The sequence below is a fragment of the Euleptes europaea genome, chromosome 8 (assembly GCF_029931775.1).
Source record: "Euleptes europaea isolate rEulEur1 chromosome 8, rEulEur1.hap1, whole genome shotgun sequence".
Classification (NCBI taxonomy): Eukaryota; Metazoa; Chordata; class Lepidosauria; order Squamata; family Sphaerodactylidae; genus Euleptes; species Euleptes europaea.
This window is the reverse complement of record NC_079319.1, coordinates 97815-379177: the sequence shown is the minus strand read 5'-3', so window position 1 is coordinate 379177 and position 281363 is coordinate 97815. Positions and strand designations below refer to the sequence as shown.

General features: G+C 52.4%; 5 protein-coding genes across 5 annotated transcripts; 4 read left to right on the top strand and 1 right to left on the bottom strand.

The window, feature by feature from the left end:
* The first annotated feature begins 8952 nt into the window (after positions 1-8952).
* NRBP2 (nuclear receptor binding protein 2) lies at positions 8953-31031 on the top strand. Its single transcript, XM_056854835.1, has 18 exons — positions 8953-9021; positions 15919-16041; positions 16208-16309; positions 16724-16813; positions 18985-19025; positions 19124-19218; positions 23809-23832; positions 24201-24284; positions 24401-24456; positions 24679-24774; positions 25513-25645; positions 25758-25860; positions 26047-26097; positions 26312-26447; positions 27328-27381; positions 28794-28857; positions 30610-30665; positions 30963-31031. The coding sequence occupies exons 2-18, from the start codon at positions 15934-15936 to the stop codon at positions 31029-31031; spliced, it is 1362 nt and encodes a 453-aa protein (XP_056710813.1). The 5' UTR covers positions 8953-9021; positions 15919-15933.
* A 12173-nt stretch (positions 31032-43204) lies between these two features.
* PUF60 (poly(U) binding splicing factor 60) lies at positions 43205-60378 on the top strand. The gene is made up of 11 exons (XM_056854834.1): positions 43205-43240; positions 47270-47365; positions 49252-49341; positions 50114-50164; positions 52174-52335; positions 52434-52526; positions 53087-53300; positions 53381-53571; positions 53925-54060; positions 59507-59742; positions 60025-60378. The coding sequence occupies exons 1-11, from the start codon at positions 43205-43207 to the stop codon at positions 60322-60324; spliced, it is 1605 nt and encodes a 534-aa protein (XP_056710812.1). The 3' UTR covers positions 60325-60378.
* A 4411-nt stretch (positions 60379-64789) lies between these two features.
* Positions 64790-155273, top strand: SCRIB (scribble planar cell polarity protein). Its single transcript, XM_056854570.1, has 44 exons — positions 64790-64956; positions 97736-97853; positions 99723-99801; positions 100430-100519; positions 100645-100701; positions 100999-101062; positions 101226-101300; positions 103525-103669; positions 107493-107611; positions 107866-108065; positions 110253-110419; positions 110531-110661; positions 111067-111192; positions 122823-123068; positions 128678-128956; positions 130033-130095; positions 132639-132728; positions 132871-132948; positions 133637-133954; positions 134151-134231; positions 135189-135434; positions 135972-136082; positions 136361-136537; positions 137317-137433; positions 138230-138418; positions 138498-138617; positions 138779-138835; positions 141890-141946; positions 142049-142135; positions 143885-144205; positions 145233-145301; positions 145437-145487; positions 145848-145889; positions 146029-146148; positions 146396-146497; positions 146599-146646; positions 146791-146953; positions 147603-147777; positions 148336-148425; positions 148506-148697; positions 152976-153104; positions 153623-153762; positions 153885-153922; positions 155172-155273. Exons 1-44 carry the CDS (start codon positions 64795-64797, stop codon positions 155271-155273), a joined length of 5631 nt encoding a protein of 1876 aa, XP_056710548.1. The 5' UTR covers positions 64790-64794.
* Positions 155274-163811: 8538 nt separating this feature from the next.
* IQANK1 (IQ motif and ankyrin repeat containing 1) lies at positions 163812-229357 on the bottom strand. Its single transcript, XM_056854567.1, has 16 exons — positions 229285-229357; positions 228323-228403; positions 226192-226326; positions 221151-221284; positions 218334-218498; positions 205522-205713; positions 201827-201952; positions 200127-200262; positions 198461-198473; positions 198363-198417; positions 189557-189649; positions 187024-187132; positions 186165-186258; positions 165557-165691; positions 165260-165338; positions 163812-163991 (listed from the first exon to the last, which is right to left on the bottom strand). Exons 1-16 carry the CDS (start codon positions 229355-229357, stop codon positions 163812-163814), a joined length of 1800 nt encoding a protein of 599 aa, XP_056710545.1.
* Positions 229358-245109: 15752 nt separating this feature from the next.
* FAM83H (family with sequence similarity 83 member H) lies at positions 245110-275555 on the top strand. The gene is made up of 5 exons (XM_056854016.1): positions 245110-245167; positions 259611-260080; positions 271156-271320; positions 272170-272294; positions 272880-275555. The coding sequence occupies exons 2-5, from the start codon at positions 259625-259627 to the stop codon at positions 275503-275505; spliced, it is 3372 nt and encodes a 1123-aa protein (XP_056709994.1). The 5' UTR covers positions 245110-245167; positions 259611-259624; the 3' UTR covers positions 275506-275555.
* The last annotated feature ends 5808 nt before the right edge of the window (positions 275556-281363 follow it).

Sequence of the window (281363 nt, the reverse complement as noted above, 5' to 3'; positions counted from 1 at the left end):
CGGGAACCCCCCTTTTTTACGGTGGAAGCAGGAGATATGGGGGTCGACGAGGGGGAAGCGCTTACGTGCAGTGGTGCGCTGACTGCAGGCGGCTTGGCGGCCGGTCGGGTTGGAGGAGTTGGTGCGTCGGCTACTGCGTGCTTCCGTTGTGGGGGTAGTGTTTGGGATCGGGTTTGTACAGCCAGCACGGGTAGGGCTTCTCTTTGCGCGGGCATAAATAAAGAGTCTGTTGGCCGATCGAGTTTCACCGGGTACTGAGGTAGTCGGGAGAGAGCATCTGCGAGAACGTTTTGTTTTCCAGGGACATGCTTCAGGACAAAACGAAACTGAGCAAAGAAATCCGCCCAACGCTGTTGTTTCGCGGATAATTTATGGGTTATAATTATGGGATAATTTAAGGCTTCTTTCTCCCAAATGGGCCAGTTCAATTGGGAGTGCGCAAACTTCTTTGAGAAGTAAGTGCAGGGGTGAAGGAGACCATCTGGTCCTCTTTGGAGAAGGGCCCCTCCCATAGCCACGTCGGAGGCATCGACTTGCACAATGAACATTTGATTCGGGTCTGGGTGCCGTAGCACGGGCTCCGAAGTGAAAAGGCGTTTGAGGGCTACAAAAGCGGCCTGGCATTGATCAGTCCACAGTATCTTAGCGGAGGGTAACGTAGCAGAGCTTCCTTTACCCTTTGTTTTCAGAAGGTCGGTGATGGGCAGCGCCACTTGGGCGAAGTTAGGGATGAACCCGCGATAGAAATTAGCAAAACCTAGAAACTGCTGTACTTGCTTGCGGTTGGAGGGGGGGGTCCAATCGAGGACGGATTGGACCTTGGCTGGGTCCATGCTAAGGCCATGGTGGGAGATTATATATCCCAAGAAAGTTATTTTGCTCTGATGAAATTCGCATTTAGCCAACTTTGCAAAGAGTTGGTGACTGCACAGACGCTGCAGAACTTCTCGGACCAGAGCGACATGCTCATCCATGGTTTTTGAATAAATAAGAATGTCATCTAAATAAACTACCACCCCGCAGTACAGTAAGTCGTGGAGGATTTCGTTGATGAGTTTCCCCGGGGCTCCCTTTAACCCGAAAGGCATCACAAGGAATTCAAACATTCCAAAACAGCTAGAGAAGGCAGTGAGGGGTTCGTCTCCCTCGCGGATACGGACGCGGTAGTAGGCTTCTACTAAGTCCAACTTGGAGAATATACGTCCCTCCTGCAACTGTCCCAAAATATCTGAAATCAGCGGTATAGGGTAGGCGTTGGCTTGGGTAACTGCATTGAGCTTTCGGAAGTCGATGCATAGGCGCAGGTCACCCTCTTTTTTTCGGACGAAAAACGCGGGGGCTGAGTTGGGAGCATTCGATGGGCGAATGAACCCTCGGGCAAGGTTTTTGTCCAAAAAGTCCCGTAGTACAGTGCGCTCAGAAGCGCTCATAGGGTAAATCTTACTCTTGGTTAATGTGCAGTCCTTCACCACCTCAATTGCACAGTCAGTGGCACGGTGGGGGGGTAAGGCATCACATTCTTTAATGTTAAAGACATCCGCAAAGTCCTGGTATACATCAGGTAGGGACGGCGGTGATGGGACATCGGAGGTTAATGCTGGAGCGGGTGGAGACAGCACCGCAACTTGCTGTCGGTGCTGATCGCATTTGGGGTTGGCAAAGGAGATAGTGTTCGTCTCCCAGTCTATACTGGGACTATGACCTTTAATCCAGTTAATTCCCAGGACCACTTCAAATCGGATAGGGGCTATGGTAAAGTCTATTTGCTCCTAGTGGGAGCCAATACCCATCGCCACCCCTGTAGTGCGATGATCAACTGGGCCCCCCTTGAAATGGCTTCCATCCATTTGGGCAAATTGGACGGGGGCTGGTAAAGCCTCGGACTTGACTTTGAGTGCTGCAAATGTGGCCTCATTGATTAGAGTGCGACCGCAACCGGAGTCAATGAGTGCCTTAACGGGTAGTTGGGGACCACCTTTATAGTGTTGTAAAACTGCGTCCACATAAACGGTGGTTTCCACTTCCTTCACCTTGGTGGGAGCTTTCGGTTTAGCAGGAGATTCTGCAGGGGTCTGTGGAGACGCTCCACTCACCACAGACCGGAGCCGTTTTTTGACAAATCAAGGGGGGTTTCCAGGTTCAAAGCTGGAGGATTCCATGGGTTCTCTTCGTCAGAAGAAGGAGAGTTGTCCCCCAATGGGGCATTTGTAATCCGGGACCCGGCGGGGTCACTCGATGTAGGAAGGTTAGATGAGTCCTCAACGTGAAGTGCAGAGGGTGTGGGTCTTCCCGGCGCTGCGCTGCGGGTGGCCGCGGTGCCTCTGCGTTGAGGTCGTCCTCGAGCTCGGGCTGCCATGCTGGGGCGAAAGAGTTCAGGGCGATGTGGGCAGACTGCCGCAAAGTGGCCCAGTTCCCCACAAGCGAGGCAAGCTCCTCTTTGAAACCGGGTTTCGCGATCCTGGGGTGGACGCGCGGGCTTCTGTGGATTGGGAAGCGGTGCCTTGGGCTGGGGTTTTTGGACGCTTTTCTCCTTGTTTCTTTGGCGGACGAGGGAAATAAAGCGCCGGCGGCTTTCCACCTCCTCGGCTAATAGAATCCAATCCTCGAGGGTGTCGGGATCACCCCGCATATACGACCAGTTCAGAATGTCAGGGTGTAAGGCTTCCCTGAAATGGTGAATTAGGGTGGCTTCGGGCCAGTCCACAATTCTACTTGCTAGTCTCTGGAATTCATCGGCAAACTCTCGAACTGGAGTAGAGCCCTGTCTTAGTTGTAGAAGCTCCGCTTTGGCTCGTTCCCCCATAAAGGGATCCTCAAACCTCCTCCGTAAGGCAGTCATGAAATTGTTGAGGGAATGGATAGAGCGGGACCGGGTGTCGAACTGGAGGACCATCCAGTCGGCTGCTTTACCTGTCAGAAGGGAAGCCACATAGCGAACCCGGCTGTCTTCTTTAGGGAAGAATTGTCCTTGTTCCCGCATATAGCTGTCTACCTGATGCAAGAAACAGGGCAGGGTTTCAAGAGATCCATCGTAAGTAGTTTTCAATTTGAGTTGTTTCCAAGGACCGGGCATGGGTTGGCCCGGTTGCACGGGTGCCCCGGGTGCAGGTAAAACGGGACCTCCGGGGACCAGGGGTTGAACAGGCACATTGGCGGGTGGCTGGGTTGGCACTCCCTGCTGAACCGGTACTGCGGCCCCCTGTGGAACGGGTTGTGCCGGGGTTGTCAGGGCCCGCTGTAACTGCCTGTTGTCCTGAAGCAAGCGTTCCATTAGCTCCTGGAGTTGATCTACATGGCCAGATAGCTCTCGATTCTGAGCTCGTAACAGGTGAACGTCCTCTCCCGGGCCACCTGTACGGTGAGGTTTGCTTGTTCGAAAACTTGTGGCCCATTGAGAATTGTCCCCATACAAGTCCTCTTCCTCAGACTCCCCGGAGTTTTGGCGTTGTTCTGCGAGGCGGCGTGCGCGTTGGGCCGTGCGCGACGGGGCAAATACCGGGGAAAACGACAGACCCAACGGAGGACCGCTCCGTCCGGAGTCTTTGGGGCGGCCGCCTGTCCGCGCCCGATCTGCAGCTAACTGCTGCTCTTTGTCCCTTGCGGCTTGAGCTTCGGCCTCCGCCTTAGCCGCATCAGCAGCTTCCCTATCCGCGAGAGCCTGTGCGCTTTCAAGTCTCAGAGCGGTAGCTGCGGTAATGTGTGGTAAGAGTTCTATCTCCAGGAGCGTGAGGAGGGGGTCGGGCTCCCCACCTAACAATGGTTGCACTCGGACCGCGACCGCGGGTGCATCGGCTCCGAACGTCGGGGTCAAACGTTGAGCCAAGGTGGCTACCGTGGTATCCTTTGTACAATCCGCAAGGAGGAGGGCTGTCTGGATAGCGATCCTCTTGGCTTCAGCTTGACAGTCAGCTGCATTGGGTACCAAAGAAAAACTTGCTGGTGCGGCTCCCGCCATGGCACCTTCCCCCGAGGTGACGGGACGCCTTAGAGCCGTGGATGAGAGAGTCTCACGGGCAATAAGCTTATCCAACAAACCGGTTAGTATTTGTAAGTCCTCAGTTGCCAGCCGGGCATCATCCAGCAACTGATCAAAATCCTGGAGGTCTAAACAAGCATTAGTATCCTCCGACGTTAACATCCAGAGAACCCTCACTAGAGATCGCCACTGCGTCTGGATCAGTCCACTCAAGCGGCAAACCTCTGAATTAGTCCTAAAGAGTTCAGCTACTATGTCCCGTAGGAGGGTAGGATCCTCTGAAGAGGACTCCAGGGTTCCAGGAAGCAGTAGTCATGGTTCACTCGGAGAGCGCCCTCCTAGCTCCCATCCGAGTGGCAGGCGAACCCTCCAGGGCTCCAGCCTGACTAAAGAATCGATGAAGAAGAGATAGCTGTCATAATGTCAGCTCTTGACCCATCGAACCAGAAATCACCGCAGAGACAATCAGATTCCAAGCAGATGGCTTTACTGGTCAAATAGGCAATACAGTGCATGAAAGGCAAGATGACAGCTATGGCTTGTCTTGCCCGTTATTTGGAAATATAAGGCAGAGAAACGGCGGGAGATTACAAAGCATAAACAGAGCATTATTTCCCAGGAGTGGCGTTCCCAGGCTTTGGTATGTGTAGCCGTCCTTGAGTCTGGACGGTTCAGCAGAGAAACGAAACATCTAAACCGAGATAACAGCCTGACACCTGTAAGTTTTGCCATTTCCACCAGTTCCAACATCTTTTGTATGCAGTCTTTTTTGTCTGGAATGTCCATCAATTTCCATTTAGCTGCATAAATCAATCTTGCAGCAGTGGTGGCACAGATTAAAAATGATCTCTGAGTTAAGATAGAATCTGGTATCATACTAAGTAACATCATCTCAAGTGTTTTAGGTATATTGTTCTGTAGGATCAATCTTATTTCATTGTAGATCATGTCCCAAAAGTTTTTTGCTTTGTCACAGGTCCACCACATATGGTGAAATGAACCTATTTCTATATTGCACTTCCAACACTTTGGGGACACTGATTTGTAAATCGTTGCCATCTTTTAAGGTGTTAAATACCACCTATACATCATTTTGTAGGTATTTTCTCTTAATGATTGAGCAAGAATAAGCTTCATATCTCGAGACCAAAGTCTTTCCCATTTATCCAATAATATATCATGGCCCAGCGTTTATGCCCAGGTAATCATAGTAGGTTTAATCCGTTCTTGCTCACAGTAAATTTCCAATAATAATTTATATATCTTGGATACAAGGTGGTCATTTGTATCCAATAAAAGTTTGTGAAAAGTTGATTTATTTTTGGAAAATCCTGTTTTCAAGTCCTGAATGAAAACAGAGTTAATCTGGTGATATTGAAACCAGGTCAGGAGGTCCTTTACTTCCTCATAGTCTTTCAGTGAGCATTTATTACCTTCCCACTTTAAAAGGTCCTGGTACGTGATAAACTGTGCGGGCCTGAGTGGTCGTAATATCAACATTTCTTGTGATGATATCCACATCGGTGTCTTTGGTTCAAGAAGATGTTTGTATTTCTGCCATGTTCTAAATAAAGAGGATTTAATTCTATGTTGATGAAATGATGTATGCATTTCTATTTTATCATACCACAGATAACCATGCCATCCACTTCTATTATCGAAACCCTCTAAGTCAAGTAATTGTGCATTGGAAAGTTCAATCCAGTCGTGATGGCTGCCAAATTGAGGGGCTTTAAGAGGGGACGTGTTCATGGAGGAGAGGGGTATCCATGGCTACTAGTCCAAATGAATACTAGTCATGGTGCACACCTATCCTCTCCAGTATCAGAGGAGCAGGCCTATTATATTGGGTGCTGTGGAACACAGGCAGGGCAATGGTGCTGCAGTCAAAGTCTTGTTTGTGGTCTTGCCGGAGGGCCTTTCTTATGTTCTTAACACAGTGCCTGATCTTGTACAGACTCTGGATGAAAGGACTGAGGGAAAGGGCCAACCACCCCCTGCACTGGAGTGCTGTTGCTGCCCTCCAGTGGAACAATGCATATTGCACAAAGTCAGGGGAGCTCCAGGTTTCCTTGTAGTTAGGCTTTCCTGCTGCAGGGGGCTTGGAGGAGGTGCTCTGCTGAATCCACACACACACACACAAACCCCCCAGCTTGGAATGCCCCAGTAAGGCCTGCTGACTTCTGCGAAGCTAATGCGGAAGTTCACGCTGCTTGTTTGGAGGCCCTTTCCCTCCCTGATGCCCCTCTAATTTTTGCTGATGTGTGAAGGACATGAACATCGGCAGGTCAGCAACAATGAGAATGCAGAGTGCCAGCTGCGAGCCCGGCCTCCGAAGGGCAAGGCTGCTTCCTCTTTACTCCCAGGTCGGGGGGGACGGAGGTGCCAGTACCATCTCCCAGAGAGACCTACCGAGGGCGAAAGCTGGCTCTTTGCGTACGTTCCCACACTCCTGTTGCCCAGGCAAGCATGGCAGTTCCTGGTTTTGCCATTTAAGAGCGCAACTGTGTGCCCGGCCCTGCAAACCAGATACCAGGAGCCTGAGATGAAGCTTCCTCCAAATACTGCGCTATTTGCCTCATCTGCCTTCATTGGGGCAAAATGCTAGATTCAAAAGAAAACTCACGTATGCACCAGGAAAGAGCACCTTCTGGCGGCCCCGAGCCAGAAGACAGGACCTCTGGAGGAGCCCGGCCAGACCAGGCCAAAGTGAGGGTGTCTCGTTCAGAACCCTGTTCCCAAACTGGCTAGCCAGATACTTCTGTTAAGCGCACAAGCAGCGTATGGGGGCAACTGAGCCCCTCGACTCCTGCCCCCTAGATTAGGAGGAAAACTTTAACTGCTCCGAAAGCAGTGGATGAAACCACTTCCAGGAAGTTATCAAATGAATTCTGGCCGTCTTTCTCAGAGGAGGAGCCTGGTTTCACAGCACGTGAACTCTTCTTGTGTCCGAGATGGGCCCCTTGCATGATATCTGGAGAGACATTTAATCAAACAGACAGGCCAGATCTGTTGGGAGGGGCACTCTTTGAAAGTGGGACCAGATCACTCAATATGGCGAATCTGAGGGAGCCACCCGGGCTGGGGCTTTCTCGGCTGTGGCCCCAGCCTGCTGGGTGGAACTCTCTGTCGAATGAGATCCGTGCCCTGCGGGACTGAGCCCAGATCCACAGGGCATGTCAGACAGAGATGTTCCACCAGGCACATGGTTGAGGACAGCGACAGTTTGCAGTCTGGCTGGCCTCCTCGCCTCCTCTTTTCTTCCCTTCCCTCCTATTTCGTCCTGCCCTTTTCCTTTTCTGTTCCAAGTACCCGTGACCCCCCCCCCCACACACACACCACCAAGCGGCATGGCTTCTCAGATGCCAGCAGTGCTGTGGGGGAGACCCAGAGACCAGCCCCCTCCTGTCTAGTCCACAGTCCGCTAGTTTACCCATCAGACATCATGGGGAACCCTGTCAAAAGCCTTACTGAAATCCAGGTAAACCACACCAACCGTCACTCGATCAAAGAAGGAAATGAGGTTGGTCTGGCAGGACCTGTTGGGGACAAATCCATGCTGACTTCCCAGGATCACCAAGTTGTCCTTCAGATGCCTGCAGATTGGTCTCCTTAATATCCGCTCCAGTATCTACCCTGGGACAGAGGCCAGATGGACTGGCCTGTAGTTCTCTGGGTCATCCCTCCTGCCTTTTTTTGAACATTGGGATAACATTTGCCCTCCTCCAGACTTGTGGCACATCTCCTGTCCTCCAAGAGGTCTGGCAGAGGATGGACAAGGGCTCTGCAAGCTGTCTAGAAAGTTCTTTGAGAGCTCTCGGGGGCACACCATCTGTCCCAGGGGGATTTGTACTCATCCAGTGCAGCCAGGTGCTTCTCAGCGACCTCCCTGTTCATGTCAACCAGCAGCCCGGACACCACCGTGCCTTTTGCCCACCACCATCTCCAGATGAGCCCGTTCTCTTCTTCCGATGCCCCCGAGGCCAGGGTGGCTGGGCAGGCAGCTGGGGGCTCCCGGCCCAGGACCCCGCCCCGCTGCAAGGAGGGCCCTCTTCCCCACACCCCGCTCGCTCGCTGGGCTAGGCAGTGGAGGAGGCCGGCAGGCAGGCAGGCGGGCGGGGGTCCCCTTCCGGCTGGGGTGGCTGCATGTCCGTGGCAGGCCTCCCAGCCCCCTTGGTGGAAGGGCGCTCCTGTGGTGGTGGGGGGTGTCTCCGGGGGCCCCCTTGGGGCAGCCGGCTGGACTCGCCTGGGGCTGCTCAACAGCTGCCTTTGGGCGCCCAGCGAGGTGCCGCTGGGCCAGATCCAGGGCCAGCCGGCCGGCCGGCGGGCGGGCGGGCTGCCTTCAGGGCTGGGCAGGAGGGGCCTGAGGCCTGCGGGGGGGGGAGGCCAGGCCAGGCCGGCTGCGGGGCCCTTCCGTGCTGGGGGGCTGGCTCCCGCGACCCCCTTCCCCGCTGCGCTGAAGGCAGGCGGCAGGCAGCGCGCGGCGGCCCTGCCTGTGCGGTGGGGCCGGAGCCCCCCGGCGGCTGGGGGGCCTGCTCCGTGGGGCAGCAGCAGGGCGGCTCCTGCGCAGCCGCCCAGCTCGCCAGGCTAGGGGAGGGGAGGGGTCCGGCGCCCCAGGCGTCCGGGGCAGGCTGGGGATGGCGGCGCCGGAGGCGACAGCAGCAGCAGCGGCAGCAGCGGCGGCAGCGGCGGCGCGCCAGGGCTGGGGGTCCCGAGGCCGGAGAGCCGCCCCCGCCCCCGCCCCCCGGGGCTCCTGCTCGCCGCTTCTGCCGGGGGGGGGAGGCGGAGGGGGGGAGGCGCCAGAGGCGGAGCCTCGGCCGGACGGCCCCCCCTCCTCGGGCGGGAGCGCCCCACAGGCAGGCAGGCCGGCGGAGCGGCGGAGCATGTCGGTGTCGGCGGCGGCGGCGGCGGCGGGGGGCGAGGGGTCGGGGGGGTCGGGGCCGGGACGGGCGGCGTCGGCGGCGGCGGCGCAGGAGGAGAGCGAGGACGAGGGCGAGGTGCTGGAGGAGAGCCCCTGCGGGCGCTGGCAGAAGCGCAACGAGCAGGTAGGCAGGTAGAGCAGGCAGCCGCCCGCCCGCAGCAGCCCTGCCCTGCCCTGCGGGGCCAGGCGGACGGCGGGGGCGGGGGGCCCCCGCGCGCAAGGCCCTGCTGCCGCCAGCCGTCCGGCCTGCGCAGGAGCGGCCCGGCCCGGGGGGGGGGGAGCGGGCGGGCCCAGGGGGGTCGGGGCCGCCGCCGCCGCCCTTCCCAGCGGGGCTGGCCGGGGAGGGCGGCGGGCGGCTCCGGCTTGGCCCCGGCGCTGCGGCCGAGCGCGGCGGGACCGGGGAGCCCCCCCCCTCCAGCGGAGCCGCCGATGACGTCCGCCCCGCCCCGCCCCAGGACGCCTCCGGGCTGGCTGCCCTTCCCGGCCTCGGGGGGGGGGGTGGTGGCCGAGGGGCCAGCGGCGGCTGTCCGCTGTGGCCCCGCCGCGCTCCCGCGTGCCCACTGCCGCGGCGGACGGAGCGCGATGCCCTGCGGGGGCGGAGGAGTCCAACGCCCCCAGAGCCCGGCGGTGGTGGCGGGAAGGGCGGAGAAGTCCCGGCCCGCTTCTGGCGGCCCCCGGGGGGTTCCCAGGCCAGAGGGACGTGGGGAGGGGGCTGGCCAGGCCCGCCCGCCCCCCCCCCTCTTCAAGGCCGGTGGCATTCGTGGCTGGTGTGCCATCCCAGGAGCAGCCAGGGGCCCCCCGGCGCGCCTTCCGACATCTGACCAGCCCAGGTGAGGGCAGCAAGGCAGGAGACCCCGCACACGGAGCCCCTGCAGCCCGCGCCCGGCTCTCTCGCGCACAGCTCCTTCTGGGCGGCGCCTGCCTCCCCCCCCCCCCCGCATAGAGCTGCCCTCTGCACGATTCCTGTTTTTCACCGTTGGCGGAATGAGACAAGAGTGGGGGGCCCCAACAAAACGGCGGGACCCCCATGAATCAGCAGCACAAACACCCCCCCCCCCCCCCGCAACCTGCTGCCATTGAAACGGCGCCTGTAATGTGATACCGCTGGTGGCATTGGAAGCAGTTGGGGGAGGGGGAGACCCCCATTCAGTAAAAGTGCCCGGCAAAGCCAAAGCAGCTATGTCGACCTACTCATCAGTAAGTCTCATGCTATTCAGTGGGACTTGCTCCCAGGAAAATGCCCTTAGAGTGGCAGCCTCTGCCGCTCACATGGACTGGGTGCCTGGTAAACAAACCGAGGGAGGGTGGGGTGCCACATTAATGTGGGGTGCCACATTAGAAAAGACCCTGCCCACATACATGACGCTGGCTCAGGCTGATGGCGTGGGAGCCGGCATCCCTCAAAGCAGAGCTGGGGCCCCAGCGGTTTACGGTCCAGGATCAGCACTTTGAACTGGGCCCGGAATCGAGCGCGGGCGAGATGTGGCACCGGTCAGCCGCACCGATCCAATGCTGCAACAACTAGAGCCAGTTGCGTTCTGGCGGTCAGAGTGCTAGACTCAGATCCGGGAGACCCAGATTCAGATCCACACTCTGGCATGGAAGCTTGCTGGGTGGCCTGGGGCTAGTCACCCGCTCTTAGCCCAACCTGCCTCACAGGGTTGTTGTGAGGATAAAATGGAGGAGAGGAGAGCAAAGTAAGTTGATTTGGGTCCCCTATGGGGAGAAAGGTGGGGTATAAATTGAATAAATAATCACAACAACTGAGCTGCCTTCAGAAGTGCCCCCACCCCAGGAGAGCATGCAACAGGGTCCTCTAGCCCAGGGGGTGAGCAGCCTGTGGAGCAGTAGAAGACCTTGTGTTAGGTGGGGGCCATTCCCCCCCCCGTGGATTTCTGGCACGCCAAGTGGGGAAGAGAGCAGGCTCCCTGCCCCCTTGGCCCCGTGCCCAGGAAAGGAGGCGATCCCTCTCTCTCTGCGCTTCCCTCCCTGGATTGGCCACCGCTTGGGCATGGAGGAGGCTTGGAGAGGAACGGTTCGGCCAGCCCTGCCCGCTCAGCTCAGGGGGAGGCTGGGCAGGGGCTGCCAACCTATGTCTGCCCCACAGGGAAGGGGGCAAGGCTCCAGCGCCTCGTCTGGAGGGGGCCATGGCAGCTTTTTCCTGGAAGTGCCAGCCCCTGATCTGGACGTGTGGGGCAGCTGAGGCTACTGGGTGTGGCATGGAAGGCGGGTGGGGGGGGTGCTGCTTCCGTGCCCCACTCCTCAGCGTCAAGATATCTCAGCCGCAGGTCTGAAAAGTGGGGCCAGCAACGGTGTGCTGGGACGCAGGGGGTCCTGGCCCGGGATCCCCAGCCCCTGCCTCAGGTGCTCAGCTCCCCATGAGAGGCGGAGCTGGGCGGCGGCCAGATGGCTGGACGGACGGGGGGGGCTTCCTCCGCCCCACACCCTCCCCTGCAGCAGCAGCAGCAGCAGTAGGGACCCAGCTGACTTTAGCCATGGCACGGCTTGGGGGTTGCCCGGGGTCCCCGAGGCACTGTGCTGGGTGACTGTGTGTGTGGGGGAAAGGCTGCTTTTACAGAGCAAAGTCTGGGGGGTGTAGAAGAGGAATCTGAGGTGATTTCTGCTCTCTCCCCCCCCCCCCCCCCCGCCGCAGTGATTCGCACCAGCAGCACCTTCCTCTCCCAGCACACCAGAGAAGGGCCTTGGGGGTCTCTCCGTGGTGGAAGGGCCGGCTGTCAGGCCTGGGGCAGGAGGAGTTTGTGGGTTCTCACAGCCAAGGGCAGCGGGACTCAGGACCGGGAAGAGCGATTCCTCCAGGAGCCCCGCGGCCTCTGGAAAGAGGGCCAGCTTGTCCCCTGGGGGATCTCCCCCTCAGTCCCCTCAGGTGAGGTGGGGTCCCTGCCCCATCCCTGCCAGCCCCTGACCCCGAGGGACCCCTCCTGGGGACAGCTTCTCCCCAAGCTAGTGTCCCCCCCCCACCCTTCCCTGTGGCTCTCCCCGCCCCCCAGCCCCCTCTGAGGCCATGGCTGACTCCTCCCCCCCAGCTCACTCCCCTCGGCCAGAGGTTTCACGGCCTCTCATTGGCTGATGCTGCTGAGTATTTTGCATACTCCCCCTGTAGGCACAGATTGATTGGCTGGGGTACCTGGAGGGCGGAACTAGAGGCTGTCTGTCCTGGGGTGGAGAGGAGGGAGGGGGCTTCTGGGGCTAGAGAGGGGTTTGTGGGGAAGGGGGGGCGGAGGTGCTCCTCGAAGAGCAAGAGGCGGGTGGGCGGGGGTGCCCACACACGCCCGCCCTGTGAGAGGACCCTTGGAGCACCCTGCCTGAGGGGCACCCGGGTGCCGCCTGGGCCTGGTAGCCTTTTCCTGCCACCTGTGCCACCTACCCCAAGGCCCAACTGCTGGGCAGGCAGAGCACCAAAAGTTCTTGACTGCCTCACTCTTCAGACGCCTCATTAGTCTGGAGCTGCCGGAATATAGCAGCTTGACTGTTCTTCAGATACAAATAGTTCCACTTTTAGCCTTCTAACTTTGCTTTGAGAGTTTGAATTAGTTTTCTGGAGAGGTTTCCTAGTCCACCCGGCCCTATTTTGAATAATTCATTGATTTCAGGGCCAGAGTCACGTGTGACAGGTAAAGATTTTTTTGTTTCTGTCGCCTTCTCGGTCACAAGTGCCAAGTAAAAATCTAGTCAGGTTTTCCACTGCTGGCTTCTGGCCAAAGGAGGCCTCTGGACGTTGGTTGAGCGGGTCTCGTGTGCTGGGCTTCCCAGTCTGCATAGCGTTCGAGTTCATGCCTAATAAAAAGAGTTATGCTTTATTTTAAACAAAATCGTTAACTTGCAGGAGATTTTCTGTTCTGCTGGCAAAAAAAATCTGATGTCTGATATTATTTCATTGCACTGCAAGAGGTAAGGTCTCTCTCGGAGGGTCTTCTTAGCAGACCTAACCGAAGTAAGAGCATAAGGAGGACCCCAGAAGAGCCCTGCCGGATCAAACCAGCGAGGGTCCATCTGGTCCCGCATCCCGTCTCGCACAGTGGCCGGCCAGTTCCTCAGGAGGTCCTGCAACAGGACACAGAGGCCGAGGCCTTCCTCCTGGCACTGGGATTTGGAGGTTGACTGCCTCGGAACATGGAGGTGCTTTTTAGTCCCTATGGCTAGTAGCCACCGATACACCTCTCCTCCACGGATCTCTCTAATCCCCTTTTAAAGTTGTCTGCTGCGCCTGTGGCCGTCAGTATGTGCACAGAGTATGTGGCGCTGTATTCATCCTGTTGAGGCTTTTAACTGTCCAAGAGGTGACCTCAGAGTGGAGCGCTCTAGATGGGGTGCAAATGAAGCACAGTTTTCCAGACCCCCCTCCTGAATTGGTGGCACAGACGAGAGCCAGAGGGGCTCTCTCTCTCAGACTTTGGGGAGTCTCAGAAGCTGACGCCAGCGCTTAGCCTGGCCCCCTCTCTAGACTCCTCTGCCACCCCCATGTGTTTCTGCCCCACACCCTCCCCAGCATCTCAAGCAAGGGAGCCGTTTGGTTTATTCCAGAGCCCTTTCCGTGAAGCAAAATTGCCCCTCCAAGTGATTTTCTGTGGCAGGCAAGATTTGCCCCAGCCTCCTTTCCACTGGCCGAATAAATTGGCATGTATTAAGCCTTGCTAGAGGCCGATCTTAACCTACCGAGAGGTGAACGAGCCTGCGGAACCACCTGCCACCAGGCAGGACTCCACGGAAGAGCTTTGCTTGCCCAGGGGACCCTCTCAAAAAAGGGCTGGCCCGCCGCGCCAGAGGCTTCTGCGTGGCAGCCCCGCCCTTTGCTTTGCCAGAGCTGGGTGGGGAGGGGCAGGCTGGGCCATGAAGCTGGCAAAGCCCCTTCACCCAGCCTCTGCCCTGTGGCAAGGGCCGCCGGGACGGAGCGAGGGGGCTGGTGGTGCACGGGGCAAGGCCTGAGCAGTGGAAGCAGAGGGCGCGCCGTGTGGCGGGAGAGGCTGCTGGGCATGCAGAAGGGCTGCTGATCTTGCTCGGGTGTGGAGCTGGCGCCTGGCTTATCAGAGCCGCCAGCTCTGGGGCTTCTGGGGAGAGAGGGGAGGGGCTTCGTGTGTCCAGCTCCCAACGTTTCCGTTCTGCCAAGCGTTTTCTCTTTGTGTTGGGAGAGAGGCAGCCTCGGGTGGCCTCTTCTGAGCCCCGGGGTGTGTGTGTGTGTGTGGGGGGGGGCTGAGGGGAGGGAGGCCTGCTTCGATGCTTCACCCTGTGTCATGGGACCCCCTCCTTGGGCTGAGGCCTGCTGGGAGTCATGCAAAGAAGGCCGCAGGGCCCCGACTCAACTGGGAGGCGCAGCTTTCCTCCAGCAGGCTCCAACGGTTTGTTCCTGTGGGGCGGCCGCGTGGGGTCTGTTGCAGCAAAAACAGAACAGAAGCTGCATGGGAAGCGGCTGTTGCCCCTCTCCTCCTGTGCCTCTGTGCACCCGGCAGCTCGGTCCTGGGATCGAGGGGCATCCCGGCTGGGGCGGGGCCGCTGGCCTCCTGGGCCTCTAGGCCAGATGTGCAGGTGGCTGAGCCGTTGTCACGGCTACCGCTTCCTACAAAAGCAGCCGTGGTGCCTGGCCAGGCCGGCGCTGGCCTTTCATTGGATGACCAGCCAGGGTCTCTTCCGTCTTATTGGCTGCAGAACGAGGGATGCCAGTGGAGCCCTTTCCTCGCATGGCTCAGGCCCCTTCCTCGTTGGCGCCAGGGCTGGTGCTGCCAATGGGTGCCCCCCCCCTGGCTTTCTCCGGAGGCGGAGGAGGGCGGATCCGCTTTAAAGGGCCCTTTGCCTGGGTGGAGACCACGACCTGTTGGCATATTAGTAGGGGGCTACACAGTGAACTGGCCCTGCTTATATACCCCCTTGGCCGCCCGCAGCCACTCCCCCCCCCCATCCGTGATAGGGGGAGAACAACCCCCGGGTCGCCAGTGGCGCGCACCGGCTTAGGGCCAATGGCGCGTGCAGGTGTAGGAGCCTTCGTCGGGGACTCAAGCTCCTAGGTGTTCCCCTGCTTACCGGCCTAACTATATACATACATAACAGCCTCCCTGGGGAAGAAGAATTAGGCGAGAAAGACGGAGGGTAAAGATGGAGATTCTGGGGCCGTGGACAGTCACAGACTCTGCTGCCAGTATCAGGACATTCCCAAGGTTGTGTGTTCCGGTCACGTCATTTGATAGGGGTTGCTGGCTAATAAGATGAGAGTTAGTTTCTGTACAGTTTTCAGTAAACATTTGTACGTCCTGTAACACCGGAAACCACCTCTGCCTCGTTGGTGTGTCTGAACCGCAGAAGCTGCCCTCGCCTCCTTTGGGGCCTGTGGTCAGATTCCCTGACTCGGCTTCTCACTCAGTGTCCGTTGCTCGCGAGCCGGTGTCCGTGTCCTTGCCTCTCCTCGGAGAAGGAGGGGCCGTGGCTCAGTGGCAGAGCTTCCACTGGGGACACAGAAGAGTCCGTGTCCAGTCCCCGGCAGCATCTCCCGTTAAAAGGCTCAGGAGGCAGGCGAGGGGAAGGACCTCTTCACGAGACCCGGCAGAGCCTGGCCTAGACACGGCTTCTGAACACGGGGCTTCTGCTTGGCCAGGAGGGCCTACTGCCACTGATCAGCCCCCTTTAAAAGCCAGATATGGCCATGCCGTGGTCTGTGACCGTGGTCGCAGTTTCAGTGGTCTCGAGCTCCTTCCCGCTCCCGCCAGAACAAGCCGGTGTGGAATAAATTATAAGAATGAAGTGTCGCTTGCAGAATGTGAAAAGGCCGCACAACCCAGCTTTTCCCAGCATGGAATTGGGTCCCTTGAGGGTTTGATATACCCACTCCCTGGCTGATGGGACAGACCTAGAACATTATTGGTGTGTGTTTGTTGTGTGTGTGTGTGTGTGTGTGTGTGTGTGTGGAGACACTGGCCCCAGACACCGCTGTCGCTTTGGGGCCGGTGACCCAGGGCACGCCTCCTGTTGACCTGCCCCCCCCCCCACATGTTGACTGAGCGTGTCTCCCACTCAGGTAAACCAGGGCAACATGCCAGGCCTGCAGAACACTTTCCTGGCCATGGACACGGAGGAGGGGGTGGAGGTGGTTTGGAACGAGCTGCACTTTCCGGACCTGAAGGCCTTCCGGGCTCACGAGGTGAGGACACCCCACCCTTCAGGAGAAACACACCTGCGCCCCAAGGCCCAGCACAGGTGGCGGGCTGGGAGGCTCCGGGCTGCCACAGAAGGGGGCTCTTCCTCCTGACCTGTGCCTCCCTTCCCCCGACACCTCACCCTCCCTCCCGTTTCCAACCTTTCTGCAGGAAAAGACCAAGACCATGTTTGAGCAGCTTGTGGTCGTCGACCACCCCAATATTGTGAAGGTTCACAAGTACTGGCTGGCCATGAAGGACTCCACGGCCCAGGTGAGAGGGGGTGGGTGGGCCCTGGGCCCCACCCCTTGACTCATGTGGGGGAAGTTCCTGCTCTGAAACAGCAGCAGGACGGAGAAAGACCCCCTTGATCCCCCACCCCACCTGTGACCTTGGAGAGCTGCTGCCGGTCAAGGCAGAAAACCCTGGCCCAGGGGGGCCGGCTTCACTACTGCCACACTTGAACAGCCCCCACTGTGTCGGACAGAGCAGGGTCCAGGCCGGAGTCCAGACAATGGCTGCCACACGGAGAGAGTGTGGCAGGTGGCAGGGAGGACCCCAGCTGCCAAAGAAGAGCCAGCCTGAAGAAAGGAGTCCGGCGAATTAAACTTATTTCCACCGTGGATTTGGGGTTTGCACGTGGTAGATTCCTGGCACTGATGGCCCCCTTTTCTCCTCATGCCAAAGGTGATCTTCATCACGGAGTACGTCTCCTCGGGTAGCCTCAAGCAGTTCCTGAAAAAGACCAAGAAGAACCACAAAGCCATGAACGCCCGGGTAGGAACAGCCCCCTTCCTGCCTCTTGGGGCCAGTCAGCACTGGGGCAGGCCTGAGGGACGGGGAGCCGCTGAGTGGGGGGAGCTGGAGGAAGAGGGGTAGTGGGGGCGAGGAGGCATCTGTCCTGGGAAAGCACCCCCACGTGACCGGGACACCTGGAGAGGAGGCGGGTTTAGCTTTCAGGTGTCTGGAGGAAATGCTGGGGGGAGAAAGCACATGAACACATGAAGCTGCCTTATACCGAATCGGACCCACGGTCCATCAAAGTCAGTATTGTCTACTCAGACCGGCAGCGGCTTTCCAGGGTCTCAGGCAGGCCTACTTGCCTAGTCCAGGGGTTGGCAAACTCATTAGTCAACAGAGCCAAATATCAACAGTACAACGATTGAGATTTCTTTTGAGAGCCAAAACGCCTTTTAACAACCATTCATGCACAGGAGGTTTTGCCTTGGATTTTCCGCTCTCTAGATGCACATTTTCCCCATCTGCATTCTCAAAACTCTGCAGGGGGGCTTATTGTTGAGTTTTGAGAATCTGGATGGGTAAAAAAAATGTGCATCTGAGTGGCAAATCCAAGGCAAAACCTCCCATTCATAAATGGCCAATAACCCCCACGCAGAGTTTTGAGAATCTGGATGGGGCAAAACCTCCCATTCATAAATGGTCTTTTGCCTCACTTACCTGCCCGGTCCCTTTAACCGGAGATGCCGGGGGGGGGGGTTGAAACTGGGACCTTCTGCGCGCCAAGCAGAGGCTCTGCCGCTGAGCCACGGCCCCTCCCCATGGCCCTCCAGGGTCTCAGGAGGAGGTCTTTCCCATCACCTTCTTGCCCGGTCCCTTTAACTGGAACAGCCAGGAGTTGAAGCTGGCCCCTCCCGCCGCCTGGCCAAACACGCCCAGCTGGAGCACTACCCAGGCCGGGTTGCCGCACAAACTCCGCTGAAACTTGGACCTGGGCTGGGCGCGCGGCAGGGACACTGCTGCCCCCCCCTTGCCCCCCCTGCCCCCCGGGGCTCTCGGCGCTGCTCCAGTGCCGCCCAGCCCCGACTTCCTGCGCCGCTTGGCTACATTTAGACAGGGGGGGCGCCGCCGAGGGGCCTGACTGGCGCCCCCTCCAGCCCGGCCAGTGGCCGTGTGCCCTGGCGCGTCCCTGCCGGCGCTGCCCTCCTGCGCTCGGCCCGGCGGTTCCGGGGCTCACCGTCCTTGCCGTAGTAGTTCTCGCCCCCCCGCCATGCCCGCCGCCGCGGCTCGGCCTCCTCCGCCAGCCAAACCAGCGGGAAAAATCCCGCCCGCTGATTGGCTGCCGCCGCCCACCTTGCTGCTGCCAGCTCTCGAGCGCCGCATGCAAAACCCGGCCACTCTGTGAGGGGAGGGAAAGGGGGGGAGGAGGAGAAGGAGGACGGTGCTTTCCAGAGCTGCACTCAAGGGGCCAAAGAGCCGCATGCGGCTCGGGAGCCACGGTTTGCCGACCACTGGCCTAGTTCCTTTAGCTGGAGATGCCGAGTGGGGGGGGGGAATTGAACCTGGGGCCTTCTGCAGGCCAAGCAGAGGCTCTACCACTGAGCCACAGCCCCTCTCAAAGATTCAATAGTAATAATAGCTCTGTGCCATCTAACTATTCTGCCCTATATAGCTATAACTTCCCCCACCCATAGGTCTCTCCTACCTAGCTGCAGATCTCCTATTAGCCACACACACACCACCTCTGGCTATAAACCTCGCATTCGGTCCCTCCTACAATTACGGCCTTCCCATAATACCCTTTCTCATACGCGTGCACCCAGTAGAGCCTCCCCACGCAGCCCACCCACCTACTTAGCGATAATCCACCAGGGAAAGGCGCCAAACAGGAAGGGTTACGGGGACGGAGGAGGGTGCTAACCTTCCCATTCTTTGAAAAGCAGAATCCCCCCCCCCCGAAGGGAAGAGGAGCAGGGCAGATGGGGACTTTTTCCTGCTGGTAAATACCAGAGGTTCCCCCCCCCTCCTGCAGGCCAAGGGCCAGGCCGAAGCTTCACACACGTACCCCTCTCCCCCTGAGCTCAGCAGCACATCTGGGCACCAGGTCAAGAGGCGTGCCCGCCTCCCTGGGGCCCCGTGCTTCTGGGGCTGGTTTAGCTGGGCAGGATGTCCCGAGCTGAGGCCCTCTCTTTTTGCTTTCCACCCCCCAGGCCTGGAAGCGCTGGTGCACGCAGATCCTCTCGGCCCTCAGGTAGGTCCTTGGCCGGTTTCTCTCCCTCGCCTGACCCTCCCGGAGGGCTCTGGCACCAAACGGCTCTGTGGACCCTCTCCTCCTCCCCCCCCCTGCAGCTACCTGCATGCCTGTGAGCCTCCCATCATCCACGGCAACCTCACCAGCGACACCATCTTCATCCAGCACAACGGGCTCATCAAAATCGGGTCAGGTACGCACAAGCTGCGGAACGCCCCTGCTGGATCAGACAGGGGCTGGTGGATCACGGGGCAGTGTGGGAGTGGCGCGGTTTTCTTGTGGGCGCCATCTGGAGCGATGAACAAAGCCCCATCTGCACCCCAAGCAATGGGCATTTGTGGAGTAGTGGAGGAAGGGGGAGTCCTGGCGATCATGACCACCAAGAAGCAACTGAGCAGTCAGAGAGACCCCACCCCCCGCCCCCATCGGCTGCTGCCTTTGAAATCTGCATCCCATAGTCACCGATGCTGTAACTAAAAAGGCAAATGCAGTCTTGGGCTGCATCAACAGAAGTAGTGTCCAGATCACACGAAGTGATGGTATCGCTTTACTCTGCTCTGGTTAGACCTCAACTAGAGTACTGTGTTCAGTTTTAGGCACCACAATTTAAGAATCATAGAGTTGGAAGGGACCACCAGGGTCATCTAGTCCAACCCCCCTGCACAATGCAGGAAATTCACAACTACCTCCCCCCGCCACATCCCTAGTGACCAGAAGATGGCTAAGATGCCCTCCCTCTCATGATCTGCCTAAGGTCACAGAATCAGCAGTGCTGACAGATGGCCATCTAACCTCCTCTTAAAAACCCCCAGGGAAGGAGAGCTTACCACCTCCTGAGGAAAGATGTAGACAAGCTGGAACTTGTCCAGAGGAGGGCAACCAAGATGGTGAGGGGTTTGGAGACCAAGTCCTATAAGAAAAGGTTGAAGGAGCTGGGTATGTTTAGCCTGAAGAGGAAAAGACTGAGAGGGGATATGAGAACCATCTTCAAGTACTTGAAGAGCTGTCATATAGAAGAGGGTGCCGAGTTGTTTTCTGTTGCCCAAGAAGGTCGGACCAGAACCAACGGGTTGAAATTAAATCAAAAGAGTTTCCGTCTAGACATTAGGAAGAATTTTCTAACAGTTAGAGCGGTTCCTCAGTGGAACAGGCTTCCTCGGGAGGTGGTAAGCTCTCCTTCCCTGGAAGCTTTTAAGAAGAGGTTAGATGGCCATCTGTCAGCAATGCTGATTCTGTGACCTTAGGCAGATGTTGAGAGGGAGGGCATCTTGGCCACCTTCTGGTCACTAGGGGTGTGGAGTGGGGAGGTAGTTGTGAATTTCCTGCATTGTGGAGGGGGTTGGACTTGATGGCCCTGGTGATCCCTTCCAACTCTATGATTCTGTGACAGGAACGGGGGGGGGCAAAGTCGGGGGGGGCGAGGAGCAGGAGGGGTGTGAACACACGAAAGCACAGCAGAGGGTAAGGACTTAAAAGAGAAGCAGGCGGGACACGTTGCCGAACACAGCTGGCTTACAAGAGCAAGGACTGTTTTTGTTACCAGAACAAATAATCCCTGCAGAACAAATAATCCCTGCAGAGGGGACATGCCGGCAAGAATTCACGGAGGGTGGACCTCTTGAGGCCCTGAATGAAAGGAAAAGGCTGTTGACGCAGACCCCGGCGGCTGTTCCGAAATGGCGGCAGTGGAGGCAGAGATTGAAGGGCTGGCTCCACAAAACAGTTTGAGAAGCTACGTGGAAAGGGGATTGGGCCCCTGCCCTTGCCTCAGTGGTTAAGGAGGTTGTTGTGCAGAGCAGGATCATCCCCACCCCCTCCATCTGCAGGTTTCCCAGGGAGTAAGAGAAAAGGCCCCTTGTTCCAGGCCGTAGATTTGGACACTGCTGGTTTCACAGCAGGCAGGCCCTGCTTTGAAAGACGACCCCTTCTCTGGCACAGAGCGCATTTCTTTGTGCAGCGTGGCTGAGTTTGCACATTTCCACAGCCTTGCTTGCAATGTGGTTCCCTCTGCTCGAGAGGCTCAGGATTGTTTCTGGCTGGGAAGGAGAGAGACACCCAGAAGCGCCCACGAGTGCCAGCAAATGTTGGGGATCTGCCTGCCCTGCCAGAGGCACCTGCCGATGAGCTTCTGCAAGGAGAAAGCAGCATGGGGGGGGTCTGTTTTATGGGTAGAGACCCTCCCTGCCTCCTGGAAGGGAACGGGGTGCACATGGAGAGAGCTGCTATCCAGGGGAGGAGGGGCCATGTCTCAGTGGCCCAGCCTCTGCTTGGCTTGGCGTGCAGAAGGCCCCAGGTTCCATCCCCAGCAGCATCTCCCGCTACAAGGACCAGGTAGGAGGCGGAGCAGAAGGCTTCTTACCTGAGACTATGGAGAGCGGCTGCCAGTCTGATTAGACAGGACCGACCTTGAGGGAGCCTAAAGGGTCCGATTCAGTCATAAGGCAACGTCATATGTGAACCCCCAAAAGGAGGTGATCGGAAGGCCTGAGTCCAGAATGCGTACTGAGGACGCGAGGAAGCGTCCAAAGTCCGGAGGAAATGCTTGCAACCCCTGATCACTATCTGGGGGCAGGGAGTGTTCCGGGGAAGGGGGGTTTCAGTGTGGGAAAGCCAAGCAGCAGAGCAGGGAGAGCACCCCCAGATACGCTGAAGGGACCCAGAGTGGCCCGTGGACTCTGGAGGTCCCACCCAAGTAAAAGATCTACTAACCAGGAGATTGTTAAACAACTTGGGCTGAGTATGTCTATGGGGAAAAGATGAGGGCTGGGTGAGGGTCCTCCTTCCTGGGAGATGGTTGTGGCCCTTAAGTGGGCTGGGTCAGGGCTCGGAGCTGCTGGTGTCAGCCCTGATCCTTGGGAGGGGTGGGCTTTCAGGCTTCGTTTGCAGCTGCAGGGCGGGGGCCCAGGGCTGCCAGGAGGCGGAAAGAGCTGCTGCTGCTGCCGCCAAGCAGCCTGCCCAGGGGAGGCTGCTTCTCTCCTCCGGTCCTTCTTGCTGCTGGTATCCATTGGAAGGAAATTGGTGCTCTCACACACGAGCGACAGTCTCAAAAACCTGGCCGTTCCACGTGCTTGCTGTGGGCAGGTGTGGGCATCACCACTCAGAGGGACTGTGTTGTAGGGCTGGAATATCTGGCGTGCCCAGAGAATTGTCACCTGGGGGCGCTGGGCCAGTTTTGGGTCCTCAGCAGGGTTGGAGAGGAGGAATCTTCTCCTTGGAATCGTCCTGCCGGTTTGCCTGGCATGGCAGCATCCCCGTGGGTCACTCGGACCGACACGATGCGTTCCTCCTGCCAAGCTGTGCTGGGGCGGTGCCTGACGAGGCCGTCTGTCTTGGCACAGGGCCCCCGCCAAGCAAATGAAGACCTGTTGGGAGCAAGAGGGTGTTTTCTTTCCTTTTGTTCCTCTCTGTTACTTAAAGTGCTGGTTGTATCAGTGACGGCCGACTATATTTTTATGCTTCTTTCTTGCTATTCTGTGTCTTCTTTACTACTTTATGGTGTGTGGTTTTAAGCTGGAATGGTGTTTTCTAAAATTGCTGGTGCTGATCGCTGCCTTGGGAACCAGTTTTCTGGTGTGTGTGTGTGGGGGGGTATTAATGCTTAAAATCAATAATAATCAACTTCTGTGAGGAATGCTGAGCTTCCTTCCGGAAGAGCAAAAGAGGAATTGGAAAGACGCTGCCAGTAATCTGGTGTCTACCCACGAGGAGACTCCGTTGATGGGGCATCTCTCATGGCAAAAGCGGGTGTGTGTGTGTGTGTGTGTGTGTGTGCCCATCTGCAGAAAGTGGCTGTACTGGAATAGGAGAAGGGAGGGGGCGGGGAGCTCCTGTCTCCCCCTTGCCCGGCCTCCAGATGTGTCCGAGGTCTCTGGCGCCTGAGTCCTCTGCAGCTGAATGCCCGGTCTGCTGATGGGATGGGATCCGGCAGAGACAGCCTGCTTGCCTGGCTTGTGCCCCCGAGACCTGGCTGGAATAAATCCAACTTTGTCTCACAGAGGAAAGGAGGGTGTGTGTGTGTGTGTGTGTGTGTGTGTCCAGGGCCAGTGGGCATATGCTGACTCCCTTGCTGCAGGCCCTGGCCTACCTGCCAGTGTGGACTTTACACGAGCCAGCCAGCCATGCTGATCTAGGCCAGGGTCACCTCTAAGGTCTCTGCAGCTTCCCCCCCCCCCCCACTTGGGCATTTGTCGCCCCAGGAGGTGTTTTGAGGCTCCTCACCAAAGGGCCCTTCCAAAAGCCCCGTTCCTTCAGAGGGCTTTGCAGGCGGCTTTGTCCTGACTTGCACTTTGTTAATTTTATTGCTTCTGGTTTGGTGAAGATCTGGTTGTTCAGACTGCAATTTGGGGTTTTCCTGGTTTTTACACTGTAATTATTTAGCTGTTGCAAGAGCTGAGGGAGGCTGCTGCTTTGAGCTTCTGGGATTTTAATTTTGATTGGAGGCGGTCGTCTTAGATTACTGTTTAAACTCCTATTTACTATTTAGCTTTTTATGTATTGATGGTTTGAGACTTCTGTACCCCACCCTGGGCGTCCTTTTTCAGGGCAGGGCAGGGCATGAAGTAGTGGATGCCTCCCTGGAAATGTCCTTGTGGGAGCGGAGCTGGGGCCTCTGAGCCGGCCTCCCTTCTGCCTCTGCTGCAGAGTCTGGGGGGGCGGGGGGGGGCTGCTTCCAGGTCTGCGCGGAACAGCCTGCTCTCCACTAACTGCCCCCTCCCATCTCCCATCTCCCATCTCTCTCTCTCACATGTTCTGCATCTCATGCTTTGGACTGACACGTCTCCAGTTTGGCACAGAATCTTTGCACAGGGTGAGTCATTTTGTTTCCTGCCTCCTGGCCCCCTCCCCTTTGCCCCCCCCAGCTGTACCCCAGACCCCTCTTTCCCTGCTTGGTGTGAGGAGGCCCTCCTTCCTCTCAGGTTTGGAGCTTTCCAGCTGAAGGGAGTCCAGTGTTCAGGGCGTAACAATGACCAATGCAGGTGAACTTCAGTTTGGCCCAGGAGATGACGCCTTTGGGGGGGAGAGACCCCCCTTCACCCTGCGCCAGCTAGCCTCCACCACCCCCCTTCCCAGGCCACTGCAGGGCTAGGCTGTTACCATGCAGCTCCTTACTTGTGGGGGGCGTTGTGCCCCAGCCCCCCCCTCGATGCTGTCTGTTCTCCACCTCCCTTCCTGTAGCCATCCCGGCGGATCTCCGCAGCCCCACCCGCGTGGACCGAGAGGAGCAGCAGAATCTGCACTTCTTCCCCCCGGAGTACGGCCGTGAGTGTCTGCCCGCTTCTGTCGGTTGGGGTGGGGGGGCTCTCAGGAGGGGGGGCTCCCAGAAGCAGGGGGCTGGCTGGCTGGCTGGCTGACTTTGACGCTGCTTGGCTTTGCAGGTGCGGCTGACGGGACCGCCGTGGACATCTTCTCCTTCGGGATGTGTGCTCTGGAGGTAGGCAAGCAGCCTGTGTGGCCGTTGGGGGGTGAAGATGGGGGGCTTGTTTCAAGCCCTGGCATCATCCTCCCCAAAGGAAGGAAGCTCCCCTGGGTGGCGCCCAGCCCCGGGAGTTTTGGCCCTGGGCTTCTCTGCTGCAGGATCGGCCCCAGGGGTCCCTCCCCCCCTGCTTTGCCCCAGTGGCTTCTTGGCCCTGCCCAGCCACACTTCTCCCCACAGATGGCCGTGCTGGAGATCCAGTCCAACGGGGATGCCTGTGTGTCGGAGGAGGCCATCGAGCGGGCGAGACACTCCCTGGATGACCCCAACATGCGGGTGAGGGGAAGGAAGGGTCTCCTGCGTCCTGTTGCCCAGGGCCATCTGAAGGGAGGGGGTGGAGACAGGGAAGGGGCTCTGGCTCCCTGGCTGTGGCTCCTCTCTCGCCTGCCTTCGCTATGCTGGGAGTGCTGGCCCTGGGTAGTGACTGGGACACACACACCCCGCGGCCCAATCACAGTTACCTGAATGTGGCGTTGCCTGCACAGGTGCAGACAGTTGTCCGCAAACCCCTGACCTTTGGCCACTGCGGCACCTGCTTAGACTGACGGGCCCCTCTTGACTCATGCGCCACGAGGAACAGGATCAGCTGGCAGGGAGGCATTGTGGTGGGATCCGTCGCACCTTCCTCACAGCCTGCCCTGATTCACGTACGGATGCCAGGGTCCTCTGCTAGCCAGTCACACCCTCTGGAAAGTACCTGCTTTCCTTTTCATTTGTTGTCCGTCTGGGCGGCACCAGAATGGGGCTGGGGAGAGGGTGTTGCTCCTGCACCCGTGAGGCTCCATTGGTCCCTCGGTCCTGCCCAGCCTGGCCCGCCCCCCCCCCCTCTGACTGCCGGCAGCTCTCCAGGGTGGGTGGAAGGGGGCTTCTTTCTGGCTCTGGTTTCGATGGGCGGGAAGTGCCAGGAATGGAGTTAGGCTCTCTGCCCCTTCTGGCTGGCCTGCCTCCAGTTCTTAGGATGGGCAGAGAGTGTTGCCTCCCCCAAAAAACGCTCCCCCCCCCACCTGCCCACAGGAGTTCATCCTGAGCTGTCTCCTCCTGAACCCGGAGAAGCGGCCCAGCGCTCACAACCTGCTCTTCCACCGCGTCCTCTTTGAGGTCCACTCCTTGAAACTGCTGGCTGCCCACTGCTTCATCAACAACCAGTGTGAGTCGGGCGCAGAGGAGGGGGCGGGGGGTGGGTGGGGCGGCGGCCGGGAGTGCCCGGCATGGCCACCAGGGCCTTCCTGCTTAGAGCCCCTCTCCTGCCTTTGCTGCAGACCTGATGCCTGAGAACGTGGTGGAGGAGAAGACCAAGAGTCTGGACCTCAACATGGTGATGGCGGAGATGAAGCGCCAGGGCCGGCCTCCCGTGCACTGGAGGTGAGGGGGGGCACCACCAGGCCGGAGGGAGAGGGGCCTGCAGCAGCTGGGTCTGGGGACAGCTGAGCTCCTGCCCCAAAGGGGGTGCCGCTGCAGCCGCCCCCAGTCTCGGACGCTGCCCCTGGCTGTGCCAAACTGGCCCGCTGCCCTTCGACCTCCCAGGCTCAGCGTCTCTGTTTCTTCCAGGTACTCAGAAGTTTCTTTTCTGGAGCTAGACAAGTTCTTAGAAGATGTGAGGTGAGCTTGGCAAAGTCTGGGGGTACCCCTCCCCAGATCAGGGATCAAGCCCCCTCCACCCCCGCTGTGGGGCCAGAGGCTCTTGCTACCCTGGGCTGGGCGTGATGAGGAGGCTGGCCAGATCAGGCCCCTGGCCCCTGTCCTGCCGGCTGGTGAAGGGGGGGGGGTCTGGAGGGCAACCGAGGCTGAGTCCCCTGGCCCCTGTCTTTGCCAGGAACGGCATCTATCCCCTGATGAACTTTGCCTCCACCCGGCCCCACACCCTCCCACGGTCAGCCTCCCAAGCCGCTGAGGATCCGCAGAAAGCCACAACCCCCACCCCAGAGCCCTTCGATGTGGAGACAAGAAAGGTAGGAGTTGCAGGGGTCAGCGCTTGGAGCAGGAGTGGGGGTCCCTTCCCAGCACAATTGCAAGCTCCCTCCCGCATTCTGACCCTTGGAAGCTCCGTTTTGCTCTGGCAGCTGCTGGGGGGGGGGGGGTCCAATGTCTCACAGAGTGTCGGTGGGTTTGGAGACCCCCTCTGCCCCCTCCCTAGGCAGGAGGGAAATACCTCTGCTCAGCCCCCCCCCCAACTCTTTCTCTCCAGCCATCACCCTCCTCTTCATCTCCTTGCCTCCACTGCGAAGTCTGGCTGCCTCTGCCCTAGCCAGGCAGGGGTTTGCTGGGAACAGAGACGGCCTCCTTGGCAAATCTTAATTCTCAGGGGCAGCTGCATCCCCCCCCCCACACCGCCATCTCACCCAGTGGTCTTGTGCAGGTGTGAAAACATTTCAACAGGATGGTGGAGGAGAGGGGAGATGGAGGGCTTTAAGAGGGGAGTGGACATATTCATGGAGGAGAGGGGTATTTGTGGCTATTAGTTAGAATGGATACTAGTCATGCTGCATACTTATTCTCTCTAGTATCAGGGCAGCATGCCTATTATTTGAGGTGCGGTGGAACACAGGCAGGATGGTGCTGCTGCCGTCGTCTTGTTTGTGGCTTCCTGGAGGCACCTGGTTGGCCACTGTGTGAACAGACTGCTGGACTTGATGGGCCTGGGTCTGATCCAGCAGGGCCTTTCTTATGTTCTTATGAGAGGCCCTGTTGAGCGGGAGGGAGTGGCAGAAATACCAGACCCCACTGAAAAGGCTAAGAACGTTGAGCCACGCGTACAGCGGGCGCTGGGCATGCCATTCAGCAAGAGCTCCGCTGTGCCCCTGCCCTGAAGGGTGTCTCTGCCACCTGCAGGTGGTGCAGATGCAGTGCGGCATGGAGTGGAGCGAGGAGAAGGGCCAGTGGCACGTAAGTCTTGGGGCTCTTCCTGAGCCAGGGGAGCGGGGGGACAAGTCCCCAGGAGAGGCCTCCGCTTTGGCACCTGGCCACCCACCCGGCTTTTCTGGAGGGGGAAGGATTGTGGACTCGGAAGGGGTCTGGGTCTTGCTAGTTCTCCCCATTCCCACCCACTTCCCTTCTGTCGCGGCACATCTTGTGCCACTAAGGACCACTTTCCTAAAAGTATACCTATCAGGAACATACTTATTGGGGGGGAAATACCTGTGAAGATTTTAATTATGTTAAAAGAGAAAGTCTCTTTTTGAATGTTATGATAACATTATCCATATATCTAATTCTCAACATGGCCAAATTGATGGATACTTAAATCTGGAGACTGAAATCTAAAACAAACAAACAAAAAAGGTTAACCCTCCCCCCAAATAAGTGGTGCCTGTAGCTTTAAGGAACAAATGCCCTCTACACCCATTGCTAGGCAACCACACAGTGTTGCTAAGGATTGGGGGGGGGCGGGGGCAAGGCCTTTCCCAGGCCTGTTTCGGCCTTTCAGGCAGGACCTCCGGGGGTGGGTGGGGGGTGGGCAGCACCATCCTTGGGCGACCTGACTTACTACCGCAAGACTTGCATGACTCACCCGGGACGGGCTGCTCACCACCGTTCACCAGGAGCCACCACACAAAAGCCAGTGTGGAGTAGCGGTTAAGAGTTTCAGATTAGAGCCTGGGGGGTTCAAGTCCCCACGCTGCCATCGAGGCTCACGGGGCGACCCCCACCCCCCACCCCGGCCCAGCTAAACACTCCCGAGGGGATAAAACGGAGGAGAGGCGGATGCTGGGGAGGCCAGGGTGGGGAGCCCGTTGTGGTGGGGGAATGGCGGGGCGGGGGGGCACAAGTGAAACAGTAAACGTAGCTGAAGATGGGGGGCAGATAAGAGAGAGAGGACGGCTGGTGAGTGGGGAGGAGGGACGGAAGCAGGGAAGGGTGAGGAATGGGGGGTGGCCAGGAGGAGGGAAATAGTGCGGGGAGGGGGGAGCGAGGTGCCCTCCCCCCCCCACAAGTCCTTGTAACTGGGCCCAGCCTGGGGGCCGATACCAGTCGACAGGGGCCAGGCTGTTCCTGAGTAGAGGCTGCCGGGGGTGGTGGTGGTGGGGAGGTGAAGACAAGGGGGGGGGGACAGGTAAAGAGAGGTTGGCTGGTGGGAAGGGAAAGAGGGGGAGAGGGGGAAATGGGTCGCCCCCCAATTCCGTGCTAGCTCCCTGCTTGTAGGGCTTCATGTTATGCCAGTGATGCTTTTAGAAAGCAGCCTCTGAAAGTCCTGGCCTGCTGGTATTTTGCTGTACGAACACTTGTGAGAGAAATAGCACTGGGCACCTGTGCTTTTATTCCCTCCCCCTCCCCACCCCCGGTGCGCCCCCTTCCAGCTCACTCTCCTTCTGGTTCTGGAGGATAAGCTCCATCGACAGCTCAGCTACGACCTGCTGCCAAGTAAGTTGGACCCTTTCTCCCGTGGCCAGCCCCCCCCCCCCGTCCCAACCGCCCAGGAGCAGCTGGGAATTGGCAGGCCCCCCCCAGCCCCCCCCGGTGGGCGATGCCACGGCCTCTGCCCTTTGCTGGTTGCCCTTCTGCAGAGCAGCTGTTTGGTGGGCGTAGGGCGGCGCCCCCCCCCCCCCAGTGCCGCCTTTCTGGGAATCCTGAGCATTCAGCCCACCCCTGGCTACATGTCTGAATCCTCAGGGGGCATCAATTCTCCTCGGAAGCCTTCCAGAAGAGAAGGGAGGCCAGCCGTTGCTGAAAGGGTGGTCATGAGGCCGCCACTCCCAGGGGAGGGGGGGGGTTCCCCCCAAGGCCCTTCGACAGGTCCCAGCTAAGCAAAGTGTGCAGCAGCAGCAGCCGCTGAGGTCCAGCCAGGCATTTCTGCAGGTATTTCACCTGGCTGGGGCCGGAGGCAAAGGGCTCTTTGCCTGGGACTGGGGAATCGTTCGTCTGGTGAACTTTGGCCTGCTGGGGTTTGTTTGTTTTAGTTTCCATGTTCGGTTTTGGAATGTTTCCTTTTTAAAGCTGCTTTGGGCCCCTCTGGGGAGAAAAGCAGCCGAAAAATGCTTGAGCAGAACGTGGGTTCCTGTGCCCAGGCCCCCAGGCCCAGAACACCGGACGGCCGGCAGGCTTGGGTGGGGTGGGGTGTGGCCCAGCCATCAGGGCTTCCAAGGCCAGGACTGGCACTTCAGTGCTTCCAAACAGACGGGCAGCCCCCTCCCTTCACGGGCCACCTGTGTGGCAGCCAGCCAGCCCCTACCTCCTGGGCAAGCAGACCTTCCCTAAGCATAGCCGTATGACCTTCATAGGCAGCCGTGTGTAGAGGGGATGACAGCGGCCTCACCCGCCCTGGGGGGCGCTGGCCTCAGAACAGCCACAGCTGGTGCATCAACCAGGGCTGTGAAAAGCACTCCCGGCCCCCTGTGGCCGGACGGGTCTGGAGCCACTCCCATGCTGCGCTCCTGCTCTTTTTTGGGGTGGAGGCGAGGTACAAGCCCACCCAGAAAAGATTCTGCGCCTATTGGTGCATGAGGTATACTACCAGCCCCCCCCCCACTGCGAGATTGAGTTTCTGTTTGTTCATCCCCTTCCGGTCCTTCGTGGTCTCCAAACGTCCCTCGAGCACTCCCCACTGCCTCCCTAGAATTAGATGTAAAGGCAAGAGAAGAGGGCAGTGCCCTCTGGAGATCTCTGAATGGTCTCTCCCAGCAGTTCCTTGTAGATGTTAACCAGCTTGTGTGTGTGTGCGCGCGCGGAGGGGGGCGGTCATCTTGTGACACCCCCATAATCCAGAAGCCCTGGGGAAGAGCAAAATGTTCCCCGCACACCTTCCGAGACCAGCCTACTGGGAAGGATGGGCGTGCCAAAGTGCCCCCAGGGTGGTCCAAGTGGTGACCAGGGTTGGTGGCATCAAAAGCCTCTGGGGGTCTCTGGGCAACCAAAAGGGGTTCGCTCCCTCCCTTTGCCCGTCAGGCCAGTGCCGCTCAGCTGTTGGGGCAACAACCCAGGTGGCCTCTGTGCTCTGTCCAGGATGGATGCCGGGCTGAAGAGTGTCTCACTAGTCCTTTTCATCCGGAGACATGCGAGCTCACCTGTAGAAGGGAGTAGGGGACCTGCCGGCCGGCCGGCCGGCCAGCCAGCCCAGACCCCTGCACCCCTTCCCATTTTATCCCCCCTCCACCACTCATTCCTCATTTTCTGCAGCTGACCATCCCGGGGCCCTGGCTGCTGAGTTGGTGCATTATGGATTCATCCGCCTGGTGAGTGCTTGGTCTGCCTCCAAGCGCCGGGAGGCTGGTCAGGATAACTGGAGCCTCCACACACACACATCTTGGGGCCAGGTCAGAGTGTCAGCAGCTGGGGGTGTGGGAGAGGGCCACTGCGGGCGGCCGGAGGGACAGTACAGCGCAGGCCCCTGTAAGGGGACTGTCCGCGTGGGGTGTGGGATTGGGGCCAGTGGGCTCCTGCCTGGGGTAAGCTGCAGCTGCTTCCATGATAGGCAGTGGTGGTGGTGGGAGAGCCCTGCCTTCCTGACTGTCTCCCTTGCTCTCCTCTAGGATGACTGTGAGAAGCTGGCCACATTCCTGGAAAACGCCTTCCATCGGCACCAGCCGGCTCCCTCCTGAATCGCCCCCAGCGCCACCAGCGAGACCCAGGGCAGACAGTAGGAGCGGGGAGGTGGGAGCTTTGGCCTGTTGCCCACTCTCTCTGCTGGGCCAGGGACTCAGGAGGCCCCACCCTCACCAGGAAGGGGGCCTGCTGCCCTCGGGGCGGAAGGCCAGAGATAGGGCCTGGGCCAAGAACCGAGGCAGCTTCTGAAGACACTGAGTTCCTGAAGACCCTTCCTCAAGGGAAAAGAGCTGTTGCCAGGCATGGGCAGGGGCTGGTGGGTGCCAGGCCCAGAGGGCAAAGCGCTGGCCTCCTCAGCTGGCGGCTTCTTGGGTGGGACCGGCCCCAGCTGTTTTCCTTCCCCCCCCCCCGCCCGAGTTCTGGCTGGAGCTTCGGAGGCAGCCGAGTGGCCGGGACTGCAGCTTTGCTGCTGCGCTGCCCTTCTGGGCTCTGCCGCTGCCTGCCAGGGGGCTGCCGTGCCCCACCAGCCTTGCTGCCTGGGCGGCCTGGCTTCTGCTTGCCTGTGGCTCACTGCTGCTGCTGCTTGTGTTGTGCTGAGCTGCACGCCGTTGAGGCAATGGGGACTGTGCCAAATCCCCCCCGCATGCTGCCTCTTCCGGTCCTTGCCCTGCTTTGCCGGCTTCTCTGGTGGCAACTGGTCCAGTTAGCTCATTCAAGTGTAATGAGGCCCAGCGGGGGGTGGAGGGATGGGGAACCTGTAAACCACCCCTCTGGCAACTGGCTTCCTTCGAAGTTTTCCCCAGAGTTAAGGAGGAGCGCCAGAAAAGCAGGCCAAGGGAGTGGCGGTGAGAATTCTTCGTTGTGCTCACCTGAGGCCTTCCCCACTCCCCATGCTGGCCTCTTTCCCCTCTAGAACAGTCACCAACAGGTGGATCTGTAGAATAGTACCACAGCAGCCCCCGGGGTGAAACGGGATGCCTCATCTGTGCAGGTGTGCCACTGGTCTCTTGGTTGCAGCAAGCAAGGCATTTTCTGCCCTGCATGGAGCCCACGTCCTTTTCCTCCTGTGGCTGGCTTGGCCTCGGTGCTGAGCCCTCCCCTGTGCTTGCTGGCCTGCTGCCATCTTGCTTGCTCGCCAGCAGGGCAGGGCAGGCCTGGTCAGGTGCTGCTGGTGCCCTCTCCATTGAGAGGCAGAAGGACTCTGGGCCACGGTGGGATGGTGCTTCTGGCTTCACGGGAAGAGCCCTTCTTGGGGCTTGCTCACTTGGCAGGCTGGCAGGATGCACCGCTTGTTAGCCAAAGCCAAGTTTCCTCTGACACCTGCCATGCCCTTTCCCTCCTGGGCTCCTCTGAGCATGAGCGGTCTTCCCATGGAAGCTGCCCCTTCATAGGGTCAGGTGCTGCTCTCGCTGCTGCACTTTGCCATGAACTGCCGGGGGGGGAGGTGGGGGCCCAGGTTCAGGGGGCTGGATGAGGTTTGAGAACCGCTGCTAGTTGGATCTGGCAGTGCTGAGTTGGGTGCGCCACTCGTCTTGTGATGGAATATTTTAGTTGCGCCCCGTCTAGAGAGCTACTTTTGGAGAGTTCAGCTTTTGGAGAGTTAAAAGCCCCACGGGGCTGAATTCAGCACCCCGTACTCCAGCTAGGTCTGCAAAAAAGACTCTTTGAGAGAGACACATCTCTCACAGCACAATGAAATATATTATTGGTCAGATGCCGGATCTTTTGCCAGCAGAACAAACTTCTTAGAGTTAATGTTTTATTTAAAATAAAGAATACCTGTTTTTATTAGGCAAGAACTTAAGAAAAAACAGGTGCAAATTTATCCTATGAATCTGGAATAAATGCATGGAATCAAAACCAGATCTCCTAACATTTCTTTCGCTTTGCTAAATACATTGTGATTACAGCTATTTAAGATGAAGGCAAATTAGTTTTTAAGCCGATAGGTGGAATGCTGTGCAAAATGGGAAGGCCGGAACGCCAGGGGGGGCGCTCATCTGACAAAGGTCTCCTTTGGCTAGAAACCTGGACCAGCACGTGGCACATTTTATAGAGAAGGTGACAGGAACAGAAATCTGTCTAACACAAGATTGTCCTCTAAATAAAACCACTGGTCCCTAAATGGATTATGCTAATGAGTAACACTAGGACATCTTCATAACTCCCATTAAAACTCTCAAAGCAAAGTTATAAGGCTAAAAATAGAACCGTTCATAATTAAAGAACGATAAATTTGCTGCTTCTACAACTATGCCAACAAGCTCTTTTGGCAACTCTGCCTGACCAGTCAGTGCTTGAGCCCTTGCCTCCCAGCCCCACATGCTTTGAGCAGCAAAGCCTTACCCCACCACAGCGCTAGGTGAGAGACAAGGAAAGAAGGTGACTGGGATGATTTGAACCTGGAGAACAAACCTGGATCCGAAAACGCAGATTTGCCTTGCTCTTTAAACATAAGTTCGGAAGAGGAACAGAAGGATGCATTTAATCCTCTTTGCTCAGCTGGTGTGAAGTGGTGTGATCTTATGCTGTTCAACTGCTTTTGTGTGTGCATGCATGTACCCTTTCTATACCATACTCTTGAAGATAAACAGTTCTCTTTCTGAAAACGGTGTCATTTGGTCACTCCACCCATTAAAAGCTTCTCGCTTGGGCTCATGCTAACCGAGGGATGAGAGAGAAGTAGGGAGGTAACGTGGGGGGCAAGATCTCTAACCAGCAAGGAGGTGTCTCCACCGTGGCTGAAGCAAGAAAGAGATTCAAACCTTTTAAATGGAGTCCAATCTCAGGCCACCAGATTGCAGTTCTACCTGCAAATTGTTCTACTCCTGTTCTACCTGCAATTGTTCTTGTGGCGGCAGCAATGAGAAACAAAAGAGGATTGACTGGGATAAGGGCTGGAGAGATGAACGCCTCATTGGCGTCTAGTGACTTGAGACCCATGCCGGCGGTACAAATGCCTGACTCCCAGTGGTGACAGCAAGCCCTGAGGGCCAGCTTCCCTGGCTTGTGCTTGTTGCCCAAGAAAGAGATGCTGGAAGAATTCGTGGTCTAGGGGACTGGCCTGTGTTCCCTCAGGTAGGTTGATGTTGTCCTTATACCAAGATTGGGCCACACAGCTCTCACACACAAAGTCCACCCAATCCCAGAGCCATCAGGCTCACAAAGGATACTCAGGAGCTCAAGTGGAACTAAAAGAACTGGCTCATCATTTCAACTATAGGACCTCCGGGTATTTCTGTGGTAGCCTGCTGAAGTGAAGAGTGTTAGGCAGGTATAGGAATAGCCAGGGTAATGCTTGGGGCAGTCAGTCTGCATAAGAAGAGCCGGCTGAATCAGACCAGTGGTCCATCCAGTCCTGCATCCCATCTCACAGAGTGACTGGCTGATCAGTTACTATGGAGGTCCAACAGCAGGGCAGAGTGGCCGAGGCCTTCCACAGATGTTGCCTACGAGCGTTGGTCTTCAAAGTTATTCTTCCTCTGAGTAAAGAGGCTCCCTTTACTCACACTGATGGACCCTCCCCTCCATGAATCTGTCTATAAACCCCTTTTAAAGCCACCTATGTGTGTGTCCACCTCCACATCCTCCGGCAGCAAATTCCACATTTTAGTCCCTCATTGAGTAAAAAGATTTCTTTTTGTCCGTCCTGACTCAACGGCCCATCAGCTTCATTGGATGCCCTTGAGTTCTAGTATTTTGCGAAAGGGAGAAAAAGTTCTCTCTGTCCACTATCCTGTGCATAATTTTATAACCCTCTATCATATCCCCCTTAGTCATCTCTTTAGTCGTGGTGGAGGGAAGGGGGCAGAGAAATGTATACATTTGTCTTCCTTCTGATCCTTACCCCAGCCCAAGGATCTCTGGGTGTCCCATCAGTGAACCACTGGCTCTGAAATGTATTTTGTTGATTGCCAGATCAGTTTCTAGGAAAGCATATATAACCTAGGACAGGGCCCCCCCAAACTTTCTGAGCCTGCGGGCACCTTTGGAATCCTGGCACAGGGCGGTGGGTGCGGCAGGAGGTGGGGCCAGCCACAGGGTGGCTCTGCTGCAACTGAAACACAGCCATACGGTGAAGGTGATTGGGCTGTGGGAGCAGCTGCTGCTGCCAAAGCAACATTTTCAAAAACCTGCACAGCCAATCAACTCTCCAATGGCCAATTGGAAGCCTTGCTGGGCAAAAGCCCCCATTGCCACCGCCCATTTTTTTAAAAAAGACAATGTTGTGGATCTGTGACCTGGGATGTATTCCTGAACGAACCTGGCTTGGTTTGAAGAAAGGGGGGGGGGGCGTGGTACTACCTCCACTAGATTTCATGATGTCACAACAGGTGAGACCTGGTGGCTGCCATATTCTATTGTGATTCCATCTCCCATATCAGGTGTCCGGTTTCAAACATAACGTATCAGGTGGTGGGCTCAGGAGGCAGGATAAGGATTCTGCACCCCTTGCTGCCCAACCGCTTCCTTGCTTGTGACGACGGCACTGCTCTCTGCACTCGTGTTAAGAGATTTGGAGTCCTGTCGTTCTGGGGGGAGGGGGGGGGGCTCCAGCATCCATGTCAAGTTAGAGCATCATCACAGAGAGCGACAGACCCCACCAGAAGCTATACATTTGGGGGAGCAGGAGTCACCCGGCCCTTTCAGTGTGTAGATGCGCGTGGGATGAAAGGTCAAAGGCGAGGAGGGACAGTGGCACGTGAGGCAACAGCACCAAAAGGGAAGCAGCCATTTCCCCAAGTAGGACAGGAAGAGGCCAGAGCATCATCATCAGAGAGCGATGGGCCCCATCAGAAACTATACTTTTTTTTGGGGGGGGTGGTCTTGGCCAGTCAGTTGTTCATGGCCATGTGTCTTTGCTAACTATTGCTAACTGGAGTGCTAACTATCTGTCTTCGATCCAGACTCCATCTTGGACATGTGTCACAGGCAAAGGAGACAAATACAGGATGGAGGCTGTGGACCGCTTCTGTTAGTAACTCCACGAGGAAATTGCCTGTCCTTCTAATAATGTTTGTTAGGGCAAGTGTAGCTCAACGTGAGACTGAATGCAATTTTCTACTTTGTTCCCCAGGTTTGTTGAGATCTGCTCCATGGAGAAATTTTGTTTGTGCACATGCTTTTTCTTTTCATAAATCTTCATAATTTGAGCTAGAAATTTGGTTTGTTTCCTACAAACCTTATATCTCTTGAACCATGTTCTACTAAGACAGGAGAAAGGAGAGGGGAGGCTGAATTTCCCCCGCCTCTATCTCGCAAATGTTCTCCTTCCCACTGCAGCTAGTCCAGCAACAAGGAAATGGACACAGCTCAGAGGTGGAACCTGTAAGACACCCTGGACACACAGAAAGAGAAGCTGGGGGGGGGGGGTTCCGATTCCTCAAGCCAGAGACTCTGATAACTGACTACATGGTGGCAGCAACAAAAGAGGGGTTAGTCCGAGGGCAAAGAGGGGAGGGGTGTCGCCAGGTGGAGACTTGAGGCACAAAGCTTCTGAACTCTGGGCATGAAAAGAAATGGAGTCCAGTGAGATCATTTCTGCACAGATACACATAGCTCATAGAATCATAGAGTTGGAAGGGATCACCAGGGCCATCAAGTCCAACCCCCTGCACAATGCAGGAAATTCACAACTACCTCCCCCCACACCCCTGGTGACCAGAAGATGGCCAAGATGCCCTCCCTCTCTTCGGCACTCAGTTCTTATTTGGTACAAGAACTTCAGCACTCAGTTTTTATTTGGTATAGGGAGAGTGCAAGAGAGTAAAGGGGAGGGTTACAACACCAAAGAATAATGTAATAATTAATTAATTGATAAAATAACAGTTATGAAGGTAGAAAGCCAGCAGGGGTCGGGGGGCTATCCAGTGTACTGCATGGAGTGGCACATGTATAATTATCTGCCTGCTGGACAGAAGTCGTGGGTGTGTGCTCGGTGCAGGGAGCTCCTGGCTCTCAGGAAGCAAGTTCACTTCCTCGAGGCCAAGGTAGCTCAACTGGAGGAGCTGAGGCAGGCAGAGAGAGAGGTGACTACGGACTCCGGAGATAAAATAGTCACATCCCAGTCCCAAGGTGATGGCAACCTGCCAGTCATGGATGATGGAGCCTTTGGGGAAGGAGGCCATCTCACTGAGGAAGGGGGATGTGGTACCTTAGAAGAGACCTCTTCTTTGGTGGATGAACAGATAACCTCTCATACCGAGGATATGCCTCAGAGGGGAGGGGGGCTTATTGTAGTGGGGGATTCAATCCTTAGGAATGTAGATAGCTGGGTTTCTAGCAGGTGCATGGACCGCATGGTGACTTGCCTGCCTGGTGCAAAGGTTGCGGCCATTACCCGTCATATAGGTAGTCTGGTAGGTAGTGCTGGGGAGGAGACAGTGGTTGTGGTGCATGTTGGCACCAACGACGTGGGGAAATGTAGTCCGGAGGTCTTGGAATCCAAATTTAGGTTGCTAGGCAGGAGACTAAAAGCCAGGTCCTCCAAGGTAGCTTTCTCAGAAATGCTACCTGTTCCACGTGTAGGATCAGCTAGGCAGGCACAGTTGGTGAGTCTCAATCCGTGGATGAGACGGTGGTGCAGGGAAGAGGGCTTTAGATTTGTAAGGAACTGGGCAACATTTTGGGACAAGCCGGGCCTATACGAAAGGGATGGGCTCCACTTGAACCAGGATGGAACCAGACTTCTGGCGCGTAATATAAAAAAGGTGGCAGAGCAGCTTTTAAACTGAACCTGGGGGGGGGGGGAGAAGCCGACAGGAGCTGAGAAGCATCCGGTTCGGGCAAACTCAGTGCACACGGACAAAGGGAAAATTGCTTCAGACTGCCCACATGGGAATTACTTGGACATGAAAGGGAATGGAGAAAAAATGATGGGTAGCCACTTAAAGATGCCCAAAGGCACATGCCAGGCAAGTCGAAAGAGAGAAACAGTGTGGAGGTGTTTCTATGCTAATGCTAGAAGCCTCCAAGCAAAAATGGAGGAATTAGAGTGCATGGTTTTAGGAGAAAACGTAGATATAGTGAGCATTATAGAAACCTGGTGGAGGGGAGAGAACCAGTGGGATACAGTCATCCCTGGTTACAAACTGTATAGAAATGACAGGGAAGGCCGTATTGGAGGGGTGTTGCTATGTATATCAAGGAAGGAATAGTGTCTAATAAGCTAGAGACCATAAAAAGGGCAGACTCGTCCACAGAATCCTTATGGGTGACGATTCCGGGACCCAAAGGAGATTTAGTATTGGGGCCGTTCTACCGGCCCCCTGACCAAATGGCTCAGGGTGATCTTGAGATGGAGAATGAAATTAGGGAAGCATGTAAAGGTAACGAAGTAGTAATAATGGGAGACTTCAACTTCCCTCATATTGATTTGATAAATGTATGCTCCAGTCAAGCCAAAGAGATAAAATTTTTAGACGTCCTAAATGACTGTGCCCTCGAACAGTTGGTCATAGACCCAACCAGAGGGGAGGCGATCCTGGATTTAATACTCTGGGGTGCTGCCAGTGATTTAGTACGGGATGTGGATGTAGTTGAGCCAGTTGGCAATAGTGATCACAATGGCATCAATTTAATTTATATGCAAGTGGGAAAGTGACTGGGAAATCTCACACAATTACCTTTGACTTTAAAAGAGGGAACTTCTCTAAAATGAGGAAACTGGTAAAGAGGAAGTTGAAAGGAACAGTTAGGAGGGTTAAATCTCTTGAAAAGGCTTGGGGGTTACTCAAGTCCACATTAATAGAGGCTCAGCTAGCTTGTATACCGCAGGTCAGGAAAGGTAGTAATAAGTCCAAGAGGTCACCACCATGGCTAACAGGTAAGGTGAAGGAAGCAATTAGAGAAAAAAAGTCTTCCTTCAGAGACTGGAAGGTTTGCCCAAACGAGGCGAACAGAAGCAAACACAAACTTGCACAAAGGAAATGCAAGCAGATAATTAGAGATGCAAAAAAAGATTTTGAGGGGCATATTGCTAATCACATCAAAACAAACAATAAGAAATTCTTTTAAGTATATTAGGAGTAGGAAACCAGCTAGGGAAGTGGTTGGACCACTGGATGACAATGGGAGTAAAGGATCTCTAAGGGAGGATAAAACGATTGCTGAAAAACTAAATGAATTCTTCTCATCTGTTTTCACTGTTGAAGATACAGGGCAGCTTCCTTCTCCTGAACAGAGATTTTGGAGAGGGGAAAATGAGGAACTGAGGCAAATAGTGGTAACAAGGCAGGAAGTCCTAGAACGTCTAGACCAGGGGTCCTCAAACTACGGCCGGCGGGCCGCATCCGGCCCCCGGAGGGCTTTTGACCAGCCCGGGGACCAAGAAAGCCAGTCCACCTTGCCCCCCTCCCCAGAGCTTTTCTGGGCTTCCTGGCCGCGTGAGCCCAGCCGGAAGCCTCCCTCCCGCCCCAGTCGCCCCCTTCCCTGCTCCCTCTCCAGCCCAAAACCCCCTTTCCTGGGCGCACGAGGCGTCTTGCCGCCTCGCGGACCGCCCGGTCGCCCCCTTCGCCCTCTCCCTCCCACCCTCCCCGGCCTAAAACCCCTTTCCTGGGCGCACGAGGCGTCTTGCCACCTTGCACGATGCCCAGTCGCACCCTTCGCCCTCTCCCTCCCAGGCCCAAAACCCCTTTCCTGGGCCCGGTAGCCCCCTTCTCTTCCCCAGCACGCCCCACCGGGAGACTTCTCCCATTGCCTAGCTTTGTGGCCTGGCCTCCTCGAGCTCCATGCAGCTGTGCCTGGTCCTTCGGGCCCTCCACGATGCAGCCCAACGTGGCCCTGGCGTTCCTGTTTCGGCCGCAGTCGGGCAGCGTTCTCACGGCTCGGGACTCTCTCTCCTCCCGGGGGGTATCCTTGTGGCCTGGAGGTAATTGTAGGGGCCCCTTGGGGGGGGGCTGGGCATATCTCCAGGAAGAAGAAGAAAAAGACATGTGGCCATTTATGCACGGGAGGTTTTGCCTTGGATTTGCCGCTCTCCAGATGCACATTTTCCCCATCTGAATTCTCAGAACTCAAATGTAAGCTCCCCCCACCCCCGGGCAGAGTGTGGAGAATTTGGATGGGGAAAATGTGCATCTGGAGAGTGGCAAATCTAAGGCAAAACCTCCCGTGCATAAATGGCCTTGGTTTTTACATGCCGACTTTCTCTACCACTAAAGGGAGACTCAAATTGCCTTACAATTCCCTTCCCATACCCCCCCCCCACAACAGACGCCCTGTGAGGCAGGTGGGGCTGAGAGAGCTCTAACAGAGCTGTAACTTGCCCAAGGTCAGCCAGCTGGCTTCGTGTATAGGGGTGGGGAAACCAACCAGGTTCACCAGATTAGCCTCCGCTTCTCACGTGGAGTGGGGAATCAAACCAGGTTCCCTAGATCAGAGTCCACCCCTCCAAACCGCCACTCTTAACCACTACATTTGTAAGGTGCAGGCACTTGCCGCGGACTCTAGCCTCTTTATTCCCCATTAGGTCGCCTCTGTGCGTGTGTGCGTGCGGAGAGCGCAAGGGAGGCCGGGGCAGGGGCGAGGCCGCGTCTGCTGAGCCCCAGCCGCAGAGCGAAGGTCCGGGCTCGGGAGGAGGATGCTTTTCAGGAGGGCCCCCTCGCGCCGCCTCCTCCTCCCCCGCACACGCGGGGAATTTGTTCATATTTTTTTCAAACTATAGTCCGGCCCCCAACAGTGTTTCAGGGACAGTGAACTGGCCCTGTTTAAAAAGTTTGAGGACCCCTGGTCTAGACAAACTGCAAACTAACAAGTCACAGGGACCAGACGGTATTCATCCTAGAGTTCTTCAAGAACTCAGATGGGAAATTGCTGAACTTCTAACAAAGATGTGTAATACGTCCCTTCGATCAGCCTCTGTACCAGAGGACTGGAGAATGGCCAATGTAACACCCATTTATAAAAAAGGTTCCAGGGGGGACCCAGGAAATTACAGGCTAGTTAGCTTAACGTCTGTTCCAGGTAAATTAGTGGAAAGCATTATTAAAGATAGAATTGTCAAGCATATAGAAGGGCAAGGTCTGCTGGGTAAAACCCAACATGGCTTCTGTAAGGGTAGGTCCTGTCTCACTAACCTATTAGAGTTTTTTGAAAGTGTCAATAAGCATGTGGACAGGAATGAGCCTGTGGTTATTGTGTATTTGGATTTCCAAAAAGCTTTTGACAAAGTCCCCCACCAAAGACTGCTAAGCAAACTTCATAGTCACGGGATAAGAGGACAAGTCCTCTTATGGATTGAGAGCTGGCTGAAAAATAGGAAGCAGAGAGTAGGAATCAATGGTCAGTTCTCCCAATGGAGGGATGTGAGCAGTGGGGTGCCTCAGGGATCTGTGTTGGGACCGGTGCTTTTCAACCTGTCATCAATGACCTGGAGCAGGGGTTAAACAGTGAAGTAGCCAAGTTTGCAGATGACACCAAATATTTAGGGTGGTTAAAACAAAATCGGTATCCAGAAGGATCTCTGCATACTGGAAGAATGGGCATTAAAATGGCAAATGAGATTCAATGTGAGTAAGCGTAAAGTGATTCATACTGGGACAAAAAATCCCAACTTCACATATACACTGATGGGATCTGTGCTGGCAGCAACAGACCAAGAAAGGGATCTTGGGATGGTAGTGGATAGCTCAATGAAGATGTCAACCCAGTTTGCGGCTGCTGTAAAAAAGGCAAATTCCACGCTGGCCATAATTAGACGAGGAATAGAGAATAAAACTGCTGATATCATACTTCCCTTGTACAAATCTATGGTGAGACCACACTTGGAATACTGTGTACAGTTCTGGTCACCACACCTAAAAAAGGATATTTCAGAGCTTGAGAAGGTGCAGAAAAGAGCAACCAAAATGATTAGGGGACTAGAGCAACTGTCCTATGGGGAGCGGTTAAGACGCTTAGGGCTGTTTAGCTTGGAAACAAGGCGGCTGAGAGGAGTCATGATTGAGGTCTATAAAATTATGCATGGTTTGGAAAGAGGGGACAGGGAGACGTTTCTCTCCCTCTCCCATAATACTAGAACACGGGGTCATCTGCTGAAGCTGGAGGGTGAGAGATTCAAAAGTGATAAAAGGAAAGATTTATTTACACAATGCATTGTTAAATTGTGGAACTCCCTGCCCCAGGATGTGGTGATGGCTGTCAGCTTGGAGGGCTTTAAGAGGGGAGTGGACATATTCATGGAGGGGTATTCATGGCTATTAGTTAGAATGGATACTAGTCGTGCTGCATACCTATTCCCTCTAGTATCAGAGGAGCATGCCTATTATTTTGGGTGCGGTGGAACACAGGCAGGATGGTGCTGCTGCACTCGTCTTGTTGGTGGCTTCCTAGAGGCACCTGGTTGGCCGCTGTGTGATCAGACTGCTGGACTTGATGGGCCTGGGCCTGATCCAGCAGGGCCTCTCTTATGTTCTTATCGTCTGCTTAAGGCCCAGAATCATCATTGCTGACAGATGGCCATGTAGCCTCCTCTTAAAGACCTCTTCCCGGGGGTGGGGGGACGGAGGGGGGGGGTCGTCTCTCTCAGGACCGCAGCTCTTCACACACGACAGACGCCGCCCAACCACGTCCGCTCCGAGGCTTCTGCCGGCCGCGACTCCCGGGGAGGTGGTGGTTCTTTGCACGTGTGCATCCCCCCGCCTCCTTCCCCTGACTCCAAGGAGCTTAGGGCAGCGGGCGGGCGAGGGGAGGGTCGGGTCTCCCGGGCTGGGCGCTCTTCTCCCCACCAGCTCAGGCCGACGGCCGGGCGGGCTGTGGCAGGCCTCGTGCCTGGGCCGCGGCCCGAGTCCGGAAGGCCCCCGCGGGGGCAGGGGCGGCCGCAGGCGGCTGCGGGGGGCAGGGCCCTCCGCCGGTGGCGCTCGCGCTGCCCGTCCCGAGCGAGCGAGGCTGGGCCACGGGGCCGCTCCCGGGATTGGAGGCGGACGAGGGGCGCAGGCGGGCCGGCCGGCGGCACCCGCCTCGCCGCACCCCTCCGCCGGGCAGACCGGAGCGCCAGGCGACGCCCCGGCTCACCCGGCCCGCTCTGAGGGGCGGGCGGCGCGGAGCCAGCTGGTCAGGGCCGCGTTGCCCACGGCAACGTCACTCTCGCGAGACTGCGTTTGAGCGCGCCTCTCGCGATAGCGACACCCGCTTCGAGGCGCCCTCCGCGCGGGACTTCTGTCCCGTTCTCTCGGCTGAGCGGCAGCTCTCGCGAGACTGAGCCGCTCGAGGCAGAAGGGAGATTGAGAAGATGGCGGCGGCGACCGCGACGGCGACCCTCTCGCTGGTGAGTGGCGCGGCTTGGCCGGCCGGCGGGGCGGGAGAGGACGGGTGACAGGAAGAGCGAGGCGGGTCGGTGCCGCGAAGAGAGCTCTGCGTGGCTGTGGAGCGACGCGGCCCGAGCGGGGAGGGGGAGGGGCGAGGTGGCGGAACTGTTCTTCCCAGAATGCCCCTCGCCGCCGTTGCCGCTTGGCGCCGGGGTGGGTGGGTGGGTGGTGGAGGACCGCGGTGGCTGATGGGGCCGGTAGTCTTTTCTCCCACGGTGGCCAGGAGGCGGTTTGCCGTCCGCCCTGCCCGGTCGTGGGCCTGCGCCCCCTCCGCTGCCCTGCTGGCGGGGGCCTCCCCCCCCCGCGGCCCTTCAAGCTCCACGGGGGAGGGGGAGCGCGCTCTCCTGCCCGCGGAGCGTAAGGGGCGGCCCGGGGCGAAGGGGGGGCACGACTTCCCCTCCCCTCGGGAGACGAGAGCGGGGCGGCAGCTCTGATGGGAGTGTGGGCAGGGCGTGAGAGGACTGGCAGGGGGCCGCAGCGGCACCCCGGGAGTGTTCTGACCTTCCGCCCTCCCATTAGTAATAATAATACAATTTATTTATAACCCTCCCGCGGCGAAGATGGACTCAGGGCGGCTAATATCATAAAACACAGTATAATATGTCAGATAAACATAGTACAGTAACAATTTTAAAATATCTACTCAGCTCACAGTCTCCTCATAAATCACCTCAGGGAGAGAGTTTTAACAGGCGGCCATATGTGTGTGTGTGTGTGTATATATATATGCCCACTATCTATGTCCCCACTCTCTATGCCCACTATCGTCTCCCCAATGGCCATCCTCTGTCCTTGGCCTTGGAGGAATGAGGTCAGCCATTGCAATACTGTCCCCTGCAATCCTGTGCTGGTGAGGACAACAACTCATGGTCGACTGTGTCGAATGCTGCTGAGAGTTCGAGCAGCAGCAGCAGCCCTGACCTGCCCCGATCCAACTGTCTACGGAGGTCTTCTGTGAGGGCAACCAGTGCGGACTCCGTCCTGTGGCCAGGCCAGAAGCCGGACTGAAATGGATCCAGGTCTGATGTGTCCTCCAGGAATTCCGGAAGCTGCTCCGCTGCTCAACTGCCTTACCCAGGAGAGATATGTTCAGCACTGGGCGATAATTGGCAGGATCAAGAGAATCCAATAACAAGTTCCAGATCCTTTGAGGATCTGGCATAGTTTAGTTACACATTTTTAATTAGTTTATAATTTGCCTTTTACAGAACATTAAATTTTGAATTCCTTATTGTAATAACCAGTAACTTCCCACAAGCAGAAAAAAAATGTTTCTGGAAAGACAGTGAAATGGAAAAATGTAGTGGCGACCCTCCCTGCCCCTAAGCCAGGCAAGGGGCTCCCCTGGTGTGACATAACAGAAGAACGGTGTGTGTGTGTGGAGCAGTTGGGTGGTGGAGCAGTCTCATCATGCTTTCCACTGCTGGTGGCTCTAATGATCTTGCTTGCTGCAGCTGGGCAGCGCCCCTCTAAGCTCCAGGGCACATGGATTCTTGCCCTCCCTGCCTGCAAATGGAGATTTTACCTACTCTGAACTGTTCCTGACGAACAGCAGCAGAACATGTTTCTAGTTAAAAACGTATGGCAAAGACAGTAAATGTATTACCAGCAATATTGGATTTTGACAGCAAGCATTCAGACTGCTGTAATACACAAATGGGCTGTCTTGTCTGGATCTACTGGAGAGGGACTGGATGCCTGTGTGGTGTAGCGGGGTCAGAGTATCAGATGAGGATCTGGGAGAGGCAGGTTGGAAGGCTCACTCTGCCATGGAAGTGTGCAGCTAGCCACACACTCTTAGCCTGCCCACCTCACAGGATTGTTGGGAGGATAAAATAGAGGAGAACAATGTTAAGCTGCATTGGGTCCCCATTGGGAAGTATAAATGGGACGGGGAAGAGCTTTCTGAGGGCCTTGTGGGGGATGGGAACTATTTGTATCTCCTCACCCCTCCTCTCCCTGTTTTTTGCCTGTTTGTCTTCGGCATGAACTGACAATGTAATTTCAGGTGTGGGAGGACCTTGCAGTGCAGATGTGCCCTCGGAAGCTGCTGGGCTCTGCACAAGCTGGCAGTCCATGCTCTGTGTGGCAGGGAAGTGTGTGGAGCTCTGCTGGGTCTGTGGCTGCGAGCGTCCCTTTTGTTCCTGGATCCTGTGGGGGTGGAGGCCGGGAGCTCTTCTGGCAAAGCCTCTCTCGGCTGAAATGAGACATTGCACAGTCGAGTGGGGCCATGTCCCTTTGGGAATCTGGAAAAGAGGATTTCATATGTTACTTTGCCAGAAGGCAGCATTTTCTCTGGGCCAAGGAAAGCCTCAGCATCCGGCTGTCTGGGCACTGGGAAAAATTGCTAGTGGCATCCAGGGGTGTGGAATATTGTTACTGCACACTGGTGGTTTCATAAAATAAAATCACTCTTTTCTTGCCATCTCTGGACTTAAGGGTGTGTATATAATAGACCTACCAGTTTGGCCTATGAAAGGGACTGCCATGGCATTTTTATTTAATTTGTTTATTTTGTTTATAGCCTGCCTTTGTGGCTGAGATTCAAGGTGGATTACAGGGTATTAATGTCATTATTTTCATTTGTATATCTCTCCTTAGACTCAAGGTGAATTACTAAAATCATGAAAACTATTCAATTAGGCAAATTACAAAGTATGATAAAAATTTGAATATATGAGCAAAGATTCCTGGTAAAACAGAATAATACCGTGGGACTGGGGTTGGGTGGATTACAGGCATGCGAAAGACTAATCAATCAGCAAGCAGAGTACAAAATAAAACCATTCAGTCAGCAAAGATTCTGAATAAAACAAAATAATACACTGGGGCTGGGATTGAAGAACTGGGAAAACGGCACAAGCCAAGCGGGCGCTTTGCCGTATGTGAGCTTTGTGAGCACCTCTGTGGCCTTCTGTTGTGGCAGAAGCTTTCCAGGGGGGTGGGGATTGATTATGAGTCCAGGCCAAGAAAGGTTGTGTCCGAACGAATCCGCAGGTCTTTCTGGTTGTGCAAGTCTGCTTTTCTTGTGTCTGCTGCAACAGAGGAGCTCTTTTGCCCTGGAATAATCAAGGTGATGGGTTTTGGAGACCCTGGGGGGTATCTGGAGGGTTTGCCTGTTCCATGTGGGTGGTGGCAAGCCCTATGGAGGCTTTTGGGGGTGAGTCCCTGGTCAGTGTTAACTCTCCATTGTGCAAATACAGACCAGGAACTTAGAACGATAGCGTTGGAAGGGGCCATCCAGTGCAAATCCCTGCTCCATGCAGGATCAGCCTAGAGCACCCATGACCAGTATTCGTCTAGCTGCTGCTTGAAGACTGCCAGAGCGGGGGAGCTCACCACCTCCCTAGGCAGCTGATTCCACAGACTTGCCCCCAAAGTCTCCACGGCACCATGTGGCTGGTTGACTCAGGCAAGGCTGGACTTTGGGCTTTCTACTAGAGAAAGAAAGAGGATGCGTCAGATCTAAATGTGTTGTTTTAAGTGAGGGAATTCTACCATGCTACCTCGGCTCGAGGGGCCTCCCCCCCCCGTGTTGCCCTCCTGCCTCTGCACATGCCTGCAGCGGCATCTCTGCCATCAAACCAGCTGGGAGGGCCTTGAGGGAGGGGTGGGGCCTGTTCCACATCTTCCGTAGAGGAGTGGAGCCCTCTGGCATGTCAGTCACAGTTTGCTCCTGCTGGTGCACAAGAGAGGCTGTGTACACTGGGTACTCTTCCCAAGCCCTCCAGGGTTTCTGGAGAGTTGGTAGAAGTCTTGAAGGGTTCGGGCATGGGGCTTCCCCCAGCTCAACTCTTGGGAGTTCAGCTCAGGTGAGACAAGGAGGCCATTTGCTGATTGCCCGGTAGGCATTCTGGAATGATGGTGGTGCTGTAGTTGGAGGGAGGGAGCCAGAGGTTTTGTGTGTGTGTGTGTGTGTGTATAGCTCACTGTGAGCACCTCTCAGTCTGGGTGTGTGTTTTGTAACGGGCATCCTTTTTCCATTGCAGGGGACGGAGCCCGTCAAGGTGGAAAATGGGCAGAGCACAGCAGCCAAGCTGGGGCTGCCTCCTCTCACCCCGGAGCAGCAGGAGGCCCTTCAGAAGGTGAGCCCTGTGACTGAGCCCCTTTCCCGCCCACCGTAGAACCAGGCAGTGGTGGGCTTGTGACAGCTGGTGGCCGAAGGAGCTGGGGCCAGTGCTTGGCCGGCGGAAGCTGAGAGGCCCTGGGCCTCTCCTGCACACGCGCTGGTCCCTGATGGGCTCATTTCTCCCCGTCATTTCTCCCCGTCAGAAGTCCAGGTCCCGTCCTGGGAAGGAGTTCGTGGGTGTGGCTTTTGTCAGCTAAGGCTTTCTGTCGATCCCGGATAAAACAAGATGGTTCCTCACATAAACAAAATGGAGTTTTAGTTCGTTCCGTCCTTCCCCGTTTGCACTCTGTCCCCCGGCCGGCATCTGCACCACAATGGAGACCCGCCCGAGTAATCGCTAGTAAGAACCAATGAACTCTGACCGTGAAAGCCTTCGACAATACTTAAGAAAACGCATACAAGAATTTATATTCTTGCTGAGGTCTGACAGCTTTGGACAATGCCGTTATACCCTTTTAACGGGCCAGGCTGCGCATCAGGCCGAGAGATGTGCTCAGGGCACCTCGCCAGTTTCTTGGCCAAGCAGTGACTTGAGCGCTCGTTTCCCTATCCAGGTGTAGCACTCTGGCCCCTCTGCTGGGTTGTTTCCCCCGAGCGAGGCTGCTTCTGGTGTGGCTGCTTTGGATCCCAGACTTGCCAGAATGGCTCGCTGGAGGCCTCGGCTTGGCTCCTCCTTGGGCCTAGCCCCGTTTCTGATCATGTGTCTCCCCTTGGAATGGAGTTGAGCGCTCAAAGCAGCAGAATCATAGAATCATAGTTGGAAGGGACCACCAGGGTCATCTAGTCCAACCCCCTGCACAACGCAGGAACCTCACAACTACCTCCCCCCCACACCCCAGTGACCCCCTACTCCATGGCCAGAAGGTGGCCAAGATGCTCTCCCTCCCATGAATTGCCCAAGGTAATAGAATCAGCATTTCTGACAGATAGCCTCTGCTTAAAAACTTCCAGGGAAGGAGCACTTACCACCTCTCGAGGAAGTCTGTTCCACTGAGGAACCGCTCTGACTGTTAGAAAATTCTTCCTCATGTCTAGATGGAAACTCTTTTGATTGAATTTCAACCCGTTGGTTCTGGTCCGACCTGGGGCAACAGAGAACAACTTGGCACCATCCTCTATGACAGCCCCTCAAGTACTTGAAGATGGTTATCATATCCCCTCTCCAGGCTAAACATACCCAGCAACCTTTCCTCATAGGACTTGGTCTCCAGACCCCTCACCATCTTTGTTGCCCTCCTCTGGACACGTGCCAGCTTGTCTACATCTTAAACTGCGGTTCCCAAAACTGAACACAATAGGTGAGGTCTAACCAGAGCAAAGCGATACCAACACTTCGTGTGATCTGGACACTAGACTTCTGTTGATGCAGCCCAAGATTGCATTTGCCTTTTTAGCTACTGCATCACACTGCTGACTTATGTTCAGTGTTCGGTCTACGAAGACCCCAAGATCCTTTTCGCATACACTACTGCTCAGACAAGTCTCCCCCATCCTATAATTATGCATTTGATTTTTCCTATCTAAACATCAAGGTAGGAAAAAGAAGGCTCGCCAGCCCAGTCCTTTTTACTTTAGGGGGGGCTGGTCTCAGCCCTTCTGTTCCGTCCCTAGAGCATTTGAGCTTTAGAGGAGGCCGGAGGGCACAGACCCCTGACCCTTCTTCACAACGGTGCCTTGAGTCGAGTAGGTCCTTGGCCTTTGGTGCTCTGAGTGCTTTTAGCTCATGTTGTGCTTTGTTGGGGGAGTGCCAGACTCTGCCTTTCCCTGCTGCGGTGATCATCCTATGCTCTTTAACTTTGAGTTTTCTTTCCCTCCCCTTCCCCCTCCCCCCCCCAATGCCAGGCCAAGAAGTATGCGATGGAGCAGAGCATCAAGAGCGTCTTGGTAAAGCAGACCATCGCCCACCAACAGCAGCAGCTCACCAACCTGCAGGTGAGGCACCCCCCGGGGCAGTCCCTGCCTTTCACTCTCCCTTTCCCGTGCGCCCCCCCCCCCAAGGTGGAGCCCTTTATGCCCTTAGCTCTACTGCACAGCCCTGAGATCTGCCTGGAGCCAGAGGTACTTTTGCTTCCGTTTCCCCTGTGAAATTGAAGTGTGCTGCATTTGGCCTGCCCTGTGAGGTCCTAGGCCCCCACCCTTGCTTGCACGCACCCTGGGGGTGGGGTGGGGGTAGCTTAGCTGCCTGAGGAGACCCAAGCCCCATGCTGGGAGTTTGGCTATGGGCCTGCCCAAAATAGGCCGCCTGGGATGGCTTGGTGCAGTGTCCTTGCCCTAGCGGGGCATCCTCTGTAGCAGGCAGTGGCTGAGCTGGTAGGCCAGGAGGCCCTTAGAAGCTGACCAAGCCCCCCCCCTTCTACCTGCAGGTTGCCTCTGACTCAGGAGTAGGGAGCTTTGTGGTGGAGAGAGGGAGGGGGAGGGTTATGCCAGGTGCTTTGGGTAGTTCTGGTCACTGGGAGCTTTGTGGGCCTCGGGGGGGGGGGAGCATCCCTGCAGTCATCAGCTTTTGAGGGTTGAAGAGTGGTCACGGCAGCTACTGAGAACCACCCCCACCCCACCCCTGCTCCCTGGGGCTGGCAGGGGGCTGTGCAGCGAGGAGGAGGCAGGCAGGCAGGAGGCAGGAGAGGCCTCTTCCGCTTGAGTTTTGACGAGAAGCCGTCGTGTGCTCAGCTCCCACAGACTGAACTCTGTCTTTACTGTCTTTCAGATGGCAGCAGTGACAATGGGCTTTGGAGATCCTCTCTCACCTTTACAATCGGTCAATAGACACATTCACTTCTTCTGGGGCACTTGGTCTTAGTCAGGGCCTAGCGTGGGGAGGACTTAGCGGTGGCCTACCTCCCCCTCACACACACACCTGCTCTGGACTCACCCAGCCAACCAAGGCCCCCAGTGTAAGCTCCCCAGAGGAAGACCTGGGGCTGGGGGCAGCCGGGGCCCTTGGAGGCACTGGGCAGAGAGAGACAGAGAGAGAGACAGAGAGTGTTAGACCCAAGCAGCAGCTGGGAGAGCCGCCTTTCTAGGGACGCTGAGGTCCTGGCCTCAAAGTCACTGCCAAGGTAACTCACCAGAGGGCCAGCTCGGGACGACACCAGAGGCCTGGCAGCAAGGGAGTGGGACGTGGCAGGCACTCTCCAGGGCAAGTTTGGAGCCTAGGGAAACCTGGCATGTTCCCTGAGGGTGGGGGGCACCGTGGTTGCATGGCTGTTGCTCAGTGCGTGTGCCCACCCTGCCCCTTGAGGGTAGGCAGAACCGAGAGTGCAAGTGAAGCTGGCGGCAGGAAACAGCCACAAACACCCCCCTCCCACTGAGGAAGCGGCCTACCGGAACTCCAGCAGGCGGGATCTGGGGTCCCGCGGGTGCCTTGTGCAGCACCCTCTTCCCAGCCACACTGGTGTTGGGAACAGCCCCCGCTGCTGCGGTGTGGTGGTGTGTGAGAATGTGTGTGTGTGGGGGGAGAAGCCGGGAGCAGAACGGCCTCTGGCGCCCGGAGAGCAGCGAGCGTGTGCCTGCCCTGACTTTGCCGGCTCTCCGTAGGCTAGTCAGCAGGTTGCAGGCGTGGGCAGGCTTGCCACCTGAGTGATTGGCCGGTGGTCTTGCTGGGTGCAGGGCCACCCACCTCGTGGTGGCAGCATCCAGTGGGGCCTCCAGAGCACCCCGCTGCTGTCCTGCTGGCTCTGGAAGCCGCCTTCAGCTACTCTCGGCCTGGCCTTCCCCGCACCCCTCCTTAAGTCTTTGCTCTGCTGGCTCCTGAATGCTAGTGCTGGGAAGTAAAGAGAGGACATCAAGTCCACCCCCTTCCAGATTCGCCCCACAGCTTCCAGGTTTTGTGTACAGCAGAGAGCAGGAGCAATGGAGGTGCCCCAGTCCCCAGCAAGCCAGTGCCCCCAAGCCGCTCTCCTTGCGCAGGGAAGGGAGGCTTAGCTGGTGGCAGCATTCTCCCCCTTGGACGTTGAGGGAAGAAGAGGGCGAGAGGGGGCAGGCATGCAGGTGCCGTCTGAACCACCAGGCCTGAAGCCTTCATCCCCAAGGAGGAGTGTAAGCAAGGAGCCCTGGGTGCAGGGGGGTGTTGGTGTCCTGGTGGCTTCCTAGGGGCCCCATCCTGCCGTGGAAGAGGGCCCTCTTGGGCTCCTTGGGCACGGCCCCAGCCCCTCTGTACAATATAGGGCAGAAGGCTGCAGGGGCCACGCACGTCTCTCCTGGGCAGTTCCCCAGCTAGGTGAGCAGGGCAGGAGAGCCTGTTCTTCTTTCCCCTTCAGGGCACTTCTTGCGGTTGGCCGCCCAGCCCAGCACCACGTGATGCCCGAGTGAGGCGGCAGCTAGGTGACCGGGGGCTCCTGCCAGGGAAGGGGTGGGGCACACTAGCATCTCTGTGCCGCTGAGCACCGCAGTTGTTGCGGAAAGAGGAGGGGGTCTGGTGCACACTGACCTGTGTTTTTTTTCTGAAGGTGCCGGTGGAGAGTGGCTGAGAGGGGGGAGAGGCAGTGCCGGTGCCCTGGGACGGGGGCGGTGGGGGGGAGGGAAGGAGGGGTTTGAGTGAGGACAGGTGCCCCGGACCGGATCTCATGCTGCCCCGTGGGGGGGGAGGGGGTTTTGGGGCCCCCGGGGCCTGTTCTGGGAAGCAAGCCGCTGTGAACGGTGGGCTGGGACTTGCTGACCTTTCCCTGTGCTGCTCCCGGGGGAGGGAGGGGGGGTCTGGCAAGAGCTCTGTCGGCCTGCAGCTGTCCCCCAGCTGACCGGCCAGCCCTTCTTTCCCTTCCCATGCAGATGGCGGCTCAGCGGCAGCGGGCCCTGGCCATCATGTGCCGGGTGTATGTGGGCTCCATTTACTATGAGCTGGGGGAGGACACCATCCGGCAGGCTTTTGCCCCCTTCGGCCCCATCAAGAGCATCGACATGTCCTGGGACTCAGTGACCATGAAGCACAAGGTTGGTGCTGGCGAGGGGAGGGGTTGTTGCCGGAGTAGTGGGCGCTGGTGGGGCTGGCACTGGCTGCTGCATCTCCCGTTTCTCTCCTTCTCTCCCAGGGCTTCGCTTTTGTGGAGTACGAGGTGCCGGAAGCCGCTCAGCTGGCCCTAGAGCAGATGAACTCTGTCATGCTGGGGGGGAGAAACATCAAGGTGTGTTTGTCCCCGGTGCCGGGGCGCTTCCTCACTGGGGCTCTCTTGTGCCAGTCCGGTCCATGGGCAGGCCTAGTTTATTCTGCCGCTTCCAACATTTTATGTCTGTTCGCAGGGCTGCCGAGCAGGGAAGCCCTGTGCCCCCCCCCCTTATTCAGCTAGTCCTTCTTACTGGGTATTACCCAGACCCCGCAGCAGAACTTGCTTTCAAGGGGAGGGAGGGTGGCCCTGCAGGCCACAGCATTCCTTCCCTGCTGCTGCAAGTGGGGAGGGGGGGGCATCCTGTTCTTCCATGGAATGGCCGAGCACTTCTAGCAGCCTGCAGGTAGCATGTTGGATATGAGGTGTCTTTTTCCCAGCAAAGAAGAGGAGAGTTGGTTTGGTAAGCCTGGTGAACATCGATCGCAGCACCTGGTTCCTTTGCAGATAAGAAGCTGAGGCAAGGGTCCCAGCGTGGCAGTGCCAGTACCACCCGGTGCCCAGCTGCTGCCTCAAAAGTGTCCTGGCCCTGCGTGGTGGCCAAGCCGCAGGGTCCCTAACCAAGAGCCTTCTGCTTGCAGGTGGGGAGGCCCAGCAACATTGGCCAGGCACAGCCCATCATAGACCAGCTGGCGGAGGAGGCGCGGGCCTTCAACCGCATCTACGTGGCCTCTGTCCACCAAGACCTCTCGGACGACGACATCAAGAGCGTCTTTGAGGCTTTCGGGAAGATCAAGTCGTGCACACTGGCCCGGGACCCCACGACAGGGAAGCATAAAGGCTACGGCTTCATCGGTGAGTCTCAGAGCCGGCAAGGAGCGCTCCGGCTTAGGGGCTGCCGCTGTTCTTTCTCTCACTGGCTTTTCTGGCTGCAGAATATGAGAAGGCCCAGTCTTCGCAAGATGCCGTCTCCTCCATGAACCTCTTTGACTTGGGGGGCCAATACCTCCGCGTTGGCAAAGCTGTGACTCCTCCCATGCCACTCCTGACGCCAGCCACGCCGGGAGGCCTGCCTCCTGCTGCAGCTGTGGCAGCAGCTGCCGCCACAGCAAAAATCACAGCGCAGGTAAGGAGCTGGAAAGCAGAGCCGGCTCTGTGAGTTGCTTCATCCCAAAGCAAAGAAAGTAGAATTGGATCCCCTACGGTGACCGTCGTGGCGGGGAATCCTTCCCCCCAAGTCCAGCATCTTTTCCACATGTTTAACAGAGGGGTTTGATGCTGGGGAGCACTTTTCTCCTGAGGAGTCTTCTGCATAGTTCCAGCAGGCACATGAATCTCTGCAGTTGTCTTCTCCTGAGGTCAAGCTCTTGAGCAGAGAGGGGGCTTTCCCTGCCTCTACTGCCTGAGCCATGCTGGGGTGTGTGTGTCTGCCTCTGAGCTATGGGCAGGGCTGATGTGGTGCTCACTTTTCTGTTGTAGGAAGCTGTGGCAGGTGCAGCTGTCTTGGGAACGTTAACCACCCCGGGGCTGGTGACCCCAGCGCTGACCCTGGCCCAGCCTCTGGGGGCGTTGCCACAGGCTGTCATGGCAGCTCAAGCCCCAGGGGTCATCACCGGTGAGTCTGGGCAGTTGCCCAAGCTGGACGGGACCGAGGGAGGAGGGGACCCTGGGAAGGGATTCAAGCCTCTGGGCACAGATGGTAGGTAGGGATTCCACAGGTTAATTGGGCTCTATGCAGAAGGGGTTTCTTTGTCTGCCCAGAATTAATCGTTTGCCCCATCACTGGACAGCTTTGAGATCCAGCATTATCAGAGATGTATAACGTGTATTTTCCTCTTTATTCCTTGAGGTTTTTTTTTTTAAAGGTAAAATAAATGTGTCACAAAACATTTGATAAAACCAAAAATTTTGCCCACTAAAGCTGTCACAGTAAATTGAGCCCCCCGCGTGAAGAAGCTGCCCCTCTGCTGAGTCAGGCCCCTGCTCTGTCCCTCTCAGGATCGCCTCCTCTGACCGACAGCCGCTCTGCAGGGTCTCTCGCGTCTTGTACTACTGGCTCTTTGAACCTGGATGTGCCAGGGGTTCAAACCTGTCACCTTCTGCGTATGAAACAGATGCTCTGCCACTGACCCATGGCCCCTCCCCCATTGGGTAGTAGAGGAAGGGCTAGTGTGTAACCCACTTTTGCGACGTTATCCTCCCACCCGGACTCTAGTATATCTTTACACTTTGGACACACATTCCTATGATTTGTTTCCTCTCTTCTTTAGCTGAATGAGGGAATAGATGGAGTTTGCCAGTTTTTTGCGTAGCAGGCTCACAGACGCCACTGCGTAGCATGCAACCTCCTTGTAGGTTCTAGTAGGTAGGGTTCTAGTGCAGTTAGACTACCGGGGGGGGGGCGCGTCTCGTTATTGGTTTAATGTGTTGTTTCGCTAGCTTAATCTTTTACCATGAGTCCACCTGTGATGGAAATGTTAGCTGCCCTATTTATGCCATTTTCCACTAGAGTGGGATCAGGATGTTTTCTTTTGGACTAACCCTTCATTAACTATGTACAATGCTCTTTCTGTGAAATATATTAAAGACGCTTGCTTTTGTATTTCCAAAGATGTTCAGAAATGTCAACAGTTACTGATATATCTGGATTAATATCACAATGTCGTTCTGCTAATGCGATAACTCACATTACAAAACGTCTTTCTAGATCCAAAGCCTCTCTTCCTCCAAGGGCCTTTCTGTGGCCCCAAAGGAGGGGCCTTGGGAAACCCCACCCTCACCTGAAGCATCAGCAACGATTGATCTGTCAGGGCTGATTCTGTCCCTGGATTCTTTTCAGAGTCTTATCAAGCTGCTGACGGGGAAGGCCTCTGCCTGCGAGACTTGAGATTTTTTCCCTTGCTCCATGGCAGTGCTGAAGGCCTGCTCCGTTTGAACCCCCACTTCCTGCTCCTCCTTTATCCTTTCTGAACTCTCAGCATGATGATGTAGTCTGAGGTTCAAAACGTTGGATCCCTCTTGTAAAACAGTCTTTTATGGAGTATTTTTCTCCCAGCCCCCAAAAACCATGATCTAAGTGATGGGCACATTTTAAATGGTGCAACTTTCCCAGTAACACTAGAATGGAAAGTCTCTTTCTTTCCGTGCTGTTTGTAATTTTGCCAACTTCCCTCTCATCCCACTCCCCATCTTTGTGCTCCTCATTTTTCTAAGCTGGGGAGTCCCCTCCTTTTCAGCCCTCTCTTTCCCGGCAGAGGTTTCAGCCCATGCGTCTTTACAGCTGCCCTTTCCTGTACTTCCTTTGCCTTTTCCTCTGCTGTTGTACACTGTGGTGCAGGCAGGCCCACTCTCAGAAGCCAAGCCAGGGTCAGCCCTGGTTAGTATTTGGAGGGGAGACCACCAGAAAAGAGGCAGGCAATGGCAGGGGTCACCGTACGTTGGCTCCAACTTGATGGCACTTTTCACCACCAGCAGCAGACGATGCTGAGGCTTCATCCGATTCCCCCCTGCCCGTCCCCGGAGGCTTCTTTCATGGTGACGCACATCCAGTTGAGGTCTCTGGGCCGCAGCAGTGAGTGTCTTCAGCGTGTGTGCCATGGTCAACAAAGGAACTTGACAGTGTGGTTTGGACTTCACTGTTGGGAACCTACAAAAGTGACCCCCTCCCAACCACAACTCCAGAACAAATCGAATTGCCCCGATTCAGGACACTGGGAGACCTTCACCACTTGCTTCCGATTTTCTGTGGTGAAAATTGGCTATTCCTTATCCTGGTTTTGTTTATTGATTTATTATGGAAGAAAAAACATGCTCTGCCCGTCCTGCTCCATCAAGGTCCAACAAGCCCCCTAATAAATTTAAAAAACATCCCAGAAGCACGTTCCAGTTGAAAGCTTAGTTAAGATATGTCTGTAAATCACGAGGGCAGCAATTAAAACATAACTCAGGAAGGAGGGGGGTCATAGAGGGGATTCGAGACACAAATAAAAAAGAAGCACTATCATAATAATTTTTAAAAGGTCTTCACTTGCTGGTAGAAGATAGGGATCGAAGGGGACAGATAAATATCCCTGGGGAGGGAATTTGCTTGGCAGTCCTTGCTGAGGGACTTGGAAAGCTTTTGAGAGTCAAAATATGTAACGTCTGTGGGCTTTATGTACACCCAGGGCATCCTAAGAGGCTGGTGAGGCGGGGCTTCCATTGGCAAAAGCTGTGCTGATTCTTTTCCAGTGAGACTTGTTCTGTGTGTCTAGGCCTGGCTGATGCTGCCCGTGCAGCCATGCAGGTTTGCACAAGTGTGTGGTACAAAAGGCTGCCTCTTACTTTTTGAACATACGAGGCTGCTTTTCAGACCACTGGTCCATCTAGCTCAGTTTTGTTGGCTCAGACCGGCAGCTGCTCTTGCTGGCTGCAGGTTTGGGCCTTCTGCTTCACCTTCCACCTGATCCTTTCATCTAGGGATGGCAAAACAGGAGCTCTGTAACTGAGCTGGACTGCTACTCATTTCCCTGAGCTTTCAGCCGCTGCCTTTCCCAGGAACGTTGGTGCCTGGCAATTTCTGTGGGCTGGGAGGAGCTTCTTGTCCATTTTGTGGGCTGGCCATTCCCAGATGAGGTGGTTCATGTGCTCTTCTGGAAGTGGCTGTTAATCAGTGCAGTTGTGAGACCTTTGAGGCTTCTGGGTCTCAGGGACAGATTTTGTAGGTTAATCAAAATGGAACCTTGGAAGTGAGGAGAAGGCTGAAGCATGGGAGGATTAACTGACATCAGATAATTGCTTTGATATAACATGTGAAGAAGATCCAATTAAACTTTGAAAGGTCCTGTTGAATTATTAGATATTATAATGAGGGAGGGAAAGCCAAGTCAGGACTTTCATGTTGTATATTCCCTGTGAAGTTTATTTGTGGAACAGTGATTTTTAGATCTGTGAAAGTATTGCATTGTTTGTTCTTACAATTGTCTACTAGCTCCTCATTTTTTGAGTCAGAAAGTATATTTGGGATAAAGTCAGTCGATGTTTAAAGCATTTTTTTTTTAATTTTTTTTTTTGATTAGATTTGTTTGCCACCCATTCCTGACTAGGGCAGGCTGTGAGCGGCTCACAACAAAAATACAATACAATAAAAATGCCACATGTAAATTAATTTTTAGCTATAATTAATATCAGTTTAAAAACAGGCACCGTCATAACTATGAGCAGTAAAAACAGTGTCAGGCAGCCATCCTGACTGAGATCTCAGCCAAACAAAAGCAACCCCTGATCAAAAAAAGCATGATATGGAGAAAGTGGACAGAGGGTTTGTGTCCCATTTGTATGCTGCATTTCAACCAGGCGGGTTCTCCCAGCTGTGCATGACAATAGAATCAGGTGAAAATGGCATCTTTTTTGCTCTGATAAAGAGGAAACCCTTGGAAATGTGCCTCATTGTGCTGTCGTTGAGTAGAGAGATGAGGAGTTGGCTCTCGGAGCCTCCTGCTGTGGGGATGCCTTTTTGCTGCTGAGGGGCACCCATCATGGGCATCGTGTGGGGAGAGATGGGTCCATAGAGAACACTCTTATCCCCCCACCCCCAGTCAAATGCTCAGGGTGTGGCACTCAGGGTTCCTCCGAAGAGCCCTGCTGGATCAGGCCAGTAGTCCATCTAGTCCAGCACCTTGTTTCACGCAGTGGAATCAGTTGCCTGGGAGGGCCAGCCAAGAGGGCTGAGAGGCTGAGGCCTTCCCCTGATGTTGCCTCCTGCCCTGGCACGGAGATCCAGGTGGGCTCCTTTACGCTCCATGACTAGTAGCCGCTGAGAGACCTCTGTTCCGTGATTCTGTTTCCCCTCCCCCCCTTAAAGCCATCTATGCTCATAGCCATCGCTCCATCCACTGACAGTGAATTCCACAGTTAAATTTAATTCTTTCTTCCTTGTTGCACCTTTGCAAAAAAAACCTATGAAGCAGGAGAGGGAGAGGGAGAGAGAGAGAGAGAGAGAGAGAGAGAGAGAGCGCAACTAAGCCAAGGCTGGCAGGTGAGCTTCATGGCAAAATGGGGATTTGAACCCAGACCTTGAGTCTGACACTCCTTGATGGTCACAGTTCTTCCAGGTCTGGGGCTTGTGCTGCCGACGGCTCTTGGGTGGTGCTGTGGCGGCAACGATGGAGGAAGCCCTTTTTTTGGCCCTTTTATGCTGGCTCCTCACTGTTTGTGATGGGCGCTGTAAGGCAATAGTGCCCTCCCCCAACACAGGCTAATGCTGTGGAGCTGGCTGCGTTTCTGTCTTGCAGCAGGGGGCAGGGCTTCCCCACCCATAGCTCCTGGCTCTGCTCTCCCTCGAAAGCTGCAGTAGCCCAGTGTTAGGGGCAAGGTGTGTGTGTGGGGGAGGCAGTGTTCTTCAGGATCCTCTCCCCAGTCCGCTCCTGCTGGGGGCACTGGGAGTCAGTCTCCCCCCTCCCCTCCAGGGCCCTCAGATTAGGCTCACCCGTTGAAATCAGTAAAGACAACAGGCAGTATGCCGGTTTGCACATGAGACGCTTGTGGAGGTCACAGCCACAGGATGGGGCTGCGTGCGCTGGTTTAGAGGACACTCTGAGAAGGCGATTCGCCCGGTTCCCGGAGGAGCCTCGCAACCGCTGTGATAGCGGGGAGAGAGGGACATGGGGGAGTTCCGTGCCTTCGAATGCTGGCCTGCTGGCCTCGGTGGGTGTTTGTGGTTGGTGCCAGCAGGATTGTCTGGGGGGGGGGCTGTGCCAGGGTTCTGGTCGTGATGGGCCTGCTGTCCACTGTTTCTTTCTGGCCCCACTCAGCCCAAGGGGCCCCAGTGGAGCAAAAAGGCCCCGGTCACCATGGACGACTCTGTTCTTCCGAAGGAACTGGTCTGGCTGTTGCCTTTCGCCCTCTTGTGCGCAGCTCAGGAGGCAGAGACTTTGCCGCCGTCTGCATGACTCCTCTTCCTTCAGAACAAGGGCTGTGTCTCCTGGGCTTGCAGGGGCTGTGCGTGATGTGTCTCTGTGTGTGTTGTGTAGTTAGTTGCCTAGTGCTGCTTTAGCCCATGCCGGCCTCTGTCCTCCTTGCAGGCGTGACCCCGGCTCGCCCACCCATTCCTGTCGCCATTCCCCAGGTGGGAGTGGTGAACCCCATCTTGGCCAGCCCACCCACACTGGGCCTGCTAGAAGCAAAGAAGGAGAAAGAAGAGGAAGAGGTTTTCCAGGAGTCTGAGAGGCCAGAGATGCTCAGCGAACAGGAGCACATGAGTATCTCGGGCAGCAGTGCCCGCCACATGGTGATGCAGAAACTTCTTCGGAAGCAAGAGGTGAGTGGGGCTCTCCGGAAGCCGCCTTTGAGGCCGCTCTGGTTGGCACTTTTGCTTAGAGGTGGACCAGCCCAACTCCAAGGTTGATGCCTCTTGTTTGGGGTGGGGAGGGGAGTGCACAGAGCATGAGAGATGCTGGGGGCAGATAGTGAGAGGCTGGCCGTTCCAGCCACCAAAGGGAGCAAGTGGCACTCGGCCAAGTGCGAACAGCGGCTGCTTGTCCCGTTCTGTGGCCTCGTGCAGAGGTGTGAGACCTTTCTCCCCCCCTTCTGTTCCACACAGTCGACAGTGATGGTCTTGCGCAACATGGTGGACCCCAAGGACATTGACGATGACCTGGAAGGGGAGGTGACTGAAGAGTGTGGCAAGTTTGGGGCGGTCAACAGGGTCATCATCTACCAGGAGAAGCAGGGGGAGGAGGAAGACGCAGAAATCATCGTCAAGATCTTCGTGGAGTTCTCCATGGCCTCGGAGACCCACAAAGCCATCCAAGCCCTGAACGGTCGCTGGTTTGCGGGCAGGAAGGTGGTGGCCGAGGTGTACGACCAGGAGAGGTTTGACAACAGTGACCTCTCAGCATGAACTCTCTCCCCCCAAGGACTTTCCCCCCTCCCCAGCCCCATGTTTTCAGGGAGGCTGCTGGGCCCACATCGTATTCTGTGATGTATGTGTAGTTTTGGATAAAAATGCCAGGAAGACACGTCACTGTCTACATCTCTGGGTCTGTGTGTGGGCACAGGCTGTGCAAAAGCCGGACTAGAGGACCAAAGGGAGAATAAAAGTATGTGTTGCAAATATGAAATACACAGTATGTAGGGTAAATACCTGGTTCAGAAAAATATCAAAACATACAGAGTGCTCCAGAGTGTACTCTACACTAAAACATGATAAAGCTCATTTTGAATCTTCAGGAAGCAGTACGTCAAAATGTGCAATGCCTGCTCAGATTTCCCCCTCGGTCCTTTGCCCGGCTCTTGTTCCATTGACAGCCATCTTTGCCCTGGCTGGGGTGGGCCGTGTTGGCTCAGTCTTGTGAGATCTCGGAAGCTAAACAGCGTCAACCTTGGTTAGTCCTTGGGTGGGAGACCCCCAAGGAAGTCCAGGGTTGTTATCCAGAGGCAGGTGATGACAAAACCACCTCTGAATGCCTCTTGCCTTGAAACCCTTATGGCGGGTGTGGGTGGGTGATCCCCAGCATGGTGCCCGCCAGGTGTTCTTAGAAGATGGGTGGGGCCAGGTGGGGCTTTTGCCCAGCAGGGCTTCTGGTTGACTGTGCAATTTAAAAAAAAATGTTGCTTTGGTAGCAGCTACCACAACAACATAAGGATCTTCTCTGTGTGAGTGAAGGTAATCGCTAGCAGCCATTTTGTGGCTGGCTCTGCCTCCTGCGGCAGCTGTGCCCACCTCCCTATGTCAGAATTCTGCAGATGCCCTCAGACTCAAAAGGTTGGGGACCCCTGCCCTGTGACGTGAGGGCCCCTTTTGTGCTGCTGCTCTGAGTGGGTCTGTAAAGCCTGGCTGGACTCGGCTATGGCGGCCTGTTCTACCTGGTGCTGGTGAGTGTTTCCAGCAGCAGCAGAAGAGTTGGTTTTTATATGCCGACATTCTCTACCACTTAAGGGAGAATCAAACCGGCTTACAATTACCTTACCTTCCCCTCCTCACAACAGACGCCCTGTGAGGTAGGTGGGGTTGAGAGAGCTGTGACTAGCCCAAGGTCACCCAGCTGGCTTCATGTGTAGGAGTGGGGAAACAAATCCAGTTCACCAGATTAGCCTCCGCCGCTCATGTGGAGGAGTGGGGAATCAAACCTAGTTCTCCAGATCAGACTCCACTGCTCCAAACCACCACTCTTAACCACTACACCACACTGTGGGTAACTGAATGGCAACTGCCCCCAAACTAGGCAGGATTGGAGAATGTTTTGGGAGCTTGCTGTATCCTTCTGGGATGTGATAGTGGCATTCCAATCCCAGGGTGACGGCTCCTCGCTGGTCATAGATGAAGAGGGCCTCGGGGAAGGAGGGCATCACTCCGAGGAAAGGGGACGTGATCCCATAGAAGGGACCCCTTCCTTGGTGGGTGAACAGATATCCTCTCACGCCAAGGATATGCCTCTGAGGGGAGAGGGGCTTGTCATAGTGGGAGACTGAATCATTAGATGGGCAGACAGCTGGGTTTGTGACAGGCGTGTGGCCTGCATGATGAATTGCCTGCCTGGTGTGAAGGTGGCAGACACCACCTGTTTAGATAGCTTGGCAGAGAGTCCTGGGGAGGAGTCAGTGGTTGTGGTGTATGTGCGGAAGTGTAGTCATGAGGTCCTGGAAGCCACAGTTAGGCTGCTAGGCAGGAGACTAAAAGCCAGACCTCCAAGGTAGCTTTCTCCGAGATGCCACCAGTTCAACGCACAGGGCCAGGTAGACAGGCACAGCTGGGAAGTCTCCATGTGTGGATGAGATGATGGTGTAGAGAGGAGGGCTTTAGAATTATTAGGCACCAGGGGACATTTTGGGATGGGCTCCTCTTGAACCAGAATAGAACCAGATTGCTGGTGCGTAACATAAAAGGTGGCAGAGCAGCTTTAAAACTGAACCCCGGGGTAATGTCAAGACTCGGGAAGCATCCCGCTTGGGCAAAGGGATGAAGGGGAAATGTGTTTCATTGCCCTAACTGGGATCGGGTGGATAAGGAAAGCAGGCCAAAGAGGCGGAGTCGAAAAGGCACACACCACAGATGTGTAGAAAAAAGACAGCGTGGAGGTGTTTCTACACAAATGCCAGCAGTCTCCAGCCCAGAATGGGACGTTGGAGGGTTTGATTTTAAGAAAAAACATAGATACAGTGAACGTAACAGAAACCTAGAGGAAGGGGCAGCACCAGTAGGATATGGTCATCCCTGGTGACAAACGCTATAGGAAGGGCGTTTTGGAGGAGTTTCTATGTACATCAATGAGGGCACTGTGTTCAACAAACTAGAAAAGGACAAACTAAAAGGACAGACTCCACCACAGAATTGCTGTGGGTGACAATATCGGGCCCCAAAAGTCATTTAGTGTTGTAGATGTGCTATCAGCCCCTTGACCAAAAAAACTCAGGGTGAACTTGAGGTAAAAAATGAAATCAGGGATGTCTCCAAAGGAGTGGGAGCTGTAATCATGAGTGAATTTAACTACCCTCATATTGACTAAATGCTTATTCCAGTCCAGCCGAAGAGGTAAGATTTCCAGATACCCTAAATGTCTGCGCCCTAAGAACATAAGACAAGCCATGCTGGATCAGACCAAGGCCCATCAAGTCCAGCAGTCTGTTTACACAGTGACCAACCAGGGGCCTCTAGGAAGCCCACAAGCAAAACGACTGCAGCAGCATTATCCTGCCTGTGTTCCACAGCACCTAATATAATGGGCATGCTCCTCTGATCCTGGAGAGAGTAGGTATGCATCATGACTAGTATCCATTTTCCTAGGAGCCATGAATAGCCCTCTCCATGAACATGTCCACTCCGCTCTTAAAGCCTTTCAAGTGGGCAGCCATCACCACATCCTGGGGCAGGGAGTTCCATAATTTAACTATGCGTTGTGTGAAGAAATACTTCCTTTTACCTGTTTTGAATCTCTCACCCTCCAGCTTCAGCAGATGACCCCCCCCCCCCATGTTCTAGTATTATGGGAGAGGGAGAAAAGCTTCTCCCTGTCCACTCTCTCCAAACCATGCATAATTTTATAGACCTCAATCATTTCTCCCCTTAACCGCCTTCTTTCCAAGCTAAGCAGCCCTAAGCGTTTTAACCGCTCCTCATAGGGCAGTTGTTTTAGTCCCCTGATCATTTTGGTGCTGTTTTCTGCACCTTCTCAAGCTCTGCAATATCCTTTTTTAGGTGTGGTGACCAGAACTGCACACAGTATTCCAAGTGTGGTCTCACCATAGATTTGTACAAAGGCAGTATGATATCAGCAGTTTTATTCTCTATTCCTCGTCTAATGGCCAGCATGGAATTTGCCTTTTTCACAGCAGCCGCACACTGGGTTGACATCTTCATCAAGCGATCCACTACCACCCCAAGATCCCTTTCTTGGTCTGTCGCAGTCAGCACAGATCCCATCAATGCATCTGTGAAGTTGGGTTTTTTTGCCCCAATATGCATCACTGTACACTTGCTTGTGCTGAATCTCATTTACCATTTTAATGCCCTTTCTTCCACTTTGTAGAGATCCTTTGGGAGCTCTTCACAGTCCAATTTTGTTTTAACCACCCCAAATAATTTGGTGTCATCTGCAAACTTGGACACCTCGCTGTTCGCCCCCAACTCCAGGTCATTGATGAATAGGTTGAAAAGCACCAGTCCCAACACAGATCCCCGAGGGACCCCACTGCTCACATCTCTCCATTGTGTGAGAAATATTTTTTCACACAACGCATAGTTAAATTGTGGAACTCCCTGCCCCAGGATGTGGTGATGGCTGCCGGCTTGGAGGGCTTTAAGAGGGGAGTGGACATATTCATGGAGGAGGGGTATTCATGGTTATTAGAATGGATACTGGTCAAGCCTGGATCCCGGAGGCGGCGTCGTCGTCGTCGGGTCGGGGGTGGGGCGTCTCCCCGCCCCTGGCCCAGCCTGCCCGCCCCCAGCGGCCCCGCCCCCCAGCGCGCGCGACGGGAGGAGGAGGAGCAGGAGGCGGAGGCGGCGCCGCAGGCAGGGCGGGTGGGCGGGCGGGCGTTCGGGCTGGCGCCTCCCCCCTCTCGCCCCCTCTGCCTGCCTGCCTGACGCGGGGCCTGCTGGGAGTTGTAGTCGGAGGGGCGTGCGCTGGGGCGGGGCGTCTCTCCGCCGCCTCCCAGCATGCCGCGCGCGGAGGCGGCGGCGGAGGAGGCGGCGCGAGGTGCCGGCGGGGCCCGGCCTGCGTCTGAGGGGGGGACGGAGGCCGGCCGAGACGCCGCCGCAGGAGGCCCTGAGGGAGGGGGAGAGAGAGAGAGAGAGAGAGAGAGAGGCGGGGGGGGGAGAAGGAAGCCCCCCGCGCCGCCCCCCGGGGTGTGTGTGTGTGTGAGGGGGGGGGCGATGCTGCGCTGCATGCCCCCGCTGTGGCGCTGCAACCGGCAGGTGGAGGCGCTGGACCGGCGGCACTGCTCGCTGCAGGCCGTGCCCGACGACGTCTACCGCTACAGCCGCTCCCTCGAGGAGCTCCTGCTCGACGCCAACCAGCTCCGCGAGCTGCCCAAGGTCGGTCGGGAGGGAGGGGGGGAGGGGGGAGAGCGAGCGAGCCACCGGCCCACCCGCCCGGCCTACCCCGCAGGGCGGTTGTCGGGAGGGAGGGGGGCCACCTTCTCACACCTTGCTCCAAGGGCCCCCCCCCGCCTCGAGGGAGGGAGGGAGGGAGGTGGGCCAGCCAGCCAGCCAGCCAGCCAGCCATCCAAATGGCGCTCTCTTCCTCTTGCGGCAGGGGCGCCTGGGGCCTCCCTCCCGGAGACGGGGCTCTCAGAAAGGGAGGGTTGGACCTCCTCTGGACACCCGGGAGAAAACCCCGCTCTTTATCTTGTGCCTTGGAGTCAGGGGAGGGCTCAGCCTTTACCACCTTGTCGGGGGGGGCCGGGGGGTAAAGGGGGGGCACGAAGGTAACGAGGGGCTCTTAAACGCTGCAGCCAGAACCAGCCCTGTCCTGGCTGAACGTCACCTATGGTAAATGCAGAGGAATTAAGTGTTGTTTCCTTGCTCAGCGCGATTCTTGAACATACTATGTATACGCTTTTATTTTTGTTTGTTAAGCTATCTTCTGTTTTGAATGCTTGAAGCTGGCTCTCTGGAAACACATCATGCCTGCTGGGTCTTGCTGTCTGAAGAGCACTAAAGGGGAGGGGGAAACATGTAGGTTCCCCGTTCCTTTGGAAGTGCGGTAGATTGCCCCTGGGCCAGCTTCGAAGAGTAAAGCAGGAGATGCAGCAGCCAGGCAAAGTCTCTCAGGAGTAACCCTCAGATTTGCCAGGGGCAGCAGTTCCTGCAGGGTTTGAGTTTGATACCTGCCAGCAGTCAGGAAAGGGAGTGCTGTTGGCAAGCGGAGAGGGGGGGGGTTGTCCATCTTCCTGGGGACCTGAGGGAGCGGGGCTTGCAAAGTCCATTCCTTCACACCCTCCGCTGGTGATGAGCTCAGCACCACCTGGACTTAGAGACCAACAAGATTTTCAGGGTAGGAGCTTACTGAGAGTCGGATCTCCTCCCTTGGTCAGATTGGTGATGAGGGTCCTTTCTCTCTCCTCCTCTCTCCCTGTGTCAAAGCCAACTTTTGATTATTATTTTGATACCATCTGTGTGGCTCCTCCTGCTTCACCACAGGGTCAGGGTCCTTGAGGAGTGACTTGTCTGTGCAGGATCAGCACTGGCAGAGGTGGCCTCTGTCAGACAGCTGAAATTTTGGGGCCAAGGGAGCAGCCAGGGCTCAGGAGATTGGAGCTGCCAATGAAGCAGGGCCTGCAAGCCACCCGAAAGGTCAGAGGGGGCAGGAGGCGAGCGGAGGCAAGGGTGTTGCTGGGGTGGAGCAGAGAAAGGGGCAAATGAGGCTGCTTTAGCCACCTGACAGGGAGCCTGCACGTGGAGACGGTGAGTGGCTACCAAAGCAAAAATCTAGCCCACTGTCGAGCTCCGCGGAGCTGTGGTCTGGGCGCTTGGCCTTTCTCAAGCCTCGGGGGTAGGGTTTGGGCTGGAGGAAAAGAGGGCAGAGGGGACTGTGACCCATGTCTTTGTCTCTCCCGCAATTATTTTGCATAGATAGGGAGATGAGTGACAGCTGTGGCAAAATCAGGGTGAGGGGGTGGATAGCAGGTAGCAGAGCACCACCCAGCCAGGGATGGATTCAAGGAACCCGTCCTGCAAGCGCCGAAGAATGTTATCCGGAGGCACAAGTTCCTCCTTGGAGTGCTGCCTGGGTCAGGGAGCGAGTGGGCAGAAGGCCAGGGAACTGGCTGCCTCTCAGCACCCCTGAGCTGATATCCTTGTTGGCTGCCTCCCCATTGGAGCAGTGGAGAGACCTCTCTGTGTAAGTAGGCCAGTGAGGGGAGCTGCGATCGATGAACGAGGTTAGGCCTGGAAGGTTTTGTTGTCAGACTCAGGTTTTAGGACCTGGTTGCGGGTTTAAAGGAGGCCTCACCACAGCTCTGTACAAGGGCGTTACAGTTCTGGCTGTTTTATTTTCAATTCCTTTTCTAATAGTTACCGGCATGGAGCAATCCTTTTTCACCACTGCCACATGCTCAGTTGAGACTTCCATTCAGCTGTCCACTACAACCCCAATACCTCTTTCCCTCTAAGCCTACACTGCGTTTCATTCATCATGTTGTTATTGTCCACTTACCCAGTTTAGAGAGATCCCGCTGGAGTTCTTCACTTTGATTTTCACCATCCTGGATAATTCAGTGTCATCTGCAGACTTGGCCCCTGCCTGCTCGCCCCCAGTTCCAGATCATTTATGAACAGATGAAGTAGCACCGGCCCCAATGCAGATCCTTGTGACGCCGTGTGGCTTACTTTCCTCCATTGTCCATTTGGCAAAAGCCTTTTGGACGTCTGCTGGTTCCCCTTTATTATTATTCTTTGTTCAGTTCAGGTGAAAGTTGCCTCTTTTGTAGAGTTTCAGCTTGTCCCAGAAGGATCCCTGGTACCTAATGAATCTGTTTCTCCTGGCACCACTTTCTCATCCCCTCATTGAGACCCCTATCACTGCCAGCCTAACGGGCCTGGCATGTCGGTCTACCTGTGAGGTCCCGGTAGTACCTAGGTCAGGAGGTACCAGGTCTAGTAGCCCAAATGTTACTGATGCCGACATGTACCATGACTGCTGAGCCCCTCCTCATTAGCTGTCAGCCTCTCTAGAGAGAACGCACAATGCCTGCAACCTTTGCACCAGGCGGGCAAGGCACCAGGTGGTCAGAATGCTCATCACAGGCCCTGCTCTCTGCAGTCCTGAGGATCGGGTCTCCCACTACCAAAAGTCCCCTTCCCCCCAGAGGGTCTCCTCAGTATGAGAGGATTCACGGCCCCTTTTGGAGGAAGAATTTTCTAACAGAGCGGTTCCTCAGTGGAACAGGCTTCCTCGGGAGGTGGTAAGTGCTCCTTCCCTGGAGGTTTTTAAGCAGAGGCTGGATGGCCATCTGTCAGCAATGTTGATTCTTTAGGCAGTTCACGAGAAGGAGGGCACCTTGGCCATCTTCTGGGCATGGAGTAGGGGTCACTGGGTGTGTGTGAAGGGGGGAGGTAGTTGTGAATTTCCTGCATTGTGCAGGGGGTTGGACTAGATGACCCTGATGGTCCCTTCCAACTCTATGATGATTCTATGAAGGGTTTCTTTCTGCCCTCCAGCATCAAGACCCTGCCTCAGTCAGCCAGCCAGCGGTGGATGAGGGCCCTCCTGCTCCCGTGGAACGGGAGCCTTAAACTGGCCACTCGGCAAGAGCCTGCCTTGTTCTGTGATGGGAGCGGGGCTTTAGCCCTGAGGCCAGGGCCAAACCCCAGGCTTCCCAAAATTCCTTTGCAAGGGAGACAGAAAGAAGCCTCTTGTGCAACTGTTCTGCAGCTGCCATGCTGCACCCCACCCCACTGCAATCTGGGCAGGGCAGGTCGCACACTGCGTGTGTGTGTGAGTGTGTTATGGGATGGCTGCCAGAGCGTACTGGAAGCGCGTTCCTTGGGGCTGGAGAATGTGGGGAGAAATAGCAGGAAATCCGGCTGGCCGGATTTTTGGAAGGCGGTGGCTGCGGCCAAGGAGCAGCAGTGGCTGGTGTTTTTCTGGCACGGCTGCCAGCCCCTCTGGAGTGAGGGGGGAGCGTGGGTCGTGCTGCTGCACTTCCGGCTCCAGAGGGGCAGCCGTTCTTCTTGTGGCTGCAAGAACGAGCAGCCCACCTCAAAGACCGTTTTCTTCCCGTGTGGGCGGGGGAGGAGCTCTGCCTCCCAACCTTTTGTTCTGGAATATAACGTTGTGGGGCTTGATGGTGTCCCAAGATCCTTCTTTGTTTCTGTGCTGGTAACTTCTGGTGCGGCCGTGCCGAGGTCCAGTCTGTTTCCTCTCTGGCCTCCTCTCCATTCCCTGGCTGTGGTTTGCAGGGGCTGCAGGTGCCCGTGGTGGTCTCCCCTGGCTTCTGCTCCCCATGTGGGGCCACGACCCTCACCCTGGACATGACACGGGGCTTGCTTTGAGCGCTTTTGGGGCATCTGGGTGGGGGATCAGCGCTTCCACTTCTTCCCTCTTCACTACCTCCCAAGGCAAAACCTTTTGGAAAGCCTGAGTGGTTTAATTTGGAGTTGGCTTCCTGCTCAGGTGGACTCCTAGCTGAGGGATCTTTCTAGCACCGGGGTACTGCTTCTGGTTCTCCTTCCCCGGGTGTTTAGATGCTAGGCTAAAAAGACCCAAACCCTTAAATGGGGGGGGGGAACCAACCCTCATCAACTTTTGCCATGGTGAGGGTCCAGCTGAGTTAAGGCAGGAGAAGGGGGCCAGATCCTGTAAGAGGCGTGCCTCCCACACTCCCAGCTGGTTGCTGGTGTGAGCTGCGAACTCGCCTCCACCCCACGTCTCCCGCTTGTTGACACCCCCCCCCCTCCGGCACCCCTTGTGGAATCACACCGCTCCAGAGCGAGTTCTGGCGGGCAGGCTGGTCAGAGCAGCCGAGGCCGGCCTCCTGGGCAGGGGCTGAGTCACCGGGGTGCCCCCCCCCCACACACACCTGTGGGGCTTTGAGCTCTTGCTGGCCCTCTGTGTGCCTGTGTGTGTGTGCGGGCATGCCTGGTATGCCAGCCCTGGCATGTGAGGAGCAGAGTGAGGCCCTTGGTTGGGAGCCCTCGGCCTGCCCACTGGCACCTGTGGAGGGGAGGGGAGGGCCGGCCCACCAGGTAGCGGCCGGGGAGAGACGTGGGCATGTCCCAAAGCTCTGCCGTCCAGGAGCGGGATTTTGTTTTTTATTTCTAAATTGTGTGATTGTGTTTTTCCAGTTATTCAAGGCGGGTTGCAAAAATGCAGCAACAATTGCTGCACACCAAATAGAAACACTCACCGTAATCCTTTGTTGAGGGTGAGGCTCTGTGCTTCTGCTTTGTGGCAGGGGGCAGGACTTTGCCCCTCCCTGCCTCTGCCAGGGCCTCTTGGTGGGGACGGGGAGAACAAAGCCCTGGCTTCTGCTCTGGGACTGCAGGGGGGCGGGCTGCAGCCCCTGAGCAGGGAGGGGCTGAGCTGATTCCTGGGGTATGAAGTGAGGCCCTGTGACCCTATAATGTTCCCATTCCCCTGCAGTCGGAGGTGGGCTGTTCTAGTCACAGACGCCCCCATTTCTTCCTTCCCGCTCCCCGTGCTGGCCCTGAGAGCTGCCATCTTGGCGAGGGGGTGCGGCATGACCTTAGTGTGTCTGCTGGGAGTTCAGCTAATCCGGGTGGGCCATTCGGGGCCTCTGCTGGGCGCTTTGTTGGTGGTGGGCAGACCCCCCTCCTCCTCCGACCCCATTATCTCTAAGCCTTTTCTTGCCTTTTCTTTCCCACCCTTGTGAATCGCTGGGGAGGGGAGGGTGGAGAGGCCGGGAGAGGGAGAGCTGGGGCGTGGGCCAGCCGCAAGCCTGTAGTGCCCGGGCCCTGGGAGGGGGTGGGGGGTGAATGGCTGTAAGGCGCCTGGGGAAGCCCCTTTGCCAGAGCCCAGCCTGGGAATTCTCTGGGAGCCACCTGAAGATCCGACTGAGGGGCGGGAAGGGCTGATGCGTGTGCATTCCCCTCAGTTGGAGGCTGCCAGAGCAGGCTTCCAGGTGGCCTGTGTGTGCAGAAGTGAGGGGGCCTACCTTGTCTGGGTTGTTGTCAGTGGCAGTATGCAGCTAAGGGGTGTGTTTCTGCCCTCGAGCTGACTGGCTTGGCCTCCAGCTGCAAGCGGCACCAGCTGGACTCATTTGGTGACCCCAGGCTGGACGTCTTGCGGGGTGATGGTGGATGGGGGAGTGTCAGAAGCTCTTGCGTGCTCTTTTCGGTTCTGGGAAGGGGGGAATGATGGGCACTCCCTCCTTGCTTGTGCTGCCCTGGCGCCCAACTGGCCACAGAACGTCTCCGGATCCGCTGGGGCCAGTTGGGCTGGGAAGCAAGAGGAGGCCCCTGCAGCCTAATGCCAGGAGGGGGATAGAAAAAGGCTAGTCCTCCTTTGGGTCCTCTTGCCTCAAAATCCACCCCACCGGGGCCCTTTTTGCAGCTGGGACTGAGAGGTAGAATTTCTGGAAATTTTGAAACCATGAGGGAGGGGGCGTGTTTTATTGTTTTATTTTGTGTGGGGAGATAGATAGATAGATAGATTATTTACGGCCCTTAGCCAGATAAAACCAGAAACATGAACTAAAATATTCTTACAGGGAATTAAAATATAGTCAATACTTACTTTCATTTCAAACCTGAAGTTTTTATTGAATAAACTGCATCATTTATAGCTTAGCATATTTATATATCTAGTTCCAAAGTTTTTCTCCTGCCTGCGGATACCTAGGAAAAATAAAAGCTGAATGTAGAAAACAGTTTTCTAGCAAATTAAAAGAGTTATTTGTACAGAAACTTCCACATAGTTGCAGTAGGTAAGTCTACTTGGATATTAAGTTAAACTTTACAATACTGAAAAGTCTGAACTCTTTAATAATGTATTATCATTATTATAGCATAGTGTCGCCCAAACTTGTTACATTTAAACAAAATTGGTTCTCGTAGGTTATCCAGGCTGTGTAACCGTGGTCTTGGTATTTTCTTTCCTGACGTTTCCAGACTATATATTACTCTTCCTACACACTTGACACTGAGAGACACTGTCCTTCAGTGTTACTCCTCTGAAGATGCCGGCCACAGCTGCTGGCGAAACGTCAGGAAAGAAAATACCAAGACCACGGTTACACAGCCCGGATAACCTACGAGAACTAATGAACTCTGTCCGTGAAAGCCTTCGACAATATTTTGAACGCCTCTACGGGGAGGAAATATTTCAACAGACCCGGAGATTGGAAACACTTCGGAACAAGAAAGCACATCTACTTTGTTCTTTAACTTTTTTACTGCGATGCAGAGACACAGGAACCATTCCATCTTTTCTCATAACTAAAAGAATCTTTAAAACTTCACGAGCTAACCGCATTTATGACCATCTAGAATGGGCTCTCTTACGAGAGTGAATTCACACTACCTGCAGAGAACTTGCTGCCACAGACAAGGAGTTGTTTTCCTTACGTATCAATACTAGCCACAAAATGAGAAGCCATGATGGGACAAGATTGATAATCTCACCTACAGAAAAATGGAACAGGGTTTAACCAGCCATACTTCCAGACAGAAGCAAAACTTTAACAAATTACAGGAAAGAAGACAGACCAGTCCAAAACTTGACAACAAACGGATTATCTTCAATCTGACAGACCGACAACTCTCACCTGAAGAAACTTCCATCTTAGCCAAGGGAGGAAACTTTGCAGTCACTCCCACCCAAATTCCGGTGGAAGACATCATTGCAAATGTAGAAGCTGCCGTTCGTAATCTACCTGAAGAAGATGCTGAGGAAATAAGAGGAGAGACAGCAAGAATTCTACGAAAAGCAAAAACCCCTGCTAGCAATATAACACGCAAGGAGAGAAACGCCATCAAGACCCTCAATGCAGATCCAGAAATCATTATTTTACCAGCTGACAAAGGCAATGCCACAGTGATCATGAAAACAGAAGAATACAAAAAGAAAATTGAGGAACGTCTGGACCCTGCCACATACAAAAAACTAAAACGAGATCCAACTTGCAAAAATACCAGGAAAACTAGCATACTGATCAAGAATTCCACTCTTCATCCGGACACACACAGAAAACTATGCAAGACAGAAGCACAACCACCACGATTATACGGACTACCTAAAATTCATAAGGATTCCGTCCCACTCCGACCCATCGTGAGCGCCATTGGTTCCCCAACATATGAAATAGCTAGATATTTGACCACCCTCCTACAGGACCACATTGGAAAAACCACTTCTTACATCAAAGACTCAACTCACTTCATCAACAAAATCAGTCCGTTGAGACTCAATCCACAGGATATATTAGTCAGTTTTGATGCTGTATCCCTCTTTACCAAGGTTGACACTTTACAACACTTGACACTGAGAGACACTGTCCTTCAGTGTTACTCCTCTGAAGATGCCGGCCACAGCTGCTGGCGAAATGTCAGGAAAGAAAATACCAAGACTACGGTTACACAGCCCGGATAACCTACGAGAACCAATGAACTCTGACCGTGAAAGCCTTCGACAATATTTTAAACAAAATCTTCGCACAACACATAGTTAAATTGTGGAACTCCCTGTCCCAGGATGTGGTGATGGCTGCCAACGTGGAAAGCTTTGAGAGGGGACGTGTTCATGGAGGAGAGGGCTATCCATGGCTACTAGTACAAATGGATACTAGTCATGATGCATACCCATTCTCTCCAGCATCAGAGGAGCATGCCTATTAGGTGCTGTGGAGCATAGGCAGGATGGTGCTGCTGCAGTCGCCTTGTTTGGGGGCTTCCTAGAGGCACCTGGTTGGCCACTGTGTGAACAGACTGCTGGACCTGATGGGCCTTGGTCTGATCCATCAGGGCTTTTCTTATGTTCTTAAAAAAGGATTCTTGACAATGCTGGATAGGTCTACAGTATTTATATGGTGGAAAGTGCCATCAAGTCGTAGCTGACAAGGCAAGAGACATTCGGGGTGATTTGCCACTGCCTGAAGCATAGCATGAGTATTAACGTGGCACGTTAAGTGGTACAAAAATTACACAGCAGGAACCAACTTACAGCCAGGTATACACAGCAGTATAGACCGGAAGTCCTAATAATTTATCCAAGTATATTTGTGAACCATTTTGTACAGTGCAACTCTATTACCTGCGCAGAAAAGCCCTCTCGAATAGTTCAGTTTCGCATAGTATGCGGAAAGCCAGGAGAGCGGGAGCTTTTCTGACCTCCTCAGCTGGGTTGTTCCTCCAGGTGGGAGCCACAACGGAGAAGGCACGCGTATGGGCAGTTGTTGATTTTGCCTGTTGGCACCTGCAGAAGCCTCTGCTGGCATGAGCAGAGTTGCCATGGCGGAGCAGAGCAGGAGAGGAGGTCCCGCTGATGAGAGAGTCCCAGGCCATGAAGGGCTTTAAATGTGGCAGCCAGTACCTTAAACTGAGCCCAGTGACAAATGGGTAGCATCTGCAGGATGGAGCAAAATTATGGGAAAGGGGTAAAGAGTTTCAGATTAGGTATTGTGACAGCAGTGGTTAGAAAATGTCATTAAAACACAAGACTTGAAGGCTAGAAAAGGAGTTTGGCTCCTAAATTTTTGGGCTGGCTCCTGGAGTTGAAGACAGTTTGTCAAAGCCAGTAGACAAGACAGAGTTAAAGCCTAGAAGTCCTGTGTGTGTGTTTTTTTTTAAATAAATATTTTATTGTTTTTTAACACAACATACACAACATAAACTACATACATTCCCATTCACATATCGCTTGTGCTATTTCCAGGATTAGTATTTATAATTGTTACCATCACCAATCACCTTACTTGTTGTACATTAAGGTTTAATATTTCTAAAATCCTATTAATCGATATAGTGACTATATTTTCTGTTATAGACTATGATTTCTTAACATAATATTTAATCTCTTTACAATTCCAGCTTTCACAGTCTTACTTTCCAAAATAATTATATCTAATCACTGCTACTGCATACTGATGTCTAACTTTGAAACTTCAGATTTGCATATTCAAAGTAACAGTTGCAGTTCTTTTGAAATTCGTTTATCGTTCTTCCTCTCAACATGGTGGTCAATTTCGCCATCACTGCATATTCTGACATTTTCTGTTACCATTTTGTGCGTGTGTGTTAAGTTCTGTCAAGCCGCTTCCAACTCACAGCGACCCGGTGAATTAGTGACCTCCAAAACTTTCTGTCCTTAAGAGCCTTGCTCTGGTCTTGCAAACTGAGGGCTGGGTCTTCCCTGGTGGAGTCAGTCCTTTTCATGTTGGGCTTCCTCTTTTCCTGCTGCCTTCAGCTTTTCCTAGCATTACTGCTTTTCCAGTGACTCTTGTCTTCTCATGATGCGACCAGAGTGCGACAGCCTCAGTTTAGTCATTTTAGCTTCTAGGGAGAGTTCAGGCTCAATTTGATCTAGAACCCACTTAATTGTCTTTTTGGCACTCGACAGTATCCGTGCAACTCTCCTCCAACACTACATTTCAAATGACTCAACTTTCAAGAAGACCTAGTAGGTATGAAAGAAGAACAACAAACCATATCTGACATATAGTTCAAGATAACACAACAGCATGGAATCCTTTGAGTCAGGGAGTTGTTGGTGGGTTTTGAATACCTTGCAGGCCTAGCAATCCCCCCTCCCCCATCGAGCATGTGCGTCTCCTGTTCTGCCTGTCTGTCCTCAAGCTCATAGCTAGCACGGTGTAGTGGTTAAGAGCAGAGGACTCTAATCTGGAGAACCAGGTTTGATTCCTTGCTCCTCCACATGAGTGGCAGACTCTGATCTGGTGAACCGGGTTGGTTTCCCCACTCCTCAACATGAAGCCTGCTGGGTGACCTTGGGCCAGTCACAGTTCTCTCAGAACTCTCTCAGCCTCACCTACCTCACAAGGTGTCTGTTATGGGGAAGGGAAGGTGATTGTAAGCTGCTTTGAGTCTCCTTAAAGGTAGAGAAAAGCGAGGCATAAAAAACCAACTCTTCTCACCCACTACTCTGACCGTGGACTCCTTCTGTCATGGAACCTTTTTCTCTACTGCCTTCTGTGAACCTTTGCCCCAGTTCTCCTGTGGGGCCTGCCTTAACCCTTCTGGTCTTTTTCTGTGGTAGAGATATAGGGGAGTACCAGACCACATGTTTGGCCTCCGAAAATATCTTGGGGTAGCCGATGTGGGGAAGGTCCTTCTCTGCCCTGGGAAGCCACTGCCAGCTAGCATCAACCATGGCAGGCTGTGAAGCCACGCAGCTGATGTGGCAAATGACATCTCTGCATGCTCTCCCAGCGTTGGCATGTGTGTTTTGGCACCTTGTCTCATAGAGGAGGCTTGCTTGGGAGTATGAAGATAGATTCAGAGGGCAGCCATGTTGGTCTGAAGTGGAAGAGCTGGATTCAAGTCCAGGAGCATCTTAGAGACCAACCAGAGTTTCAGGGTAAAAGCTTTCAAGAGTCAAAGCTCCCTTTGGTAGCATAAGAGAATGGCTCTGTTCAGACAGGTGGGAATTGCAGTCCTAAACACACTTATTAGAGACTAAATCCCACTGAAATATAGTAAACTAAATAAAGCCATTTTATAGTATAGTGTCCAGATCACGCAAAATGATGGTATCGCTTTACTCTGCTCTGGTTAGACCTCACCTAGAGTACTGTGTTCAGTTTTGGGAACCACAGTTTAAGAAAAATGTAGACAAGCTGGAACGTGTCCAGAGGAGGGCAACAAAGATGGTGAGGGGTCTGGAGACCAAGTCCTAGGAGGAAAGGTTGAAGGATTTGGGTATGCTTAGCCTAGAGAGGAGATGACTGAGAGGGGATATGATAGCCATCTTCAAGTACTTGAAGGGCTGTCACATAGAGGATGGTGCCGAATTGTTTTCTGTTGCCCCGGAAGGGCGGACCAGAACCAACGGGTTGAAATTAAATCAAAAGTTTCCTACTAGACATTAGGAAGAATTTTCTAACGTTTAGAGTGGTTCCTTAGTGGAACAGGCTTCCTCGGGAGGTGGTAAGCTCTCCTTCCCTGGAGGTTTTCAAGCAGAGGCTAGATGGCCATCTGTCAGCAGTGTTGATTCTATGGCCTTAGGCAGATGATGAGAGGGGGGGCATCTTGGCCATCTTCTGGGCGTGGAGTAGGGGGTCACTAGGGGTATGTGTGGGGGAGGTAGTTGTGGATTTCCTGCATTGTGCAGGGGGTTGGACTAGATGACCCTGGTGGTCCCTTCCAACTCTATGATTTTGACAGAAATAGTCTCCCAGTCACAGCAGAAGTATTACACATTTAGACAGTTAAAAGCTTTATAACATTTGAAATATTGATCTTTTCAATTGTGTATTATCCTAACCACTATAGCATATTAATTGTGGACAAAATTAGTTAAACAAACATGTTCTTGAAAATCTGCTGTGTTTCTACAGAGCACAAAGGAATTATCACTTTATTTATTTATTTATAGACTCATACCCCGTTCTCTATCCCAGCCAAGGCCAGGCTCAGAGCAGCTAACGTCCATTAAAATATCATATACAGTAATCAATAATACATAATATACAAAAATAATTTACAGTTTAAAACCATCAGTCTCTAGTACTAAAATCCAGTTGGGACCCCATTCATCGGCACACAGGTGCGCGGCCAACCCAGGGGAGAACCCTGGTTCAGGGTCCCCAATCAAATCAACTCAGATGAAATAAGGGAGGGGGAAAGGGAGGCCAGCTGCGTTGGGAACTGTTGCTGCCCTCAGCCATAGGCCTGGTGGAACATCTCAGTCTTACCGGCCCTGCGGAAGTGCAACAGGTCCCGCACGGCCCTGCTCTCTCTGGATTGAGAGTTCCACTGGGCCAGGGCTGAAAAGGGTTAGGGTTATTTAATGTTAAGATTATACCAGCAAAAATGTGTTTTCGTGTAGAAAACCGTGATGTAAGGTCCACCCTGCTTGAGACTAACATGCATGCTTGTTGGGCTCCCTCTCCCGAGACGAGACTTCCTTTTAGTGATGACTTTTTAGAAAGAGTTCACACATATTTTTAATCCAGAAATCAGTCCCCTGTTATATTATGGTTAGCGAACTGGTTCCATGTGGGGGCTAGATGAACTGACACAGGTAATAGGGGCTGTGCTGGAACAAAACGGCTCAGAGAGATGCTTTGGTTGAGAGAGAGGGGGAGGACAGTTGGCTCAACATCTGGGCCCTGCCCCCCCCCTGCCGACTTGGTTTCAGCCCTGTTTTCGGAGTCTGCCACCCAAACCCTCTTGTGTTGTTCATTGGATGCCCCGTCCTGTTGATTGTATTTGACATGCAGTGTGTTGTCTGCCTTGAGTCTCAGAAAGGCAGACTATAAATGATGTAAATATGGTGCAGTCAGGTGGATTTGCAGCTAGTCGGAGAGTCAAGCTTATTGATGGGACTTTTGCTCAGTCTGGAGGGAGGCTTTGGCGGGGGCAAGGCTCTGCCTCGGGCCTGCAGCCTGCTCTGTAGCATTTATCAGTGACTCAGGCAAAGGGGCACAGAGAATCCTTCCCAAATCTGCAGACAATTCAAAACTGGGAGAGTCAGCTAACATCTTGGAATTCAAAATAACCTTGATAGGATACAAATCTGGGCTGGAACCAACAGAATGGGCTGGAATTCAACAGAAACAAATGCCAAGTACTGCATTTAGACAAAAAGGATTCAGTGCACTGGCTTGGCAGTGCTACGTGTGAAAAGCATCTCAGGATTGCATCCTGTTTGTGACCATCATCATTGGGGCATGTGTGCAGTGGCTGCGAAGGAGGCAGATGCTGTTCCTGGCATCCAGGTCATGAGACGGCCAGCGAAGGGCCCTTGGCTCAGTGCGACAGCAGCTGTTCAGATGCCAGTTAAAGGACTGGGCTGTAAGCGGCATGGAAGATGTTCCTCTGTCTGAGACCGGGAGAGCGGCTGCCAGTCAGGCTGTCCCTTCGAAAGCCGCTTTCGGCGTGTTGTGTCGCTCCCCTCCGCTGTGTGCCAGTCGGACCTCATCTGGAGCTCTGGGGCCCGTTCTCAGTGCGATACATTATGAAGGATGTGGAATAGCTGGGATGGGTTCAGAGAAGGACGGCAAAGAGGTTTTTAAACAAGCCATCTGCAGATGGAGGGAAGCTCTGCCCATGCTCTCCAGCTTCCTGAAGGGCTGTCATGGGGAAGGGGCCGAGACGCAGTTCTCCGCTGCTGCTGCCGCCGCTGCTGTTTGCTAAAAAATGGTGTTCCTGGTTGCTGTAACTTCTGCGTATGTGTGTGTGTGTGTAGGGAATCTCCCCATCTTCCCTCTCGACCCTGTGCTGCAACCTTCCCTGCCCTTCCTCCCCAAGGCAGTGCCTCCGTAGTTCGAGAGCCCCTTTTCAGATGCCGGACAGGACTCGTGGCCTCCAGATGTGCACCAGGCTTTGGCTTTCTATATGAGCAGAGCTGCTCCTTTCCGTGAAGACCCGGCCTGAGTGAGCAGGTTGCTCCGTCTGTCCCGCACCCTGTGCTCCCAGGTGGCACAGCTCCCCTTGCCAGAGCGCCCGAGGGGTATGCTGTGGTCTGCTGGAGGTCTGTGGGCTTGTGCTGAGCGGCTGCTGAGGGGGCTGCCCTTCCCTCCCCTGCGCCAGGCTGTAGGAGCCTGGAGTGAAGCCGCCGTTTGCCAAGAGGCCGCCCTCCATGCGCGGTTGGCACAAGCAGCCCTTCCTCTTGCTTCCAGGCCTGCCGGCTTGCAGGTCTCATCCCATTAGTGGGATGAGCAGAGAGAGAGAGACTCCTGAACACACCCCTGAAGCTGCCTCGTTCTGAATCAGCCCGTTGCTCCGTCTTCCGTGTGTGTGTGCGTGTGCGCACACTGTGCTTAGGCAGAGGTGGGGATTGGCTCCTGCCACCCTGACCTTCCCAGTTCAGAGTTCACCCTGCGAGGAGGCCTGGTGCCCTGTATTCTTGCCAGACCCCCTTCCAGGGGGGCATTTGTTGACGTCCTGTTTAGGGTCCGCAGCCCAGCTTCTGCCAATACCTGTTGCCTGAGGCTGAGCGGCGTCCCTGTGTGGCTTGAGCGCCCTCTCGTGGTGCCTGTTGTGTCAGCACCGGAGGGCAGGGGTGCCGACGGGCAGGCATCACCAGAGCCTGCTTGGGGGTGGGCGGGCGGCCTGCTTCTCAGGGTCTCTTTTCGGCCTGCCACTGGCTGGAGGGTTGCCTCTGGGGAACCAGAGGGCCCTGAGTTGGACCGGCATGTTGGCGGGAGGCTGATTTGGACCTGCCCCATACCGACCCCCCCTTTTCTTGGTCTGAAACAGCCCTGAGGTGGCACTGATATGAGCACCTGCAGATGTATTCTAAGGCAGCAAACGGTGACTCCCCAGGGATATTCCCAGTGGGGAGAGGGCCCCTCCTGCTGTTCTGAGAGCTGTGCGGGGGGGGGGGGGGTTGAGGAAGGCTATGTCTGTGGCCTGGCTGTGGTGGGCAGCCTGCAGCTTGCCTTGAGGGGCAGAGGCCTCGTCCACAGCCCTGGATTTCCAGCCTCCCTCGCTGACTGTGAAGGCCCGGGTTGGGTCCCAGGGTTCTTGAGTGCCAGCCCCCTCTGGGCATTTGATCTCAAGGAGCATCCTTTTCCCGCGTGGATTGCATGGCATTTGTTTGCTTAAAATATTTGCGGGTCCGCCTCTCTCCCAAGCGCTTCAGGTCACAAGGAAGGTCACCTTAAAGTGAAATGCAACGGCATGAGTGTAGTCACTGAGAGAGAAAGCTCACACACTCCCATCCTTGCATACGTGCATTAAAAAGGACATTTACACACCCGCCTAGAAACGCCTCACATCCCGCTGACCAGGGTCCCTGCTTTGCCAGCTTCTGCTCCAACTTCTCTCTGGAATAATTCTGCATTGCAGCTTCGCCAGAAAGGGCTGTGCCTTGCTTGCCTTCTCTGGGGGGCTGTGCCCCCAGGGGCAGGGAGCAGCCAACAAGGAATCTGGGCCCTGGCTGTCGCAACACACACTGTAGGCAGCGGAGGCAGCCCTACAGGGGAATGAACATAAGAACATCAGAAAGGCCCTGCTGGATCAGACCCAGGCCCATCATGTCCAGCAGTCTGTTCACACAGTGGCCAACCAGGTGCCTCTAGGAAGCCACAAGCAAAACGACTGCAGCAGCACCATCCTGCCTGTGTTCCACAGCACCTAATAGACATGCTCCTCTGATCCTGAAGATAATAGGTATGCATCATGACTAGTATCCATTATAAATAACAGCCATGAATACCCCTCTCCTCCATGAATATGTCCACTCCCCTCTTAAAGCTCTCCAAGCTGGCAGCCATCACCACATCCTGGGGCAGGGAGTTCCACAATTTAACTATGCGTTGTGTGAAAAAAATACTTCCTTTTATCTGTTTTGAATCTCTCACCCTCCAGCTTTAGCAGATGACCCCGTGTTCTAGTATTAAGGGAGAGGGAGAAAAACCTCTCCCTGTCCACTCTCTCCAAACCATGCATAATTTTATAGACCTCTATCATGTCTCCCCTCAGCCGCCTTCTTTCCAAGCTAAACAGCCCTAAGCGTCTTAATCGCTCCCCATAGGACAGTTGCTCTAGTCCCCTAATCATTTTGGTTTCTCTTTTCTGCACCTTCTCAAGCTCTGTAATAGTTTTTTTTAGGTGTGGTGACCAGAGTTGCCAACCTCCTGGTGGGGAGATCTTCCAGAATTACAACTGATTTCCAGATGCTATAGATCAGCTCCCCTGGAGAGTGTACTCTATGGTATTATACCCCACTGGGCTCCTTCCCAGGAATATGCAAGCAATATGCAAGAATTCCTCAACCTGGAATTAGCAACCCTAGGGATCAGAGTATGGAAAGAAAAAGGCAAGCTCAGAGCAGGAGAGAAACAGGCAGGGATGGTATAGAAGAGTGTTTTGATATGAAGAAGCGTTGAAAATCCACTCTTGCAAAGATATGTAGAGGCAAATGGAATTAAAACTTGAAAGGCAAGCATGGTGACATTTTTATGCTTTGGGCTGGTTTTACCTGATTACATTAGGGCAGGGGTGGGGAACCTTTTTCCTGGAAGAGGCTAGGGTTGCCAGGTCTCCAGCCACCACCTGGAGGTTTGCAAACCTAGCAGAGGCTATGCAGGGGAGGGAGAGAAGTAAAGGAAGGAAGGAAAGGAAGAAAAGAAAAGAAGGAAAGAAATGAAGGGAAAAAAGGAAAGAAGGAAAGGAAGGAAGGAAAGAAGGGAAGGAAGGTAAGAAAGGGAAGGAAGGGAGGGAGAGAGAGAGAGGAAGGAAGGAAGGAAAGGAAGGAGAAAGGAGAAAAAAAGAAAGGAAAGGAAGGAGAAAGGGAGAAAGAAGAAAGGAAGAAAGAAAGAAAAAGGGAAGGAAAGGAAGTAAGAAGGGAAGGAAGGATCTCGAGCACACACACACACGTACACGGGGAGGGCTGGGGGGGACCCTCGGGCGGCCTCAAGGGGGACCGCCCTCTTCTCCTCCAAGACCTGAACGGGCCGAGCCAGGGGAGCTTCCTCGGCCTCCCACACATCCCGCCACGTCATCCGACGGCGAGGCGAGGAACCGGAGAGAGAGAGGCGAGGAACCGGCCGACCAACAGCCGGAAGGAGCCGGGCTGCAGAGACGCGGCAGCACGCCGCTGCACACCAGCTGTAGCCCCGCCGCCCAGGGCAGTCCCCCCTGCCTGCCTCTCAGCTGGGCGGTGGGGCTACAGCTGGTGTGTGGCAGCGTGCCGCCGCGTCTCTGCAGCCCGGTTCCTTCCAGCTGTCGGCCGGCCGGTTCCTCGCCTCTCTCTCTCCGGTTCCTCTCCTCGCCTCTCTGTCAGTCGGCCGGTTCCTTTCCTCTCTCCTTCCGGCTGTCGGTCGGCCGGTTCCTCGCCGGGATGTGGGCTGTCCCAGGACAGTGGCGGCGACCCCCCAGAAAACACCCACAGGTTGAGAACCACTGATCTAGACGTTCTAGGACTTCCTGCCTTGTTACTACTATTGCCTCAGTTCCTCATTTTCCCCTCTCCAAAATCTCTGTTCAGGAGAAGGAATCTGCCCTGTATCTTCAACAGTGAAGACAGATGAGAAGAATTCATTTAGTTTTTCAGCAATCTCTTTATCCTCCCTTAGAGTTCCTTTACTCCCATTGTCATCCAATGGTCCAACCACTTCCCTAGCTGGTTTCCTACTCCTAATATACTTAAACAATTTCTTATTGTTTGTTTTGATGTGTTTAGCAATATGCCCCTCAAAATCTTTTTTTGCATCTCTGATTATCTGCTTGCATTTCCTTTGTGCAAGTTTGTGTTTGCTTCTGTTCGCCTCGTTTGGGCAAACCTTCCAGTCTCTGAAGGAAGACTTTTTTTCTCTAATTGCTTCCTTCGCCTTACCCGTTAGCCATGGTGGTGACCTCTTGGACTTATTACTACCTTTCCTGACCTGCGGTATACAAGCTAGCTGAGGCTCTAGTAATGTGGACTTGAGTAACCCCCAAGCCTTTTCAAGAGATTTAACCCTCCTAACTGTCCCTTTCAACTTCCTCTTTACCAGTTTTCTCATTTGAGAGACGTTCCATCTTTTAAAGTCAAAGGTAATTGTGTGAGATTTCCCAGTCACTTTCCCACTTGCATATAAATTAAATTTAATGCCATTGTGATCACTATTGCCAACTGGCTCAACTACATTTACATCCCGCACTAAATCACTGGCAGCACCACAGAGTATTAAATCCAGGATTGCCTTCCCTCTGGTTGGATCCATGACCAACTGTTCGAGGGCACAGTCATTTAGGATGTCTAAAAATTTTATCTCTTTGGCTTGACTGGAGCATACATTTATCCAATCAATATGAGGGAAGTTGAAGGCTCCCATTATTACTACTTCATTACCTTTACATGCTTCCCTAATTTCATTCTCCATCTCAAGATCACCCTGAGCCATTTGGTCAGGAGGCCGATAGAACATCCCCAGTACTAAATGGCCTCCTTTAGTCCGGGCGTATGCCCCTTTCTTCTCTCCCAAAGATGTCTGCAGATGGGCAAGTCAGAAAGATGGGAAAGCTCTTATTTCTTGGGCTGGGGGGGTGGGCATATTCAGGTTGCACACCCTCACCCATTTCCCAGCTTGTTTGCAGGCTGTCTGACTAAGCAGACCTGTGGCGCTGAGGGCAGGGGGGCACAGCTTCCCTCCCTCCCAGGGGAGTGGCCCTTCCAAAATCTGAATACCCCAAAGGGGTCATGGCAGTGCCTTCCAGGTTAGGGCTTGGAAGGATGTGGACTCCCCGGAGGTAGACGCTGCTCAGAGCCTGGCTCAGCCCATGTGGGGTCATGGTCTTGGGACAGAGGTGTTGAGGAAGTCTTTGCCCCAGTTCCTTTGGGTGGGTGACCTTCTGTTAATGGCTGCAACAGCCCTGCGAGGGAGGCACTGCACGGCCCAGTGCTGCAGATGGGAGGGAGGCTCTGAGGGATCGACCTGCCTGTGGATGGGGGTGGGTGGTGTAAGCCCTTGGCCCAATCTGAACCATAAACCACATCAGAGAGAGTCAGGTCCAAAGAAGTTGGTTTTTACTGGTCATATGGGTTAACAGAGCACAAAGAAAAGGTGACAGCAATGGAGCTTGCTGGCTTGCACTTGGTAATATAAAAGCATGAAAGAAGCAAGAGATTACAAAACACAAACAGCGCTGTGGTTCCCACAGCTTCAAAAGAGTTTAGGTATGCATAACAGTCCTTGAGAGCTGGTCAGTGGGAAAACGAAACCAACCGAGACACAGGCCTGACATTCTGCCCCCCTTAAGCCCCCCCCATCTTTCAAGGGGGACGGCTTGTCAGGGTAGGCGGTGTGAAAGGCGTTCACTAAGTGTGGCGTATGCATCCCGTGCACGCACCCACTCGTCGTAGGCAGGGGGGAAGTGCTTCCAGCGAATTAGGTATTGCAGGGACCCATGCTGTATACGTGAATCCAGGATCTTTGACACTTCAAAATGTTCCTCCCCCCCACCATCACGGGTTTCTCGGGGGGCGGTTCCGGGTGCTAGTCCGAGGATGCAACATGAGGCTTGAGGAGACTGACATGAAAGACTGGGTGGATGTCAGCCCTTGGCCCACAGAACCAGAAATCACCACAAAGTCATATAGAGTCCAAACAGATGGTTTTTACTGATCAAATAGGCATACAGTGCAAACGAATAAAATGACAGCTCTGAGAGGCTCACTAGCTGGGAGATATTATAAGGCAGGCAAGGCGGGAGATTACACGCATGAATACAGTTTCCCAGGAGCTCAATTCCCAGGCCTAGGTATGCGACCTTGGGGGACAGACAATACAGCACAGAGACAGAGGCAATAACGAAACCGAGATAGCAGCCTGACATTCTGCTCCCCTCAAGGCCCCCTCCCAGTCCGCAAGGGGGCTGGTCTGTTCGGGTAAGCAATGTGAAAGGCATCAACGAGGTCGGGGGCGGAGACATCCCGTGCGCGCACCCATTCGTCATAGGCAGGGGGGAAATGTTTCCAACGAACTAGATATTGCAGATTACCATGGTGAATACGGGAGTCAAGGATCTTGGAGACTTCGAAGTGTTCTTCCCCCCCCACCATGATGGGTTGCGCAGGCGGTGGGTCCGGATGCCACCGTGGAGAAGCAACATGGGGTTTGAGGAGGCTTATGTGGAAAACAGGATGCACACGCCTCAAGGATTTGGGGAGAGCCAGTTCCACTGTGACAGGGTTTATGACTCGAGTAATGGGGAAAGGGCCAATGAATTTGGCGCTGAGTTTATGGCACGGTTGGGTGGAACGGAGATTTTTGGTGGAAAGGTAAACCAAAGCACCCACTTGCAGATCACCCCCGGGGGAGCGATGTTTGTCAGCTTGCGCTTTGTATTTACGTTTGGCCCGGTCGAGGTTGCTAACGAGCCAGGGCCAAGTGGTACGGAGGGCGTGTGCCCAGGAGGCAATGTCGGGGTTCCCCTCCCCCTCTACATCATCAGTAGGAGCGATGGGACTGAAATCTTGTCCATACACAGCAAAAAACGGGCTAAAACCTGTGGATTGATGCATGGCATTATTGTAGGCATATTCTGCTAAAGGTAACAGTTCCACCCAGTTATCCTGGTGGTAGTTAACATAACAACGCAAATAACATTCAAGTACAGCATTGACACGTTCAGTTTGACCATCAGTTTGAGGATGGTATGCACTAGACAATCCCTGTTCCACCCCCACCAACTTGAGGAAAGCTTTCCAAAACTTAGAAACGAAACCACTTCCGCGGTCACAAATTATTTTACGCGGAAACGAATGTAAACGAAAGATATGCGTCACGAAGAGGCGGGCTAGTTTCTGAGCAGAGGGGATCCCTGCGCATGGAATCAAATGTATTTGCTTAGAAAACAAATCAGTAACAACCCACAACACAGTTTTACCCCCACTGAGAGGGAGATCAGTCATGAAGTCCATAGCAATTACTTCCCAAGGTCTGCTGGGTGTTTCAAGAGGTTGTAGCAGTCCCGGGGGTTTGCCCTGCGATCGTTTCGCAGCGGCACAAACGGGACAGCTGCGGATGAAGGAGTCAATGTCGGAACGCATTCCCCCCCACCAGAACTGTCTGCGCAATAAGTGAAGGGTCTTCAGAAACCCAAAGTGCCCAGCTGTTTTGGCTCCATGAGCTAAATGTAAAACGTCTTTCCGGAGAGTTTTGGGTACATACAATTTTGAGTCTTTGTACCAGGACCCCCCTTGTTCCAAAACACCAGGAGGTAGGGTATGAGCGGAACGTTCTAAAAGGCACTGGTCCCGAAGGACAGTTAAAAATGACTCGGAGATGGGGATTTTGGAAGGGGCCCCCCCGTCGGTCATGGAGGTCTGAGAAACAGTTTTAGGGCTAGTGCTTACGTGCGGCGGCGCGCAGACTGCAGGCGGCTGAGCGGTCGGAGGGGTAGGAGGGGCGGGAACTCCGGTCTGTTGCGGTGGCAGCTGGGCAGCCGGTTGGGCTGGCGGAGCTCGCGAGTTAGAGAAGGTGTGCTGATGCTGGGATCGGGTTTGCACAGCCAGCATAGGTAGGGCCCCACGTTGCATAGGGGTGAACAGAGAGTTGGTGGGTCTTTCGAGTTTTACTGGATATTGTGGTAAACGGGAGAGGGCATCCGCGAGAACGTTCTGCTTCCCAGGGACGTGCTTCAGGGTGAAACGGAACTGAGCAAAGAACTCCGCCCACCGTTGTTGTTTCGCCGATAGCTTATGGGACCCCGTGAGGGCAGCTAGATTTTTGTGATCGGTCCAAACTTCAAAGGGTACTTTAGACCCTTCCAAGAATTGCCGCCATAAAGTCAGTGCGTGATGAACAGCAGAGGCCTCTTTCTCCCAGATGGGCCAGTTTAATTGAGCGTGCGCAAATTTTTTTGAAAAGTAAGCGCAAGGGTGAAGAAGACCGTCCGGTCCTTGCTGGAGGAGAGCCCCTCCCATGGCTACATCGGAAGCATCGACTTGCACAATGAACATTCGATTTGGGTCTGGGTGCCGTAGCACCGGCTCCGAAGTGAAGAGGCGTTTGAGGGCCAGAAAGGCAGCTTGGCATTGCTCAGTCCATAGGATTTTTGCGGAGGGCAAGGCAGCCGAGCTTACTTTTCCCTTAGTTTTCAGCAGGTCTGTAATGGGTAGAGCCACTTGGGCGAAGTTAGGGATGAATCCCCGATAGAAGTTTGCAAATCCCAGAAATTGCTGAACTTGCTTACGGTTGGTGGGGGGAGTCCAATCGAGAACGGCTTGGACTTTGGCGGGGTCCATGCGCAGACCTTGGTGGGAGATGATGTATCCCAAAAACGTGAGTTTGCTTTGGTGAAATTCACACTTAGCTAGTTTAGCGAACAGTTGATGGTTACGCAGGCGTTGTAGAACTTCTCTGACCAGAGTCACATGCTCGTCCATAGTTTTCGAATAAATGAGAATGTCATCTAAGTAGACCACCACCCCACGATATAGAAGGTCATGTAGGATTTCATTGATGAGTTGCATGAAGACCCCCGGGGCCCCTTTTAATCCGAATGGCATTACAAGGAATTCATACATTCCGAAACAGCTAGAGAAGGCAGTGAGGTGTTCATCTCCTTCGCGGATACGGACTCGGTAGTAGGCTTCCACCAGGTCTAATTTAGAGAACACACGGCCTTCCTGTAATTGTCCCAAAATATCCGATATTAATGGGATAGGATAGGCGTTGGTCTGGGTAACCGCATTGAGCTTTCTGAAGTCAATGCATAGGCGAAGGTCGCCTTCTTTTTTCCGGACGAAAAACGCGGGGGCCGAGTTTGGGGCATTCGAAGGGCGAATGAACCCTCTGGCGAGGTTTTTGTCCAAAAAGTCCCGGAGGACAGTGCGCTCGGAAGCGCTCATAGGGTAAATCTTACTTTTGGTTAATGTGCAGTCCTTCACTACTTCAATCGCACAGTCTGAGGCCCGGTGGGGGGGTAGGGCATCACATTCCCTCAGGTCGAAGACATCTTCAAAGTCCCGGTATACAGCGGGTAGAGCTGGTGGTACTGGGGCAGTAGAGGTTAATGCTGGAACGGGCGGAAATGGCAGAGCAAAGTTTTGCCGATGCTGGTCGCAGGTGGGACTAGTGAAAGAGATAGTGTTTGTTTCCCAATCAATACTGGGACTATGTCCTTTAATCCAGTTAATTCCCAAGACCACTTCAAATCGGATAGGGGCTATAGTGAAGTCTATTTGTTCCCAGTGGGAACCAATTCCCATTGCTACCCCTATGGTGCGGTGATCAACTGGACCCCCCTGGAATTGGCTCCCGTCCATTTGAGCAAATTGGACGGGGGCGGGTAAAGCCTCTGAGTCGGCTCTGAGTGCAGCAAACGTGGCTTCACTTATGAGGGTGCGACAGCAACCGGAGTCAATTAGTGCTTTGACGGGGATTTGCGGACCTCCGTTAAGTTGTTGTAAAACTGCATCCACGTAGACGGTGGAGTCCACTTCTTTGATTTTGGTAGGAGCATTCGGTTTGATAGGAAGATCCTGAGAGGTCTGTGGAGATGCTCCATTCACCACAGACCGGAGCCGTTTTTTGACAAGTCGAGGGGAGATTCCAGGTTTAAGGCTGGAGAAATCCAAGGGTTTTCCTCATCCGAAGAGGGAAAGCTGTCCCCCAATGGGGCACTTGTAATCCGAGACCCGGCGGGGTCGTTGGAAGCAGGCAGGGAGGCTGGGTCCCCGGCATGGAGTGCAGAGGGTGTGGGCCTTCCCGGAGCTGAGCTGCGGGTGGCCGCGGTGCCTCTGCGTGGTGGACGACCTCGGGCGCGGGTTGTCGTGCTGGGACGAAATAATTCTTGGCGGCGTGGGCAAACGGCTGCAAAGTGGCCCATTTCTCCGCATGTAAGACAGGCACCCCTCTGAAATCGGGCTTCACGTTCCTGGAGCGGACGTGGGGGATTTCGTGGGACGAGCAGTGGTGCCTTGGGTTGAGGCTTTTGGGTGCCCTTCTCCTTGTGTTTTTGACGGACGAGAGAAATAAAGCGGCGGCGGCTTTCCACTTCCTCGGCTAATAGGATCCAGCCTTCGAGGGTATCGGGATCGCCCCGCATGTAAGACCAGTTCAGAATGTCCGGATGCAAGGCTTCCCTGAAATGATGGATTAGGGTGGTCTCGGGCCAACCTACAATTTTACTTGCCAGTCGCTGAAATTCATCGGCAAATTCCCGAACTGTAGCAGAGCCTTGTTTTAATTGTAAGAGTTCCGTTTTGGCTCTTTCCCCCAGGAAGGGGTCCTCAAACCTCCTTCTCAGGGCAGTCATGAAGTTGTTGAGGGAACGAATCGCACGAGAGCGGGTGTCAAACTGGAGGACCATCCAGTCAGCCGCTTTGCCTGTCAGGAGGGAAGCTACGTACCGCACCCGGCTATCTTCCGTGGGGAAAAGTTGACCTTGTTCTCGCATATAACTGTCCACTTGATGCAAGAAACAAGGCAAAGTCTCAAGAGATCCGTCATACGTAGTCCTCAATTTGAGTTGCTTCCAAGGGCCGGGCGCGGGTTGACCCGGTTGCATGGGTGGTCCGGGCGGAGGAGCAACAGGAGCTCCAGGAGGCAAGGGTGGAGCGGGCACATTAGCAGGTGGTTGCACGGGTGGTCCGGGCGGAGGAGCAACAGGAGCTCCAGGAGGTAAGGGTGGAGCAGGCACATTAACGGGTGGTTGTACGGGTACCCCCTGACCCGGTATCGGAACGGGCTGTCTCTGAGCTATCAGGGTGTGTTGTAATTGCCTGTTCTCTTGAAGCATAAGTTCCATTACTTCCTGGAGTTGATCAACACGGTCGGAGAGCTCCCGATTCTGGGCTCGTAAAAGATGAACCTCCTCACTTGGGCCACCAGTAAGATGAGGCTTACTGGTTCGGAAGCTTGTGGCCCATTGAGAGCTATCCCCATATAAATCCTCGTCTTCAGACTCATCTGAGTCTCGACGTCGGTCAGCCAAACGGCGTGCGCGTTGGGTCGCACGCGACGGGACAAACGCCGGGGAAAAAGTTAGACCTGATAGTCCCAGTACATAGTCCTTGGGGCGTGTGTCCACGTTCGCCTGATTCCTAATCCTAGCTGCAGCCGCCCTGGCTGCTTCCGCCGCCTCTCTCTCTCTTGCGACCCTAGCCGCTTCGGCGGCTTGCTGATCCGCAAGAACTTTGGCGTTCTCAAGTCTTAGGGCAGCCTCTGCCGTAATTCGCGGCAAAAGTTCTGTCTCGAGGAGCAAGAGTATGGGGTCAGGTTCCCCGCCCAGCAGAGGTTGTACTCGAACCGCCAGTGCGGATGCCTCGGCTCCAAACGTCGGGGTCAAAACTTGAGCCAAGGTGGCTACCGGGGTGTCCTTTGTACATTCCACAAGGAGAAGAGCGGTGCTAATAGCGACTCGCTTGGCCTCAGCCTGGCAGCTGGCCGCATCCGGGATCAGGGAAAAACCCTCCGGCGGGGCTCCCGCCATGGTAGAAAGAGTTTGTCGAGAAATAAGATTATCCAAAAGTCCAGTTAATATTTGTAAATCCTCAGTCGCCAATCGGGCATCGTCCAGCAATTGATCCAAGTCCTGAAGATCTAAACGAGCATCAGTATCCTCCGATGTTAACATCCAGAGACGTCCTGTAAGAGATTGCCACTGCGCCTGTACCAGTCCCCTCAAGCGGCAAACCTCTCGGGTCGTCCGGAAAAGTTCAGCGATTAAGTCTTGTAACAGAGTAGGATCCTCTGAGAAGGGCTCCAGGGTAGTAGATCACCTGGAGAGCTGCACAGCTCCCATCCAAGTGGCAGGCGAACCCCCCTGGGCTCCAGCCTGGCTAGGAGAACGGTGAAGATGAGGAGAGAGCTGTCATAATGTCAGCCCTTGGCCCACAGAACCAGAAATCACCACAAAGTCATATAGAGTCCAAACAGATGGTTTTTACTGATCAAATAGGCATACAGTGCAAACGAATAAAATGACAGCTCTGAGAGGCTCACTAGCTGGGAGATATTATAAGGCAGGCAAGGCGGGAGATTACACGCATGAATACAGTTTCCCAGGAGCTCAATTCCCAGGCCTAGGTATGCGACCTTGGGGGACAGACAATACAGCACAGAGACAGAGGCAATAACGAAACCGAGATAGCAGCCTGACAGTGGATACGTCTTAAGGTTTTAGGGAGAGTCAGTTCCACAGTGACAGGGTTAATGATCCGGGCAATGGGATATGGCCCTATGTACTTGGCACTGAGTTTGTGGCAAGGGCGAGTGGATCGCAGGTTTTTGGTGGAAAGATACACCAAGTCACCAATTTGAAAGTCCTTGCTGGGAGAGCGATGCTTATCTGCTTGAGCTTTATATTTGCGCTTGGCTCTGTCTAGGTTTCTCACCAGCCAGGGCCGTGTGGTGCGGAGAGCATGTGCCCAAGAGGCTACGTCAGGATCCCCCTCGGTTATCTCTACAGGGGCAATAGGACCGAAGTCCTGACCATATACAGCATAGAAAGGGCTGAATCCTGTGGATTGATGTATAGCATTATTGTAAGCATATTCTGCAAAAGGCAACAGTTCAACCCAATCATCTTGGTGGTAATTGACATAACAACGTAAATAACATTCTAGTACAGCATTGACACGTTCGGTTTGCCCATCCGTCTGGGGATGATAAGCACTAGATAGACCTTGCTCCACCCCCACCAAATTGAGAAAAGCTTTCCAAAATTTAGCCACGTAACTACTTCTGCAGTCGCAGATAATCTTGCGCGGGAAGGAATGTAGACGGAAAACATGTGATACAAAGAGGCGGGCCAACTTGGGGGCGGAGGGAATACCCGCACATGGAACCAAATGTTCCTGTTTGGAAAATAAGTCAGTAACAACCCACAGTACAGTTTTGCCCCCACTAAGTGGGAGATCCATCATGAAATCCATGGCAATCACCTCCCAGGGTCTGCTGGGAATTTCCAGCGGTTGTAGCAGTCCCGGGGGCTTGCCTTGAGACCGTTTGACCGTGGCACAAATAGGACAGCTGCGAATGAAAGAGTCCACATCAGAACGCTCCCCCCCCACACACCAAAACTGTCTGCGCAACAAGTGAAGGGTTTTCAGGAAGCCAAAGTGCCCCGCAGTTTTAGCTCCATGGGCTAACTGTAGGACTTCTCTTCAAAGTATTTTAGGCACGTATAATTTCGAGTCTTTGTACCAACCACCTTGTTCAAGCAAACCTTGGGGTAGGGTCTGGGCAGTGCGTTCGGCTAAGCATTGAGCACGAAGGGAGTCCAGGAAGGAGTTGGAGAGAATCACTCCCCCTCCCCCCGCAGAAGAGGGTGGATCAAGAGCTGTTGGCGATTGAGGGGGGGGGAGACTGGTTGCTGCGGGACGCCGGGTACAGGCGGCGCAAGGGGGGCCGGCGAGGGAGCCGGCTGGTTAGTGTTGGATACTCTGTCGGCCGCTGTGTGGTTTCCAGGCTGGGGCCGAGTTTGGGACCGCGTCTGCACGGCTAGTACGGGCAGAGCTCCTCTGTGCGCCGGGGTGAATAAAGAGTCTGTCGGTCGATCAATTTTTACTGGGTATTGAGGCAACCTGGATAGGGCATCAGCAAGCACGTTTTGTTTCCCGGGCACATGTTTAAGAACAAAACGGAATTGAGCAAAGAAGTCCGCCCAATGCTGTTGTTTTGCGGACAGTTTATGGGTCCCCATGAGGGCAGCTAGATTTTTGTGATTGGTCCAGACTTCAAAGGGGACCCTAGACCCCTCCAGAAATTGCCTCCACAGAGTAAGGGCATGATGGACGGCTGATGCCTCCTTCTCCCAAATGGGCCAGTTCAGTTGGGCATGCGCAAACTTTTTCGAGAAGGAAGCACAGGGGTGAAGGAGACCGTCCGGTCCTCTCTGGAGAAGAGCCCCCCCCATGGCTACATCGGACGCATCGACCTGTACAATAAACATTTGGTTTGGGTCCGGATGCCGTAGTACAGGTTCAGAAGTGAAAAGCCGCTTGAGGGTTACAAAGGCAGATTGACATTGATCAGTCCAAAGTATTTTGGCAGTGGGCAACGTAGCAGAAACCCCTTTACCCTTTGTTTTTAGGAGGTCAGTGATTGGCAACGCCACTTGAGCAAAGTTGGGAATGAAACCACGGTAGAAATTAGCGAAGCCCAGGAACTGTTGCACTTGTTTGCGGGTGGAGGGAGGAGTCCAGTCAAGTACCGATTGGACTTTAGCAGGGTCCATGCTAAGGCCTCAATGAGAGATTATGTACCCCAAGAAAGTCATTTTCTCCTGGTGGAATTCGCATTTAGACAGCTTTGCATAGAGCTAGTGTTTACGCAGACGTTGCAAAACTTCTTTGACTAGAGCAACATGCTCTTCCATGGTTTTCGAATAAATGAGAATGTCATCCAGATAAACTACCACGCCGCGGTAAAGTAAATCATGGAGGATTTCATTAATGAGTTGCATGAAGACCCCCGGGGCCCCTTTTAACCCGAAGGGCATCACAAGAAATTCATACATTCCAAAACAGCTAGAGAAGGCGGTGAGGGGTTCATCCCCCTCACGGATACGGACCCGATAATAAGCTTCCACCAAGTCCAATTTGGAGAAAATGCGACCCTCTTGTAATTGTCCCAAAATGTCTGAAATCAACGGTATGGGGTAGGCGTTGGCTTGGGTAACTGCGTTAAGCTTTCGGAAGTCAATGCATAAACGTAGGTCACCCTCCTTTTTCCAGACAAAGAACGCAGGGGCTGAGATGGGGGCGTTCGATTGCCGAATGAACCCTCGAGCAAGATTTTTATCCAAAAAGTCACGTAACACAGCGCGTTCAGAAACGCTCATAGGGTAAATCTTTCTCTTAGTCAGTGTGCAGTCTTTTACCACCTCAATTGCACAGTCTGTGGTACGGTGGGGGGGCAAAGCATCGCATTCCTTAATATCAAAAACATCCGCAAAGTCTCGGTATACTTCGGGCAAAGGTGTCGGCAATGAGGCATCGGAGGTTAAAGCTGGAGCGGGTGGAGGCACCACTGCGACTTCGAGTCGGTGCTGTTTGCACTTGGGATTGGCAAAGGTAATAGTGTCAGCTTCCCAGTCTATATAGGGACTATGACCTTTGAGCCAATTAATCCCTAGAACAACTTCGAACCGGATGGGGGCTATGGTAAAGTCTATTTGCTCCCAATGGGACCCGATACCCATCGCCACTCCCCGAGTGCGATGATTGACTGCCCCCCCCTTGAAATGGCTTCCATCCATCTGGGCGAATTGGACGGGAGCTGGTAGAGCCTCGGACCTGACTTTCAGGGCTGCAAACGTGGCCTCATTGATTAAAGTGCGGCTGCAGCCGGAGTCTATAAGTGCCTTAACATGTAATTGGGGACCCCCTTTATAGTGTTGTAACACTACGTCCACATAAACAGTGTTTTCAACTTCACTCACCATGACAGGAGCTTTGGGTTTAGCAGGAGGTTCTGCAGGGGTCTGTGGAGATGCTCCACTCACCACAGACCGTATCCGTTTTTTGACAGGTCAAGAGGGGTTTCCAGGTTCAGAGCTGGAGAATTCCAGTGATCATCCTCGTCAGAAGAAGTAGGGTTGTTCCCCCATTGGGGCACTTGTAATCCGGGACAGTACGGGGTCGCTTGGTGCAGGAAGGTTAGCCGATTCCTCAACGTGAAGTGCAGAGGGTGTGGGTCGTCCCGGCGCTGCGCTGCGGGTGGCCGCGGTGCCTCTGCGTTGAGGTCGTCCTCGAGCTCGAGGCGGTATGCTGGGGCGAGTGGTCTCTGGGCTCTGAGGACAAGCCGCTGCAAAGTGGCCCAATTCCCCGCAAACGAGGCAAGCCCCCCTCTGGAATCGTGTTTCGCGATCCAGAGGTGGCCGCGTAGGTTTTCGCAGGCTGGAAAGCGACGCTTTCAATGGGGGTTTTTGGGTGCTTTTTTCTCTGTTCCATTGTCGGACCAGGGAAATGAAACGTCGGCGGCTCTCGACCTCCTCAGCTAGCAAAATCCAATCCTCCAGGGTCTCGGGATCACCCCGCATATACGACCAGTTCAGAATGTCAGGGTGTAAGGCTTCCCTGAAATAATGAATAAGGGTGGCCTCTGGCCAGTCCACAATTTTACTGGCAAGTCTCTGGAACTCATCTGCAAATTCCCGGACTGGAGAGGAGCCCTGCCTGAGTTGTAACAGTTCTGCTTTGGCCCGTTCCCCCATAAAGGGGTCCTCAAACCATCTCCGCAAGGCAAACATAAAATTATTGTCGAAGGCTTTCACGGTCAGAGTTCATTGGTTCTTGTAGGTTATCCGGGCTGTGTAACCGTGGTCTTGGAATTTTCTTTCCTGACGTTTCGCCAGCAACTGTGGCAGGCATCTTCAGAGTAGAGACACTGAAGGACAGTGTCTCTACTCTGAAGATGCCTGCCACAGTTGCTGGCGAAACGTCAGGAAAGAAAATTCCAAGACCACGGTTACACAGCCCGGATAACCTACAAGAACCAAACATAAAATTGTTGAGGGAGCGGACAGATCGGGACCTAGTGTCAAATTGGAGGACCATCCAGTCGGCTGCTTTCCCTGTCAATAAGGAGGCTATGAAATGAACTCGGCTATCCTCCGTGGGAAAGTATCGCCCTTATCTCTCATGTAACTGTCCACTTGATGCAGAAAACAGGGCAGAGTCTCGAGCGAACCATCATAGGTCGTTTTCAGCCGAAGCTGCTTCCATTGGCCGGGCATGGGCTGTCCCGGTTGCATGGGTGCCCCGGGAATTGGTAAAACCGGGGCTCCAGGGGCTGGTGGCTGGGCAGGTGGCTGAGCTGGTGGCTGAGCTGGTGCCCCTGGGTCAGGGAGAACGGGTTGCGCTGGGATCAGTTGGGCTGGAGCCGTCAGTGCCTGCTGCAAGCGCTCATTTTCTCGGAACAAGCGTTCCATTTGGTCCTGGAGGCGGTCTACACGATCATTTAACTCCCGGTTTTGGGTTCGTAAGAGGTGCACTTCGTCCTCAGGACCACCCGTACGACGTGCTCGACTGGTCCGCAGACCGGTGGCCCAATGGGAGCCGTCCCCATACAAGTCCTCCTCGTCAGAGTTGTCAGAGCCCTGAAGACGTTCTGCGAGGCGACGCGCGCGTTGGGTAGTGCTGGTCGGAGCAAAGACCGGAGAAAACATTGGGCCCAAACAGGGGCCGGTCCACACGGTGTCTTTGGGGCGAACATCCGCTCACGCCCGTTCGGCAGCCAACTGCTGTTCTCATTCCCATTCGGCCTGAGCTTTGGCCGCCGCTTCTGTTGCCTTTTGGTCCGCGAGAGCCTGGGCGGCTTCGAGCTTCAAGGCGGCAGTCGTGGTAACTATCAGCAGGAGCTCCTGCTCCAAAAGGGCGAGGAGCAGTCCAGATTCCCCGCCCAGCAGCGGTTGGACCTGGACCGCTAGCGCGGGTGCCCCAGCCCCGAACGTTGGGGTCAACAACTGTGTTAGATCGGTTACCGTGGTATCGGTAGGTAGTCCCACAAACAGTAACGCCGTTTGGACAGCAGTCCGTTGTGCCTCTGCTTGACATTCAGCCGCATTTGGCACCAGTGAAACACCTTCCTGCGCCGATCCCGCCATGGCTCGGGATACGGCAGGGCGGATTGGGGACGCTGCCAAAGGTCACTGTTGAGCTTCCTGCAAAGTTAACCTCGCCAACAAGCGAGTTAAGGTGACCAGGTCATCTTGGGCAGCGTGTACTTTATCCAGAAGCCCGTCCAGGATCAAAAGGTCGTGGTAGGCTTCCTGATCCGAGTCCTCAGAGGTCCAAGGTTGTGCCACGGCTAGTGATTGCCACTGGCCTCGAATAAGTTCCACTAGGCGGTTGATTTCCGCATCAGTCCGTATTGCTTCCAATAACACATCCCGTAGGAGGGTAGGGTCGTCAGGGCAAGTCGACGACCCCAGCGGCAGAGCCCAGCGATCCAAGTCCTCCAGGATCCCGCTAGGCAGGTCGTAGAATTTATGAAGGGGCTGCTGTCACAATGTAAGCCCTTGGCCCAATCTGGACCATAAACCACATCAGAGACAGTCAGGTCCAAAGAAGTTGGTTTTTACTGGTCATATGGGTTAACAGAGCACAAAGAAAAGGTGACAGCAATGGAGCTTGCTGGCTTGCACTTGGTAATATAAAAGCATGAAAGAAGCAAGAGATTACAAAACACAAACAGCGCTGTGGTTCCCACAGCTTCAAAAGAGTTTAGGTATGCATAACAGTCCTTGAGAGCTAGTCAGTGGGAAAACGAAACCAACCAAGACACAGGCCTGACAGGTGGGTGTCGTGGCAGAGGCGAAACCGGCCAGGGGCTTCTGGACCCAGAGTCCTCTCTTCCAGTTTTCTGCCTCTGTGCTGTGTGACAACCAGCGGTGTGGCGGGGTTGAGAGCGGCAGTCTCTAACCTGGTGAACAGGGTTCGTTGATTCCCCGCTTCTTGGGCCAGTCACAGTTCCCTCCGAACTCTTTCAGCCCCACCTCCCTCACAAGGGACCTATTGTGGGGAGCGATTGTAAGCTGTTGAGAGGTAGAGAAAAAGTGGGGGATAAAAGCCAATTCTTCCTCTTCCACTTCTTCACCTACTCTTTCCTCTCTCCCCCCCCCCCGGCCTCCCCCACAATGGGTGTTCCGAGCAGGCCAGGGATCTGCCCAGCGTGTTCCCTTCTCCAGCCGCTCAGTCCGGACGTCCGCAGGTGGTGGGGTGTTGGTGTTGGCTGGGCCTGGGGGGGCCTCCGCCTCTCTCTAATGACTCTCCTCCCCCCTCCCCCGGCAGCCTTTCTTCCGACTTCTCAACCTGCGCAAGCTGGGCCTGAGCGACAATGAGATCCAGCGCCTCCCTCCCGAGGTGGCCAACTTCATGCAGCTGGTGGAACTGGACATCTCCCGCAACGGTGGGTTGGTGGGGAGCAGCGGGAGGGGGCTCCATGGCACCCATTTGGGCGGGCTGGGATCCAGAGGAGGAGGGGGCTTCCTGGGGTCCATGCCCTCCAGGGCAACTCTCTGGGGCACTGGACTAGATGGCGCCCTTATGGCAGCCTCTGGGGATGTGCAGAGTGTTTCAGCACCACAGACTCCTGTGCTTCCAGACAGGCTGTTCCTCTTGTACCTGGCCAAGCCCCCCACCAGCCACTGCCCCCCTTCAGTATATCGGTAGGAAACTGCCTGAAAATGGCTTTGCCTGTTAGAGGCTGCCGCAGATGCCCCTCTCTCTCCAGTACATTTTATAGACAGAGTCTTCTGGCCCCAGTGCTGAGGAGAACCCTGCTGAGAGAGGAGCCTGATGCAGGTAGGCAGAGGGTGGAGGCAGAGTTGGGCATTCAGAGGGTGAAAAAGTGGTCGTTACAAAAGGCAGATCAGAAACGTACAGGGCAAGAGAGAAGGCGGCAGCACCCTGGGAGAGTCATGTTGGAGCAGAGGTTCCAGGGGGGCTCCCTTGGTCCCGGCCACGCTCCCCCCGCCCCTCCGTGCCAGCGCTCCCTTGGGGCTCCTTCCTCTGCCTGCTTGCTGGGAGGAAGCCCTTCATAAGAACATAAGAAAGGCTTGATCAGACCAAACCCTGCTGGATCAGACCAAGGCCCATCAAGTCCAGCAGTCTGTTCACATAGTGGCCAACCAGGTGCCTCTAGGAAGCCACTAACAAGACGAGTGCAGCAGCACCATCCTGCCTGTGTTCCACCGCACCCAAAATAATAGGCATGCTCCTCTGATCCTGAAGATAATAGGTATGCATCATGACTAGTATCCATTATAAATAACAGCCATGAATACCCCTCTCCTCCATGAATATGTCCACTCCCTTCTTAAAGCCCTCCAAGCTGGCAGCCATCACCACATCCTGGGGCAGGGAGTTCCACAATTTAACTATGCGTTGTGTGAAAAAAATACTTCCTTTTATCTGTTTTGAATCTCTCACCCTCCAGCTTTAGCAGATGACCCCGTGTTCTAGTATTAAGGGAGAGGGAGAAAAACTTCTCCCTGTCCACTCTCTCCAAACCATGCATAATTTTATAGACCTCTATCATGTCTCCCCTCAGCCGCCTTCTTTCCAAGCTAAACAGCCCTAAGCGTCTTAATCGCTCCCCATAGGACAGTTGCTCTAGTCCCCTAATCATTTTGGTTGCTCTTTTCTGCACCTTCTCAAGCTCTGTAATAGTTTTTTTTAGGTGTGGTGACCAGAACTGTACACAGTATTCCAAGTGTGGTCTCACCATAGATTTGTACAAGGGCAGTATGATATCAGCAATTTGATTCTCTATTCCTCGACTAATTATGGCCAGCATGGAATTTGCCTTTTTTACAGCAGCCGCACACTGGGTTGACAGCTTCATTGAGCTATCCACTACCACCCCAAGATCCCTTTCTTGGTCTGTCGCTGCCAGCACAGATCCCATCAGTGTATATGTGAAGTTGGGATTTTTTGTCCCAATATGCATCACTTTACACTTACTCACATTGAATCTCATTTGCCATTTTAATGCCCATTCTTCCAGTATGCAGAGATATTCTGGAGCTCTTCACAGTCCGATTTTGTTTTAACCACCCTAAATAATTTGGTGTCATCTGCAAACTTGGCTACTTCACTGTTTAACCCCAACTCCAGGTCATTGATGAACAGGTTGAAAAGCACCGGTCCCAACACAGATCCCTTTGCTGCCCCTCAGCGAGGGGCGCTGGCCTGTCCCGCCTCCACGGTAGGGGTGGGAAAGGAGGTGGTTGCTGATCTCCCCTCACACCTGTCTCTTCCTGCCCATCTTTTGCAGACATTCCAGAAATTCCAGAAAGCATCAAGTTCTGCAAATCCCTGGAAATTGCGGACTTCAGTGGGAACCCCTTGTCCAGGTATGGTGTGGGGACTGGGGGGGGGGGACACGGGGGGGGGGGAAGCAGGGCTTCAGCAGCTGTTCTTTGGCGTGCCTTTCTGGGGTCCCCGTCTGCCAGCCGAGATATGCCTGCAGGGAATCCCGTCTGCCCTCCAGATAAGCTGTTTGGGCTTCCTAGCTTGAAGTAGGCCGTCTGCCGGCAGGCCTCGGACTGTGCTTTGCAAAGAGCTGCCCTGGTGCCCCTCGGCCCAGGTATTTGCCCCCCTAGATGCCATCCAGCACTGGCCATTCTCCTAGCGCAGCCCTTGCTGAAGGAGCCGGGGGGGTGCAGAGAGGGCATCCAGGGGCCCCTGGTCTGAGGGCCCATCTCGTGACCCTGCTGGACCTCCGCTGGAGGGCCTCCTGGCTGGCTTGAATGGTCAGTGTGGCCATAGCTTCGGGAGGGAGAGGGCTGGTTGCTTCTGGGAGGCTGTGGCCTGCTCAGGGTTTGGTTGCAGCTGGCACGGCTCTCCCACTCTTGGTGATGTTGGGGGTGAGTGATGTTGGGGGTGCTGTGGGGGGTGGGGAGAGCACACCTCTGGCAGCTGTGGCTCATGGCCCGTCCCCCTCCTCCTCCCCCTCCTCCTCCCCCTCCTCCTTGCTTGCAGGCTCCCGGAGGGCTTCACTCAGCTGCGCAGCCTGGGGCACCTGGCCCTGAACGACGTCTCCCTGCAGTCCCTGCCCAGCGACATTGGCAAGTGAGTCCCTCAGGGACTGGCTGGGGCGGGGAGAGGGGTTGAGTACATCCCCCCTCATTTCCTTACCCCCCCCCTCCCCGGGACGGACAAACGGTGGCATGCCCTGGGACTTCCTTCTCTTGCAGCCTGGCCAACCTGGTGACCTTGGAGCTTCGTGAGAACCTGCTCAAGTCCCTGCCTGCGTGAGTGCCTGCCGTTTTGCCTCTCTGGTTCTAGCCCTCTTCGTTGATCCGTGCTGCTGCCCCACGTGAGCCACGAAGGGAAAGGGCAGCTTTGGCACACGGCGTGGCAGTTGTGGGAGCGTGGCTGGGCACCCTGGTGGTTGGGAAGCACCTCCCGGGAGGGCGTGCGCGAGGGGAACGTGAGGAGTGGGTCCAGCCTCCGAGGTGCCGTCTGCCCGCTGGACCACGAGCTCCGCCTCTGCGGGGGCTCTGTCTCAAAGCACTGACCACGCTCCCCCCTTCTCTGTTGGCTTGCAGCTCCCTCTCATTCCTCGTCAAGTTAGAGCAGCTGGACCTGGGTGGCAATGACCTGGAGGTGCTGGTAAGAGAGGGGTGCTGGTAAGAGAGGTTGGTGGGTGTCTTGGCAGAAGAAGGACTCCTCTCAGAGGGGGGGCTGGTGTAGCCTTTGTGCAAGGGGTGTGTGTGGGAGAGGTGCCCCAGAGCTGCCTTCGCAGGGAGGGTCACGTGCTGCTTTTCTTCCACAGCCAGACACGCTGGGGGCGCTGCCAAACCTGCGGGAGCTGTGGCTGGACCGGAACCAGCTCTCCTCTCTCCCCCCGGTGAGTACTTCTGCCCAGCAGGGGCCCCGGTGGCGGCAGCAGCAAAGGCGATAGAGTGGAGTGCCCACTTGTCCGTTGGGCCTCTGGGACCACCCTCTGGAAGCTTCTGCTTGCAGTTTTGCCCCTTCACAGTAGAATACGGAGCAGCCTTGGCGGAGGGCAGAGCACAGGCAGGGAAGTCGAGTGCTCCTTTAGCCTCCAGCCTCTTTCTGAAGGAGAGTCAAGGCCCATGCATATGCAGGGAAGAAGACGACCACGGAAGAGACTGTTTCCAGAGTCAGGTCTTGGTTTCCAAAATAGAGCTGTGGAAAGGGCAGGGTGGCCTTTAGGGAGGTCTTGCCCGTTGGCCCCCTTTTTGAGGCTCCAGGACCCACTTTTGGGTGCCGAGCCACAGGTAGGGAAACACACATCAAGAGGATAACTGGCTGATAAGAAGCAGCGAGCATGCATTTGCCGCTAATAGGTTTTATCAGACTTATTTCATTTCCTTTTTTGATCAGGTGACAGGATTGGTAGATGGGGGGATGCCATGGATACTGTATATTTGGATTTTAGTAAGGCATTCTATAAGGTCCCCCATGATGTTTTGATCGGCAAGTTGGAGGGTGGTGGGTTAGATTTTAGGATGGTTAGTAGGATAAGGAATTGGTTGGATAATCACACCCAAAGAGTGGTCGTGGCTCCCTGTCTGATGGGAGGGTGGTATCCAGTGGGGTACCAGAGGACTCCGTTTTGGGCCCCAGTGCTTTTTTAATCTGAATTTAGGAGGGGAGGGTCTACTCATTAAATTTGCAGATGACACCAAATTGGGTGGGGGAGCAAACACTCTGGAAGGTAGAGATAAAATACCATCAGAATTGGATACGCTGGAAAAATGGACAGATGTGAACAAGATGTGATTTCATAGAAATAAAAGTAAGATTTTGCATCTGGTTAGTAACAGAGTTGTGCACGTGTACCAGATGGGGGATTCTCTTCTGTGTCCTCGCATGTATGAAGGAGATCTTGGGGTTTTGGTGGACTGCAAATTGGGCGTAGGTAGCCAGTGAGATGCAGCCACAGAGAAGGCAAATTCCATCTTCGTCTGCATCAACAGAGGTCTCACAGGGTCCAGGACACAAGATGGGCCAGTACCGACACTGCATGCTGCCCTGGTGAGACCCCACTTGGAGCCCCCCTGCGTCAGTTCTGGAGGCCTTTTTATCGGAAGGACATAGAAATTTTAGGGGTTTGGAGACTAAGCCTTATGAAGAAAGGCTGTGGGAGTTAGGAGTGTTCAGCCTGGAGAAGAGGAGATTGGGGAACGGGGGACGGGACAAAATTGCTCCTTTAAAGTACTTGAAGGGTGGTCATTTAGAGGAGGGCAGGGAGCTGTTTCGGTTGGTGGTGGAGAATAGAACTTGTAATGCGGGATTTAAATCATGGGTGTGGCGATATCAGTGGCACCTTTTTTTAACAAGAAGAGCAGCTCAGTGGCTGGCCAGGGATGCTGCGGGTTCTTCCTCCTTGGAGGTGGATGGTTATTTGTCAGGGATGTTTCAGCTCGTCCTGCATGGTGCTGGGGGTTGGACTGGATGGTGGTCTTTAGGTCCCCCCCCCATTTTTTAGTTCTATGATTTAACAGAAAAGCCAATGCCAGTGTATTATTCCAAGAACTCGCTCCCCAGCTTACAAAGGTACAGTTGCTTGCATTCCCACAGCTGTGGGTGTTTGGTCCCATTCTAACCTCCCGCCCTTCTCTCCCCTCGTTGCTGAGGGCTGAGTGGTCCAGGGCCAGATGCTGCTCAGCTCCTGCTGGCCTCTCCCCAGGAGCACCTTTCAGAGCTCCTCTGGCACTCTGTGGGTATCAGCAGTGGTCTGGTATCATATTGGCTCAGACTCACTTCTTACTGCTCTTGACATTATTTTAAGATCTCCTAGTAGTACATATTGAAAGGGATGGGTGCTGTGGCATGGGCGTCTGTTGTTTCTGTCCCAGGCTGCCTCAAATGTAGGTTGAGAGGTGGGGTACCATTTTTTTTGAAATGAATAAAGGGGTTCAGTTTGGCACACCAAGCATCAGTCTCAGCCTGTCTTGCTTGAACCGTTTTGGAAAGAGGGTGCAGTGGGGGACGCAGGAGGAACATGGAAGGTAGCCCAAAGGGAGGCGCCCCTCTGAGCGTGAAGCGGCCGTAGCAGGTGGGCCGGCTCTTCTGGACCAGGACCTAACCCCTCTTCCGCGCAGGAGCTGGGCAACTTGCGCCGCCTGGTTTGCCTGGATGTCTCCGAGAACAAGCTGGAGCAGCTGCCTGGGGAGATCAGTGGGTTGGGAGCCCTGACGGACCTGCTTCTCTCACAGAACTTGCTGGAGAATATTCCTGACGGGATTGGTGAGTGTGGATTGCTGGGACTGGCGGCAGGCAGGCAGCGTGGGGGGCCCTGGGGGCTGGCAGGATAGTGTGCTGTTCTTGGGGGATCTGCATGTGTTGTTGGCGGGCTGAATAAACACTGGAGTACGTTTTTCTTTTTAAAAACATAAATGTCTCCTTTTCCAAACAGGCTGGTTTAAAATGTTGTGTGTGTTAACATAGCATTTCTAATCCATCAAAATGTGCTGGTGCACGCCCGTCAGGAGCCCCTGGGTGGTGACCCTTGATGCCTCCTTAATCGATGGAGGCTCAGGTCACAGTCGTGGCCAATGCTGCCCTTTTGGCCATCTCTGCCAGACCAGGCAGTTGGTGCCCCTGCCCTGACCTAGAGCCACCGGTGACCCACGCGATGGCAACCTCCAGGCTACATTACTGTTACTCGCTCTACGTAGGGCTGCCCTTGAGACTGATCCGGAAACTCCCACTGAGGGCCCCCATTTAGCCAGTCCTCCGTCAGCTGCACTGGCTCCAGGTGGCGCACCAGATCAGGGTCAAGGTGCTGTTTTTAACCTTTAAAGCCTTACGCAGTCTGGGACACCATTGTATCTGCGGGACCCTTCTCCTGGTATGCCCCCCCCCCCCCGAGCTTTACGCTTGACTATCCACAATCTACTGGTGGTCCTCGGCCCAAAGAGTGGCCGGCTATCCTCAACTAAGGCCAGGGCATTTTCTGTCCTGTCCTGGCGGAGCTCCCTTTCTAGCGAGACCAGAGCCCTGCAGGACCGTAAGGATTTCTGCAGGGCCTGTAAAACGGAGATATTCCACCAGGCCTATAGTTGAAGGCAGCTACAGTTTATCATCAGAGGCCTCCCTATTCCCTCCATGGTGTTACCAGCTTACATTTGGGGGCCCTGACTGCCCCTCCAGGCCCACTAGGGCCCTGGGCTCTTATGATGAACGTCACTTATGTTAACTATTTAATTGATTAGAAATTGTTGATTGGTTTTAAAATTTTAAAGTTTATTGTATATGTTTTTATTATATTCTGTGCTTTCTGACAATGTTAGCCGCCCTGACCCTGGCCTTGGTTGGGGATACAGGGCGGGATACAAATTAATAAAGAAAGGAGTTTCTGCTGAGAACTCTTTTCAACTGCACCATTGGGGACCAATTCTGGTCGGAACCATCACGGCACAAAAAAAAAAAAAATCACAAATATCACAAAATCACACAAGGTTGAAAGAGACCACAAGGGCCATCAAGTCCAACCCTCTGCCATGCAGGATCCCACAATCAGAGCGCTCCCGACAGATGGCCATCCAACCACAGAGGGAGGGGGATCCTGCCTTCCCCCCATGGTGTTTTTATGTCACGAAACGGTGCTGGGGGCACGAGGGCAGTTAAAGAAATAACTTGAAGGCGTGCCACAGGCAAGCTGGAGAAACACTGTGGTAGGCGGGCCGGATCCCCTCCTCTTCCCCCTGCTGGGAACTCTCTCCCCTTGGCCCACCTGGGGCTGCTCGTCCCGTCTAGTTTGGCCCTTCGTCCACAACCAGCACAGGAAACTTAGAGGCCTTCAGGGGCAGAAGGCCAAATCCTCCTCAGGAGGACCAGGGTGGTCCAGTAACAAGCCCAGGTAGGAGGAAGGGGGGTGGGAATGCCCCTGCCTGACTACACCAGTCATCACCACTTAATTTTGTTCAGAGTCCCTCCCCAGGGGTGCACTGCTTTTCTGTTTCCCACAAGGAGAGGCCACCATATAGGGTTGCCAGGTCCCCTCTTGCCACCGGCGGGAGATTTGGGGGGGCTGATTTGCGAGTGCACAGCGCACACAATCAATAATGTCCCTTCCAGGGTGAACCCAGAAGAGACAGGGATGCTCTAGCTTGTCCCTAAAAACACTATGGAAACCACAGAGGTTTTGGAGGAATATTCTAAAGCGTCCCCTGTCACTTCTGGGTTTACCTCGGAAGGGACATTATTGTGCCACCCTTTAGCTGGCCTGTTTCCCCTGCTGGCCAGCTGAAGGGCGGCGGGCAGGCCTGTTAATTGATGGGCAATTGCCCGCCATTAACAGGCACCTGGCAACCCCACCATCATACCCCCTACTACTGGAGAAAGGAAAATGTGTTCACTGACCATACATTTCTGATTCTTGATGGCATATGGGTGGGGCACTCCCCCCACCCCCGCCCCAGTGTGAGATGTTTATTTTAATGTCAAGCAGTCATAAGGGGATGAAAAACTTGAGGCGACTTTTGTTGGGATTGCCCATGCCTGAGGTCATAGAATCATAGAGTTGGGACCACCAGGGTCATCTAGTTCAGGGGTCTGCAAACTGTGGCTCCCGAGCCGCATGCGGCTCTTTGGCCCGTTGAGTGCGGCTCTCCGAACTTAGTTCGGAGCCCCTGCTCTCGCGCCCGCTTGCGGAGCCGGCGCGCCTGAGAGAGAGAGAGAGAGAGAGAGAGAGAGAGAGAGAGAGAGAGAGAGAGAGAGAGAGAGAGAGAGAGAGAGAGAGAGCAGGCGAGCGGGTGCGCTGTCTCTTCCCCCCCCCACCATGGAGAATGGCCAGGTCCCCCTTTCCCTTGCCCTCAATGGTTGGGAGGCTAAAGCCTCCCCTCTAGCCGCGCGATTGCTGGGCTGGTGGCTCAGCGGTTCCTCCCCCCCCACCTATCAACTTTTGGGCGGGGCGGGCTTCCTTTGGTAGACCTGGCCTCCGGCTGAGTCCCATTGGGAGGCCATGTCTACCCACTGGCTTTCTTGGCGGTAGACCTGGACTCCGAGGAGGGGAAAAAGTCCCCCTTCAGAGGCCAGGTCTACCAATTGGCTTCTATGGGCCTCCGGAGGCCAGGTCTACTGCCAAGAAAGCCAATGGGTAGACCTGGCCTCCCAATGGGACTCAGCCGGAGGCCAGGTCTACCAATAGGCTTTTATGGCGGTAGACCAGGCCTCCAGACGAGGACTCTGGACGGGGAGGGGGAAATGGCAAGGACTTACAATTTAATTTTTATCAATAAATAAGATCACTGTTAAGTATGATATCAAGTTTTATTCAGTGTACCTATAGTTTAATTGAGACTTAAAACTTTAATTAAAGTTTATTAAGTTAATAAACAGCGTACCTACCTATATAGTTTAAGTTTAAAAAATTTGGCTCTCAAAAGAAATCTCAATCGTTGTACTGTTGATATTTGGTTCTTTTGACTAATGAGTTTGCCGACCCCTGATCTAGTCCAACCCCCCCCTGCACAATGCAAGAAATTCACAACTACTTCCCCCACACACCCTCAGTGACCCCTACTCCATACCCAGAAGATGGCCAAGATGCCCTTCTTCTCATGAACTGCCTAAGGTCATAGAATCAGCATTGCTGACAGACGGCCATCTAGCCTCTGCTTTAAAACCTCCAGGGAAGGAGAGCTCACCATCTCCTGAGGAAGCCTGATCCACCGAGGAACTGTCCTGTTAGAAAATTCTTCCTAATGTCTAGACGGAAACTCTTTTGATTTAATTTCAACCCGTTGGTTCTGGTTTGCAGCCTCCAGCGATTCAAGCTGGCAGGTCTCTTTTCTTCCTTCTTAACACCATCTGAGATTAATATTTTAAAGGTTTTAAGAATGTGTATTGTTTCATGTTAATAGAGTTTTCAGTGAGGGGCTTTACAAGAGACGTATTGGGGTCATCAGGAAAGCCCTTTCCATACGGTTGTCAAAAAAACTACATGGGAGGCCCTATTCCCAAGAGAAGAGATGGCCCCACCCCTTACCATTGAAAATGGATAGTCCCAGTGAGGGAACAAATGTTCTTCTCCGCTCACGCTGAGGCTGTCTTTCCTTACGCCCAGGCCAGCTGAAGCAGCTCTCCATCCTGAAAGTGGATCAGAACCGGCTGGCGGAGCTGACGGAGGCAATTGGGGAGTGTGAGAATTTGTCGGAGCTCATCCTGACAGAGAACATGCTAGCGGTACGTGTGCTTGTAGCAGGAGTTCTATTCCTCTCCTCCAGCTCTCCACTTGCTGGGGGTTGGCCTGGGCAGAGCGCTTGCTCTCAGGCTGCAGTCCGCTCAGGGAGCGCGAGGGGTGTGTGGAGGTGCTAGCCATGCTTGCCTTGTCCCCATGGTCCTCAGCCTGATTCCTCTCTTGCGGGGCCGGGCAGCATGTTCCAGTTGAGGGTTTGGCCAGCCCCTCTGACCACTGTCTTCTTCTGGCTCTGGATCAGGCCCTGCCCAAGGCCTTGGGGAAGCTTGCCAAGCTGACAAACCTCAACGTGGACCGGAACAGACTGCTGGCGCTCCCTTCAGAGATAGGAGGCTGCAGCAGCCTGAACGTGTTGTCTCTCCGTGACAACCGCCTGGAGTTCCTGCCTGCGGAGCTCGCAAGCACCACGGAGTTGCACGTGCTGGACGTGGCAGGCAACAAGTAAGTGGGGGGAGGGAAGGGAGGGCTGTGTGGTTTGCCTGGATGTCTGGGGGCGTGCGAATCGTTCGCTTGGTTACTGTATTTATAGTCTGTCTTTCTCAGGGAGACCTAGGGCAGATTACACACTGTACATCGATGCAGTCAGGTGCGTCATCTAATAAGCAGTGGAATAGGCCTAGGATTACAGAAATCTGAAACAAAGAATAGAGTTTTAGACATGCTTATGTTAAATAAGGCAGAAGAATTATATAAATAGAAAGCAGTGGAGTGAGAGCCTGCAGCAGATAATACAGACTATGCACAGTGGTATAAGCCCACAGTCCCGTTCTCTTCATGAAAGTGCCTTTCTGAACCATTCTGTTACAGTATATGCCTATTACCTTTATAAAAATGTCCTGAACAGTTCTGTCTTACGTAACTTGCCAAATGACAGAAGTGTGGGTACATTCTTGACCTATTCAGGCAACCCGTTCCACCAGTTGGGGGCCACAACGGAGAAGATACCTCTGTCGGTGGTTGTTGATCTTGCCCATGTGCAGGGTGGCACCTCCAGAAGGCCCTGCTCATCTGAGCAGAGCCGTCATGGCAGAGCACAGGAGGAGAGGTGGTCTGGCAGACATGAGGATTCCAGGTCTTCAACCCCTTGAGCATCCTCGTCACTCTCCTTTGCCTCTGCTCTAAAGTTTCTGTGTCTTTCCTGTAAAAAGGCCACCAGAACTGGATGCAGGGGGGCTCCAAGTGGGATATCGCCAGGGTAGCATGCAGTGTCGGTACTGGCCCATCTTGTGTCCTGGACCCTGTGACGCCTCTGTTGATGCAGCTTAAGATGGATTTTGCCTTCTCTGTGACTGCATCTCACTGACTACTGCTTTTTGCCCCAGTGCTTTTAAATAAGTAATCTGGCACCCCACTGGATACCACCCTCCAATCAGCCAAGGAGCCACTAACTACCACTCTTTGGGTGCGATTATCCAACCAATTTCTTATCCATCTAACTATCCTAAAAACTAATCCACAGCCCTCCAATTTGCTGATTAAAACAATATGGGGAACATTATAAAATGCCTTACTAAATCCAAATATACAATAACTCCCTGCCCCAGGATGTGGTGATGGCTGCCAACTTGAAAGGCTTTAAGAGGGGAGTGGACATATTCATGGAGGAGAGGGCTATCCATGGCTACTAGTCAAAATGAATACTAGTCATGATGCATACCTGTTCTCTCCAGCATCAGAAGAGCATGCCAAATATAATAGGTGCAAAATGGCTGCTGCAGGAAGCAGCCACACACACACACACACACACACACACAGAGAGAAGAAGTCCACGTGTGGGGGAGTCGAGCAGCAGTTTAAAAAATACACTGCAAAAGAGGAGAGAGAGAATTAAACTGACACTGTGGAAGCAACTGTGCCAAATCGTCATTATTTTAATCTGTACAGCCAATCAGAGAGGTCATACTAGGCAACGTTCCGCCCGGCCCCACCTCTTTTCTGAAAAGATTTGGTGGGTAGCAAGCAAGATGTTGTGGGGTGCATTGGTGCCCATGGGCACCACACTGTGGTTCCCGGGCATAGGGCTTTAAATGTCAACCTTGAATTGGGCCCTGCAACCAATGCAGAGGCAGTGTAGACGGGCCGAGGCTGGAGAGCTACGGGCCCCACAACCCTCCATAGTCAACATCCCGGCTGCAGCTTTCTGTACCAGCCGAAGTTTCTAAAGGCTTGTCAAAGGCAGCATTGCATTGCGGGGCTCTAATCGAGGTGCAGTCAGGGCCCCCGCCACAGTGGCCAGATCTTTTCTCCCCGGGAAAGGCTGCAGCTTGCTCATCAGGCCCTCCAGTGGTCAATTTATCCCCCACGCCGGGCCAACTTGTCGGAAAGGAAAGGAGACATCCTGTGATGCGCTCCTGGTTTGGGTGCTGAGATGAGGCTATGTTCAAGGGGGAAGGAAGGGCTCCGTGGGAAAGGGGTGGGGTGGGGGAGCAGAGGTCTCCTCTGCAGTGAGAGTGTCCACGTGCAGCACTGCATATGGGCCCCGCCACCTCTCCTTCCAAGAAGGGAGTGCTGTGTGCCTCCCTCTCTGGGGCAGCCCTGGGCCCTCTGGGGAGTGGGGATGGGTTTGGTGGCAGAGTCCTTGCCGTGGTGCCCAGCGCTGAGCTGCCGCCGTCACCCCTTCCGACGCAGGTTGCAGCATCTGCCTTTTGCCCTGACTGGCCTCAGCCTGAAGGCTCTTTGGCTGGCAGAGAACCAGTCGCAGCCCATGTTGAAGTTCCAGACCGAGGACGACGAGAAGACCGGCGAGAAAGTGCTCACCTGCTACCTCCTGCCCCAGCAGCCATCGCCCAGCCTAGGTACGCGGGCCCCTCTGCTGCCTTTCCAGCCCCCAGGCCGGCATTGGGGGATTGTGGCGCCCCCTGGGGACTTGGGGTTGCCTTCCCTCACACGTCTCTCCTCCCCGGCAGAGAACCTTCTGCAGAACAGCATGGACGAGAGCTGGACGGACACCAACCTCAACCGTGTCAGCGTGATCCAATTTGTGGATGAACCCAAAGTGGACGAAGAGGAGGAGGAGGAGTTTGGAACCGAGAGGAGGGTAAGGGGCAGGGCTGTGTGGTTGCTAGGCAGAAGGCGGGGCTCTCCTCGCAGCTGGCCGTGCTGCTTGTTGGCCATAGAGAGTGGGGGCACGGTCGGGAGGGGGCAGGAGCTTGCTCTTGCTGGGGTGCTGAGTTCCCTGGACACGCAGAGGTCTGCAGAAGAACGAGTAAAATGCTGGGCTCCTCAGTGCTTGTGCTGGGGAGATTTGCTCTTGCCCTTCTGCTGCTGCTGCAGGTGATCGGTAGTCCCGCCTGCGGGGGACCATCAAGCAGACTTGGGAGGGAGGGGGGCAGCGCGTTCTGCCTTTTTGTTTCTGGTGTTGAGTGGTTCTGTCCTCTTGTAGTTGGGGAATTGTGTGGTGACAGTGGATTGACTCTGTGTCTATGACGTCTTCTTTTCTAAGGGTCTGCAGCGTCGTGCAACCCCTCACCCAAGTGAGCTGAAGTCCATGAAGGAGGCGATTGAAGGACGGAGAAGTGAGGCGTATGCTGCCAGAGTGGGGGCTGACCGGGACTCTTCCAGCACAGGGGTGAGAAGCCGCCGTCCCTCGTAGAAATCCGGGTCTGCCGGAGGAGGCTAGGTTGTTTGGCTTGTTGGTTCTGATCTATCTTATCCTGAGTGTTTGGACTGTGCCTCAATCACAGTATCGGGGTCCGGAGGGGGGGGCTTCGTCTCTCCTTAAGAGAGGTGGTTGTCCTGAGCTCTATGATGGAGGAGGCGTGTTTGGCTGCTCCTTCCACTCTCCCAGGACTGTGGATATGGCCGTTCGGACTATCAGCTGGTGGCCACTCTGCCCTCTTACGGAAGGCATGTGAGGATGGGGGGGGGGGCATTTGGATTATTAAGGCTTGGGGAGGGGGAGTGGCCAGCTGCATCTCAGCCTGGCCTCTGGCTTGGCTGTGGCACAAAGATGGCTGGTGCCGTCCTGGTGAGTGAGCTCTCAGGAGGGCTTTTGTTTGACACTGACGGCTGTGCTTTCTGTCACTGCATTGTTGGTGCTTTCTCTGCTCAGGACTTTAGCCTACTTTGCTGATCTGTCTCTCTGCTGGCAGGTCTGCTTCAGGGGGGTTGGTTGTTGTTGGCGATGTGTGTGTGTTAAGTGCCGTCAAGTGGCTTCCGACTCATGGCGATCCTATGAATCAAAGTCCTCCAAAACATCCTATCTTTAACAGCCTTGCTCAGATCTTGCAAATTGAGGCCCATAGCTTCCTTTATTGAGTCAATCCATCTCTTGTTGGGTCTTCCTCTTTTCCTGCTGCCCTCAACGTTTCCTAGCATGATTGTTTTTTCCAGTAACTCTTGTCTTCTCATAATCTGACCAAAGTACGATAGCCTCAGTTGAGTCATTTTACCTTCTAGGGTCAGGTAGAATTATAGAGTTGGAAGGGACCACCAGGGCCATCAAGTCCAACCCCCTGCACAATGCAGGAAATTCACAACTACCTCCCCTCTCCACACCCCTAGTGACCAGAAGATGGCCAAGATGCCCTCCCTCTCATCATCTGCCTAAGGTCACAGAATCAGCATTGCTGACAGATGGCCATCTAACCTCTTCTTAAAAACCTCCAGGGTAGGAGAGCTTACCACCTTCCGAGGAAGCCTGTTCCACTGAGGAACCGCTCTAACTGTTAGAAAATTCTTCCTAATGTCTAGACGGAAACTCTTTTGATTTAATTACAACCCGTTGGTTCTGGTCCGACCTTCTTGAGCAACAGAAAACAACTCGGCACCCTCCTCTATATGGCAGCCCTTCAAGTACTTGAACATGGTTATCATATCCCCTCTCAGTCTTCTCCTCTTCAGGCTCAACACACCCAGCTCCTTCAACCTTTCCTCATAGGACTTGGTCTCCAGACCCCTCACCATCTTTGTTGCCCTTCTCTGGACACGTTGCAGCTTGTCTACATCTTTCTTAAATTGCAGTGCCCAAAACTGAACACAGTACTCTAGGTGAAGTCTAACCAGAGCAGAGTAAAGCGATACCATCACTTTGCGTGATCTGGACACTATACTTCTGTTGATTCAGCCCAAGACTGTGTTTGCCTTTTTAGTTACAGCATCACACTGCTGACTCATGTTCAGTGTTTGGTCTACTAAGACCCCAAGATCCTTTTCACACACACTACTGCTCAAACAAGTCTCCCCCATCCTATAATTATGCACTTGATTTACCTAAATGCAGAGCTTTACATTTGTCTTTGTTTTTTTTGTTTTTTGTTTTTATAAATTTTTATTAAGATTTTTTTAACAATAAAAAAATATCAAACAAAAAAAACAATACATGTAACAACAATAACAAAAAAAATAAGTAACAAAAATTACAAAATACATAATACAAACTTGGAGGAGTATCCATATATCTCATTTATTACAATCTCAAATATCAAAGTTCTTATATTCAAAAAAAAAAGAAAAAGATACCCCTTCCCCCACCACCCACCATTAACAGTGACCCTTCACCCGACTTCCGCAGCAGGTGTCTAATCAGATTTTACTATTAAAAATACAAAGGTATAAAATTACTCTAGTTTCTACAACTCGTTAATTATAACCATAAAATCCATTTTTGCCATCTTATCCCAATATGAGGCGGCCTTTGACCAAGTTTGTTTAAACTTTTCCATATCTTTCCCATGTAGGAAATCTGTTAATTTGGCCATCCTCATATATATCCATATCTTCTCTCTCCAGATATTAATTGAAGGTTTATTCACTTGCTTCTAAACTTTAGCTATCACAATTCTTGCAGCAGCAAAGCTATACTGGCAGACAATTCTGTCTTCATCATTGATATTTTTTGGTGGTATTCCCAATAAGCAAAATAATGGTTTTCTTTTCACACTACCATTAATCAAATTATTCGTTTCCTTCAAAACTTTCTTCCAGAATTTTTTTATTTTTTTTGCAAGTTTAATAAGCATCCCCTCTATTCCTTCATCCAAATCATTTATAAAGATGCTGAACAACACAGGGCCCAGCACAGATCCCTGAGGAACTCCACTAGTCACTTCTCTCCAAGTGGACGAGGAACCATTAACTAGCACTCTTTGGGTACGATCTGTCAACCAGTTGCAGATCCATCTAACAATAACAGGATCTAACCCACATTTTCCCAATTTGTCAACTAGAATACTATGTGGAACCTTTTCAAAAGCCTTACTGAAATCTAGATAAACTATGTCTACAGCAGTAGAAAAGGGCAAGAGTCCAGTAGCACCTTAAAGACTAACAAAAATATTTTCTGGTAAGGTGCTACTGGACTCTTGCCCTTTTCTACTACTGCAGACGGCTACCCACTGTGAATTATGTCTACAGCATTTCACTTTCCGGTCCACGCAATGGGCTTATCTTGTCCTTGTTCTTACTCTACATAGGAAAAGAACCCTTTTTTGTTGCGTTTAGCATCTCTCGCTAGCCTAAGTTCATACTGAGCTTTAGCTTTCCTAACACTCTCCCTACAAGCACTAGTTAGTTCAGGCTTGATTGGATTTATAACCCACTGATTTGTTTTTGTTTTTTCGGCAGTCCACTGTATCGGTAACACTCTTCCAACACCACATTTCAAAGGAATCTGCTTTCTTCCTATCAGCTTTCTTCATTGTCCAGCTTTCACACCCATACATAGTAATAGGGAGTACAATGGCATGAATTAACTTGATCTTGGTTGCCAGTGACACGTCCTTACACTTAGGGGTCTTTTCTGGCTCCTTCATGGCTGCCCTTCCCAGCCTCAGTCTCCTTCTGGTTTCTTGGCTGCAGTCTCCCTTTTGGTTGATGATGGAGCCAAGGAATAGAAAGTCTTGGAACAATTTCAATTTCCTCATTGTCAACCTTAAAGTTGAGTAATTCTCCTGTAGTCATTACTTTTGTCTTCTTGATGTTCAGCTGTAGTCCTGCTTTGGCACTTTCTCTTTTTACTTTCAGCAGTAGTCGTTTCAGGTCTTCGCTATTTTCTGCCAGTAATGTAGTGTCATCGGCATATTTCAAATTGTTAATGTTCCTCCCCCCAATTTTCACTCCACCTTCATCTAAATCTAATCTAGCTTTCCTAATTATATGTTCTGCATACAGATTGAAGAGATAGGGAGATAAAATATATCCTTGTCTAACACCTTTGCCAATTGGAAACGATTCTGTTTCTCCATATTCTGACCTAACCGTGGCCTCTTGTCCAGAGTACAGGTTGCACATCAAAACAATCAGATGTTGTGGCACATCCATTTCCTTTAAAACCAGCCATAGCTTTTTGTGATCCACGGTCAAAAGCTTTGCTTTAATCTATGTAACAAGCTGATTTTCTTCTGAAATTCTCTCATATGATAAAAAACTTTTTGATTTATGTTAGGCGGATATATTCCCACAAGCAGCCACATGTTATTTCAACTAACAAAACTCTTCCCTCCGTATCTTGGAAGACAACTTTTGGACCTAATGAAATAGGTATATACATAGCTATTCCATTAATTTTTCTACCATTATTACATGCCGTAAAAAGTGTACCCAACCTAGAATATTCCAATCTAAATATGTCCTTTGGGAGTATATGAGTTTCCTGTAAGCAAATAATATTAGCATTACTTTTATGTAGCTGGTGAAATATTTTCCTCCTTTTGTTAGGAGAGTTCAGACCGTTGATGTTCCAAGATAATACCTGTAACATATCAAAAATCAGTTAGATCCCATACTTTTCCATACACAACTTAAACAACCATATATCTTATTGCCCCCCTTCCCTCCATTCTTTAGTCTTCAGCTTCATCAATTGGAGAGTCCTCTGGAGAATCTGCTGGCAAGTCTCCCCCTCCAGATGCCTCTGATGCCTTTTATTCTTCCGTAGATTCTCTGATTGGAACTTGCTTAGTTGATTTAGTAGGTTTCATCAGTTCTGCATCATATCTTCTTAAGAATTGCTCGGCCTTATCCACTTCTGTATACTTAAACCTTTTTGTTTTAAAAGTAAAGGAGATACCTTGAGGATATTCCCATCTATATTGGATTCCATTGAGCCTTAAACATTGAACAATCTCCATGAAGTCTTTCCTTTTCCTCAGCAATCTTGTCGGTATTTCCTTCATCAATCTCAAAGGTTCATCTTCAACTTTTAGTGGTGTCTTGTAATGAGTGTTAAGTATCAAATCCCTATGACTCCTCGAAAATAATTGAAGCAGGCAATCCCTAGGTACTTTGTTTCTGGTTGCATATGCAGAATTCATTCTGTAGGCTGTCACAATCATTCCTGTAGTAACTTCTTCAGATTCTTGTAGAAAGTCTGCCAAAAGAACTGCCAAATATCCACATAGATCCCGATTTTCAACTTTTTCTTTCACTCCACGTATACGAAGAGAAGATTCCTTTATCTTAAGCTCTATCATCGCCATCTGGTCTTGTTGTTTCTCGTCTCTGTCAGATGAGGATGCAATTGCCATCTCGAGGGTGTCCACCTTCTTCTTAGTTTCTTTAATTTCCTGTGTATTTTTCTTTAACTTGGTTTCAACCCTATCTTGCCTAATAGTCAGAGATGAGATTGTATCTTGCAGAGTAGCTATTGCATCAGAATTTTGGGATGTAGTAGCTGTATTCTGGGATAACTCCTGCTTCATTTCAGTAACATCTTGATGAGTCTTAGTTAAAAGTTCAAATACAGAAGTCAGTGTTACTTCAGGCTTTGCTTTTAGAGTCATCTTGGCAGTAACAGATGTTTGTGCACCTGGAGAGGTTGTCTGTTTAGTTGCAATTTGAGTCACAGAGGGCCTTCTCTGAGGAAGTGGTACCACTAACTTTGTATCCTTAAGAATATCCTTGGTATGTTTCTCTTTTTCTCCCATTTGCGAGCTGTACAAGCTGAAGACAAAACAACTGACAATTGTAATCCAAAAGGGGAAAGTGGGGGGGCAAAAGGTTTCTTTTATTTCATTATATGAAAATTATTTCAGATGAAAGAATCAGTTTAGAGAAAACAATCACTATGACATCTCAAATAGTTTCATTCCATGTCACTTGATTATTCTCCAACTTCTTTCTCTTACTTCCAAGTTCCTGCTTTAGTAAGAAGGTTTTTAAGCCAAAAGTCAAAAAACAGAGCGTAACAGAATTATAGATGGTTCTGAATTAAGTCCTTAAAGAGCAATTTTGCCACACACCCCAAGTTAAAGTTTTTTAAAAGTAAAAAAAAAGCCTTTTTTCAAAATATAAAAGAAAATCGGATCCCACCTCGCTTTCTTCTGCTATACCTTTAAGATGGCGCCGGCAATTCAGCGGAGCCCCGTCGGAGCGACCGACGCCGCTTTCTTGGCGGCTATCGCTCAGATGACAGGGCCGCCACCTGCCCCCGTTTCTGCATCCCCTCTTGCTCCGAGGGGTGCCGCTTGCCGGATTTCCCGGGGCTGATTGATCGCCCCGCGGCAGCGAGGCAGCAGGAGCGTGACTCCACTTGTAGCAATATTACTAGCTGAATATGCCACAGAAAAAATGATATGGATGGGGGATTTTAATGGTGTGAATGTACCTAAGATAGACAGATCTGGAAAAAAGAAGAAAGCAACTAATGAAGGAAAATTACCAGGGGTTTTTGATGCTCTTACTGACCAATGGAATATGTTTGATGTCTGGAGATTGGCACATGGCAATAAGAAAGGATATACTTTTTTTCCTCAAAGACACCTATCTATCTATTCCAGGATAGATATGTTATGGCTATCGAAGGGTTTAATAGAGAAATCAGAAGATTCAGAGATTTTACCTAGGGTTCTATCTGATCATAATGCGGTTTCAGTTAAAATTCAAATGGGAGATAGAAGATACAAACCCTGGAGAATTAATGACTTCCTCTTAAAAAATATTAAAATAGTTACCAAATTGAAGATGGATATACAGAATTATTTTAAAGAAAATACAGATAAGGGTACCCGTGAAGATATAGTTTGGGATGCTGGTAAGGCAGTAATTAGAGGATTGTTAATCCAACAAAACACAAGGTGGTATAGGGACAGGGAGAAAAAGAGAAAACATATATTAGATGAAATAAGACAAGGTGAAAGATATTTAAGTAGATTGCAAGATAAAGCAGCTAAGCAGGAACAGCAGGTTAAGATTAGAAATTGGCAACAACAATATGAATTCTTAATAGCTGAAGAAATTGAAAGTAAACTTATGTATAATAAACAAAGATTTTTTGAACATGCAAATAAGCCGGGTAAAATGTTAGCTTGGCAACTTAAACAGAAAGAGAAAAAAATACCAATAACTCAAATTAAAAAGAATGGCAAGATTACAAGAAAAAAAGAGGAGATATTAGAAACATTTGTAGAATTTTATACAAATTTGTATTAAAAAAATGTAGTTTCAGAGGTAGAAATGGATAAGTATTTTATTAAAGGGGACTGGGGAAAAATAACACAGGAAAATAAAGATTTTTTGGACTCTTTAATAACTAAAGAGGAGTTAGAAGAAGTAATAAAAAAAAAAGTAAATTAAATAAATCTCCCGGCCCAGATGGATTTAATGCATTCTATTATAAAACATTTAAAGATCAGTTAATTTCTTATTTATTGGAAGTAATGAACTTAGCATTGAAAGAAGGCATTATCCCTCAAACTTGGAAACAAGCAAATATAACATTAATACCAAAGGTAAATTCTGATTTATTGGAAGTTAAAAATTTTAGGCCAATTTCATTGTTAAATGCTGGTTATAAATTATTTGTAGCAATATTAGCTAATAGATTAAAAAGAGTATTAAATCAAGTAATACATGAAGACCAAGCTGGTTTTTTACCTGGAAGGTTGATGAGTCAGAATGTGAGGGTGGTAATTGATCTTTTAGAATATGCAGAACAAGATACAACACCAATAGCGTTGATATTTTTGGATGCTGAAAAAGCTTTTGACAATGTCAATTGGCAGTTTATGTTTAAGATATTAGACTTTATGGATTTTGGTGTGAATTTTAAAACAGCTATAAAAGGAATATATACACAACAAACTGCCAATCTGATTATAAATGGGTCATTATCACCAAATATTGAAATACAAAGGGGAACGAGACAGGGATGTCCTCTTTCCCCTTTATTGTTTATTTTAGCATTAGAATTTTTATTGTATAATTTTAGAACAAATGATGATGTAGTTGGTGTACGAATAGGTAAAAATCATTATAAATGTAAAGCATATGCGGATGATTTAGTTTGTTTTTTGAGTGATCCGATTGAACAAATTGACAGATGGAACAAAATTTTGGAGGTTTATGGAAAGCTTTCAGGTTTCAAAATTAACAAAACTAAAACCAAGATTTTAACTAAGAATATGACTCTTTCACAACAACAAATATTAACAAAAAAGACGGGGTTTATTGTTGAAAATAAAGTTAAATATTTAGGAATATGGATATCAAATAATAATCTTAATTTATTTCAAGATAATTATGTGAATCAATGGCAACAGATAAAAAAGGATTTGACAAGTTGGGAAAAACTACCATTATCACTGTGGGGAAGAATTTCGGTAGTTAAAATGATGATATTACCCAAAATGCTTTTTTTGTTTCAAAACCTCCCAATAGTTAAGGGTGTACAGATATTTGATGCTTGGAAAAAAGATATTATGAGATTTCTCTGGGGTAAAGAAAGACACAGGATTGCATATAATAATTTAATTGAATTGAAAGATACGGGAGGATTTGGTCTACCAGATTTAAAAATGTATTATCAAGCAGCATGTTTCACCTGGATCAAACACTGGATTCTCTTAGAGAACCCGAAATTATTAGAATTAGAAGGATTTAAATTGAGATTTGGGTGGCATGCTTACTTGTGGTACGAAAAGGAGAAAGTAAATAAAGAATTTAATTCTCACATTATTAGGAAAAATCTATTAAAAGTATGGAAGAAATATAAGGATGTTTTTGAAAGCAAAACTCCCGGCTGGATTAATCCTGTAGAAGCATTTTTGAGAAGGGGTATACATTTAAACTTGGATGGTAATAATTATAGAGAAATGATAGATTACAAAGATGGTACATGGGTATTGAAATTAAAAGAAGAACTTCAGATTAAAGATTGGTTTATGTATTATAAATTAAGAGATGTTTTTAATAAAGATAACAAGTTGGGTTTTAATCAAACCAAATCGAAATTTGAGATTATATTATCAAAGGGCAATAAAGGATTGATAGGGAGGGTATATAAATTACTTATAGAAATAAACTTAGAACAAGAAAGGATTAAGCCGATGATGTTGAAATGGATGAGAGATTTAGGTTATAATATAGATTTGGAAATATGGGAAAACTTATGGAAAAAGGAATTTAAGTTTACCATTTCAAACGAAATAAGATAGAATTTGTATAAAATGTTTTATAGATGGCACATAACCCCAGTTTTGTTAAGTAAAATGAAGAAAGAAGATGAAGCTTTAGGTTGGAAATGTGGTATGGAAATAGGTACATTTATGCATGTTTGGTGGTTTTGTAAAAAAATGAGGTTTTGGAGAGTAGTTTTGAATGAAACTAATAATCTGATTAAATCAATAATTAAGAGAGACCCCGCCTTTTGCCTATTGGGTATTTCAAAAAAAGATTTAGATAAAGGTGAAAGAGTCATATGTCAATATAGTTTCGCAGCAGCAAGAATTGTAATAGCAAAAAAATGGAAGCAAACAAATAAACCTTCAATTAAAGAGTGGAGAGAAAAATTATGGATGTATATGCAAATGGCCAAAATTACTGCTTCTTTACATTGTAAAGATATGGAGGAATTTAAATCAACATGGTCAAAGGCTACCGCATATTGGGATAAGGTGGCAAAAACGGATTTTAAAAGTATAGTTAACGAATTATAGTACAATATGATTTTAAATATGATATAATTATAGATATTTTATTTTGTAATGTCATAACACTCCATCGGAAGTCCAATGGTGAAGGACACTGGGGTGGGGGGGTGGGATTTGGATTCAGGGCACGATGAAATTTAGTGAATTGTATATTGTATTAATGGATAAGTAGTGCGCTGAACATGTATTTTTTTCTTTTTATATATATTATTATTATTTTTCTTTTTTCTTTTTTTTTTTGTGTGTATGTTTTATTATAAAAATAATAAAAAAATTATTTAAAAAATTCTCTCATATGCTCCAGCAACCAAAATAGATTTGCAATATGATCTCTAGTGCCTCCTCCTTTTCTGAATCCAGCTTGAACATCAGGTTGTTGGTAACAGTCTTTGTTGTAAGATTTTGAGCATCACTTCACTTACATGAGAAACTAATGCGATGGCCCAATTGTTGCTGCAATATATTGTCGAAGGCTTTCACAGTCAGAGTTCATTGGTTCTTGTAGGTTATCCGGGCTGTGTGACCGTGGTCTTGGTATTTTCTTTCCTGACGTTTCACCAGCAGCGGTGGCAGGCATCTTCAGAGGAGTAACACTGTCCTTCAGTGTTACTCCTCTGAAGATGCCTGCCACAGCTGCTGGTGAAACGTCAGGAAAGAAAATACCAAGACCACGGTCACACAGCCCGGATAACCTACAAGAACCAGTTGCTGCAATCTTTGACATCTCCTTTCTTAGGAAATGGAATGTAAATTAATGTTTCCAGTCTGTGGGCCATTGTTTTGTTTTCCATATCTGTTGGCATATTCTTGTCAAGATTTTGATGAACTCATTTTCTGTGGCTTGGAATAGCTCTACGGAGATCCCATCTGCTCCTGGTGCTTTGTTTCTCCCAATTGCTCTCAGTGCAGCTTTCACTTCACTTTCTAAAACTGTAGTTTCTTCTTCAAAATATTCTTCTTGGAAGGAACCTGTCATCGTTTCATCTCTTCTGTATAATTCTTCAGTATATTGTTCCCACCTTTTCTTTATTTTGTCCTGTTCAGTTAATGTATTTCCATGTTGATCATTCAGCATGCCTAAACTAAACAAGATGTACTGATAATCATAGGTGACTGTAACACAATACATGAAACTGCCTTATACTGAATCAGACCATTGGTCCATCAAAGTCAGTATTGTCTACTCAGACTGGCAGTGGCTTGCCAGGGTCTCAGGCAGGGGTCTTTCACATCACCTGCTTGCCTAGTCCCTTTGATTGGAGATGCTGGGGATTGAACCTGGGGCCTTCTGCAGGCCAAGCAGATACCCTGCCACTGAGCCACAGCCCTTCCCCAGTGGGGAGAAGTCCTAACCCAGAGCACTGAGGTAATGCTGGACTTTAAATGTCTGCAACTTGAAGTAAAGCTGGCCTGTCCTATTTAAATGTTGTTCAGGATCAGTAACGAGCAAAAGGGAAGGGGACTGCAGTCTGTTCTTTGTTCTCTTGCTCAGCCTGAGAGGCTGGAACTGACCATGTGTATTCCTTTTATTCATTTGTTAAACTTTCTGACTATTAGAATGTTCTAAACATTATTTATTTATTTTTATTTATTTATTACTGGACTTGTGGGGACCTGAAGGAAGGAGGGCTTGCGGATCCATTGCATCATACGTATACCTGTGAATGCCACAGTTGTTGTTGTTGGTGGGGGGGGGGCTTTTGTGCCGGTGCCCCTGCTTATGGACCATCTGGGGAAGGCTATACTGGGTGAGGAGAGCTGGGGGGGACTTTTTGGAGGTTCTCGCCTTGCCGCCTCTGCTGCACAGTGGAGATGTTGGTTGCGGGACCTCGTTCCCTTGTTTCCTCTTGGTTCGCTTGGAATTTTTAATGTAGAAAGGTGAGTTAGACATCCTTGAATAAACATAAGCACTGTGCAGAATGTAAAAATGGAACAGGCCCTGCCTGCAGATTTCAAATGTAACAGGAAAGGTTTGTGGGATGATGCCTGGGGGAGCAGAGACATTCTGAACACGCCGGACATTGCACACACATACACACACACACCTGGGAGACATGCTTCATCCCAGAGTTGTGGGGCTGCTGCTTTGCAGGCTCTGAAGGCACGGCAAAGGCCTGCAGGCAGAACAGGTATGTTTGGTTGTCTGCAGCAGTCCCTACTGTGCTCTGCAGTGGGGCTGAGAGAGAGACAGAGGCCTGTTCTTGCCCTATGCCTGCCAGGGTCAAGTGTTGCCTGACTCTGCCACCCTCCGAACTGTTTGGGGAGACAAACAACGTCTGTGAATGTGACAGCAGGCGTGGCTTCCACTGAACTTGCTGTTTGCCTCGCACAGGAGAAAAGACTGAGTGCCACATCCAACCAAAGTGAGGAGTCACAGATCTCCAGCAGCACGATCTCTGCTGGCTGCCAGGAGGAGCCAGGGAGGAACGTGCAGCAGACAGCGGGGCTGGAAGAGTCGGTGAGCGCCGGGGCCGAGAAAGAGGCAGCAGCAGCAGCAGAGAAGGGCCAGCGACAGAGCAGAGAAGAAGAGGAAGCCACAGGAGACCAAGAGGAAGAGCTGGAGGTGGAGTACAATGAGGTAGGAGGGCTGGGAGACTAGCTGCCTGCCTGCCTGCTTAGTGCTGTGAACGTCCACCGGCTGCCGTGGGCCGGGTTTCGGCCTTGAGCCGTACTGGGAAACTCGGGGGAGCAGCAGCTTCCAGTGTGCTGGGGAGGAAGCGTCAGGAGCTTGTTGGGCTGGTGAAAGGCAGAGAGCAAGGAGATGAGGATGAGGGGTCGATGTTGCCTTGTTATATCCCAGGAACCCTTTCTGCCTTGCCTGGGAGGGAGCAGGACGGCGCAAGCCGGTCCTTACTCAGCATCAGAGCAGATACGAGTAGGTGACCCTTTGGCTTGTGATGGGTGCCTGCTGGCCGTGCGAGGGCTGAAGCCAGAGGTCCAGTGCGGCTCCTGCTGCTTGTGTCTGGGGGAGGGAATGCTGCAATGCTCTGTGTTGCTGAAAGGTGTTCCCGGGGTGGGCGTGGAGCACTAGGAAGGAGGTTCGTGGCCTCCGGGGGCACCTTGAAGAGCCGTGCGTGGGCTAGGGGGTGTCTGTGTAGAACACTCTGTCGAATGCTCATATTGTGCTCATTCTGGGGTATGCACTTTTCAGTTGAGAATGCTTTGACCATGGTTCTGTTGGATATGAGTTCCCAAAACAAAGAGGGTGCATGAAAGGAGAAATAAACCTTCTGAAGTGGAAGTCATTCGAGTGAAGACTTTGAAGCCCAAGTTCATTTTGTGAACGGCACACCTGGAAGGGCTGCGTGGAGGCATTTGAGCCTCTTTGTTCCCATCTCAGAATGAGTGATACAGATCAGCGCAGGCCAGAGCAGAGCATGGCCTGGTGAGGGCTCAGCAGCCTCACTGGGAGCTCTTCTATTTATTTATGTCAAATGTCGCCCGCATTTCTCACAAGGATTGCACAGTGCAAAAGGCTGTGGGATATCTAAATAGCGGCGCAGCGGGGCTTTAGATTGCAGAGATCTGAAAACAGAGCTGAAACCAAGCTGAAGTAAAGCACGAGCATTAATAAATGTGATGCAAAACGATGCAAAAATTACCTAGTAGGTTCATACTTACAGCAACAGACAGTACACAGTAGTATATTCCACAGTTCCTCCAGTATAGTCCTATTAGCTGTGTAAAAAATCTTTCCTGAATAATTCAGTTCTGTATAGTTTGCCAACAGCCTGGAAGGTCAGAGTTCTCCTGACCTCTTTAGGCAGGCCGTTCCACAATGTGGGAGCCGCAACAGAGAATGGGCGTGGGCTGGCAGTTGTTGGTTTTGCCCTTTTGCAGGGTGGCACCCGTAGAAGGCCCTGTTCAGATGAGTGAGCATAGAGGTGGTCCCATAGAGGCGGTGGGCCAAGGTCATGGAGGGCTTGGTATGTGATGGCCAACATCTTGACTTGAGCCTGGTACCTGACGGGCATCCAGTGGCATGACTTCAAAAGGGGAGCGATTTGCCATCTAGCTTCTGGTAGGAACCAAGCTGTGGCTTCATGCACCAGTGGGAGCCTTGGAGTTGTGCCTGGCAGTCGTCGTCATGGACACAGGTGGGCAGGTTGGCTGTGCTGGGGCAGGGGGCCCTCTCCCGGGCTAGACCATCAGAAGAAACGGTTGTTTGCCGCTGCAGTCACTCGCTTTGCTAATAGCAGTGCTGGAGCCAGTGTAATTCCTAGGTTGTTAACCGAGCCAGCCAGCGTTGGCTGAACCCCACTGGAAGCGGGGAGCCCCAGGCCCTGCGTTGGCATCCGCCTTCCCGGGCAGCGTCACTTCTGTCTTGTCTGGGTTCAGGGTCAGCTGGTTCACTTTCAGCCACTTTACCCCAGCCGTCAGGCAGTGGCTCCGGACCCTCTCCTGCGTCACCGGGCAATTTGGATGGAGAAATGCAGAGCTGAGTGCCATTTGCATATGGTTGACATCCAGTTCCAAAACTACCAATGACTTCTCCCAAAGGCTTTACATAGAGGTTGAATGACATGGGAGACAAAATGGCATCCTGTGGAGCCTTACAAGGCAGTTCCCACACGGAAGGCAGTTCCCACACTGGTCTCCAGCAGTAGTGTGTTGAGTGCCGTCTGCAAGGAACCACTTAAGCCCGTCTGAAGTACATCCCTGGTACCTCCTTCTGCTGAGGAACGCCTCAACAGGACCACAGGGTCGCCTGTACTCAAAGCTGCAGGTAGATCCAGGAGGGGCAGCAAAGAAGGACAGCCCCTGTCTGTGTTCAGAGGGAGTTCGTCAGCTAAGGACTCCAGGTCTGTCTCTCTCTCTCTCTCTCCCCCATAGCCTGGCTTGGAACCAGACCGAAATGGCTCCATAGCCTGGGTTATCCAAGAAGGCCTGGAGCTGATCCGTTACTGCTCTTATAATCATTTCCCCCCAGGAATGGCAGGTTAGAACCTGGCCCATGTCATTTATCTGAATCTATACATAGTGGACGGATAACTGCCCCTTTGAGTGGCCAAGGTAAGGGGGCCACGAATGACTGGTGATGCAAGTCATGGACTCCTTCGTGTGGTCCTTACATGAAGTTAGCAGCCAGGAAGGCAAGGATCACATGCAGAAGTGGGGTCCTTCACAGATCCCAGGAACCCAACCCCCCCGTCAACATCCATCATGGTAACTGGGTCAAAATGGCCCATAAACAGATTAGAGGAAGAATTCATCATTTCTTCTGCTTGGCCTGTATTACAGCTGGCATCCAGATCAGAGTATATTCATGTTATTTTATCAGCAAGCAGTTTGCAGAGGTATCAGAGCTAATTGTTCCTGCAACCATAAAGGCTCAGGTTTAGCAGTCGGCACATGTCAGGATACTTTAAACAGATAAGATGGATGTAAGAAGAAGGAGAAAGGTTGGTTTTTATACTCTGTTTTTCTCTACCTTTAAGCGGCTTACAATCACCTTCCCTTCCCCTCCCCACAACAGACACCCTGTGAGGTAGGTGGGGCTGAGAGAGTTCGGAGAGAGCTGCGACTAGCCCAAGGTCCCCCAGCAGGCTTCATGTGGAGGAGTGAGGAATTAACCCCTACGCCCCGCTGGCTCATCGCTGATGCCATGGTCACAGAGAAAATAACATATCTCTGCCGCTCCCACCGCTGCCTCATAGGTCTTTACAACTCCCTTTCAGTACGGGTTTTCTGGCAGCTTCTGCCTAGATGTCTTCCAGCCCTCTTTAGGTCACCCAGCCCCTTGGTTAACCATAGGGCTAGCTTCTGTCTCAGAGGTGGGAGAGGTTGACGAGAGGCAGTCAGTCTTGGCAAGAGCTTCGAGGGGCTTCACGTTCCAGGCTGCCGCTGCAGAGCTTGTGTTTGGGATCCGTCCCCCCCCCAGGGTGTTTTGGGATCCAGAGGGGGGCCCCCGCGTGCGACTCTGTGCGCAGGCAGCCAGTTTCAGCGGGTCCCTCCCCTTTGCAGGCTGCTGGAGCCACACCCACTCTTGCCTTGAGCAGGTGGTGGCCGAACCGTGTCTCCATCTGCCTCTTCGGCCCTGAAGCGAGACCCTCCCATCAAGGGCTCTGTTCGCATGTTCAAGCCCAAAGCGTGGCCTCTTTCGTGTGCTAGGCAATCTTGGGCCAGCCCTGGTGAGGAGGAGCACTCAGCAGGAACTTTGGCGTGTCCAGGCCCGTCAGCCTGGGGGTCTCCCTCCAGCAGCTCCACCCACTCAGAGAGGGTGGGTGCCCACCGGGGAATTAGGTGGCTGGTGACTCCGATGACCTCCCCTTCTGTGTGGTGATGTGGGAGGTGCGCCATGTGGCCAGAGCCCTGGGGCTACAGTGAGGACAGGAGGCCTTTACAAGCAGAAGGGCCCGAATGCTTTTGCTCCGCAGAACCCTGGGATTGTCTGCACGATTCCGCACGTGTGGTGAGGGACAGTGGCTCAGTGGTGACTCAGCGGGACCGTAGCCCTGTAGAGCTCCTGCGCTTCCTCAGTGGAGACGGCTCTGACCTCGAGGGGCCCGTCGGCCGGACTCCATAGAAAGTAGCGGATTCTGGGGCCGTTGTGGTGGCTTCCTTGGGGCAGAGGGGGCCCCTCTGAAGCCAGGCTCCTTGAAAGGTGCCGGTTATGCCTGAGGCTCCAAGCAAAGCAGAACGGGTCGTCATCTCTGGTCAGCAGGGCCACAAAGAGGCTCAGTCTGTTGGTTGAAAAGGCAGCGGGCAGGGGGACCATGCAGCAGAAGAGAGGCTGCTGGAGAAGACTGAGCAGCTCCTGCTGCAGAACTCCTGGCCCCAGGGAGGAGGGTGTTCTGGTGCTGCTTCTGAGTGACAGATCGGTTGACCGCGAGGCGACTCCTGGTGAGACTTTCTTGGCCAGCATCTTGTTTCTGGCAGTGGCCGGTCACATGCTTCGCAGGAGCCCACAAGCTTGGGTATGAAGGCTGCCGTTCTCCCCCAGCATCTGCTGCCTCTCAACATGGAGGTTTTATTCTGGCCATCGGTGCGTTTGTCTGCTCCCCTTCTGAAGCCTTCCAAAGTAGTTCATGTCACCACAGCCTATGGCAAGGAATTCTGTGTGATTTGTTCAAGGAGAAACATATCACTGGAAGGGACTCCCAGGGTCACAATATAGGAAATTCACAACTACCTTTCCCCCACCACTCCCCCAGTGACCCCTGCTCCATGCCTCCCCTTTCCCTTTCCCTTCCCTCTCCGCAGGGGCTGCACGACGACTCCTTCACCCTCCCTCCTGCCGTCTAGCCCAGGGGCCTGGGGGGCCCTGTCCCTCCTCTCCCCAGAAGAGGTGCCTGGGGGCCCGCCCTTAAGGCGCTCTGCTGTGCTGCTCCCTTCAGTGACTCTGCCTTTTCTCCCTCATGCCACGAACCTCCACCCAGAAACCTTCATCTCCCTCTGGCCGGGCTACTGTGGTCAGCATTCCCCAGTGGAAGGAGTGGGGGATTTGTACCTCGTGCTGTCCTTGAGGGTCCCCTGTTTCCCCTAGAGGTGGAGGCAAAGACATCCTCTTCCGCTGGCAGAAGGGTCTTCTGTTTGTGGAGACGTCACACCTGACTCACAGTCAGTCTTAGCCAGTAAACCCTTTTGATCAGCACCGTGTTCAGGTAGAAGCTGGGTGGACCAGCTGTGTCCCCTTTTGGCCCCCTTGTGTCCCTGCAGGAGAAGGCCTTCTGCATCTGGCTTCCAGACTGATGGGAAAGCTTAAGTAGGCAGCCTGGGTAGGTTGATCTGTGAGTTTTCTTTTGCTTAAGAGAAACTGTGTCCTTCAGTATTTCCCAAAGAAGCAGAAAAATATCTCCCCACCCCCCCACCCCCAATGCAAGGATGGTCTTGTGTTATCTTCAGGTGGGTAGCCGTGTTGGTGAGCAGTAGAAGAGCTAGACTCAAGTCAAGTAGACCTTGAAGACCACCACCATTTCCAGGGCAGAAGGCTTTTCGCCGTCGGAGCTCCCCATGGGCCCCGTATGCCCTGGGAAACGTGCTGGTTTTTAGGGTGCCACTGAGCTCCCGTCTTGCTCTTGTTACGTGGTGGTCATTTGCAGTTTCTAGGTTCAGAAGGCCAGAGGCATTTTCATGAGGCCACTCAAAGCCCAAGGGTGGGGGAAGGTGAGTGCAGGAGCCGGCCGGCCATCCAACCAGCCAGCCAGCCGCCTTGAGGATTCCTTTCCCCTCTGGGTTGTGTTGCAGCCCTCCGTGCGTTTTGCCGAAGACACTCTTGTCCGCAGTGAGGATGATGAAGAGGAGGAGCGCCGGTTTCCAGCAGGGAAGCAGCGGTTGATCCGCAAGGACACCCCCCACTACAAGAAGCACTTCAGGATTGCTCAGCTGCCGCAGCCGGAGGCAGTGGTGGCCCTCTTGCAAGGGTTGAACACGGATGGAGGGGCCCCTGCCAGAGAGGAGGAGCTACGCAAGAACGGGTGGGGCGACGAGGAGGCTGAGACCCCGGCTCTTCCGCCCTCTGTCAAGGTAGGCTCCTGGGCAACCTTGATGTGGGTGGGGTGGGGAGTGAGGGGCTTGTGGGCAAGGAGGTAGTGCTGGGTCCTTGCTTCCCAGGGCCACCCCCGCCCCCCGCCAGTGGCTCAGGTGCCGTTCTGCTGTGGCTCTTCTCTGCCACCTCCGTCCAGGCCCGTGGTGATCTTCCTCGAGGCGGCTGACTGGCCGGCCTGCCTGCTTGCTTGCTTGCTTTCTGGGCTCAGCCATGCCGGTGTGAGTGAGAAGTTGAGAGGGTGCTGGAATCCAGCTGACCCAGTCCTGCCTTTCTTGCCAAGCCAGGGGTCTCTGCTCCTGAGGGCCTGGGTCTGCCAGTTCGTCGGGACCTTGCACGGGCCGGGCCTCTCGTGAGGGTCTTATGTTCTTATGTAGGGTCGAGAGTTTTGCTTCTGTGTCAGGCGGAGCCAGAAGGAGTTCCTCTGGCTCAGTAGCTCTCTCCTTCCCCCCCTCCAGGACCCCATGGAGTGGCACCCTTGGCCCTGGCCTGTGGGGGAGGCACTGCTGGGAGAAAAGCTGACTCTGGGGAGGGAGAGGACTCAACAAACCAGCCCCCTGCCCTCTGTGGGAAGGGGGGCGCTTTCTGCCTGTTGGCCTTTGGGAGCAGCAGGCATTGCGTCATGATGGTCCCGTGCAAGGGATGCTTGACACAACCCAGCCACCGTGGGGACGATGTGGTCGTCTGAATCCGCCCCGTGCAGCTCCCTGGCAAACAGTCCTCCTTTCAAGTACAGCTGAGGAAGGAGGGGCCTGAATTTGAGCCCTGGTCACAGAACCACTGATTCTTGGACCGCCGGACCATGGCTTGTGTGGCGAGAAGAACCTTGGGGGTAGGGGAGGGAAAGACAAGCCCTTCGGTGTCTGTTCCCCACCTCAGTGGCGAGCCCTCTGTCTGTATCTCTCTCCCTCTCTGTCTCCTCTCTCTGTCTTGGATGTGGGGCACTCGTTGGTGTTCGGGGCAGGGCCTGTCTGTCTGTCTGTCCATCTGTCTGGTGGCAGCCTGGTCCTTCTCCACTAATCCGCATGCCTCTCTCTACTGGTTCCTGTCCTAACAGGGGGTGTCGTTTGATCAAGCCAATAATCTGCTGATTGAACCTGCTCGCATTGAGGAGGAAGAGGTCTGTACGACTCCCAGCAACAACCCCCGCCCCCCGGCCTTCTCTTATTCTCCCCCCCTCCCCACCCCGTCCTTTTCCTTTGGGTCTTCTGGGACCCCACTGGCAGCGGCTGCAGGCTCTCCTCTCTTGCCTTTCTGTGCCTGAACGGGGGAGTGGGCTGGGCGGCTGGGTCCCCTCGGTCAGGCGGGGCAGGGGCGGGGCGGGACCAGCGCGTCAGATCAGAGTTTTGTGACAGGAAAAACCACAGATGTTCCGTGCAGTGGGAGAATGCTGTGGAGTTCACTCTGAGACCCCGCTGAAATAAATGCAAGAATACATTTTTAAAAACAGTAATTTAAAAATCATCCTTGTAAAAGACTGAATGAGCTGAGCAGATGAAGAAAGTCTGGATTTCAAAAGTCAGACATCAAAGCAAATAATATTGGGCTCAGGAAGTCCTTTCACAAGTACCGTAACAGTACAGTTGTTACATTTAGAGGAGACTAACATCCACAGGGTTTTATACAACACACAAGGAGACAGACATCTTATGACTGACCTGTAAAATGTTCTAGCCAGGACGCTTTCCACGGCAACCCATGCTTCAGCACAAAGAGGGGTCTCCGGGCATGTTTTGTGACACCAGAAGGCAGGGGGGGGGGGTGATTTCTGGCTGCCTCGTGGGGGATTGTGTGTGTGTGTGTGTGTGTGGCAGCAGAAGCCTTGGCTTTGATTCACTTTTTAGAGTCTAAGTAGTAAACAATAAAAAAATTTTTAAATCTGATTGACTAATACCCTGAAACTTGAATGATTACGCTACCTCCACCTCTCCTTGCTTCCAGCTGTAAAATGTAATCAGTGTCCCCCTCTCACCTGTTCTATCCATGCTTTCCCTCTCCTTTTTGAATGCTTTTGGGATACCAAAGGATGGTTTTGAGGGGGGTGGGGGTACGTCAGTGGGTTTAGAGGCCCCTCCCCACTCCTTTGCTGCCCATCCAAAAAGGCCCGGGTCAGAAGGGTCCCTCCCGCCCAAGCGGTGAGTGTTAGGCCGAGTGCTGGGGCTGAGACCTGCCTGTCCGGCCCCTTGTCTGTGAGGCTGCTGAGGTCCTGCCACATCCCCGGAAGAGAGAGTGTTGGGGGGGGGTGAGGAGCAGAGGCAGAGGTGAGCCATCATCCGCTCCCCGTGTGGAAGAGGACTGTGGGCCGGAGCACCCTTGGGTTCTTAACGGGGAGCTGCTGGGGCAGAAGAGGCAGACGTGAGCCTCAGCCGTGTCCTTGGCCATCCCAAGCAAAATGGCATGGGAGCCCTGCCAGGAATGGGTGGTTGCATCAGCCCAAACATTCCTGCTTCTCTAGCTGCTGGCCCGAAGGGGAGGGGGGCACATGGCAAGAGCCCCCTGGCGGAGAGGGGCGGGTAAGTATCTGCGCACACGCATGCTTCCCCATGACCCCGCCCCCTCCACCCTGCTGTCCCGCAGCACTGCTTGTTGAGCCCGGCTGCCCTTCGCTTAAATTTGGCCTCCCCCTCCCCCAGGAGCTGCTCTTCAGCCTTGGACGGACCAAAATAGCAGCCGGGATCCCTGACCGGCCGTGCGCTGGGTGGCTCACGTGTTTGGCATGCGTGTGCCCTGGCTGAAACCTGTGCCCCCAGAGAGGAGGCCCTAATGCCCCTCCCGGCTCCCAGAGAGACTGGCACTGGGGGGGGGGCAGCCTTGCCTCTGCGCTCACTCCTGCCCCTGCTCTCTAGGCCCAGTGGCCGCGGCTCCCTGGCCAGGCCACTGGGAAGCAGAGGTCTTTTCTGCAGTGACCTCTCCCCCTCGCCGCCCGTGCTTGCCCTGCCTCCTGCTGCTCCCTTGGGTGAGCAGCCCCCCCCTTGACACAGGAGGGGCCCTTTGCCGTGCTGGAGATGGGCAACTCTCACCTCGCATCACGAGGGGGGGCGAGGAGAAAGGGTGGCCCCAGGGCCACGGACCAGAAATGAGAAGGAGCTCTGGTGGTCCTCTAGGAAGCTGTCCCCCCCAGCCATACAAACCACACAAGGACCCACTTGCCCCCCCCCCGACAATCTGATGGCAAGCAATCCCAAGGCAACCACTCGCTGTTCTCGATGGTCCCTGCGCGAGAGCGGAGTCCTCCTGGGCTGGAGTGTCTGGTTCCGATCCACCCCTGCTGATCAGCTGTCCGATGTATGTGCTGTAGGCATCCTGCTTCCCAGACTCATCCAGGGGGCGGGCGGGGGTTACATGCCGTGATAGTCCTCCTGCCTGGCGGGGGAGAGGGGGTGAAGCTGGAGCCCTACCCAGTGGGCTGGAGGTCTGCTGTGAGCCTTGATGCCAATGGCCTTTGCAGGGGCTGCGCCCCACACTAGGCTGCGGCCCCCGTGTGTGTGTGTGTGTGTGTGTGTGTGTGTGTGTGCATTGCCCCCTTGGGCACACTCCCTGTCGATGCACCCCCCCTGATGAGCCCTGGGAGCGGCCCCTCCCCCACGTGTCTCCACTGCCGGCCGTTGTCCGAGAGGGCCCGCTCGACTCTGGCCGTAACCCCTCGTCCCCTTTTGCTTCCAGCTGCCTCTGACCATTGTGCGGCAGACGGGGGGGCTGGGCATCAGCATCGCAGGGGGCAAAGGCTCCACCCCCTACAAGGGAGATGATGAGGTAACTGCGGGGGAGGTTCCAGCTGTTTGGGGGAGGGAGGGAGGGGGGCTCAGGCCCTGGAGCAGCTCCTGAGGGTGACGCTGGGGCCTGGAACTGGAGCAGCGAAGAGCCAGGATTCTCCGCCGCTTGGCTCTCTTTTCAGGGGATCTTTATTTCTCGTGTGTCAGAGGAAGGCCCGGCTGCGCAGGCGGGGGTGCGTGTGGGAGACAAGCTCCTGGAGGTGAGAGGCCCTGGCAGCTAGGGGCAGGAGGGCGGGCGGCGGGGGAGGTCTTCCCATGTGGCCCCAGTCACCACCGGCCCTGCGGACCAGGCTTTCGGGGCCCAGCACTGCACCTGGCAGGTTGCGCTGGCGAGTTCTGGGGCGGAGTGAAACTGGCAGGGAAGGCGGCTTTTGAAAGCCGTCTTCTTGGGCTGGAGGCTGCAAACTGAATGAGAGGGGCCCTGCCCTCCCCCTGCCCTGCCACTATTTCCCCCTGCCGCTCTGTGCCCCGAGCAGCTGTGCTTGGCGCCTGCTGGCCCCTCGAGGTCTCTTCCCCTTTCTCTTCTTCGGGTGCCCTTTGGCTTGTTCTCTCCCCCCCCCCCCGTTCTCCTGCCGTGTGTGTACAGATACCGTCTCTCCAGTTGGTACGCAGTACCTGAGGCCGTGCCTCTCTCCTTCACTCCCCCCCCATACCCCTCTAGTGTGACGGCTGCCATGCCCAGGGAGGTTTCCTCCTGTGGCTTTTCTGGTGGGGTTTGCCCATCTCCCACCCTCCAGCCATGGGCTGCTGTGGCTGTAGGCTGGCAGAGGAGAGCTGCTGTCTTCTGGCTTCCGTTCCGCAGGGGCCGGTGCAGGGGCCAGCGCGCAGCAGCAGCCGCCGCCTTCGGGTGGTGGCCTGAGGGTGCGCCCTGCTCTCCCTCCGCTGCAGGTGAACGGAGTCTCGCTGCACTGTGCCGAGCACCACGTGGCAGTGGAGGCCCTGCGTGGCTCGGGCAGTACCGTCTCCATGACGGTGCTGCGGGAGCGGATGGTGGAGCCCGAGAACGCCATCACCGTGACGCCCCTGCGGCCTGAAGACGACTACAGCCCCCGGGAGCGGCGAGGGGGCAGCCCGAGCTTTCCCGAGAGGCCTGAGGGGGCGCCCCCCACAGAGCGGCTCTCCGCCTGCCTGATGCGCAACGAACGGGGGCTGGGCTTCAGCATTGCCGGGGGCAAGGGCTCCACGCCCTACCGGCCGGGGGACACGGTGAGTGGTGGGCCGGGCCTCGCAGGGGGTGGGCTCCTGGCACAGGTGGCCGGTTGGCGACATTCGATCCCCGCCTGGTAGCTTATTCTGGGCTCTGCACTGGCCCCGGGGAGGGGAGTGTCCGAGGGGCACTGGCTCAGGGAAGGAGGGGGGGCATTTTCTGGGGGAGGTGGCCTGACCTGCCTCGTCCTTCCAGGGGATCTTTATTTCACGGATTGCGGAAGGGGGTGCAGCACATCGGGACAGCACCCTGCGCGTGGGAGACAGAGTCCTCTTGGTGAGTGGAGACTTGGGGGAGGGAGGGATTGCAAGCATGGGAGGGGGGAGAGAGCAGGCCAGCTGCCATTGGGTGGGAGTGACCTCTTCTTTGTGGCCCTAGAGACCAAGGGCCCCACTCGCTGCCTGCCCAATGTTGGAAGGTTAACAGCCTTCAGCTGATGTGCTCAGGAGGGAGCCCCTTTGGGCTGTCCACCTCGGGGAAGGTGGCGCTGAGGCTCAGGAGAGCTGGAAGGCGCCTCTCTGCCATCATCTGTCTCTGAGGCTGCCGTGCGTGTGTGTGTGTGTGTGTGTGAGTGTGTGTGCTGCTGTCAAAGGCTTCTTGGCTGTCTTCTGTGATGCCCTCTTAGTTCTGACCCGCCCCTCCCGACCTTCCTTCCCTTCTGGCTCATGAGTCTTCTTCACTTGCTTGCTGCCTGCCTGGGGGGAGGGGGGGCTGTTTCTCCTTTTGCCTGTGCTGGTGGGAAGTTTCTGCCCCCCGGCAGCCCCACTGAGGGCACCTTAGGGGGCTGTGGGCCTGTGTAAGCCCCGGGACGGACTTGTCAGTGCTGGCTTCTGTCTGCCTGCCCTCTCTTTCCCTCTGTCTGTGCCTGGCCCCCTCTGGCGCAAGCGGTTTCTCTGCGGTGGGAGCAGTCTTGGAGCGAGGGAAGGGGCTGCGGCCGGCTCTTGTGGGGGACGGGACCTGGATCGGCGCCACCTGCCCTCCCAAGAGATCTGGGCAAGACCCCCATCCCCCTGCTCGAAGCCTTGGCCAGTGTGGGCTGAGAGAAGGGGGGAGCAAGCCCGGTCTCTGCTGAGAGCAGCTGTGCACCCGTTGGTGCTCATTGTCCTGGGGGCCCTGGGGCCAGGTGCTCTTGGCGGAGGCTGCGTGGGCGGCCAGGTGTGGCTCCAGAGCATGGGCTGCCTCACGTCTCCCGCTGCGCCCACGGGCACTGACGCTGCTTTGGCGCCGTTCCAGATCAATGGGGTAGACATGACAGAAGCCAGGCATGACCAGGCCGTAGCGCTGCTTACGGCCACCTCGCCCACCATCACGCTGCTGGTCGAGAGGGAGGCTGCCGCTCCACCCAGCGAGGGAGACCAGTCCTTGGGGCAGCGAGTGCGGGTCCACTCCCCGCCACCCCCCGCCCAGCAGGGGAGTCCGCCCGAGGAGTCCTGCAGTAGCCATCTGCCCCAGGCCCTGGAGAGCCAGTACCCTGTGGAGGTAGGAGAGCTGGGAATTGGGGGAGGGAGGGAGGGCAGCAGGAGGAGAGGGGGGGCGCTGCCTTGTGCTGCAAATCAGACCGTGCGTTTGGACTCCTTTCTAGGTCGGAAGGCTGCTTCCCCCCCCTCCCCCCCGGGAGCCTGCTGCCCTCTGGGGCTCTGACCTGGGAGCCCCCCTGGCAACACAGACCTGTGTGGGTGGGGGGGTGGTGCTTCCGATCTGGCCAGTGACTGGGATGAGACCCGGGGTCAGTTCTGAGTCCTCTCCTGCCTGTTTTCCACGGTGTGGCCTTTTCCCTCCCCTCCGGCCCCCCAGGGCCACCTGCAGCTTTCTGAGTAGGCTCTGTTAATACATACCAGTAGGGATACTTGCTTCTCTGCTTGCGTGTTGCAGGCCCTGACCCTGCTCAGTGGCTCCCCTCAGTGCCCCCGGTCCCCGCACGAGGGCTGTAGGCATCCCCTCCCGTCTCCCAGGCGTCATCTCACTTTGTTCTTGCCCCCCCCCCCCACAAAACACGGCATTCCTTTTTCTGTGCAGGAAATATGCCTGGTCAAAGCCGGGGGGCCCCTTGGGCTCAGCATTGTAGGGGGCAGCGACCACTCCAGCCACCCCTTTGGGATCCAGGAGCCAGGCGTCTTCATTTCTAAGGTAGAGGACCGGGGTGGGGGGGGACAGGGCGGGAGTGCCTTGGGAAGGGGGCCGTTTGGGGAGGCCAGGCTGACTCGTGAGGCCAGGCTGGCGTGCCCTCTGATACCGTTCACTGGCACAGGCATGCATTGAAGCCCTGCCCTTGGGGGTCGCCCAAGCATCCTGCACACCTTTGGGCACCATGTTTTTCCCGGCTCTCCTCTGCGCTTTCCAAGAGCTGCTGCCTGCTTGAGCTCTCCCGCTTGCTTCATCGTCTTGTTCTCACGCCGCCTCCGTAGGTGATTCCCCGGGGACTGGCGTCCCGCAGCGGGTTGCGCGTGGGGGACCGGATCCTGGAGGTGAACGGCATCGACCTCCGCCACGCTGCTCACCAGGAGGCTGTGAGTGCCCTCCTCTCCAACACACAGCAACTGAGGATGGTGGTCAGGCGAGACCCACCCCCGCCCGGGATGGAGGTAGGTGAGGCCATGCCGGGGCAACCCCTTGGCCCTTCCTGGTGCGTACTAGGAGGCAGGGCACTGCTATTGCCTGGGGGGCCCCCCTCCAGGTGAACTGGAACTGGGAGTCGCCGTCTCTCTCTGGGGTCCGTCCACTTTCGGGAGACGGCATCGTGGTCTCATCCCTCGTGCCCCTGCCCCTTGCCTCAGCTGCCAGCCCTGTGCCCTGTCGGCAGACGAGGTCCGGCTGGGGTGAGGGGCCATGTTTGTCCCTAACTTCCTGAAGAGCTGTCTCCACCCCTTCTCCCCCTAAGATGCAACCAGTGAGTGGCTGTCACCAGGGCGCCCTGTCCCTGAAGGGGGAAGGGTGTCCGCTCTCCAGGGGCTCCTCCCTGCTCCAACCGTGCCTCTTGTCCAAGAGCTGCCTGTGGACGAAGTCAAACTTTCCTGCCTTGAGGAGAGTTTTGCTTCCCATTGGGTTGCGTCTCAGAAGAGCAGTGAAGCTGCCTGACGGTTGGCTCAGATACACTTGGGGAGGGGAGAGAAGTGGCTTTCCACAGGCAGCCTCTCTTGGCCTGACCGCCTCCTGCTCTCCCTGAGCCGGGCCTGATCCCAGATCCTGGGGGGTGGGGGAGATACCCTTTGACCCTTCTGAGTGTGCCTTGAAGAAGGGGCCAAGCTCAAGCTTTGGGGTGGGTGGGCTTGCCCGCTGGGCCTGGGGGGGCCGCTGTTGCCAAGCAACGGGCAGCGGGATCTCTCGGCCTGCCCGGCCCCTCATGTCTTCTTTGCATTGGCAGGAGATCTGCATTGAGAAGAGGCCTGGGGAGAAACTTGGGATCAGCATCCGAGGCGGTGCCAAGGGCCACGCAGGGAACCCCTTTGACCCCACAGACGAGGGCATCTTTATCTCCAAGGTACCCCAGGGCCTCTCGGCCTCCACTGCCTCCATCCCCCTCTTTGCTGAGGCCTCCCAGCCACCCCCCGCCCCAACAATGCCACTGAAAGCCTTGGCCATGAGGCAGGGGGAGCAGCCTGCCCAAACTGTATTGGGCGGTTGGTTGGCCTGGGGAATGGGCCGGCATTTCAGCAGGGAGTCCAGCCAGCATAGCTGGAACTGAAAAGTTGAGCAGACTCTCCTGTGCAGCAGCAAACCTGTCTCAGCTTTTGTTTTGAGACGCAAGCGAGTGAGCATCGCACCCTTCAGGGCTGTGGGAGGAGAGAGGCGTCTTCCTCCCAGCTCAGGAGGAAGAGCAGAGGCAGGTCCTGCGCGCTCGCCTCCCCTGGTGTCTTCGGCCTGCTCCTGGCACTGGGTTCGCCTCCCTTCTGCTGTAGGAAGAAAGAAGGGAGCTCCTGCAGTCCGCCAAAGGGCAGGACTCGAGAGGAGGCAGAGAAATTCCCAGTAGAACCAGGGAGAGCTTTCCGGGCCACAATGAGACACAGTTGGGACTTGGAGTCCAAGGGCCCTTCAGCTTCAAGTTCTCAGAGCACTGCCGGCTGTGGGCCTGGGATGCGGGCAAGGGGTGGGGGGCGTTCCCTTACTGAGAATGCAGACAAATCATGTGATGTGTGTGTGATGGAGGGGCTTGTTTCTATGGAGCCCCTGCCCCTCGGTGGGCCTTCGAGTGCTGCCAGGCTTTGGGGAGGGCCCCTTTCTCCTGTGCCCGCCCTCAGGCATTGCCGCTTTCTGCTGGGGCATCCGGCGCCTTGCAGGTGAGCTCTACTGGCGCTGCAGCCCGTGACGGCCGGCTGAAAGTGGGCATGCGTATCCTGGAGGTGAACCATCAGAGCCTGCTGGGCATGACCCACGCCGAAGCGGTCCAGGTCCTGCGTGCCGTCTGCGATTCCCTCCTGGTGCTCGTCTGCGATGGGTTTGACCCCAAGGCAGTGGCTGCCCTGGAGGTGAGTGGTGGGCCGGGCAGGGGCTCTTCGCCACTCCCTCCTGCCGGGCCGGCAGCCGACCATTGCCTTCCTCTTGCAGATGTCCCCCGGGATCATCGCCAACCCATTTGCGGCCGGCATGGGCCGCAAGAACAGCTTGGAGAGCATTTCCTCCATCGACCGGGACCTCAGTCCGGAGGAGCTGGATCTGCTGCAAAAGGTGCCAGGTCTTGGAAGGTGTGGGGAGGGGGCCTTTCCTTCCTTCCTTCCTCCCTCCCTCCCTCCCCGGTTTCCCGCACTGAGACCATCCTGGTGGGAGAGCCCCCCCCCCTCGTGCAGAGGCTTGCATGGCGGGGCACTGACCACCCCCTTTGTCCCCAGGAGATGGAGATGGTGAGGGAGACAACCCAATGGGAGAGGGAAGAGAAGGAGAAAGTGGTGAGACTCCGTGCCCTCCCGCTCTCTCTCTCTCTCTCTTGCCGTGCTGTCCCGGCCCCAGGACTCGAGAGGGGCCTGTGTTCCCTGCAGGCTGTTCCACCCCCCACCCCGGCTGCCCCACTCACTGCCCCGGCTTTTGCTTTGTGACTGGGCCGGGGCCCTGCTCAGAAAAGGCTGTGAGATACCCTCAGATGGGGGCCTTCTGTTTGGTGTGCTTGCGGGAGGGGGGGCTCCTGCTGCTTGCCCCCTCGCCTCTCCCCTTTGCTTGCCATGGTCCACCCTGGTGATCCCTACTAGGAGCTCGCCTGCTTGCTTGCTTTAGCGTGGGAAGTGGCTGCGGAGTCCAGAAGGGGAGGGATGCCCTCTGCTTACAGAGAGCTCCGTGGGGGGGAAGGGGCTCCTGGGAGGTGGCCCGGCTGGGCTGTGGGCCCAGGCGCTCAGCTGCAGGCTGCTAGGAGAAGGTGTTGCAGAGATGACGGGGGACAGAGTGGGCTTTGGGCCTGCGAGAGCGGTGGGATCAGGAGCAGAGGCCTTGTGGGTCTTTGCATTGGCCGTGAAGCTGCTGCTGCCACCACTTTGCCTCTCTCACCCGGCGCCGTCTGCTCTGACTGGCAGCCGCTCTGCCGCCTCTGGTCCACCCTTTAACTGAAGGGGCCTTGAGCATCTTCAGCAACCCAAGCTGTTGTCCCCTCACTGAGGAATGGGACAAAGCGAGAAACGTTGGCTGCGCATCAGGCTCTGACCAGGCCCTGTGTGTGATGAGCAAGAGAGGAGCCTCCAACTCTTGTGACCAAAGCCGAACTGTCCACAGCCGTCCCCTTGGGGGGGGGGTGGTCTGTTTGCAGGGGCAGAGTTTGGAGGGTGACTTGAAAGGATGGTGGTGGTTATGTGACTCCAGAAGAAGAAACGCTCTGGGGCAAAACCAGGGCCAAGCCGGCTTCCTTCTCCTGTCCCCTCCAAAGATTTCCTTTGGGGAAAGGCCGCCTATGCTTCTCTTGCTGCTGCTGCGGCCTTCAAGGAGAGTGTAGGGGGGGAGGCTCTTTGGTCCCCATCTCTGGCCTGTGCCGAGGCTGGACTCTTGGCCACAGGCTGCCTTCTGCCTTCTGCCTGCCTCGGAAGAAAGGTAGAGGTGCTGGGGCCCGGCCTGCCTCCGTGGCCGCAGACGCTCCTGGGCTGACCAAGCCCCTGAGGTGCCGCGATCCAGCTCTGGCCAGGTGCCCTCAAGGTCAGGCCGCAGTCGGTGCTGGTGAGCTTGTGCTGGGCCTCGTGTGGCCTTTCCACGCTCTGCTTCTGATTGCCTGGGAGTTCTTTGTAGAAACCGCTGGGTGGCTTGGTGTAGTGGTGAATGTGTCAGACTAGCATCTGGGAGACCCAGGTTCAAATCCCCCCTCTGCCATGAAAGCTCGCTGGATTGGGCCAGCCAGGCTCTCTCAACCTAACAGGGTGGTGGTTGTAAGCCATTCGGGGGAGAAAATGAGGCCTTCAGCGCCTAAATGGAAGCTGGGGAGGCCGCAGGAAATCCGTGGCCCTCCGGCCCCAGGGGCGAAGGAGGCAGCAGTTCCAGTTACTGGCTTGTGTCTTCAGAGCGGGGGTGGGGGGTGGGGGCTCCATTCCTGGTGGCGAAAGATGGAGCTGTGGGTGGGGCAGCGCAGAGGCTGCGGGGGGGGGGGTCCTTTTGCAAGGAGCCCTGGAGCTCAGAGCTGAAGGGGAGGAGGCGCTCCCTCCCTCCCTCTCCAATCGCATGGCTGACCTTCTGTGACCAGGGTGGGATTTGCAAGTCCCCCTCCCCCCCTTGCCCTGCACACATCCAGCACCACGTTCCTGGCCCGCCCGTCCACCTAGGGGCAAGGGGGGGCTCTTTCCCGCCCTCCAGCTTGTCTCTCTGTGCAGGCCCGAGTGTGGCTGGTGCAGGGCAGTGGCTCGCTGCTCTGGAGGTCTCTGCTCTACCCCCCCCCCATCCCCACCCCAGTTTTGAGAGGCTGTGCTTTTTCCGGCCTTCTGCACGGGCCGGCCTGGCCTCACAAGGAGAGGGCCAGAGACTTGCTTCTTTTTGCTTTTTTGGATACCAGCTGACATTCTTGAGCAGCTGGATTCTGCCCCCCCACACACACACACACACTGCCTCTATTCTCCCTCTGTGGGCTACAGCTGCTCTCCCTTGCAGTCCTGCCCTTCCATCGGGCCCCCTCCGCTTCCTTCGGAGCCGGGCCCTCGCTTCGTCTGGCTCTGCACTGTCCGCTCTGACTGGCCTCCAGACTCGAGAAGAGCGGCCCAACGAAAGGGCATTGAGCCTCTGGTGCTTCCTGGGCCTGACTGTGGAGGTCCCTGGGGCTGCCGGCAGACCCTTCCTCGATGAGTCTGCCAGTCTGCCCATTTTCACTCACTCAAAGGGGGAGAGAAGCCCTTCTTTTTGTCCATCGTGAATCTGCTGCTCGTCACCTTCCTCAGGCGCCTTCGAGTTCTAGTATTTTGGAGAGGGAGAAACGGTCCCCTTTCTCCACTCCCTCCACCCCAGGCATAATTGGATCGACCTCTGTTGCATCCCGCCTTAGCCGTCCTTTGAATCGTTCACTCCTCGGGAAGGGGCTCCATCCCTGTAGTCCTCTTATCCAGCCACGGAGAGCCTGCTGGAGCTGCTGCCGCTCCTGCTGTTGGCTTTGCTGGGCGGAGGATTTCCGCAGCCCCTTTGCAGCCCTTGGATGGGATTGGTGTGGCGCTCTTCTCCCCCCCCCCCCCTGTTGATTTGTAAAGGAAAAGTGGGGCCAGGGACGTGGTGTTTGTTGACAGAGAAGGGCTTGTCTGGCCGGTGGCTCCGCTTGGAGGCCTTGCAAACCCCCCCTCCCCTGTGGCTGGTCTCTGTGCTCTGCCTGGTGTCGCTGCAGGGCTCCCTTCTCCCTGTTGCCCAGCTCGTGGCTCGGGATGGCCTGCTGCTCTCTCTTCCCTCCCCGCTGGGTGGTGTCGGTGGGCTCCTGTCCCAACTCTCCCCCCCCCCCCACTGACCCCTTTGCCTCTCTCTTTGCTTGTGCTGCCCTGACTCTGCCTGTCCCTGGGAAGGAGCGGATGCGCAGGCAGCGGGAGACAGCCGCACAGCTGCTGGCGGAAGCCGCGGAGGTGAGCGCGGAGAGGGGGAGCGCTCCGCTGGGTTGGGCCGGGGGGGGGGGGCAGCATGGTCCCCTCCAATCCTGCCTGTTCTGCTTCCCTTCCCTTCCACAGGACGTCTGCACCGAGCCCCTGCAGCTGGACTACCGCACCCTGGCGGCCCTGCCCAGCAGCGGCCTCCCAAAAGCCGCCCCCCGTAGTGTAAGTGGAAGCCCGGAGCTGCCAGGGCGCCCCCCCCCCCCGGCCTGCCTTCTCTGCCAGCCCGAGGGCTGTCGTCCAGTGGGTCTTGTCGGGCTTGAGCTGAAGGAGCTCTTCTGGCTGGTCTGGCAACGGGGCAGGCTGGTGGGGAGGAGTGCAGCCCCTGGGCTCTGCTTCTCCCCCCGCTCCCTGGGTTGGGGGGGCTCATCTCACAGGGGATTCCTGTACGGCAGGGTTGGAGCAGCTGTTGGGCTGGAATGCACAGGCGCTGCGAAGCGTCCATCTATACATGGAGTCCTTCTCCCCATGATCCTTTGTGCTTCTAGGACGTGGTGATTGTGCAGTGCCGCGAGGGCCTTGTACAGCCGAAAGAAGGGCGGCGGGGGGTGGGGGCCGTGCTGAGCAAAGAGGAGCCTGCCCAAAGTTGGCACCTGGGCAGGGAGAGGGGGTGTTCAAGCTGCCGGGTGGGGGGGCTGCTGCTCTCTCTGGGTGTCGGAAGAGGCCTGCTGGATCAGACCAGGGAAGGTCCACCCTAGTCTAGGCCCAGGCCTCCCAAGAGCCCCCCCCCCCGGGGGGGTTCCAGAGGTTTTTGCTGCCTTGCGATAGGCCCCCTTCCCCTTCTGGGAACCCGGAGAGAGAACACAGCAGGACTGGAAGACTCTCGGTGTGTATGTGTGGGAATGCCAGGGGTCTTGGGAGCGGCTTCTCTTCCTGGGATTTGCGGGGCTGTGTTGCTGGGGAGGGTGAGTCTGGAAACCTGATCTGTGGCCTGAGTGGGACGGCTGTCCAGGCTGGCTATTTCTGTCCTGGCTGGGCTGGGCTGGAGAGTCTCTCTTTGTCCACTGCTGCCAGGAGTCTCCCTCCCCCCTCCAGCCAGGCACAGACAGAGCCTCCTCTCCTGGCACACGGGCAGGTAAAGAGCATAGATTGTGGAGTGGGGGTGGTGATGGTGGAAGTTGGTTCTGCTGTGGGTTGGCTTCCATTTCTGCATTATTACTTGAGGGCTCTGCAAGCTGCTGGAAGTGAAAGGGAGTTGGAGACCCTCTGAGGGGGGCTGGGGGCGGGTGATGCCCGGCATCTTTGTGCTAAACTGCTTGGGCCACAAGAAGTCTTGACGAGCAGCCTTCCGGGGTCAGCCACACTGGTGAGGGGGGCAGATCCCGCGTGTCGTGACCCCCCCCTCTCTAACTTTGCCGTGCTCCAGCACATCCTCCTGCTGGTGTTCTGTTGACTGTTCCTGTTGGATCAGAATCAGTCTGTTTGGAAAGCTTTGGAACCGGCAGCCGAGGGAAGTTTGCGCTGGCCGGCCTTCTTTGCCACACGCCCCGTGCTTTGCAGTCCTCCTTTGGGTGAGGTCTGTGGCTCAGTGCAAGGGGTGTGTCCGCGCATCGGGACTGTAGGTGTTGGGGTGACGAGAGGAAGAGGACACCCGGCTGTCCATCCTGGGCTTCCCGGCCCTCGGTGGCCTTGGCCAGTGGCGATCTCTCGTAGGGTCCGACTCCTGCCTCGCATGGGTGACTTTCCTGTCCCCACCGTCTCTCTCGGTGGGTCTAAGGCGGGGGCCTTCACGGCAGCCAGGCAGGAGGGCTCTCCGCAGGTTTGTGTCCTTCCTCAGGGGGGTTCAGGAAACCAGCAAGTGCCCAGCAGGGCAGCGCAGATGACTGAAGCACCCACTTGCGGGGGCTGTCCTTGTGGCTCGTCCTCCACGCGGTGGCCCTGGCCGCCTGACCTCCACTTCCTCCTCCTCCGCAGCTCCCCTGCTGTGAAATGGAAAGGGACTTCCAGGTGCCCCCTGCGCCAGAGACTCGTGTCATCTACCACGCCCCTACCTCAAGCCCGGGCCCGATGAGCAGCGTAGCCGTCTCGGCAAGTGGGGCTTCCCCTTTGGGTCAGCCTGGCATGGAGCAGGGCCAGGAGGAGCAGAGCTTGGTGGACTCCCAACCCATCCCCTTCAGCGCCAACCCCTTTGTCGTGGCTAATCGCCAGGGCAAAGCCACCGGGAAGGCGTGCTTGGGGGGTCCTCCCCTTGGCTACGGCCAGGGCGGAGTCCTGAGGACCAGTCTCTATGCCAAGGCAAGCGGCTCGGCATGCTGCGTGCGGTGGTGCTGCATACCATTAATGGGATGTACCTGGGGCCTTGCTACTGACCAGACCTGAGAGTGCGCTCATGGGAGGAGAGGAGGCTAGCCCCCCTCCCCCGTTTGGGATTTCTTGCGCTTGGGTTTGAGCCTTTTTCTCCGTGCTGCCTGCATGTGTGGGGTCAGTTGCTGTGCGTGCCTTGGAGTGGGGCAGGAGCTCTGCCAACCTGACAGCAGCAGGCCTTGTGGAGGACATGCCCCAGAGTTGATTTTCCAAGGGCCCAGGGAGCCACGCACAGGTGGTTGGGCGCCAATTCCTGGGATCTGGAAACCTGTCTGATTTGAAAGTGTTCTCTGTCTGCCGGAGGGGGACGAGCAGCACAGAAGCCTTGAGAGCTCTGAAATCTCATTCCTGACCACTGGGAATCGGACATCTCCGTGGTCTGAGGTGCTGCAGTTGGCGTGCACTTTGAAGCACAAAGGGGTGTCCTAGGAACTGGTTTTTTAAAAACAATAAAAGCTGAATTCTGTCCCCTTCTGTCCTCGCATATGTTCCATCTTGGAAACAGGCTCCTTGTCTGAAGGGCTCTGTGAACTCAAACAGGGTTGCAGGAGAGAGGGAGGTGTTGAGAGCTGGCCTTCCCTTGGCTGCGGGTGTGAGATCAGGTGGCTTCAAGGGGGCTGCCGGAGAGATGCTGTTGGCAGGTGTGTGACTTGCTGGAACTTTGGAAAGGTGTATGGTTTTAAACTGTTCTCTGATTGCCGTTTTGTGGCCGCACCCACCTCCCAGAGGTGCCCACAGGCTCAAAAAGGCTGGGGAACCCTGGAATAGAGCAGCTTAGTAGCCCCTTGGTAGCCCATCTGCTTGGCATGTCAGGACTGTTTGAAGTGCCGGCGCTGCATGCGGCTCGCCTGAAGAGCCAGGGGCAGCTGCTCTCTCGGGAGCATGCCCAGGCGGGCTGGGGGCTGGACTCTCTGCCCTCCAGGGGAGTTGCTAAGCAGCCTCCTCCGTTTGCTTTCAGATGCTGGCAGGGGAGACCGAATTGGGCCCTGTGCGGCGAGACTCTTCTTACTCTCCCGGAAGCCAGCAAGTAAGCCACGCTGTGTGGGGGAGTGGGGGAGTGGGGGGGCGGCGGCAGGGTCTGTCTCTGCCTTCCCTGCTGTGGTCAGTCAGCCTCTCTGTGTTGTGTGTCTCTGGTTCTCTCTCCGGCACTGCCTCTCTCCAGCCAACTGCTGCCCCCCGGCCTGCCCACCTGGTGGGCAGAGAGACCCGCTTTGTAAGTGCCTGGGTGTGCTGTGCCACGCACCAGCTCTGCTTGCTGGGGGGGGGGGGCTGCTGAGTTCAATGCTTTGAGGGGGGACCCTTTCTCCCCCCCCCCCGCGGCTGTTCTGCCGCTGCCGCCGCCGTTTTCTGCCCTGCGCTGCTGCTGCTTGTTCCTGGACTGGTCTTTCGGGTGGCCTTTGGCAGGAGAGCCTCCAGCTGAAGACCTGAAGGGGCTTTGGGGGTGGTGGCGGCTGGGAGTCTCTGGGGCTGAACTCCAAGCTGGACGGCAAGCGCTTGTTTTTTCGGGAGGGGCTGTGATGTGGGGCAGAGGGCTCAGGCCTCCCTGCTGATGGGACTTGCCTTTTGCTTCCAGGCTGCCCCGCACTGTATTCCCACCCACCCCGAGAGCCAGTCGGTGAGTCCCCGGGCCCCTGGCTGTGGGGTGAGGTGGGAGTCCCTCTTGGCTTGGCCTCTGGAAGGCTGGGGAGAGCCGCCTCCCATTGCTGCTCGTCTGCCTTCCATGGCACCAGCCTCTATCTTTCCCTCCTGCTCAGACTAAGCCGGGGACCATCCAGCCCCTGTCCCGGATGCGGCCGCCGCCAGCTGCCTCGGAGGGCAGGGACAGTCCCAATCCATTCCAGCAACCAGAGCCCTGCTCCAGCACCCACAACTCTGTAAGTCTGCCCACTGCCTCCCCTGCCCTGGGTCGGCCTCTGCCGCTATGGCAAGACCTCGTCTGGGCACCAGGGTGGGGGGATCATTGTGAGCAGTGTTTAAGAAGGGGGCGGCCGTCACTCACTGGCTGCACTTGCCCCACACGCTGGTGGCAGCTGTCTAAGACCGGTTCCCTCGGCCCCTCTCTTCTCCCTGCCCTGTCGACCTGAGTGCCTTGACAACAGCCTGTTCCCCCCTCTGCCTCAGTCCCCCAGTCCTCCATCACCAGAGGAGATCTCTCTCAATACCAAGCAGGCCTACAAAGCCTTTGCAGCTGTGCCAGTTTCGCACCCGCTCCTGGAGCCGGAGGTGAGTCAGGGATGGCTTTGGGGTGGGTGGGTGTGGACATTTAGAGGCAAGTCCAGAATTTGCTGCCATCACAGCAAGGGGTCTCCCCTTCCGCCCTTCAGGAGTTGCAGAGCCAGAAATGTCCGGAGAGGCCGCAGGCCCTGTCAGAGGTGAGTCCTGGGAGGTGGGGGGGGGTGTCTCGCTGTTGGAAATGTGGTCTGTCTGGGCACCCTGCTGGGGCTGGGGCCTGGCCAGGGGGGTGGGTTGTGTGTGTGCAAGCCAGGCAAGCTGTGCTGCTGCCGCCCCCACTGCAGGTGCCCCCGCCAGGAGGTTCGCAGAGCCCGGAGCAGAGGTCCTTCCGGGAACGGCAGAAGTACTTTGAGGTGGAGCTGAAGCAGCAGCAGCCGGCAGAGAAGCCCCCCAAGCGGGTCTCCTTGGTTGGAGAAGAGGACTTGAAGAAAATGAAGGAAGAGGAAGGTGAGGGGGGTGAGAAGGGGCTTGGTGGGAGGCGGCTGGACGCTGCTTGCTCCCTGGGGCCGGCTGTTCTTCCAGTCTTGTTCCGGGTGGATTGGTTGGCAGCACTGATGCCCGGCCTTTTTCCTACCAGCTGAGCCACTCCCCCCCCACCCATGGTGTCTGTCCAGGTTAATGAAATATTTATTGGTGAATACATTATTTAGCCTGCCCTTCTTCCAAGGGACTCAGGGTGGAGTACATATACCACCCAGGCTTTTATCCTCACACCTTCCCTGTGAGGTAGGCCAGGCTGAGTGACTGGCTCTCAGGCACCCAGTGAGCATGATGGTCATCTGCACCCAGGAGGCCTTCCCAGTCCTGGCTCATCGCCACTCTGCAAAGAGCAGGGCTCTTTCCTGGCCCTTTTTGCATGGCACCAGGTCGCCTCCCCCCCCCCCCCCGAGGAAGGGGCCGGTGGTGGCCACTTCCAGCAGACTGGGCTCAGGCACAGGCTGCTTGGATCAGGACCTGCCGTGCCGAGCAGGGGTCGGGAGGGGGGTGGAGGTGGAGGGGCAAGCGTATGCCTGAGGGGCAGGGCCAGATTGCCCGAGAAGGGCTGCAGAGGAGCCGCGGCTGCCCTGCTCACACCCAGCCATTTCTCCTTCGGCAGCTCGCAAGCTGCACCAGAAGCGAGCCCAGATGCTGGAAGAGGAGGCAGAGCCAGAGGAGGCGGAGGCGGGAGAGCGGCCAGAGGACATGGGGGCACAGTCGAGCATCATGATTGAGGGAGTCGAGTACAAGGTCGAGAAGCTGGATGAAAGGGCTTTCCTATCCCCGGCCACTTGGTGAGCTGCATGGCCTGATCTTTGCCGCTGCTCTGCGAATGACCTTGCCTTGGCCAGTTCATGGCGTAGCGGTTAAAAAGCGGCGGACTCTAATCTGGAGAACTGGGTTGGTTTCCCCACTCCTCCACATGAAGACAGCTGGGTGACCTTGGGCCAGTCACAGTTCTCGCCATGCTCTCTCAGCCCCACCCAAGGTGTCTTGTGGGGAGACGAAGGGAAGGAGATTGTAAGCCACTTTGAGACTCCTTAAAAAGATAGAGAAAATCGGCACCTTGAGTCTCTGCAAGAAAGGTGGGCCTGTAAAGGCCGTGAACAAATGAATTTCTGATGCCCTCAGAGCCTCTGAAGAGCCCCTTCTGTGCCTAGGCCAGGAGGCAATGGGGCTTGTCGGCCATCTGCTCTCTTGTGTCTGTGAGCGTTCAGGCTTTCTTCTGCAGCCATGAAGATGTGTCGTTGTTAGGCAGGAGATTCTCAGGTGCTAACTCAGCTGGCCTTGGCGGGCCATTCTCCTGGAAGCAACCTGGGCTGTTGCTCACAACTCTTTCCTCTTCCGTCTAGGGCCCCAGAGCCTGATGGACTCACTGGCTCTCAGAGGAACTCCCTTGAGGGGGGCTCGAGGCCAGAGCAGCAGCCCCCTTCCATGTCTGGGTAAGAGGGGGAAGGGAGGAAGGGGGTCCCCGTGCTCAGCCTCGGCTGGCATAATTCTCTGTGCCCTCCTCTGTGAGCAGGCTGAGCCCCGTTTATCCCAGAGGGGGAGAGTGGAGCATGCCGGTGAGGACAGCCAAGGCAGAGCGGCGGCATCAGGAGCGCCTGCGCATGCAGAGTCCGGAGCTCCTCGGTGCTCAGGAGACGAGGGAGCTTTCTCCCGCAGAGCGGCGGGCCCTGGAGGCGGAGAAGAGGGCCATGTGGCGAGCGGCACGGTAGGTGGTGGGGGAAGCATGGGGAGGGGCCTCTGCACACCCACTCACCCCGCCCACCCACCCAGTGTTCAAGCAGACCCCTGCCGCTGCCTCAAGGAGGCCTGCAGGTGAAAGCAGCCCTGTAGGGGGTGAGTGAGGGATCTCTCCGAACCACCTCCTTGCTGCTGCCATGTCTCACACCCCTTGAGTTACCTTGGATTAAGATAAAGTTTTTTTCTCCCTCTCCCATAATACTTGGACTCGGGAGCAAGAAGTTCCGAACAGACAAGAGTACTTCTTTACTCACTGAGTCATTAAATTATGAAATTTGCTGCCAGTGGCTGTAGTCGTATAAAAGCACCTTAAAAGACCCAATGGATTTTTCCAGGCTATGAGCTTCCATGAGTCAAATCTCATTTCATCAGCTGGCATAGTGGCCGCAGCGATGGCTTTTAGGGCAGGTTAGTTAGAATCATGGAGGATGAACCGCTATTCGCCATAGTGAGTAAAGGGAACCTCCATCGTCAGGCAGCAAACCTCTGCAATCCAGTGCTAGGAGGCAGGCATGAGGGGGAGGCCTTGGCCTCTCTGCCCTTTTTCTTGCCCTCCCAGGGCAACTGATTGGCCTCTGTGTGAGACAGGACGCTGGACTAGGTGGCGCCTCCCTGGTCTGATCCAGCAGGGATCTTCTGAGGTTCCAGCACACATTATTTGTGAAGTTTCCAAGTCTTGTTTCTACCGCACGACTCAGATACTCATTTGCCCGGTCAATTTGAGTGTAGTTGAAGTCACCCACTATTACAACATTTCTGCTTCTGTAACTTTCCTTATTTCCTTTTCCATTTCAAATCTGCCTCATGCTTTTGATTGGGGAGCAGTAGTGAGCCCCCTTTTAAGGAACCCTTAATGCTCAGTTATCTCCACCCATATCAGCAGCTGCTTAGGCTCTCGTGGTCTCCCTGTCTTCAAGCCCCACGCGCTGAGCAAGTGAGCCCTCTTCAGCTGGAATTTTGCTCTGGGCAGGAGGAGAGTGACCTGGGGGTGATGGGGGTTGAAGGACAGCCCCCTTGTTGTGAGCAGACCACTCGTTGGTGGGCTTGAGACTTGCAATGTTTCTAAGACTCCTCGGGGGTGAGGGGATCAGTGAGGATGATCTGCCCCCCACCCCCGGAGCCTGATGGATCCGAATCATTTTCCGATGGCGAGGGGATTTTCCTGCTGATTCGGGTGCGGCTCCTGTTGAGGCCCTGCTTGATCTCTGGGATGAGGAGATGACCCAGGGCTCCGAGGTGTGCCCTCTCTCCAGCCCTAGAGCCAGGGTAGCCCCTAGGTTTACTGAGGGACTGCAGATGGTGAAGAGGTGAGGGAGGCGGCTGGAGCTGCACTGGAGAAAGACTCGGGACAAACCCAACAAGGCTCGGCCTAGAGATCATTTGTAAGACTGCGGCGGTGATGGCGGCAAAGAAACAACATTTCTTCACCACCGTTGCATCTGCACAGTGTAGACGACACCTGTGAAACTTCTGGGAGGCCAGGGGTGACCTGTTGGGTTCTGGTTGATGGAAGGAGGTGGACTCCTCTGCCGTCCACGGCACCCTTTTTGTTATGGGACTGGAAATGGCCTTGGCTGCCCGCAGGATGGACTGGAGCCTCCTTGTTAGTTGTTCTGGGCCTCTCAGTGGCTTTTGAGGCCCTCCAACATGGTATCCTTTAGGACTGTCTTTTAGGGTTAGGGTTTTGGTAGGATTTTGATAGGATTTATTTTTCCACCTTTCTACATAGCTACTCCGATACATACAGTCTTAAAGGGGACAGGGTCCCACCACCCATCCACTACCAATCCCCAAATACAAGTGAAAAGAACAAGGGGAAAAGAAAAATCTACAGCACAATATCCCAACCTCCTCCCCACCCCCACCAGGTCCATCCCGTGTCACACAGTGGCCAACCAGTTCTTCTGGAGGCCCAGCAAACAGGGCCCAGAGGCCGAGGCCTTCCCCTGATGTGGCCTCCTGGCACTGAGGTGGGATCCAGAGGTGTGCTGCCTCTGAATGTGGAGGTTTCTTTTGGTCACCATGGCGAGTGGCCACTGACAGATCTCTCCTCCATGAATCTGTCTCATCCCCTTTTAAAGCTCTCTACGCCTGTGGCCGTCGCTTCGTTCTCTGGCAGTGTATTCCACGTTTTAGTCACTGTTGTGTAAAAAGGTATTTCCCTTTGTCCATTTTGAATCTACAGTCTATCAAGTTCATTGGATATGCCTGAGATCTAGTATTTTGGAAGGGGGAGACTTAGTTCTCTCGGTCCACTCTCTATCCTGTGAATAATTTTATAAACCTCGATCATGTCCCCCCTTAAACTGTAAAGTCTTCAACCTTTCCTGACAGGGAAGGTGCTCTAAACCCTTAATCATCTCAGCTTTCCTCTTTGGTACTTTTTCCACCTTTGCAATGGCCTTTTTGAGATTTCTTTTGCAGTGAATTTCAGAGGCCTCGTCAGTTGTTGCAGCAACTCATTTCCTGATTGTCCATCTGAGCCCTTCCAGCCCCTCCTAGCATCCCTTTCAGTGTTAAATTAGCCTGCCTGGTTTCATTACCTCCTCCAGTTAATTGTTAAGTAGCCTCAAGATCTTGTATTATGATATTGTTGCATGATCTTCCTCTCTAAATCCTTATTTTGTAATTATTAATGTGCTGTTCTGATTCCATCAGTTTTGAGGTAAATCTAATAATTTGTAGTGTGTTCTCAGTCTTACTTCTGAAATCCTTCTCCCTGCCTGTTTGTTTCTTCCATTCATGATCTCTGCCCCTTGATCTCTTCTCCAGTTTCATTTGGTTAATAGTTTTTTTCTCATATTTAATTTTGCTTTGAAAAAAATCATTCGAAATAGTTTCCAATCTCGTCCCTCATTCTCTTTCTTGTCTTTTTATTTCCTTTTTAGAGGCCAGTTCTTTTAAATAAGATTAAATGTTTCCTGCCTAAATGTTCACCTAAAGTAGTTCCAATAGCCCTCAGTCCCCTCCTCAAGAGAAAATGTTTCTTGAGCAGCCCCTGAAACACTGATTGGGACCTTGTGGCCAAGGAGAAAACAAACTCTTTCTCTTAAGCTTGACGTCTGGCAGCGTCTCCGTGTCAGTGGTGGGGGGGAGTGGGGGCCTCTCCCTGATTGTGCTTTGAAAGGTCATCGTTCCTCCAGAAGTGAAAAAAGCAGAGGATTTTGTTATGAGGCTTTGGGAGATTGGCAGCCCCCACCCCCCGGCATCAGATGGTGAAGTCAGTGAGACTCACCTTCACGATGCCCAAGAGGTTGGTGGGGGGGGGGGGAGGTGCACACAGAACGGGGGCGCAGCTCGGTGGGAGGGCCCCCGTGGAGGGGTTGCCCAGAGCTCTGTCCTCTTCCAATTCTAGGGAGCCTCTGAGGGGAAGAGGCGGTGGCGTAGGGTCCAGATGAGGAGGGGAGACAGACCTCTCCCAACCAGAACTCCCCCCCCCCACACACACACACGCATGCACGCACTGAAGTGGGACAAGACCTGCAGCAGCTGCTCTGGGGTTTTGCAACCAACCAGGTGTGGCCTGCTTTGAGGTTAAGGTGGATCCAAGCTCTGCTTCTTCATAGCTGTGAGGCCTCAGAGCGCACACGGGGCCTGTCCATCATCATGCTTCCGGGATCACTGGGGCTCTGAACTGGGTGCTGGGGGGCATCTAGCCCCGTTTTGCCTGGACCGCAGCTTGTTGGCCATGATGGTGCTGTTTGGGTAGGTGGTCTTCAGCCCCCACCTCCCCCAACCATGGGGTCTCCTGCCCTCCAAACTTGCAGCTGCCGCTGCCTGGCCTGGGTGTGAGGGGCGGCCAATGCCAGAGGGGCTGTGCTTTTGCAGTGAGCTTGCTTTGGCCTTGGGTTCTCCTTCTCTCCAGCGCCTCCACCAGCTTCTGGGCCTGGGACCCCCACCAGACCCACCCCTGCCACCTGCTCTAGGCACACGCTGTGTTTCGGGGGGGGGGGAGAGGCCTCATTCCAGCTCCTGGACTGTAGGAGCCTGCACGCACTGGGGTCCCCTCCTCTGTCTCTTCCTCTCCTCCCCAGGTGGCTGGAGCTGGTTGTGGTGATCAGGGCATCTTCCTCTGCTTGGTTGCTCAGAGGCAGCCCAGCCCTTTCCCCCCCCCCACAAGAGCTGACTGGGTTGGCCCTGTATGGCCCCCCTCCCCCTCTCTGCTTTGTCTCTCTCTCTGTCTCTCTCTCTCTGCCTTTTCTTTCCCACCCTGATGTCTGTGTCGTCTTCCTCCTCTTCTTCTCAGCTCTTCCACCCTAGAAGAGAGTGTTAAACAGTACGAGCAGGACCTGGCCAGGAGGCTGTACCAGGCCCGGCAACAGGCAGCAGGGCAGGGCCCAGTCATGCGAGCGCCCGGGCCTGCAGGCCAACCAAGGTGTGCAGAGCCCCCGCCCCCCACCCACCCCCTTGTGCAGAGCAGCCTCCCCCCCTCACCCAGAGCAACAGCTCGCCCTGCCCATGGCCAGGGAATCTGAGACAAGGGGCTGCGGGATGCTGGCAGGGCCCCAGATCCCTGCCCTTCTTTCCCCACCCCCCGCCCCACATCCCCTTAGCAGGGGTGGGCTGACTTCCACCTGGCAGAGAGTTCCTGCAGTGTGCTAAGCCAAGAGTACAGATGTGGGAGCTCCTCTCTGGTTTGTGTTGGGATTGCTGGAGCGTCATGAGATGGACCTTGTTGGATTAACAGGTAACCCATCATTCCGGGTACAAATCCCCAGCGGGAGCAAGAGCTCCATGGCCCCTGATGGCCTGTGCACACCGCCCCTGCGGGGGGTTTTTGCCACATGGGAGGAGTCCGACGGGAGCGTTGTGTTGGGAAGCGAGGCTCCCCGTCAGCCCAGACCGGGTGGGGCCTCCCCTCAAGCCTGGCTACTCCTTCCTCTCCCTGGGCAGGATGAAGTCTCTGGAGCAGGATGCTCTCAAGGCCCAGATGGTGATTGCCAAATCCAAGGAGGGCAAGAAGCGCAGCACGCTGGAGCAGCTGGCGGAGTCCCCCTCGCCCGCTCCCACGCCTTCACCCACACCCCTGGACGGTATGCCTTTGGGAGCCTCTCCTTCTGAGGCGGGAGCCTTCCCTGTGGGGGGCGGGGAGAAGGCTGTGTTGGGGGCCAGCCTGGTGCCAGGCTTGTTAACGGTGGGATTCCTTCTCTTACAGACTGCAGCCCCCGGAGTGTCGCATCACCAGGCAGGCTGGTAGGAGGCGGGCCCACAGCGCAGGGGGCTGGAATGGGGTCGGGGCACCACCCCTTGAGGCCTCCTGGGGACCAGCTGGCGGATTTCCGCGAGGCAGGGGCTTTCCTTGAGGATTGGCACATGAGAGCCAGTGTGGTGTAGTGGTTAAGAGTGGTGGTTTGAAGCAGTGGCCTGTAATCCGGAGAACCGGGTTTGATTCCCCCCTCCTCCACAGAAGCGGCGGAGGCTAATCTGGTGAATTGGATTTGTTTCCCCACTCCTACACATGAGGGGTGGGTGACCTTGGGCTGGTCACAGCTCTCAGCCCCATCTACCTCACGGGGTGTCTGTTGTCGGGAGGGGAAGGTGATTGTAAGCTGGTTTGAGTCTTCCTTAAGTGGTAGAGGAAGTCGGCATGTAAAAACCAACTCTTCTTCTCCTCCTCTTGGGTGATGTGAGAGAGTCCCTTTTGCCCAACCCCCAGCACTGCTGTGTGCCTGGCCAGTGCCTTTCCTCCTATGGCTCCTTTCCCTTGGCCTCTGGCCTTCTGCTTTGCTATCCTTTCAGTGGGTGGTGCGAGAGATCCCAACCCCACAGTCTCCTGGTGCACCAACTAGAAAGAGTGGCACTTCCCTGAGCATCCAGTGGGCTTCTGTGCCACGGCCTTCTTGGGTAGGGCCGGTGCCTGCCAAGACTCACAAATGCCTCCTTGTGTTCCAGGGGTTGTGACCGCTTCTCCACTCAACCCCTGGGTGCCCTTGGTGGCCTCCCTTGGAGATGTCCAGGGCCACGTTGGCTACCCCACTTGCTGGGTGCAGAGGCCTGCCCTTTGGTGTCTGGTAAAGGAGAAGCCAGCTGCATTCTTGAAGCCACACTGGAGGCCTGCAGATAGCTACCTACTGCCTTCTAGTTGCAGGGGGTGGGGAAGGGAAGGACTTTGCGTGGCAGTCAGCCACTGTGCCAAGGTGTGCCAGGTCTCCTGTCAGAAAAACCTTCTTCTGAGCTGGCAGCCAGAATGAGCCTGTTTTTATCTCTGTCCCACTTGAAACAAGTGCACCCGACACCTCTCTCTGCCAGGGCTCTCCAGAAGATTCTGGTTCTCCTCTGTCTGCCCCCTGCTTGAGAAGAATCGGGTGGGCATCTCTCGTTGCCAGCTGCTCTCTGCCTTGTGCCAGCTCCTGAGCCCCCCTCTTGTGCCTGGGCATTCCCTATTCATTTGTTCTCTTTCTTTCTCTGCCTCCTGCCTCCCTTTCTGTGCTGATCCTTCCAGTCTATGCCTGAAAAGAAGTTTGTCTACAGGGAATTTGCTGCCATTCCTTCTTCCAAACCTGTTTATGAAATCCAGGTACACGCAGCATGGAGGGTGGGGTAGCCAGCTGCCCGCCCGCCTGGGAGCAGGCCTTGTCTGGCTCTCTTTTGCTCCTGGGGGGACAGGGAGGGTGCAGGGTGAGGATTGGCCCTTGTGAAGCCGAGTGGGGGGAATCCTGGGTGGCCGTCGGTGAGGCCCAGGCGGATCTGCTCCATGCTTTGCTGCTCGGCTGGCCACTTTCGCAGAGAAGGGGCTTTGGCCTGAGCTCGCCAGGCGCTGCGTTTTTTAATTTATGTACAACATTTCTATGCCACCTTTGCACCCATCTCACGGTCCCCAGGGTGGCAAACATTGAAACAATCCAAACGTTAAAATAGTCCAGATGCTGAAAGAGAGCTCCACAAGAGTTAGTGAGAGGGTGCCAAACGAAACAAATAAGTCTTCACCCACTGGCGGAGGATGGCAATAGAGGCTGACAACTGACTCTGCCTGGAGAGGGGGACTCCCAGTGTTTTGGTGCCATGACCAAGAAGGCCTTCTCCTGGGATGCCACTGGCCTTCTCTCCGGAGGCGGGGGCATCCAAAGCATCGCCTCTGAAGATGACCACAGTGGTTAGGTCGGTTCATATAGGAGTAGGCAGTCCTTAAGGTACTCTGGCCCCAGGACCTTGAATTGGGCTTGAAGGCAAATTAGAAGCCTGTGTTGATAGAACCAGAGCGGAGTGGTTGGGGTTCCTCGCAACCCACTTTGTTCAACATTCTGGCCGCAGCATTCTGTACCAACTGTAGCTTCCAGACAGTCTCCAAGGGCAGCCCCACATAAAGCGCATTGCAGTAATCCAATCTAGATGTTTATCCGGGCATGCATCACAGTGGCAAGATTGCTTCCCCCCAACAAGGGCTGTAGCTTCCTCACCATTGGTAGAAGGCAACCATGGCCACTGCTGCTGCCACCTGTTCATCCAGCATCAGGATACCTGGGCCCAGGAGCACCTGCTCCTTTAGGGGGAGTGCAGCCCCACCCAGAAGAGGAGATGCCCCATTCCCTGGGTCAGACCATCCTTCTATCAGGAGGGTGCCCATTTTGTTGGGATTAGGTTTTGTCTTCATAAGAGTTCTGGTCACTTAACTGGAGCTCCTTGGGGTTAGCCGGTGCTCCCTTCTGATACAGTATGTATTCTGTACGTAGGAAACGCACGCTGCCCTTTTCCATCATACAGAATACCAAGGGAGGAGAAAACAAAGTTGCCCTTACCTGTACCTGTGGTTCATCTGGTGGTCTTCTGTGCAGGACACGCTGGCCATGGAGAGGCCAAAAGGGCTGACTCTGGATCAGGCAGCGTCCCCCCCCTCCGGTGCTGTGTCTGCATCTGGAGTTAATGACGGGCCTTGGGGGAGGGGGAGTTGGATTTTGCCCTGCCCCCCCTTCGTGTCCTCTGAGCCAGGGGTGGCCAGCTGCTCTAGTCTGCTGGGGTCAGTGAGAGCTGAGGGGCAGCTAGCGCGGCTTCCAAATTAACATGGCTCTCTCCAAGTCCGGCCTTGTGTGGACAGGGACCATGATGGGCGCAGGTGGCTCTTTGCACTGCTTGCCCAATGCCCAAGGACAGCCAGCCGACCAGGGGTGCGGCCCGCTTCTCGGTTGCTCAGCTGCCAGAGGCTGGGGCTGTCTCTTTTGGGGACGAGCCCTCTGGGCTGCCGGTCTGACCCGCCCTGCTCTGCGTGAAACTTGCCCTGCTCCTTTCCTCATGGCCAGGGGAGGGGCGGCAGGCCTGGGCACCGGAGAGAGGTGGTAGCCCTGCAGGCAGGCAGGCACTGAGCCCGGGCCCCGGAGCTTCGCGCTGCTGCAGTGGCTGCTGTGGGGATTGGTGCCTCCTGGGTGCCCCTCCCTCCCTCCCGTGGCTCTCCTTTGCATCCTCCCTCCCCTCCGGTTCCTGCCAGGACCTGGTGCCCGCCTGCGTGTCCTTCTGCTTCTCCTCTCTGCGCAGGTTTTGTGAGTGCTGCCTGTGGCTGCAGCTGCCAGGGCTAGGAGATCCCGCTCTGCCTGGGAGCCTGGAGAAAGGGCAGGAGGCCCGCAGGTGGCCAGGTCTTAATGCCCGATCTTTTGTTGTTCCCAGACTCCCGATGGGGGTGGCACCTGCAGACTCCTCCATGAGGCCAGCAGCTCAGGTGAGTGGCCGGCACCCAGCCGACTCAGGGCCTTCTGGAGCCGGTTGGTGGGGCTCCCTTCCGAGGCTACTGCTGCTTCTCTGCCTTTCTGCCCCTTGCGATGAGGAGCCAGGCTAGCTGTGGGCTTGGTAGGCGAGACTGAAAGGGGACGCGTGCGTGCGTGCTGCCCCCTAAGCAGTTGGGAGTCGTGATTCAGCACGCCCCGCCTGTTGCAGCTTTGGGGTAGAAAGAGGGGTAGCTCCCGACGCTGGTAGGTTCTGGTAGCTTATAAAAGACGGGGGGCGGGCTTCAGGCAAGAGTGTGGAATCTCTTGGACCGGGGCAGGCTGGCAGCCGAGAACTCAGCACCCATTGGGGAAGCAACTGCTTTTGATCGATGCACAAGGAGGCGCAGAGGGCTTCCCAAAGGGGTTTCATGCTGTCCTTTCCTGGCAGAACCCTTCAGGCCCTCGCCTCAGGCTGCTTGTAGGGGTGGTTGTCTTTGACATACCACACATTGCTGGGAGAACACCCTTCGAGTATAAGGGCACCTCCTGAACTTCTCACCACTGGCTTCCCTTCCCTCTGAAGATACGTGCGCGTGCGCTTGTGTGTCCTGCGCAGTCTCTGCATCTGCTCCAAGATGGCTCCGGTTTCTTCTTCTCGCTTGTCTGCTGGCTCCTTTTGTGCAGTTCTTGGATCTGCTCCCCTGCCTTTCAGCTTGTGCCGTTGTCGTTTTTGACTCAGGCTGGGCTTGTTGGAGTCCCCAGGCAGCCGTCCGGGACAGGAGAGGGCCACTCACCCGCTCCTCAGGGCAGCTTCCTTGCCCCCTTTTGGCAGGGCTGCTGGCCCCAGGCCCTGGGTAGCTGGCCGGGTCCCAGCTGCTTCCTCTGGACTGGGCTCCTACATGGGGCAGTGGACAGCCCAGCCTTAAGGCCCGGTCCCAGTGGAGGGGGGGAGGGAAGAAAGGAAAGAAGGGGGAGCAGTGGGGGCAAGGCCTTCTGGCCCATTTCCCTGGAGAGGGGCGCCTGGGGCTGCCTTTCTCGGCGTGAGGTCTCTGTGTGTTCCCTCTGCAGTGAGCCCAGAGCGAGATGGGCAGGCGGAGGACCAGGAGCTTCTATCAACGCACGGCCCCTTGACTCCCAGCGCATCCCCTCAGGAAGAGCTGGGCATTTTTGGCAGCAACCGCAAACTCCGGCACACTCAGCACAGCCTGGAGACGGCTGTCCCAACATAACAGTCCTGCCCGCCGGGCCAATGCAAGAACCAAGGTGCAAAGGTGCCAGCTCTGCAGACCGCGTGGACTGGCGCCAGCTGCTGTCTCCTCCGTGACACTGGACAGAACTGGGCTCTCCGAGGGCTCCGCAACCCTCTTTCAGGCTGTGAATCCTTCTCCGCTTCTCACAATGCACTGCGGCAGGTTCTGAGAAAACCTGGACTAGCGGCGGAGGAGGAAGCGGTGGTGTGCCGTGTGTGCTAACTCTTGTATGGGAGCGTGTGTGTGTGAGAGCAAGCTGCGGCTGCTTCATGATGACTTGGCATGGGCCCTGTCCTTAGCCCCAACAGGTATTTGCCAAATGGCCAGTGGATCACTCACACACACTGGGTGGGGGGAGGCAGGGAGAAGGACAGGGCCCTGATTCAAATCGGCCAAGGAGAGGAGGAGTCTTGTCGGTTTCTGCCATCGCCCTGTGAAGAATGGGTAACACCCAGGCCGCGATACTGAGTGCTGGGCGTGTTCTGTTTTACAATGTGTGTGTGTGTGTGTGTGTGAAGCAGCAATGGCACCTCAGGCCCACTTACAAACAAGATCAGGAGGCAAGTTGTGGTGCCTGCCCAGCGGTAGCAGAGGTAGGACAGTGGGGGAGCCAAGGTTAGGGGGGCAGACTAGTTGGTTTAGAATGTGGTGATGCAGATAGAAGGTGCAGATAAGCAGGGGGGGACTGGGGTTTGGAGTGAAGTAGTGCAGGATAAGGTGTGCATGGTAGCTGTTCAGCAAGCTAGCGCCAGAGATGTCTCGACGGCACACAAAACTCCACTGAGAGCCCAGGGCAGGCTTGCAGCCCACCTGCTATAGCCAGCCCTCCTCTGGCTTATGGAACCTGTTCTCAAAAAGGTTGGGGTGCTTAGGGGGCCACCGACAGGTGACTGGTAGCTCTAGGCACCAGTGACTTAGCTGTCACCTGGCCAGTGGTGGGAAAGGGAGGGACTGAATTGGGGCCTGTGTCCACCCCTTGCCTGCGCGCTTCCTGGGCATCCTGTTGCAAGCTGACTACCTGCTGAAAGTCAGTGTGTGGAATCTCTCATCATGCCAAAATCAGAGGACCGTTTTAGTGGAACATGTAAGCTCAGTTGTGGAGTGTGGAGAGGCTCCTCAATGCCTCGGTGATGGCGGCTTCTACATCAACTGTTAGAGCTTTTTGATTTTAATCTAATTTTAGCCTCTGCTTTTAATGAGCAATTTGTGGGGGTGATCCGGAGCGTTTCTTTGACTAACTTATGACTTCTCTAGGTGCTGGGCTGTGGCGTATCTGTTCTCTCCCAGGACACTCCCAAGGGAGACGAGACTGTAACTAGTGACATTTGTACAACCAAAGAAATCTATTTTGTGGTTCCAGGACAATAAAGTTTACTTTACATTTAACAGTTGCTGCTACCACCTTTGCCTTCCTAGCTGCCTGCGGAAGAAACCTCCGGGGCTTTTCATTGGCAGTTCTGCCCAGAAACCACATCAGCAAGATACATTCCCTGTACCTTGCACCTCACAGCTGTGTTCTATAATAATTCAGGTTTCCAAGCAGTCTTCAGGGGCAGCCCCTACACAGAGTGCATTAGTGTGATCTAACCTAGATATGATCAGAACATTATCATCAAGCTCTGTTGGTCTAGAAAGGATTGTGCCTGGCACACCAACCTCAGTTGAGTGTCTCCACAATGCAGAGGACTTGAGAACAGCTGGACTTCCATCTGTACCCCCTGGATCTAAAAGGAGATGCAACCTATAAACCTGTTCATTTAGAGGGAATACATCCAGAGTATGTTGATGCCTAAACTCCTATGTGGCTTCATTGTCTGCTAACAGCACCTGAGTCTTGTCTGGATTTAGCTCCAGTCCCACCCCCAGCAGCCATCAGTTCAAAACATCTCCCCTCACCACTGGTTCACTTGCACATTGATGGACCCCTAATCTCTACCCCAGGCCACCATCCCTGAGCAATTCCATGTAAGTTGTGGGGGTCACGTGTAAGCCCTGGGTGCACCCCCAGCACAAGAGCCAATTGGTCAAGCCTTGGTGCCAATCTGGTAGGGATGGAGCTGCCAGAGTTGTTTAACTGGGAGGCATGCCACTGGCTCCCTTGTTGAGCTCATAATGAGAGAAATGGGGCAGAAAGCCTTTCAAAAAGCGGGAGCCCCCAAGCAGTGACGTTGATGCCAAAGGGAAGAGGCAGTAGAGTCGGAGGGTTCCAACTGGGTCCGTGTGGCACAAGGGGAGGAGTCCAAAGATGCTATTAACAGTGAGAGGGAAGGAGTGCCGCCAAAGAGGTGGAAGGACAGAGTTGGGCCCTCCTCGCTGAGGTGGCAACTGCTTTTGAGGGGGCAGAACAGAGCCCTACCTAGGAAGAGTCCCAGGGTGGGTTTGTACTGCCCAACTAAAGCAGCAAACCTCATGTGTCATCTTAAGGCCAGCTTTTTGTTTCAGAGGTTTTGTTTTGTTTGTGTGCAGCAGAAGACCCTCAATTTGAGTCCAGTAGCACTGTGTGTGTGTGTGTGTTACGTGCCGTCAAGCTGGTTCTGACTTAGGGGAATCCTGTGAATCAATGTCCTCCAAAACAGCCTTCCTCAGCTCTTGCAAACGGAGGGGCCCCCTGGCTTCCTTGATTGAGTCCATCCGTCTCATGATGGGTCTTCCTCTGTTCCTGCTGCCTTCAACTTTTCATAGCATGATTGTCTTTTCCAGTGAGTCTTGTCTTCTCATGATGTGTCCAAAGTACGATAAACTCAGTTGAGTCATTTTAGCTTCTAGGGACAGTTCAGGCTTGATTTGATATAGAACCCACTGATTTGTTTTTGGTGGTCCTCAGCAGCTGTAACTCTCCTCCAATACCACATTTCAAAGGAATCTACTTTCTTCCTGTCCACTTGCTTCACTTTCACACCCATACATAGTAATGGGGAATACTATGGCATGGATTATCTTGATCTTGGTCACCAGTGACACATCCTTACACTTAAGAATCTTTTCCAGCTCCTTCATGGCTGCCCTTCCCAGTCTCAATGTCCTGATTTCTTGGCTGCAGCCTCCCTTTTGGTTGATGATGGAGCCAAGGAATAGAAAGTCTAGAACCATTTCTTTATTGTCAACCTCAAACTTGGTAATTCCTCAGTAGTCATTACTTTTGTCTTCTTGATGTTCAGCTGTGATCCTGCTTTGGCACTTTCTGCTTTAACCATCCCCCGTCCTTTAAAGTGTTTACTCTTTTCTGTCAGTCACGTCATCTGCATATCTCAAATTGTTAATGTTCCTTCGACCAATTTTCATTCCACCTTCATCTAAAACTAATCCAGCTTTTCTTATATGATTGAAAATCGGCTGGGCTGGGAGACAGAGGCAGAGCTGCCGGCAAGGTGAGGCGAGAGCTGCTTTGGCCTTCCCTAAAACTGCTGGGGAGCAGTAACTGAGGTTGCTGTGAGAGGACGGTATTGGAGGGCGAGCCATTTCTCAAATGGGAAATTGCCAAACTCCTAACAATGATATGTAACATGTCCCTTTGATCAGCCTCTGTACCAGAGGACTGGAGAATGGACAATGTAACACCCATTTATTAAAAAGGTCCCAGGGGGGACCCAGTAAATTACAGGCTAGTTAGCTTAACATCTGTTCCAGGTAAATTGATGGAAAGCATTATTAAAGATAGACTTGTCAAGCATCTAGAAGGGCGAGCCCAACTGAGCAAAATCCAACATGGCTTCTGTAAAGGTAGGTCCTGTCTCACTAACCTCTTAAGTTTTTTGAAAGCGTCAATAAGCATGTGGACAGGAATGAGCCTGTGGATATTGTGTATTTGGATTTCCAAAAAGCTTTTGACAAAGCCCCCCACCAAAGACTGCTAAGCAAACTTCATAGTCACGGGATAAGAGGACAAGTCCTCTCATGGATTGAGAGCTGGCTGAAAAATAGGAAGCAGAGAGTAGGAATCAATGGTCAGTTCTCACGATGGCGGGATGTGAACAGTGGGGTACCTCAGAGATCTATGTTGGGACCGGTGCTATTCAACCTGTTCATTAATGACCTGAAGTTGGGGGTGAACAGTGAAGTAGCAAAGTTTGCAAATGACACCAAATTATTTAGGGTGGTTAAAACAAAATTGGACTGTGAAGAGCTCCAAAAGCTACTCTCCAAACTGAAGGAATGGGCATTAAAATTTCCCAGAATTATAGCTGATCTCCAGACTACAGAACTCCGTTCTCCTGGAGGAAAAGGCAGCTTCAGTTCTGCTGAGAGGAATATGATTGGAGGGGGGGCACTGCTTTCTGAAGTGGGAAGGGGAGCCAGGCTATCCACAGTATTATCTGTTGAGGAAATGCTCCACAGCAGAAGAGAGACCAACATCCCTTTGTCCGAACTGGTGCTGGCGCTTCTGCTTCTGGGGCTCGGCTCTGGCAGGATTGAGGAGAGCAACCAGAGAGCCTACGTGGCCTCTTCGCATACAGGTCCCCAACCAGTCTCCCTCTTCCGAGCCCTTGGCTCAGGGGTCCGTTATTTCATATTTTGGGTGCAGAAAGGCCGAGGGGGTGATCAGGGCCACAGCGGTCAAAAAGGAGGGCCCAAAGCAGGACTTGCGGCCTGTGGCGTGGGACTGCTGCTGGCCCCGGACAGCTACACGGACCTCAATGGACCCTGGCTGTGAACGTTGGGGGGGGGGGGTTTGCAGAGACAACTGATATTGGGGGGAGGTGCCTGTGCCTACCACTGGGGCACTTGGTGCAAGCTAGGAGGCTGTATGCTCAATTGCCCCTAGGACAAAGGCTACGGAAGAGGCACCCATACAACGACACACGTTTATTTAAGCACGAGCCTTCCTCCTGTTTGTGACAACGCCTGCGCAGAGGGCAAGCTGGGGGTGGGGGTGTCTTTTCCGGGCAGAGGCTGAGCAGAGCTCCCTTCCCTGTGACCGCCATGCAGGACTTTCATAAGGTGGAAGGAAGCAGCTGGGAGAAGGGGTGCCTCCTGAAGCCTCGCTTTCTGAAAGAGACCAGCCCCACCCCCCACGCACACGCTCAGTGCAGAGCCCTGCAAAGGGCCCGCTGGTGCTTCACCAGTTTGCAGGCAGGGCCTGGCTGCTCCTGCCTGCCCTCCCCTCCCCTCCCCAGCCTCTTCGGGGCCCAAAATGCATCACAAAAAGCGGCAAGGCCAGAACTCAGGTGTGGCTTTAATGGGGGCTGGTGTGGGCGGCGCCTACCGACTGCTCCTGGGCAGAACGACTTGGATGGGCAGAAGAACCTGCAGGAGCTCCTCAGGGGGGTGTTGCCGTTTAGTGACCACAAAGAGCTTGAACTTCTCCGCCCGAGTGGCCTGGAATTCAGTGTCTGCGTATTCTGGGCCGTCCGTTGGCCTGAGCAGGGACAGGTACCTGTTGGGAGTGTCGACAGAGCAGGGGCAAGGGCAGAGGGCCGCAGATAAGACCAGCTGCCATGTCATGGGGGAGGGGAGGAGAAACGGCCCCTCCTGCCTTATGGACCACCCACAAACATCCCCTTTCCCCCATGAGACCACCTGTTTCCACCATTCAGGTCTCTTCCCTCATCGCCCTCCCCCCAATCTTTTTTTTTTTTGGCCATCAATTCACGGCTGACTTGTGGCGCCCCCTGGTGGGGCTCTCAAGGCCAGAGACCTTCAGAGGTGGGGGGGGGACCCTCACCTGCCTTCACATCAGGCCCCCTGGTCGTCTCCCGCCCAACTCCTAACCCAGGCCGACCCTGCTGAGCTTCTGAGATGTGAGGTGATCAGGCTAGCCGGGCCCCATCCAGGTAAGCCCCCCTCATCAGCCTTGTCTCAAAGAGGACAGGAAGCTTGTTCCGCTTCACTTCACAGGAGTCTCCGTTTGTGACCCAGCCCACACCGAGGCACTCGTGGCTGGGAGCACTGAATGCCCAGACGTCTGCTTGCTTGCCTGCCACCATGAACAGCACCGTGTGCGCGAGCATGCGCATGCACATGGCCACTGCAGTCTCTTCCCAAGCAGCAGCTACACAAGTTGGCTGCAGTAGAGAGAGGCGCATCAAGGCCAGGGAAACTATCTGAGTGTGGAAGAGCACAGACAAGGTCCGGGGGTGTGTGCAGAGTGGGGGTGGCCCCCCCCCCAGCGGCTCAGCAGACTGCTGCAGCGGAGGGCAAGAGGTGCATCTGGTCAACCGCACCAAAGCCTCTCCCCATCCGGCAGGTGTGCTGCCAAAAGCCCGTGAGCAGCGATTCCACCCACCAAAACAACACGCACCGTATTCCAGAAACCTCTTTGAGGTGCAGCGGGGCTTCTCAGAAAGATATTTCAGATGCCCTTTTCTCTACTTTTTCAGGTAGAGGTGATAACGAATATTTATATAATGGCACCGCAATACTAGCTTAAACTATATGTCTAACGTGCTTTTTTCACAGCCTGACTGCAACCAAGTTGACAGACCCACTTTCCCCTCTTGGTCTCCAGGGCTCTTTACCCTGTGGTGACAAACAGGCATGCCCTTCCCAGCAGCCCAGGGCAGCCGGGTGAATGGCATGAGGTCTTTCCTCGCATAGGTCCCCTACTCCCCCACCCCCCACCCAAGGCACTGGCAGTGGACAAGGATGTGGCAAGCCTACCTCTCGTTTTCAAGGACCGTTCTATCTAGCATGGCCTCCGCTAGTCCTGGCTCCAGCCGGTCCAGCTGCTTTTTCACTGTGTCAAACATGTTCACTTCCATCATGTCAAAGACCAAGGGCTTGCCATATCTGCATTGGGGGAAAGGAGAGGAGGGCATCCCAGGGAAGGCAGGAGCTGGCAGCTGAGCCTTGAGACTGGATCCATCACGGCCTCCTGCCTCAGAGTTCACCCCCCCCCCTCCACCATGCTGGCTCACGAAGGCGCAGGGCAGCTGCAGCCTGAATGCCCGGGTGCACTTCCCCGTCCAGGTTCTGATTGCCCATAAATGTTTAGCTTTTGTCCCTACCGAATGGCCCCCAGCAGTGCCAGACGGATGGTTTCCACGCTCATGTCACTGGGATTCACAGCATTCAGGTAATTGGTGTCACGATAGCGCAAGAAAATGGCTGCTTGGCCAGAGGGATCAATTACTAGCGGCCACCTGTGGAGGCAGAGAGAGGTCATTTATGCATGGGAGTTTTACCTGGGGTTCGACGCTCGCTCGATCCTCCCCCTTTTCTGTTGCGAATCCAAACAATGCAAAATCACCAGCTCAAATCTGGAAGCGCCTGAGTTCCTGTCCCTTAAAAATGCTGCTTTGTGATTGGCTGTAGTGCTTACTGTGAGAAAAACGTTCAGTTCCCCTCTCCCCGATCCCGCAGAAACTCAAGTGCCATTTTAAAAACTATTTCACAAAAAGGAGCTCTTCAAAAGGAACAGGGTGAGGGTGGGGGAAGAAACCCATGGATCGTATTAAAACCCATTTTTATGTGACAAATGTCTGCTCAGAAGGAACTTCGGATGGTTTGGTGCCAGGGTCACCTTTTCCCACACGGTCGAGCCTACTAGTTAAGATCTGCCTCAAAGATGGGACTTTCGGTAGAATGGCTGACCCGAGCACATCGTCTCTCAAGAGCTCTTGAGAGACCCTAGAGACACTCTGAGCCGGGACACCTCCAGTGTCCTGAGCACGTTCCTAAAAGGTGGAACGTGGAGCAGGAAATTCCTGCAGCCCTTAGAGTGCTGTTTGACTCCGGAACTCCCCCCGGAAAGAAACCCGAGGGGATTTGGATGTTTGTCCAGCCGGCCGAGGAAGAAACCATTGCCATGAGTGTCTCCAAGGATCCAGGCTCGGATCTCCTCTACCAATTACCATCTATTGAACCATTTTAAAGATAGAAACTCCGGCATCTGATACCTGAGTAAGTGCCAAGAACTCCCTTTGTTTACATTCCAATTTCGAAAGACGGTGGAACTTTTTAAAACGACTACAGAACCCGCACCCCCCCCAACCAAGAATTTGAGACAACCCGGTTAAAAGGAATACTTAACAACTTGATTGATGAACTATAAACTTCACTCATGGCCAGACATAACAACAGATACGTAGAGTGACACTGCAACTACCAATTAAAAGACTGTGATTTATGAGGGGGAGGGATGAACTTTCACTTCCGAACTGGAGCTCTTTTGTTTTAAGGAGTCCTCCAGCCACTTTTCACTTTGAGAAAGAGACTCCGCTGGAAACACCGGATGTTCATCCAAGCCTAATTTAAAACTCTATGGTTGTGCCACACAAATATCACCCGACGCTATAACAACTACTGGACATTTATCAACCTCAGTAGAGAACTATGGATTATAAACAATTGGAGGAAATGCTGACAAAGCAAACTGAAACAATCAACAAGCAAATTCAACAGGTTTCTAACCAGCAAGACCAACTCACAAAGCAACTGATTGAACTTTTTGATAAGAAGTTTGACAATGTGTTAAATGAAATCAAGACAACTAAAGACCAAGTGAAGGAACTGAAATCAGATATGAATGAGATGGAAGCCAATGTAAAAAAAGTAGTGAATGCACAAAAAGAAATGCAATATGAAATTAAGGGTTGTGTGAAACAAACTGAAAAAATACAATTACAAGAAGAGGCTTTGAAGGATCAGATCACACTTTTGGATATGAAATCAAGACAGCTTAATTTACGTATACGCAATTTTTCTGAAAAATATGGGGACACCAGAGAGACCATGATAAAATCACTTGCTGGCATTTTTAATATGAATGAACAAAAATTAAATTATGCAATTGACAAGATATACAGGGTCCCCTTATCTCCAAAAATGTTACAACCAAAGCCTAGAGAGATTGTGATTGTTTTTTATGATCCTAGAATGAAGAACACTATCATGCAAAATCACTTTGACAACCCTTTTTCAGTAGCTGGAACACCATTAACACTGTTGAAAGATTTACCTCGCCACCTGATTGCCAAGAGGAATATTTATAAAGATTTCACTATGACACTAAGGAAAAATGGAATAAAATACGCTTGGCTAATACCACAAGGTCTTACTTTCACTTATAAATAGATCAGACGTGCTGTTAATTCTTTGGCAGAGGTTGAAATATTTTTGTCAAGAAACAGAAAGCTGATAGATTCTACTCAAGGAGAAAGACAAGAAGAAATTTGACAAAATGAAAACCTAAGAGTGCAGGTTGCAGTGGATGGACATCATGGTCACCAAGAGTCGAAACCAAGAAAGCAAGAACAAACCAACAGAAATTCCAGACAGAAAAAGGTGTTCAAAAAGAAGGGTTAAAGAGTTGGAGAAAACTGAAATGATGGGAGAAGGGGGAAATGTGGGGGGGAAATAATGAGTTTTAAAAAATTACATATTAATGTAAAAATATATGGCTCTATCCCTTTTCATGGCAGTTTAATTATTTTTTTATTTTTTTAATATTTCTTATTAATTTTAACTGATTATATATGTGATTGGATAATATATTAAAATGGGTATATAACAGATGGTAGAAATAAATAGAAAATTATAAGTAAATACTCATTAATATGTTAGGAATAGACAACTTTTAAAATAAAGGAGTGACCGGATTAAGAAATGGGTAAGAAGAAGCCGGGGTGGGGGAGTCAATTTTAATATCTGTATTTAATGAAGTATTTAATTGAGCAAATACTGTTTTTTACTGATATATGGAAAGATAAGCTTTATGAAATGCCGAATAAGTTGGATTGTAATATTTTTTGAAAAACTAATAAAAATTTATATATATATATAAAAAGATGTCTCAAAGCCCTGCTGTCTGTGCCCTGCCTTCGGGGGGGGGGTGTGCGCGTGTGTGTGGCAAGGGCTTTTCCAGTAGTGGCTCCTCACTTAAAGAATGCCATTCCCCTGGAGGCTCACCTGATGCCTACCTTACTTTTTGTGTGTGTTAGGCACCAGGCCAAAACATTTCTGGATTTTAATTAATATCTTCTAATGTTTAGTTTTTTATTATGTTGTAAGCCACTGTATAGGAGCCCCATGGTGCAGAGTGGTAAGCTGCAGTACTGCAGTTTAAGCTCTGCTCACGACCTGAGTTCAATCCTGACGGAAGTTGGTTTCAGGTAGCCAGCTCAAGGTTGACTCAGCCTTCCATCCTTCTGAGGTCAGTAAAATGAGTACCCAGCTTGCTGGGGGTAAAGGGAAGATAACTAGGGAAGGCACTGGCAAACCACCCCGTAAAACAAAGTCTGCCTAGTAAAAGTCGGGATGCGACGTCACCCCATGGGTCAGGAATGAAACGGTGCTTGCACAGGGGACCTTTACCTTACCTTTAAGCCACTGTAGGAAGTCAGTCCTTGAGCCTTTAGAAAGGATCACTGTGATTACTAAGAGACAGCACGGGTTTCTCAAGAACATGTCATGTCAGAGTAATCTTATCTTCTTGGTTTTTGAGAAAGTTACTACCTTGCTGGATCAGGGGAATGCTGTAGACATAGTTTATCTTGATTTTAGTAAGGCTTTTGATAAGGTTCCCCATAATATTCTTGCTGACAAATTGGGAAAATGTGGTTTAGATCCTATTACTGTTAGGTGGAGTTGCAATTGGTTGACAGATCGCACCCAAAGAGTGCTTGTTAAAAGTTCCTCGTCCACTTGGAAAGGAGTGACTAGTGGAATTCCTCAGGGAGCTGTCCTGGGCCCCGTGTTGTTCGACATCTTTATAAATGATTTGGATGAAGGAATAGAGGGGATGCTTATTAAATTTGCAGCTGATACTAAATTAGGAAAGGTAGCAAACATGGTAGAAGACAGAGCCAGGACACAGGATGATCTTGACAGGCTGGAGAATTGGGCTAAAACTAATAAAAAGCATTTCAACAGAGATAAATGTAAAGTTCTGCATTTAGGTAGGAAAAAAATCAAATGCATAATTATAGGATGGGGGAGACTTGTCTTAGCAGTAGTGTGTGTGAAAAGGATCTAGGGGTATTAGTAGACCAAACACTGAACATGAGTCAGTAGTGTGATGTGGTCACTAAAAAGGCAAATGCGATCTTAGAATCATAGAATCAGAGTTAGAAGGGACCACCAGGGCCATCAAGTCCAACCCCCTGCACAATGCAGGAAATTCACAACTACCTCCCCCCTCCACACCCCTAGTGACCAGAAGATGGCCAAGATGCCCTCCCTCTCATCATCTGCTTAAGGTTACAGAATCAGCATTGCTGACAGATGGCCATCTAACCTCTTCTTAAAAACCTCCAGGGAAGGAGAGCTCACCATCTCCCGAGGAAGCCTGTTCCACTGAGGAACCGCTCTAACTGTTAGAAAATTCTTCCTAATGTCTAGACGGAAACTCTTTTGATTTAATTTCAACCCGTTGGTTCTGGTCCGACCTTCTTGAGCAACAGAAAACAACTCGGCACCCTCCTCTATATGACAGCCCTTCAAGTACTTGAACATGGTTATCATATCCCCTCTCAGTCTTCTCCTCTTCAGGCTAAACATACCCAGCTCCTTCAACCTTTCCTCATAGGACTTGGTCTCCAGACCCCTCACCATCTTGGTTGCCCTTCTCTGGACACATTGCAGCTTGTCTACATCTTTCTTAAATTGTGGTGCCCAAAACTGAACACAGTACTCTAGTTGAGGTCTAACCAGAGCAGAGTAAAGTGATGCCATCACTTCGCGTGATCTGGACACTATACTTCTGCTGATGCAGCCCAAGACAGCATTTGCCTTTTTAGTTACAGCATCACACTGTATCAGCTGTATCTTGGGCTGTATCAACAGAAGTATAGTGTCCAGATCAAGCAAAGTGCTGGTATCACTTTACTCTGCTCTGGTTAGACCTCACCTAGAGTACTGTGTTCAGTTTTAGGCACCGCAATTTAAGAAGAATGGAGGCAAGCTGGGACGTGTCCAGAGGAGGGCAACAAAGATGGTGAGGGGCCTAGAGACCAAGTCCTAGGAGGAAAGGTTGAAGGAGCTGGGTATGTTGAGCCTGAAGAGGAGAAGACTGAGAAGTGATATGATAACCATCTTCAAGTACTTGAAGGGCTGTCATACAGAGAGGAACGCAAAAGTAGGAAACAAAGCAGATGTAAATGTTGTTGGCAGATTTGGGCTAGGAGCACGGAATGAAGCAGGAGAACGCTTCGTAGAATTCTGTGAAGACAACAATCTGTTCATTGCAAATACCTGTTTCAGGCAACCAAATAGACGATTGTATACATGGACATCACCAGACGGCCAGCAGAGAAATCAAATAGATTATATAATTGGAGCAGAAGATGGAGAAGTTCTATTCTCTCATCCAAAACAAGACCAGGAGCCGACTGGGGTACAGATCATGAATTGTTATTATCGAAAATCAAGATAAAGCTTAAGAAAAACACCAAAACATTCATAGCACCAAAATACAATCTAAACAATATTCCGGAAGAGTTTAAAGACCATGTAAGGAACAGACTGGCATTACTGAGTTCAAGTGAATGTAAACCTGAAGAACTATGGGTGGAAACTAGAGATATTATCAAGGAAGAATGTGCAAAGACTATTCCTGTAGCCGAAAGAAAAGAAAAACCTCGATGGATGTCTGAGGAAACTCTTAAAATTGCCAGAGATAGACGAGAAGCAAAAGTAGAAGGTGACAGAAATAGAATCAAAAGTCTAAGTGCAACGTTCCAGCGACTCGCACGTAGAGACAAAGAGACCTATTATAATAACCAGTGTAAAGAAATAGAACAACAAAAAAGGAAGAACAAGAGATCTGTTCCACAAGATCCAAGAAATCAAAGGGAAATTTAAAGCACGGTTAGGCAAGCTGAAAGATCAGCATGGAAATACATTAACTGAACAGGACAAAATAAAGAAAAGGTGGGAACAAAACACTGAAGAACTATACAGAAGAGATGAAAGGATAACAGATTCTTTCCAAGCAGAATCTTTTGAAGAAGAACCTACAGTTTTAGAAAGTGAAGTGAAAGCTGCATTGAGAGCAATCGAGAGAAACAAATCACCAGGAGCAGATGGGATATCAATAGAGCTATTCCAAGCCACAGAAATGGAATCCCTCAAAATCTTGAAAAGAATATGCCAACAGATATGGAAAACAAAACAATGGCCCACAGACTGGAAACGATCCATTTACTTTTTTTAAAAAAAATTTAATTTTCTAATTAAATCACATTTATTGGTTCTTGTAGGTTATCCGGGCTGTGTAACCGTGGTCTTGGTATTTTCTTTCCTGACGTTTTGCCAGCAGCTGTGGCAGGCATCTTCAGAGGAGTAACACTGAAGGACAGTGTCTGAGACACTGTCCTTCAGTGTTACTCCTCTGAAGTTGCCTGCCACAGCTGCTGGCGAAACGTCAGGAAAGAAAATACAAAGACCACGGTTACACAGCCCGGATAACCTACAAGAACCAATGAAAGCCTTCAACAATATTTTAAATCACATTTAGTTCCATCATTCCACCAACATAATTGTATAATATAAACAGAATAAAGAATTTCTATCTTGTCCCTAAAAAATATAATTATTGACTTTCCCTCTCCCCCTTCTCCATCCTTTTGATATCACTACTATCCTCTTTGTACTTAGGTTCTAATTCATTAAATTATTTCATTTAAAACATTAATCCAGTATCCCTTTTATCTCAAGATCTAAGTTTTAACATCGATTTAATAATTACTTCAGACAACTGAATTAGATCAAAACATAACCCTTAATACTTCCCAAGTTAAGTTCATTTACACAATATGTTGTCCACGCCTCCCATTCTCCCACAAATTCCATGTTTTCTTTTTGATTTACTAATGCAGTAAGTTTAGCCATTTCAGCCAGTTCCATCATTTTATTTATCCAGTCAATCTTATCTCGTGTTTCAGATACTTTCCATTTTGTTGCATAGACCAATCTTGCAGCAGAGTTGGCATATATCAAAAATGATCTCTGAGTCACTATAGAGTCTGGTATAATACTTAACAACATCATTTCCGGTGTTTTAGGGATATTTTGTTGTAATATCAATCTCAGTTCATTATAAATAATATCCCAAAAGTTTTTAGCCTTTTCACAGAGCCACCAAATATGATGAAAAGAACCAACCTCTTCTTGACATTTCCAGCATTTTGGTGACATTGTTCCATACATTTTAGCTAGCTTTTTTGGTGTCAGATACCATCTATAGATCATCTTATAAATATTCTCTCTTAATGCTTGTGAAAGTATAGATTTCATATCTTTTGACCACACTCTTTCCCATCTATTCAAAGGAATATTATGACCCAATGGCTGTGCCCAGGTTATCATCGTAGGTTTTATTTGATCTTGTTCTGTATATATTATCAACAACATCTTGTACATCTTTGAGATTAAATGTTCATTATTCTCCAACAGCATTCGTTGCAAAGTTGATTTATTTTTAATAAAGCCAATCTTCATATCCTGTAAATATACTGATTTTATTTTATGATATTGAAACCAGGTCATATATTCTTTTAGTTCTTCATGTTCTTTTAGGGCACATACATTATCTTCTCATACCAAAAGATCCTGATAAGAAACAAATTGAGCTTGTCTCAATGGTCGTAATGTTAACATTTCTTGTGAAGAGATCCATAGAGGTGTTCTAGGTTCCAAAAGATGTTTATATCGTAGCCAAGTTTTTATTAAATAAGATTTTACCATATGATGTTGAAAAGCCTTATGATTTTTTAGTTTGTCATACCATAAGTAGCCATGCCACCCAAATCTATTATCAAAACCTTCTAAGTCTAATAGCCGTGTATTCTTGTGAGCTCCAGGCTGGGAGCGCAGCTGGAATCAAGGACGAGTAGCTCTGCAGATTGTTATGACGGTCTGCGCCCCGGCCGATAGCTGTAATCTCTCATGGGAACCAGAGTCAGCCTAGTATCTAACGGTGCCTTTCTGATGTATAACGGCGCCCTTCTGATGTATATGTGTTCAACCTTCCCGCCTTTTCCCCACTTGAGTCCTCGTCCCTTTTCCCTGTAAGTTGCTGCCTTCCATCTTATGCTTTCCAAATAAATGGCTTCTTAGACAACTCTGTTTGGATGTTCTCTTGTTTGGGATTCGACAGGTGGACAGTGTCTACAACGACTCAGAATCACCTCTATGCTAAAGTTTCCAAGTGTGAATTCCATAAAAAAGAACTAACCTTCCTAGGCTATAGAATCTCGCACCAAGGAATAGCCATGGATCAGAACAAAGCACAAGCAGTAGTTGACTGGCAGCCGCCGTCTACTCGCAAGCAAGTGCAAAGATTTCTCGGTTTCGAGAATTTCTATCGCAATTTCCTCAAAAACTTTGTACAGATTGTACTTCCCATTACCAACTTACTCAAAACTAGAGGTAAAGGCATTACTGCTACCCAGCCCTCTGCTAAAATAGAATGGACCCCAGACTGTCAAATAGCCTTTGAGACTCTGAAATGTTTGTTTACAACTGAGCCAGTACTGAAGCATCCAGATTGTAACCGCCCTTTCATTATTCAAGTAGATGCTTCTGAAATGGCCATGGGAGGGGCTCTCCTGCAAGAGGGAGACAGTAGTCAGTTATACCCATGTGCCTATTTCTCCAAGAAATTTTCCCAGTCTCAGCTCAACTGGCAGATTTGGGAAAAAGAGGCTGCAGCTGTAAAACATGCCTTAGCAATCTGGAGACATTTCCTGGAAGCTACCCTGACTCCTTTCCAGGTTTTAACAGATCACAAAAATCTGGAGGCTTTAACTGGGACTCACAAACTGACCGCAAAACTGATCAAATGGGCAGACTTCTTTTCTCGCTTTCGGTTTGTAATCAAACATATTCCGACAAAAGAAACCTCTTGGCTGATGCTCTTTCCAGACTTCCTCAATATCCTGTTAAGGTGGAACGACCCACTGAGTCCGTTTACTCCAGAGCAAAGAGGTGTTCTCCCCACCTTAGCAGTCCTCACACGCGCCCAGGTGTGGCAAGCCCAGGTGGAGAACGACTCTCCACAACTCACTAAAGAGGTCGCCCCTCCTAGTCCGCCACCGTCCAAGGATGCTAGCAGTAACTCTCCACCCCAACCCCAAGCGGAGCACGACCCTGTCATTCTGGCAGGACTGCCCCAGTCTTTCCGTGACACTTTGATTCGTGAGTGCCTAACCGAAAGAAATAACAATGCACTGCCTTCACGTCTTGAGCATGACTATGGGGGGAACTATGGGTCAAAGACTGTAAATTGTATGTGCCTAAAACATTACGAGCAGTGGTGTTAGAACTAGCTCATGGAGCAAAAACTTCTGGACACTTTGGATTAGTTAAAACACTGCATTTGCTCCGTCGTCAGTTCTGGTGGGCGGGTATGCGTTCTGATCTGGATTCCTTCATCTGCAGCTGTCCAGTATGCGCCACTGCCAAACGTCTAACAAGCAAGCCCTCCGGACTGCTGAAACCGTTAGAAATACCTCAAGGACCCTGGGAGGTGATTGCCATGGATTTCATGACTGATTTACCATTAAGTCGAGGGAAAACTGTCTTGTGGGTGGTTACAGACCTTTTTTCCAAACACGTGCAATTAATTCCTTGTGCAGGCATGCCCTCTGCCCAAAGACTGGCTCACTTATTTGTGACACACATATTCAAATATCATGGCTTCCCGCGCAAAATAATCTCAGACAGCGGCTCTATATTTCTAGTCAAGTTCTGGAAAGCTTTCCTCAAACTGGTGAGTGTTGAGCAAGGTCTGTCAAGTGCCTTTCACCCCCAAACAGAAAGAGTGAATGCTGTCCTAGAATGTTACCACCAATGTTATGTGAATTATCATCAGGATGACTGGGTTGATCTAGTGCCTTTTGCAGAGTATGCCTATAATAATTCTGTTCATCTTTTAATTATTAGATCATTAGTGCTCTTTGTATTTCTGTTTGGTTGTTTTGTTTGTATTTTATGTTTTTTTTCTTTTTTGTATGTTTTATTAAAAAAATAATAAAAAATTTATAATAATAATAATAATAATAATAATTCTGTTCATCAATCCACAGGTTTCAGTCCCTTCCACATTGTGTACGGCAAGGAATTTGGTCCCGTTGGACAGGTGGATGTGTCAGGGGAAGAGGGGGGTACTGAATTATCAGACTAGATTCAAACCATCCAGTCTTCCTGGCCATGGTTAACTAAAAACCTGGAACGGGCCAAACAAAAGGCCCAAGCAGACAAGCATCGGTCTCCAGGCAAGACGTTCAGGGTGGGGGATCAAGTATATCTCTCCACCAAAAACCTAAGGTCTCTACGGCCCTCCAAAAAAAATGAGTGAAAAATTCATTGGCCCTTTTCCTATCACTTGCATAATTAATGAAGTCACAGTGGAGCTGCAACTCCCCAAAAGACTGAAAAGGGTCCATCCAGTTTTTCATGTCAGTTTATTGTGCTTTCCCCTCATTAGGTGCGTAAATCCCTACCACTAATGTTTTTTGGCCTAATATTTTAGTTCTAATCATAAGTATTCTGCCCTCTTCATCTTTGTATACAAGTTCTGGGGCAAATGAGGCATGCGCATAGATAACTAGTCCTTTAGTCTTTGTATTTGATGAAGAAATGAAGGATTGCCCCAAGGATTGCCCCAAGGAGTGTCTTTCTAAGTATTTTTTGTCTTTCCTTGAAATGTGAGTTTCCTGCAAACATATCAAAGAATAATTTTGTTTTTGCAAAAATTTAAAAATCCGTCTGTCAGGCCTAGCCTGTACAGGAAATGCCAGGGGAGGTCTGACCGAAGATGTTTATGCTTACTGCAGGTGCTGGCTAAGGTCAACTGTAACAACTGCCAACTTGTGTTTTGACTCTGGACTCTGTGTGAATCTTACCTCAAGGGGAGGGGGGTTCTCATGGCATCCAATGCTTTTGATTTCATATATACCCTGTACCATGCTCTTAGTTCTCATTAGTGCCATCTTGCATATCAGCTGCTGTTAACCTGTAGATTTTCCAATAAATCAACTCTTTTTGGACTATTCGTCTGTGGATGTTGTTTATGGGATTGTCACGGGGCAAGTGCTCACACCGTCCTCTTTTCACTTTTTCGTTCAAACCATTTACATTCCACAAAATAACTTTGGCCATGTTGTCAGAGTATTATTGTATTGAATTTATAATCCTCCCACTGCACCTTTCGCCGTGTTATCATCATCTTCTTGACTTGAATCTTGCTTCTGATCCGGTGTAAGGTCTGTGAGTTCTCTCCTGTATTTTCTCAGAAATTTCCCAACATCTTCCTTTGTAGTAATGATATATTTCACATCGTTGTAAGTAAATGCCAACCCTTGTGGTAACAATCACCTGTATTTTATTCCACTTTTTCTCAGAGATGTTGTAAAGTCTTTAAAGATGTTTCTTTTTGACATCAGATGTCTTAGTATATCTTGAAGAAGTATTAATGCATTGCCTTCCAAAAGTATTGGCTTTTCATAATGCTGTTGCATTATTATGTCTTTCATTCTGACATCGTAAAAGGATATCATAACGTCTCTTGCCTTTGCTTTTCAGTTTAGGAAGCAAGGGCATCCTGTAGATTCTATTAATTGCCTGGTCCAATTCTTTTTCTTCTATGTGGAATAAATCAGCCAAAGTTTTCACCAGTGATTCTCTTGTGTTACCACAATCTTCAGGAAGATTTCGCAAGCGTAGGTTAGCTTCTCTGACCATCATAGCCAGTTGATCTTTCGTGGTTTCTTCTTGAGTTTGCAGATGTTCCAGTTGTTTTTCATGGGTATCCACTTTTTCCCTCACTTCTCTATGTTCTTCTGTCATCTTCTTAACCGAAGCATCCATTGTTTTCATGTCAGTTTGTAATGAAGCGACTGTAAGGCTTGCCAGCCTCCCTGGGCAGTTTCCATAAAATCACTCGCTCAGACGTTCATTCAGAAGCAGGTAAGTTTATTGGAATGCATCAGGTAGAACTCAGTCCCTACATCACGGTCAAAGCTGCAAGTGCCCGCTTTTTCCCAAGGGCGAGACTATAAGCAATTCTACATTACAGATGTCGGTTACATGTTTTGAGAAAGACGTGATAACAAAGCTAGCTTACTCTACTGCAAAGACATCAAAGTACTCAGAAGCTCGTTAGTGCGATTCTACAGAAGCCAAGGTCAGGGGAAGGAGGGGGAACGAGGAGAGGAGAGCAAGCGTTAAATTCCAGCGGAGGCCTACACAGGGGTTACTACAGTTGAAGCCTGAACCAAAGTCTCAGCCAGGTCTGCCCCGCTGCTTGTACGGGCGAAACAGAACCAAACAGAAATAAAACAGAGCAAACAGAGCAGTTCCTCACATTCTGCCCCCCTTAAGGCCCCCCTACCCCGACTCCTCCAGGCGCGGCTTGTCGGGATAAGCAGTATGGAATTCTTGCACCAGGCGGGGGGCCGCCACGTGGGGAGCTGCTACCCATTCATCCTGGGCGGAGCTCAAATGTTTCCAGCGAACCAAATAAAACAATTTCCCTTTTTTCAGTTTAGAATCTAACACCTTAGACACTTCGAGATGCATTTCTCCCCCCACCACCGTAGGAACTTCAGGCTGGGGTTGAGGATGGAACTGGGGGGCTGCAACGTACGGTTTGAGTAGGCTAATATGGAACACCGGATGCACCACTCGCAACGACTTAGGGAGAGCTAACTCAACCGTGACGTCATTGATCACTCGAGTGATAGGATAAGGACCCACATACTTGTCACTGAGTTTTTTACAAGGACGGAGCGACCGTAGATTCTTGGTGGAAAGGTACACCTGATCGCCCACTTTGAGTTCCCACCCCAGAGACCGATGTTTATCGGCTTGGTCCTTGTACTTGCGTTTCGCTCTTTCCAGATTCTTTTGCAACTAGGGCCAGGTTGTTTGCACTACTTGCACCCAGTCCTGAACTCCTTGCACCCCTTCCATCTCGGGTGTTATAGTAGTGGAACCTAAGGGCCCAAACTCCTTCCCATACACCACCTGAAAAGGACTGAAACCTGTGGAGGAATGAGTGGCATCGTTATAGGCATATTCAGCAAAAGGCAACAGTTCAACCCAATTGTCCTGGTGGTAATTTACATAACACCGTAAATAACACTCCACAACAGCATTTACACGTTCGGTCTGTCCATCAGTTTGAGGATGGTAGGCTGAAAACAAGCCTTGTTCTTTTACCCCCATAATTTTCAGCAAAGCCATCCAAAATTTGGCCACAAATTGAGCCCCCCTGTCAGAGAGGACCTTCCGTGGGACAGAATGCAGTTTCACCACGTGACTAACAAACAACCGTCCTAACTTTTGAGCCGAAGGTAATCCAGCACAAGGAACAAAATGAACCTGTTTGGAAAATAAGTCAGTTATCTCCCACAAAACAGTTTTACCCCGACTAGGTGGCAAATCGTTGATAAAGTCCATAGCTATTACTTCCCAAGGCATGGTCGGGGTTTCTAAAGGCTTAAGAAGACCCGGAGGCTTTCCCTTACGTTTCTTTGCGGTGGCGCAGGTGGGGCAGCTGCGTACAAACAGTTCAACATTGGCTCTCATACCTGGCCACCAAAATTGACGTCGCAATAAATGCAATGACTTGACGAACCCAAAATGTCCTGCAAGTTTAGCCCCATGTACCATTTCCAACACCTCCTTCCTAAGAGTCTCAGGTACATAACGCCTATTTCCCTGAAACCAAACATCCCCCTGTCGAGTAAAGTTCGCAGGTAGGGTCTGATTCCTCTCCTCCAACTGCGAGGCTTCTCTTAGCCGCAGCTGGAAAATTTCCGGGACTCCTTGCAGCGGAGCGGAGTCCTTGGCTCGAGCCTGGGAATGGGTGGTAACAGACAACCCCGACACTTCCCCCATCTGTTCAGGGGTAAATAAAGACTCGAGCGGCCGATCAAAGTCATTTTTATACTGGGGAAGTCGAGACAAAGCATCCGCCAAAGAATTGTCCTTGCCAGGCACATGTTTCAGGACAAACCGGAACTTAGCAAAAAAACTGCGCCCAACGGACTTGTTTTGCCGTCAACTTTCTAGTCCCTTTTAAGGCCTCCAGATTTTTGTGGTCGCTCCAGACCTCAAATGGAACCTCCGCCCCTTCTAGAAAATGTCTCCAAATGGTGAGAGCATGTTTTACTGCTGCTGCCTCCTTCTCCCATATGGCCCAGTTTATTTCAGATTGGGAGAATTTCTTTGAAAAATAAGCACACGGTCTCAACTGGCCGCCCTCGTCCCGCTGCAGCAGAGCCCCCCCCCCCCCATGGCAACGTCTGAAGCATCCACTTGGACTACAAAAGGTTTTTCACAGTCAGGATGAATGAGAACGGGTTCAGACGTAAATAACCGCTTGAGCATTTCAAACGCCTGCTGGCAGTCGGGAGTCCACTGTAACCTAGCAGAAGGTAACGTGGCAGTCACCCCCTTCCCCTTCGTGCGCAAGAGCGAAGTAAGAAGGAGCGCCACTCGAGCAAAGTTTGGGATAAAGTTCCGGTAGAAGTTTGCAAAACCCAAAAACTGTTGTAACTGCCGACGTGTAGTGGGGGGAGCCCACTCAACAACCACCCGAACTTTGTCAGGATCCATCTCCAAGCCCTGGTGGGAAATGACATACCCTAGAAAGGTGAGGGAAGGTTGGTGAAAGTCACACTTAGACACTTTAGCAAACAGCTTATGGTCGCGCAACCGTTGCAAAACTTCCTGCACCAACAGTACATGCTCTTCCATGGTTTTTGTATAAATGAGAATATCATCTAAATAAACCACCACTCCGCGGAACAACAAATCATGTAGCACTTCATTAATCATCTGCAAGAACACACTTGGAGCCCCTGTAAGTCCGAACGGCATCACCAAATATTCAAACATCCCAAAACAACAAGAGAAAGCAGTTTTAGGTTCGTCTCCTTCTCGTATCCGGATGCGGTGGTAGGCTTCCACCAAATCCAATTTGGTGAAAATCCGGCCCTCCTTCAATTGTGCAAGTAGGTCTGGAATGAGAGGGAGGGGGTAGGCATTGGACTGAGTGACTGCATTCAGTCTACGAAAGTCAATACACAGTCTTAAATCCCATTTTCTTCTTGACAAAGAAGGCGGGAGCTGAATATGGTGCCTTGGAGGGGCGAATAAAACCCCACGCTAAATTTGTGTCCAAATAGTCCCGTAACATAGCCTTCTCGTTAGGGCTCATGGGGTAAATCTTCCCTTTGGACAGCTTGCCATCCCCCACCACTTCAATTGCGCAGTCGGTATCCCTGTGAGGAGGTAGTTTGTCACATCCCCGCATATCAAACACATCGGAATACTGAGCATACTCGCGAGGGAGCTGGGACTTGAAAGTCTCGGGTGGTGGGGCTTCTATTAGGGTAGCCGCCTGGCATTTAAGCACCGTTTCCTTATCATGGTGCTCACACAGGGTGCGGGGGAAAGTAAGGGTCCGCTCAATCCAGTCTATGGAAGGGTTATGTCCTAACAGCCAATTCATTCCCAAAACAACTGAGGTTTTGATGGGAGCAATAGTAAAATGAAGCCGCTCCCAATGTTCCTTCATGCCCATTATCAGCAGGGCCATGCGGTGAGTGACTGGGCCCTTTTTAAAATCACTACCGTCCATTTGAGAAAAACAGATGGGTTCGGGTAACCGCACTTTTTTCACCCGTAACAGTTGGGCGACTTTCTCACTAATCAAGGTGCGAGAACAGCCCGAGTCAACCAGGGCTGTTACTTCCACCACAGGCCCCCCTTTGGGTCGTGTGAGGGTAACTTTTACATATACATTGTCTTCTTGATCGCTTACCAAAATCGGAGCTCCCTGCACAAGGTCCGGAGCGGTCTGCTGAGGAGCCCCTTTTACAGCAGACCGGCGGCGTTTTTTGCCGCCGGATTCCATGTCTCCTCGTCACTGGAAGAAGTGAATTCGGGATTTGTAATCCGTGACTCCGATGAGTCTGAGGCCTCATTTGTAATCCGTGGCCCCAATGGGCCAGATGCTTTCGACGTTCGTGGATCGGATTGCGCTTGTAGAGCCAAAGGTGCACTCCGTTTGCCGGGTGCGCCGCTGCGGCGGCGCGGTTGGCTCTCAGCGGGTGTCTTGTCCGGTTCAGCCGCTACTGGCCGGGGTGGTCCCGGGTGTCCGGGTCTGGAAGGGCACTGAGAAGCGAAGTGCCCCTTACTTCCACAAACGAGACAGGCTCCGCTCTCAAAGCGCTTGCGGCGCTCAGCTACCGACGATCCTCCCCCCGAGGGGAAGCGGGAGTCCTTCGGGCCGCTTGGCCTGTCTCCACGGACTTTGGTCTCTCTCCCCGTGCGCTGTCTGGACAAAAGCAGCAGCTGCTTTCAATTTTCGATGTCTGCTGCTGTGCTAGGCCAGGTCGTCTCGGGTTACTGCCGGCTACTGGTCTTGAGAGCAGGCTGTTATCTCTGGAATGCAGGAATCCGGGGGAGTCCCGCCAGGAGCTGGAAACCAAAATAAAGTCGGCGTGCAGAGGGGAAGTCAAAAGTCCGGTCCAAGGGTCAGAAGTCCGTTTAACAAAGTCTAGGAGCGTCAGCAACAAAAGTCAGAGATCCTTTTGCAACAATTGCTTTCACAACGTCTGTCTGTTCCAAGCCTGGTTTTAAGCTGTTTCCCTTTGCCTTAGGTCTCATCCTCAGACAACTCACAGTCTTGGAGCCGTCTCCTTAGTGCCTGTAAACGCGCACTTCTCCTTTTACTTTGTAACTGCATTCTTCCTTTTTGCCTTTGCTGTTGTTGAGTGTCTTCAGGTGAGCTGGGTGGGTCCTGCTTCTGTGGAGTTACAGCTGCATCTGGTTGTGCCAAAGGAGGTGATTCTGTGTTTACTTCCAAATCCTCAGCAGGGCTGGTATTTACTCCTACCTGTTGCCCTTCGCCCTGCCCTGCATTCTCAGCTGCCTGAGGTGCAATGTCCGTTATTTCTCCCTGCTCAGGCTCTTCCTCTGATGATGCTTCGCCTGTTGAAGCCTGGGCCATGACAGCTGCATGCCGAACCCAACCTTCCACATCGGGAGGGTTTCCTTGCATGAAAGCCCAGTGCTGCAACTCTGGGTTCAAACCCTCCCGGAAATATTGCACCTTAGTAGCCTCACTCCAGTCCAGAATCTTACTCGAAAGGGATTGAAATTTACTTGCGTATTGTGCCACCGACTTAGTCCCTTGGCGCAACTGTAGCAAGGCAGTTTTGGCTCTCTCACCCAGGTGTGGGTCCTCGAACCGATGCCGGAGGGCTATCATGAAGTCATCGAGACTTCGCAACACAGGGGAGCGGAGTTCATATTGCAGTACCATCCAGGCCGCCGCCTCACCCTGCAATAGGGACGCAACATACTGGACCCGCAACTCATCCGAGGTGAAGGTCCGAGCTTGCTCCCTCATAAAAATATCCACTTGAACCATAAAAAATGTTAACTGGTCACTCGACCCATCAAAGGTGATCTTCAAATCACGGCGTGCCGGCGGAGCGGGACGGGCCGGTGGACCGGGAGCCACGGGCTGACCCCCGCCTGCCGGCGCTGCGGGCGGCTGCGGCGGGTTCACCCGCAAGTCATCCAGGGTTTGGGCCAAGTCCAGCATAACGGTGTTCATAGCTTCCATCCGCTCCAGCAAGTCCTGCCGTTCTACCTGCCACTGGTGGCGTTCCTCTTCCAACTGGTGTAGCAGGAGCACTTCCTTCCGGGCCGGATCGTCCTCGAAGCCGACCCTGGGAGTTGCAGGTTTCCAATCCTTTAGCCCTTGAATATGGTAATTCTAGTATAGCCTTCCAGCTGTTTCACCGTTTTTTTCCTTCAGTTTTGGCTTCGAACTTAAAAGTAAAAATCCAGTTTAAAATATCAAGGCACCATAGAGAGCAAGGACACTCTAGGTCGGCTTCTGGAACTGGAAGTAGGAAGTGCCGCGGACCTTCTGTCGTCTCCTTTCTATGATCAAGCAGGTAGGATGGATTTTCCAGTTGCACAGGGAGACACACTTCCGGTCCAACAACGTCACTTTGCAGCCAGTTTTCTCTGTCCACACCAAATGTAGGGTGCCTCTATTTTGCAACGTAGTATGGGAGGCTAGGATTCCGTAGCTGTTTATTTGAATTTCATTTATTTATTTTTCAAGAAAAACAAAGAGGTTCTTGGCACTCACTCAGATTTCGGAGGGTGAGGCTTTCGTTCCTTGATATTGTTGTATAGATGGTATTGGGTAGGGGAGAGCAAAGCCTTAATCCAGAGACGTCTGCGGCGATTAAATCCCCTCAAGCCTAGCGGGACAGCATCTGAGCCTCAGGGAGTCTTAAAAAAGCACTCTCGGAGAGCTCAGGAGTCAACACCGCTCTTCTTTGGCAGCAGGAGCATTCCTATCACCCGTTTCACTGTTTAGGAATCAGGGGGGGCAGATAAATGCCCCGATTTAGACGTTTCTTGGTCCCCCTCTGCAACCCAACCGGAAGTCCTGAAACGATCCATTTACATTCCAATTCCCAAGAAAGGAGACATCAAAGATTGCAGCAACTATCGGACCATCGCATTAATTTCTCATGCAAGTAAAGTGATGCTCAAAATCTTACAGCAAAGGCTGTTACCATATATGGAACGAGAAATGCCTGATGTTCAAGCTGGTTTCAGAAAAGGAAGAGGCAGTAGAGATCATATTGCAAATATACTTTGGTTACTGGAGCATACGAGAGAATTTCAGAAGAAAATCAGCTTGTGTTTCATAGATTACAGCAAAGCTTTTGATTGTGTGGATGACGAAAAGCTATGGCTGGTTTTAAAGGAAATGGGTGTGCCACTACATCTGATCATTTTGATGCGCAACCTGTACTCTGGACAAGAGGCCACAGTTAGAACAGAATATGGAGAAACGGAATGGTTTCCAATTGGCAAAGGTGTCAGACAAGGATGTATTTTATCTCCCTATCTCTTCAATCTATATGCAGAACATATAATTAGGAAAGCTGGATTAGATTTAGATGAAGGTGGAGTGAAAATTGGAGAGAGGAACATTAATAATTTGAGATATGCTGATGACACTACATTATTGGCAGAAAATAGTGAAGATTTGAAACGACTACTGCTGAAAGTAAAAAGAGAAAGTGCCAAAGCAGGACTACAGCTGAACATCAAGAAAACAAAAGTAATGACTACAGGAGAATTACAAAACTTTAAGGTTGACAATGAGGAAACTGAAATTGTTCAAGACTTTCTATTCCTTGGCTCCACCATCAACCAAAAGGGAGATTGCAGCCAAGAAATCAGAAGGAGATGGAGACTGGGAAGGGCAGCCATGAAGGAGCTAGGAAAGATTCTGAAGTGTAAGGATGTGTCACTGGCCACCAAGACTAGATTAATTCATGCAATCGTATTCCCTATTACTGTGTATGGGTGTGAAAGCTGGACAGTGAAGAAACTGATAGGAAGAAAACAGATTCCTCTGAAATGTGGTGTTGGAGGAGAGTGTTACGGATTCCGTGGACTGCCAAAAAAACAAATCAGTGGGTTATAGATCAAATCAAGCCTGAACAGACCCTGGAAGCTAAAATGACTAAACTGAGGCTATTGTATTTTGGTCACGTCATGAGACGACAAGAGTCACTGGAAAAGACAGTCATGCTAGGAAAAGTTGAGGGCAGCAGGAAAAGAGGAAGACCCAACAAGAGATGGTTTGACTCAATAAAGGAAGCCACAGCCTTCAATTCGCAAGATCTGAGCAAGGCTGTCAAAGATAGGATATTTTGGAGGACTTTCATTCATAGGGTCGCCATGAGTCGGAAGCGACTTAACGGCACTTAACACACACACACACACAGACACACATACATACAGAGGACGGTGCTGAGTTGTCTTCTGTTGCCCTGGGAGGTTGGACCAGAACCAATGGGGTGAAATTAAATGAAGATTTTCCAGCTAAACATTAGGAAGAATTTTCTAACAGTTAGAGCGGTTCCTCAGTGGAACAGGCTTCCTCGGGAGGTGGAGAGCTCTCCTTCCCTGGAGGTTTTTAAGAAGAGGTTAGGTGACCATCTGTCAGCAATGCTGATACTATGACCTTTGGCAGCTCATGAGAGGGAGGGCAGGAAGGGTTGCATTAGTGTTTGGCTCTTATGGAGCTTTCTTACATGCCCAGGGAAGTGCCACTTTGGGGTCAGGAAGCTATTTTCCTCCAGGCCAGATTAGCCAGGGATCCTGGAAGGTTTTTTGTTTGGGGGGGGGGGCAATCTTATGGATTGACTCAATAAAGGAAGCCACAGCCTTCAATTTGCAAGATCTGAGCAAGGCTGTCAAAGACAGGACATTTTGGAGGACTTTCATTCATAGGGTCACCATGAGTTGGAAGCGACTTGACGGCACTTAACACACACACACACACACCTTCTGGGTGTGGAGTAGGGGGTCACTGGGTTGTGTGTGTGTGGGGATAGTTGTGAATTTCCTGCATTGTGCAGTGGGTTGGAGTAGATGACCCTGGTGGTCCCTTCCAACTCTATGATTCTATGTAGTCAGGTTCCTGGAGAGGCAGCATAACATTTTCCTAAATAAATAAGCCCAAGAATGAGTTCCTAGTAAAGAGTAGTGGGTGGAGAGATGGGACACTGCTTCCGGGGGAGGGGGGAAGGGGTGTGAATCCATGCAACTTACCGCCCATCGGAATGGATTTTCCCGCCCACGTCTTTGAAGAGCACGTCGTCCAGCTCCTGGACGGAGCACTTCAGGCCCTGAAACTCAGCAGCTCCTGGCAAAGGGGGACACAGCGAGAGATGAGAGGCTGGACTCCCCAGGACCGGCCTTCCTGTCCCTCCCCAAAGGACACCCTGCTCTGCTCTTCAGCCGATAGCAGAGGAGCACCCCTCCCCCACCACGCCCAGTGGCATCATCCGCACACACCAACGCCCTCAGGCGCCTGCTTTGGGGCACCTTCTGGCAACCACGGCAGCTGTTTCAGAAGGGGCTCTGTGTGTGCTGTGTGGTCTCACTGAGGGCACAACAAGTGCTGCACGGGGCGCCGTGGGTGCAGGTCGAGGTGCTACCTTTAAAACTCTTCACAATTTAAAGGGGGTTATCCCGAGGATAAAACACGCCTCTGAGATGTTTGGGGGGCAGGGAGAGGATGATATGGATCTCCCTGAGTAGAAAGTCCCGTAGCCCTCCATCCCTGGCTAACCGCAGTAGGGGTCCAAACTGTTACGGTTCCTCCTTAACACAAAAGTGAAATTTGGGGTACACCAGACAGAACGTGGTCATTCGAGAAGCCGGAAAGGGGATATCAGTTCTCCCCTCCTGACAGCAATTCAGCACAGAGCTGGCCAGGGGAAAGGGGCAACAGGCAGCCCCAGATAATTCCCACTACCCTGGCCGTGCAAAGAGGGGATTGGCAGGTGCCGGTGGGTATAAGTCTGAGAACGGACCAAGCTCTGCCTAAAAGGGCTTCCTTCTCCAAGGAGGATTAAAGCCTTTGCACAAGGTGCGGGGGTCCACCACAGGGACGCGCTTCACCCACCTCCCTGCAACTGTTCCCGCAGCTTGAGCCGGGCCAGGGACAGCTTCTCCTCGGCATTCTCAACGACCACCCGCAGTTTATCCACCAGCCCTTCTGCATCCGCAATAGCCTTCAACAGAGACAGTTGGCACAAGTAAGGGAACTACTGTGACTTCAAAGCATCACTTTCCCACTCCACTCAATGCAAGAAGTACTCTGGGTGGTCAAACGCTGTATTTGGGCTTCATCTGAAAGGGGCATCTGATACCACAGCCAATCAGGAGAACTGACAACTGGAACCCTTTATTATTACCATACTGTGATTCTTTGAGCCTTTATTTCATAGAATCATAGAATTGGAAGGTACCTCGAGGGTTAACTAGTCCAACCTCCTGCACAGTGCAGGAAATTCACAACTACCTCCCCCCAACATCCCCAGTGACCCCTACTCCATGCCCAGATTTAACTTTATTTCTTACTCCCCCCCCACAGAAGTTTCCAGCTAAACATTAGGACAGAAGGGTCCAACTGCTACAAAAACAATAAAACAACTGCATCTTGTAACACCACAGCACACCCACTTGCAAAACACCAGTGTCACAAAAACAGCAGCAACCCATCAGCCAAGAAGAATGGAACAAAACTACCTTGGAGCTCCTGCTCAAAAGCTGAAAAGAAGGTTGCCCCCCTCACCTCTTCTGGAAGGCCATTCCAGACAGGCAGGCCATAGCTGGGAAAGCCCACGCCAAGACCAAAGCCAGTACTCAGCCCTGGGGGATTCTACCGAAAGAAGCCAGGAGAGAAGGGCCCTCAAAAATGTGGGTCCCAAGTCATTAAGTGTTTTAAAGGTAAGAGCCAATGCATTCAAAGGAACCCAGAAACAAGTAGGCAACCAATGAAACTGTCTAAAACAGGCAATTGGTTTGCCACTGGGCAAGACAGGATGCTGGACTAGGCAGAAGACGGCTCTGCTCCTGCAGGGCTCTGCTTGTGTTTTTATGTTCTAAGGCTAAGCAAGTAAAGCCAGAAGCCAGGTAATCTTCCTGCTCATCCTCGCGACCTTATGCCAAATTTCAGATTATCGGAGATGGATCCCTGCTCTGAGGACCTTGCTAAGATATAAACAGCTAAAATCCTGTGTGGAGAGTAATCTCTCTATCGGGCTGCCAGTGTCAGGTGATTCTTCCTCTGTGAGGGAAGCAGAGCTACGGTGCCTGTAGGCCTCTGGGCAGCCTCCCAAGCAGTGAAGCGGATGCCCAGGGGCAGCGGCCCTGCCTCAGGCAGGAGGATTCAACACACCTCATTTACAGCTGGGCAGAGGGGGACAGATTTGACCACTTCCATATCTTAGAGCTAATGCAATGAGGGGATGATGGTGAGTTTTTAATTGGGTGTGAGGAGGCCAGCCTCTGGCCAGGTCTGGAGGAGTGCGAGGAGAGAGCGTTGGGGCCAGTTGGTGAATCGTTGAGGGAGAGTCAAGAGGAAGATCCGGCAGATGCCGGCGGAGGCAACATAAAGAGCAGAAGAAGAGGCTGGCAGAGGAGGAGCTCTCTCTGAAGGAGGAAAGCTCTGGACAGAAGCCTCAGTGGGTCAGATGAGGAAGAGCTGGAGTCTTCCAGGGGCAGAGCTTTGGTGTCCTTATTTCAGCACCCCTGCCCACATGAAACCATGAGCCACAGAGGAATGACATACGTGGGTCTTCAAGATCCTTAATATGACCCTGCCCAGAAGGAAGACTTCCGAACAACACCATCAGGGCTCTGTGGGTGCTGGCTGGTGGTGGAGCCAACAGAAAAGGAAATGGGCTATTTCTAAAGGGTTAGACCTAGCAAAGGCCGGCCACCTGCCTTGGTTGCAGCAGCTGTGAAGAAAACAAGAAACTGTACCTGCATAAGAAATGTCCAGTTAAATATTCATACAACCCTTTAAAATGTTCAATTTTAATATGCGTTTTCATATTTGCTTCTTGTTACCCCTTGATCTCAGTGTCTGTCTATCCTACACCTAGTAGAAGCCAGGTAAAAGTAAAGGTTAAAAGTGGCCTGTGGTGGGGGAGGAGGCAATATACAGAAATACATCAGACCCCAGCCTCCTCATATTGGTAGGGCGCCTAAAGGCTGAGACACATAAAACTAGTCAGGAAAAACACCATCTACACCCCCCCCCCATCATCACACTACTAAGGAAAACTAAACCACTCACTAACTAGCAAGAGAGAATGCCAGCCACTGGGGGTGGAGGGCTACTAGGCTGCTCCGCCTGAAGCCCTCTGTACGTGTCTGTGTGTGCATGAATGCATAGGGGAATGGGCAGTTGTGTGAGTGTGGGGGGAGGGCTACTGTATCCCAATAGAGCTCCAGCCGCTAAGGGGCAGAGAGGAGACTTTTCCATCTGAGGCTGGCCCAGCCGGCCAGCAGCAGCAAGAGCCGTGGCCAGCTCACACTCCCTCTGTGTGGCATTGCAGGGCCCGGCTAAGGGAGGTTTGAGCAGCTTCCTTCCCTAGAATCCCTGGCATGCAAAGGGAGGCTGTGGGTACGAGCCGGCAGGTGCTCACGTGAAGGGTGATCTCGGTGTTGCCCATCTGCTTCCGCTGGCATTTGTCATGCTCAGTTATCCGCCGGTTCAGCTCGCAGTAGGCCTGCTGCAGCTGCAAGAGAAAACACCTGTGGCTAGGGCTGTTGAAAAAAAAAAATTCGGTAAATTTCAGATTCGGCAAAATGCGGTCCGTTTTTATTCGGGAAATGCCGAAGTCCAAACCCCCCCGCTTCGGGTCCACGCAATTCGGCATGAGGTCCGGAGTTCGGGGGAAAATTCAGCCAAATAAAGTCATTAAAATCACAACTGCACCTTTCCGCGGTTCCGGGGGGGGGCATTTTTGGGGGTAGAGGTCCCAAACTTTCAGCGTAGCTTCAAAGGACCCTTCTTGCAATAACCCCCAAGTTTTGAAAAGATTGGATCGGCGGGGGCTGAGATATGGGCCCTGAAAGGGGTCCCCCCTTAACGTGCATTTGCAATTAGCAGAGCTTGCCGACCACTCGAAGCTCCCAGCCCCAACAAACAGCTGAGCTGCGGGGAGCAAGGGCGGGGCAGGTGCGAAGAAGTTTGCAAACCATTAAAAGCAACACAACCATGCAAACCATCACATTTGCAACCATGCAAAGCAACACCTGGTGCCTGGGAGTTTGCAAACCATGGAAAGGGACAGAAGAAGTTTGCAAATCATGCAAAGCTACACAACCATGCAAAGCAACACGTTTGCAACCATGCAAAGAAAACACCTGATGCCTGGGAGTTTGCAAACCATGGAAAGGGACAGCGGCATGCTAGCTAAGCATCAGGAGCAGGAGGGGGTGGAATTTCCCCTTTTGCATTGAACTCGGGACCAGGAAAATGCATTCTTTAAGTCACAATTTGAAAACAATTTTTGAGCAAGCATCAAAATAGACCAAACCGATCTTATGAATGAGGGAAAACCTGAGGACACACAACTGAAGCCCCCCCCCCTCAAACCAGGGAGAGAGAGACTCGAGGGGTGTCAGGTCCTCAAGCCAACCTAGGTCGTCTCAAAAAGTCACTCGCTCAGACAGGCATGTCAGAAGTAGGTAAACGTTTATTGAGAGCATCTAGTAAGCATGGATACACTGCAGCTTCAAAGCTGCCAATACAGGCCTGGGCTGCAAAGCCTAACTTAAAGCATAGTTACACGATTACATCACAGGTGCAATATCAAACTGCCTGGGAAACAGCAAGATAGCAGAGCACAGGGGAAAGGAGGGAAGAAGGAAACAGGAATCTAAACACGGCCTGGCCGTTAGCTACTCAAGGTCGGGACTCGGGAGGGGTGAGGAACAGGGAGTGGGAATCACAGAGCAACTGAAAAGCAAAGAAAGGCCTAAAACATGTCAAGAGCCTGAACCAGGATCTGACCGCTTGTACAGGCCAGACCTAATAACAGAGTAGAACGAAACAATTCTGAGTTGAAAGAAATAATGCAGCAGACGTCCTCACATTCTGCCCCCCTTAAGGCCCCCTCCCCGAGTCCGCAAACGGTTGCAGCTTCTGGGGGTAGGCAGCAGGGAACTCATGGACCAGACGGGAGGGCTGCGACATGTGGGGCCACCACCCACTTGTCCTGGGCTGGACCCAGATGCTTCCACCAGACCAAATAGAACAACTTCCCCTTTCTCAGTTTAGAATCCAGAATTTTAGAGACTTCCAGGTGCACTTCCCCTTCCACCACAGTGGGTACCTCCGGTTTGGGCTCCGGATGGAAGTGAGGGGCTGCGGTATACGGTTTGAGCAGACTGATGTGGAACACGGGGTGAACTCCTCGAAGCGCCTTGGGCAGAGCTAGTTCCACAGTCACCTCATTGATCACCCTGGTGATGGGGTAAGGACCCGCATACTAATCGCTGAGCTTTCGGCATGGACGCAAGGTCCGTAGATTCTTGGTGGACAGATATACCTGATCCCCCACCTTCAACTCCCACCCCGGGGAATGATGTTTATCTGCTTGCTCCTTATATTTGCGTTTGGCATGGTCCAGGTTTTTCTGAAGCCAGGGCCATGTAGTCTGAACCACCTGAATCCACTCAGCAGTACCTCCCATGTCCTGGGAAAGAGCAGCATTTCCAAAAGGACCAAAGTCCCTGCCGTTAACCACCCGGAACGGACTGAAACCTGTGGAGGAATGGGGGGCATTATTGTAAGCGTACTCAGCAAAAGGCAAAAGATCTACCCAATTGTCCTGATGGTAATTTACATAGCAATGCAAATAAAATTCTAGCACAGCATTAACTCGTTTGGTTTGTCCATCCGTTTGGGGGTGATGTGCAGACGATAGCCCCTGTTCCACCCCCATAATTTTAAAAAAGGCTTTCCAGAATTTAGCCACAAATTGGGAACCTCTGTCGGAAATTATCTTGCGTGGAAAGGAATGATATTTCATCACGTGTGTAACAAACATGCGTGCCAGCTTCTGGGCGGTAGGCAAACCAGCACAGGGAATAAAATGTACTTGCTTGGAAAATAAGTCCGTTACAACCCACAACACGGTTTTTCCCTGACTGGGAGGCAGATCAGTAATAAAGTCCATGGCAACAACCTCCCAGGGGACTGATGGGGTTTCTAAAGGCTTAAGAAGTCCCGGAGCTTTCCCCATGAGTTTTTTTCGAAGTTGCGCATGTGGGACAACTGCGCACAAAGAGCTCCATATCCGCTCTCATTCCCGGCCACCAAAACTGACGCCACAACAAGTGTAAAGACTTGACAAAACCAAAATGTCCTGCAGTTTTAGCACCATGTACCATAGCCAACACCTCCCTCCGAACACTATCAGGTACCTAGAGCTTGTCGCCATGAAACCACAAGTCGCCGCGGCGAGTGAGGGCTTGGGGAAAATATTGTCCCCCTCCTCCTGCAGGGTGGCCTCGGCCAGCTTTACTCGGAAGGCTTCCGGCAGTCCGCTGACCGAGGCGGGAACCTCCGCCCGGCTTTGAGCCCGAGTGATCACAGCCAGACGGGACACCTCCCCCCGTTGTTCCGGGGTGAAGAGGGATTCGACAGGACGGTCAATGGGACCGCGGTATTGGGGGAGTCGGGACAATGCATCAGCTAGACAGTTGTCTTTCCCCGGGACGTGCTTCAAGACGAAACGAAACTTGGCAAAGAACTGTGCCCAACGAATTTGTTTGGCCGACAGCTTCCTAGAACCTTTGAGCGCCTCAAGGTTCTTGTGATCGGTCCAGACCTCAAAGGGCTCCTCCAGCCTATGATAGGACTATGACTCAAAAGCCGGTTCATTCCTGATCCAATCTTTACAAAACTTGGGGATTCTTTCAAGAAGGCTCCTCTGAAGCTACGCTGAAAGTTTGGGGGCTGTACCCCCAAAAATGCGCCCCTGCAGCCACGGAAAGGAGCAAATGTGCACAAGCACCCCCCCATGGGGATTTCTCTCTCACACAAACAGATACTCTCTCTTTCTCTCCCCGGCCGGGCCGCACAGCAGCTGGGCTCATGCACTCAATTGCGACTGATTGGCCAGAAGACCACCCAGCTTGGCCACCGATTGGCAGGGGGAGAATGTTGCTTACTAACTGACGGTTATGCTGCTGCACCGAACCCCGAATTTGCCAAATTTATTCACTGAACACCCCGAACTCGCTGAATTCGGCTCCCCGTTTTCCCGCCTTTTTTGAGTTCGGTTCCATCCGAACTAAAAACCACTGAATCAGGGGAAATTCGGCTGTTTTTCAGTTCGGGATGAACCGAATCGACAGCCCTACCCTGACGCGCGCAGCTGAGCTGGAATGCAGGAGTATACCTGGCAGCAATTCAGTCCACACCAGGACAGCTTTATACTATTTATTTACAATATTTACACAGTCAGGATACAGTTCTCCAACAAACTGCTCCGCCAAACATCTATTTTCTCTCCACCACGCTTCTGTAGGTATATTATGGACTTATATACATTTACATCCATACAATTGACCAATCATATACAATTGCTGTGTCATGGTGAGTCATTCTGGAAATTCCCTTCTCAGGCTGCTCACGCCACCTAAACCGGTTCTGGCTGGCTTAGTCACATGACACTAGCTGTCACTTTAGATCAGTCTAATCTATGTCCAAACTGCTGACTAGCTACACATTACATATGTTGTCACGCCTCCCTAGTCAAAGTTTGACATACTCAATTCTTTCCTCAGAACTTGAAATTTGTCTGCAGATAAACATTTTGTGAAAATATCTGCCACATTTTCATCAGTGTTACAATGCTACAATTTTACATATCCATTGCTCACAGCATTTCTTACATTCTGATATCTTATGTTAATGTGCTTACTTCTGGTACGTACACCTTAATCCTGTGCTAGTTGTGCCGCAGTATTATCACACATTATCTTTATTGGTAGCTGACAGTTCACATTTAAGTCTTTCAGCAATTGCATACACCACTCTGAACTATGCAATCACTTAACGCTGAATACTCCGCTACACATGAACTTGTTGACACATGAGTCTGTTTTATGGACTTCCATTGTATCAACGCTCCCAATACATATATCACATACCCTGATGTAGATTTCCCATCAACGTATTCACCCCAACTAGCATCACTGTAACATTTCAAAGCTGTTTGGTCATTTGCCTTTAGTATCAGTTTGTGTGACATTGTCCCCTTTAAGTACTGGAGAACTCTTTTAGCTGCCACCCAGTCCTTCTGATAAGGACAAGCTAGTTTTCTGCACAACCAATGTATTGCAATACATATATCAGGCCTTGTCCAACAACAAATATATAATAGTGATCCCACTAAAGATTGATACAGCTGTTTGTGTTGGAACAATTCACCATCCGGCTCTCTATTATAGCTGGTTGTCATAGGGGTTGTAACTTCATGAGCTTCACTCATGGTTTCATGAGCTTCACTCATGGTTTCTTGGCTCAACTCAAACCAACCATCTGCATTTCTTGTTACATGCACTCCCCGGTCGTTTTGAATTGGCCCGAGATGCTTCATTTTAAATGATTCCTGTATAGTTTCTTCAAACCACTTTAACTGTTCTTTTGTATGATATATTATACACACATCATCCACAAAAATAAGTAACAGGTTTGATTTTTTCTATACTGTACAGACAAGGACCTGACACACTTTGTTTAAACCCTTTCTTAGTCAAAGCATCTTTCAAACATATATTCCAGGCACGTCCTGATTGCTTCAAACCATACAATGCCTTGTATAACCTTAGCACTGTTTGTGTATTTTGACACTTAAATCCAGGAATTTGCTCTAAATACAGCTCTTCCTCTATGGATGCATTTAAGTAAGCTGTGTCAAAATCAAAATGATTCACAAACATTCCTTCAGTTCCTGCTTTGGTTAATGCTATTCGAATTGTCTCCATGCGAATAGTGGGTGCATATGATTCATAATAATCTTGCCCTTCAATCTGCGCAAAACCCCTAGCTACAAGTCTTGCCTTGCATTTGACATTGCCGTCCGGCAGGTTTTTGAGTTTATACGGCCATCGGCATCCCAAAGCTTTTCTGTCAGTTGGTAACTCAGACAATGAAAACACCTTGTTAGACACCAAAGACTTATATTCCGCCTATATAGCTTTCAGCCAAGCATTTTTCTGTTCAGTATCCATAGTTAACACCTCATTGTAACTATTTGACACCTTTACAAATACATGATTTACCATGCCATACCTCTGAGGGGGGATACCTTTTGTTGATCTAGAGGATACCCTAGGTACTTCCCTCTGATCTGTACCTTGGTCTGCACTTTGCACACTTTCTAAATCTGAATGCACTTGTGCCTGTACCTCCTTCTTTATTTCTGGCATATTTTCTGTTTCACTATGCATAGGCAATAACACAGTAGATGGTATTTCATTTGCATGTACCTTGGCCCAATTAGCATCCTCACAGAAATTAGCTGATCGACTGAAACTCAGTGAATTGTGACTGTCAGCAAATCTGTAAGCTTTCATTCCTGTTTGATATCCCAGAAATGTTAACTTTTTGGCCCTGACACCACCTTTTCTACATTGCTTCAGTGGGATATTAACCCAGGCCTGGGTACCAAAAATCCTAATATGATCCAAGCTAGGATTTTTACCATATTATCAGTTGAACTGGTCCAAACTCTATTCAATATATAGCATGCATTCTTGGCTGCTTCAGCCCAAAACACCATAGACATTTGTGCATCAGTCAACATTGACTTAATCATAGTTTGTAATATACCAGCCTTTCTTTCAGCCACTCCATTCTCCTGTGACATGGCCACGTTAGCAACTCTATGTTCTATCCCTTGGGCTTTGAACCACTTATCCAGTTCACCAGACATGTACTCCCCACCAAAATCACTTTGGATTTTACAAATACTATGCCCTAGTTGTCGTTGTACATTCATTGCCCACATTTTTATTGTTTCACACACTTCTGATTTTTTCACCAGTGGGTACACCCATGTAAACCTTGTGGCTTCATCAACTAAGACAAGCAGAAATCTTCTCTTAGAAATGCTATTTGGGAACAGGCCCACTAAATTGGTGTGTACAATCTTTAAAGGAGTATCAGACATTCTTTCACTTTTCTTGGCCACTGGATGTGCTTTTGACTTGCTTTGTTTACACACATCACAATCCAGATATGTCTTACAGCCTTCCACTTTCTCTTTGCCTAACAGGGCAAGAGTTTTATTTAAAGTGCCCCAGCAAATGTGAGCTAACCTGCGATGCAATAAATGAATGCATTTGTGATGGGGACTCTTATTTGTAACAGCTTGTGCTTTAACTGATTTATTTCCAAGCACATATACACTGTCCATGAGCTTTCCCACTGCCATCACATTGTTCTCTTTTAGAATATTGCAGCTCTTAACCTTAAACGTTACACAGAATCTTGCTGCATCTAAGACACTTATACGAAGTAAGTTTGTCTCTAGGGAGGGTACGCAGAGAACATTATCAAAACAATGATGTAGACACTCAGATATCACACTCCCTTGGCATGTTACAGTAGCTGAACGTCCACCTGCCAAACTTACATGTCCCAAAGAGGATTGCTGAGTTCATTAACAGTTTCTTAACATTTACAAAGACAGCTGAAACTCCAGAGTCGATAATCCACGTCTCTTGCTTGCTGTCTGCTGCCAATCTCACCACTGTTGCTTGCTGGGTGTAGTTGGATGAAAGTTTCTTCCCTCCTCTGCCTTTCTTTGCTGCTGGTCAAAATCTTTTCAAATGCTCTGTAGATCCACAGGTAAAACATCTCCTCACGCGTAATGCTACCTTTGCCAGCTTACAGGTTACAGTGACCTTGGGCATGCAGCTGCTGAGATAACTTGCTTCTGACTTGGCACTGCTCCCGGTCTGGACGACTGCCAACTCCCTTTGCGGTTAACGAAACTCTTCTTCAAGCAGTCTCCCAGTTAAATACCCCCACGTTAATTTGGCCGCATCACCGGATTCCAACGCAGATATGAGCTGGTCAAATCTCTCAGTCAGGGAGCTTAACACAATGAAAACTTGATCCTGGTCAGGTATTTGTTTTCCCCTCTGTGCCAGCAATTGGAAATAAGTTGCAAGTGAATTTAAATGAGCTCTCACCGTCTGTTGAGGCTGCATTACAGTCCTGTAGAGCCTTCTCATCAAAGATATCAGGGAACCGGCTGTGTCTTGTACATAGACAGTTTTTAGACTATCCCAAAGCCTCTTTTGCTGTGCCCTTGCCTGCTACATGGACTAGTTGGTCGTCAGCCACGCTTAGAATCACCGTTGCTAACGCCTTCTGGTCCTTTAACAGTTCATCTGCAGTAGGAGCTTGTGGGGGAGAATCTACAAACGTCCATAATGACTCCCGTTTGAGATAATGCTCCATTCTTAGCGACCATACGGTGCAATTGTCCGCAGTCAGTTTATCCACCATCAAGGTAAAATTAGCCTGTGCCATGGCTTCCTCACTCACCGGCAGCTGCTGATTATTCACCTCTGGTTCCTCCTCCGACTCGCTGTCAGACTCAATAGATGTGTCTTTGGACTGTGTTTCCAGTTCCTCAGCGTCACTGGCTTCTGTAGACATTCATCAAGTAGTTGCTCACCAACTCCAGTAGAACCTCCAGCTCTAAGTGCAGTCTATCTGGGCTCATAACCCTGACACGCGCAACTGAGCTGGAATGCAGGAGTATACCTGGCAGCAATTCAGTCCACACCAGGACAGCTTTATACTATTTATTTACAATATTTACACAGTCAGGATACAGTTCTCTCCAACAAACTGCTCCGCCAAACATCTATTTTCTCCCCACCACGCTTCTGTACGTATATCATGGACTTATATACATTTACATCCATACAATTGACCAATCATATACAATTGCTGTGTCATGGTGAGTCATTCTGGAAATTCCCTTCTCAGGCTACTCACGCCACCTAAACCGGTTCTGGCTGGCTTAGTCACATGACACTAGCTGTCACTTTAGATCAGTCTAATCTATGTCCAAACTGCTGACTAGCTACACATTACATATGTTGTCATACCTGTGGCGTTATGGAGGCCCAATGGAAACAGTAACCGATGAGAAACCCCTCCTGCCCCGCCCCAGAACAGAAGTCAGCAGAGGAAGCTCCCAATAAGGAACAGGACAATCGGCATTCAAGGCGGGCGGCTTCTCTCCCTCATGGATGGCACCATGCCAAGATCTCATGGCAAGTGCTGGACGTCTATCGAAAGGGCATGAAACGCACATGGGAACAGGTGTAGCGACAAGACACCGAAGGGCCCCATGGGCGAGAGGGAAGAGAACGAGGCCCGTGGGCTGGGAGGCCTGTGCTCTCTCTCACCTCCTTGCTGCACCTCTCATGCTCCTTGGCCAGCTGCTCGACCTCCTCTGTCATCCTGTGGAGAGAACAGCAGAGCGCAGAGTCAGAAGGTCTCCCACGACCCTCTTCGGTCTTCAGAGCCGGGTTCCAACTCCCAACCGGACCGGCAACAGCTTTCCATCCATCGCTTCCTTTGGCTCCTTTTCTCCAGTAAACCTTCGTAACAACAGAAACAAAGATGGTTCTGGCACTCATGACCCGCAGGCCATGTTACCAGCAGTCCATCTCAGTCCCAGATGTTCATCTCTCAGTAATGGAGGAAAAGAGGCAGGCAGTGGGCCACGGAGCCCAACAGAAATGGGGAGGATAAGGTGGCAGCCCACGGAGCTCCATTCCGGGTGTCCTCCTCAGAGCACATGACGGTTTTGGTGGGAAAAGCTGTCCCGCTTGCTCCATGGGGGAGGGGTGCCCCTCGTTGTATCTATGTGGCTAGAAACGTCTACATGTGCAGGTGCAGTCCCAAATGCGGGGCGGCACTGAAGACTGAAGATGAATAATGAGCTTGTACACAGGTGCACTGAAACATATCAGATTGCGCTCTCTGAGTATTTGAAGGGGCTGTCACTTAGCGGAGGGCAGGGAGCCATTCCTGTTTGCAGCAGAGGATAGGACTCGCAATAATTGTCAGGGATGCTCTAGGCTGATCCTTCATTGAGCAGGGGGTTGGAATAGATGGCCTCTATGGACCCTTCCCTATGATTCTAGAAGGCTCATTGATTTTCCCAGTAAGATTAAGAAGGCTGAAGAGATGAGAGGGGCTCCCTCTTTGGAGAACTTACAGAGGCACTTTTTTACCCTGCCTATCCTCATGGTTCAAGGTACCTTATAATAATAGTCAAAATATTTTCATTCAAAACCAAACTAAAACAGCAAATCCAAACTCTCCCCACTCCCCCCTTCAAAGATGTCTGCCATTAAACCCCCCTTGCACAACCTCCTGAAGATCTCCAAGGAGTGGGTCCCTCTCACCTCTTCAGGGAGCCCATTCCACGGAAGTGGAGCCACGATGGAAAAGGCCCAGGCTCTGGTCGATGCCAGAGGGCCCACCCAGAGTTGTGGGATCGCCAACAGTTGGCTACCTGATGACCGCAGTTGGTGCACAGGGACATACGGAAGGAGACGGTCCTTCAAATACGGGGTCCCCAGTGCTAAAGGGCTTTAAATGTCATAACCAGCCACTTGAATTGAACTCAGAGACAGACTTGCAGCCAACACAGCTGTTTCAGAATGGGCCACATGTGTCCCCTGCCATCGAGGTGCCGCATTATGGACCAGTTACAGTTTCCGGGCTGCCTTCAAGGGCAGAGCAGAGACCACAACTGGTTGATGCTGGGCATACGTGGAGTGCCCCCATCCCCTTCTGTCTCACAGCATCCTCGAGTCTCCTGGAAAGGAGCAGACAAAGCAAAGCAAGAACCAGGTGGTGACCAGGATCCACCCGTCGCTTTCCCAGGCCATTCTCAGGGCAGTTGCCAAGGCTGCCGGAAACACCGTTCTGAAGGCCAGCAGGCTCCTCCAATCCTGAGGGAGGGGATCCCTCCTGGCACCCAAGTGGCTCCAGCTTGACTCCCTTTTGTAGAATTATTTAATGGGTTTATATTTAATAGTGATTATATACCTTGAGCCTGGATGTGGGGGTTTATAGGGTGGCCTACAAACCTAAAATATGAAACAATTGCAACAAAATATGCATTTGGGGCTCGTCAGGAAGACAAACTTACTGGCGTGTCTCTGCTTCTTTTTGCTTCTTTTCCAGCTGGGCCCTCCGCTGCTGCTCTGCCTCCATCTTCTGAAGCATCGAGTCCGTCAGGCTGATATCCCAGGAGCTCAGGATGGCCACCAAGCTGTCTAGAGAGGCAACCTGGGGACAGAAAAGAGCTCTTGGCCTCAGCCATGACCCTGCTGCGTAGGAACAGCATCTGAGGTGGGCTGGTGCCCCCTCCCTGATGAGCCTTCCTGACAGCTGAGGCCATCTGCAGGGGGCCTCCTTCGAGTGCCTTGCCTTCTGAGGTTGGGCAGGGGGCAACCCGGGAGAGGGCCTCCTCGGAAATGGCACCAAAACCCTGGAACTCTTTCACCAGTTGCTGGAGCCCCATACTGAGATGAAGCCCAAAGTCTGGAACAAAGAGCCAGAGATAACTTTATACTACAAAAGTGTGAAGATAGAGGAAAAAATAAGATAATTCTCAAAACAGATTGGATTGGAGCCACAGGTTTTAAACCTCACTGGTAGGTCAGTAAAATAACTGTTGCACAGGAAAGAGATCTCGGGGGGGGGGATTGAGGGTATCGGTGTCTTTTTTGATGAAGTTTATGACCCAAATGGAATAACAAACTACATTATATGGCCTCCATTTGGCTGGACTGAATTCCAGGGGAAAGCATAGTGAAGGAAATAAATATTCGAGTCCAGTAGCACCTTAGATACCAAGATTTTCGGGGTATAAGCTTTCAAGAGTCAAAGCTTCCTTTTGCCAGATAACTGACCACTGTAACTGTTCTACTGCAGACCAACGTGGCTAAACCCCCTGAAGCTGTCTTCATGGGAGATTGATGAGTTGATGTGTCATTCCTAGCTCACGGAAAGATCCTGTTATTGTTTGCGGAATGCTGAATTTAATGAACTGAGACGCTGGGGGTGGGGAGTGAGCTCGCCCGCATTTGCCTTTTCCCAAGCATGATGGTCGTGGCTTTACATCCGCTTTTTGAAGTGGAGGATGTGCTCTGCTGCACTGTGTTTTCCTTCTGCTTCCAGACTGGAGAAATATATCAATTATCCCACCTATTATCCTAAGAAACAAAATTAAAAGGATGCACAGCCCTCCTGGGGGATCAGGGAAGGGATCCTAGCTACATGCTCACACGCTGATCCAAAAGCCTGCTCATCGGGTAATATGTCCATCTTCTGTACCACTAGAACATCCCTCAGGACTGGAGGAGGAAGAGGGCCAGAGCCGAATATTGTACAATTGCTTCAAAGTTCACCGCATCTCTGGTCGGCTAGCAGCCCAGGCTCCACAGGGAGTTGTCCCACCTTCCTTTTCAAAATTGCCTTGACTAGTTTGGGGTCCAAGGCACCAAATCCCCCCAATCATCAGGTGAGCTTTTATTTTATGTAGCCCTTTCACTGATAAGCAGATGAAGCCACCTTAAACTGAATCCGACCACTGGTTCATCAAGGTCAGTATTGTCTACTCAGACTGGCAGCAGCTCTCCAGGATGTCAGGCAGGGGGTCTTCCACATCAGTGGATACCCATTAACTGGATACTGGGGATCGAACATGGGGCCCTCTGCTTGCCAAGCAGGCCCTCAACCACTGAGCCATAGCACCCTCCCCTTTGGCAGGGTGGCCTGACAAAGAAAGCCTAGAACAAGACCAAAACTTATACGAGGGAAAGGAAACACTTTAGACAACACGTGTTACCTGCTCTGGGGTGTTGCCATCATCAGCATAAAGTCGGGGGTCTGCCCCATGCTGGAGAAGAATCTCCACTGCTGCCAGATGGCCTCCAAAAGCCGCACGATAGAGAGGAGTCCGGTTAAATGCACCCTTAAAAATAAAAGGAGCTGAAGGTTAAATGGGGTTTATACAGGGAGGAGGACCCATTTCACACTTTCAGTAATGAAGTGACATTTTAGTCGTTAGGGTTAGGACAGATAACAGTAATGAGAGGGGAAATCAGTTCACTGGATGCACCAGTGTAAGGAAGTTTAGTGGGAAATGCTATGGGGCTGAGGAATACCAATAAGTGGAAAACGTTATTTCCAAGCTGAAAGATCTTTAAGTTGATGTGGCTTTTTTCACAAGAAACTCATATAATGGCAAAGGATAAGAGTTACTTGTGTAAGAATTGGATTGGTGAGGTATATGTTACAGATAGAATCATAGAGTTGGAAGGGACACCAGGGTCATCTAGTCGAACCCCCTGCACAATGCAGGGATTTCGCAACTACCTCCCCCACACATTAGATCATCTAATCAATCTAAAGGTATTGCTATATTGATACACAAGTGTGTTTCTTTTCAGGTTCAGCAGATCCAAATGGTCACTTTATTATTTTGGAAAAAGTTCTGATTCTATTAGTGTCAGGATGAATGAATATGGTCCAAATATGAATTCTCTAGACAGATGAATTTCAACAGAGATAAATGTCAAGTTCTGCATTTAGGAGGGAAAAATCAAATGTAGAGGATGCAGGAGATTTGTCTTGGTACTAGCACATGTGAAAAGAATCTAGTGGTTTTAGTAGACTGTACATGGAACCTGAGTCAGCAGTGTGATGCCGAACAGGCAATGAGATTTTGGGCTACGTCAACAGAAGTAGAGTGTCCAGGTCATGCGAAGTGGCTTTATTGCTCTGCTCAAATCTCACTTGGACTATTTTGTTCAGTTTTGGCCACCACAGTTTAAGAAGATTGTTGACAAGCTGGAATGTGTCCAGAGGAAAGCAATGAAGATGGTGAGGGGTCTGGAGACCAAGTTGTATGAGGGAGAGGTCAAAGGAGCTGGGTGTGTTTAACCTGGAGAGATGACTGAGAGGGGATATAACCATCTTCAAGTATTTGAAGGGCTGTCATATAGAGGATTGAGGATAGGACTATTAATGGCTACTAGTCAAAATGGATACTAGTCGTGATGCATAACTATTCTCTCCAGGATCAGAGAAGCATGCCTATCATATGAGGTGCTGTGGAACACAGGCAGGATAGATGCTGCTGCAGCCGTCTTATTTGTGGGCTTCCTAGAACACAGTGCTGGACTTGATGGACCTTGATCTGATCCAGTTCTTATGGTGCCGAGTTGTTTTCTGTTGCCTCAGAAGGTCAGATCAGAACCAACGGGTTGAAATTAAATCAAAAGAGTTTTCGACTAAACATTAGGAAGAATTTTCTAACAGTTAGAGCGGTTCCTCAGTGGAACAGGCTTCCTCGGGAGGTGGTGGGCTCTCCTTCTTTGGGAAGTTTTTAAGCAGAGACTAGATGGCCATTTGTCAGCCGTGCTGATTCTGTGAACTTAGGCAGATCATGGGAGGGAGGGCAGGAAGGGACGAGCCAGTGCTCTGCTCCTGTGGCCCTTTCTTACATGCCCAGGGTAACGCCAATCACCACTTTGGGGTCAGGAAGGAATTTTGCTCCAGGCCAAATTGAGCCAGGGATCCTGGAGATTTTTTGCCTTCCTCTGGGCATGGAGCAGGGGTCACTGGGGGAGTGGAGGGGGAAGGTAGCTGTGAATTTCCTGCATTGTGCAGAGGGTTGGACCAGATGACCCTTGGGGCCCCTTCTAGCTCTATGTTAAGCTACGTTTAAGCTACTCGGTAAATTTTATATATGAATATCTGGGGGGAGATTTTAATGACATACTAGACACACAACTTTGGATTGAAGCACACACCCCATGCAAAGAATATTATTTGGTAAGGCGACTGTGAAGATCACCTGGAAGATCCCCACAAATTGGGTGAGTGGGCAACAACGTGGCAGATGAACTTCAATGCTGGTAAGAAGATGAAGAAGAGCTGGTTTTTATATGCCGATTTTGTCTACCATTTTAAGGAGAATCAAACTGGCTTACAATCTCCTTCCCTTCCTCTACCCAAAACAGACACCTTGTGAGGTAGGTGGCGCTGAGTTCTGACAGAACTGTGACTAGCCCCAAGGTCACCCAGCAGGCTTCAAGTGAAGGAGTGGGGAATCGATCCTGTTTCTCCAGATCAGAGTCCTCTGCTCTTAACATCTATACCACGCTGGTAAGCGTAAGATGATGCACACTGAAACAAAAAAACTCAACTTGAAGTATAGGCTAATGGGGTCTGAACTTGCCGGGACTGAGAAAGGAAAAGGTCATAGTGGATAGCTCAATGAGGGCATTCTGCAACAGTGAAAAGGGCAAACTCCGTGCTGGGGATTATTAGGAAAGAGATTGAAAATAGAATGGCCAATATTATAATGCCCCTGCATTATAATGCTTGGAATACTGTGTGCAACCACAAAGAATGATATTGCAAAGTAGGAAAAAATACAGAAGAGGGCAACTAAATTGATCAAGGGGTTGAAATACCTTCCCTATGAAGAGTCTGGGACTGTTCAGTCTACAAAAGGGGACACCTAAGGGGGGGACATGATAGAGGCTTATCAAATTATGCACAGGGTGGAGAGAGTTGACAAAGAGAACTATTTCTCCCTCTCCCCAAATAGTGTGTCTAGTATGTCATTAAAATCTTCCTCCACTGTACAATATCAGCCATTCTATTTTCAATCCCTTTCCTAATTCTGTTTCCTTCCCTTTCACCGACAAATGTCAAAGGACCTCAGCCTGCCCAACATTCTCTAAATTACACACAAAATGTAAGCCTTTTCATTTTTCCCATAGTCAACACAGGAAATAGCCTGAAAAGTAGATGCAGTGTAGTGCAGTGGTCAAGCATCAAAGTAGACAACTCAGTTCAAATCCCTATTTTGACATGGCAGCTCGCCAGGTGACCTTGCATTCCTCACAATCTCTCAACCTAACCTACCTCACCGAGTAGAATGATGGGATGGGCTGCTTTGGGCCCCAAAAGTGGGTAAAAAAATTGTTTTAAAAAAAGTTACGGCCCCAGTCACTGTGCTGTGAACAGCCCCAAAACCAGGGCACCTGGGGGATTTTTGGAACGCTCACCATTACACTGGGCAGCTGGCACCTCCGAAAAAACTCCTTTACTACAGAACACAAAAACATTTTTACAAAGCTGAGGTAAGAGGATCCACATGTGACTTAGCATTCCCTTTCTGGTTTTTGGACAAACTGAGCCCTACCTGGCCTAAAGGGTAAAAAATGGGAAGCCCCTCTAAATTATGCAGATTAACTTCCCCACAGGTTTCTTAGGATTTGGAGACAGGATTCTAAGCAGTTATCTCCTCAGAGTTTTGAGAAAGCAGGGAAATGGTGTCTGCGAGAGCAGGCGTTTTGGAGGTGAGGGGAACCATGTCTCTGCCATACCTCAAAGTGGCTCTTCAGGAAACCTCGTTGGTAACCAGGGACGTGTGTGTGTGTGTGTGTGGGGGGGGGGGAATCACACAACCCGCAATTATGGACAGGCTCCCCAGCCTTCTCTTTTCCTTGTATTCCAGCTCCTTACCCGACTATTTGGATTGGCTCCATTTTCTATCAGCATCTTAATGGCCAAAGGGTGGCCACCTCCAGAAGCCTCCGAGAGCGGCGTGTTGCCATTGGCATCTGTACATTCCACCATGTTGAGTAGGTTCTGGAGCCGTATGGTCTTCCCCTTCTCATCTGTTCCAACACCATTTTTAGTGTCCAGATCTGCTACCTTTAAGAAACCAAGTCTACGTGTCATAAAACGGGGAAGGATGCCTTGACAGGAATGATCCCCAAACCGAGAGCTGATGCTCTCAGCTCTCGCTGGAGCATCGGCTGATAAAGAGACAGTGAAAGGTGGTTCCTGTACGAAGAAAGCCCTGGTTCCACACTACTCTACACCAGCCTGAACCTGTGGGCAGCCCCCCCCCCCACAATACTTCCTCACTGTCCTTCGACAAGCTCTTCAGCCTTACCTATGGAATTCACTAGCAGGTCAGGCAGTAGGCAGCTGCCACCTTACAAAAGGGTGAACTCATTAGCCAAACCACACACCTTCAACGCCAGATACTAGGGACAAAAACAGGGTGTGGCTTTTAAATCCTGTTCATCAGCTTCTAGAGGCTAGCCACTGTTGGAAATCAAATGCTGGGTTGAGTCCAATCCAGAAAGACATGGGTAGGGAGTAACAGCCACCAACATCTCTCCAAATTGGGACACAGCACACACAGGTAATGAGAATCAATGTGTTTTCTGTCTTCCAAAACCAAGACCCGTCCCATTGCCATTACCCCCCCCCTCCAAATTAGGAGGCACAATGCTTATGCCTTACAAGTTGAAAGAATTTTTCAGCTATTCTGAAGGAAGCGATTGTGAGACCATTAAAAATCCTTCACAGGATAGTTAGAAGACCTCTGTGGAGGGCCAGCTGCACCCCTCACGGCAATTCCTGCTCACTACCCCTTCTGCCCAGGGGTGCGTACTCCTGCAGAGCGCACTCAAAACTTTCCTAGCATTTTATAGAATGGCCTGCCAAAAGGGGGCTACGCCATCCCATGGTAGTCAGTTTTCCTTTTTTAAAAATATATATAATTTTTTATTGCTTTTTTATAATTAAACAATAAAATAAAATAAAATCATAATACAATACGAACAAAAAAAAATACAAAATCACACAGAGAGCACTATTACATCCAGTACAAATATAATATATGTTATCCTTCATAAAGTATATAGTGCCCAAATCTCCACCACCCACCTTTGTGCCCTCCACCCTTGGACTCCCGGAATGGTGTTATGGCAGTATTTAAAAATCTATTATTATAATCATTTATTAAAAACACATTAATCTATAATTCATTAACTATAGCTGTAAAGTCCATTTTTGCCAATTTATCCCAATATGCAGCGGCCTTTAGCCATATTTTTTTAAATTCATCCATATCTTTACCATGTAAAGAATTTGTAAGTTTGGCCATCCGCATATACATCCATAGCTTTTCTCTCCAATCTTTAATTGAAGGTTTATTTATTTGCTTCCAGTTCTTAGCAATTGAAATTCTAGCTGGAGCAAAACTATATTGGCATATGACTCCATCACCTTTATCTAAATTCTTTTTAGGAATACCCAATAGACAAAAGGCAGGATCTTTTTTTAATTTTTGAGTTAATCAAATTATTAGTTTCCTTTAAAACTAATCTCCAAAATCTCTTAATTTTTTTACAACTCCACCAGACATGCATAAATGTACCTATATTCGTTCCGCACTTCCAGCAAAGACCCTCGTCCTCTTTTTTCATTTTGCTTAATAATACAGGAGTTATATACCATCTATAAAACATTTTATACAAATTTTCTCTTATTTCATTGGAAATGGTAAATTTAAATTGCTTCTTCCACAAATTTCCCCATACTTCCAGATCTATATTATAACCTAAATCTCTCATCCATTTCACCATCACTGGTTTAATCCTTTCCTGTTCCAAATTCATTTCTATCAATAATTTATACATCCTTCCTATCAGTCCTTTATTCCCCTTAATTAATATAATTTCAAATTTAGATTTGGTATAATTAAACCCCGTTCTGTTATCTTTATTAAATATATCTCTTACTTTATAATACAAAAACCAATCTTTAATTTGAAGCTCTTCTCTAGTTTTTAACATCCAAATCCCATCCTTACATTCTATAATTTCTCTATATATATATTAGTATCCAGATTTAAATGGACTACCCTTTTCACAAAAGCTTCTATAGGATTAATCCAACCGGGAGTTTTATTTTCCAAGAAACCTTTATATTTCTTCCATATTTGTAATAAACTACTCCTAATAATATGGGAATTGAAATCTTTATTTACTTTCTCCTTTTCATACCATAAATATGTGTGCCATCCAAATCATAAATTAAATCCCTCTAATTCCAATAATTTCGGATTCTCTAATAGAATCCAGTTTTTTATCCAGGTGAAACAAGCTGCCTGGTAATACATTCTCAAATCTGGTAATCCCAACCCTCCTGTTTCTTTCAATTCCACTAAATTATTGTATGCTATTCTATGTCTTTCTTTGCCCCAGAGAAAATTTAAAATATCTTTCTTCCAATTTTTAAATATCTGTGCACCTTTCAGTATTGGTAAATTTTGAAACAAGAAAAGCATCTTAGGTAATAGCATCATTTTAATTACTGACATTCGTCCCCACAATGATAATGGTATTTTTTCCCAACTTTTTAAATCTTTTACTATCTGTTGCCATTGATTCACATAATTATTCTGAAATAAATTAAGATTATTATGTGATATCCATATACCTATATATTTAATTTTATGTTCAATACTAAATCCTGTCTTTTTAGTCAATTTTTGTTGTTGTGAAAGAGTCATATTTTTAACCAATATCTTAGTTTTATTTTTATTAATTTTAAAACCTGAAAGCTGTCCATAAACCTCCATAATCTTATTCCATCTGTCAATTTGCTCAATCGGATCAGTCAAAAAACATACAAGATCATCTGCATATGCTTTAACTTTATAACGATTTCTCCCCAGTCTTACCCCAATTACTTCCTCAGTTTGCCTAATATTTGTTAATAAAAATTCTAATACCAAAATAAACAACAAAGGAGAAAAAGGACATCCTTGTCTCGTTCCCTTCTGGATTTCAATCTGTGGTGACACCATTCCATTTATTAACAATGGAGCACGCTCCAGCTGAAAGCTGCCTGAGGGCAATAAATCTGCCCTCAAAAACATCAGCAAGCAGCACCCCTCGGAGAAAGAGGGGATGCTGATTCGGGAGCCGGTGGCTGCCTTGTCATTTGAACGATAGCTGCTGAGAAATCGGCGGTAGTTGCTCTGACGGGTGCTGCCGAAGAGCCGGCGCCATCTTCAAAGGGAAAGCTGGAGAGACGCGGTGGAGGACTCTGATTTTAAAAGCAAGTGTTTTACTTTGGGAAAAAAAGTCTTTACAGATAAAACTGGGGTATTTGGCAGAGTTGATACTAAAGAAGACAACTTTGATTTATCTATAACTTCATTAAGATGCTCTCAGTGACTTTTGGCTTTTTGCCAGTGGACTGACGAAGCTTAAAAATTACTTTCAGTATTGGAAGATTCTTAAAAAAACAAGAAAAAGAGTAAGAAAACAACTACACAGACATGGAATATAACATCTGATGTGCCATAGTGAATGTATTTTCTCCAAACTGATTGACTTATTTGAACTTTTTTTAAGCTGATGAACTAAAACAAGTACTCTGCCTCCCCCCCTTCTCCCTTTTTGTGGATTACAAGTTGGATTCTGTTTAGTCCTCAAGGTCAATGGGAGAAAAGGAGAAGCATGCCAGAGAGTTTCTCAAAGAATCAAAGTTACAGGTTCAGCTTCCCCCACGAAGACCTTCTGTATCTACAACAATGTCACCGCTGCTAACCACATCATTAACTGCAAAGATGGCTCCTAAAGCTAAACCTGAAGTGACACTTAATTCTGTCTTTGAATTGCTAACTAAGACCCATCAAGATGTCACAGAAATGAAGCAGGAACTGAGTCAAAATACTGCCACTACTTCTCAGAATTCAGTTGCAATAGCTGCTTTGCAAGACACAATTACATCCCTGACTGTTAGACAAGATAAGGTGAAAGCTAAACTCTCCAAAACTACACAGGAGACTAAAGAGATCAAGAAAAAGGTAGACACCTTGGAGATGTCATTAAAGGCCTCGCGAGAAAGAGACGAGAAGCAAGAAGACCAAATGGCAATGCTTGAACTTAAGATCAAGGAATCTTCCCTTCGCATAAGCGGGCTGAGGGAAAAAATTGAAGGAAGAGATTTGCGGGGGTATTTGAAAGGACTTTTGGCAGAATTTCTACAGGAAGACGAAGAAGTTTTGTAAGGGATGATTGTGACAGCTTACAGAATTAATTCTGCATATGCAACTAAAAATAAAGTACCAAGGGACTGTTTACTTCAGCTTTTTTCAAGAAGTCACCGTGATCTTATTCTCAACAGTCATTATAAGTTACCACTTAAAGTTGAGGACGAACCTCTGAGATTACTGAAAGAAATTCCTGCAAGATTTGTTGAGAAAAAGGAAGGATTTTATGGAGATTGTGGAACGTTTAAGATTAAATGGAATACAATTCAGATGGGAATTTCCGCAAGGCATTTCTTTCACCTTTAAGGCTAAAAGGTTCAAGTTCACAGATACCAACAAGGCTGAACAGTTCTTGCGAAGATACGATGCAGAGCTTTTTATTTTATTTTTTTTATAATAATTTTATTGGTTTTTATAATACAAATTTTCCATGATAGTAAACAACAATAAAAGCAATATGAAATTCAAAATTCTAACTCTATGTTGTTATAGTTTCTTGAATTCATAACAAAAAAAAACAAATTAAAGGAAAATTTATGACTTCCCCATCACCTCTCTCCGCCTCTTAATAAAATATTCATCCCATCGTAATTGGTCTGATCTTAACTATCATAAATTCATTTAACTTTCATAAAGCATCTTCTATTAATATAAATGATTATAACTCTTAATATTAATTGTGTCCTCTAGATCAGATTAATAAGTATTCTTCCATTTTCCCCAGTTTTAATTCATATTCACAATATTTCATCCAATCCTCCCATTCCCCTAAAAATCGAACATTGTCTTTTTCATTTAAAATGGCTGTAAGTTTTGCCATTTCCACCAATTCAAACATTTTCCCAATCCAGTCTTTTTTCTCGGGAATTTCTGCCCCCTTCCATTTTGCTGCATAAAGCAGTCTCGCAGCTGTTGTAGCATAGATCAAAAAAGTTCTTTGTATTAGCAAGTCGTCAGGTATCATACTTAATAGCATCATTTCTGGTGTTTTGGGTATATTTTTTTGTACTATTAGTCTCAATTCATTGTATATCATATCCCAAAAATCTTTAGCTTTATCACAAGTCCACCACATATGGTAAAAGGAACCAATTTCCTTTTTACATTTCCAACATTTAGGGGATGTCACTTTATATATCTTTGCCATCTTCTTAGGTGTTAAATGCCATCTATACATCATTTTATAAATGTTTTCTCGAATTGATTGTGCATTTATTCCTTTCAAATCTTTTGACCAAAGTCTTTCCCATTTATTTAAAGCAATATCATGTCCGATATTTTGAGCCCAGTCAATCATAGTTGGTTTAATTGTCTCCTGCTCACAATATAATGTTAAAAGTAGATTGTACATTTTAGAGATCAGTTTCAAATTGTTCTCTAGTAACATCTTGTGGAAAGGGGACTTTTCTTTAGAAAATCCATTTTTCATATCTTGTACAAAAACTGATTTAATCTGACAATATTGCAACCATTGTAAATCCTCTTTAAGAAATTGAAATTCCTTTAATGAACATTTTTTCCCCTCCCAATTAATTAATTCCTGATAAATTATAAATTTGTCCGGTCTAAGTGGACGTAGTGTTAGCATTTCTTGCGGTGAAATCCACATCGGAGTTGTTGGTTCCAAAATATGTTTATATTTCATCCAGATGCGCAGTAGAGAGGACCTGATTATATGATTCCTAAATGATGCTTGTATCTTAATTTTGTCATACCATAAATAGCCATGCCATCCACTAATATTATTAAAGCCTTCAAGCTCCAGTAAACGTGTATTTGATAAGGTTATCCAGTCTTTTAGCCATGTTAAGGCTACCGCTTCAGCGTAAAGTTGAAAGTTTGGTAGTGCTAAACCTCCTCTAACTTTAAGGTCCACCAAGTATTTGTAAGCAATCCTCGGTTTTTTCCCTTGCCAGATGAAGTTTAAAATGTCCTTCCTCCAAGTATCAAAGTATTTAACATGTGATATTATAGGCAAATTTTGGAATAAGAAGAGCATCCTTGGTAACACATTCATTTGAATTATTGAAATACGTCCCAATAGTGACAACTTTTTATTTGACCAAATAATCATATCAGTTTTTATTTTACCCCATAATTTAAAGTAGTTGTTAGTTAACAATTCTTTGTTCTTCGCTGAGATCCAGATTCCCAAATATTTAACTTTATTGGCCTTCTCCCAACCTGTAAACGAGATGAATTCCTGTTGTTCTATTTCTGATAAAATAGTCACCCATCAATAAAATCTGGTCATTGGCATACTGAGAGATCAGTTCATGCAATTGTCCATAAAATTTTGTTTTTCCTTCATTGGGAGCATATATTCCTACCACAATCGTCTTTTGCCCCAATATTTTGGTTTTTATAATTACAATTCTCCCTTCGTTGTCTTTATATAGTAGTTCAGGACTAAGGCTAGAATGAGCATATATTACTACTCCCTTAGTTTTTGTTTTGGCCGATGCCACAAATGCTTGTCCAAGCATTTGCCTATCCAAATATTTTTTGTGTTTTTTTGCTATATGAGTCTCTTGTAAACAAATTAGGGAGTATTTATACTTCTGTAGATATTTAAAAATTCTAGCCCTTTTAGTTTTTTCATTCAAACCATTCACATTCCAAGAAATTACTTTTGCCATGGTACAATGATTATTGAAGCAAAATATGCAGTCTATAATTTAGTTCCTCCTGCTGCTCCCTGTGGTTCTTCTTCTTGTTCTTCTTCCTCTTCCTTTTGATCCCCAGTTAATCCTTTAAGATCTGATTTATATTTTCTCAGAAATTTTCCCACATCTGCTGTAGATGTAATTGTCATTTTCATTTCTTTGTAAGTAAAAGCCAAGCCTTGTGGCATAATCCAGCGATATTTGATACCATTAGCTTTCAAAACAGACACAAATTCTTTGTAATTATTCCTCTGTGAGAGTAAATGTCTTGGTATTTCCTTTAATAAAATTAGAGGAATGTCTCCTGCTGACACCGGGTTGTCATAATGCATCTTCATGATCTTATCCTTAATCCTAGTGTCATAGAACACTATCATCAGGTCTCTTGGCTTAGATCTTTTCATTCTAGCAGGTAATGGTATTCTGTATACTCTGTTAATAGCTTGGTTCAATTCTTGTTCGTCCATCTGAAACAGGTAAGCCAGATTTGGGACTACAGTTTCTTTGTTATCTCCCATCATATCTGGAAGATTGCGCAGACGAAGGTTGGTCTCTCTCACTCTCATCTCCATCATGGCTATTTGATCTTTTAGAGCTGTCTGATTTAATTGTATTGTTTCAATCTGTTTTTCTTGGCTTGCTAATTTTTTCTTTGTATCCTTATGCTCTTCCATCACTTTCTTTATTGATGAATCCATTGCTTGCATATCTGACTGCATAGTACTCATTTGAGTTTTTACTTCTTTAAGGTCTCCTGTTACCACATCCAATTTGTGGTCAATAGCTTGAGATGCTTGGCCTAGATTTGTCATCATAGAAGTTAGCTGTGCCATCTGTGTAGACATCTGTGTAGACATCTGTTCAAGCTGCTTATTTGTTGCCTCTGTTTGTTTGGCTAACATATCCTGTAATTTCTTATCCATAGCTGAAACTTGTGCTGAGTCCTTCAGTTTAGTATAGGCAGGGCTATGCAGTGAGCCAGAACGGGGTCGGGTTCCAGACATTTACATTGGAATAAAGCTGGTAAAAGTCATGTCCTCAGACAGGGCCCTCCAGGTGGTGGTTAATAGAGGGTGATTCAATGATCAGTTTAATAATTTTTTCGGGTTGAAAAGAGCCAAATTTGGCTTTAAAACAGCTTAATAAAGTTTTAAAATACCAACGAGTTTTACTGGACGCTCTAGGTCGGATCTACCAGGAAGTATTCCGGAAGTTGTATTTGCCGTGGACCTTCTACCGCCTCATCTCGATGGTTGTTTCCTTCAGGAATTATTTCTGTGTTACTCAAGTGCGACGCGTATCCGTCCTCCAGCTTGCTTCCTGTTGTTGTGACTCAGATAATAGAGAGGGTGGTATAGAGGGGCTTCCGGTCTGATGAATCCCTTGCTGCTAACGTGGCAGGAAATTCTTTTTCACCAGAGAATCAGGAAGAAATTCGCCCTCCCCTTCCCTCAGAGTTGCTTCTCATTGGTAGAGATTTTGGTCCGTCATCTAAGCGTCCTTCCAACTCTTTGTTTTTATTTAAGCTGATCTATTTGATAAGGCTCCTGCCGCTAATCCTGATGGAATTTACAAATCAAACTTTCCCGATTAAAATAAGGGAGGAGCAGAGGTGCTGGGAATATCTTCATCTACCCCCCGGTTATTCGAAAATGCCAGTAAAAGACGAAGGGTTCTTTGTACTCACTTAGGCATCGAGAGGTAAGGTTCTTCTCTTAAAATAGTCCTTTATGTTGGTGTTAAGGTGGTGGAGGGTAGAGCCTTATGCCAAAGTTGCGTTTTGGCGATTCCTTTCCCTATTTGCCCTCGCAGGACCGGCGTCCAGAGCTCTGGGGGACTTATAAAAGCTCCCTCAGAGTCTTTGGGAGGTCACACTGCAGAGCTTTTTAAACCAGCTAAACCAACTAGACAACTGCCTGCTAAAGAATCTACGGAAGAAAAGGCATCTGAGGCAACTGGTGGTGGAGACCTACCAATAGAACCAGCAGAAGAATCCCTGTCAGATGACAAGGAAGGCTGAACAGAGACAAATTAGAAGTGGGGGAAAATATGTGGGGGGGAGGGGGTAGGCTATGGGATATAGATGACATTTGGCTTTATAAAGAATATGGATCTAACTGATTTTTGATATGCCACGGGTTTTATCGTGGAACATAAATGGGTTGAATTCTCCTAACAAAAGGAAGAAAATATTTCATCATTTGCAAAAGTCTAAAGCTAACATTATTTGTTTACAGGAAACACATATTGTTCCGAAGGATATAGTTAGACTGGAATATCCACGGTTGGGTAAACCTTTTTACGTCATGTAATGAAAAGAAAAATACTAATGGAATAGTTATGTATTTACCTTTATTATTAGACCCGAAAATCATTTACCAAGACAAGGAAGGAAGATTGTTGCTGGTGGAAATAACTAGTGGGTCACAGAAGATATTATTGGTCGGAATATATGCACCTAATACTAATAAAAAAATGTTTTATGATAATTTAGGAATAATATTAGCTGAATATGCTACAGAAAAAATGATATGGATGGGGGACTTTAATGGGGTAATGGTACCTAAGTTAGACAGGTCTGGAAAAAAGCAAAAAGAAAAAAGTGAAGGTAAACTACCTGGAATTTTTAATGCTCTCACAGATCAATGGGATATGTTTGATGTCTGGAGACTGAGGAATGGTAATAAGAAGGGATATACCTATTGTTCTCCAAGACATCTTACAAACTCCAGGATAGATATGCTATGGCTTTCAAAAGGGTTGACAAACAAATCAGAGAATCCAGAGATTTTACCTAAGGTACTAACAGATCATAATGCGCTAACAGTAAAAATTAAAATAGGAGATAGAAGATATAAACCTTGGATAGTAAATGAATTTCTGTTAAAAATAGTAAAATAGTGGAAAAATTAAAGGTGGACATACAGAATTATTTTAACGAAAATATAGGTAAGGGTGTTCGGGAAGATATTGTTTGGGATGCCAGTAAGGCGGTGATTAGGGGAGTATTAATTCAACAAAATACAAGATGGTTTAAGGAAAGGGAGGGAAAAAAATATTTTGGATGAAATAAGACAAGGAGAAGGACAACTTAGAAAGCTTCAGGATAAAACAGCTAAACGGGAACAGCTTGATAAGATTAGAAAATGGCAGCATCAATATGAATTTTTAATATCGGATGAAATTGAACAGCAAATTATTTTTAACAAACAAAGATTTTTTGAACATGCTAACAAGCCGGGTAAAATGTTAGCATGGCAACTCAAACACAAAGAGAAAAAAGTACCGATATCTCAAATTAAAAGGAAGGGTAAGATAACAAGAGATAAGGAGGAGATAATAGAAACATTTGTGGATTATTATACAAATTTATATAGAAAGAATTTGTGTCGGAAATCGATATGGATGCATATCTTACCCAATCAAATTGGGGAAAAATAACTCAAGATAACAAAGAATTACTGGATTCTTCAATAACTAGGGAAGAATTACAAGAGGTAATAGGTAAAAGCAAAATAAATAAATCACCTGGGCCCGATGGATTTACTGCTTTTGATTATAAAGTATTTAAAGATCAGTCAAGCCCTTATTTATTAGATGAGATGAATTCTTGTTTGTTAAATGGGTCTATTCCTCAAACTTGGAAACGAGCAAATATAGTATTAATACCGGAAGTTAAAAATTACAGACCGATTTCATTATTGAATAATGACTATAAATTATTTGTTGCAATTTTAGCAGCTAGATTGAAAAGGGTATTAAATCAAATAATACATGAAGATCAAGCAGGTTTTTTACCAGGAAGATTGATTAGTCAGAATGTAAGAGTGGTAGTAGACCTTTTAGAATATGCAGAACAAGACAACTCCGTTAGCTATGGTATTTCTGGATGCGGAAAAAGCGTTTGATAATGTGAATTGGCAGTTTATGATTAAGATATTACAATTTATGGATTTTGGGGAGAACTTTAAAACTGCCATAAAAAGCGTATATACGTAGTTAAGTTTTCCAAAAAGCATGCAAGGCAATCCTTTTTCAGAAGGCTCTGTCGAAGGAGAAACTGGGCGGTCTGGTGCACTTACTGGGGGTGGGGGAGCTATTCCTGGATTTAGGCTCAGGCTGTCAAGACTGTTATTACTGAACTGCATCGTCCGAGTATTGGTTGGTGATGGTATGCAGGGTTAGGCCATTTTACCGTACTTTTAGCGCCTGACTGACAACTGCACTGGGGTCAAGGAGAAGCGAGAACATTTTTTTAGAGTGTTAACAGCAGCACGCCTAAGAGAGAGGCAGCAGATATTATGCGCTTGAGCTTCCAGTACGTTTCTGACAAGGTCCCCCAGTGGCGGGACCAGAGGAAGCATCCTCTCATGCAGCGGCTGTGGCGAGAATTCTCTTATAATAAACATTGGTTTTATTATATTTTATTAATTTTATTAATCTGTAGCTTATTGATCTGAAGCGTAGAAGCCATATGAAGACCTGACTTTTAGCTGACCCCATCTCCAATTAGGATCTTGACCCTAAAGGGCATAGGAGATTGCATTGCTAGGAGCTAGTTAAGCAAAAAGCACATTAAGTGCTCCAAATCATGTTTAGAGTAACAAGGTCATTTAAACAGGCAGCAAGATTTTCTGCTTACGAATGAAGGAAATTGTTTTCCATACACTGGTTGACAGCCGGAACAAGATTTATCATAGACCTGGACATGAGAACCTTATTATGGAACAGGATATTTCCAAAACAAATTTAGTCATGATTTGTGGAGACTCATCTCCTCAAGAATTTGACAGGAGGGGGCCTTGAGACCCCTTTCTCACGGCTCAACCTATAAAAGGCTGGTCCAGTTGTTCAGTCCTTTGTCCTTCCCAGGGAGAGACCACTCTGTCTCTCTTTTGGAATGACCCAGAGCAGCTCTGATTATCTGTCTGTCTGTGTATCAGTCTTTATGTGGGGTGTTGTTAAATCCGTCTAAGTATTATTCTTCTCTTTGCCTTACAACCTTTGTAAGTTCAATAAACCTATATGCTTTACTGCTATGTGTGTGTGGTCTGAGACTGTCCTAAGTACATGGTCTGTGTTTCTTATTACATTCTCTGGCTTTGCTTTGGTAAGAGGCAGGCAGAGAAAAGCCAAACACAACGAACTTAAAATTTCTCGTGTCAGAGGCAACTGGTGAAACAAGAGAGAGCAAAGGGTCGGAATCAATGGGACAGTTCCTCACCATGCTTGATCTTCTTATGGAATTCAGTGTGGTGATAACCACTCGTTTCACGGCTTTACAAGAGGATTAGACACACCATCGACCTATGATGGCTGAACAACACCTCAACGCTCGAGGGAGCAGTGGGCCTCTGAATACTCGCTGCTGGAGGGCAACAGGAAGAGGAGGAGGTTGCCCAACAGGTGGGCCACTCTGGGGACAGGATGCTGGGCCTTAGGTCTGACCCAGAAGGGCTCTTCTGGCATGGTTCATCCTGACGAGATAAATCTTTATCGCCTCCCAGCCCAGCTGCAGCAGTCATGCCCCGTCAGCTTGAGATGGGCACAATGGCTCTAAAGCAAGAAGCTGCTGGCCATTGCGCCCATGCTGCCAAACGGTTCGTGAAAGGCTAGCGACAGCACTGGTGGTGGCGACGGCTGGCCCTGTCATTGTTAAGCCAAACAAAATGCAAGCAAGGGTGAGAGGGCCAAGCAAAAGACCCGCCCTTGTTTCGATCAGGATCCACCCTGGTCGGTCATGTCTTGCTAGCGAGGGAAGTCCAGCGCTCTGAGCGCATGCAGTCAACCCCCCCTACCCCGCCCACCTCTTGGAGGACGGCCTTCATCTCTTCCACGTCCCCATCAAAGGCTGCCTCCAACATCCGCTTCCTCCTCTGCTGCTCCTCCCGCTGCTTCTTTTTCGCTTCTTCCTCTTTCTTCCGCTCCCGCTCAGCTTCCTCCTGCTCCCTCTTCACCAGGGCGACGAAGGCCTACAACAGAGATGGGGAGGTCAACAGGCAGAGGACGGCTGGAGAGGCAGAAGAGAGGAAGGGTTGGGGTGGGGGTGGAAGGGCGTGAAGATCAGCAGAAGAGCGTCAAAGAGGAGGCTGCAGCAGGAGGTGGCTTGTCAGGGGAGAACATTCCACTGCTCAGTGCACACACACACACACACCACACACAAACACACACCCAGCTGCTCTTGTTTTATTGCTGCTTTGTGATTTTTAAAAAAGTTTTGTAAGCCATTTTGTGTCCTGCTTGACAGGTATGGAGAAATGCTCTCCGCCCCAGATATCACATTTTTATCCCAGAAATTGGGATTGCACTCTTGTCTACGTACTGGAGCTGGGCTGCATGTTCAAAGCAGTTTGTTTTGATTTATATCCCACCCACCGCCACCACAAAGTGGGGCTCAGAGCAGAAAGGTGTGTGTGGGGGGATGAGTCATCAAACCCCACATTCAGAACAGTGGTTGCAAATGCAAGTGGTTCTGGTTGGAATGAGACAAGAGGTGACCCCCTAACACTTTGCTAGGTTGCCATACCTAGGAACAGACACTGGGAAAGCCAAAAGCTAGGGGTATTTTCCTTGTGGGTCAGAAGATTAGTACTGACCTCAGAGGGGCATGGACTCCCAGGCTGAGACTAGACATTCTTAGGACACGAGAAGGAACCACCTTCTCTCTGTTCACTTCCTGGAAAAGGCACAAGCCATGGGAGACCAGATCTTCACCTAGTGACTCCCATCTTGACCACATCAAGGGAAAACTGGGCCAAAGATCACCCCGCACCAGCCAGCACAAGTGAAACTGGAGATGGGACAGCCTGGAGGAGCTTCAGAAAAGTTACAACACAGAGAGGGCTGGAAGAACAAATCTTTCCAGCAGCAAATACTCTTTCAGATTTCTTGGTGGTAGTGATTACTACCCAGAGAGAAGATGCTACTCCCAGGAGTAAGGGAAAGGGTTGGCTCAATGGGCGGAGACCCAGGGTGGCCACAGGACTTTTCTGAGCTCCCAGACAAGTATAAACAGGGCTTGCAAGACAGTTCCTTCACAACAAGAGAAAAAGTGGGCTAAAATAACAACCTGACTAAACCATAAGCCAGAGATATACTTTCTGCAGCACCACAGTCCCTGCACATAGTAAAGCCTCGGGGTTCACCAATGGTTCCCTTCCGCTTTCTCCTGTTGTTGGGGAGGGGCTGTGGCTCAGTGGCAGAGCACTTGCTTGGCATGCAGAAGGTCCCAGGTTCAGTCCCCGGCATCTCTAGTTAAAGGGACTAGGCAAGTAGGTGATGTGAAAGACCTCCGCCTGAGACCCCAGAGAGCCACTGCCGGTCTGAGTAGACAAGACTGACTTTGATGGACCGGGGGGGGGGGGGCGTCTGACTCAGTAAAAGGGCATTGTTGATGCATATGGGCGTGAATGCCAACAGGCTCCAAGGGGCTGCGCTGCATGTGACAATGGGCTGTAGACCACGGAGAGAACCCGGTTTTGGTTCTCTGTCCACAGAAGCCAGGCGCACACATCAAGGGTGCATCAGAAGAGAGGTTGTCTGGCCCTTGGCTCTGGAATTTTCTTGCCAGGGGGCTTGCCGAGCACCAGAGGCAGAACCTACACTTTGCCAGACACGGTGTAATCTTTGAGCAGCAGCAGTCATTCATCTTGGAAGGCCTGAAGAGGGGACATGTTCATGGAGGAGAGGGCTATCCACGGCTACTGGTCAAAATGGACACTAGTCATGGTGCATACCTATTCTCTCCAGGATCAGAGGAGTAAGCCCATTATATTAGGTGCTGTGGAACACCGAAGACTGAGAGGTGATATGATAACCATCTTCAAGTGCTTGAAGGGCTGTCATACAGAGGATGGTGCCTTTATATTACAGGCTTCCTCGGGAGGTGGTAAGCTCTCCTTCCCTGGAGGTTTTTAAGAAGAGGTTAGATGGCCACCTCTCAGCAATGCTGATTCTATGACCTTAAGCAGATGATGAGAGGGAGGGCATCTTGGCCATCTTCTAGGCATGGAGTAGGGGTCGCTGGGTATGTGTGTGGGGGAGGTAGTTGTGAAATTCCTGCATTGTGCAGGGGGTTGGACTAGATGACCCTGGTGGTCCCTTCCAACTCCATGATTCTATGAACACAGGCAGGATAATGCTGCTGCAGTCATCTTGCTTGTGGGCTTCCTACAGGCACCTGGTTGGACACCGTGTGAACAGACTGCTGGACTGGATGGGCCTGAGTCTGTCCTTTCTTATGTCCTAATAGCCAGCTCGAGGTTGACTCAGCCTTCCATCCGAGGTTGGTCAAATGAGGACCCAGCCTGCTGGGGGTAAAGGGAAAATGACTGGGGAAGGCACTGGCAAACCACCCCATAAACAAAGTCTGCCTAGGAAACGTTGGGATGTGACGTCACCCCGTGGATCAGGAATGACCCGGTGCTTGCACAGGGGACCTTTACCTTTACTATGTCCTTATGTTCTTAAAGGCACTAAAAGGACACAGGTGGCAGTTTCCATGTTGTTCATCATACTTTTGTGACAAGGGTCCGCGGCTTGTCCCCTCGGGCACAAGCAAATGCAGGTGAGGTAATGCTCCCCAAGGCAGCTCTCCTGGGCGTTCAAAGCCCAGCCCCCCTCACCTCTCTCTGGAGGCGCTCCATTAACTCATTGTACTCCTGCTGCTCCTTCAATCTCCGTGCCCTCTCACGGCGTGCCAAGAGGCGGCGGAAGGCGCACTGCAGAGTTAGGGAGGCCTTCAGTTCACGGCTCTGCTCTGTGACACAGAAAGGAAAACAGCAGGCGGGACTCCCAGCACAGCCGCTATAATGCCACCCTGGAAGCCTCACGGGTGGTTTAATGCTGATAAGGAAGATGGGGCGGCCGCAGAGGGGGTTGTTTCTCTCCTAGCGTCCCAGATACAGCCTATCCCTTTCGCTTCCCTCCCAGCCCATACCAAGGAAGGACGACAGTAGGAAGGCTGACACTCCACCTCCGCAGTGCCAAACAGCGTAGCACACCCCGGATTTAAAGAAAAGGAAAACAAAAAAAGAGTAGTCCAGCTTTCCTTGCACACCAGCCCTGTCTGTCCATCATGTGGGGACAAGATACTGTGCTGGGGGAGCAGGATCAGGGTGGCTAATGGAATAATAAAGGTTGGGGATGTTTAAACTGAAGCGGGTCAGTGCCTTTCAGTGACCATACTCTTAGAATCGACCCCTTCCTGAAAAGAAGTATGTTATCTTATTCAGTCAGCCACCTGATAAGCAGGACTCAACTCATTGTACTTACAAGAGTAAGCCTTTTTATTGAAGCGCTTCAATTAAAAATATATCTAAATGTATGCAAAGTTTTTAACATATAAAGTATGTACGTACGTAGATGGATACAAAGTCTTTAAATGTTAAAAAAGTTCAGACATTATCAGTCTTAAACATATTTCATGTCACAAGCAATCTCTAAAGCAATTTCTATCTTAAATCTCTATGTTAAACAGTAATAATATTTCATGTAGAAAATACAAGTTACAGAAATCCGTAAAATGGTTAAAAAGTACCATGTTCAGTGAATAAGACCTGATTTAGTTAAAAGAATCTTAATTCAAAATATCGACGATCATAAGAGTCAGTAGGCAAACTTTAGAATCATAGAGTTGGAACGGACCACCAGGGTCATCAAGTCCAACCCCCTGCACAATGCAGGAAATTCACAACTACCTCCCCCCGCCTACACCCCCAATGACCAGAAGATGGCCAAGATGCCCTCCCTCTCATGATCTGCCTAAGGTCACAGAATCAGCATTGCTGACAGATGGCCACCTAACCTCTTCATAAAAACCTCCAGGGAAGGAGAGCTTACCACCTCCCAAGGAAGCCTGTTCCACTGAGGAACCGCTGTAACTGTTAGAAAATTCTTCCTAATGTCTAGACGGAAACTCTTTTGGTTTAATTTCAACCCATTGGTTCTGCTCCGACTTTCTTGGGCAACAGAAAACAACTCGGCACCCTTCTCTATATGACAGCCCTTCAAGTACTTGAACATGGTTATCATATCCCCTCTCAGTCTTCTCCTCTTCAGGCTAAACATACCCAGCCCCTTCAACCTTTCCTCATAGGACTTGGTCTCCAGACCCCTCACCATCTTTGTTGCCCTCCTCTGGACACGTTCCAGCTTGTCTACATCTTTCTTATAATTGTGGTGCCCAAAACTGAACACAGTACTCTAGCTGAGGTCTAACCAGAGCGAAGTAAAGCGATACCATCCCTTCGCGTGATCTGGACACTATACTTCTGTTGATGCAGCCCAAGTCTGCATTTGCCTTTGTAGTTACAGCATCACACTGCTGACTCATGTTCAGTGTTTGGTCTACTAAGACCCCAAGATCCTTTTCACACACACTACTGCCCAAACAAGTCTCCCCCATCCTATAATTATGCGTTTGATTTTTCCTACATAAATGCAGAACTTTACATTTGTCTTTGTTGAAGTGCATTTTATTAGTTCTAGCCCACTTCTCCAGCCTGTCAAGATCATCCTGCATCTTGGCTCTGTCTTCTACAGTATTTGCTACCCCTCCCAATTTAGTATCATCTGCTCTGTACATAGGAAAAGAACCCTTTTTTGTTGCATTCAGCATCTCTCGCTAGCCTAAGTTCATACTGAGCTTTAGCTTTCCTAACAGTCTCCCTACAAGCACTAGTTATTTGTTTATATTCCTCTTTGGTTATAAGGCCCTCCTTCCACTTCCTAAATGAGACTTTTTTATTTCTCAACTCTTTAAAAAGCTGTTTATGGAGCCACCCTGGCCTCTTTAGGCTCCTCCCATTTTCCTTTCTCATAGGAATGGTTTGGGATTGCGCCTTCAGTATTTCATTTTTAAGAAACACCCACCCTTCTTGAATTCCCTTCTCCTTAAGTATGTCTGACCATGGGATTCTACCTAGCATAAGTTTAAGTTTGTTAAAATTTGCTCTTTTAAAGTCCAGCCTATATGTCTGACTACGTACAGGTTTTCCTTTCCCCAAGATTGTAATTCCAAGAGTACGTGGTCACTACTACCCAGGGTGCCTACTACTTTAACCTCATCGACCAGTTCTTCCCTGTTGGTGAGAATCAAGTGTAAGATAGCAGATCCCGTTTCCCTGTCCACTTTCTGGAATAGGAAGTTGTCAGCAAGACAAGTCAGGAATTTATTGGATCTTGCATTTTTAGCAGCGTGGGACTTCCAACAGATATTCGGGTAATTAAAATCTCCCATGACCACCGTGTCCGGTCTCTTTGAGAACTTTGTGATCTGGTCTAGGAGAGTCCCATCCAAGTCCTCTGCCTGGTTTGGTGGTCGATAACAGACTCTTTTATGTTTCCAATATCAATTAAATAATATGGTTTGTACTCTGAGCTGTGTTCAACTGCACCCAAATCCATCCCTATACCTTGGTACTTCTTGTATGCTCCCCATATCAGGACTTCCTTTTCCAGCATAACATTTGTAGAGTATGCTCCTGCGGTTCAGGAGAAACCCACAGAAGTGACACTAGAGTCTAAATGCTTTGAAGCTGATAGGCATTCCTTCTGACCACAGACTTGGCACATCCTCAAGATCGTCAGTATTAACTATAGAGACAGGCAGAAATGCTTCTTGAATGCAAACGACGACTCAGACATGTATTTTGAATGAAATAAAAGTGTCTTTTGCCTTTCCATAGGAAAAGGTACATCTTGCCAGTCCTTTCATACAGAGAGTGATCCTAGCCTTTACTAGGGTAAAGTGTTCCATGAATAGATTTCAAATAGGAAAATTCTACAAATTCATCTGTTCTGTATGCTCCTATATGCTTTATGTGTCTTATAAACGAAAGCCCCACAACAAAGCGCCTGCCAGTTAGGCTCACCTCTTGTTTGCCAGCGGTCCTGCAAGGATGGGCTACCTGCAGCCACCAGGAGCCAACTTCCAGTTTAAGAGGGATCACCTGGGAGTTGGCTTCTGATCTCCTGCCTGGGATTTATTTTTATTTATTTTAGGGGGGAGGGGGAAATCATAAGCCAACCCCCAGCGGATCATTTGGAAGTCAGATTCTTCTGCTCTCTCATCCTGGATCCTCTGCTACCTCCCAGACTTGCTGAGATGCAGCAAACTGAGGGGGGAACCAGAGGCCCGGCTGGTTTCCTCTCTCTTCTTCTCAACCCAAGTTGTTGGCTTCGGCTGCTACGAAAAAAGAAACTAGCTCTTTCTCCTCTCCCGTTTGTAAGATTAAACACACTGCATCTGTCCCCACCTAGCTTGTGGGGAGGGAGGGAGAAATAAGCTTTCTATCCCCCCTTTTTGAATTGCAGAGATGAAAAGCATTGCATCTCACCCCTTGGCAAGGGTGAAGTGAAAGGAGCTCCTTTGGCAATTTAAACAACACTGCTCCTGTCCCCACCCAGCTTGGAGGGAAGGGGGATGGATAAGAACCCGACACCTGGCTGATCTGCTGTGAGTCAACACCTGACCAACAGGCAGCTGCAAACTTGGCGTTCAGCAGCTGTTTAGTTGTTTGATGCAATAAGAGCCTATTCCTGATTGTTCAACATTCATAATCTGGCTGTGAGCCAAAGTAAATTCCTCTGCAAAACAGGTTTGCTGGGAAATTTGCAGCAGCCCTAGGAAAGATATAAGTCCTAATTTATTAAGGCATATGGTCATACAGAGCTGGACCTTTGAGTGCTGATTCTTTTGCAGGATCAGGAACTAGTATGAAAAGAGTGGATTTGCTCCGGTTCCCATGGCATCAACTCTTAATATTTGTGCAAAATCAGTGTGGTGTGGCACATAAGCGTCTAGTATTTAAGTCTTGCACAACTACTTTGCAGCAATATGCACAGCAGGCAGGGGCATGCACACCGCCTCATATAGCTAAAAGGGATTATGCACATTAAACAAAAAACTCCCCTGAGTTTTCCAGAACTTTGCATATGACAAGAACCTGTACACACTTCTCCTAATGAAATTCTATTTTCTCCACACTCACTGTCACAGCTGTGAGCTTGTCCTTGCCAAGCAGGGTGGAAGGGGAGCTTGGTCGTGTCCACAAATAGGTGGGAGGTCATTTCCAATTGCTGCGACCCAAGACTGCGGCAGTCAGTTCCCATAGAGGCAATGATGCTGCCATCTCTTTGCCACTCTGAAGGAAAATGAACACATTGCTGTTCTTTGAATTAACTGATGGTGGTGCCTAACTCCATTTTGTGTGTGTGTGTGTGTGTGTGTCTGTAAATGCCGTTAAATTGCAGTAGCCGACTTACGGTGACCGTACGGTTTTCGAAGCAAGAGACTAAGAGAAGTGGTTTGGCCACTGCCTTCTTCTGCATAGTGACCTTGGAATTCCTTGGTGGTCTCCCATCCAAATACTAACCAGGGTTGATCCTGCTTAGCTTCCGAGACCCTGACGAGCTCGGGCTACCCTGGGCTATCGAAGTCAAGGCTAACTTTATTTTTTTTTTAAGATTTCAGAACTATTGTGACATGTTTGACCCCGATAAGGTCAAAAAGTGGCATACAAACCCACTAATTAACTTACCTAATTAACTTACAACGAACTAATTAACTTACCTTCAAAGCCCTTAACTTACCTTTAAATCTTTAGGACTGCCCCCTCCAATATACTCCCCAGAGAGCCCTTTGCTCATCTGCTAGCAATTTACTGGTGGCCCCTGGCCCAAACCCCATCTGGCTGTCTTTGACTTGGGCCAGAGCCTTCTTGGCGGTGACCCCAGCCTGGCAGAACTCTTTGTCAAAGGAGACTGGGCCATTAACGATCTGGCCCAGTTCTGCCGAGCCTGCAAGACGGAGATGTTCCACCAGAGGCCCGCAGTTAAGGACAGCAATGGTTTATCTGGCTAACACTGGACGCCGGCCTGGATGGTGGGGTTATTTGTCACCTGGTCCCTCCACCTCACCAGCTCTGTTTGTCACCTGGGCTGCTGTTAGCTGTTGTATCCCTCCCAGACTTTAGTACTGCTAACCTCTGATATTTAAATCCAGGGGTTGTTGATTTTATTAAGCACAATCTTTTATGGTTTTAGATATAATTTACTGAATTTACTGCTGCGGTTCTAATAGTTTTGTAAAGTTTATTATTATTATGTTTGTAAGTGTTGTTAGCTGCCATGAGCCATGCTAGACAGGGGGAGGGCGGGACATAAGGGTGAAAAATAAATAATAATAAATAAAGTTACCTATTTTTATCCCTCCCTTCCTCTCAGGGGTGCAGGGTTAGAGGGACATCATGTGCAAGTATCTCCTCTTCATTTTATGAGCATTTTAATTATTCAGGGCCCACTCACAACACTCAGAATAATGCGCAAAGAAACTCTTGAAAATCTGCCTGCACAGAACATGGGCAGGGCATTATCCAGTACGGAAAGTCTTGAGATCTGCCTCCCTCTAGTGGAAATGCCAGGCCACACACACACACATGGGCCAAGTGGCATATCCTCTTGCCTTAATTTAAGCATCCGGTTGTCAAACAGAAACAATCTCTGGCATTTCTAGCCCCCACCACCACCGCAAAGGAAAGCAGATTGAGCGACTGCGTTGTAGCACATCAATCCTTCCCTCCCTGACTTGCCTCTTCCATGCCTTTGCTTTTGCCCACTACCAAGATTCAGAACACACTGTTCCCTGATTTGCGCCCTGCCTTTTTCTTCTCAGCTGCATTTCTACACACTGCCACCTACAATAAATTAATAAGTATAAGCCTATCGATCTGCTAAGCACTGAGATGGTACATGCAATAAGCCAAGACACTGGGCTGAAAGGAACCAAGATCTAATTCAGGGTGTTTAAAAAAAAACAAAAAAAAAAACAAAAAAAAAACCAACCACCTTGGGCCTCTGAACTGCAGTCAACCTGCTAGTGGCCAACAGCGCGATCCTTCCAAGCAGCAAAGACACCACAAGACTTAGAGGAGTGCCCTGTGACATCCTCAGGAGCACCGCAGTTCTCTACAGGTGGCAACACTCAGCCAGGGACTTCTTCATTCAGCGAATCATTAAATTCAGTGCCTGCGGATGGAGCGGGGGGGCCTAAGCACAGAGAGCTATAAAAGCAGGATGAGACAGATTCACAGCCGACTGATTCATCAGGGGCTACGAGCCACAGCAACTAAATGGAACTGGCTCCATGTTCAGAGCCAGCAAACCTCTGAATGCTTATCCTAGGAAGCAACATCAGGGGACAAGTCTTGGCCTCTCTGTCCTGTTGTTGGGCCCTCCAGGGCAACTGGTTGACTGTTGTGTGAAACAGGACATTGGACTAGCTGGGCATGCCAGCCTCATCCCTCAGGGCTCATTTATTTATTGACCGCCTTTGTCACTGAGACTCAAAGCAGATTCCGCTGTGTAAAACGAGGCAATCAAATAGCATTAGATATCCAATAAACAATGTAATAGCACTAGGACTATAAAAAATTAGAAATAACACATAAAAAAGGATGATGCGTGGTATGTCAAACAATGCAAAAAAAAGTAATTACAAAAGTAGAAGACAGCGCAGTATGAGCAAGATAGTACATACAGTAAAAGCTCTGGCGTATATGACAATGCAATCTCCAGAAGTGCAGGAGGACCAGCCTGACAGGCCATTTTTCCCCCTTAGCAACACCCTAGGAGCATGCAGCTCAGCGTCCATCTCAGATACGGCCCAGGGTAAGCCCTCTTCCCTATCCTCTCCCCCCACCCCCAATAATTCATCATCCTAAAGCCCTGCCTCAAGGAACATCTTCCTATACGTAACAGCACCTTCCCAGCTGATCTCTGCAATGTAACTTCTTACCTGCCGCTTGGCCGAGGAGGTCTTCCGGGGATCCAGGGCCGTGGCCTGGTTTGGCAGCTTCCTTCCCATCCGCTTGGTGTACTTAACAGAGGCCGGGGGGGGGGGGGGGATTGAAGAGGTAAAAAGGCGAAAAAGAAACCTAATTATCAGCATCAGCCAGATAAAGGGACAATGACCTTTCACCGCCAGCCTTCCCTTCGGGCGGAGAGGGCTCCCTTGCGTGGGGCTGGGCAGTTAGAGGGCAAAAGAGGAAAGCAGAGACAAAGCAGGTGAAGGAACCACTGCAGGCAGCACCGTGGCAAGCGTGTGTCTGGGCGTGTGCGAAGTGCTGCCGAGTGGCTTTGGACTCCTGGCGACCCTGTGAAATGATACCGAGGAGGGGAGGGGAGGGGGCGGGGCGGGGAGGGGGGGGGGGCGATGTCCAGCTGCCCGTCTAAGGATCCGCCCGTGGGGGCTGGGAGGCCGCAAGAGGCCGGCTCTGGCCAGACGTGGGGCTTTTCCCCGGGCCGGGAGCGCTTTCTGCCCGCCCCGCCCCGCCCCCCCTCCGTCCCTGCTGCCGTCACCTCTGCTGCAGGGCGTGTGGGGGGTGGGGGGGTGGGGGCGGGTGGGGGGTCGTGGCCCTGGGGGGCAGCCCTGGCCCTGCGGCGGTGGAGGCAGGCGGGGGCGGCGGGGGGGCGTCGGCTGGCCGGTCCTGCAAAGAGCCGCCTGGGCCGCCGCCCTGACCAGGAGGGCCTCCGCCCGGCCCCCCACCCACTGGGCCCCCCACCCACTGGGCCCCCCCAAAGGGGGGCGGGGGGGCGGCCAGCCTGCCTGCCTGCCGGGAGGGAAGGGCCTCCTCGGTGCGGGCCCCGCAGGGCCGGCCCTTCCTCCTGGCCCCGCCCCCGCCAGAGGGAGGGAGGGAGGGAGGGGGGCGCCGCTGACCCCGGGCCCTAGCCCCCCCTCCCCGGGCGCACCTGTCCTACCCGGCCTGGCTGGCGGCGCGGCGGCGGGGGGGCCCCTCCGGGCGGCGGCGGCGGCCTTCTTCTTGGGGCTCATCCCGAGGAGAGGCGAGGCGAGGCGAGGCGCCCCCTCAGCACAGGCCGCACCCCGCGGCGGGGGGGGCGGGGGGGCCTGCCCTGCAGGGTCGGCGTGTCACCGCCCGCCCAGAGCCCGCCGGCGGTGGGGCAGCTGTGGCGGGGGGGGGGGTTTGCGTGTGTGGGTTTCCCGGCCAGGGGCTGGGAGGGGGGGCGCTGACCTGACCGGCGCCCACCCCCGACAGCCGCTCCGGCGGAGGAGAGAGAACCGCCACGCCCCCCGCCACGGCCCCCCGTCGCCCAGCAACCGGCGCCCCCGCCCCGCCCCGCGGCGGGAAGAGGAGGGGGAGGCCCGAGGCCCCCCCCCACCGCGCCCGTGGCCGCCGCGCTCCTCCCTCCCTGCCTGCCTGTCGGTGGAGGAGGGGGGGGGGGCGCCACCGTCCCCCGTGCAGGGCCTTCTCCGCCCTGGCCCCTCGGGACTAGCGGGGGGCCGGGCTGCCTGCGGAGGGAGGGCCCCGCCCCCGCGCTACCCAGGGCTGGGGGGGCGGGGCGGGGGAGAGGGAGGGGGGTCCTGCGGCGCGGTTCCGTGGGAGGCCTTGAAGGCGGGCGGGTCAGGGAATGAGAGGCTGTCGGGGCCCCCCCGCCCCGCCTCCTGCCCCATCGCCCCGCCTCCTGCCCCGCCTCCTGCCCCCCCGCCCCATCTCCTGCCCCCCCGCCCCGCCTCCTGCCCCCCCGCCCCGCCTCCCTCGGCGGCCCCTCAGCGACGCCCGGCGTCAACGAACCCGGGGGTCCCTGTCTGTCAAGCCCAGGTGGCGGCAGCCCCGCCCCGCCCCCCTTTTCGCTCTACCTGGGAGGGCGGGGCCCCTTCTAGGTGGGCCCCCCCCACCTGCAGAGGCCGCCTCTGGCTCCTGCCCTGCGGGGAGGACTCTGCACCGGGCCTCCCCTGGGCTGGGGGCTGGGGGCTGGGGGGCCACACTCACCTGGGCCCGAGGGGCACCTGCTGCCCTCCGGCCCTGGCTGGAGTCGCAGAGAGAATGGGGGGGGGGCTTGCCTGGACGGGGGGGGGGCTCCCGCGACTGTCCTGTTTCCCCTCCACCTCAGGCGTGTGTGTGTGTGGGGGGGGGGCGCCCTCCTCGCTTTCAGCCCAGCGGGGCCATTTCAGCCCCCTCCCCCCTCCGGAGCCTGTATTGAGGTCCTTCTTTGTCTTGTAGATGTATACCTCGCCCCTCCCCCACTACGGCGGGGCTCCAGGCAGGGGACGACAAATCACCCCACTTCAACACAGACACAAAACAGATCCCAATCCATGAAGCACCAACCAGGTGGCCCCCGAAGGTCCCCAGAACCCCCTGCACAGTAAACAGAGGAGGGGACCCTATCGAAGGGGGGAGGGGCTCTGCCCGGGGACGGGTGGGTGTGACGATAGAGGGGCCACCAGTCCTCCTTGGCCCAGCACCTGGCAGCACATCACCACCCTGCAGGCCCTGCGGAATTGGGCCGGATCCCGCACGGCCCCGGGTCTCCTCAGACAGGGAGTTCCACCAGGAAGGGGCCACGGCCGAAAACTTCTGTCCCCCACCCATCCCAGTACAAGCAGCTATGGGAAAAAGGAAGACAAACTATCAAGACTTGAAGGAAAGGTGCAAGATCTAAGATCACAGGAGCTGTAAATGGTGCATTAAGGTAAGGCGTTGGAAATAAACAGGAGAGAGAGACTCTTGCTGCTTTACCTGAAAGGTTTATTCTCTGGGGCAGAGATGCCCAGCTTTTTGAGCCTGGGGGGCGGGCACCATTGGAGTTCTCACACAGGCTGGCGGGTGCAACCGTGAGACGGCTGCCGCAGGCGGCCCCTCCGAGTCTGGCAGGGGGCCCTTGTGTGGGCGCCCTCCCACAGCCCCCCACCCCCGGACTGAGCGGGGAGGCGATTCCCGTCACCCTGGTTCTTCCCCCTCTGCCCTAGCCCTGCCACTCTCCACCTCCGGAGCGAGCGCCGGTGAGTCCCCTCGGACCGATTTCCCTTTGCCTTGTGCAGGGCCTGGCTCCTCCTGGGGCTGGGCACCTTTGGGGGCTCCCCTGCGCTCTAAGCCAGTCCTGCAGGCAGCATTTGCTCCTCCCATATGCCCCAGCTGTTCCCCCACCCCTGGCTCCAGGCCGCCTCCCAGCTGTTCACTGGGCAGTGGGCTGTTGTGGGCCCGGGCCCTACTGAGCCCTGCAGCAGTGGCCTGGGCCTCAAAGGTGCCCCGTGCGTTGCGGCTCTGGTGCTCGGACGCTGCGGGTGGGTCCCCGGCTCCCCTCAGGGTTGGGGGCCTGGGCGGGGCCAGCCACACACGTGGGAGGGAGGTCGTGCCTGCCTAACTCGAATAGTAACTCCTCACCATTTCAGGAAGCAGCTCTGTTTAGCAGGAAACCTTTTAAAACGCACCTATGGCAACTTACCTTCAGTCGTGCCGCGAACAGCCTTCTGCTACGGCAGCCATGGCTGCCGAAGCGGCTGTTGAACAATCTGCACAGCCAATCACATCTCCAGCAGCCAATCTGAATCCCTGCTGACAAAAGCCCCACCTGCCCCCTCCCAGTTTCTAAAAACTTTATAAAACCACTTGGTGGGTGCCATGATGCTCGCGTGGGCCACATTGGGGACCCCCTCCTCTGCAGTATGAGGCTCTGGTTTTAATGAAATTGTTTTAAAAGCCTATGTTTCCACCATCTTGAAGAATTTGGTATCATCTGTAGACTTAACTAGTATACTGCTCACCCAGTTCCAAATCATTTACCAACAAATTAAGTGGCACCAGTCCCAATACTAATCCTCATGGGACCCCACCGCTTGCTTCCCTCCATTGCAAGAACTGCCCATGTATTCTACTCTCTGCTGTTTAATCAACTTTTATTCCATACGAGGACCCGTCCTCTTATCCCGACAGCTTTGGTGTGGGACCTTGTCAAAAGCCCTTTGGAAGTCCAAAGGGTGGGCTGGGGAGGGGGAGCAAGGGGCAGGGACGGCTCAAGAGGCTGGGCCAGACCCTCACGAGGCTTGTAAGGGTAGCGGGGGCCCCCACTGGGCATACCCAGGCCTGGCTCGGGCCTTCAAAGGGCTCGAGGGAGGAGGCCAAGGAGGGCAGGGCCAGCTCAGGCTTAGAAGGGCGGGGGGAGGGGACACCCCTGCCCCTCTCTTTCTAAGGCCAAAGGAAGGCGCTTCAGCCAAACGAGGCCCAGGTGCCGGGCAGCTGAGGTGCCCGCGTTCCTCCAAACACTCTCTCTTCAGTTACCTACCTGATGCCCCCCTCCATCTTGAGATCTGCCTCCTGGTTTTGATAGGGAGAGGCAGTGGCACCCCCCACACACACTTTTAAGTAACCTTTAGAGCCTGGTATCTCCCCTTTAGCAATCTTGTGGGGGGGGAGGGTTCCCCTAATGTTTCCTGAGTTGCATAGGGACTCACCTGTGTCTCCCATAGGGAAAGTCTCTAAAGGGCATTTTTATACCCAATGCCAGGTTACACTGGAGGACAAGGGAGTCGACTAGGCCAGAAGGGGTGAGAATACGCGGTCCTGTAACAGAACTGGCATGTGGTGTCTCTGCTGAATAATTATTGTTGTGGGCGAGGAGCTGTTTTGCGTGTGTCTGCAGGAGGCTGTCTGTAAGCAAGGGAAAGGCCCCTCACCCACCCACCCAAGGAGGCCTCAGAGAGAGAAGAATCCTCGCCCAGGATGGGCACTGAAGGCACCTTGGCTTGGTTTGGGCCTGGAGCTGTAGGCAACCAGCCATGATGTCCTGTCTCCTTTTGGGGTCTCTCCGATAGCACGTGAGGTGGGGCGCCCGTCTGGCATTATCGATCCGTTCCTTCACTTTCTTGGGTGGGTGTCCTTATCCAAGAACGCCGGCAGTCACCCTTTTCAGGGGTGAGTCCCTCCAAGGAACTGGAGCAAAGAAGGTGGTGATGTGGAGTTTCGCTCCAGGCAATGGATGGCGCGGGGTGTGCTCAGGGTGACTGCTGGAAGCGCTGCCGTATTTATTTGCAGCATTTATAGTCTGCCTTGCTCTAGAAAGACTTACAGTGGGGTTAAGTGGTACAAAACAATAACACTAAAGCATTTAAGACCAATAAACAACAGGGAGACGTAACAGAACATAGAACAACCACAGAGAGCCAGTTAAGAATGAGCCCCCCCCCCCCCGCCAGAAGTCTGTGGAAGGACAGAAATGGCTCCCCCTGGTGAGAGGACAGCTGAGGCAGCTCAAGCCTCAGCTGCAGCAGGTGGCCCCCGCCTGCCCCCCCCCCCGGGGCTCTTCAAAGACCCTGCTCAAGCACGGCCAGCACGGGCCGCAGTGGGAGAGGCAGCGGGGCAGAGGCCCAGGAGGGGTGTCGAGCAGCATCCAGCCCCCTCGAATGGACTGGCAGTCAAGGGAACAGATGGCAAACCCGCAGTGAGGTGACCGCTCTGCCTGGCTCCTGGCACGAAGGTGAGGTTTCCCAGGCGCCTTCAAGGGCAGCCCCGCACACAGTAGCGGTTCCTGTGGCATCGGAAGTGTTGGGTGGGGGTTGGGCAGCCGGGGGTGCGGAATCTGCCTGTTGTCCTTCACAGGTGAGGCTGAGGAAATGGGCCCGTTGCTCTGCCCAGCGGTGGCCCGACTGGCTGTGCCACAGGAGGGCCAGCAAGCCTGGCACACGAAGAAGGACCGGGACCTGTCAACCCCCCCCCCCCAGCCCCTGCCTCTAGCAGGGCATCCAGGAGGAGAGGCGGGCCGGGCCCTGTGCCTGGCCGGTGCTTTGGACACGCCTGTGGGCAGACGGCGCCCGTCCCTGCTGGCCTCCCTGGGCAGAGAAGCCTGGCGGCTGGCGGCTGGGGGGCTCCGCTGGGCTTCAGGGACCCTGGCCGACTCTGCACAGAGGACCCCAGCCCCAGCCCGGGCCTCGGCGCCTCCCCAGCCCGCCCCTCAGGGCTGAGTCAGCGCCCGGGCAGGTAGCAGGCGGGGACGCGCCCTCCGCAAGGGGACGCGCCTGGCCGGCCAGGCGGCGGGGCAGGGGGCGCGCGCAAAGCAGCAGCCCCCCGGCCCCCCGCCTTCCGCTCACCTGGCGGGGCGGCCCTGGAGCCGGCCTGGCCAGGACAGAGTACGCGGCGGCGGGGGGGGGGGGCGGTGTCCTAGTCCGCAAGCCCCTTCCGGGGACCCTCCGGCTCTGCCCCCCCCCCCAGCGCGAGTGGTGCCGCAGGCCTGCCGAGTGGCCTACCTCACAGGGCTGTTGGAAGGGTGCTAGCCGTCTGGTTGGCCACCCCGGCTGGGGGGAGGCAGCCCGCCCCGTGGAAGGGGGCCTTGGGGGCGGGTGTGGCGGGGGCTCGGGAGGGAGGGAGGCGCGCTCCCCCCCTGCCCCCCTGCCTGGCCGCCTGCCCGGCCTCGCCCTCGCCCGGCTTGCCCTGCCCTGCCCGACTTTGCTCGGCGCGGCGCTCCCCTGGGCGGCCCGGGGTGGAGCTTGGCGCGGCGGGGCGCTGACTCCGGCCGGGGAGGAGGCTCAGCCACAAGCGCCCCACGCCGCCCCGCCTCACCTGGCCAGGTAAGAGCACTCGGGCGGCAAGGGGGCATGCGGGCGGGGGGCCCCCGGCGGGGGCGCGGAGTCGCCGCCGCCGCCGCCGCTGCGGAGCCCCTGGAGTAGAGCGCCGGCGGACGGACCGATTGCCCGGCCGCCCGGCGGAGTTTCCGCGCAGCCCGGTGGGGGGGGGGGTAGGGCCGCTCCGGACTCGGCCGGCCAGTGGGCGGGGGCTTCCCGGCGCCCGGTCGCGCCGCCGCGCCCGTCCAGCAGCCCGAGCCCGTGGCGGGCTGGAGGGAGGGAGGGCGAGAGAGAGGCCCCCTCCCTGCCGCCGGGCCCCCTGCAGCGGGCGGGGGCGCGAGGCCCGCTGCCTGCCAAGGTGGAGGAGGGGGGGGCGGCGGGGAGGAAGAGGGCTGCGGGCTGCCCCGGGCGCCCTTCCGGCTCCTCAGCACATTCCTGCCTGACTCACCCAACCGGTGCTGCGAAGCCCAGCCCCAGCCGCCCGCCGCCCCCACGGCCGCCGGCCCGGAGCCCCCGCCTCGCGCTCCCCGCCCCGACGGAGCCCCCGGCCTGCAGCCCCCCAGCCCCCGGCCGCGTTGGGGAGGGGGGCGCCGGACCCGGCACGGCTCTGCCCGCAGGGGCAGCCCAGGTGCTGCCGGGCTGGGCGGCGGGGCAGGAGAAAGCCCAGCCCGGCGCGCCGGATGCCCAAAGGGGGCCCAGAGGGGGGCGCCACGGGAGGCTGCTGAGAAAGCCTGGCGGCGGTCTCCACCTCCGCGGCGGGAGACCCTACGGCCAAGTCGCCGAGGATGCCAGCATGGTTCATGGCCCAAGTAAAGAAAGCCGTCAGAGGCGGGGTCGAAGGAACAAGACGATGGCTTATACACCAGGCGGGGTGGCAGAGAAAACACTGCCTGGCGTCCGTTTTCACTGTGGGAAATGGGGGGCGGGCGGGCAGGCACTCCTGCTGGGGGGCCCTCCTCTGGACTAGATGCCTGAATGAGCTCGTGGTGTCGGGGCAATGTGGGGAGCAGGGGGGGGGACTTTGTTAGGGCTACTCGGCATGTTGAGAACTCCCCAGTCACCGCCTGAAATGGTTGTCCTGCTGGCCCAGATCTGGACCTTTTTGCTGAGGGCTGGAGGGCAGCAAATGTGACACCGACGCTTTAAAATGGAGTCTGATGTAGACCAAGTGCCGGGCGATTTGCACTAGAACAAAAGCCACCACCACCACCTAACTTTGAATGGATGCCGATGAGGTTTGAACTGGCTGCGACTGAAAGAGATGTTGGAGTTGTGGTAGAAATCTTGATGAAAACGTTGTCTCGGTGTGCCGTGGCCGTGAAAAAGGCAAACTCCAGGCTGGGGATAATTGTGAAAGGCATTGCAAATAAAATGTCCGGTCTTGCAATGATGTCCTTGTGTCCAGCTCTGGTGTGCCCTGCCCGTGGAATAGTGTGTGGTGTTCTGGGCACCTTATCTCAAAAAGGATACTGTGTAGAGCTGGGAAAAGTGCAGAAGAGGGCAGCTGCCATAGTGAAGAGGGGGCTGGGGGGGCACCTTTCGTACAAGGACAGGCTGATTTCTAGGTCTAAAAAAAGATGGCTGGGGGGGCGGGTAGGTGTTTATAAAATTAGGCACGGGGTGTGGATAGAGTCGAACTATTTCAGTAAAAGATCTCAGGGCAGCCACTCAAACTATGGTCTATAAATTCAGGACAGCCAAAAGGAAAGGCTTCTTTACTCAATGAGCAGCTGAATTCTGGGACTGGCTGCTCAAGGACGTAGTGAGGGCCACGACGGTTGATGACTTTCACAGTGGGCCGGACATAATCGGGGAGGAGACACCCATCCATGGCTACTTGTCACAGCGAGTGAAGGGAACCTCCATGCCCAGAAGCAACCCTCAGACAACCTGGTGCCAGGAGGCAGCGCCAGGAGAAGGCCTCGGCCTCCACTCCCTGTTCGTTGGCCCTCCCGGACAACTGGTTGGCTGTGGTGGGAAACGGGGCTGGACCACACGGCCCCTCACTGGTTGGCCGGCAGCAGCAGGGCTGCCCTTGTGTGTCGACGCCAGCTGAGTCGTACCTGGCGAGAGGGAGGAGGGGCCCACACAGAGAAGCGCAGCTACAAGTTTGCCCCTTTCCGCACGGGTCTGTTTCTTGCATCGCATCTCTTCAGCTTTCCATCTGTGAAGTGGCAGCAAGGGTGGAGCGTGTGGGGGGTGTTGCCTCAACATGGCTTCAGTCCTGCCCTGCTCTGCATGTCAGGAATACGGTGGGGGCGATCCTTTGAGGTGGAATTGGTTTCCCCGTGTCCCCCACAGAGGCTTCTGGCTTGCTTGTTCTTAATTCAGTCGTCAGACAAAAAGATAGTAAAATTCAAGCGCTTTCTGGCATACTTTCTCTGCCAGATAAAGGCTGGCGAGTGACCCGTTTCCTTTGCGCCCACTGAAGAGGAGAGTGAGGGCCGTCACTCCCCTGCTTTGGGCTTCCTTTCCTTTGGGACCGGAATAGGGGCCCCTCATCTCCCAGATGCCTGCCCCATGCTGCCATCAGGGCCTCGCTCTCTCAGTCGCTTACTTTTCATTCAATTTTCGGTGGGGATGCATTCTGGAGTTGCGCACCACCTTGGCACATGCACACCTGATTCAAACTGGGACCACAGGGAGAGGGAGCTTGGCCCTTCGCCCCCATTCCCCCAATGCCTCTTTCCCCAGGCAGCTGCCATTTGCCCCCTTGGGGAAAACGTCACGCGTAGCCCAGCAGTACAGATGGAGCCCCCAGTGGGGCAAAGCAGGCCTCCTTGGGGCTGTTTCAGGTTGGGAAAGTGGCATGGGCATGGAGGGAGGGGCCAAGCGTCCTCTTGCTGGGCCCTGCAGCCCCCACTGAGAATCGGGCCCGCCTGTGCCAGAGGGCATTTCCTGAGCGGATCAGAGGCATCCCTGGGGGAAATGGTCCCATGCTGTGAGGCCTTCAGGTCGAACTGGAGGACTTCCCTTTCCAGGCGAGGTGGTCTCGCATGATGAGACGCTCCCTCGCAGCATAGAAAAGTAGCCTGTTAGGAAGAAGCGTGTGCCAGATGCCGTCTCCCTGGCAAGATGTCTTTCTGCGTGCATGACATTTTCCCTCCGAGTGGAGCATCCTTCAGTCATGCGGATCCCGTCCCCCCACCCCTGCCAATTTGTAGTCCAGCTACAGGTTGATACCCTCTCTCTCCCCTCTGCCTCCTCATTTCCCTGCCCCCCCTTTCTCCAAGGGTGGGTGGTGCAGAGGGACTCTCCTCTTCTGATTTGAACGTGAAAGTGCCTGGAGGCTGGTACTTTTGTCACACAATTACCTTTGACTTTAAAAGAGAGAACGTCTCTAAAATGAGAAACCTGGTAAAAAGGAAGTTGAAAAGAACAGTTAGGAGGGTTAAATGTCTGGGAAAGGCTTGGGGGTTACGCAAGTCCACAATTCTAGAGGCTCAGTGAGATTGTATACCGCAGGTCAGGAAAGGTGGTATTAAGCCCAAGGGGTCACTTCCGTGGCTAAGGGGTAAGGTAAAGGAAGCTATTAGAGGGAAAAAAGGCTTCCTTCAGAAACTGGGTTGCCCAAACGAGGCAAGCAAAAGCAAACACCAACTTGCACAAAGGAAATGCAAGCAAACAATTAGAGATGCAAAAAAAGACTTTGAGGGACATATCACTAAACACATCAAGACCAACAATAAGAAATTCTTTAAGTACATCAGGAGTAGGAAACCAGCTAGGGAAGCAGATGGTCCAATGGATGACAATGGGAGTAAAGAAACACTAAGGGAGGATAAAGCGATTGCTGAGAAACTAAAAGAAATCATAAGAACATTAGAAAAGCCCTGCTGGATCAGACCAAGGCCCATCAAGTCCAGCAGTCTGTTCACACAGTGGCCAACCAGGTGTTTCTTCTCCTTCTTCTCATCTGTCTTCACTGTTGAAGATACAGGGCAGATACCTTCTCCTGAACAGAGGTTTTGGGGAGAGGAGAATGAGGAACTGGGGCAAATAGTCGTAACAAGGCAGGAAGTCCTACAACGTCTAGACAAACGGCAAACTAACAAGTCGCAGGGACCAGACGGTATTCATCCTAGAGTTCTTCAAGAACTCAAATGGAAAACTGCTGGACTCCTAACACTGATATGTAACATGTCCCTTCGATCAGCCTCTGTACCAGAGGAGTCTGGCCAATGTAACACCCATTTACAAAAAAGGTTCTGGGGGGCGGGGGGAACCCAGGAAATTACAGGCAGTTAGCTTAACATCTGTTCCAGGTAAATTAATGGAAAGCATTATTAAAGATAGATGTGAGAGATCCCCCTCTCTGAGTTTGCTTCTCCAAATCAGTTGCTCAGACGTTGATACAGAAACAATAGATTTATTGAAGCCTTCAGGAGATGAGACAGGCACAGGTAGAAAGTTGCAAGTGAGGGGCTATACGGGTTTACAGAATATATTGACTCCAGGGCACTGGGGCACTGGGGTTCACACTTATTGTTATGGGAAGTTACAAGCTTGGCATAATACAAAACATCAGACGGATCCCAGGAAGTCTGGTGCGGCTATCACACTTCCAAGGCCGCACCGGCCTGAGGGAGTACTGGCAGGAAGAACAGCGGGGGGGGGAAGATACATGGGCCATCAGGTCTGGCGCCTGAGACCAGAAGGTGTGAACTGCTTTTACGAGTTCACTGATAACACCGCAGGTGATGGAAAGCAGAGACACAAAGACAGAGACCCTCACATTCTGCCCCCCTTAAGGCCCCCCTCCGAGAGGACGAGGCTTATCGGGATAAGCGAGGTGGAATTCTCGGACCAAGCGAGGAGCTGCCATGTGGGGTGCGGCCACCCATTCGTCATGAGCGGAGCCAAGGTTTTTCCAGCGAACAAAGTAAAACAGTTTCCCTTTCTTCCATTTGGAATCTAAAACCTTGGATATTTCCAAATGGGTATCCCCTCCTACTACGGTAGGAATCTCATGAGCGGGAGGGGGGTGGAACTGGGGAGCTGCTACATAAGGTTTGAGGAGGCTTATATGGAAGACTGGATGAACTCCCTTGAGAGTCTTAGGGAGACTCAGTTCCACGGTAACCTCGTTGATTACTCTGGTAATGGGGAAAGGTCCTACATAACGGTCGCTCAGTTTTTTGCAGGGACGAAGAGAGCGGAGGTTTTTGGTGGACAGATAGACTTGCTCCCCCACCTTGAGTTCCCATCCCGGAGACCGGTGTTTGTCTGCTTGTTCCTTGTACTTGCTTTTTGCCCTTTCCAGATTTTTGAGCAACCATGGCCAGGTGGATTTAACCACCTGAATCCACTCCTGAAGATCAGGGGTAGACTGGAGCTCTGGCGAGACGGGGGCAGAACCGAAAGGGCCAAAATCCGTCCCGTATATAACTTGGAAGGGACTAAAGCCGGTAGAGGAATGAGGCGCATTGTTGTACGCATATTCGGCAAATGGCAGCAGGTCGACCCAGTCGTCCTGGTGGAAATTTACATAGCAACGCAAATAACATTCTACCACCGCATTTACTCGTTCCGTTTGACCATCCGTTTGGGGGTGATAGGCGGAAGAAAGGCCCTGTTCCTCCACTCCCATTAACTTTAGGAAAGCCCGCCAGAATTTGGCAACAAACTGGACCCCCCGGTCGGAGAGGACCTTCCTCGGGATCGAGTGTAGTCTGAGGACGTGCGTGATGAACAGTTTAGCTAAGCCCTGGGCTGAAGGAAGACCTGCACATGGAACGAAATGAACCTGTTTGGAAAAGAGGTCTGTGATAACCCAGAGAACCGTGTTCCCCCGACTTGGAGGTAGGTCGGTGATAAAATCCATGGCGATGACTTCCCAGGGACGGGCGGGGTTCTCAAGCGGTTTGAGAAGCCCCGGGGGTTTTCCCATCCGTTTCTTGGCTGTGGCGCAGGTGGGGCAGCTGCGCACATACAACTCTACATCCGATCTCATACCGGGCCACCAGAATTGCCTTCGAACCAGGTGAAGCGTTTTTACGAAACCAAAATGACCCGCTAGCCTGGCCCCATGTACAAGTCCCAATACTTCTTTGCGAAGGGAAGATGGGACATATAGTTTCCCCCCTTGCACCCACCAAGTGTTGGTTCGTTCCAAGCCAGTGGGGAGGAGATGGTGCTCCTCCTCCTGTAAGGAGGCGTCCCGGAGTCGCTGTTGGAATGCTTCCGGGATACCTCTGAGCGTAGGGGGGGTCTCCGGTTGGCGGGCTTGGGATCGGGTGGTGACGGCCAAGCCAGGGACTTCCCCTCGCTGTTCGGGAGTGAACAGGGAGTCGACGGGACGATCGAAATCGTTGCGATACTGGGGAAGTCGTGACAAAGCATCAGCTAGGGCATTTTCTTTGCCAGGGACATGTTTGAGGGTGAACCGGAACTTTGCAAAAAATTGGGCCCACCGAATTTGTTTGGCATTGAGTTTTCTAGCTCCCTTGAGAGCCTCAAGATTCTTGTGATCTGTGCACACTTCGAACGGCAGCTCGGCCCCCTCCAAGAAGTGTCTCCATATGGTAAGGGCATGTTTGACCGCTGCTGCCTCCTTCTCCCAAATGGCCCAGTTGATTTCGGACTGGGAAAACTTCTTGGAGAAGTAGGCGCATGGCCTAAACCGTCCCCCCTCATCCCTCTGCAATAGGGCCCCGCCCATGGCTACATCCGAGGCATCCACCTGCACCACGAAGGGCTTGGTGCAATCCGGGTGAGCCAAAACGGGTTCGGATGAAAAAAGTAGCTTTAAACGTTCAAAAGCTTGCTGGCACTGGGGAGACCATTGCAGACGGGCTGAGGGGAGTGTGGCGCTAGCCCCCCTGTCCTTGGTACGCAACAGGGCAGTGAGGGGAAGCGCAACTTGGGCAAAGTTGGGAATGAAATTCCGGTAAAAGTTGGCAAACCCCAAAAACTGTTGAAGTTGGCGGCGGGTAGTGGGGGTTTCCCAGTCCCGCACCGCCTGGACCTTGGCGGGGTCCATTTCCAACCCTTGGTGGGAAATCACATACCCCAGAAATGTAATAGAAGGTTGGTGGAATTCACACTTGGACACCTTAGCATACAGTTTGTGCTCCCGCAGCCGCTGGAGCACTTCTCGCACTAGGCGCACATGTTCTTCCATGGTCTCAGAGTAAATAAGAATGTCATCGAGAAATACCACCACCCCCCGAAACAGTAAATCGGATGCCCGCAGGTGATGGAAAGCAGAGACACAAAGACAGAGACCCTCACAATAGACTTGTCAAGCATCTGGAAGGGCAAGCCAAACTGAGCAAAACCCAACATGGCTTCTGTAAAGGTAGGTCCTGTCTCACTAGCCTTTTAGAGGTTTTTGAAAGTGTCAGTAGGCATGTGGACAGGAATGAGCCTGTGGATTTCTATTTAGATTTCATATTTGGATTTTCAGAAGGCTTTTGGAAAAGTCCCCCACCAAAGACTGCTAAGCAAACTTCATAGTCATGGGATAAGAGGACAAGTCCTCTCATGGATTGAGAGCTGGCTGAAAAATAGGAAGCAGAGAGTAGGAATCAATGGTCAGTTCTCCCAATGGAGGGTTGTGAGCAGTGGGGTCCCTCAGGGATCTGGGTTGGGACCGGTGCTCTTCAACCTGTTCATTAATGACCTGAAGTTGGGAGTGAACAGCGAAGTAGCCAAGTTGACACCAAATTATTTAGGGTGGTTAAAACAAAATCGGACTGTAAAGAACTCCAAAAGGATCTCTCCAAACTGGAGGAATGGGCATTAAAATGGCAAATGAAAGTAGGCGGTTAAGGGGAGACATGATAGAGGTCTATAAAATTATGTATGGTTTGGAGAGAGTGGACAGGGAGAAGCTTTTCTCCCTCTGTCATAATACTTGAATGTGGGGTCATCTGCTAAAGCTGGAGGGTGAGAGATTCAAAACAGGTGAAAGGAAGTATTTCTTCACACAACACATAGTTAAATTGTGGAACTCCCTGCCCCAGGATGTGGTAATGGCTGCCAACTTGGAAGGTTTAAAGAGGGGAGTGGACATGTTCATGGAGGAGAGGGTTATTCATGGCTACTAGTCAAAATGGATACTAGTCATGATGCATACCTGTTCTCTCCAGGATCAGAGGAGCAGGCCCATTATATGAGGTGCTGTGGAGCACAGGCAGGATAAATGATGCTGCAGTCATCTTGTTTGTGGGCTTCCTAGAGGCCCCTGGTTGGTCACTGTGTGAACGGACTGCTGGACTTGATGGGCCTGGGTCTGATCCAGCAGGGCCTTTCCTTATGTGCTTATGTTTGGGAACTTGCCCTTTACAGAAGTCCTTGAAGTGCCCCAGCAGGCTCCAACGTTTACATGCTGAATTCTCAGAAGCAGCCAGAACCTTAAAAGTACAGGCCACGGTCCATATGTAGTTCCCGTTAATGAGCGGGAAGTGGCGTGGGTGCTCAGGTCATCACGGCCAGGATGGGTTGGGGCCTCGGGGCAGACGGACCTGTGGGATCAGTTATGTTCTGGTTCTCATAACCCATCCCAACACATACCCACAACCATATACCCCTTTCCCAAGAACTCTGTACAGGTTTTTGTAAGGTTTGTTTACCAGAAAATGAAAGCTGAGCTCTTCTGGGAGCCACATTCTGCCCCAGCCTTTGAGGTCAGGTGCTAAAGCCACAGATGTGTGGAATGTGGGCGGAGGCCTCTGAAAGAATGAAGAAGCAGGGATGGGGTGGCTTGGGGGGCTGCCTGGGAATTCCCTGAAGTGCCTCTGGCCTACAGAAACACACTCCCCCCCACGGCCACACCCCACTGTTCCAACCGTGGACATCAGGGGTGTTTGGAGAGCCCACTTTGTGGGACAGACCTGAGAAACAGAGAGAGAGAGTTGTTTGTCCACCTGTGGGAGTCAAGTTGGCCGTAGACTGGTTTTCTGGGGGCTGGAAGGGCAGGGCGGGGGCCCCGGTCACATCTGGGCCGTGGCGGTGGGGTGGCGTAACTCTGTGGCTCGCCTTTCAGAAGTGTGAGGCTGGGGGGCCGGGTGGGGAATGTTCATCCAAGAGATTTCCGGGCCGGGAGCTCTCGGGCTGAGGAAGAGGACGGGTGGCAGCTGACCTTCCTCTCCCTGCCATTGCACAGCCCACGTGCTGCCGAAGGGCAAGGGAAGCAGGCTCTCTTGGGCCATCCTGCCGGCAAGTTGCGGGGCATAGAGGAGGAGGAGGAGAAGAGGCAAGGCCTTGTGTGTGTGTATGTGGGGGGGTTGCCGGGGTCGTTCTTGCGATGGGCCTGGCAGGGTTACATCCCGCCTCCAGGCACGGGCAGGAGCGCAGACTGCCTCGGGCAGAGGTCTGCTGAGGCTGTCCCTGGCTTGGCCGGGCGTAGGGCTGCCTGTCTCCCAGGGGCAGAGAAACAGAGCCGCCGTCCCAGGCTGTCGTGGAGGTTCCCGAGGCCGGCTCCCCTTTGGTGACTCTGAAAGCTCCCTGGGTGCTTGGGGATAAGAACAGGAGGGGAGCCTCCGCGGGATATCCTGCCGGCGTGGCCGCGTCGTCCGGCCTCCAGTTTTGCATAGTGGCCCACAGATGGGGCGGAGCGGCTGAGGCCTTCCCCTGACGCCGCTTCCTGGCACTGACATTCAGAGGTTAACTGCCTCTGAACGTGGAGGCTCCTTTTATTTACCATGGCTTGTAGCCACGGATGGGCCTCTCCTCCATGGGTCTGTCTGTCTGCCCCTCCTCTTAAAGCCCTCGTGCCCACTTGCAGGGAATTTAATTATCCGAGTAACAAAGTCTTTCCTTTTGGCTGCTGCCCATCAACTTTGTTGGGTGCCCCTGAGTGCCGGTGTGATAGGAGAGGGCCCGTCTCTCTTTTGGAGCTTAGCCTACCTCACAGGGTGCTGTGAGGCTCAACTGGGAGGCTTGAGCTGATGGCGGAAGGGAAGGAGGCGCAGTGTTGTGCCCAGGCATCCTCAGCCGGGCTCTCTGGGCCGGGAGCTCGACTTGGCTCTCCTTTACCCTCCCCCCCTTTGGAGGTGTGTGAGTGTGGGAGGGGGCAGCTGCCCCTCTCTTTTCCAAGGGATGCCGAGTCTGGCCGAGGAGGCCGAGTGGGGTGGCCTCCCAGCTGGCTCCTTCTGGAAGGGCAGGCCTGGCAGGGAGGCCTCGGTGGAGCCAGCGGGTGTGTCTGAAGCCGCCCAGCCGGTTGGGCAAGGCAAGCACGCTGGTGAGGGGGGAGGCTGGCAGCCGGCAGAGCCGCCCAGCAGCGCCAAGAGCAGGCAGCAACAGGCCCTGCCGGCGCAGGCTGGGGCAGGAAGGAGGCCCACGGTGAGTGGGGGGAGACGAGGCAGAGCCGGGGCTAGGGGGGCAGACCTCTGGGCCCGGAGGGGCTGCTTCCCGAAGCCCCCCTTAGCTGCTTGGCAGAACGGTGGTGGAGGAAGGCTTATCTAGGGGAGTCTGGGGGCCCACAGGACACAGCAGCGGGCTTCCCGAGGCTGCTGTGGTCTCCGTGGCCCCTGTGCGGCGCGGACGCGCTGCTGATCCGAGAAGCGGCGGCGACGTAACCTGGGCCCTTCCTGCTATTTGGCCCCCGCCCCCCTGGGCTGCCCTCCCCTCCAGAGGAGCACGAGAACCTCTCAAGCTGCCTTTCAAGGTTTGGGGAGAAGGTAACAACCCCTGCAAAGGGTCATACGGTCATTGCACAGGTGTGAAGTGCAGGCAGGTAGGCTGAGCCCTGGAGGGAATCCCGAGGCTGCCGTGGTCTCCGTGGCCCCTGCCTGGCAGAGAGGTGGCGCTTTGGGAGTGTTCTGGGCCCGCTTGGAAGGGATGAACGCCCTGCTTCCCCAGCGGCCCTGGGGTGGTTTGTGAAGGAGGAGGGGACGTGGCTGGGGGTGGGAGAGGGAGAAGGCCCAAAGGGGGGGTTGCCTTAAAGGCCGAAGGTTTTTACTGGAAGGGATCCCACAGGATAAAGACTCCCAAGAGATCCTCTGTGGTCTTACTGAGCTGTGTGGGACGTTTGAATTGGCCTGAGCCGCGTGGAGGGATTTTCCTCATCTCAGCAGCTCGGTGGAGATTTAAGGGGCCTCCATTGATCCAGAGATGGCTGGCAAAAGGGTGAGATTTGATGCTCTTACACAAAAGCGCTCTTGCAGATGTGGGACCGTCCTAACCATTTTCTCTCTTCAGCCACCAACGGCCCTTTGTGAGGCTTTGGGAAAGAGCCTCAGTCAGAAACTGTCGACTGACCAGCCAGCCGCGGGCGCATCTGTGTGGGGGTTGTCACTGATACCTTATTCGAATGTGGAAGGAATAGGATTTATAAGCCCATATCTGCCATCACTTGTTGAATTCTTTAGCATTGGCCTGAATGACACAAACGTTTCCGAGCGTTACAGATGCGAAGGTGTTTTATTCCCCCAGCCGTGGCTCCCTGGCCTTTCTGCCCTCATAATGCGGCTGAGGTATGAAGATCCGGAACGTACCGAAGCGGGAGCCGCTTTTCCCTACCCTGTGCGTGCCAGAGTGGGGTGGCTGGGGGGGGGGGGGATAACGGGCTCGGTGTTGCTACGAAAGACGGGCTGCTGCCTGGCTCGCCTTGGCTGTGGACTGCTGTGGAAGACTAGCCACGTTTTCAGAGATGGCCCCTGGCTGGTTGCAGCTTGGTGAGACCGAGAGGAGCGTGGCCCAGTTTCAGGGGCCGTCTGCAGAAGTGGGGGGGGGGCGGTGTCTGCGTGAGCGTGCATCCACACGTGCTGCCTCGGGACCCTGCCTGGGAAGCTGGGCCTGCCAGAGAGGGCTGTGGGGTGCTGCGCAGGGGGGGGGGGGCACGGGCACGCTCCTCACTGGCACCTCTGCAGGGCAAGCCAGTCCTACCCTTGAGGTGGCTGCTGAGGCGCTCACAGCCTGAGGACGCTGGGCTCCTTCATCTTCAAGTGAGAAGGCCCACAGGGGCAAGGGCAAGAATTTGGGCCCCAGCTGGATTTGAGCCAGGTTGGACTTGGTGGCCTGACCCAGAAAGGTTGCCCGGTTGGTGCTGGCGTGAGTGCCGGGGGGTGGGGAGAGCAGTGGCTCTGAGGGACAAGGGGGTGGGTGGGGAGCGCCGGAGGAGTCCCAGCCCCTCTCTGTGCCTGGCACAGGCAAGGCTTCCCCCAGGGTCCCCTATTGGGGGTCTGGCCCCACAATACAAGAAGAAGGGGGACCAATGGGGACACTGCAAGGGCGAAAGAGTCACGCCTTGGAGACCCACCAGGCTTCTAGGGTACCAGGAGCTTCTGAGAGGCAGAGCGCTCCTTGTCCTTCGCCAGGGGTCAGAGTCTTCCCGCTCTCTCTTCAATGTGCTGGCCAAGAAGGGGCAGTTCCAAGTTCCTGGCTGGAGGGGCAAAGGGGGGTTGGTGGACTGCCAGGCAGCCACTCTTGCACAAACCCCACTGCTGAGTCTCTGGGGACCAGGGACCCTCCGAGTAGCTGGGAATAGGGGTGGGGGGTTCCGACAGGATGTCTGGTGGTTGTGGCAGCTGCAAGATCATTGAACGGCCACCCAAGGGGCAGGGGGAAGGGGCACCCCATAGCTGGAGGGGCCTGGAGTCTTGGGTGGGGTGGAGGGGGGTGTTTGCGTGGGAGTAGAAGCCAGAGAGAAGCACGGAGCCGAGTCCACCTCTCCCTTATCTGCTTCCATAGGATTCCTGGGAAGCCCGCCCAGGTTTGCTTCTTTTTTTGGAGGGACGGGGAGGGAACAGGACTGTTTAAAATGCAGCCTGGCGTGTAGAGAAGGCGGGGCCGCTCTGTTGCCCTGGGAACGGCACCTCACCTTGCCCCCCCCCCCATGAAGCACATGTGCAAACCAGAAGGAAGGGCCTGCACCGCGTCGTCGCCACCCCTGCAGTGATGAAAGCGCTGACGGAACTAGAATGTGATCCTTCGCTGGATCTCGTGCAGGGGAGGCTCGACTTGCCAAGCTAGAAAAAGTGGAGAAACAGCAGCAGCCCGTCAGGAAGTGCTTCAGCCGGAAGCAGGTGGCAACAGAGAGAGTACAGGTCAAGCGCTTTGTGCCGAACTGGCTGGGAAGGAGAGCCAAGACGCAGGGTGGGACACGATCCAAAGGGCTGAAGTTCCAGGAGGGGAGATTTCCGCTGAACGCGAGTGGGGATTTCCACACGGTTCGAGCTCTCATCCAGAGCACCAGGACCGTGTGTGGGGGGGGGGAAAGGGGTGGCGTCTCCCTCGCTAAAGCTTTTGAGGGTCAGGCTGGGCAGCCCATCCCTCAGGGAGCCCCTGGCTTTGGCTTTCCTGTGCTGAGCCCCTCTAGGACTCTGCTTGCTGGGGTCATTCCCAGGCAGTGGCTGCAGAGAGCCAGGGCATCAGTGACGGCTCTCCAAGCGTTGTGGGCAGGTGGTGACAGCGTAGGAGCGGGAGGTGGGGGCCAGAGGGACGCAGGGGTGCGGCTTGGATGGTGCTGCCGTCAAGCGCTTCACCCGGGGACTCCGGTGGCAGGCAGGACGCGCGCGCACCGAGGTTGGGAACCTCGTGGTTGCTGTGCTGTGGTTTTACTCTGACCAGGTCAGCGCTGTCTTTGGAGTGGGGATGAGGAGTGACAGGTGGTGGTGAGAGCGAAGGAGGGAAGCAGTGGGAATGCTGGCCTGAGCTCCTTGGGTGGGCTGGGCTATGGGAGGCGCTGAGATTATGGAGTGCCCTCCCCCCCACGCGGCCCAGCCGGAGCCCCCCCAGGGGGCTTTGGGGGAGCTGCAGAGGGGCTTCCTGCTTCGCAGGGCTTTGGGGCTGGGGCTGTGTCTTTTGGGGCCAGCGGCTGCTGCTGCTGCTGCCCAGGCCACCGAGCTCTCACTCAGTTGCACTGAGATTTGAAGAAGCTAAATGTTTTTGGTAAGCGGCTTTGGCCCTTTGTGCCAAAAGGGAGGGTCAGAGGTGTTTTCATGACTCTGCCAGCTGCTCAGGAGATGGGCTGCTGTGGTGGCGGCATTCTGGGCCAGCTCCTGCCACCTGCTGCGTGCCTCCCAGCAGCTGGTGCTGCCAGTGGGTGCCGTTTTTGAAGAAGAGTTGGTTTTTATATGCCGACCTCTGCCACATAAGGGAGTCTCAAACCGGCTTACAATCACCTTCCCTTCCCCTCCCCACAACAGACACCCTGTGAGGGGGGTGGGACTGAGGGAGCTGTGACTAGCCCAAGATCACCCAGCTGGCTTCCTGTGCAGGAGTGGGGAAACAAATCCAGCTCACCCGATTAGCCTTCGCCGCTCGGGTGGAGGAGGAGTGGGGAATCAAGCCCGGTTCTCCAGATCAGAGTCCACCGCTCCAAACCACCGCTCTTCACCACGACACCATGCTGGCTCTCTTTTGGAGGGCTCCCTTGCTCGCCTACCTGCTGCGTCGGGTGGCTCAGTGAGAGGCATCAGCGTTCCGCCAAGCGGTGGGGGTGGGTCGGTGGGTTAATGTTGCCGAGGTGTGCTCCAGAGGGCATGTGGGGTTTGGTTGCTGTGGTTTCTGCCAGGTAGGGGGTGAGGCAGAGCAGGAAGTATGGGCATCTAGCTCACATTTGATTAACTGGCAGTGCCATTCCCTGTAAAGGCCCCAAACCCCAGCTTTTACTGTACTTTTCACTCAGTTAAATTGCCAGTGGCCGTAGAGGTGGCGGGGACGGAGGGAGACAGATTTGTGGAGGAGATGGCCATTGTGGTGATGAAAGGGAGCCTCTGCTGCGTGCAGGTAGAGCAACGTGCCGAATGCCAGCGCTGCAGGCAGCCGGAGGAGAAGGACCTTGGTCTCTCTGCCCTGCTGGCTGCCTGCTGAGGGCAGGCTGGACTAGATGGCCAGCTGGTCAGATCCAGACGGGCGCTTCTGACATTCTGGAATGGCCGGAGGAGATGAGGGGAGCAGCGCATGGGGGCCAGTTGAGGCTGGCCTGGCCCAGGAAAGCGGCTGCGGAATGAGTGGGTTTTGAGAACGCAGGTGGCCGACCCTCAGCCAGGCGATTCTGCGCCTGCTCTTGAAAGCTCGGAGCAGGGGGGGGGTCTGTGGTGTGTGGCTGCTGCGTTTCCTGCTGCTCCAGAAGCCCCTTGGCCATCCCTCCTCCCAGGCCTCCTGTGGTGCAGAGCTGAGGGGACGGGTGGATGCACGCTCCTCCTCCTGTGTCATCTGACCATCCGCCCACTGAGTCCCACCCATGATCTGTCGGCCGTGGCTTCCAGCTGCAAAAATCTTCTATCCAGAAGCTATTTTAATGTGTACTTCGTGGAAGATCCCATGGCTGGTTTTGCCTTATGGCAGCCAGATAAGTCCATATTTACTCAAAGTATTTATAACCCACTTTCTTCCCCAAAGGGGCTCTGAGGTGCTCGATACTATACCAGCCAGAAGCCGTGACTACTTTAGTTCCAACTCGCTGTTTTTGGGACCTAATTTGAACTGTTGGCATTTGCAGCAGTAAATCCTAGTTTTTCAAACCTGGGAAGTGTCTCCTGTTACAAGAATTGTGCCAGCCTCTTCAGCAGACAGGGAGGGGGAGAAAGAGAAGCCCCCCCCCTCAGTTTCTCAGATGCCTCGCACTATAGTGGAACTTCTTTCAAGCTGTGGAAGGTGTGGTGCTGACAGACAGTGTCGTGTAGTGGTTAGAGTGTTGGACTAGGATCTGGGAGAACCAGGTGTAAATTCCCACTTTGACATGGAAGCTCGCAAGATCACTGTGGGGCCAGTCACTCTCTTTCATAGAATCATAGAGTTGGAAGGGACAACCAGGGCCATCAATCCAACCCCCTGCACAATGCAGGAAATTCACAACTACCTCCCCCCTCCACACCCCTAGTGACCAGAAGATGGCCAAGATGCCCTCCCTCTCATCATCTGCCTAAGGTCACAGAATCAGCATTGCTGACAGATGGCCATCTAACCTCTTCTTAAAAACCTCCAGGGAAGGAGAGCCCACCACCTCCCGAGGAAGCCTGTTCCACTGAGGAACCACTCTAACTGTTAGAAAATTCTTCCTACTGTCTAGACAGAAACTCTTTTGATTTAATTTCAACCCGTTGGTTCTGGTCCGACCTTCTGGAGCAACAGAAAACAACTCAGCACCCTCCTCTATATGACAGCCCTTCAAGTACTTGAAGATGGTTATCATATCCCCTCTCGGTCTTCTCCTCTTCAGGCTAAACATTCCCAGCTCTTACAACCTTTCCTCATAGGACTTGGTCTCCAGACCCCTCACCATCTTTGTTGCCCTCCTCTGGACACGTTCCAGCTTGTCTACATCTTTCTTAAATTGTGGTGCCCAAAACTGAACACAATACTCTTAAGTGAGGTCTAACCAGAGCAGAGTAAAGCGATACCATCACTTTGCGTGATCTGGACACTATACTTCTGTTGTTGCAGCCCGGCTACCCCTTTGGCTGCTGCAGCACTCAGACGCCTCCCCTGCCATATCAGGTAGCTGAGTCCCCACCCCCAGGCGCCCGTTCTGCCACATGCTGTGGTGCAGCAGGAGGGGGCCGTCCGTGTTTTCATACTGCTGCCCCATGCCAAGGCAGACCCTATCCCAAATAGTTCCACCCACGACACCCTGAGTCTTCACATGGACTGCCAGGCATTCTCTTTGATGATGGGGCTTAGTTCACATTAGGGGATTTTCCCACATCCCTTCATAACAACAGCCGAACCCTTCACATCATTTCAGATCCTCAACCCTTCCATTTAGCAACAAATGGCCAGGCTGAACAGATGGCCAGAATAACAAAGGACAATTGAGGGTGAGTGGGAAGATCAGGTGTCCTCCTGCCAACGTGCGTCACACCGCGCACTGCTGCTGGCGGGAGTCCTGCTGAGCGGGGAATAAACAGGTGGCTGGAAAATGCGTTGGATCCTCTCTGCACCAGGACCTGACTGAGGACCAGCCTCAGAATATGAATGCTGACTCTGTCCTCGTAGGTGACGTTCAAAGTGGGGATGGTTGAACTCCCCCTGGTTCATTCTTACATGCTGTTTACCGGACGTGAGCAGGGAGCTGGTTTTTCAGTGGACTGTTCGGAAGCAAGTCGAGCCTGTCTGTCTGCTTGCTTTTCACATATTGAATCAGTGTAGTGCGGGTGCAGTTTGCCATGCTTCACACGTGTGGGTTCTCGGGCAGCCTGATGGCATTCCTATTTTCCTCCTCCTCCTCCCCCCCCCCCCACAGACCTGACTTGGCAGCTCAGCCAGCTGGCCACAGAAACAGCAAATCTGTTAACCCGTGAGTATAAATACAGTATTGTTAATGGCTTACTCATGAGAGCCTCATCTAGGTTATTCCACACGTGCATGTTTTTGCACAGCCTCGTGGGAGTCGTAGTGCGCCCACATCATTGAATGACTTGGCCCAATCATCCATGACCCTGGGGCAGAATCTCTTTCGCCTGCTTGTGCAGCTGCGGCACGGCGACTCGGCCACCTCAACGGCTGCACCGTCACAAAGCTGTCCAGCGGCTCTTCGTGGGGGAAAGCATCCAAGCCTCCGCTCAGCAATGGTCACGGATGCTGGACACAGAATGTGCACCTGCTGAACCTGTTTGCTGGTGTTTCTAGTCCCTTAGTGTATTTTACCCTGTTTCTATCAGCCATGCTAGGAAGTGCTGGAATTCAGCCTCTTAGCAAAAGTAGAACAGCTTTCGAGAGTCAAAGGTTGTATCTAACTAAGGGAGTGACTCTCGAAAGCTTACATCCGGAAAATCTTGTTGGGTCTCTCAGGTGCTCCTGGACTCGGATTTAGCTGTTCTACAGCAGACCAACATGGCCGCCCTGGGAACCTTCGCAAAAGTAGGTTCCCTTCCAGGTCTGATTGGCTCCCACTAGCTAGTTAAGGGCTTCCCTCGGCTGTAGCTTTGTGGTAACAGTAACATTAACTGTTGGTTATGAAGAGTGTGTGTGGTCTTGTCTTCCTAATATTTAACATGGAGATCTCAAGAACAGGTGTTGTACTCATCATAACAGACAGGTAGCTGATAAGAATCTGGCAGCTATAGCCCAGGCCGCTTGAAGTTTCAAATGATGTTTCAGAGGCATCCCCGGATACCACTCTATGTAGTGGTCAAGCCTCAGTATTACTTACAATGCAGTTATAAGCAGAATTCCATCCTTCTAAACCTCCCGACCTCATTGACTCAGAAGGGTATAACTCTGCTTAGGATGGCATTGCAAAACAAGGCAAAGGGTTCGCAAGGTGATCCTTTTCCAGTAGGGGCCACTGCGGGGGAGGGGGGGCAACCAAAGCTGATAAACCTTCCATCTAAGTTAAAGATGTCATTCTGGCTATTCTCACCTGCTCAAGTATCTTGCCTCAAAGAAAGTTTTAGTGAACAATTAATAGAGGGGCATTTCCTTGGGGTCCAGGAGGAATTTCTTTAGGAGGACCGTAGCAGCAGCCTCCTTTGGCTGGGAACATTGCTTCTCATTTATTTATTTAAAAAGAATATACCCCACCTCTCCATCTGGTTGAGGCAGCTGACAATTCAATTAAAATACCAGGATGTTAAAGCAAAGAAGAAGAAAAGATACCACATACTTCTGCCTGTCTGCAAATCACCAAAACGGCATTGCAACTTGACAGGAAAACGTCCTCCCAAAAAAGGGAACATCCAGAACTGTAACGTTGAAGATGTTCTTCCAACCTCCTTCAGAAGTTCATTCGAGAGGCCTGGAGCCAGGGCAGAAAGGTCTCAGTGTAGCTGCAGAAGTTCTCACCTGGTGAGTGGAGGGCTCACTTAGAGTATTGTGTTCAGTTTTGAGTACCACAATTTAAGAAGGATGGAGACAAGCTGGAATGTGTCCAGAGGAGGGCAACAAAGATGGTGAGGGGTCTGGATACCAAGTCCTATGAGGAAAGGTTGAAGGAGCTGGGTATGTTTAGCCTGGAGAGGAGAAGACTGAGAGGGGATATGATAACCATCTTCAAGCACTTGAAGGGCTGTCATATAGAGGAGGGTGCCGAGTTGTTTTCTGTTGCCCCAGAAGGTCGGACCAGAACCAATGGGTTGAAATTAAATCAAAAGAGTTTCCGTCTAGACATTAGGAAGAATTTTCTAACAGTTAGAGCGGTTCCTCAGTGGAACAGGCCTCCTTGGGAGGTGGTAAGCGCTCCTTCCCTAAAGGTTTTTAAGCAGTAATGATTCTATAACCTTAGGCAGATCATGAGGAGGAGGGCCCCTTGGCCATCTTCTGGGCATGGAGTAGGGATCACTGGGGGGTGTTGGGGAGGTAGTTGCAAATTTCCTGCATTGTCTAGGGGATTGGACTAGATGACCCCGGTGGTCCTTTCCAACTCTATGATTCTAAGCTGAGTAGGTACATGGATCTATATAGCCTGAGGGCCCTGGGTGGCCAAAAGCTTTGTAGGTTGAGCTGTCAGGACATGGTGCTGCAGACCCTCCAATTGGTTTTTTGGGATGACTTTACCTCGTCTAAACTCAGGGTGTTGCAGCCACTGTGGGAATGGCGAGAGTTTCCCAGGGCAGGTTTCTGATGATCTTACTGGAATCTCTTCTCATGGTCAGATCTAGGGATGCACAACTGGATGCCGCTGACTCAATACAACGGCCAGTATTTTTGGATTGGATGGGCAGTATATCCAGCAGTGGACAGCCGCCTCTCCCCCTCCATTATTCCAGGAGACCTAAGTGGGTGGCATACCAGTGAGATCCCTAACTGGATCCCAGGGTCATGTAGCCAGTTGCTATTTCAGCTGGGTATCTGCAAAAGAGGGAAGGGGGCAGAAAGGGCCAGCCTGCTCCGTGCCACACAGGCCTCAGGCGCTGCCTTTCCTGTGCCAGGTGGGCCTCGGGCACCATTCTTCTTGCCCCTGGGCTGGCTTGGCCCAGGTGGGGGGAGCAGGCCATCATGGGCAATCTGCCCCTGAACCACTGTCCCTTCTGGTCTTCTTGACTTGGAGACTTATTTCCTCAGATGGGAAGGGATGCAGAAGACCAGGGAGGGTTTACCTGCACAAAGTGAGTCCAGCCATATTCTTTCTTGCATGCTTAAAATACATGCAACTGGAGAGAGAGAGAAAAAGGAAGCCGGGGGGGGGGAGTTGCCCCTTTGCAGTGCATTTGTTGTAGGGCCTTTCTGGGCTGTACCCAATAAAAGGGCTGGGTGATGGTGGGGGCGCCGCTGGCTTTCCCCACTCCCTCGTCTGAAAGGCTCAGGAGAGCGACGGGAGCGCCCAGGTCGAAAGGATTAAAGCAAAGACAAGGGTGAGGAAAAGTTCGCCAAAGCACTCAGGCCGCGTTGCATGTTGAGACCCTTGGCCAGAGTCCACCGCAGTTGACACAGGCATACTAGCTAGGGGAGGGGGAGGCTACAATCGCATTTCCTGGGCAGCAAATGATGCCATTTCTTGCTGGGAAAATTGTGTCTTTTCCCCACAAGAGAATCATATCCTTCAGGAAAGTCATCCACGCCTCCCATCACCACCAACAGCATTCTTTCTGGATCTAGACCAGCCTGGGAAATCGCCCAGTGTGCCTTGTGCTGTGGAAGAGGGATGGGGCTGCTGCTGCAGGGAGCGCTGGGTGGCACAACCATGCCTCCCCCATGCTGGGGAGGGACTGAGTGGGCCGTGCTGGCAGGCAGCAGAAGGTGCCATCTGCGGGGGCATCTGCTAAAGCTGGAGGGTGAGAGATTCAAAACAGATAAAAGGAAGTATTTTTTCACACAACGCATAGTTAAATTGTGGAACTCCCTGCCCCAGGATGTGGTGATGGCTGCCGGCTTGGAGGGCTTTAAGAGGGGAGTGGACATATTCATGGAGGAGAGGGGTATTCATGACTGTTAGTTAGAATGGATACTAGTCATGCTGCATACCTGTTCCCTCTAGTATCAGAGGAGCATGCCTATTATTTTGGGTGCGGTGGAACACAGGCAGGACGGTGCTGCTGCACTCGTCTTGTTTGTGGGCTTCCTAGAGGCCCCTGGTTGGCCACTGTGTGAACAGACTGCTGGACTTGATGGGCCTTGGTCTGATCCAGCAGGGCGTTTCTTATGTTCTTATGGGTGATGCGCGGTAGCGGCACTGCCAGAGTTTTGCCGTTTGGCACCCAGGGGAGGATCCCTTCCTGCTGGCCAGGGATGGGGGAGCATCCCAAAGGGTTCTTCGGCTCTCAGATGCTGCCAGTTGGGGGATGGGTGGAATTTGGGGCTCATGAAACTCCAGCTTTGGGTGAAATAAAGCCCAGGTGCTGAGCAGTGCCCCTCCCCCCAGGGTCTCCTTCCACAGGCTGGGAATTGTGCCCTTCCTAGGACCCCTGCAGCCCCAGTCAGCCGCAGGTCTGCTCCTGATGGTAGCCAAGCCCGAATCCCTCCGGCCCCCGCTCCCCTTCCCCCTCCTCGGCCACCTCACCAGGTAGGCATACCGAGACAGCTGGAAGGGCACACCTGCCTCCTCTCTGCCGAGGACACGCTCCTTTGGGCAGCTTCCCTGTGGCCTTTGGCATCTGCCCAAAGCCACACCCTCAGCACCACTGCTTCTGAGGAGCAGACCCACAGCACGAGGGGTGCCCTCCAGGGTGGAGCCAAAGGCTGGCTAAGCCCACCCTTCTGCTGAGCCGTTCCTGTTCTTTGAGATCAAGCCAGTCACCCCCTCGGGCCAGGATGGCCAGCACAGGTCTGGGGGGGGGGAAGGCATGAGGATTCTAAATATTGTCGAAGGCTTTCACGGTCAGAGTTCATTGGTTCTTGTAGGTTATCCGGGCTGTGTAACCGTGGTCTTGGAATTTTCTTTCCTGACGTTTCGCCAGCAACTGTGGCAGGCATCTTCAGAGTAGTAACACTGAAGGAGAGACACTGTCCTTCAGTGTTACTACTCTGAAGATGCCTGCCACAGTTGCTGGCGAAACGTCAGGAAAGAAAATTCCAAGACCACGGTTACACAGCCCGGATAACCTACAAGAACCATGAGGATTCTGATTGGGGGGGGCTCTCCCTCAAACCTGGGCAGGTGGCTGAGGAGCAGCTTCCCCTCGTTTTATTTCACATCTAGAAAAATAGCCGGGAAGCCTTTCCTTGTTTAAAAGTGGTCCTGCTAGAACCACCGTGGGTCTGGAATCCTCCCCCACCTCAGCAGCTCTCCAGCCAGGCTTTGTGCATCTATGGGCTGCCTGAGAAACAAGGGGACAGGGAGGAGCATGACCACTGGCATGACTTCAGCACTCCAGCGTGCGAAAAGCCCCATCCCAGTAACCCTTACGACACCCCCGTAAAGTAGATCAGTTTTATTATCCCTGTATTACAAGCAGGGGCCTGAAACGATTGATTTACTTACTTGTCAGATTTTCAAAACTGCCAAGGGTATCTAGCACATAATTACAATAATTAAAACACGCTCTACTGGCTTTTGCTTGGTATGAGGTCTGCGGTCCCAGGGATCATAGAACCACAGAGTTGGAAGGAGCCGTACGGGCCACCTAGTCCAACCCCCTGCCCGGTGCAGGAGCTGCAGGCCTAGCTGCCCTGGGGAGGAGGGAGACACAGCCGAGTAGAGGAGCACCTCTTTTGCAGGCTCCCAAGTCGCAGGGAAAGCCTGGTGGATTCTGCCCCCGGCACCGGATACAAACCCTTTCCCTACAGCAGTGGTCAAAGAGCCCTGGAGCGACTGAGCCAAGTGGGCCTCTGGAGTCTGCTCGGCTTGGACCCAAGCAGAAGCTGGGATGGCCGAGGCGGTGGGCTGGTGCAGATGGATGCCTGCCCACGGCTTTCGTCGCAGCATCCAGGCCCAAGGCAAGGAGACTGTGACACAGCAGGGCCCCCGTGGCTTGACCTTGCTCTTGGCTGCTGCTGGCCCTCTGGGACGGGCAGCAGCCCACCAGGGACTGTCCCACTAAGTGGCAGGGCCCATCTGCCCCTGCTTTGTTCGTGCGGATTCCCCTCCCTCCAAGGAGGGGAAATTTGTATACTCTGTATACAAATTCCCCAGAGTTGTTAGAAGCTTTCTGTGCAAAGTAAGTATCATGTATTGTCGAAGGCTTTCACGGTCAGAGTTCATTGGTTCTTGTAGGTTATCCGGGCTGTGTAACCGTGGTCTTGGAATTTTCTTTCCTGACGTTTCGCCAGCAACTGTGGCAGGCATCTTCAGAGTAGTAACACTGAAGGAGCGTGATGTCTGCACGAAGTCTCTGGACCCATAGCGCTGAGTGCAGCGGGAGTTCGGTTCCTGTTGGTCTCCATGGCTGGTCTCCATGTCAATCCAGTAGATGGGTACTGCCCTTGCCAGTGCCATGCCTCTGTTATCGCAACTGCGCCCCTGAGGTGCCCTGTGTGTGTGTGGGGGGGGAGCACACATCTCGATGTCAAGGAAAAAAACATGTAATGTGGTTGGGATCCCCGCCTGTTTCTCTTGGCTGCACGTGGACTCTGGGCTGTTCTGCTAAAGTTCTTCCATGACCTTTGCACACTGCATGTTGTTTCCACAAATGCCACAGGAGTGCTGCTGGAGTGAATTTGCAGTCCATGTGGGTTTTCCAAGAAAGATCTGTAGAGAGAACACGGTGTAGCAATCAAGGTTTTTGCTCGCAACTTCAGAGAGCTGTGAACTGAAAATAACTCAAGGCTTTGCTCTTGGCTGCTATTCACAGTATCACAATTCTCCCCGTTTTATCAAATTAGAAAAGGCTTACACCTCATCCAACCTTTTTGATAATACAATATTTTTCTCAGGACATAGGTCCTTGGTTCTCTATTCAGGTAACCAGCAAATGAATTGACACCTGTGTGAATCTTTCTAACTTTTATTAATAAAAGGAAAGGTTATTTTTAATAAACAAGACAGTATAAAATAGAGTACTAATATTATTGAACTTATACGGAATGTAATTAAGCAGGCAAGTACAATCAATTCTCCTAACATTATTTTAATTCATATTAAAACTAGTTGTCTTTTAGAATAAATCAGAATTCAGTCTCTTATTCATAGCTCTTAAGGAATATCAAATAAGCCAGAAGGATCCTAATACCTTACCAAGCAAGGATGCTTCAATCTCTGAGCTTCAGTCCAAGGAAATCTGATTTGGTCCTCAGATTCATGCATAGTTATAGAGTAAACTTATCTATCTGATCAATCTCTGAAGTCACTTATCACAATCATGTGACTATTGCTGAATACCTGGTTGGCTATCATAATAAGCAAGTCAGCATAAACACATCTGTTCACTTTATCACATGATAAATACATATCTGAAATAGCTAGATAGAAGACCAGAAACTATCTCATCAAAATAACATTTTAAAACTTTCCCAAAAACTTTCCCCCATTACATCAGCTAAGAACTAAAACTGCAAGCAAAGGATGACATAGCTAACAGGTGTCTCCCTGGACCGGGGATGAAATCATTGCTACTGCGACAACGGGGTCCCTCTTCCGGACAGCTGTTTGTGGAGGACCAGTTCAGGCAGGCCGTTATCCAAAGGAATATGCCAGAGAGGATCCTTCTGAGAGCACCGGGAGAGCACCCTTCCCTCATCCTTTCCTTGTGGGTGGAGATAGGTTTTGTGAGGCGGGCAGGTGGGCGGGGGTGTGTGTGGATAATTATGACCACCTGTTACCAAATAAGTAATGTGTGCCCTAAGTGAGATAAGACTTTGGCCCTAACCCTGGCCTGTGTGGAGAGTGTGCATAGGAATCCCTGCCGGCTGAGAGAGTGGCTCAGTTTCCCAAGCATTGGTGCACTGACCCAGGGGAGTGGAGGGGACACCGGTGATGTGTCTCTTGGCCTCCATGGTTCATGTGGTTTTCCTCTTGCTTCTGCAGTGTCCTCTGCCATCATGGCTCGCCGGTCACAGAGTTCCTCCCAGGGGGACAACCCCCTGGACCCCAACTACCTTCCTCCTCACTACAAGGAATACTACCGCCTGGCACTGGACAAACTGGCCGAGGAAGGTGAGGAGAGCTACCATCAGTTCCTGACTGAGGAAGGAGCCCCGGACTTCCTCTGTGCCTCAGAGGTGGAACATATCACCCGGCACCTGCAGAAGCCGCAATATGCCAACCAGGAGAGTGGTGGCAGCACAGACTCTGGCCCAGGGGACACGGACGTAGATGGCTCTTCTGGGACTTACTGGCCTATGAACTCTGACCTTGCCGTCCCAGAGCTGGATCTGGGCTGGCCAATGGTCTTTGGTTTCAGGGGGACTGAGGTGACAACCCTGGTGCAACCCCCACCCCCAGACAATCCCAGCGTCAAGGAGGAGGCTCGCAGGATGATCCGCGCAGCACAGCAGGTGAGTCACTACTAGGTACAGACACGGGATGTTGGTAGGCAGGATCCAGCCATTTTGGACCGTGGCTACTCTGAACAGGTTTCCCCCTCTGAGCCCTGGGAGGCTCTGTGATTGTCCTACTTCCAGCCCTTGGAGGTGGTCAGGGAAAAGTCTGCGTTTCTGTCTAGCTGAGACCAAATGTCTCCCCCTCCTGTTGTTTTTGGGAGGAATTAGAATTGCCTGGGGCCAAAGCCCTCTTCCTGAGCACAGGGCAGCTCTTTGGTTTTTGACACCATCCACCAAAACAAAGACCCTGTCTCCCCCTCTCCCCACATCTTCTGAGGTACATGTTGTGAGGTTCTCCAGCCAACCTCGGCAATCCCAAAAAGTCACTCGCTCAGACAGGCAGGTCTAAAGCAGGTAAACGTTTATTCAGGAGCCGCAGGTACAGCATAAGCAATCCACAGGTTCAAAGCTGCTAATGACCATCCAGTCTACAAAGCATAACTTTAAGCACAAAGCAATCCCAGGTGCAAGATCAAGCAGGCCTGGGAATTGGGAGATAATAGTGCCTGGTGGGAAGCAGGGAGTGAGCAAGCCATAATACTGACATTGCCTGCTTGTGACTCATGGTCAGAGCAGGGTGGGGAAGGCAGGGAGCGGGGATAGTTTGAACAGCTCAGGGAAACAAAACCGAAAGATGCTCTTGAACAGAAACGGGCCTAACTCATGTCAAGAGCCTGCCTGGACCGCACGACTCCTGACATTGAACAGAACCGGGCCTAACTCATGTCAAGAGCCTGCCTGGACCGCACGACTCCTGACTCCTGACATTCTGCCCCCCTTAAGACCCCCCTCCCGGTTCCGAGACAGGTTGAGGTTTTTGAGGGTAAGCGTCATGAAACTGTTGTACCAGACGGGGCGCTGCTACATGCGGAGCTGCAACCCATTCATCATGTGCTGGCCCCAGATGCTTCCAACGTACCAGATAAAACAACTTCCCTTTTCTTATTTTGGAATCCAAGATTTTAGAGACTTCTAGATGTACCTCTCCCCCCACTACAGTTGGCACTTCGGGTTTAGGTGCTGGATGGAATTGGGGAGCCGCTACATAGCGTTTGAGGAGACTGATATGAAACACTGTGTCACGCCCCGGGCTCGGAAGCGCGGAGCCAAGGGGGGGGGGGCTTGAGAGTCTACTCGAGGTTGTGGTGTTTCCTCGGCCTCAGACCACTCAGCCGGGGAATCTGAGCTTGTCTCCCCGTTTGAGTCTGCCAGGATTGTGGGCTACAGCTTCCTAGCCCATCCTAGCCAGCCATCCTCCTCGGCCTCCACGCCACAACCCCTTTTTAAGCCCGTCCTCCCCTCTTAGCCCCGCCCTCCCGAGACCATATAGGCTGGGCTTTTTCTCTCCTTCCGGGATCCGCCTGTTGGAGGAGTCCTCCTGGTAACTCCCCCCCCCCGCCCTCTTCTGGCCCTGCCGCGGTTCATTGGAACGCCCGGCGCGGCTCCCGCTGCTTGACCCCGTGGCGATCCGCTAAGGCCCTGGGACTCGCCGAAGGTCGGGCGGCTTGCCTCACCCAGGCTCCCGTCGGGCCCTCCGAGCAGTCCTCGGCCTGCAGGGGAAAGAGGGGGGCCGTTTGAAGAGCCAGCCTGTCGAGCCGGCTCTTGGGTCTTAAGGCCCCTGAAGTCTTCCCGCCCGGCCTCTCCTCCAGGCTTCTTCCTCCCCCTCCCTCGCTCTCCACCCCCCCCTCTCTGGCCTGCCCCCGTTCTGCCGGGCCACAGAAGTCTCCCGTCCCTCTTGGGCCCCAGGTAAGCTGGTCCGGGACTGTGGAGGGCGCCAGGGTGGGACCGAGTCCGCGCTGTCCCTCGGCTCCCCTGGCCTCCCGGCGAGGGGTGGGGTGGGGGCCGAGCCCGCGCCATCTCGCGGTTCCCCTGGCCTCCCGACGAGCGGCGGGGTGGGGGCCGAGCTCGCGCCTGCTCGCGGCTCCCCCGGCCTCCCGGCGAGCGGCGGGGTGGGGGCCGAGCCCGCGCCTTCTCGCGGCTCCCCCGGCCTCCTGGCGAGCGGCGGGGTGGGGGCCGAGCCCGCGCCTTCTCGCGGCTCCCCCGGCCTCCCGGCGAGTGGCGGGGTGGGGCCCGAGTCCGCGCCGCCCGGGAACGGGCTGGGCGCAGGACACACTGGATGAATTCCCCTGAGGGCTTTGGGAAGCCCTAGCTCTACAGTCACTTCGTTGATTACCCTGGTGATGGGATAGGGACCCACATACTTGTCACTGAGTTTTTTATATGGTCGTAGGGTCTGGAGGTTCTTGGTGGACAAGTAGACTTGATCCCCCACCTTAAACTCCCACCCCGGGGAACGGTGTTTGTCCGCATGTTCCTTGTACTTGCGTTTAGCCCGCTCCAGATTCTTCTGAAGCCATGGCCACGTGTTCTGGACCACCTGTAACCAGTCCCCCACTTCGTCTTTTACCCCCTCCTCCTGGTGTAGGTCTACGTTCCCAAAGGGACCAAAGTCTCTGCCGTATACCACCCGGAAGGGGCTGTACCCGGTAGACGAGTGGGGAGCATTGTTATAAGCATATTCAGCAAAAGGCAATAGATCTACCCAATCGTCCTGATGATAGTTCACATAACAGCGTAAATACATTCCAACACTGAATTAACTCGTTCCATTTGTCCATCAGTCTGAGGACGGTGCGCCGAAGACAACCCTTGCTCCACCCCCATTAGTTTCAAAAAGGCTTTCCAGAATTTAGCCACGAATTGAGCCCCCCTGTCGGAGATTATCTTACGTGGGAACGAGTGATGTTTCATCACGTGTGTAATGAACATACGTGCTAGCTTCTGGGCTGTTGGTAAACCCGTACAAGGGATAAAATGCACTTGCTTAGAAAACAAGTCCGTCACCACGCACAATACCGTCTTCCCCCTGCTGGGGGGAAGATCCGTAATGAAGTCCATGGCAATGACCTCCCAGGGAACGGACGGGACTTCCAATGGTTTGAGGAGTCCCGGGGGTCTCCCCATGAGTCTTTTGGTGGTTGCGCAAGTGGGCCAACTGCACACAAAAAGGTCCACATCTGCTCTCATGCCCGGCCACCAAAACTGACATCTCAATAAATGTAAAGACTTGACAAATCCGAAATGTCCTGCAGTTTTTGCCCCATGCGCCAACTCCAATGCCTCCCTCCAAACAGTCTCCGGGACATACAGTTTTCCCCCATGAAACCACAACTCCCCCCGGCGAGTGAGAGCTTGCGAGAGCGTTTGGCCCCCCTCTTCCTGGCACGCGGCTTCAACAACCCTTACGCGGAAGGCTTCCGGGAGTCCGCTTGCTGTGTCCGCCGCTCGGCTCTAAGCGCTAGTAACTACGACTAACCCAGGCACCTCCCCCCGTTGTTCCAGAGTGAATAAGGAATCCACTGGGCGGTCGATTTGACTGTGGTACTGGGGAAGACGGGACAACGCATCAGCCAAACAATTTTCCTTCCCTGGAACATGTTTCAGGACAAACCGGAATTTGGCAAAGAACTCTGCCAACAAATCTGTTTGGCCAACAATTTTCTAGACCCTTTTAACGCCTCCAAATTTTTGTGATCGGTCCAAACCTCAAATGGGATGTCAACCCCTTCTAGAAAATGCCTCCAGAGAGTGAGGGCATGTTTCACGGCCGCGGCCTCCTTTTCCCAAATGGGCCAGTTGAGCTCGGCTTGGGAGAATTTCTTAGAAAAATATGCACAATTGCAATCGTCCACCCTCACCCATTTGCAAAAGCACCCCTCCCATAGCCACGTCTGAAGCGTCCACCTGAGCAACAAAAGGTTTCTCACAATCAGGATGTTTCAACACGGGTTCAGATGTGAACAACTGTTTTAGCGTGTCAAATGCTTGTTGGCATTCGGGAGTCCAAAGCAACTGGGTGGAAGGCAATGTGGCTGCAGACCCCTTCCCTTTGGTTCGCAGCAGAGAAGTGAGAGGTAAGGCAACTTGCGCAAAGTCATTTATAAAATTGCGGTAAAAATTAGCGAAACCAAGAAATTGTTGTAGTTGCTTGCGAGTAGTGGGGACTTCCTACTCCACTACTTCCCAAACCTTTTCTGGGTCCATGGTGAGACCCTGCTGCGATACTATATACCCCAGAAATGTTATTGATGACTGGTGAAAGTCACACTTGGAAACTTTGGCATATAACCGGTGGGCCCGCAGCCGACTTAACACCTCCTTCACCAGAGCCACATGCTCGTCCATAGTCCGAGTGTATATTAAAATGTCATCTAAATAAACAATCACTCCTTTAAACAACAAGTCATGTAACACCTCATTAATCATTTGCATGAAGACACTCGGGGCCCCAGTCAATCCGAAGGGCATCACTAAATATTCAAACATTCTGAAACAGCTAGAGAAGGCAGTCTTGTGTTCATCTCCTTCTCTGATCCTAATGCGATGGTACGCTTCCACTAAATCTAGTTTAGTAAAAATCCGACCTTCCTTCAACTGAGGGAGCAGATCTGGAATGAGAGGAAGGGGGTAGGCATTAGTCTGCGTGACCGCATTGAATCTGCGGAAATCTATGCAGAGTCGCAAATCGCCAGTCTTTTTCTTCACAAAGAAAGCGGGTGCCGAGTGAGGTGCCAAGGACGGACGTATGAACCCCCTTGCCAAATTAGTGTCCAAATAGTCTCTTAACACCGCTTTTTCCTTAGGGCTCATGGGGTAGATTTTCCCTTTTGAAAGTTTGCCCTCCCCCACCACCTCAATTGTATAGTCAGTGGCTCGGTGGGGGGGCAATTCATCACACTCGCGCACATCAAATACATCTGCGAACTGTGCATATTCCTTGGGGAGTTGAGGTGGCGGAGCCTCTGCTGGCGGATGCTCTTGCAATGCGGCTGCTTGTTCTCTGAATGCCACCTCGCTCCTGCGCCGGTCACACTGGGCCTGCGAAATCGTAATAGTCCGTTCTTTCCAGTCTATGGTAGGATTATGACCACATAGCCAGTTCATTCCCAACACTATGGGGTACTTAATAGTGGGGGCTATGGTAAAATGGAGCTGTTCCCAATGCTCCCCAACTCCCAAAGCGACCCAGGCTGTTCTATGTGTGACCGCCCCCCCCCTTAAAGTCACTACCATCCATCTGGGCAAACTGGATGGGTTCGGGTAACTCCACCCTCTTTACCCGTAATTCACGTGCAGTCTCTTCATTAATCAAAGTCCAAGCACAGCCTGAATCAACTAGCGCTGATACTCGTAACACGGGTCCCCCCTGGGGAAACACGAGGGCGACCTTAATGAACACATTGTCTTCATGATCGCTTACCATCACTGGAGCTCCCTGCTCAAGATCCGGAGCGGCCTGCTGTGGAGCTCCCTTTACAGCAGTCCGGCGGCATTTTTTGTCGGCGGGCTCCACTCTTCCTCCTCGCTGGAGGAAGAGGAGTCTTTATTTGTAATCCCTCGTGCTGTAGAGGGTGAAAATGCCCCCACCTCCATGGTTTAAATAGCTGCAGAGAACAGCTATTACCTCTCCTGTACAAAGAACCAACAAACCACAAGCAGAGCAAGACACGACGACCAGGCAGAGTACGGTGCAGCATCATAAAAATTCAAATATTTGACTTAATAAAAAGTAAGATTTATAATAATAATTATAAAGAAAAATCAGTATTTACATGCAAGTAAAACACAGAAACTTGGCAAAATAGCAAAAGGTATTCAGAAGTAATCAAATATAGTCCTCTTATATTAAACAGCCTGGGGAAGGCACTGGCAAACCACCCCGTAAACAAAGTCTGCCTAGAAAATGTTGAGATGTGACATCACCCCATGGGTCAAGAATGACCCGGTGCTTGCACAGGGGACCTTTACCTTATATTAAACAGCACCAAATATTAAAACCAGACAGGGCACAAGCGTTACCTTTGTTTAAGCCATTTGAAGATAGGAGTTGCCTCTTGGGACAGCCAAGGTCATTGAGACATCTCAGATAATCTTCGCCCCCAAGAACAAAACCAAACTCCCAAAAAATCCATCTTTCTCAGGGGATCAAGACCAGCAGTCAGGATTGGATGGGAAGGGTGCTTCTTAGCCAATAAGAAATAGGACTAATCTGCTAATCACAAGATTGAAATCAATTTTTAAAAAATTTAATACCAATCTCAGGCACAAATTGCACATGAACACATGAAGATGCCTTATACTGAATCAGACCCCCCTTGGTCCAGCAAAGTCAGTATTGGTCTAAGACTGGAAGAGGCTCTCCAGGATCTCAAGCAGAGGTCTTTCACATCACCTACTTGCCTCGTCCCTTTAACTGGAGATGCTGGGGATTGAACCTGGGACCTTCTGCATGCCAAGCAGATGCTCTGCCACTGAGCCACGGTCCCTCCCAAATTACCTCAGCTGGAGAGGTCATTTCACACACTCCTAAGGGCAGGACAGAAGAAAATCTCTCAAAAGTATTTTACAAGCTTCTGACAGTTAACACAACAGCTGAACGAGAAAGTAACTGGAGACCTTTAATGGGAATAATATATTAAGAACATTTCACATTGACGCCTCCTTAGAGGCAGCATTTGACCATGGTGGATTGGGGTGAGGCTTGGGCCCATAGGCAAAATGGAGTTTGGCCAAGGTAGCCACACGGTCTTTAAAATGCACCCAATACCAGCTGGAGCTTATTACGGTGCTCTCCTTTTAGCCATTAGAAGACCCCGAGGCCAAAACACGTATGGAGCGCTATCCCTCTGGATCAAACGCAGTCTGGCAAGGGGAGTCACATAGCGTGAAGGTATTTCTACAACATCAAGGGAAACCCTAGGTTTGTAGAAAAATAACCCCAGTTTGGGGGGGGGTGTTTTACACACACACACACCCCACACACACACACTACCTGATCTCTTAATTGGAGCAAACCAGGAGCTCTTCCACTGAGCCACAGCCCTGCCCCAGAGGTTACGGCAAGAAACCTCTTCAGGGAACCTTTGGGATCACTATCATTGCAGAGAAAATAAGGAGGCTGCAACATGGAGGAGGATTATAGAAACATAGGGCTGGACGGGGCCTCCAGGAACATCTAGTCCAACCCCCTTCACAATGCAGGAAGTTAACAGCTATCCCCCACCCCCAGTGACCCCTTCTCCATGCCCAGAAGATGGCAAAACAAACCCTCCAGGATCCCTGGCCAATCTGGCCTGGGGGAAAATTGCTTCCTGACCCCAGAGTGGCCCCAAAGGATGGGGGAAGGAAGAAGACACTTCAGGAACTATAAAGGTCTGTGAAGGAGAAGCAACCAGGGGGGGTGAGGAAGTAAATAGCAGGTGAGGCAAGCGGTTGTGGGGAGGAAAGATGGGGCAGGAAGCTTGGCAAGTGGATGGTAATGGGAGGGAAATCAGGAGAGTGGATGACTGGGAGGGGAGGAAAGCAACCACGTGGGGCGGAGGGAACTGTGGTGGGAGGGAAGAAGGTTGTACACGCAAGATGGAGCAAGTGGGGAGAAACGGGGACCACCATGGGGGAGTGGGTTCCCCTCCCCATGAGTCATCAGGGGTTCCAACTTGTTTGATGGAATTTACATATATATATATATATATAAAGAATAACAATTGTCACACTAAATAACAACTGCACAGCAAAATAAAAGGGACCTGTGCTGCCTCCGTCCTGCTGCCTTCCAGAGAATGCAAGCCAAGGGGCCTTCTGCTGCTGCTGCTGCCCGCTGAGTTCTGCCTGCCTGTCTTGGAGGCCAAATGCGCACCTCTGCCCATTTGGCACCTCTGCCTGCTTTCTAGGGTTGATTAATGCTGAACTCTGTGACCTGCCATAGTTGACATGCCAGACGTCTCCCTTTACACGCAGGGCAAACAAGAATGCCAATTGCCTGTTAAATGGGAATCCTTTCTCTCCTCCCTCTGAAAATTGTCAGGGAAGATCCCTTGTGTGAGGTGTACATTCTCTACGAATTCCATCCTGGTTGGATGGTGGGGGGGGGGGGGAGAGTTACAGAAGGGTATTTTCCATTAAAACCAATAGAAATACAATCAAATGGAATAATGAAAATGAGTAAGATTGATAATAAATATAAAAATGACTAACCTTTTAAAAGGAAAACAAGGCTTCACACCCCTTGCGGTGAGTGGTAAGCAAGAACCAAGTCATCTTCATATAAGGAGCCTGAGCTCCCATTCAGGAAGGTAAGTGCCCCTTCCTAGGTGTAGCTGAGAATTAGTAGGATGGAATTTGTTATCCCCCAGATAACAAATAACTGTCAATTAGAAATTACTCAACAATTTATTGAAATTTAATTGACATACATTGGGAATAGATTGAAAGTTCATCCCTGGATATAATTAATTATTCTGTCCAGCAATAATCAGTGATTTTGTAGATGCTTCAGGTCAAATAATTAGTCCTTCTGCTAGTCCAATTTTATTGTTAAATGCTCAGTACAATGATGACGTCTATATTCCCACGATTCCTTCCTTATTGTATAAATAATAGCACCCATCTTCAGGCAAACAAACTTCATAAGATGCCAAATCATGAGGACATTTATTTCATAAAACAGTAGTTCAGTAAGTCCAAAAAGTCGATGTTTCCACTCACGCTGCTGAAGTATGCAAAGAGTTAACCAGTCTGCAGTCAGCATTTTTCTGTCCTGAACAATTCAGGGTAAAGCTTCTTTGGAATCCCATCCTGGTGGGGGATCTTCCTCCACTCTTTTTTTGGGGGAGGGGCGACATTCCAAGGACCTTCCAAGAAAGTCCATGGATGGGTGCCAGCTGATGAAACCTTAGCATGGGGAGGCATAGTTAAAAGATGTTGCTGTGCCAAACTTAGTTGCTGCATGAGCCCCATCAGAAGATCTGCACCAGAGTGGGGCAAAGGCCTGAAGACAAACGACCACTGATGGTGTGGGGCAGCAAAAGGTTTCCTCCCTGGCTGCTTGGTTGAGGAGCCGTGGAAGTCGATGTCAGACTTGGTGTTGAATCGCAGTCTGTTCTAGGATTATTTAAGGAATGTAGAGTCTCTCTGCTGGAAGGAGCCCCTGAAGAAATGAGAGGAGCTCTGACTGGATCTGTTAGACCTTCTGAGATGTGGAAGGCATGGCCTTCCTCTTTTCCTTTGTGTCCAAGTTCTGTGTCCCCAAAGAGTTTCTTCTTATAGTAAGGTCCTGTAGAGAGACTGACTTGGAAAGGTGGCCCATCTTTAAGGGATTCCATGGCAGATTTCAGTGGACTGTAATGTTGGCAGCTGAGGAGCAGATTGTGAATTTATGGAATCGAGGCTGGCATCCATTGAGGAAGACGAGGCCTTCTTGATCTTTGCAAACATTTGCCTGAGCTTAACCAGATTGGGATGGGTCCTACAAAAGCTCCTCTGACCAAGGATGGATGCTCTAGAGAAAACCGTGCGCACGGGGGTGGGGGGTGTTGGTCACCGTATGTCAAAAAGGACACTGCAGAGCTGGAAAGAGTACAGAGGAAGGCAACCAAGACCATGGAGGGGTTGGGGAGTATGGGACTTCTTTGTCTAGAAAAAAAATAAAAGCTAAGGGGAGACATGAGAGAGGTTCGGAGAGGTATGCATGGGGTGGAGACAGTGTTTGGAGGGAACTTTTTATTCCTGTCTCATAATACTTGAACTTGGAGGTACCTATTGAAGTTGTTGAGAAACAGGTTCAGGACAGATGAAAGGAAATACTTCTTTACTCAACAAGTAATTAAACTCTGGGATTAATTGGCAGTGGAGGGAGTGATGGCAGGGTTGCCAGCCAGTGGGAGTCTGGGGCGAGGCAAGGACATGGCAGGGCGTGGTCTACACGAAGGCACGGTGTCACTGAATGCTGTCCCGCCACAGCGATGTTTAAATGCCTTTGTCTTCTGCTGGCCGATGGAGTAGCAGCGGGCGGTGGGCGTGGCCAATGGGGGGCCTCCTACCGTGGCAGGAGACCTGGCAACTCTGAGTGATGACCACAAGCACACATAGCTTTCAAAGGGGATCATAGAGACGCATGGCGAGAGGTCCATCAATGGCTAAGAGCCACTGTGACTGAAGGGAGCCTCCAGCTACAGAGGCAGAAAACCTCGGAAACCCAGCGCTGGGAGGCAGCAGCAACAGGGAAGGGTCTCAGCTTCTGTGTGCTAGTTTTTGGCCCTCCTGGATATCCATCACAGAGCGTGGGGGGGGGATCCTCCCCCTTGATGGTTGCTCCTCCCTCCCGCTTCCCTGCATGACAGTCATGGCTGTGGGCATGGCGGGGGGGGGGGGAATGCCAGCGTGCCAAGTATTGGGGCCCTCCTGAGCCTCTGATTTGCTGGCTGCCTGGCGGGGGCTGCTAGCAGAGGCTCCTTCATTGGGCCTGGCTGCTGCCGAAGTTTCGGCGCAGGGGAGGGCCAACTCTATGGTTGTCCTACTTGCAATGGGCCTCAGTGGGTGGAGGGGAGCAGCAGCAGCATGGCTGGAGATGGTGAGCAATGACAAAAACTACTTTGCTGCGTGCAGGGGATGGTGAGCACCATGCCATTTGCTTGCAGGACCCGGGAGCTGGGGCGGGAAGGGTGGGCTCTGCCCGTGGCCGCAGCTCTCTTTTGGATGCTCGGGGGCCACTAAGTCCCAGCAGGGTTGAGGCGTCTTTTTCCTCTTGGCCTCTGCTGCAGCTGAGAGCAGGCAGGAGGCAGTAGAGAGGACTGCCAGTGTTTGGAAGTATTTGGGCGTAATGAAACTGAGAAGAGAACAGTAGAAGCTTGTCTGGCATGTGGACTTGGCAGGGCACGGACTGGGGATCTGCCTCCCTCTGGACAGGGAAGCCTTCTATGGGAATTGGCATAAGACTGGCCTTCCAAGTGAGTCGGAGGTACAGTCCAGCAATGTCAGTGGCAGATGAACCACGGCTACCCAATGAGGAGGGGATCCTTCCCTCTCTGGGTGATGATCTCGCTGCTGCTGGTTCCCTGGGCAGCAATGAGGTTGAGGGTCAGCTAGGTCGTCCCTTGAATAAGGATATCCCAAAAAAGGCTGGCCTTGCAATGAAAAGGCAGGAAGTATAGAGGCACCTGGAATGTTCTCCTGTCATTTACTTTTCTTCTCAGGTGGTTGCCATAGTGATGGACATTTTCACAGATGTGGACCTGCTGAGTGAGGTGCTGGATGCAGCCGCACGGAGGGTGCCCGTCTACGTCCTGCTGGATGAGATGAATGCCCAGCTCTTCCTGGACATGGCTGCCAAGTGCAGAGTGAACCTGAACTATGTGGACGTGAGTGCACAGTGGGGCATGAGGCCATCAGGCACTAGGGGACTGGGAAGCTGGCTGCCCATTGGTGCCTCCTGATTTGGGCTGGCCTTGCATATCCCCAGTCCAGCATGAGCAGGTTTCCATCTCCTTGTTTCTGGCATTGGTACTTTCTCCTCACCTGCTTGACATGCCCCAGCAGCCCTCGGGGGCCTTTCATGCCTGGGGAAGCTCAGCAGAGCCTTTCCTGATGCTTGCAGCCCCCTCTGTAGAAAAACCAGCCAAGGGTGGCAGCTGCTGTGGCCTCCGTGGGCACAGAACACCGTGGCTGTCCTCCTCAGTCTCCCACTGAGTGACCACACCACACGCTCCGCTCTCCGCTTTGCCTCTTTATTCCGAAGTCAATTCCACTGTGTTCAGGGGGGGCTGAGGCCTACCATTGTAGCCTTTGCATCCTAGTATGGTAAGGTTTTACAAGAAGAGTGCATTGAAGATATGAAAGAAACAATTCTAGGGAAAATGAGGACATTTCCTAGTAAAATGTAACTGGAAAGGAAGGACTAACTGGGCCTTGACTCCTCCACTGCAGAGTGTGGCATTCCAGCCTGGAGAGAGGCTGGTCTTTCCCCATCAGATCAAAGACCAGTCTAGCCCAGCCCTCTTGAGCTGGACATGAAGTCTGGGTGGGGGAGAGAATTAGGAGCCCAGGGTGACATGCATGGAGACTCGAGGAGAAGCAGTCAGTAGGTGGTTTTCCTGGGAGTGGAGACCAAGCAGAAATCTATGTGCCCTGAGAGTCCAACAGCCAGGTGAAGAGGAAGGGCTTCATTACCTTTTGGAATTTTCCTGCTTGATCTCTCTGTTGCTTTGCAGTTCCTGCGGGTGCGAACAGTATCTGGTCCCACCTACTACTGTCGCACGGGGATGTCGTTCAAAGGGCACGTGAAGGAGAAGTTCCTGCTGGTGGACTGCATGGTGGTACTGAGTGGCAGCTACAGGTGAGGGAGGAGGAAGAGGACAATGAGGGGGCTGACGTGGGTTTGTACCCTTGCTGCTACCACACACAAAAATGAAGGTACCCATAGGGGCAGCTGTGGAAGGGCAAGGAAGGCATGAACCCAAGAGGAGGGGGCTTAGGAGAGGCTCCTATGGCTCCTACTGAACTCCTGCCCCGGGTCCATAGGGGAGGGGCTGTGGCTCAGTGGTAGAGCATCTGCTTGGCATGCAGAAGGTCCCAGGTTCAATCCCCGGCATCGCCAGTTAAAGCGACTAGGCAGGTAGGTGATGCTAAAGGACCTCTACCTGATACCCTGGAGAACCGCTGCTGGTCTGCGTAGACAATACTGATCTTGATGGGCCAAGGGGGAGGATCTGATTTAGTACAAGTTAGCTTCATGTGTGTTCATGGGTTCAGGTGCACCAGAGTTCAGGTCTTCTGCCAAGATGGCAACCTCCCACAAGGGCCTTGTGACATATGAGAAGCAAGCAGTGGCTCTCTGTAAGAGGCTCAGGGGCAGGAACCCGAGGGGAAGAGACTCCACCCATTACAATAACTCCACATTCTCTTATCTGCTCTTCTGCAGCTTTATGTGGTCCTTTGAGAAGATCCATCGGAGCATTGCCCACATCTTCCAGGGAGAGTTGGTGGCCAGCTTCGATGAGGAATTCCGCATTCTTTTTGCACAGTCAGACCCTTTGGTTCCTCCCGCCAATCTCTTGATGAAGACAGAAAGCCTCATGGCGCCCTTTGGCTTGGCACCTTTTGGCAACAATATGCCCTTGTTCCCAAAGAAACCCCACCTGCTGTTCCCTAGAGAAGACAACCTTTTCTCACCATTTGCGGACAGAGTTGATCCAGATCGATACTTCTTGTCTTCTTTCAGAAGAGATGACATGCTGCGTCACACCTTGGAGGGTTCAGCTATGAGAATGTATTCCAAAAAGATTGAGATGGATAATGCCCAAATGGATCCTGTCCGCGGCTTTCTCCGTTCCAAGCAATTGGAGCTGGATTCGTTTAAAAGGCATAGCTTTGCAGAGGGTACCTTTGAGAACTTTTCTGCCTCAAAGCAGTATTCCAGGCAGATGTTCATGAATAATTTGGATGAATTTAAAATCCAGTCAAGCCATTTTCAGAAGGACCAGTTTTATCAGTACCAGTTTGAACACCCACATGGTGCAAACAGGCCTCAGGGACTATTTGAAAGAATTCGAGGTGGCAGACCAGGGTTTGGTGAATTAGAGGATTACACAGATGCCTTAAGGTACCCAGAACTGGAATCCAATTTTCCCCAGGAGAACTTCCCAGTGCGCCTGGATTATGTGCCTTCTAATTCTTCCAAGGAAGTGAGACATGGCTCCGACCAAGTAAATCCAGCAGGAAACGGCCTTCTAGGGTTACCACCTCTGAAACGGCAAAACATGGGGCAGAAATTCATGTGCCAAACATCCCCAACGCAGAAGCAGAGCCTGGAACAGAGGATGTTCCTGCATGACCAAGATCCGGATGCTGATCAAGACAAGAAAACACAAGAGAATAGAGCAGGTTTACGCAACTGGAGAATATCCTCATACCTGAGTGGGTACCAGTCTGAATCAGAAGAAGGACTCCCAGTGCCAATGGAGGCGGAGCCCTTCCATGAAGTGCTTGGGCTGGCGGAGCCTCTCCCCCGGTACCCCAGTGACCTCATCCCCTCTTTCAAACCCTCTCTGCCGCTTGCCAGTGCCAAAGAAATGGTGGGGGCTGACAAAGCAGGCGAGGAGTCCTCTGTCCTGAGGCAGGACCCCTTCAGGAGCAGGATAAATCCCTTGATCCAGAGGAGCTCACGGCTCAGGTCTTCCCTTATTTTTAGTGCTGCCAAGCTAGACCAGCAGAACGTATCAGGGGAAAAAGTTCAGATGATCCAAAAAGAGCAGACCTCCACTGAAATAACGAAAGATAATGAAACCGTCAAGACTTCTACTGCCTCCAAAGTAGCTGAGCTGCTGGAGAAGTACAAGACTCCAGGCAAAGACTCTGAGAGTACCACAGTCAGTCACACTAAGGCCATGTCTACATTTCTCCAGGAAGAATCCCAGAATGCAGAGAAGAAATGCACCAAGTCAGTTCAGTATAAGATTTTGGAGAGCAGGGTGTTGGACTCCAAAGAATCCTTGAGTTATAAGCTGCACACAGAGTCAGATGCACAATTTGGAGTGTCCCCTTCAACCAGCCAACTCACCGATGCCCTTAGCAAAGACACCATAGCACAGATCAGCAGTAAAATGGACAAGTTATCTTCTCGATTTTATCCTATAGACAACAAACCCAGTCTTCCAGAGAAGGAGAGCCTCATCTTTGTGGGAGAAACTCAGAAACTTACTCTTCCAGAAAGGAAAGAGAAACCACCACTCAAAGCCGAAGCGCACAATCCAGCCAGTGCAGAACTGACAAAACATGTTCATGCACAGTGCAACGTGACATCAACATCTGAAAGCTCCTCGAAGAACCAGGACCCTGACACCTCCGTCAGTAAGCCAGAGGAAGAATGTTGCAAGCAAGAGCAGAGTCCAAGAGAGTTTTTTCGGAAAGGGTCACTAAGGCTCAAGCAGTTGTTAAACCCCAAAGGGGAGAAGAAATCAGAAGAAGAAACTATCGCGGAGAGCTGGAAGTCAGACAAGCAGAGCCTGGGCCTCAAGCGACCCTCCAAGAGTGATCTTCAGGAAATCACAGAGGAGGAAAAATCTCCAAAGCTGCCTTCGCCACCTGTCCTCAAAGGGAATCCATCTAGGCTTCCGTCATCTACTGCCAACGTCCTCTACAGCAGTAATCTCCGTGATGACACCAAGGTAATTCTGGAGCAAATTTCTGCCAACAGTCAGAAGAACCGAGCAGAGCTGACCAGGCATCTTCCAGTGGCTGGCAACCCTGAGCTGTCCAAGTCCACAACCAGTTTGGACAACAAAGGCGAAGAGAAAAGCACAGCGATCAGCCGGTCAGAAAGCTTTGGCAGTCATAGGAGGAACCAGCAGAGAGAGCCTTCTGAGGACAGGGATTCCCTTCTGAAAAGGATGGAGAGCATGCGGAAAGAGAAGCGGGTCTACAGCCGATTCGAGGTCTTCTGCAAGAAAGACGAACACGGCGAAGAGGAATGTGATGCAGATGCCAAAGACAAGAAGATGGGGAAGTTCATGCCCAAGCTTCTGGGCACGTTCAAAACCAAAAAATGACTCTAGAGGTTGCTGCCTATTTCCACCTACCTGGTCCAAAGATACACTGCCTGGGGGATGAAGCGGTGGTGGTGATCACCAGTGACAAGGGAACTGTATTTACCCACCCACCCTCACTGCTGAACTGGCTTGAGCGAGCCTGGGGGCTGGCTGGCAGGGGAAGTGCCGGCCCTTGGCGTGAACCGGCTCCCCTTGTCACTCTTAATCGCGCTCTTTTTCCATTGGATTTCTTCTTGCTTTGTGGGAGGGCGGGGTAATGGGGAGGTGGGGCCCAGGGCATGGCTGTGGGGAGCAGAATTCAGGGCAGAGCCAAGGGCCGAACATGTCCTTGGCTGGCAGTGGCCGCCTGGCAGGGCTGCATCCTGTAGCCCTGGGCAGGTGTGGCTTCTGGGAAGCACTGGAGGGAAGCTCTTTGGATAGGCTAGAACAGCCTTGCTCTCCACGCTGAGCGTGAGAGATGCGAGTGGGGGGCAGAAACTGAGTTTTACTGAGGATGGGGCAGCTGCAGGGAAGCCAGGGCACTTCATTCCAGCAGAACGCAAGCCCTCCTTCTCACTGAGCGTGTTTGGTTCTACCTCCTCAGGCTGCACATAGGGGCTCACACAGTCAGTCACTCCTATGTGGAAAGGCAGTCAAACGCAATGTCAGGGAGAAGAACTCTAGCCTAGCCTTCTTCCAAAAATGCTACTTTTCTAGGTGCATGTTTTTTGTTTTGTTTTTAAATATGGAAGAGTATTTTACCACAAGCAATCAAAAACGGTGCAGCCGAGACCCAGGTCAGGTGCCTCAGTGAGGACCAAGCCTCGCTTCGACCCGCCCCCATATGGCTACTGTGAGTTCTGTGGGACAGAAGTTACAGGCTGTGAGCTGGACGCAGCTGAGAACTGGCAGAATCTGCTTTTCTACGGTTGGGGTCAGGTCTAGCTCCCACCCCACTTATGATTCTGAGAGCCTCGTGCTTTTACGTTATTACAGGTGAGTCAATGGCTGTCCTCCATTCCTCTGGCCAAAGGAGATGGCGTAGAAATAGCTTCAGAAGGTCCCGAAACTTTGAAGCCATCGGAAACAAAACGTTTTTCTCAGGAAAAAAAGAAAATTGGGTGGAAATTTAGATATATGCAATACTTATTTTCCTATCAAACCTAGACATATTTCTCTGCTTCAACAACATGAGTTGCATCCATTCATAACTCAGGTAGCATATTAAATTGTAGTAATTGGCATATTTATAGGCCTTAAAAGTATAAAGGCTTTTGTTTCCTCCAAGCAAAACAGCAAATATACCCAGTGCTGGGGGGAGGGGGTCACGCTACTGGGTCCGGTTCACTCCGAAAAATTTCACTGGCCTTTTTTTCAGTGCGCCCTGAAATTTTCCAAGGGAGAAAATTGGTGGTGGGGGGGGGGGAATCCTCAGTCTCTTTCATGCCATATATTATGATAAAAACGTTATCTTCAAATTTCATAGTTTTTTCACAGTTCCACCAAATTTCCCATCCAAAAGTTGCTATATCTTTTCAGTTAGTAAAACCTTTACTTTAAAATACTTCGTTCCAAAAGAGAGAGAAAAAAAAAAACAGGAGCCTTTTCAGTGCTTCCTTAGAAAAATGGGGGTGGGGTGGGGGAGTTCCCAGGCTTTCATGCTATATGGTATGAGTGAGTGAAACTTTGTCTTAAAAGCATTCCACTCATTTCAAAGGAAAAAGTACTTTATAGGAGCTTTTTTCAGTGGTCACCAAAATGTCCATTTCCCCCCATTAGAAATATTCAGAAAAAAGTCCTTTTTTCAGAGGCGGGGTGGTGGCAGCAATATAGAGCATCATCAGGGCCACTTGGCTCAGTGGCTCTTGGCAGGCACTGTGGGGGGGGGGGGGAGAGGAACAGTGTCCAAGGTTTCCCCCTCGCCCTCAAAGAAACTAAAAGCAAAAGAGGCACAAGGGGGGCAGAGGAGGAAACAGTGTGGTGCATCATGCCATCCTGGGCTCAGGGAAGGCCTGGAGGGGGGTGGGTGAAGGATTCTTCCCTGCCGTCTTTCTTGGGAGACCATGGTGTGAGTGTGGGGGAAAGGGTGTTGCCAGGCTTGGAAAAGCAATCCCCATTGGCAACGATCTTTACAAAGGGACTTTCCAGCCCCACTTGTAGCCACGGCCATTGTCTTGAATGAAGCCAACGGCAGAGGCAGCAACCCTTCTTGGGGGGTACTGGGGGGGCTGGGGGGGGCTGGGGGAAGGATGGGAGCTCTCCACCCATTCTCCCCTGCACACACGTAAAGACATGAGTACATGTGTGTGTTGAGTGCCATCAAGTCACTTCTGACTTACGGCAACCCTATGAATAAGTGTCCTCCAAAATGTCCTCTCCTTAACAGATTTGCTCAGGTCTTATAGGCTGAAGAGAGGGGCCGTGGCTCAGTGTCAGAGCATCTGTTTGGTATGCAGAAGGTCCCAGGTTCAGTCCCCGCCATCTCCAGTTAAAGGGACTAGGCAAGTAGGTGATGTGAAAGACCTCAGTCTGAGACCCTGGAGAGCTGCTGCCAGTCTGAGTAGACAATACTGACTTTGATGGACCAGGGGTCTGATTCAGTAGAAGGCAGCTTCATGTGTTGATGTGGGGCCATGGCTTCCATGACTGAGTCCATCCATCTCACATTGGTTCTTACTGTTTTCCTGCTGTCTTTCACTTTTCCTACCATTGTTGTCTTTTCCAGCAACTCTCGTCTTCTCATAATGTGACCAAAGTACGATAGCCTCAGGTTAGTCATTTTATCTTCTAGGGACAGTTCAAGCTTGATTTGATCGAGAACCCACAGATTTGTCTTTGTGGTGGTCTGCAGTATCTGTAACTCATTCCTCCAACACCCCATTGCAAAGGAATCTACTTTCTTCCTGTCCGCTTTCTTCACTGTTTAACTTTCACACCCATACATAGTAATAAGGAGTACTATTTGTGTGTGTGTGTGATTTCCATCAAGTTGGGCACTGGTGAGGGCCAGAGATGCACTCCTGCAGGATGACAGATTCCCCCCCCCCCCATCAGAGCTCAAGGGAGAGACCAGGATTTTGTACTACATGCAGCCACTTTCTTTTCCCCTTCTCCCCCCCTCCCCTCCCCTCCACATCCCTTCGTCTGAGCACTCAGGAATCCCTACCAGCGCTGTCAGGGCAGCGTCTCCACGCAGGCAGCAGCAGCTCCAGAGGAAGCCATGATGCGAACGATGGGATGAGGGGCAGCAGCAGGACCTGCCTCTTTGGCCTACTCTATCAGGCCTACTCTATCAGCCGCCGCCAGCCTCTTCCCGTGGAGCAATAAGCAACGAGGATAGCCTTGGATCACATAAAGCATTGCTGATGTATTCTGGTACAACTGGGAACATTTGACAGAAAAAATAAAATAAATCTGTGCATAAACCATAAATATCTCTTGCCTCATTGTGGGGATGGGGATTGGGGGGGAGGGACAACACTAAAAATGTTAGAAATTGATAGGATCCTCATATCACCTCTTCATGTTATCTAGACTTGTGCCTGGGGGTTGGTTTCATTTCTGTTATTAATTCCAAAACAGGCTGTTTCGTTATTGGTTTGTTGTGAATGGTTCTGTTTTGTTTCTCTTTTGGTATTGCTGTTTGTTTTCCATAATTCTATTTTGTTATTATTTCTCATTAGCTTCACTGAAAGTCACAAACCCCCTCCCCCCCCCCCCCCAGGCTGTGCCTTCATGGTTTTCCATCCAAACTGGGTACCTCATTCCTCCAGAGTCGAGGACAGTGGGTGGCATTTGGGGGCTAGGATCTCATCCTGGCACCCTTTGGTGTGCAGGGTCCTTCCCCAATGCTCTTTAACATCTGTATGCGTCCCCTCGCCTAGCTCGTCAGGAGTTCTGGGCTGGGTTGCCATCAATATGCAGATGACACCCTCCTCTATGTGTTGATGGACGGCAGGGAATGTCCCAGAACAGCTGGAGGCTGTGGCTGGATGGTTGAGACGGTGTCACCTGAAATTGAACCCACTGAAGAGGGCAGTCCTGCGGCTGGAGCAGGGAGGCTCCGGTGGAGAAATTCAGCGTTCCCACTCTTGCAACTGGTACTTGCTCCCTCTGTCAAGAGTTTGGGGCTGCCACCGGATGCCTCTTCTTTGTTGGAGGCCCACGTTACGAATATGGCTCGATTGGCGTGTTTCAATCTCTGCCAAGCCCATCAGCGCCGAGGAGGGCGGGGTATAAATTAAATACATACATACAACACAGGAGACTGTAGTACTCCCCTAGCACACCTACATTGCCAAATTTCAGACAGAGAGAATAAAGGGATTCCTCATTTTGAGGCACTGAAAGGCACCCATGTTTAACAGTGGCGTCAATGGGAGAATTGATAGGAATTATGCCAAACAGAACTGCAGCCCGTGAGCATGAAGGACAGTAGCACAAGAGGCAAACTGACAAGGCAAGGGTATTTGGTGACACAAGGAGGGGAAGGCATCTGGGCAGGCAGGCAGCAGGACCCTACAGTAGATTTGTTTGAATGCAAAAGTTTGGATAGCAGCAGGGGAGTGCAGACGGCAAGGGAACATTTGGCACAGCAGGGCAGGGAATCAGGAGGAGAGAGGAAGGCAAAGCCCCACCCATATCCTTCAGGATTGGAATACCTCACACACGTAAGCAATCCTGCTGCACCCCGGGGCGGGCTGGCGAGTGTCCCTGATGGACCTGCTTCTCGTAGGCCAGGCAGGGGGGTGGGTGGCTGCGTGTGGCATGCCTCAGCCCCTGCTCTTGTTCTGCAGGCATTGAAAGGCCCCCTGGGCCAAAGGCGATCCACATTCCACGTGAGGCCACCCTCCCCCCCGACACACCCACACCGCCGCATCGGGCAGGTGGTGGAGGAGGAGGAGCTGCAGGAGGGCAGCGGCGCAGCTGCACCCTGGGGCGGGCTGGCGAGCAAGGGGGGTGGGAGCGGGATGGGGGGGAGATGGTTATTCTCCGGTGAGTGTCACGTGTCCCTGTCAGCTCTAGTCCCATGATAATCCCATAAACAGACATCCGTAGACAAGTAGTCCAAAAGAGAGTTGATTTATTGGAAAAGCCACAGGTTAACAGAAGCTAAGAGTCAAATGGACACTAATGAAACCTATAAGCACAGTACAGGGCATACATGAAAGCGCATAGGGCAAATCAGGGTAGATCTGGATGCCATGGCAACCCCCCTCCCAGGAGCTGTCAGGGAGGTAGGATTCTACCGGCATTCCCACAGAGTCCAGTCAAAACACGTTGTTTGCAGGGCTAGAGCTGGCCTTGGCCAGCACCTGGAGAAACCACAACATCCTTTTCTCAGGCCATGCCTGACATTCTGCCCCCCCCCCCAAGGCCTACCCTTCAGTTCTTGGGTGCTGGTTTGTGAGGGTAGGCAGCATGGAATTCGCGGACCAGGCGAGGGGCAGAAACATCGCGCAAGCGCACCCATTCATCCTGAGCAGGACTGAAGTGTTTCCAACGAACCAGGTATTGGAGAGAACCATGATGGATATGCAAGTCCAGGATTTTTGCAACTTCAAAATGCTCCTTCCCCCCCATCACAGGCGCCTCGGGCGGTGGTTCAGGATGCCACTCCGGCTTCAATAGACTGACATGAAATACGGGATGGATTCGCCTTAGCGATTTTGGGAGTGAGAGTTCTACAGTCACTGGGTTGATGATCTGGGAAATGGGGAACGGACCCACATATTTGGCACTGAGTTTGCCGCACAGGTGGGTTGACCATAGATTCTTGGTGGACAGATAAACCACATCTCCCACCCCGTACTCTTTACCCGGCGAACGGTGTTTGTCAGCTTGAGCCTTATATTTACGTTTGGCTCGTTCCAGATTTT

Bases quoted from the DNA above. Each gene is read 5' to 3' on its own strand.
- FAM83H (XM_056854016.1), top strand. From the start codon at position 259,625: ATGGCTCGCCGGTCACAGAGTTCCTCCCAGGGGGACAACCCCCTGGAC. The intron at 260,081-271,155 runs GTGAGTCACTAC...TTTTCTTCTCAG, and splicing joins TGATCCGCGCAGCACAGCAG to GTGGTTGCCATAGTGATGGA. The intron at 272,295-272,879 runs GTGAGGGAGGAG...GCTCTTCTGCAG, and splicing joins GTACTGAGTGGCAGCTACAG to CTTTATGTGGTCCTTTGAGA.
- IQANK1 (XM_056854567.1), bottom strand. From the start codon at position 229,357: ATGAGCCCCAAGAAGAAGGCCGCCGCCGCCGCCCGGAGGGGCCCCCCC. The intron at 228,404-229,284 runs GTAGGACAGGTG...GCCTCTGTTAAG, and splicing joins CGCGCCGCCAGCCAGGCCGG to TACACCAAGCGGATGGGAAG. The intron at 226,327-228,322 runs GTAAGAAGTTAC...TCCGTCTTGCAG, and splicing joins CCTCCTCGGCCAAGCGGCAG to GCTCGGCAGAACTGGGCCAG.
- NRBP2 (XM_056854835.1), top strand. From the start codon at position 15,934: ATGCCAGGCCTGCAGAACACTTTCCTGGCCATGGACACGGAGGAGGGG. The intron at 19,026-19,123 runs GTAGGTCCTTGG...CCCCCCCTGCAG, and splicing joins CAGATCCTCTCGGCCCTCAG to CTACCTGCATGCCTGTGAGC. The intron at 28,858-30,609 runs GTAAGTTGGACC...CATTTTCTGCAG, and splicing joins CAGCTACGACCTGCTGCCAA to CTGACCATCCCGGGGCCCTG.
- PUF60 (XM_056854834.1), top strand. From the start codon at position 43,205: ATGGCGGCGGCGACCGCGACGGCGACCCTCTCGCTG. The intron at 47,366-49,251 runs GTGAGCCCTGTG...CCCCAATGCCAG, and splicing joins AGCAGGAGGCCCTTCAGAAG to GCCAAGAAGTATGCGATGGA. The intron at 49,342-50,113 runs GTGAGGCACCCC...ACTGTCTTTCAG, and splicing joins AGCAGCTCACCAACCTGCAG to ATGGCAGCAGTGACAATGGG.
- SCRIB (XM_056854570.1), top strand. From the start codon at position 64,795: ATGCTGCGCTGCATGCCCCCGCTGTGGCGCTGCAACCGGCAGGTGGAG. The intron at 100,702-100,998 runs GTGAGTGCCTGC...GTTGGCTTGCAG, and splicing joins CTGCTCAAGTCCCTGCCTGC to CTCCCTCTCATTCCTCGTCA. The intron at 135,435-135,971 runs GTAGGAGAGCTG...TTTTCTGTGCAG, and splicing joins AGAGCCAGTACCCTGTGGAG to GAAATATGCCTGGTCAAAGC.